This window comes from Natator depressus, chromosome 11 (assembly GCF_965152275.1).
Source record: "Natator depressus isolate rNatDep1 chromosome 11, rNatDep2.hap1, whole genome shotgun sequence".
NCBI lineage: Eukaryota > Metazoa > Chordata > Testudines > Cheloniidae > Natator > Natator depressus.
This window is the reverse complement of record NC_134244.1, coordinates 68,177,535-68,465,892: the sequence shown is the minus strand read 5'-3', so window position 1 is coordinate 68,465,892 and position 288,358 is coordinate 68,177,535. Positions and strand designations below refer to the sequence as shown.

Below are 288,358 nucleotides of genomic sequence, written 5' to 3'. Positions count from 1 at the left end.
TTTCATTCATTAATTACCCGTACACTGAGTCTTCACCCACACTGTCTCAGCATAGCACTACTCCCTCCCTGGTAAAATCTATGGCTTACTCCTATATTTTTCCTTCCGATTTAAAAGACAGCTCAAATCCTTGTTTTCCAAGTTATCCAAGTTGCTCTTCTTTCTTCATTGTGTGTTTCCTGCAGCGCTGTGGTGCTTGCGGGGAGTATGATTTTTAGATCTCCGTTAAATTAACTAGAGGTTGGCCTGAATGGCCAAGCTTAAATCCCGAACTGCACCAAATGTACCTTTCCCATGGTACGTTCAGGTTTGGTGGTTTGGATCAGCCCATTACAGAGATCAGGTCCAAGCTGCAGAGATGGGGTATGGATCAGAGTGTTCTAATGGGAGGCAGTGTGGCCTAGCAGACAGCTCGCTAGACTGGGACTCAGCAGACCTGGGTTCTGTGCTGGACCCTGTGACTGATTTTTGTGTGCTCCTAGATAAGTCACCCTGCCTATTTCCCTATGTGTAAAAGAGAGAGAATTACATGTATCCACCTTTGATGTGCTATGGAATGTGCCAATGAAAAGCACTATAGAGGTACCTCTTATTATTTTACATTGTATTAGTGGGGGCAAGGGGCAGGAAGGAGGTTCTGGTTTAAGTACTGGCCACTGTCGGCTGTGTGAAGTTTGACTTGCAACTCCTACTCTCCTAGCCTGGTGCCCACTGTCAGCAGCTCCCTAGTGGCTCTCCTCCTGCCTAAGGACTGTGAGAGGGGCTGTTAGGTTCCCCGCCATGGTAATGTGTAGCATAGAGGACTACTTAGTCCAGCCACTGGACGGAGGACTCCCCCAATATCATTAAACCTGCTCTGATATCTGCCCAGCAATAAAACCACCACCGGCTGAGGCTTCTCCTTCACTGAACAATCTCGTCAGCTCTGACAACACAGGGACCCGATCCTGCTGCTCTTGGCGTTCGAGTTTTTCTGTTCACTTCATGTTGTTCTAGTGGGTGACTCTGCAGTATGCACACCCACGGCTCCCTGGGCATATTCGTGCCCTATAGCGATCAGTAGCTATCACCAACAAGCTTCAGAGAGAGTGGCTTGTTTTGTCCCCTGTCCCCCTCCCCAAGCTTTTACTACTTGTAAGAAATAATGCGATGGAGCCTACTGCTCAGCAGGGTAGAAAACCAAGCTCCTCTATTACAATATGTATTAATTAGCCAGCGACTTGTCAGGGCTTTGAAAACACTTTACTAGTGCTAAGCATTCTTACAATATATTATTTATTAGCACCAGTAATATTGGATTGACCAGAGTGATAGAATAAACAGGGCAGCTCAGAGTGTTTATGGCGGGCTCTTCTATTCCCTCTCCCTTCATTAAATAATAATAATCCCTCGCTCGTCTGCTGATGGAAAGCCCTGTATATTTCAGTGCGCTTTACAATGGAGGGCAGTATCTTTATCCCCATATTACAGATGAAGAAACTGAGGCAGTGAAGTGACTTGCCCCAGGTCTCCCACCAGCACCAGAGCTGGGAATAGAACCTAGGACCCTGAGTCCTGTCCCAGTGCTCTAGTCACTAAATGCCCGTTTATGACTAAACTGCTTTCTGATTAGTTAAAGCACAGTATACGTCTGTTCTCCAAACCAGTGAGGATGCAGGATGTCACTCAGCTGCCCCAATGTCCATCATCCTATTTAATAGATTTATTATTAATAATACTGCTTTGCTCTTCAACAGCAACCTTCCCACTGAGAAGCTCAAATCATGTTACAAACATTACTGCATTAGACCTCATGACACTGCTGTGGGATAGGCAGCTGCTATTATCCCTCTTTTCCTTTTATTTATTTGAAGCACTTGGCATAATAGAGTACATCAACTGGAAGCAAATGTTGTCTCAGGGTGAATGTGTCCTGACTATACCTTAATGGCTTATCCTGCCTTATCTTTGCCTCAGCACACATTTAGCAGCAGGAGAGCATTATCTGCTGACAACATTCTCCTCTGTTGCAGGATTGCAATCTTACTTCTTCTTGTTGAATATTCAAGTGGTCGCTAGCCACTTAAAAATCCCACTGTCTGAATATATTTATCTCGTGGTGTTATGAGTATTGTTTGTGTGTATAACCATAATGCCTAGCAGCCCTTGTCATGGACCTGGACCCCGTTGTGCTAGGCACTGTACAAACACCCAACAAAAACACCATCCCTGCCCCAAAGAGCTTACAGTAGAAGCGATGGGGGGAATACAAGGAAACAATGAGACAATATTGTCCAAATAGACCAGACAGACGCAAGGTGGGGGAAGGAGCGCAACACACCAACAGAGTAACCAATGGGAAGGCAGCAAAAGGCACACCCTGATTTATTTTGGGTGGGTGGGACTTCCCTGCACAGTCCTGTGTCCTCAAGGGTGGAGCCCCATTTTAGCCCCCTCCACACGAGTGAAGCAGTCCCTTATTTGGCTGCTCCTGTTTCTATCATCCGGAGTAAAGCCTCCATTGACTAAACAGATTAGAGGAAAAGAATAAAACCTTGCTTTGTTCGGTTTGCTCACCTAGAACAGTGGCTCTCAACCTTTCCTGACTACTGTACCCCTTTAAGGAGTCTAATTTGTCTCACGTACTCGCAGATTTCAGCTCGCTTAAAAACTACTTGCTTACAAAATCAGACCTAAAAATACAAAAGTGTCATAGCACACTAGTACTAAAAAATGGCTTAACTTCTCATTTTTAGCATATAATTGTAAAATAAATCGATTGGAATAAATATTGTGTTTACATTTCAGTGTATAGAGCAGGATAAACCAGTCATTGTCTGAATGAAATTTTAGTTTATACTGACTTTGCTAGTGCTTTTTGTGTAGCCTGCTGTAAAACCAGGCAAATATCTAGATGTTTTTTGTACCCCCTGTAAGACCTCTGTGTACCTTTAGGGGTGCACGTACCCCTGGTTGAGAACCACTGATCTAATGCACCACTCAACAGCACTTGGGGAAAATCACTTGTGCTGTTTTTCCTGGACAGCCAGTGAGCTAGGCCCTGATCCTGTAACTGTGTCTGCACTAGTGCAGGGTGTTAACACCTGCATGATAAGAACTTCAGACATTTGCAACATCAAGATGTTTTTATTGGTCCAAAAATCCACTTAATTAACCCTAGGGACAAAAAATAGAGAGTTCTTTATGTGGTTTGGTCATGGGAAAGGAACTCCCACGCAGTAAAAGAGCTAATGGGAAACCTGTTCCCAGAGTGCTGGACTGGGGAGGAGCAGAGAGAGGGGATGCTTCGAAGAAACAAACTAACCTCCTGTCTGAGAAATCCCTTTCCCTAGACCAATGAAAGAGCTTGACAGGACCAGTGCTGCATATTCTTCAATGCCACCTACTGACACCTTATCTGTTAATTAACCATTACGTAAAAACAGATACCTCTTTTATAGCACTCGGACAACACAGGGAACCACACAGGTGAACCAAGAGTGAAGCCTTAGTCAGTTTCCTGTGCTTTTTAGTACGGGTTTTGCTCATGGCAAAGGGGGCAAGATTCTTTTTTTAATAGGAAAACCTAATTGCAAAACCATAACGTTGGGTGGGTGAGCCAAGGGCAAGTATAGTACCTGAAACTGCTGTTATCCGAGATTTTGGAACGGATTGGAGGCCTGATCCAAAGATGATTGAAGTAAATGGAAGCACTCCCGTTGACTTCAGTGTCCCTGTATTAAGTCCCATTGAGCAAAAGGGCCTATACCATTTGCACTATGTGAAGAGCTGCTTTAGTAAATTCTCTCCTCCCACCATTTCTTAATCATCTGGGATAGATTCAAAATAATCCACGTGTTCTTCTGAGATCTAATGTGAAACTTTTCTGAGTTGTGTTTAAGGTTTTAGGGGAAAAAAATGAAAGCAACTTAGAAGTCATCTGTTATGAGTTGGACAATAGTGGGACTGAAATGCTCTCTTCTATGTCCTCTTCAAAAGATAAGCATAGAGAGAATTTAAATCTGTTTTGAAAATTATTCTTTTAATGTTTCCTGGAGTCTCTTTTTTGTTCATCTCATCTTGCATTGCCTGTTTTCACCAACCCTGGTTAGAGGGGACAATGTTTTAAAAATGAGATGCTAATACAAATCTTTAAAAATGACCTCAGCAATGCTTCCCAGGGAAATGTTCCCGCCTACTGTAATAACAGCATGTTCTAGACGTCTGTGCCCTAAGATGTCCAGAATGCCAACTGGTAGAGTTGGTCAGGGATTTTTTGACAAAACCTTTTTTTTGTTAGAAAATGCTGATTGATTAAAACAGAACCTTTTAACGGGAAAGGGTTGGTTTTGTCGCGAAAGCAGAGCAAGAGTGTCACCACAGAATAGCCAAGAGCCCGCTGATTAGGGCATTCATCTGGGATGTAGGAGACAATAGTTCAAGTCTCTGCTCTGAATCAGGCGATTAGCTATTCTTGGGGATGAAACGCTCTGTCTTTCGATGAACTTTGAAAGATCTAGTTTTCATTCTAGTGCAGAACAAAAACAAATATTGAAACCTCGGTGTTTTTCATGAAACAGAATTCTGGTTTTCTGGCCAATGAGTCCTCTCATGGAACTAAGTGTAAGGAAAACCTGGGGAGGAGGAGATGCATGGAAAAGGTGGTATAGCAGCACTAATCACAAATGATCCTTCTGTCCAAGTATTTCAAAACACATAAGGTAATTCTCCCAACACTCCCTGAGATCTAGAGTAAGCATCTTGCTCATACGTCGATGGGGACAAAGGCACCCAGTTGTTGTTCATGGAAGGAGACCTGGCTTCATATTGATTGCATCTGTTAACCTTTACATAATGAATGGAGTATGTGCATTACAGGGCTGGTCCAGCACCTTTGTATCGGGGCCATCTGTTGCTATCTAGGTAGGAAGTGTCCAGGAGTCCAAAATGTCCACCAGTAGGGAAGGATGAAGGGGTGGGGGGAAAGCATCTGTGCTCCCAGATGGCGGTCTGTTCTTCATGGCGTCTGCCTCTCTTGTACTCTCCTCTTTCAATAGGGATATCAGAGGCAGCTCACTCAATGAAGAGCATTTTAATCACCCTGATCCTCGTGGGTAGGTACACTGAGTGTTGTACTTCCATAGTTCGAAGCATGTAGGAAAGAGAGGGCCCTAGCCGGGGGTTATTCCTTTGATGGAAGGAGATTGAGTGGCACAGACATATAGTACTGTCTTCCTAGTCTAATAGTCACAAATGTTTAGACCCGTGAGAGTTTGTCTCCTGCTTCTTTCAAAACTGTCTGAACCCTGTTGCCAAACATAGGAGAGATGGGTTTTGGTAAGTCCTGATTCACCCACAGGACCAAATCCAGTTTACCTAACTCATGCGAGTAATCTCATCAGCTTCTCTCATGCTGTGTTTTATGTTGGTTCAGTATCAATCAATGCAGCATAACAATAGTTACCATGGAACTGTGTTTTGCAGCATGTTGTAATTTGGCTCATTATTTCAGGAGTAGAGCAGCCTGCCTGGTGTCCATTTGTGCGTGTAGTTATTTTTTGCGTGCACTATAGGGAGGCAGCTGGGTTTTCAGTAGCAGCTACAGTTCGTGTCTCAGAAAGAGAGGTTTTCACAGGAGTACCCATGTGGGAGCAATGGTGAGAACAGCAAAGTCCTCTCGGTCATGATGAAAGTATTGCCGTATGTGCCCGGTCTTGTTCAGTATAAACTGTTTCCTGTGCCACATGTTGGGCAATAACATGAAAGGACCCCATGTTTGTAAACCTAAACGGGTTCTTTAAGAAAAAAGTTTTCAGATGTTGCAATTGCAGCTGGTATTCCAGCCATGTGCACACAGACTGACTTCTTGGTGCCATCTGCAAATTCCTCGCTCCTGGAACCAGTGCTCTTCCCTCTCAGTTCCATGCAGGATCGACAGTCCAGTCTTTAAGGAGCTTGCATTGTAAGAGCCATGGCACAGCCGTTAGTGAGAGCAACAAAGGGGTGTATACACTCATACCAGTCTCGGGAGATATTGAGCCTGTGGAGTGCTGAGCCAAGCACCGTGCCTGAGGGAGCACTGTGGGGAGTGTGCTGTGATGTGATTCCTCTACCTTTCGGAGGGGTGGCATGCACTTCTCCCTACACTAGCTTCAGGCTAGTGGGAAGGAGAGGCGTGACTCACCCCAGCCTCCTCTTGGCCCCTGTGATGTATCTAGTGTCGATCGTGGCACAAATACTACCCCCCGCTTACAGATTGCAAGGACCAAGACTGTCTTGCCCCCTGTGCATGAAATCAAGGGCAGAGAGCTTTTGCACCCTCTCCCAGCCTTGTACAGATCTGTATCATATACAGTTCTTTTAATTAATGTTTCCAACAGCCCATCTTATGTGAGCAGCAATTAATGGTATCACTGCATGCTACAATGCTGTGCTCCACTCGCTAGGCAGGTAAAAGGAACCAGACCTGGCCTTGCATGATTTGTTATCTGCTGATCAGTGGGAAGTCTGTGAATTATCTGCTTCATTTGTAGCATAACCTCCATCTCAAGTCAGAGGGAGCAGTATCTCCCAGGATATGGTCTGTGAAGGATAAGCCGGCTCTTGACCTCCACGTGCTTCCTGAAATAACGACCTTTGTTCTTGTGGTTGGTCCCTTGAGCCCAGGTTTCTGGTTGGAGGCCCTTATGCTGGAAGAGCTGACTTGCTCTCAGAGAGCAAGGGAATGCTTAATGGAGCAGTGTGTTCTGAGGATGCAGCATAAATGTTAAAGCCCTTTAGTGCACATGCATAATTCAGAATCAGTGTATGTGTCTATTTGCTGTGGCAGGACGAGTGCATGTGATATGGTTGCAGTGTGGAACAGAAGATTTTGTTTCTGAAAGAGGTTTCAGGAACTTTAAAGTGAGTCCTCCCTGCAAAACGCTGTTTGGTATAAGAGGGGAAATAGCAACCCCTGTTGCATGTGAAAGTTTAATTTAAATGTCTTGGTTACAGAAATGAATAGCACACACTCCTCCCCTGCCCACAAATGGAGGAGTTGGTACAAGGTGCCCAGGTACCACTCTGATGGGTAGTCTAGAGAGAGATGGCCTTCACCTCCCCAGTGGGGTCTTTGGGATCCCCATCACCAACTTTTCCCCTAGGTCCTCCATCCTTTTAAGTGAGTAGAACTCCCTAGGGAGCCAGGAAACATCTGGAGGGTCCCAGCTGACTGACCTGAGGCATTTCTTATCTGTCCAAGAGTTGAGCTGTCTGCCGCTGCAGCACTCCCTGCCCCTGTAGACCTATAGGACAAGACCCTGGACTCGGTGATGTTTATACAGATATAGCTAGAAGCTATTTATCTCGATAATGAGAGCATCCTGATTAGGTGCTGGGTGTGTGTCCGGCCGGCCGTCTGTCTGTCCGTCCATATATTTAAAATAAGGGATCTAATCCATCATGTTCCAGCATATACATTAACTACGAACTGACGAGGTTAGGAAGAAACATCACCTATAGATAGGTTATTCCATAATGTCCGTTACAGGGAATTTTGCACCATCTGATATTGACCACTCTGAGGGACAGGATACTGGTCTGACCTGGTGCGGGAGCTACTATTCTGGCCTGAAGATGACATTTCTAATGAGTGCTGACCTCTTAGGGGGCTTAATCATTACAGAGCGAAAACCAGTCTCCTAGGAAAGTATGTTTTCTACCAGCGGGCACCAGAACAGCTCAGTATAAAGATACTAGGCTGTTGGGTATATTGGACAGGAGGATTGTTTGCACTGATTATGTTCAATCTGCATAGCACACATCTTAGACTTTTCCTAACTGAAATAAGTGAGGGCCCTTATTTCCTTTGGCTTCCTTATTTAAAATCCCAATACCTTCCTACATCTCATTTGCTGTCTTCATTGGTTCATACCTCAACCCCTCACTGTGCTGAGGTTTTCGGACGACCCTTCAGGAATTAGCCCATGTGAAACAGTGGATGGTCTAATGAATTAAAATGCATTTGTATGCCTTAATATGCAGTTAAGATCAGACTGGAGAGGGAAGTAAAACCTGGCAGCATTCAAAATTCCCCCTCCCCTACCCATCGCAGACCCCTCGGTAATTTTTTCAGAGGGGAATGCTGTTAACTGTGTGGCTTGTTTTTGTTTTTTGGTTGGTTGGTTTGTCTTAAATGCAGAAAGGATGGCTGGGGTAACAAAGCAAACAAAAATTGCCCTTTTTTTTTTTTTAATAAAGTACAGTTTATTTTTCTTATAAAATCACCTGACCCTGGGCCTTTGAGTCTGCATGGGGGAGAGACTCCTCCTGATTTCAGCCTGTGTCTCCTGCTTCATCCGTGATTTAGAAGCTCAGGCATCTGCAGAAAGGAATGTGTAGCCTGGCAGGGCGGGGGGTGGGAGGGTGTTTTATTTATGGCCCTTGCCGTGTCCCTCCCAAGGTCATTCAAGGACCTTCTTGAATCAAAACACTAAGGTCCTGTATTAAGAGAGACAAGGCTGATCTTAAGCTACTTTATCTTCACACTGAGTCACCCCATCATTTTAGTATCACAGAAACTCACTAGCTAACATCCCAATCCTGCAATCTGATCTCCGCATGCAGAGCCCTGTAGAAGTCAACAGGCTCCATGTGGGTGCAGGATTGGGGTCTGAAACCAGGGTGTGTGTGGCAGCATGCTGAGAACTGGGGGGTAGAGGGATAGGAGGGGGAGCAAGGGGATCTGTTGGGGGGGGGGGCGGGAAGCAGCCAGTTCCAGGTTGGGAAGTGGTGCTGGCACTTCCTACCTGCTCCCCAGCCTGATCCTGGGTGCCACAGCAGCTGCTCCAGCCCCTCCACGTCCTGCTTTCATCTCTGCAAGTTTACATGGGGGCAGAGCCTTGGTGATATTTCCGTTGTGGAGGTGCTATCCCCCACTACCACCCGGTTCTTCCGCCCCTGGCTGAAACCCCTCTGGGAGCCTGTTGTAAATCCTGGGGTGGATTCTTTTGGGGAGATCTCTCCTTCAGTCAGTCCAAAGTTCTGGTTATATCTGGAATTCGTTCCAAGGACACTAGTCCTCAGAGGAGAAGTTCTCTTAGACTCGTAGACTTTAAGGCCAGAAAGGACCATTGTGATCATCTAGTCTGATTCCTGCACGTTACAGGCCACAGAACCTCCCCCACCGCCTTTTGTAGTAGGCCCATAACCTCTGTCTGAGTTACTTGAAATCTTGATTTGAAGACTTCAAGTTACAGAGAATCCACCATTTACTCTAGTTTAAACCAGCAAGTGATGCGTACCCAATGCTGCAGAGGAAGGAGAAAACCCCCCAGGGTCTCTGCCAATCTGACTGGGAGGAAAATTCCTTCCTGACCACACACATGGAGATCAGTTAGACCATAAGCATGCAGGCAACACCCACCAGCCAGACACCTGGGAAAGAATTCTCTAGTTATTCAGAGCCCTCCCCATCTAGTGTCCTATCACTGGCCACTGGAGATATTTGCTAATAGCAGTCGTAGATGGGCCATATGCCATTGTAGGCACTCTTATCATACCGTCCCCTCAATAAACTTATCAAATTCAGTCTTAAAACAAGTTTGATTTTTTGCCTGCATTACTAATTTGGAAGGCATTTCAACATTGGACCTTAAGATAAACATCTCCTCTCTCTCCCTAGTGTTTATCCCTCTGATGTAGTTATAAACAACAGTCATATTTCCCCTCATCCTTCATGATAAGTAATTTTGACTTGAAAAATAAACTTTCTGGTTTCAAAAATGTTTTTGACAATCTGAAACTTCCCCCCCAAAATGTGTCAAAACCAGCCCTAGTTTGTGAACAGCTTCAGTTTAAAAAAATCAGCATTTTCTCAGCAAAAAAAGAAAAGAAAAAAGTTTGTCAGAAAATTCCCAGACAGCTTTAATAATGAGAGAGCTTTGAGCTGTATTTGTTAATTTGGATTGAACATAATTAGGGAATGGACGTTTTTTGCCATTGATGTCCAGGAACAGGCCCTAGTTCACATGATTTTGTTTCTGTTCCCTGATTGGATGACTTGTAACAGACTCGGGTTTCCAGTGCAAAGACTCAGGTTATAAATTCAGAACGTGCTTTGTCTAAATGTTTTCTAATTCTCAAGTAAAATGCATTATTTCTGTGAGCATTCCTACCTATTCACTAGAATAGCCACAGAAAGCAAAACCAGACTCAACAAATTCATTACAAATTAGACCTAATAATCGGAGATTTTTGCACTGTTTTTATTAGATAATAGTTTGAGGTGTATGAAGGAGAGCACAAAAAGCCATCCTTCCCCTCCCCTCCAAGCTTTCTGCTTCAAATATTTTTCCCAGTAGAAGGTGACACTGTAGAGGCTGCAGTGGGAATTGGCGAGGCCTGGAATGGGTTATTGTTCCATTTCTTTAAAATTGATTGGTTCCATGCACAAGATACTTACAGGTACTCCCGCCCCAATACACACATGCTCTCTCCACTCCTGTTTGATAAGCCCTTTTGCTTCTCTAGCACACCCTTCCTGCCCCTACCCAGCCCTCTAAATACTGAAATTAGTTATTTTAAACAGTGCTTCAGGCAAAGAGTTGAAAACAATATCTGAAAATCTTTGTATGAGAAAGTGGAAATTTGGAAGAGGAGTGATAGAAACTTCATTTAGCAACAGTTTGTTGGGAGCTATTTCCAGTGGCGTAATTGTGGTGAATTACTGTGTACTTCTGGGGATATTTTGATTGCATAATTTTTTTCTCTTAAAACATTTCAAATAAGTACAAAGCTGCTGAACCGTTTTGGCATTGTCATATCACAGAGATGAGAAGTGACAGCTTCCTTCTCGTTCTTTATTTGCGAACACAGCACAGATTGGATTCCCAGCTCTTCTGGCATAATCAAAGCAAAACAAAATTAAATCTCTCCAAAAACTTGCCTACTGGTGTGTCAGCTGAGTGCAAGAGCTACTTCAGCCCCAAGCTCTGCCTAGCGTTAGGTCGTCAGTCCTTTATCATGTAACTGTTCGTGAAGCACAAATGTGGTCCCCAGAATTAATTTATTAACCCAATCTCTTTCATGTGTGACTGAAAGTTGAGGCTAATACATCTCCTCCCTACTGCATTCCCCCCCACAGCATCACAGGGCAGATTATGACCCTGGGGTCACACGAGAACCATCTGGATTAGTAAAAATGTATTTACTGGTGTCTGTAGTTTGATATTTTCTGGAGCGTGGTTTAAGACTTCAGAGAGGAAGTGTGATCCAGTGGTTACGGCACTAGCCTGGGAGTTGAGCAATTGGATTTAATTCCCTGCTTTGTCACAGACTTCCTGTGTGACCTTGAGCAAGTCTGTCTTTTTAGTCTGTCTGCGCCTCAGTTTCCCACCTGTCCGATGGGGATAACAGCACTGCCCTGCCTCACAAAGATGTTGAGAGGATAAATACATTAAAGACTGTGAGGTGCTCAGATAATATGGGAGCATATAAGTAATATAAGACTTTTAGCATTATCTTCTCCAAGTCTCTATTTTCCTTAGCTGTTTTCTAGACCTATTTTCACTCTGCATGTAGTGCAATAGGTATGATGGGATTAGATGCTTCTTTAGTTGGCTGAGCTAAACTGGTCTTCGTTGTAATTATTCTGAGCTTAGACAGCAAACTCCTGCTCTGCTTGTTAATTATTCACAGCAGGCTTTGGTGAACCACTTTATCCTGCTTCCAGTATGACCAGACTTCTATCCTGGTGTTCTGGTGTACTTCTGCTTCCAGACTTGTCCCTAACACCAGAAAATGCAGAAAGTAAATAGGAAAAGCTACTAGTTACCTAAGCTATCTACAAACCTCCAAAAAGGTGGTTTTGAGTAGTGGGGCGTGGTTGCATTGGTAATTCATAATCCTAGATCCTAAGGTCAGAAGGAACCAGTATGATCACGTAGTCTGACCTCCCGTCGTAACTTCCCCAAAATAATACCTAGAGCAGATCTTTTCGAAAAACATCCAATTTTGATCTAAAAATTGTCAGTGATAGAGAATCCACCACTACTCAGTACATTAATGCAATAGCTAATTATTCTTACCATTAAAAATTTACGCCTTGTTTCTAGTCTGAATTTGTCTAGCTTCTACTTCCAACCATTGGATCATGTTATACCTTTCTCTGCTAGATTGATTGAGCCCATTATTGAATATTTGTTCCCCATGTATAGACTTATAGATTGTAATCAAGTCACCCCTTAACCTTCTCTTTATTAAGCTAAATAGATAGATTCAAAGAGTTCAGTCACTATGCTGCATGTTTTCTAATCCTTTAATCATTCTTGTGGCTCTTCTCTGAACTCTCTCCAATTTATCAACATCCTTCTTGAATTGTGGGCACCAGACTGGGACAAAGGATTCCAGCAGTGGTCGCACCAGTGCCAGATACAGAGGTAAAATTACTTCTCTACTCCTACTTGAGATTCCCTTGGTTATGCAACCCAGGATCGCATTCGCTCTTTTGGTCACAGCATCACGGGGAGTTCATGTTCAGCTGATTATTCACCATGACCCCCAAATCTTTTTCAGAGTCACTGCTTCCCAGGAGAGAGTCCCCCACCCTGACCTTCGTTTTTTACTTCCTCTGAGCCATCCTCCCCCCCCTCCCCCCGCCCCACCCCCAACTCTATTTCACAGTTACAGAGAGCCAGGAATTATCAAATGTTCCTCCTAGTAGAGACTGCAACTACGAGAAATTTGGACACCTCCCATTGGCGACCTGATCACTCAGGCTACATCCCCCATTCATGACCATAGCTTAGCCCTTTGGCGACTGCTTACACAGAAAAAAAATACTGTCCTAATGTTATCTACCTTTAGGAAATATTATTTATTCCCCTGACAAAACATTTTGATGACAAAAAGCTTTTTTACTTTGAAAATTTTCAGGTTTTTGCCAAAAAATGGAGAATCTTTTCAGTTTTGGGGTGATTGTTTGTTATTCTGCCTCAGACACTGGTCATGGACCCATAGTGCTAGGTGCTGTACGAACACACAACAAAGAGATGATCTCTGCCCCAAGGACCTGACCATCAAAGTATAAGGCAACCAAAAACCCGAACATATTTGACACAAAAGCAATTGTTTGCGCAAACTCCCCCCCCCCCCCGCCCCCCATTTTGTAGAAAAGCCACTTTTTGGCCCAAAAAGCATTTTGGGTGACAGTTTTTGACCAGTTCAGATCTTTAGCTTTTTAATGCAGTTTAGCAGCTAGAGGCATGGAAAGGACCTGGTACCATCTGAGCAGCAAGGACTTCACACACGCCTAGTAAGCTGTATCTCATCACATTTGCTAGCCCACTCCTCTCTCCCTCTCTGCTGCAAAGGTGGATGGTCCCACTAGCCTGGGACTTGAGACCCTGGTTTAATTCCCTGCTCTGCCACAAGCTTCCTGTGGGACTTTGGGCAAGTCACTTAATCTCTTTTTGCCTCAGTTCCCCATCTGTACAATGCACTGCCCTGCCTTACAGGGGGATCGTGAGGACAAACGCATCGAAGGTTGTGAAGTGCTCAGATATGAGGGCAATGGAAGCAATATAAGAGCCGCAGATAGGTAGGACAGGTGAAGTACAGGAACTCCTCACTTAACGTTGTAGTTATGTTCCTGAAAAATGAGACTTTAAGCGAATCCAATTTCCCCATAAGACTTAATGTAAATGAGGGGGTTAAGTTCCAGGGAAATTTTTTTCATCAGACAAAAGACACACACACACACACTTAGAGTATAAGTTTTAAACAAACAATTTAATACTGGTACACAGTGATGATGATTGTGAAGCTTGGTTGAGGTGGAGGAGTCAGAGGGTGGGATATTTCCCAGGGAATGCCTTACTGCTAAATGGTGAACTAGCAATTGGCTGAGCCCTCAAGGGTTAGCTCTCACACTCTACAAGGCAGCAGGAGAGGAGGGAGGATAGACAGAGACACACACCCTGTGTGTGTTTGAGAGAGAGAGAGATGCGCATTTCCCCTTTAAGAGTGGGGTCAGAAGTACCCTGCCTTGTTAATTAATCAGCAAGCTGAGACCCTACCGCAGCTGCTGCCTAAGGCAGCAGCTCCCTCTGTGTGCCCCCCGCTCTATGGAAGATGGGATAAGCGGGGTGCAGGAGCAGAGGGGCGGGGGACACCCTGTCATTAGCCCCCCTCTTCTTCCTCTCCCCCCTCCCCCCACACAGTAAGCAGGAGTCTCAGGGAGCAGCACATGACAGTGGGGGGAGGGACAGCTGAACTGCCTACAATGGATAGCCAGCAATGTCACAACGTTAACCAGGACAACTTTAAGTGAGGAGTTCCTGTACGCTGATCCTGCCATCAGATTCAGCAAAGCCCTTTAAGGAAGAAGGGAAGCTTAGAAACCCTGTGCTCTTGTCCACATGGGCCAGTCTTAAGTGTTTGCATCTAAGAATAGAATCATAGAATATCAGGGTTGGAAGGGACCTCAGGAGGTCATCTAGTCCAACCCCCTGCTCAAAGCAGGACCAGACCAAGTACTGTCCCTTATTTTTGCCCCAGAACCCTAAATGGCCCCCTCCAAGGATTGAAGTCACAACCCTGGGTTTAGCAGGCCACTGCTCAAACCTCTGAGTTATTTCCCCCCCACCCCCAAAATAGCTGTGAGCCATTGACTGTCTGAACAACATGTATTTAATGAATTCTGTTTATTACAAACATCCTTTTGGCCTAATTCTTTTGAATGGATGCTTAGAAAGGGCTGTGCTGGAGGTTAAAGCTGGCTGAGGGCACAGAGCAAGTGGAAATGCACTTAATATTTCACAGGTGGGCTAGCTCTGCTAATGTGGGTTACTCGCCACCAGCCCCTGAGTGTGGTTGAAGAATACGTTTGGGCAGCATGAGGTGTTTGCTTTTGTTCCTGCATATGGAACAGTCGGCAAAGGGCCCCCTCACTGTTCCTTCAGGTCCTTTAGAACCTATTTCTTCCGGAAACCCTTCTGTCCTAGCCTGACACCACTTATCACACATTTATAACCATCCATGACTGGAGTACAGTCATGGATGGTTATAAACTGTTCAGGAAGGACAGGCAGGGCAGAAAAGGTGGGGGAGTAGCACTGTATGTAAGGGAGCAGTATGACTGCTCAGAGCTCCGGTACGAAACTGTGGAAAAACCTGAGTGTCTCTGGATTAAGTTTAGAAGTGTGTGCAACAAGAGTGATGTAGTGGTGGGAGTCTGCTATAGACCACCGGACCAGGGGGATGAGGTGGATGAGGCTTTCTTCCGGCAACTCACGGAAGCTACTAGATCGCATGCCCTGATTCTCATGGGTGACTTTAATTTTCCTGATATCTGCTGGGAGAGCAATACAGCGGTGCATAGACAATCCAGGAAGTTTTTGGAAAGCGTAGGGGACAATTTTCTGGCACAAGTGCTAGGGGAGCCAACTAGGGGGGGCGCTTTTCTTGACCTGCTGCTCACAAACCGGGTAGAATTAGTGGGGGAAGCAAAAGTGGATGGGAATCTGGGAGGCAGTGACCATGAGTTGGTTGAGTTCAGGATCCTGACGCAGGGAAGAAAGGTAAGCAGCAGGATACGGACCCTGGACTTCAGGAAAGCAGACTTCGACTCCCTCAGGGAACGGATGGGTAGGATCCCCTGGGGGACTATCATGAAGGGGAAGGGAGTCCAGGAGAGCTGGCTGTATTTCAAGGAATCCCTGTTGAGGTTACAGGGACAAACCATCCCGATGAGTCGAAAGAATAGTAAACATGGCAAACGACCAGCTTGGCTTAATGGTGAAATCCTAGCGGATCTTAAACATAAAAAAGAAGCTTACAAGAAGTGGAAGGTTGGACATATGACCAGGGAAGAGTATAAAAATATTGCTCGGGCATGTAGGAAAGATATCAGGAGGGCCAAATCGCACCTGGAGCTGCAGCTAGCAAGAGATGTCAAGAGTAACAAGAAGGGTTTCTTCAGGTATGTTGGCAACAAGAAGAAAGCCAAGGAAAGTGTGGGCCCCTTACTGAATGAGGGAGGCAACCTAGTGACAGAGGATGTGGAAAAAGCTAATGTACTCAATGCTTTTTTTGCCTCTGTTTTCACTAACAAGGTCAGCTCCCAGACTGCTGCGCTGGGCATCACAGAATGGGGAAGAGATGGCCAGCCCTCTGTGGAGATAGAGGTGGTTAGGGACTATTTAGAAAAGCTGGACGTGCACAAGTCCATGGGGCCGGACGAGTTACATCCGAGAGTGCTGAAGGAATTGGCGGCTGTGATTGCAGAGCCCTTGGCCATTATCTTTGAAAACTCGTGGCGAACGGGGGAAGTCCCGGATGACTGGAAAAAGGCTAATGTAGTGCCAATCTTTAAAAAAGGGAAGGAGGAGGATCCTGGGAACTACAGGCCAGTCAGCCTCACCTCAGTCCCTGGAAAAATCATGGAGCAGGTCCTCAAAGAATCAATCCTGAAGCACTTACATGAGAGGAAAGTGATCAGGAACAGTCAGCATGGATTCACCAAGGGAAGGTCATGCCTGACTAATCTAATCGCCTTTTATGATGAGATTACTGGTTCTGTGGATGAAGGGAAAGCAGTGGATGTATTGTTTCTTGACTTTAGCAAAGCTTTTGACACTGTCTCCCACAGTATTCTTGTCAGCAAGTTAAGGAAGTATGGGCTAGATGAATGCACTATAAGGTGGGTAGAAAGCTGGCTAGATTGTCGGGCTCAATGGGTAGTGATAAATGGCTCCATGTCTAGTTGGCAGCCGGTGTCAAGTGGAGTGCCCCAGGGGTCGGTCCTGGGGCCGGTTTTGTTCAATATCTTCATAAATGATCTGGAGGATGGTGTGGATTGCACTCTCAGCAAATTTGCAGATGATACTAAACTGGGAGGAGTGGTAGATACGCTGGAGGGGAGGGATAGGATACAGAAGGACCTAGACAAATTGGAGGATTGGGCCAAAAGAAATCTGATGAGGTTCAATAAGGATAAGTGCAGGGTCCTGCACTTAGGATGGAAGAATCCAATGCACCGCTACAGACTAGGGACCGAATGGCTAGGCAGCAGTTCTGCGGAAAAGGACCTAGGGGTGACAGTGGACGAGAAGCTGGATATGAGTCAACAGTGTGCCCTTGTTGCCAAGAAGGCCAATGGCATTTTGGGATGTATAAGTAGGGGCATAGCGAGCAGATCGAGGGACGTGATCGTTCCCCTCTATTCGACACTGGTGAGGCCTCATCTGGAGTACTGTGTCCAGTTTTGGGCCCCACACTACAAGAAGGATGTGGATAAATTGGAGAGAGTCCAGCGAAGGGCAACAAAAATGATTAGGGGTCTAGAGCACATGACTTATGAGGAGAGGCTGAGGGAGCTGGGATTGTTTAGTCTGCAGAAGAGAAGAATGAGGGGGGATTTGATAGCTGCTTTCAACTACCTGAAAGGGGGTTCCAAAGAGGATGGCTCTAGACTGTTCTCAATGGTAGCAGATGACAGAACGAGGAGTAATGGTCTCAAGTTGCAATGGGGGAGGTTTAGATTGGATATTAGGAAAAACTTTTTCACTAAGAGGGTGGTGAAACACTGGAATGCGTTACCTAGGGAGGTGGTAGAATCTCCTTCCTTAGAGGTTTTTAAGGTCAGGCTTGACAAAGCCCTGGCTGGGATGATTTAACTGGGAATTGGTCCTGCTTCGAGCAGGGGGTTGGACTAGATGACCTTCTGGGGTCCCTTCCAACCCTGATATTCTATGATTCTATGATTTCCCCCTCCTCCCCCCTGTGCCCAATCCTGGACTATTATCCTGGGTCTTGTTTTGTCTCAACTGGAATTGTACACCACTAAGGGGCTCTCTACTATTAATTGTACTCTTTGTATCTGTCTTTTTGGGTGGGGGTTTGGGTTGGATGGTCATGGTGGTCTCCCATCTGACCTTGGAGTCTTCGGGTCCCGCTGCTCATCACCTTTCTTTGTGGGCCTTGGGGAGGATGGGATTGCTTGCATTGGCCTTAACGTGCACATAACACTTGTTGCTGTGTACTACGATAATGACTAATCTAATCCCATGCTTCAAGTCTTCAGCCAGTTGCCTGCAGGGGTCAGGAAGTAAATTTTTCCCTGATGCATATTTGTAAACGGGTTTTTTTCCTGTCCTCCTCTGAAATATCAGAGGCTGGCCACAACCAGAGATGAGATAGCAATTGGGGTAGATCCATGTTCTGAGGTGGGTCAAAAAATTCTCTCTCTTACATGCCTGGCTGGTGTATCTTGCTCACATGCTTATGGTCTAAAATTTGGGGTCAGGAAAGAAATCTCTTCCCCCCCCCCCCCATATCCCCAGTCAGACTGGCTGGACTATGGGAGTTTTCTGCCTTCCTCTGCAATGCTGGGCACGGGTCACTTGCTGGTTTGAACTAGAATAAATGGTGGATTCTCTGTAACTTTTAGGTTTCGGAGTAGCAGCCGTGTTAGTCTGTATTCGCAAAAAGAAAGGGAAGACTTGTGGCACCTTAGAGACTAACCAATTTATTTGAGCATAAGCTTTCTTTCAATCAAGATTTCAGTAACCCAGCCAGTGGTTACGGGCCTACTACAAAAGGGGATGGGTGAGGTTCTCGCCTTCCTTGGCAGCTCATAGACATAGTTCTAAGAGCAAACTCTTTGGCTTTGGAAAGCACTGGGATGCACTGAGAGTCAAGATGTTCCAAATCCCACTCAAAGTTGAATGCTGCATTGCTGTAGCCATGTTGTTTGCTCCTGAAAACTACACTCTACGTGTAACCATCTAACAAAGTGTAGCTTCCTAGGAGTGGGTTGTGCTGGCAGATCTGCCTTCCCACATGTTTGCAGTTATGACAAAGAAATGTTGTTTGAATGGGAAAGCAAATGGATTCCTCATCCCTGTGCATGCCTGCACCCCTGGGACTCGGGATGTATGCCAAGTGAAGGGGAAGTGTTTGTGGGAGCCCCTGTTAAAATATTGGCAGCACAGCACAGACGGGCTCAATTCCTGGCTCTGGTTTCTGGGAACCAAGCACGTTCAAAGTTGCACAGCTTTGGGTTAAACTCTGTGGCGTGTGTCCACAAATGAGACTTCCTGTCTTGGAGAACCCCTGAGCTCACGGCCCCAACCCTGCAGCCACCCCGGACAGAGAGGATCTGCTGCCCAAGTATTTGCAGAACCAGTGTGTCACGGGCTGTGACCAGAGGTCTAATGACAGGGGACAAGAACGGCATGAGCTTAAAACAAGCCACTGAAACCGTTAAATACCAGCCTGAGAGAGCCCAGTGTGATGCCCGAGACCCTGCTCTCCCACCAATGGCATCAACTTCAACTCCGTCTCCATTCCTGTTCAGTTAGTGAAGTCTAAATTTCTTGTCCACTGTCAGTAAAATACACATTCTGTTCAGCTTCCTAGGCCCCCCTCAGGGACTGGCTGGCTGTGGGCCTGAGAAATATAAGGGAACATGTTACGGTTTCATCCTATACACAGAGAAATTAGATAAAAACCTACATATTCTCGCTGGAAGGTTGCTACATAACCCTACTTTATTTCTTAGAATTCAAAATTGAACATACGAGAACCCCAAAATAGAGAGAGACAAAGAAGGCTGCCTTCTAAAACGGAGAGGGGCAACTCTCCCTACCTTACTCCAGGCTGGCTCTTGGCAGACTAAACTCACGCTTCCCTATGGAGCCCCCTAGCCTGTAAGCAGGACCAGGAAAACCCCATAGAATTTAAAGTGATGACAGTTTTCAATACACCACAGAACACACTATAAAAAGGTTGGAAGCATCTGAGCACGTTATTGGTGCTTAACCATTACAATAAAAAAATAAACACTGGTGAGGCCTTTTTATGCTCATTGGAGCAGTACTGGAAAGAGGGAGATGCTTTTTAAAGTATTTGACTGGGACGTGCCTTATGGAGTAGTGGTGTGCCTTTTGTTCCCACTAAAGCACTCTGGGGGTTGGCAGAGCCCTTTCTGGTTGGCCACAGAGGGTCGACTGGTCAGATGACTTGAACCTAGCCCTCCACTTTCTTTCCAGTTGCTTCTACATCTCTTCAGCCTCTTTCTTGCAAAGAAATCCCTAGAAGCCTGTAAAAATGACTGGACAAGCGGAAGTCAAGCCGGGTTGCTTCTGCTAGTAGGTGATGCTATGAAAGGGGAAAGAGGAACTGGAACGACGAGTGGCATTTGGGATGTCAGCCACCAATGAGAGAATGACTGTCCACAAAAACAAGGCAGCCTGTCCCAGAAAGAAGGACACGCCATGGCAACGGAGCACGTACGGGGGAGAGAAGGACAAAGGGACCAAATGGCTGGGAAGCATGTGGAGGGAAATAAGAAGGTGGAATGGAACAGATGAAATGAAGAGCAAAACACTTATCACATTAGCCAGTTAAAGATACTTTGCATTCTTTCCTGACATCACTTCCCCAGCTGAGCAGTTGCCACTGATGTTTTACAATCAATGAATGGAAGGGGAAGTGTCCACCAGACAGTATCTCTAAGAAGCTGTGACCCCCTGCCCTAAAGTGAATCCGTGAGGGTCTCAATAGCAGAAGTAGTATTTAGTTTTTCAAATTATTATAATGGTTTGGTGCCAACGCTGGCTTCTCACGGGTATGTGTGTGTGACTTGCGTGCCCTTTCCTTGTAATCGTCAATACTCTAAGCCCTTTAGTACGTTCTACATGATTACATCAATCCAGGACAATCAAGGCAGCCTGAAACGACTGGAAAGCTTTGTCACCCAATCACTCTAAACATAAACTGGTGCTGTGTTCAGTACTGAACAGAAAACGAGGGCTCTTACGGTACCTCTCTTAATCTGCAATCAATATTTCTCGCTGCAGAGGGAGAGGTATCAAATCAACAATCACATACATCTTGATTTTGAGAAGGGCAGCCCAAATGCATAAAGTTGCACATACCTCTAGAAATGTCCTCTTTAAGCTGCTGGGACAAATGCATCGTGCAGATGATGTGTTTAGACTCCTGGAAACAGGCAGTCTCAACCAACATCACATATGAGCCCTTCTGTCCTGACTCTGTCGTTAGGACTGCTGCCCCTTGTACGGTATGGGGCTACGTGGGGTTGGGAGCTGGGCAAATCTTTGAAAATACACTTGCAGGGGGAAAAAGAAGGATTCTACCTGGACTAGCTTACCGTGTAAGCCCCGCGTATCGTAGGATGGTTAAGGGACCTAAATAATACTAGCTGAAGTGATGTGCAAGATCCCGTTCTCCCAACAAGAGCAGTAGGATGGCCAAAAAAAGGTCTTAGAACAAGCATGTGCTGTTTCCTGGTGGCCAATGTGAGCAGCACGGACAGAGGAGGGTCTCGGATTGACCTAGATAAGTGACTCCGTACCAGATGGGAAAAGGAGATGCTGTTCTAAGCACCTGAGTTTCCGTCCTGAGGAGCCTAGCCTGTGGATATGAGGTTTAGCTGGTTCATAATGCACACAGCAGCAATGGCAAAGAGAAATCCAGATAGCTAAGCTTTCCTCTGGTTTGGGGGAACCAAACTGGGAATTCTTGCCTGGCTCGAGACTGCATCTCTGTGGCTCACAGTGGTTTCAGAGTGCCTACCGTCATGTGGAAAGCTTAACACTGGAAAGAGAGCCAGCGGGATTTCTTTTGGGCAACAGAGAGCAATAGGAATTTATTCTTGATTTGTAGAGCGATCCCCAACCTTGCTTATACTGCAGCTTGATAGAGAATTAGTTGCTAGGGCAACCAGCACCACTTCGATAGGGATGTTTGCTTAGAGCTTGATTCAGTGCAAGATGAAGTCAATGGAAAGGCTCAGTGGGCTGTCTCAGGCCCTTAACTGAGATGCATGGCTGGGGACTGTTTCCTGTGTGGATGAGAGGTGTGCCAGGAAGTAGATTAACAGCTCATCACCCAGTTAAAGGAGGGCAAGACACAAAAATCTCCAGTGCTGCTGATCGGGCCTTTTCTATATGGGAAAGTTTTACAGGTTTAACCAAAGGTCTGAATTTACATCCATTTAGTTAAACTGGTGAAAACCCCCGTGCAGTACTCTTATTTCAGTTTAAGAATGGCTTTTTTGGTTTGTCCTAGTTGTACACATTTAAGCTAAACCACAGTCAGCCTCTTGGGTACTGAAATAAGTTGTCTACACAGGGATTTGCACCAGTTTAACTAAACCAGTTTAAATTAAACCAGTGAAAATTTCTTGTGTAGACAAGGCTTGAGTCCTGCTTGAGACAAAGGTGTAGAACATATGCTTGGCTCTAACTTCTGCTTTGGTTCTTTCAGCAGCCTACATTTCTGGTCGCCAAGAGAATCTAGGGTCCTAGATGCAGTTGACTCACCATGTAAATTCACCTTCAGCAATGGCAGAGATGTTTCAGATCTCCCAGAGCCAGCCGAGGAGAGACAGCAGAGTAGGGTCTCCATTCTGAGCCAAAATGGGATAGGAGGCTCCGGGAGATTCAAGATGTCTTCCTGGTCTTGTTTAGAAAGCGACTGGTCCTTTCAGTCCTCTGATGAGAAACGAAGTGCAAAGGGATGTGATGACTTCAAACCAATGGATGGCTGTTTATCAAAGTGGAAATCTAAGGGAGAGAGAGCCTGATCCAATGCCCAGAGAAGTTGGTGGACAGATTCCTGTTGGATCAGGTCCAATGCCACCCATCCCTGGCTAGCTGCTATACGGACCTGCTGTTTGTCAGTTACATGCTGGATAGCATTGTTCATGGGCCCACACGTTTCTGTGCTGGAAAAGAGGTCCTGGTCTGTGTCTACGTGCTGTGCTCTGCAATCTCAATCAGGGACTGAGGAACAAGGGCTGCTGCTTTTTAGAGACAGGCTTGAACCACCTGGAAGTTTGGGGTGCAGGTCTCAAATCTGAATGTAGACATGAATTTTGCAAAGGTGCTTCCATCTTTCTAATGGGCCAAACCGAACCGGGCTCTGGACACCCCCAAATTATTGAGCTGTTTAAAAATCTGGCTTTGTATTTTGTGGCATAAGCTCATCTCTGCTTTTCATGGCAAAAAATTAGCTGTCCCTGTTGTGCTACCCTAAGATATCTGCCTGCTCCCCTGGGTAGCACTCGAAGGGCCTGAATTTCATGCATGGAGCACCCACCCCCTAATCTCATTGGACACCGTGGGAGCTGCAGCTGCTGAGCACCTTTGAAATTCAGACTGTGTCTTTCTGGAAGAGCTGCAGGTTTGAGGCAGTCAGCTTGAGGAGCTCTGAGCAAGGAAACCTGATTTGTGGACTCCTCCCACAAAGCTTAAGCCAAAGCTGTGCAGCTTTGATCTTGCTTTGGTTCCCAGCAAACACAGCAAGTGTCATAGAATCATAGAATATCAGGGTTGGAAGGGACCTCAGGAGGTCATCTAGTCCAACCCCCTGCTCAAAGCAGGACCAATCCCCAATTTTTGCCCCAGATCCCAAATGGCCCCCTCAAGGATTGAACTCATAACCCTGGGTTTAGCAGGCCAATGCTCAAACCACTGAGCTATCCAACCCCCCCGTTCAGCCCGGCAGTGACGTGCTGCCAAAGGGCTCCCGCAACCATTTCAGCTTTTCTTGTCACACGTTTCGTCATGACCACAAACTATGGGGCACCATCGCCCCGGCGAAGCAGCTCGTGTGGGCCTCAACTCAGCAAAGCACTTAAACACCGCCTTCATTTTTAATTCAGCAGGGCGTAAGCACCTGCTTAGGCTTTGTGCTGAATAGGGGCTATGAAGCGGCACGTGGCTGAAAAGCTACCCTTAGTTCTTGAATGCTGTTTTGTCATGTCGACAGTGCAGGGCAGTGTTCAACTGGTCTAATTTGAAAAGGGGGCTGGGGATGAATTTAATGTAAATGTTTTTAAATAAAGCCTGGATATCTTGCCAAAAGAGGTGCTCTAACTCACCCAGAGGGTATGGGCTTGATTCAGGAATCACTCAGTGAGGTTTTACAGCCCACGTTATGCAGGAGGTCAGGCAAGATCCTAACCGGTCCTTCTGGCTTTAAAATCTATGAACACTTAAATAATTCTGAGCTTGGTTAAATCCTCATTTTGGTTTTCCTTGATGAATGAGTACTGCTTCCCATAATTCCTTTGTTTTCTGCTCATCCTATTCATCTTTATTCTTGTTCTCCCCGCTACCCTCAAACTTGTAGGAGCCCTACCTTAAGATCAGGGCCATTGGATCAGATAAAATGAAAGGATTATAAAGATAAATTCCCCAAATTAATCAGTAGTGAAATAGGATAAAAACACTGTCAGAGACACATCTGAGACGAAATAAAGAAAGTGATGCAGGGGATCTGCAATTGAAGATGGGGGGGATTGACACATGGGGCCCACTGGTTAAAAGGTCGGAAACAAAGGGTGGGAATAAATGGTAAGTTTTCAGAATGGAGAGAGGTAACTAGTGGTGTCCCCCAAGGGTCTGGACTGGGCCCAGTCCTATTCAACATATTCATAAATGACCTGGAAAAGGGGGTCAACAGTGAGGTGGCAATATTTGCAGATGATACAAAACTACTTAAGATAGTTAAGTCCCAAGCAGACTGCAAAGAGCTACAAAAGGATCTCACAAAACTAGATGACAGGGCAACAGAATGGCAGATGACCTTCAGTGTTGATAAATGCAAAGTAATGCATATTGGAAAACGTCATCCCAACGATTCGTATAAAATGATAGGGTCTAAATTAGCTGGTTTCAGAGTAACAGCCGTGTTAGTCTGTATTCGCAAAAAGAAAAGAAGTACTTGTGGCACCTTAGAGACTAACCAATTTATTTGAGCATAAGCTTTCGTGAGCTACAGCTCACTTCATCAGATGCATACTGTGGAAACTGCAGAAGACATTATATACACAGAGACCATGAAACAATACCTCCTCCCACCCCACTCTCCTGCTGGTAATAGCTTATCTAAAGTGATCACTCTCCTTACAATGTGTATGATAATCAAGTTGGGCCATTTCCAGCATAAATCCAAGTTTAACCAGAACGTCTGGGGGGGAGAGGGGGTAGGAAAAAACAAGGGCCATCTTGCATAATGACTTAGCCACTCCCAGTCTCTATTTAAGCCTAAATTAATAGTATCCAATTTGCAAATGAATTCCAATTCAGCTCCAATTCTCGCTGGAGTCTGGATTTGAAGTTTTTTTGTTGTAAGATAGCGACCTTCATGTCTGTAATTGCGTTACCAGAGAGATTGAAGTGTTCTCCGACTGGTTTATGAATGTTATAATTCTTGACATCTGATTTGTGTCCATTTATTCTTTTACGTAGAGACTGTCCAGTTTGACCAATGTACATGGCAGAGGGGCATTGCTGGCACATGATGGCATATATCACATTGGTGAACGTGCAGGTGATAGTGTGGCTGATGTTATTAGGCCCTGTGATGGTGTCCCCTGAATAGATATGTGGGCACAGTTGGCAACGGGCTTTGTTGCAAGGATAGGTTCCTGGGTTAGTGGTTCTGTTGTGTGGTATGTGGTTGTTGGTGAGTATTTGCTTCAGGTGGGGGGCTGTCTGTAGGCAAGGACTGGCCTGTCTCCCAAGATTTGTGAGAGTGTTGGGTCATCCTTCAGGATAGGTTGTAGATCCTTAATAATGCGTTGGAGGGGTTTTAGTTGGGGGCTGAAGGTGACGGCTAGTGGCGTTCTGTTATTTTCTTTGTTAGGCCTGTCCTGTAGTAGGTGACTTCTGGGAACTCTTCTGGCTCTGTCAATCTGTTTCTTCACTTCCGCAGGTGGGTATTGTAGTTGTAAGAATGCTTGATAGAGATCTTGTAGATGTTTGTCTCTGTCTGAGGGGTTGGAGCAAATGCGGTTGTATCGCAGAGCTTGGCTGTAGACGATGGATCGTGTGCTGTGGTCAGGGTGAAAGCTGGAGGCATGTAGGTAGGAATAGCGGTCAGTAGGTTTCCGGTATAGGGTGGTGTTTATGTGACCATTGTTTATTAGCACTGTAGTGTCCAGGAAGTGGATCTCTTGTGTGGACTGGACCAGGCTGAGCTTGATGGTGGGATGGAAATTGTTGAAATCATGGTGGAATTCCTCAAGGGCTTCTTTTCCATGGGTCCAGATGATGAAGATGTCATCAATGTAGCGCAAGTAGAGTAGGGGCGTTAGGGGACGAGGGCTGAGGAAGCATTGTTCTAAATCAGCCATAAAAATGTTGGCATACTGTGGGGCCATGCGGGTACCCATAGCAGTGCCGCTGATATGAAGGTATACATTGTCCCCAAATGTAAAATAGTTATGGGTAAGGACAAAGTCACAAAGTTCAGCCACCGGGTTAGCCGTGACATTATCGGGGATAGTGTTCTTGACGGCTTGTAGTCCGTCTTTGTGTGGAATGTTGGTGTAGAGGGCTTCTACATCCATAGTGGCCAGGATGGTGTTATCAGGAAGAATGAGTTTGGGGGGGGGGGGGGCGGAGGGTGAGAAAACCTGGATTTGTGCTGGAAATGGCCCAACTTGATTATCATACACATTGTAAGGAGAGTGATCACTTTAGATAAGCTATTACCAGCAGGAGAGTGGGGTGGGAGGAGGTATTGTTTCATGGTCTCTGTGTATATAATGTCTTCGCAGAGCAGAGCACAGGACTATGAGATCTTTTATCTCACGACTTTTCTTCCCATCTTGTTTCTTTTCTCCTTCCTTTCTCTTCCATCTAGCCTGGAGCTGTGTTTGTGTTTTTGTTCTTTTTGTACTGCTGGCCGGCTGCACTGGAAATGCTGCAGGGATTGAGTATAAGATAGTAAGGTGACAATCGCGATGCTGCCTTTCTTGATGGAAAGGCCAAATCCATGTTTGCTACCAAATCTGTGTTTTGCAGACCTTGCTCTTGGTTGGCAAAGCTGGAGTGGAGTGTCCTTACAAATTTCTATGGTAAGATGATTCCTGCCGCTTTGTGGTTGCACGTAGTAAATATATAATTGTTCTCAGTCAAAGTGAACAAGAAGTTGTTTGAATGCTCTCAGCCCAGCAGCAGTGCGAATGGCTGTCCTGTTTGCAGCAAATTGACAGCCCCAGGGGCTGTTTTGATTTAAAAATGGGTAGTTCACCCACAGCTGCTGGACGTGAACATGGAGCAGTGCCGTGCCTTGCCTGGTGGGGCTGTAGGAGTTAGTGTACAGGCCCAGCCCCACCACCCTGCCTGGAGACATGCAGTTCCAAACTGTGACAGAATTATATTCTGCGCAGCCACCCTGAAAATGGCTTTGGACTTCCCATGATGTGCCTCTCCCCATTCAGGCTGAGGCATGGAGATCTCGGCAGAATGTCTCTCTCGGAGAAGCCACAGCACCCCAGTGAAGATTTAAAAAGGTCAGCAACAGATCAGAGAATATCAAGGTTGGACGGGACCTCAGGAGGTCATCAAGTCCAACCCCATGCTCAAAGCAGGGCCAATCCCCAATTTTTGCCCCAGATCCCTAAATGGCCCCCTCAAGGATTGAACTCACAACCCTGGGTTTAGCAGGCCAGTGCTCAAACCACTGAGGTCTCTCTCCTGTCCTGTCTAAAGTTATGTTGACCTGGCTTACCTGTGACTGCATTTTATTCTTCTTTGTTAGTGTTTAGTCCTGCTTTCCTCATACCTGAGCTCCCGGCCTTTCCCTCCACCAATTGTCTCTCTGCAGCCTTCTTCCTCTTTGGTCACCCAGCACCTCTGGCTGCATCCTCAGTCCCTGTGTGCACTGTATCACAATACTCTGCCTCTTTCCTTCTGTATAGGATACTGCCCTCCACAGATTTATGCTAACTATCTGCCACTGAATAACGGATATCTGTGGGCTGATTTCACGTGCCCGTGCCATCTGGGCTGGAATACTGTTGGAACAGTTAGACACAGCAGTCCACAAGTTCTTCCACAGCTCAGATCAAGATGGGTGGTTTTGAGAGAAGGAAATTTGTTATCAATTAGTAAATCATTTCTGAGCATGCTCAGTGTCAAGCTGTCTGGAGTGGCTCACAACTGGGATGTAAGGGTAGCAGTACCACAACCCCCCTACAATAACCTTTTGACACCCCCCCACCACAACTCCTTTCTGGGTCGGGACCCCAACAATTACAACATTATGAAATTTCACATTTAAATAGCTGAAATCATTAAATTTAATTTTTTTAAAATCCTATGACTGTGTGAAATTGACCAAAATGGACAGTGAATTTGGTAGGGCCCTAATTATAAGCAACATTAACGCATGCAGCAACTCAAACGCATTTCATAACGTCTAAACACATTTTTATAAACCTAATAAATACCTATTTTAACTATACTAACACACAGGGGAGCCAGACTGGTTTCCAGCTCTGCATCTGTCAGTGGTCAGTGAGGCCTAGGGGCCTTGGCAGGAGCTGGCATCTGGTCTGCCAGCGTCATGCTCAGCTGGCCTGTATTAATTTTTTTCATAGAGTCCGAGCTCTCTCCCCTGTGTAACATTACTCCACATTTTCTCATCCCAACCTCCCAGGCCTGGTCCATGCACTGTTATAGTGGTTTAAAAAGGATCCCTTTAATTATACTGATTTAGTTACAGCAGTGCAGCTGTGTGTGTGGACAGTCTCTTGAATCCGTTTAAGCCTGGCTTCTATCAGTTTAGCTTGCACCAAGCAGCATCCCCTCTCACCTCCACCCCCCCCAAAAAAGGCTTTTTTTAATGTCGGGGACAGGACACAATTGTATATCGGTCTTGCAATTTTCAGGTCTCACTCTGCAATTTTTGCAACATACTCTGCCCTTGCTAAATTTGCGTTTTTAACCACATGCTTCGTTTCCGTCCTTTGTTCTATTGGAAAAATACCAGCACCAGTATTCAGAGACATGCTACGGCCCCTCTTCCAGGCCAGACAGCAGCAGAAGCAAAGTCAGGAACTCCCAATGTGCTTATCCACCCACCTCGGGAGGTATGACCTTTGCCCTCTCCTTCAACCCACTCATCTCACTGAAGCATGAAACTTTATTGATGCTGGTTAAGGGTCCTGACCTATTGCCTGAGTGAGAGCTACAGGATTAGATCCTATTTCTCTCTTCCCCCCCACCCCCTGCTTTTTAAACAGGACATTTAAAAGCTTCAGAATTTTGTTAAAGGTGACCTGCAGAGGAGGAAAGAATAGTCTTCTTCCTTTTTGTCCTTGGTTATTTATGATTTATACAGAAGACATTATTTTTAATAATAAACTAAATCATAAATTTAAACATGAATCACAAACCTCTCTGAGGTCTTCAGCAAAACAAGGGAAGGACCAGACTTTGGTCACCAATGGCTGTAACTGGGGCAAATCTCCAATCTAGAGAAGGCCTAAGGTATAATAAAGCAGACTCATTTGGAAATTCTAGTGTCCCAGTCAAATTAGGTGAATACAGCTTCCATCTACTCCATGGCAGGAGTTGTATCCTTCATCTTAAGGTTCCCATTGTGATTCTCATGGCGACTTAACCAAGCCTGGTTTCATCTGACTTAGTCGAGCTTGATTTCATTGATAGCACATGTGTTCTCCACCACGTACTGAAGAACTGGACGTCAGCATTCCATTGCTAGGACAACTCTCCCCTTAAGCTTAAGCTTTTGCTGAAACTGTTCCTAAAACTGTACGTACTTAAGAATTTGGTCCAGGTCTTTTGAATAATGTAAAAAAGATCGGGTCTTGTTACCGATGTTCATAAATAAAACCCTTGGCTGCTGTAGACTGTGGTGTGTTGCTGTAGGGTTTGGGCTGAGTCATTCTAGTGCTGGGTTTCAGGTGGTCAGTGCTCATTTGTCCTGGAAAGAAAGCCTTTGTTCTGGACTTTGCAATCATGTATAGGAGGGCATGATCAGAGCTGATATTTGCAAACCTTAACCCTGGTGAGTTTACTCTGTTAGCTGACTTGGTCATAACTGGGCTGATCTGCACTGACTGTAAGTCATGATTTGCATCGTCTCATTTCATTCAGTCGTTCGCAGTCGTGTTCAAATGTGGCAACTTTCTGTAGTGTAGGCCAGGCCCCCGAGTGTGTCAGCACACCACGTTCAACTCAGCCTCCCATCATGTGCCGACTAACAAAGGGTGACCTGTTTTGGAAACTGGAACCAAGCCTCTCTGGCTCCTGCCACACACCATGAGCCGGGGGTTGCCATCCAAATACTGAACACGGCTCCCCCACCATAAATGTCATGGAAAAGCAACATGTTCACATTGATTCAAGGAACTGAAAACTACTCTTATGCAGAATCCTAGTGATTTATAGAACTTGATTTATGGAACTCCCTACTGCGTGCTGCTCTGGAGGCAAACAGCATGGTAAGGTTCTAAACAAGATGAGACATACTGGTATGAATTATTCTAGCATCTGCTGCTGTTATTATAAAGTAGATAGGATAAAAATGGCAAGGGCTATCAATCCTCATGTGTCAGTGCATAAATTCATCCCTGGATGGACTCAGGAAGAAACTTAACCACTGCGGTATAAGATTGCACTATCGGATGCTTCATGGGAGATATTTATAACTTTCTTTGAATAGCCCAGGGCTACAAAAAGGCTTTTGGACTAGATAAAATGTACTGATCTTTTTCTATGTCAATTTCTACATTCTTCCCATATTCTTCCAAGGCCTTGGGAGCTGTTTCTATATCTAGGCTCCCGTATGGGGACCACATGGCTGCTAAGCTTGTGTGTCCAGCTCGAGAGCTCCTAATGGACAATAATTGGTTAACATGCACAAAAAGTGGAATCCTGTCATCCAGATACTGGCTCCTCGTCTGGAACTGTCATGTTTGGAGAGGAGAGTCGAGTACAGTCCTTGGCAGAGTAGTGTTTGCCATTCTTTTCTAATGAGGATTGCGTGGGAGGTTGGACGGGCCATTTCTGGTATGGAAGGATTCTACTGAGAGCAGGGACGCTAATGATACTCCAGTTACGTGGACGCAGAGCAGAAGGGAGGCTTCTTGACATATTAGTCAGCTGGCTTATGTCAGTGGAATTATAATTGCTATTGGCAGAAGAATGAAGGGAGTTGGCAGGCAAACTCTGAGGAAGTGCAGGACCTACCTGGCCTTACTGCCAAGCAGGGGGTGGTTTGTACCCCAGAGAAGGGAGAAAAGGACAGGGAGTTAGGTACCTAAACACCTTTGAGGATCTGGGCCGGGGTGCTGTAATTGGGGAGTGGGGAGAAGGAAAGATTTGATGACAATATTTTCAGTGCCAATAAATCAGACCATTAAAGCCAACCCAACCTTGTTCCTTTTCTCTCTTTCAGCCCATCACTTTATCGTGGTCACCGCATGCCATGACGCAGACTATGGCCAGCTGATCCAGGATTACTGCCTAAACCAGTTTAAATTTGACATGGAGGTGATAGGGCAGAAGCTGTGGTGTGACTGGGATGAGACAGTAGGGTGAGTGTCTTGGTGCTATTGTCTCCAGACCTTTCTGATATAACAAAGCAGGGTGTCCTGGCCAGAGACGTGGTGACCAGCGAAAACTGCCAGCCTGCCTCAGCTACCCACAGGGTCTTGTTTTCAAGCTGTCAAGCTTCGGGTTTAGTACTAATGCCTATCACCATAGTGTCTGAGCACCACGCTTCCATGGGAAGCTGATCACACCATGCATTGTCCAGTGTGACCAGGGCAGTGTTTATCCCTTGCACTACGGAAGATGATGTGGTCATTACAGTGTAGCTGTGAGCGACCTGATGTAGCGTAATAATATTACACGTTGTCCTTCCGAACAGTGCTTCTGAACAAGAGGCAGCAGGGCGCTGTGTTAGGTTCACAGATTGTATTCCATACTGCCTTGCAACTTGTTTCAGTTTCCAGGGACTCCACTTCAAGGCATTACATATTGGAGCCTATTTTCCCATCACTGCTTGAGAGAAATATCTTGCATACTTTTCTGAACGTATTTCTGTTTGCCAGAAGCTGAGAATGAACCACAGGGCATGGATCACTTGATGATGACCTGGTCTGTTCGTTCCCTCTGGGGCACCTGGCACTGGAAGACAGGATATTGGGCTAGATGGACCTTTGGTCTGACCCAGTAGGGCCATTCTTATGTTCTTACTCTGCTGCCTATCACTGAGTAACTTCCAGGAATAAGTGTATCGACAGTTATGTTGGTCGGTCTGTCTGTCTCTCTCTCTCTCTCGCTCTCCTTTCTGCCAGTAGGGAATAGGCCTGAAGATGCTGATTTATTTTAAAATAGAGTAAAATGGATGGTGTCTGGAGTGTGTTTGAGCTAAAGCTGGGAGGCTTGGCCAGAGAGGTGGGTTTTACACTTAGGGCTTGTCTACACTGGCAAGTTTCTGTGCAGCAAAGCTGCTTTTTGCGCTCAAACTGCCGACACGTACACGCTGCCAAGCCACTTTGCGCACCGAAACTCCTCGGGTGCAGCGCGGCAGAAAACCCACCTCGACGGCAGTCATAAGCTTTCCAGTGCAGAGGCTCCCGGGCTCTATTGCCAGTGTGGACACTTGATCGCTGGCTGCCCTGTAATTGGCCTCCGGAGCGGTCCCATGATGCCTCAAGTGGCCGCTCTGCTCATTGTTTTGAACTCGGCTGCCCTGGAGGTGTGCACCCCGCCCCTTTCAAAGCTCCGTTTCTGACAGCCCTTGCGTGCTGTGCTGACCTGCCCCGGGACACAGAGCAAACCATTCATGTGGAATGCTTGTGCTGTTGAACACAGAGGTAGGTGTGTGTGTGTGTGTGTGTGTGTGTGTGTGTGTGTGAGAGAGAGAGAGAGCCCAGGGACGGAGGCGGGGGTTGATGTTGGGGTTTCCCTCTCCCCCTGCTTCAGGACTGGTTGCTTCCTGCTGCTGTCTGAACTTACAAGACAGCATGCTGATGCACTGTCTGTCCCCCAAAACACACTGTCTGTCTTTCCACCTCCATACACACACGCACTCTTCCCCCCCACACACACACACTTCAGTTGAAAAGCAGCTGGCAATGTAGTAGGATGCCCATGGAATGATGGGATTGGTGCTCCGTGCTGGTCCGACTTGCGGCACTGGTCTCACAGCCCCGATCCTCGGAGCCGCTCCCGCTCGAGGTGGTCATCGGCTGACAGGTCGTGGTCCTGCTTGAGGTCTAGGTCAAAGTCTGAGACCCCGTGGCACCGCTCGAACCAACACCGATCCGCGCAGTGGCACCGCACCTCTCCGCGACACTGTTCGCGAAACCACTCTCCATCGTGGCACCGCTCTCCATCGTGGCACCATTCCCCGGCACGGCACCGGTCGTGGTCGCACTCCTGTGGCCGCTCTCCACTGAGGCGAAGTCCAACATCTCGGAGCCAATTGATCTCCCGGTACTGCTCTCCACAATGGCATCGCCAATCACCGTCTGGATCTCGCCACTCCGCACGGTACCCATTCCGCCCGTCGGGGGACGCAGAACCCCCCCAGCACAGCGTACCGCCCCTCCTTGGCCGTCCCGCTCCCAGTCACCCTCCCCCAGATCGGGTAGGGCATCGGGAGCATCGGAGGCTCCCCAATCAGGTCCGGGCAGTCTCGGACGGGACTCTTCAGCGCCCCACTGGCAACCCTAGTGGCAGTTCTGGACTCCCTGGGCGTACCACCAAGCCCAGGGCGCCCTCCAGGCATCCCTCCGCCATCTCGTTCTGGGTCCTGTATTCCCATCAGTCGTCCTCCGCACCCCACACAAACCCTGGATCCGGCCCCACCCCCAGTGGAGGCTACACCTGGTGCTCAGGAGGAACCAGAACCAGTGACCAAGGGGCTGTCTTGGACCCAATTCTTCCGGTCACCTCCTCCTCGTCTTCTCCTGATGAGGCGGTGGTGGGTACATCCGCATCCGGCCCCCAACCCATGGACTACTGGGCCCTGCAGGAACTCCTACGGCGAGTGGCCTTAAACATGAATCTCCAGGTGGAAGAGGTTGTAGAAGAAGAGGACCTCATGGTGGACGTTCTGACACCAGAAGGGCCCTCTAGGGTGCAACTGCCCTTTTATAAAGTCAATTCAGTCAAATGCCAAAACAATCTGGCAAACTCCGGCCTCCATTCCCCCATAGCCAAAGGGGCCGAAAGAAAGTACTTTGTCCTCACTAAGGGGTACGGATACCTCTTTATCCATTTCCCTCCCCCCCCATGCTCCCTGGTGGTGGATGTGGTAAATGAAAAAAAAAGACGGGGTCAGCAGGGGCCTGCCCCTAAATCAAGGGATGTGAAACGTCTGGACCTCTTTGGGAGAAAGGTTTATTCTACCAGTGGCCTCTCCCTACGGATCGCTAATCAGCTCAGGATCCTTAGCAGATACAGCTATAATTCATAGTCTGCTATTCAAAAATTCAAGGAGCTCCTCCCATCCAGTTCTCGGCAGGAGCTGGGAGCCATTGCTGAGGAGGGCAGACTAGTGGCCCGGACTGCTCTTCAAGGCTCCCTGGATGCTGCGGACGTGGCGGCACGTACACTGGCATCTGGTATCGCCATGCGGTGTAACGCCTGGCTTCAGTCCTCAGGTTTCCGGCTGGAAGTTCAGCAAACATCCAAGACCTTCCGTTTGACGGTCAGGGGCTCTTCGCTGAACAGACCAACTCTAGGTTGCATAGCCTGAAGGATTCAAGGAACACAATTAATTAAGTCTCTAGGCATGCATACCCCGGTGACTCAAAGAAAGCCGTTTAAGCCCCAGCCCACCCAGCAGCTGTCTTTCCCTGCTAGGCCCAGGCAGGACTTCTCCCGCGGGAGGAGGACATACATCAGGCCCAGACCATCGCGTCCTCCCTCTGGTCAGGGCCAGGGACAGTCCAAGCCCCCTCTGGGCCCTAAGTGCCCATCTTGAAGATGCACACGAGGATGGATTACCAGTCCATATCCCGGCCAGTTATCCACCCTTCCTGAACTGTGTATCCCGCTTCTACCGTGCGTGGTCCCTTATTAAATCGGACCAGTGGGTCCTCTGCACGGTAGAGGCTGGCTATTCTATCCACTTCTGCTCCTTCCCGCCCTCCCACCCCCTCTTGCCCATCCCTCTTCAGGGACCCCTCTCACGAGCAACTCCTGGTCCAGGAGGTCCAGTCCATCCTCCCTCTAGGAGCAGTGGAGGAGGTACCTCGGGAGCTCAGAGGCAAGGGTTTCTACTCACACTACTTCCTCGTTCCCAAGGCAAAGGGGTTCTACGGCCCATTCTGGACCTAAGGGAACTCAACAAGCACATCGTCAACCCAAAGTTCCGCATGGTCTCCTTGAGCACAATCATCCCCTCCCTGGATTTGGGAGACTGGTACGCCACCCTCGATATGAAGGACGCTTATTTTCACGTTTCAATCAACCCATTTCACAGACGTTTTCTCCATTTTTTTAGTAGACAGGACGCATTATCAGTTCATGTTCGACTGCTTAGGCATTATTCTGAATGTCAACAAGTCTGTTCTCACCCCAACATGAACAATAGAGTTCACTGGGGGAGTCCTGGATGCAAATCAGGCGAGAGAGTCCTCCCAGAGGCCCATCGTCTAGCCCTTGCACATGTAATCACTGGCCTTTGCAATTTTCCCACCACCATGGTGAGACAGTGCCTCAAGGTGCTGGGCCACACGGTGTCCTGCACCTACGTGCCACAGCATGCCAGGCTGCAGCTCAGGCCCCTGCAGGCATGGCTTGCATCCGTGTATCATCCGGATCGTGACAGTCTGGACATGGTGCTTACCGTTCCGAGACATACCCTCGATTCCCTACATGGTGGCTGGACCGGGGGACCGTTCCACCCCCCTGCCTCCCAGCCCACTCTGACATTGGTAATGGATGTGTTGGTGCTCGGCTGGGGAGCACATCTTGGGAGCATGACGACTCAGGGCCTATGGCAAGTAGAGGAACTGGCTCTGCATATCAACATCGAGCTCAGGGCAATCTACCTCGCATGCCAGGTGTTCCTGTCCTGCTTGCAGGGCCACTGTGTAGTGGTACTGATGGACAATACCACGGCCATGTTTTACATAAACAAGCAAGGCGGAGCCCGGTCATCTCCTCTCTGCCAGGAAGCTCTCCTCCTATGGGAATTTTGTTTAGCCCACTCCATCCTTCTCCAAGCCTCCTACTTGCCGGGCGTTCAGAGCGTACTGGCGGACAGCTTGAGCAGGCAGTTCGTCACACACGAATGTTTGATTCAGCCGGACGTCATCCATTCCATCTTCCGCAGCTGGGAGTTTCCCCGAATTGACCTGTTCGCCACGTGGGCCAACAGGAAGTGCCCAACCTTTTGCTTTTTCCGGGCTCGATTGTGGACACCTTCCTGATCCCATGGTCTGGTCAATCACTACGCCTTATCACCATTTCCTCTCATCCACAAGGTGCTTCTCGAGGTCTGAAGGGACAAGGCGGACGTCATCCTGGTGGCCCCAGCTTGGCCTCACCAGTGCTGATACCCCACCCTCATGGACCTATCGATCCGGTCACCGATTCACCTACCTCTTACTTCTGACCTCATCTTGCAGAATCTTGGTCGCCTTCTCCACCCTGACCTTCAGTCACTTCACCTCATGGCCTGGAGGATCCATGGTTGAACCAAGCAGAGCTCTCCTGTTCGGACCCGGTGAGGCAGGTGCTCCTGGAAAGCCACAAGCCTTCTACCAGAACCACTTACAAAGCAAAGTGGAAAAGGTTTTCTATCTGGTGCGCCCAACGGCGGGTACTCCCACTCCAGGCTTCAATCCCGTGCATCCTGGATTATTTGGTGCACCTGAAAGATCAGCGCCTGGCATTTGGTTCTTTTAACGTTCACCTTGCGGCTATTTAGGCATTTCCCCTGGGCATTTCCAGGCGCTCAGTGTTTGCACACCCTATTGTGGGACATTTCCTAAAAGGACTAGAAAAGATCCATCCCCCGCTGAAGCCGCCTGTCCCTGCCTGGCACCTCAGTTTAGTCCTATCTTGTCTCATGGGTCCTCCCTTTGAGCCACCAGCTTCATGCTCTCTCCTCTACCTCTTCTGGAAGGTTGCCTTCCTAGTGGCCATCACGTCAGCACGATGCGTTTCTGAACTACGAGCCCTCACATGTGATCCCCCCCCATACCATCTTTCATAAGGACAAGGTGCAGCTTCGGCCTCACACAGCCTTCCTACCAAAAGTCGTGTCCTGCTTCCATGTTAGCCAGGATACTTTCCTGCCGGTTTTCTTTCCAAAGCCGTACGCCATCCTCTGTGAGCAGCAGCTGCATTCGCTGGACATTAGAAGGGCGCTCGCCTTCTACATAGACCGAACGAAGCCGTTCCGGAAAACAACCCAGTTGTTCGTCTCTCTAGCGGAGCGGATGAAAGGTTTGCTGGTCTCTTCCCAGTGGATGTCCTCCTGGATCACGGCGTGTATTCGTACTTGTTATGACTTAGTGAAGGTCTCTCCGCCTGTTGTCACGGCTCATTCCATGAGGGCTCGGACCTCGTCAGCAACCTTCCCAGCACACGTGCCCCTCCAGGAAATCTGCAGGGCTGCCGCATGGGCTTTGGTGCACACCTTCACGTTGCACTATGCCATTGTCCACCAATCACACGATGATGCGGCCTTCGGCAGGGCGATTCTCCAGTCTGCAATTCCTTGACTCCGACCCCACCTCCGAGGTAAGGCTTGGGAGTCACCTAACTGGAATTGATATGAACAAGCACTTGAAGAAGAAAAAACGGTTACTCACCTTTTTGTAACTGTTGTTCTTCGAGATGTGTTGCTCATATCTATTCCATTCCCCCCCACCTTCCCTTCTGTTGGAGTAGCTGGCAAGAAGGAACTGAAGGGGGGTCGGGCTGGCAGGGTCACGTATAGAGCACCATATCGGTGCCACTCCAGGGGGCTCCACAGCCAGCCCGACGGGTAGCTGCTAGGGAAAAAGTTTCCGACATTCGTGCACGTGGCATGGGCACACACACCTAACTGGAATAGATATGAGCAACATATCTCGATGAACAACAGTTACAAAAAGGTGAGTAACCGTTTTATTCATCCCCTATCATCCACTCCCAGCTTCTGGCAGTCAGAGGCTAGGACACCCAGAGCATGGGGTTGCATCCCTGCCCATTCTGGCTAATAGCTATTGATAGACCTATCCTCCATGAACTTACCTAGTTCTTTTTTGAACCCTGTCATAGTCACAACATCCCCTGCCAACAAGTTCCAGATGTGACTGTGCATTGTGTGAAGAAATACTTCCTTTTGTTTGTTTTAAACCTGCTGCCTGACACAATAATTAGGGGTCACCCAATTAAATTATTATGAGAAGGAGTAAATCACACTTGCTTATTTACTTTTTCCACACCAGTCATGATTTTATAGACCTCTGTCATGTCTCTCTTTAGTTGTCTCTTTTCCAAGCTGAAAAGTCCCAGTCTTATTAATTTCTCTTCAGAAGAAAGTTGTTCCATCCCCTTAATCGCTTTTGTTGCCCTTCTCTATACCTTTTTCCAAATCCAATGTGTCTTTTTTGAGATGGGGCAATCACAGTTATATGCAATATTCAAGGTATGGGCGTATCATAGTGGCATTATGATATTTTCTGTCTTATTATATATCCCTTTCCTAATGGTTCTTCACATTGGGTTAGCTTTTTTGACTGCTGCTGCATATTGATCGGATGTTTTCAGAGAACTACCCACAATGACTCCAAGATCTATCTATCGCTCTCTCTCTCTCTCTCTCTCTTGAATAGTAATGGCTAATTTAGATCCCATCGTTTTGGAATTATGGGATTATGTTTTCTATTGTGCATTACTTTGCATTTATCAGTATTGAATTTCATCTCTCATTTTATTGCCCAGTCACCCAGTTTTTCTGAGAATCGTTTGTAACTCTTTACAGTCTGCTTTGGATTTCACTATCTTGAGTAATTTTGTTTTGTCTGTCAATTTTGCCACTTCACTGTTTACCCCTTTTTCCAGATCTCTTGTGAATATGTTGAACATACCAATCCCAGTACAGATCCCTGAGGGACACCACTAATTACCTCTCTCCATTCTGAAACCTGACCATTTATTCCTGCCCTTTGTTTCCTGTCTTTTAACCAGTGACTGATTTGTAAGAGGAACTTCCCTTTTATCCCTGACACTTACTTTGCTTAAGAGCCTTTGGTGAGGGACCTTGTCAAAGGCTTTCTGAAAGTCCAAGTACACCATACCCACTGGATCACCCTTGTCCACAAGTTTGTTGACCCCCCTTAAAAATTCTAATATATTAGTGAGGCATGATTTTCCTTTACAAAAGCTATGTTGATCACTTCCCCAACAAATCGTGTTCATCTATGTGTCTGATAATTCTGTTTTTTACTATAGTTTCAACCAGTTTGCCTGGTACTGAAGTTAGGCTACTGGCCTGTAATTGCCAGGATCAACTCTGGAACCTTTTAAAAAAAAATTGGTGTCCCATGAGCTATTCTCCAGTCATCTGGTACAGAAGCTGACTTAAGTGATAGGTTACATAGAACACTTAGTAGTTCTGTATTTTCATAATTGAGTTCCTTCAGAACTCTTGAGTGAATACTATCTGGTCCCGGTGACATAATACTGTTTAATTTATCAATTTGTTCCAAAACTTCCTCTTTTGGCACCTCAGTCAGGTTAGAAAAGGAGGAGGTGTTGACTTGTGTATCGAAGATGTACACACTTTCACTGACGTTGAGATGGAAATAGGAGACAGACTTGTTGAAAGTCTTTGGGTAAAGATAAAAGGGGTAAAAAACAAGGGTGATGTCATGGTAAGGGCCTACTGTAGACCACCTAGCCTGGAAGAAGTGGTGGATGAGATTTTTTTCTTAACAACTAACAATCATCCAAAGCACAGGACTTAGTGGTGATGGGAGACTTCAACTATGCAGACATCTGTTGGGAAAATAACACAGCAGGGTGCAGATTATCCAACAAGCTCTTGGAATGTATTGGAGACCGAGGTGCCAACTCGGTGGTTGCTCCAGGGCTGGCAGCCAAGTTCCCGTCCCCCCCCCCGCCCCACCTCCTCCGCACCCCGGCTCCTCCGCCTACCTCCCATCGTTTCCCGGCCAGCTGCCACCAAACAGGGGTTGGAATGGGGTAGGGAAGGGGCAGGGCCTCATGGAAGGGGTGAAGTTGGGGCAGAGCCAGGGGCGGGGGGGCAGGGTTGAGCACCCACGTGAAAGAGGGGAAGTTGGCACCTATGTTGGAGACTAATTTTTATTTCAGAAGGTGGAGAAAGCAACTGTTCTAGATTTGATTTTGACAAATAGGGAGGAACTGGTTGAGAATTTGAAAGTGAAAGGCAGTTTGGGTGAAAGTGATCATGGAATGATAGGCGGGAAAACAGCAGAAGAAAGATTATGGATTTCAAGAAGGCAGACGTTCGCCAACTCAGGATTTGGTAGGTAAGATCCCATGGGAAGCAAGTCTAAAGAGAAAAGCAGTTTAAGAGAGTTGTCAATTTTTCAAAGAGACATTATTCAGGGCACAAGAGCAAACTATCCCACTCCATAGAAAAGACAGCAAGTATGGCAAGAGATCACCCTGGCTTAACCAGGAGATTTTCAATGGTCTGAAACTCAAAAAAGGGTCCAAGAAAAAGTGGAAACCAGGTCAAATTATGAAGGATGAATATAAAAAACAGAAGCATGTAAGAGCAAACTTAGAAAGGCCAAGGCACAAAATGAGATCAAACTAGCTAGAAACATAAAGGATAACATATAAATACATGAAAAGCAAGAGGAAGACCAATGACAGGGTAGGCCCATTACTCATTGAGGGGGAAAAGACAATAACAGAAAATGTGGAAATGGAAGAAGAGCTCAATGACTTTTTTTGTTTCAGTTTTCACCAGAAAGGTTAGTAGCAATCGGATGTCTAACATAGTGAATGCCAGTGAAAATGAGGTAGGATATGAGGCTAAAATAGGAAAGAACAAGTTGAAGACATCTGATTTGTCTAAGTAACTTTTAAGTCCGCAAGGCCTGATGAAATCCACCCTGGAATACTCAAGGAGCTGACTGAGACGATATCTGAGCCATTAGCGATTTATCTTCAAAAACTCATGGAAGACAGGAGAGATTCCAGAGGACTAGAAGGGGGCAAATATAGTGTCAATCTGTAAAAAGAAGGGAATAAGGACAACCCGGGGAATTACAGAGCGATCAGCTTAACTTCAGTACCTAGAAAGATAATGGAGCAACTAATCAAGCCATCAATTTGCCAAGACCTAGAAGATAGTAAGGTGATAGTAACAGTCAACATGGATTTGTCAAGAACAAATCATGTCAAACCTGCTTAATAGCTTTCTTTGACAGGGTAACAAGCCTTGTAGATAGGGGGGAAGCAGTAGATGTGGTATATCTTGACTTTAAAGCTTTTGATACTGTCTCACATGACCTCCTCATAAACAAACTAGGGAAATATAGCCTAAATGGAGCTACTATAAGGTGGGTGTGTAACTGGTTGGAAAACCATTCCCAGAGAATAGGTATCAGTGGTTCACAGTCAAGCTGAAAGGGCATATTGTGTGGGGTCCCACAGGGATTAATACTGGGTCCAGTTCTGTTCAATATCTTCATCAATGATTTAGATAATGGCATAGAGAGTATACTAATAATATTTGCGGACGATACTGAGCTGGGAGGGGTTGAAAGTGCTTTGGAGAATAGGATTAGAATTCAAAGTGATTTTGACAAACTAGAAAATAGGATGAAATTAATAAGGACAAATGCAAAGTACTCCACTTAGGATGGAACAATCAGCTGCACACATACAAAATGGGAAATGACGCCTCAGAACGAGTACTGTGGGTAGGGATCTGGGGGTGGTAGTGAATCACAAGCTAAATATGAGTAGACAGTGTAACACTTGCAAAAAAAAAGTGAGTGTCATTTTTGTAAGCAAGGCATAAGAAGTCATTTTTCCACTCTACTCTGCACTGATAAGGCCTCAACTGGAGTGTCGTGTCCCGATCTGGGCGCCACATGTCAGGAAGGATGTGCACAAATTGGAGAAAGTCCAGAGAAGAGCAACAAAACTGATTAAAGTTCTAGAAAAATGACCTCTGAGGAAAGATTGGAAAAATTGGGTTTGTTTAGTCTGGAGAAGAGAAGACTGAGGGGGGACATAATAGTTTTCAAGTGCATAAAAACTTGTTACAAGAAGGAGGGAGAAAAATGTCCTAACCTCCCAGGTTAAATGAGAACAAGAAGCAATGGGCTTAAATCGCAGCAAGAGAGATTTAAGTTAGACATTAGGAAAAACTTCCTAACTGTCAGGGTAGTTAAGCCTTGGAACAAATTGCGTAGGGAGGTTGTGGAATCTCCATCATTGGAAGTTTTTAAGAACAGATTAGACAAACTCCTGTCAGGAATGGTCTAGTTATTACATAATTCTGCCTTGAGTGCAGGGAACTGGAGTAGTTGACTTATCGAGGTCTCTTCCAGTCCTACACTTCTATGATTTGTCACCTAAAAAGAAGGGTTCAGATGTGGAATCTCCCTCACATGTTCTGCAGTGAAAACCAAAGCAAAGAATTCATTTAGCTTCTCCTCAATGGCCTTATCTTCTTTGAGTGCTCCTTCAGCACCTCGATCATCCAGTGGCCCCACTGAGTTCGTGTTCTTGGCTTTTCTCCTGTCTCCTGCACTCCCCTGTCTCCCTGTCATTGTTGACCACACTTGTTTGGAGCAGGTCTGTTGTTGAAAGGACCATCTCTCCCTAACATGACTGACTTACAGGTGGGTAGGGCCTATCCTATGCAGAGCTTTGAAAATCAAGACAACAGCCTTGAAGTAGACTCTTGTGTTCCATGGGATACCAATGCAAGAGAGGAGCAGATGATGACTGAGAATATGCAGTGCTGCAGAGATGTCATGCAGGAGGAGAACGGGCCTATTTCCTTGCTATTCATGGAGTATCTAATCCAACTCCCACTGAAATCATTGTGGAGTCTCCCATTGACTCAGTGACAGTTGGAATAGGCCAATAAATTCTGTTCACACCAGTAGAATACTTTGCTATATTGGAGAATAAAAAACCCTCTTTTTTTGCTCTTGAAGTGTTATTGTCAAGTAACAAGTCTGGCTTTTTGATGCCTAACTGGACTGAATAGGATGTGTTTTGCCTTATATTTACTGGCAAATTTTTAAGACTCTGCATTGGAGGGAAATCAGTACATTCTGTCAAGGAGGCTTATTTGGTTAGTCAGTGACCATTTTAAAAAACCAAATAACCTGTGACCTTTCGAATTACAGTTTTATGGGCATTCCAGTATCTCAGTAATTTTTGATAGGGTTAGGGTGACCAGACAGCAAGTGTGAAAAATCGGGACAAGGGGTGGAGGGGCAATAGGACCCTATAAAAGAAAAAGACCCAAAAATCGGGACTGTTCCTATAAAATCGGGACATCTGGTCACCCTAGATAGGGTGATAATATATTTATGAAGAAACATGTCCTCTTGTCACTGCCTAGGACTTCAGGCACACTATCACCTTATGACTATTTTGAAGGCAACTGAAACACCTTGTTCCTTCATCTCAACTGTCACAATTGCTTGTTTAAAGGAGCTCTGCGCTGATTAGTTGTCATATCCGCAGAAATATTTTCTGAATAAGAATATGGGTGAAATCCTGGCCCCACTGAGGATTTTGCCCATTGAAAATTAAGTTTCAAAAAGGTTTTTAGAAATACCTGTTTCTGCTCCAATACCACCATGGTTGGTGCCACTGTCTTTTAATGAGGGCTGCCATTTTACTGATGTTTCTAGGGATGAAATCTTGTAGTTTGAGACTGAGAATATAACAACAAAATAATTCCTGACAACAACTTGTCTCATTCATTTTTAATGTTTAGAGATGCTAAGCTATCTCTCAGACCCGGTCACTAGACTTGATGGCTTTTTACTGTTTATTTTTTAAATGATATTTAAGATGCATTTTTTCTACTGATTCATGTTTCTTGGTAATTAGAAGAAATGATTAGAACATCTTGTGTATTACATTGCAGTTCTCTGCTGAGCCCTCTGTTTGTAATCAATGTCAGTAATTCAATTCCAATTTATAAAATATTGGAAACAGAGATGCAGTCTGTTTCTCCCTGGAACATCCTGCCATGTTCTTTGGATGATAATAATAAAATAAGCATCTTTAATTCAGGTTAAAATAAATCAGCGATAAGAGGAAGAACATTAAGTCTGTAGAACGAACTGTCCTGACTTTACAATAAATAACCCAAGACGTGCTTTGTTTCATTTCTTTCCCTTTGTGATCAGTAAAATTGCTTAGTACCACAATGTTGCAGACAAGCTGGTTTTGGTAAATATCCAAAGACTAGCAAGTGGTGGTGGGAACCTAGTTCCTAATACTTTCTTATACCCATGTTAAATCTCTAATGGACACATTTTCCACCTTTCTCCCCAACACCCGGGCATATAACCATATAGTGCTCCCATATTACCACTTAGAATGTATTTTTATTTATTATTTGTATTGCAATGGCACCCGAGACCAGGGCCCTGTTGCATTAAGCATTGTGCAAATGGTGGTAAGAGACAGTCCCTGCCTTTAAGAGCTTGCTGTCTAAATAAGCAAGACAGTCAAACTGAGGCATAGTGTGATTAAGTGACTTGCCCAAGGTCACCCAGCAGGCCTGTGGCAGAGCCAGGAACATAATCCAGGATTTCTGAGCCCTTTGCTCAGTGTCCTATCAAGTGCCTTTCAACTGAACCCCAGAAACTCTTGGTCCACTTCTGGGGGTGCTTGATAACAAGCACTGTGGGAACTGGCCCACTAATTTATAGGATACTTCTGACATCTGAGAAGGTCCAGAGGCAGGAATGGCAGCTGACTTGTCTCCTCACCCAAGGCTGAGAATCGAATGCTCCACAGATGTGAGGAGAGCCAGAACCACCCACCCCCTGACATCACTGGTGGATAAAGCTGACCCAGAAAGGAAAATGTAGGCTTTTTTCTTATATCCTGTTATTTCAGGATGCACCATTTCTAGAGGAGGGGTTTTCAGGATTGTCCTCCAAAGCACGCTGACTTCAGTGGTTGTAATGTTGCCAATAGCAGTGGGTGGGGTGGAGAAGATCTGTCTTATTAGCCCCCTGGACATATTGCATTAAATACTCTGGCTATAGTACTTCAAGCTTGGCATCTCGGTATTTCTTTTTCAGTGTGCTTTCCAGACCTATTGCTTGCAGTCTAAGCGCATGCTAGCCTGGCTTTTATTGATCTGTATTGATGAGGCAGAAGGAAGGAAAGATCTTATTGTAACCAGTGACTATACTGGAGGAAAAGGGAAGTTTCTCCTCAGTAAAGTTAATAGAGGAAATCAACAAGGAAAAACAGAATCAGCTGTTAGGTCTTCTTTCCCGCAGGGGTCCACACACACTTTCCCCATCACAAGAACTTTGTGTTGTATTAATGTAGAGTATTTTTTGGAAAACAAAGCAAAGGAAAAAAAGGAAGATCTTGCTATCCTCAATAGCACAGAGCAGGTTGAAAAATGGTAGGTATGTGTTGATGATCTTATACAAAAACTTCATTTTAAAAAATATAATACCCGTCCTATCATCCTCAGTGATGAAAATGTTTTGCCTTTCAAAACCACTTTGTTTTTCCCTCCTCTTTTTACCCCCCTCAAACCTTTTTTGGTGGGAAAATGAAAAAAAGGGGACATAGAAGTGGAGGGAATTTAAAGATTTTGATTTAAGAAAAAGTTGTCCAATCAGAAAATTTGGGAAAAAAAAGGAAATTGCTTTGCAAAAGCAATATTTTGTATTTAAAAAGCCATTTTTCTTCTTAAAAACTTCCTAAATAAATAAATTTAAAAAGTTTACAAATCCTTGCCATGTAACTATCAGAATCAAAACAATTATTACAATAGATAGCTTTTGTTTAAAGAGACATTATACACGAATATAGTCATCAGATCTTTCTATTTCATCGTGTGTGACCATATTTCAGCGTGAACATCATTACAACACCCATGTAATTTCTAATGATTTTAATAATTTGAGTAAAATCTCTGCATACACATGTGTAACTGGCCAGGCATGTTTAGCAAATGTTAATATTAAAAAAAAATAGGTGTGTTGTTTTGTTTTGGTGGGGTGGTTTTTTAATTTTTTTAAAATTTTTTGCAGGCAAATGTACTTTGAGTATTGAGAAAAGGTAACCAAATATCTAAGTATCTGTCTGTCCATTTTGCTGGTTGTGTGATTGGTGTGTTAATTTTTCCACAACTTCCCCCCCCCCCCGTTTTTTTTTTTAAACCGTTCCTCTAGGGTTGAGCTATTTTTTCTTGCTCCAATGAGAGGCTACCAATAGCTGAGCAGCTATTAGCAGAAGAAAGATTAATTCTTCATTTCCTTTTGTGGGACCATTTCCACTGGGAAGCCCCAAGAGGATTGCCAAAGAATCATTTGGTAATAAAACCCAACAATTTGTGGTATGTAGTTATGGATTGAACTGGAGTACTCTCTAATGACTGGACATGTCCACCATCTATACTTAAAAATTTCCTCTTTCACCAGAATTTCTCCAACATTTATCCCCATTCTATCTATCTATTTATTTAACCTGAGTGGTCTGAGATACCATTGAAACAATACCTTAAAGAAATTGTCTTGTGTTGTGTTCCAGGCTGAGATTGCTGGCCCTGTTTTTTCAGAGCAAAGCCCATTCCTCTAGGGTAATTTGTCTATCCAGGATTTTTTTTCCCAATGCATCATCTATGGACACTTTGCAGATAGCTTTCTAACAAAAAAGATTTATATAAATTATTTTTTTGTCTTCTAATTGACCAGATGCCATTGCTTCTATTAAAGTTAGCTTCTGTAGGCTTACTAGAAAGTTGAGAAACATAATGCCTGACTTGAAAGTAGTGGTACCAAGGGAGAGTGGACCAGTTAAAGGTAGCTTTGATCTCTAAATAAATTAGAAAAGTTTCTTTACTGGCCTGCTTTGTGTATTCTATGGCTTTCCCAATCTTTGAAGCGCCGGTTTGCAATTTGGGTTAAAATCTGGATTATTTGCAATGGGGTGTCATTGCTAAGGGAAAAGAGTTTATCTCCTCTCTAGTTCAATCCTAAACCCACAGAGTAGCCTTTGCTAAAGGATGTGTAAATTTCTGGAGGGTGGGATTTTTCATTAATCCATGGTAGCCAAGCGATGTTCATACTTTCACAATTTTCTTGTTCACTAAAGACCCAGGGTTTGACTGGATAAAGCACCCCCAATCCACTACTGCTTTGAGTTGACTGGCTTGATAGCACCATAGAATATTTGAAGCAGGTAGTCTACAGCTGCTTAATGGGCCTGCACATCTAATCTGCTCTGACTCTTGGTCTTTCTTCATAAAAGGCCATTTTTCATTTTATTTTTTTTTAAGTTTAGAATAAAAATTTTCAACCAGCTCTAACTGGTTTACTTTTCCATGATGTCATAGAGGTGGTCTTTGCCCTGTAGTGACTGCATGGCTTGTTCTATGGGATTGCTCTTTATCTGTGGCTTCACTTTTTTCTTCCAGGTGGTTTCTACTTAGCTTGTTATGTCTGAGTCATTGGCAAATGTAGGGAACTTTTCAGTGTTTCATTTGATTGCTTGAACCCATTTGTTCAGTATTAACCTAGAATTACCTGATTGGTTGGCAGAGCTCTTTAATTCCTAAGTAGAAGAGAATCCTTACCTTCTCAGATGTACTTGGGAGCTCTGAGCAAAACGAGGAAAAAGCTTATCTATTGATCTGTACTAATTGATGCTGCCCACTGACACTGATTTTGGATGCTTGGCTTCCTCAGTATCCCTCAGACTGGGGGGCGGGGAGAGAGGGAGGTATGACAGCTAAGGCGGACTTATTTTCCAGAGCCTGACTTGTCCATTTTCCTTAATGTTTGGTAAAGGTGGACACTGGGGAGGAAGCATCAGAGAGGGGAGAGGGTTAGTGTGCTTTGGGAGAGGAAGGTAGGGGGCTGCTGGACGTCAGGGAACCCATGGAGAAGGAAGGGAAGCATGGAGGAAGTGGGGAATTAGTGAGAAAGGCAAGGCAAAGAAGTCATGGGAGGAGCACTGCCCAGGCCACGTAAAGGAAGGAAGATGCCTGGAGAACAGCAAGGGTGGCTTAGGGTCTCGGAGAAGGAGTGGGGGCTGCTAGAACAGGCCAGATGTGATTAAGACACTGGGGGACACCACAAAGATAGCTCCGGACTGGTTCAGAAAATGTCCACATAAACCAGCTTTTGTATGGCTCAAATGACAGTAATACGCATAGCAGGTGTCCGTGTGCCAGCAGGGCACAGTCTGATAAACTGTGTCCCCTTGACTCTACTCAACCTTGCTCCTCAGGAAGGAGCAATCCAGCCCTATGTGTTTCCTTCACAGAGTCTCTTTACTGATGCGCAGATTTGGGTTGAGGGAACTGTCAGAGCAGGGCATTGGGCTGGGTGGAGCATGTTGTGTGCGGCATTGTGGGAGAAGATGGTAGATCATCCGGCGCTTAGATTCCTTGGAAATTCCCAAACGTGTTTTCACAGCAGCCACTGATATTTAAGGAGCTGTCTCAGTGGGGAGAGCAGAGGTGCCTAGAACCCAAAGGGCAGGGGAGTAGCTTGAATTAAATGAGCGGATACATTCCTGTATACTCCATCCTGGCCTATAAATCCTGCATGCTTTGATTCCAGCTTCCTAGCAGTCCCCCCTCTTTCCTTTTGCACCACCTCAACAGTGTTTGCTAACACTTCCTAGGTTGGAATGACTGGGGGTGGCAATGGGGCATTGTAGCTGGAGGAATTTCAGCACCTCCATTAGTCTGACATAGCTCGAGTCTGTAGGCCTTCAGAGCACCTATAAGGCTTCTGCCCGAGTGGATTTGTGGGGGGGAATGTGTCTCCTTTATCCTGGGGGGTGTCTATTCAGAGCTCACTTTGGTCAGCATGTGGTGTATTTTTTTTTAAATTTATTTTAAATATGCACAGAGAATGTTTGCTGGAAGCATTGGCAACCTAAAAAGTAAATAAATAGAGCAGTCCTGGAATTCACTAATCTATCGTGGAGAGAGGCTTGTCACAGCAGCCGGAGGGCATGACTGTGTGTGTCAAACCCGGCTGAGCTCAAAAGAGATTGAATTTAAGTTTCTCTTCATCTGTCAATTATATCTTCATTGCTGGCTTCAGGAGCACAGATGGGGGAGATTTGGCTGATAACAGCCGCCTTCCGTTTCTCGCATGCCTCCCGTTGGGGAACAATCCCTGTGTGTTTTACAAACACAGGAGCAGGTTCTGCACAAGGGGAGGAAAGCTGCAGGGGACCCATTTCTCCATCTTAGTGAACCCACATTGGGGTGGGGGCAGCTAGAATCCTGGTGGGCTGCCCCTGGGCAAAGGTGGGATAGAATGACAGCCCCAAGAGTGACCCTAGACACCAAAAAGGGGACAAAGCGGGACCATTGCCCCACCCAGATGGCGGGGCTGGGCTGGCGCTGGGGGAGCATACGCTCTGCACCAGGGTTGTGCCAGAAGAGACTCCACACTCAGTTTGGAGGTACGCTGCCTGCCATGATGTCCGCTGCAGATAGAATGCCTCCAACACTGCCGCTGGGGCAGGGCACCACTTCTCTGTGTGTCCCACGCTCCCGCCTGGTGAGGGCACCCAACCCCTTCAACTGAAATACAAACACTGCACAGGGTTGACTGAATGCACTGCTGAAATGCAATCACGTCTAGGGTAAGCCAGGGCCGCAGCCTAACAGGGCCCAGCAATCCCACACAACAGCTTAAGTCAGTTCTTTCCTAGAAGTGAACCCCGAATCCCCAGTAATGCAAACTAGAGTTTCAAGTATGCACGTCAAGGATGAGCTGGCTTGTGTGTAATTGCCCCTAGATGGCTTATAACTAGCTCGTTCATTCATCTGTAGGTTACTGTCATCTCCTGGTGAAGCTAAATATTCTGCAAGGAACGCTCAGATCTAAACTCACCGCTTCTGAGCCTTTTATTGATAAGGCCTGGAATCAAGGAGGCACATGTATGAGCAGTCAAAAGGCACTGAAATGAAAGTGTAAGGGAAAGTGCCTACGGACTAAAAAAGGACCGTTTCCTTGGCAGGTGGGTGTGTTGCACGCATCTCCCGTTCACGTTAAGGGAGTGACGCGGGTGCCTCACACAGCACATAGATTCTGGCACGTCAGCCTTGGACAAAACTTGCCAGCCATGCCAGATAAGTGAAATCAACTGCGGGCTTGGTCGTGGTTAAATTCACTTGACATCAGCGGAGCGACACGGACTATCATTGGCTGAGGCGGTGGCACAGCGGGACCAGTCACATCTGTACGTGCTTGCAGGACGGGGGCTCGGTCTTTACTGTATTAAGGGTACTAAGCCCAGCCATGTTCTAACTGGGACATAGAATCATAGAACTGGAAGGGACCTCAAGAGGCCATCTAGTCCAGTCCCCTGCACTCATGGCAGGACTAAGTATTATCTCTAGACCATTCCTGACAGGTGTTTGTCTAACCTGCTCTTAAAAATCTCCAGTGATGGAGATTCCACAACCTCCCTAGGCAATTTATTCCAGTGCTTAACATCCAGATCTTTGCATTAAGGTCGGAATAAGATCTGGGGTCCCATGTTTAGCACAGCATTTGGAGAGAGGCATTTAAATTAACTCCATCAGTTTCCAGCTAGGTTGAGATTGGGTAAACGAAAGAGAAATGTCTGTCCAGAGCTTTTCTTCCTGCAGCCAGGGTTTTGAGTTGGAGAATTTTACTGTCTGAATGCTGTTTAAAACGGCAAATTAAAAAGAGGAACATTTCACCATTATTTCTGGGGCTGTAGCAGTGTCTCGGGTTTTTGGTTTCAGGTCTGTGGTTTCTTGTGTAGAGCATTCAAGTGTGAAATACCGGTTGGGTCAATTATTTGTCACCTGACTGAGAACAGCTGGCGTGATGTGATGGATACATTGATTCAGCGATTTTCATCAGATCCTTTATTTTTAGGATGCAAGGTTTTACATCTATGTTGGTCCCAAAAATCTGCCCTGACATTAGGATCTTAATATTGCATTTTATGGCTTTATACATCATTCATAATTCTTCTGTGGACCACTTTTCTGCAGAGATGCAGGAAGGTTTGGGGACCCCATTAGTGAACTGCACGCTATACTGTCTATAATTATGTTTGTTTTGTGGTAGTGCTGAGCAGCCCAGTCTTGGACCAGGGCCCCATCGTATTAGTGCTCTACAAACAGAACAAAAAGGCAATCCCCGCCCCACGTGGTGTACAATCCAGGTATAAGGTGGTATTTTAGAAAATTGGGAAGCTAAAACGAAGTCCTTTTTGGCAGAGAATCTCCAAGCTGAGCATGAATAGAGGAAAACCCTTTGGGCTAATGGGGCCCCAGTATTTTCTCTCTCCGTACACTCTGGCACGTGATGCCGCTTACAAGAATGACTCTGTCACCATCTGTGGAAGCTTCCCCCCGCCCCTCTTTCTTAAATACCCCCAAAAGCTATGGAATTGGTGTATTTATGCCTGGGACCTTTCCAGGTAGCAGTAGAGGATCTCATGGGAAGCCAGTCTCTATTAAGCAAAGTCACGTGCATTCAGAATGAGTCAGTCTTGTACTGTATGGGGAAAAACCACGCGTTCTTCAGACTGCCAAGCATGTTTGCCCATCATCCAACAGTTCCACTGAGTTTTTTATCATGGTAATTCAATGCAGAGCTGGTGGTGTTTTGCCGAGGTACAGCGGAAGCATGATACGCCATACAAGCCATTAGGAGTTTGACATGGCAGTGTGTGTGTATACCCCCACCCTAGGAGAACAGGGGAACATTTTATTTTCATAATAAATCTATTGTAGAAATCAGATGCGAGTGTGGACTCCACGGTAAAGCACAAATGTTAGCAATGGAAACACATCTCTGTACTTTTGCCCCTCATGTCCTCCTCTGTCTCTGGGTTTTATTTATTCCCTCATTTAAAAAATTCAGGGCCTGATGCATCATTGCCTTAGGCCAGTGTGAAGCTGTTGCAACTGCATGGAAGTCACTGACTTAAAACTGGAGAAGGACGATGGCCTATCAGCCCCTAGATCTGAAATGGCATAGGTATGGAATGGAACTTGCTCAGCTGAGCAGAAACCATTTGTCTGCTACCTTACGCAGATGTGTGAGCGTGAGGCTGTTTTCTATGTTCTGCACCTTTAAGAGTAGAGTGGTTCCCTGGGCCTATCTTCAGGGCACTCCCTATGAGTTTGTTCATGGCGGGTGCTGCTTTATAGTGAGTGAAACACGCTGTGCTCTCGCTTGTGGAGATACTTGATTTTGTTCTTCTCTTCTCCTCCTCCCCTATTGATCTGAATTAAATACAGTCCAGACTAGAATTGCGCGTATACTCTGTATGGAAAACCTGAACCTCACTGTTCTGCTGTGAAAGGACTGTGGGAAGAAATCTCCCCCCCCCCCCCCACATTGCAGCAATAACTCCTAAACTGGCACAGATGAGGTGGTGACACTTCCCAAACTGAGGCAAGGATGGTCCACTGCTGTCTGCTTAAATGGACACCATCCAGAGATTTGGTGATGGGCGGGAGGAATAGGACTTCTTCCTCCTGGTTCCTTTACTTTGTCCACTTTGTGCATGGCCGGCTCCTGTGTTTGGGGGCAGTTAGGTGCAGCGCTCTCACGCGCTGTTCTGGGGGGAGTTCACCTGCGCACCTTGCCCCAGCTGTGCCAGGGGATGTCTACCAGTAGCACCAGCGCTGAAACTGAAGTGGGTGCAACGAGAGCAAAGGTTAAGCCTGTGCATATTAGGTGGTGGTGACCACAGGCCTGCCCAGGAGGCCCTTCAAAACCTGCTGTCAGGGCTCCGCTTTCCTTTCACTGCATCTCTGCTGTTGGTAATGCTCTGGTCTCACGAGCCTGGCTTACTCTGGAGAAATCCAGAATGCTAACCACCCTCGCAACCCCTCACGCGCCTGTTACACCCCCCGCCCCCACCTCAGTATACAGCACTGCTCTCAGTGGCACAAAGGCATACATCTAAACAGGCGGAAGAATGCCTTGCTCCGCTATCAAAGCCTTGGGTCCGTGATCCTGTCAGATGGTCCTTTCCAGCTGCCTTACCACCCCCAGGCCCGAGCTGGAAAATAAGCAAATCCATGGCCTTCCCTCACTCTGCAAGCTGGCACAGAGGCCATTCTGCAGGTCTGTAATAGAGAGCAGACCGGGGTGGTGAGTAAAATAATAGCACATTAGGCCTGGAATCAACGGTTGGCTACCCAAAGAATTCTCCAACTTACCGTCTGGTTGCTCTCCTGCCACCAAACTCCTCTCCCCAGCTGCCGTGCAGAGTCCCCGAAGGGTGCTGCTGTCACAGCTGGCATTGGGCACAGGAGTCCACAGGAAGCTTCTGCTTTGCCTGCACCTTTGCTTCTGCTTTGCCCTCAGGATGTGCCCATCTCCAGATCCTCGGGAACAAATGCGAGGCAGATGGAAGTCATCACTGCAGCTTGGAAAGAAGCTCGAGAAGCAGCAAAATTTCACCACAGAATGCGTTCCACACAGTTACCCAGGAAGGCAAAACACAATTCTCTCGCCTTTCCAGGCAGCATCACCCTCGGGTGGCAGTGCTTGTTAGCGCATAGGTCTGGGGCCCAAGCCCACAGATGATTGGTGTTGGGGGGCAAGGGAATGCCGTGGGCAGCCTCTCCCGTCCGTGCTTGTTGCGGGGAAAAGTTTGAGGGCACAAGAAGCGTGGCCACCTCTCAGGGTTTTATCACGGGTCTCATGATGTTTCGTTGGTGTTTCGTTTAAAGCTCCAGCTCCTGGAGTCAAGTGATTTAAGTGAGAATCTTCCTTCTTATTTTAAAAAGTGAGTTTCTCGCCCTCCTGGTTGTGGAGGAAAATTTGATGTGGCCTGAAGGCTCCAAAACCAGAAGGCAAGAAACAGACCCCTGAATGAATTAATGCAGGGGGAAAAAAATCCCATGACTCTCTGAGGCTTGACTTGTGATTTTTGAACACCTGGGGTTGGCAGGACTGCCTGATCCTAGGGAACCCATGCACGGATTGCCAGCAAGTCCAGAACCAATTGGAACGATCATGGGACTAAACCACTGGGACTTCGCAGCTAAGCACCAAGGGAACAGTGGTCAAACTCCCACTGATTTCAATGCGAGTGGCGTTTGGTCAGCGCTGAGAGCTTTGAAATTGCAATGCAGAACATGAGAAAAAAAATTGCCACGGTAATTGTTCCAAACCGTGATGAGAACCATAAAGACGACAAGTTATACTAGATGGATTGTGTTTTAAATATCATCTTCAAAGGAGAATTTGACTTCACGTGATTGATTATGCTGCACGAAGATATTAATTCTGCTGCTGCTCGCTATGCCATCTACTGCATGAGCTGGAGCCTAAGAGAAAAGGTTACCCACAAGTTGAGTTGGGAATGCACTTTTGGGAGCTCCAGCTATTCACAAATTCAGGTATAACTCAGTGAACAGCTTCAGCCAACCCCCACCCCCCCAAAACATTGGAATTGTTTTTGAAAAAGTCAAAAGGGTTCATTTTGGCCATTTCAAAACTATATCTTTAGAAACTGTTCATTTCAAAATGGTGTTTTGTTTCGAACATTAGCTAATTTTAAAAGGTTTAAAAAAAACCCTGAAAATGAGACCAACAAATGAAATCATTTTATTTTATTTTATTTTATTTTATTTTGCATCAAACAAAATGTTTTTCTTGCCAAAACAAACTGAAAAAATTAATTTTGGTATGAACAGAACCAATTTTTGGGGAGGTGGGAGGGGGGGTATTTCCATTTGGCCCCAGAACTGAAAAACCAATTGTTCCCTGAGCTCTCCACACACGGCATGCGACTGCCACACTGGCAGAGTGCAGTACGTCGACACAAGGCGGCCGTGCCTGGGAAACAAGACGGCAGAAACAAGACGGCAGCGCTGATCTGCTGCCCCATTGCTGTTTGAGCCAGTGAAGTTCTACAGACTCAGTTATCAACAGGACGATTCGCTTCCTGTCGACACACGCTTGCAGGAATAACTAAGAGTCCTCAGCCGCGTGGGTTATTCATAACGCAGTTAAACTTTAAACAGCTGTATCTGCAATTTCAAGGCTACAGATGCATTCATTTAGTTACTAAGGACCTTTCACAGTTGTGGGTTGTTTTTCTGTGTTTGTGTGTGTTTGCTTTTGTTTTGTTTTAAAAGCACTTCAGTTAATTCAAAGCTACTGCTTCATTATGCCGCATGGTTTCATGGTAATGTGACAGACATTTGAAATGAGAATTCAGCTGTGGATGACTAATTATCCCAAATACCAGTATGGCTATTTCTCTTCCATTTAAAAATTGATCAGTGTGATGATTAATCAGGAAGGGTTAGCTGTGGTCTCTTCTCTAGTGGGTTATTTTGAGGAAGCTGAGCACTTACAATGTTACAGTGACAGGGCCATTCGAAAGGGGTGCTTTTATTTTGGGGGGGAGAAGCAGAGAGGGGTGATTAACCCTTAGAACACGGGCCTGCTGCAAGGACCACAGAATGGACCACCACCTGGCAGATTAGAAACTATGGTCCTAGATGGTCTAGCGCCTATGGTCCTAGATGGTCTGGCGCCAGGTCCTTCCCATCAGAGCAGCTATTTCTCTGCTGTTCCTAGGGCTCTGTATAGAAAGGCAGAAGCAACAGCACAAAAACCTTAGCCACAGATCAATAAATAAGTACAGCTGCTCTTGCAAGTACTCTAGAAAAGGTCCCTTCTGGTATATTGAACTTGTAGCATCTCCTTCTGTCCTATCTTGCAGCTGCCGGCTGCTGCAGCCTGGGTAAGAAGTGAGATATTTTGATGGCAGCTGAACGCAGATTTTTCACAGGTCAGGGGATCAGCATGAAATTATTTAACATGGGTGACTCCGTGCTGGGGATGCATTAAGAAAATGTACCTTGGCCCATCAGCCTGGAATTGAGCTGAGTGCAGATCTGATCCTGGGTTCCTAGGATCCTGAGCTATAACATAAAAACTTCTGGAATACTGGCTGGCCCAGGGTATCTCTGGAAGGTAGATGTTAAAAAACAATAATTATAATAAAACATGGAGGCCCACAATTGTTCAGGCGAAAGCAGGTAAATAGGCTGGAATTTTGCATGGTATAAACTTGTGATCACCAAAGTATGGTGCAGTGCAGGGAAATCTTAACTGATTTTCAAAAAAGCATATGTGCGGTTATGTGCATAGAAATGCATGTACAATCATGTGCCCAGTTGGTGTGCTCAATTACCGTGAATCAGTATTGCTACTTCTCATTATTTGATTTAAATCTCAGGATATTTGGTTGTGACGGGATCCCCGGGGTGCAACCTGGCACTGTGTCCCCTTGTCTCACTATCCTTGTGGCGCTGTGTCCCCTTGTCTCACTATCCTGAGTTGTCTCTCGCAATGCCTTACTGGTGGCAGACAACAAACCTCTCCAAGTGTTGTTACTACTCAGTACGACCTCATGTGGAGCCCCACACCCAGCTAGATTGCATGAATGCTCCCAGAGCCACTCATGAATCACACCGAGAAAGGCAGCAGTCAGATCCCCCCATCTCCCAGCCTCGTACCCCAGGAATATACTGCGTTGCACTGCTCAAGACCCTTTCTTGAACATTGCAAGTTTATTAATTGGTTCACCACTTCATCAATGGAAAGTGGACATGCACCAGCCTTTGTGACCTGAGCAGATTTACCAAACGCTTCGGGCAAACTCACTGGTAAAGATATCCAGTAAAACAAGTTTATAGATTTTAAAGGATTACAAGTGATAGGAAAAAGTTAGTTAGCTACCAAAGAAAAGAAAATAAGTGCACAGTCTAAATCCTAAACCTGTAAGACACTAGGCAGTATTAAGATCAAGCAGTTTTCTCACCCCATTGGATGTTACAGTTCAGAATACACAGGTTTCACATTTGAAAACTGGGCCAGTCTCCTCTGTTGGAATCTTCTGAGCGTTCTTGTTGCTTGCAGCGTAGGTGGGGGAGGAGAAAAGGCAAAGCATGGGGCCACTGTGTGCTGTTTTGTACCCTTAGTCCATGTGCTTGGAGAACACAAGTCCAGGCATGTCTGGGGGGCATTGCTGAGTCACCAGGCAAGGCTGAGCAATTCTCCTGGTGTGGCTTTGTCCAAGTGAGTCATTGAATTGTAACTCCCTTGCTGGACAATGGCTGTTGATGGGTGTTCGACACCTGCCTGGGCGTTTGTTAGCTCCCTTGTTCTTATCTCTGGGGATCTAATATCAGGGTGGTTCCCCAACTCACAGCATATTTTAGTGACAACCATAAAAAAACACAATCTCATAGCTTCATGGGCACTAGTGATACACCTGTTTAGATAGAACAGGGGTTTCAGCAGATCATAACCTTTCTCATGATACCTTACATGGAATGCTTTATACGATGAATATGGGGGTCACATGCACTTCCCCGAGGTATAGAGTGTCACACTGGTGTTTTTACTTAAAGCTCCAGCTGCTGGAATCAAGAGATTGCATGAGGATCTCAGTTCCATTAAAAAAAAAAAAGTTTTTAGCTTTCCTGGTTTTGGAGAAAAGTTTGAAAGTGTGAAATGAATACAACCCAAAAGGGCCAAAACCAGAAAAATAGCCCCCAATTTATTTTATTTTATTTTTATTACATTTCATGGGTATTTTGGCCAGTCTTGTGATATTTTGGAGCCTGACCCCTGATTTTTGAACAACTGGGCTCGGCAATACTGATGATTGCAATTTGCAGATTGGTTTTATGATTGCACAAATAGCCAGGCATGCATCGAAGTGGACACAGACCCCTTGTGTGTACAGACCCCTGATATACATGTAACTGTGGCACTTACATGCACAAGTTAGATGTGCAAAGGTTCATGCTTTTCTTTTTTGCCTTTTTTTTGGTTGTGCAGGGTACATGCACTTTTTTGACAACCAGTCTGTATAGGTCACTCCGTCAGACCATTCCTCCCATTCCAAACCCAAAGTCAAAGTTTCAGTTTGTGAACCAGGTATTGGAGAGTTTGCTGCATAAGCCCTATGCCCAGAGCACTGGGAAGCCAAAGAAGGCTGCAGCTGCCAAACTTACAGGATGAGAAAACCACTCTTGTGCTGCCTTGATGTACAGGATTTCCTCTGGCCTTGTCATATTAAACAGCTTTGACAGTGACGAGATACTTGGAAGAACAGTTTATTGCTTTGTCCACTCTTCCACCTCGAGAGTTATCCTGTGATGTAGTTAAGGCACCAAGTCCATGGACAGTCAGTTATTTGAACACCTACTAGGCAAGGCTATACTTTACAACTCTTCCCCCTCCCCTTCCCCCAGTCTCGCTCAGGCATGGAACTCTGTAAAGCTAAGACCCCGAGGGCTGAAATGATATCTGGTTAAGAGTGGTGCTGGGATTTAAATTCAGGCCTAGCAGATATAAAGGATAAATGCTGGCATTCAAAAAGCATCAACTCGGCACTGCATCTCCTTCCTTCTGTCACTCGTCTATATCAGTATTTTATTGTGACGATTTAGTATTTATTATTTGTTTTATTATTAGCTGTTGCTTTTTCCTCCCCCCTCCACCCCCCCCCCCGCCCCACACACACACACACACACACAAACACCTGGCTCTGGTCTCCAGAGATCAACAGAACCATGAGTGCCTCATCCTTCCTTTATCACAAAAGGGACTTTAGCTCTGCAGCTTTTACCAGAGCTTAAAGAAACCTGAAAAAATGAATGTGTTCACTTTGTGTCCGGTGGTGCACGGGCTCCATCTGCAGCAAAGGGCTACAGATTATGAATTGTGCAGGAGACTGAGGGGATGAGCTACTTTGGAAAATGCAGGGGGTCACGTTTTAATACCTGTAATGAATGTTGGCATAGAGTGGTTCACAAGGGAAACCCTGCAGAGGTGCTTCAATAGGAGCCTACGGTTCTGAAACTGACCCAGAACTGCGAGCCCCAAGCACTCAAAAATTGAGTCAACCCTCCCACCCCCAAGTCATGAGATCAGCATCAAAACCATGCTCTATTTTTACAATAATACATTTTGAGTTCTTTGTATTGGCCGCTGGTTTTGAGCCTTCAGGGGGTGCTTAGGTCACATTTTCAAGCTTTTCTCTGCAAACAGAAGGGATGGAAACCTACTTCTTTAAAACATGAAAGCTGTGATTTTTCACTTAATCATGACTCCAGGAGTTGCTGGCTTTAAAAAAAACAAACAAACACCAACCATTGTGAAACTTGCGATGATGTCAAGATATTAGGCAACGTGAGTAGCATAAAAAGCATGAGAATCAAATTCTGGTCTGAGTTTCACTGGAGAAATCAGTGGCATTACTCTGGATTTACAGCAGAGTAAATGAGAATTTGGCCCCTTATTTTTGGGGGAAAAATGTTACTTGTGTTACCAATAACAGCTTCCAGTATAAAACCGGAAGGGATTTTTGTAAAATTCTTGTGCTGTGACACAACTTTTTGCACTTCACTCAGCTCAGACAGTGAAACTGGACTGGTTTCTTTCATTTTCTGCTCCTACAGAACCCTGATCCTGCCAACCCTTGTGCTTAGGAGTGACTTTATGCAGGTGAGTGGCTCCAGTTCTGTGGAGCTGCTCACCTCTGTAAAGTTACTCGGTGCTGAGTGTTTGCAGGACTGGTGCCGGAGTTGGGCTTGTTTTCTGGTTCTCCTGAACCAGCACAGAGCCAGTAGTGTGTTGGGTTCCCAGCGCTGCTATGGACTGTTTAAATCAACAACAAACTGGTTTCCACAGTATTTCTATTCTATTTTTAAAATTCAAAGCTGCATTTTGGCCCTGGATTAGTTGCTTATGTCCCTTTAGGATCAACCTGTATAGATTTATCGTAATCTCCTGTGCGTGAGGGAGCTGTGTGTAGTGTCCCCATGTAGGGCTCCTTCCTGAGAGATGCACAGCACCTCCAAGGTGGGACTTATCACCTTGCAAGATGGGAGTGGACCAGTTCACTGTTGGGATAACTCCACTGAGTTCCACAGCGTTACACCAGAGGTGAATTTAGCCCATTATTTCACGTAGATGTGGTGGTTTGGGCGTCGTCCCCGGACAAGTGTGCATGTAACAGACAGCAGGAGCAGTATAGATGGTAGTCTCAGCTGGTGGGCCACCCACTCAATGGGCATAGAAACTAGATCAGGGCTGAGGCAGCCTGGTGATGCAGACTGGGCAGCTTGCCGCCACTGCCTGTCCTGTGGATCCATCCATACTGACAACCCCAAGGCCCCAAAATCATGAGACTAGCTTAAATATCATGAGGTTTTCACTAATAATACAGGTTGGGTCTTTTTGTTTCCCTCCTGTTTTTTGAGCCTTTATGGGTCATGTTTGTCAAGCTCTTCTCTGCAACCATGAGGGCTAGAAATGTTGTTTTAATGAAAGCTGAGATTTTTCACACAATCATATGACTCCAGGAGCTGGGGCTCTAAGAAACACACCCAACATCACAAAACTCCTGATAAATTCATGAGAATTGGCAAACAGAGGGCTTCATCTCCTGGCCTGTGAATCCAGCACCTCTCACAAGCAATGTGGTTCTGTTCCTGCAAAGCAAGTGAATGGTCCAATTGATTTCATTGGGACTACTCTGTATGATTGAAGTTATGCTTTGCTTTGCTGGTCCACAGCCTAAATTCATGCACTAATATTTAATATAAAGATCAGGAAAGAAATCTGGGGAGGGAGAGATGAGAGAGATGCCATCTAAAACGGGACAGGCCACATATGAAATGACACACTGGGTGTCTGCAGTGAACAGCCCACGTCCTTGCAATGTGACATGGGGGTTTTTTGGTAGTGATTGAATTGAAAGCATGTTGCTGGGGGAGAGGCATGTTGCTGGAGCACTGGGGAGTTTGCAGCGTTACTCTGATTTCCTCAGATCATCAATTCTATAGGAGTGTTTGCTACTTGGCGTGTGCTGGTTGCCTGGGGCCCCTTCCCACTCCTTTTGGAGCATGTGCTAGTGAAGTTCATTTCACAGTGTTGAGGACGAATCTTCAAATCTGAAGGTTGCCTCTAGAGTTTATTTCTCCTTTGCTTTTCTGTCGCACTTCTGATCGTAGACACTTTGGCCTTCAGGGCATGTGACAAAAGCTGCTTTTCTCCTCCAACATTTGAGTAGCTGCACCAGCTCAGAGGAGACTCGTCATCCAGGCAACAAACTTCGGCTTGTTTCAGCTCCCTCAGTCCTTCTGGCTCAATGCATAAATCCCTGAAAGCAGCAATATTCAGAGTATACGTGAGTCAGTGAAGGCTGGTATTTCATAGACTCATAGATTCCCAAGCCAGAAGGGACCATTATGATCATCTAGTCTGACCTCATGTATAACATAGGCCATATTCAAAAGGGACTAGGGGATTTAGGCACTCAATCCCCACTGAAATTTCATGAGCACTTAAACTGTTTTGGAAATCCTAGTTGAAATGACTGTACAGGGCCTGTTCTTGCTCCTACTAAAGTCAACAGAAAAGCCTGTGAACCCCACATCTGCTGCTGTGGGTACTTCATGGATGCAGCTGAGAGGAGCTTTGATCACATACCTGGAAGGCTAACACAGCCGTGTGAATGGGATCAGAGAAGGACAGTGAAAAGGGAATACAAAAAAACCTTGAATTTGGAAGGGTCTGCCTTGATGATGGCAAACATCCCATGGATTCCGATGAAGCCAAGACCACTCCCAGCAGGGACTGTGTTCTCCCTAGAAAGAGTGTGACATGGATAGCTCTTGTTCGGCAGCTTTGAAAGAAATAATGGAATGGTTTGGTGTTCCTTCTCCTAGGCAGTTCTAAGCATCCTCAGTTCAATGTCACATCTGGTTGGAGGTTTGAGATGAGTATATACTTAGCAGTTTTCATATTGGCTTCTTATTCAGACTTTTCTGAATGTCCTTGAGCTGCAAAGCTGAGTGGCAGAATCTTGCAGTAACAAGTGCTTTTGTGAGATTTCCAAGACCACCTGGTCAGGAAAGAAATGTTTTCTGAAAAGCCTTTTTTGTTGTCGTATTTTACAAGCAGATCCAGGCGATATACTTTAATTTCCAACCAGGGTTTTAGTAAATGAACTTTTAATTAAGACAAATATAGGATCATTTTGAAATCACACAAAACGAATGGCTTAATAATGAAACTCTGTTCTCAGCTTCGCTCTGCTGTGCCTGTTATTCACAGCCCATGTTATATGATATGCTGCTAAAACACCCTCTGTTCAAGTTACTTCCTGCTTCTGATTCAGCAGAAATATCCTGACTGTGGACACACTCTCTAGGATAGGTTTCAGAGTAACAGCCGTGTTAGTCTGTATTCGCAAAAAGAAAAGGAGTACTTGTGGCACCTTAGAGACTAACCAATTTATTTGAGCATAAGCTTTCGTGAGCTACAGCTCACTTCATCGGATGCATACTGTGGAAAGTATAGAAGATCTTTTGATACACACAAAGCATGAAAAAATGGGTGTTTACCACTACAAAAGAATCCTCTCTAGGATACTTCAGCATTGTCACTCACAGTTCTGGCTGGGGTGCAAAAATGACTGGAAAAATGTAACCAAACATTTCATCCTCAGAAAAGGTTTGGGTGCGATTTCAGGCTTGCAGGAGGGTTCTGGTCGTGTCTTCATTTACCCCAAATCACTTCTGAAACGGGCTTTGGTAGCTTTTACTGGGGCGCAGCCCGCAGTGTGTCCTGCAATAAACCACTCCCAGGATTCAACAGCTGTGATAAGGCTGCCACTTCCGCCATATTCATAGAGGGGCAGGAGTTCTTGGTCTCTGGGACACACGAGGAGAGGATGTGGACTGTGCATTGCGCAGAGATTTCCTAGCACACCCATTGTTGTCGGTTCTGAGCTGCAGTGTTAGCGGGGGCTGAGTTTTGCCTTCTAGGCCCTGGTTTGCACTACAGAATTCGACTGTCTCTCGACACGGTTGTCAAGGCCCTTGCATTTTAACCCGGGCACCGTCTGACTCTCCGCAACTTGGTGCTTAAAAGGCTCGCTGCCACCGGAGCCTTGTCTACACTAGTCCTCCCAGTGTTGCTTCCCGCAAGGCCAGGCAGGTCGGAGCCCAGTAGCTGGGCTGGAAACTGAAAGCTGAGCAGCAGAGGTTTGCTGCGCTGCTGTGTTTCGTGACATGGTGGGAGATGGGGTGAGAACTACTCTTAAAAAATTATGGTGGGCTTACTGAGCCATTGGGCAAAAGCTGCGGCTGCTATTTCTTGTCCAGGCGCGAGTGTTTCCGCTGTAACTGCAGTGAACGCTTTAGCCTTCGCTGCAGAGAAGCGGCCTGAACGTCCCTGGGATGCTGATGACTTTGGCGTCAGTCCTTAAGTTAAATACCGACATTGCTTTCACGACCCTCTGGGCGTCCTAGGGACCTGCACCAAAAAGCCCCCCTGTCGCTTTTCTGCACCGTGTTTCCCCAAACTGCCAGGGCTGACAGCAGGGTTGGACAGAAGTGACCAGAACACTCTGATTCACAGCCCAAGTAGCATAGTGCTCATAGTGTGAAATCGTGATCTATTTTTACCCTTGTCTCTTTGTATTAATAGATTCATGTTCCACTTTGCCAGCTTGCTGCCCTTCTGTCTGAACTGCTGCAGGATATCGCTGTCAAGTGGAGCATTTGGTTCTGAAAGGAGACGTTCTCCCGACCTTACTTGGAGCAGGTCTAGCGGGCCCAATGGTAAAAGCACCTGCATCCGGATTATGCTAGCCCCTGCACTTGTGCTAGACTAACACTGGGGAATTCGCCCCTGTAGACAAGGCCAAGACTGGAAACAGCTCCTTTCCATTCACAAAGGAATATTCTACTGAATTTACTTTGGGAGGCTTTTCTTGTACTGTAGCCCAGTGGCGTGGGAATGATTTGGGGAATGCAGTCGTGCTTAGCCTCCCTACTGAAATAGTCTCAATTAAGGCTAGGAGATGGGAGGATGCTGAAGTCCTAGTGGCATCTAGCGAGCAACAGAGCCGGTCAGAAAATGCCAATGTGTCAAATCTGAATCGTTTTGCAAAACTGGGTTGGATTTGATGAAGTTTCATTGAACCTCAGGCAGGTTTGCTTTGTTCCCTGCCAGCTTGTGTGGCGGATTGCTGGGGACCAGGGACTCCAGGGTCCCCAGTGCTGTGGCAACCCTGTCATGCGGAAACCAAATTTCAAAATATCAAAACTTCCTGTGACCCGGCAATCCCAAGTTTCATCCAGCTATAGAAAGAAAGTTCAGACAGGGAGCTAGAGGTAAGCACTAGTGCTGTGGCTGACAGGGTGAAAGGAGAGAGAGACTCAAAGAAGGGAAATGGCAGGACGGCGTTCGCTAGTGGTTTTGTCCCCCAGATCTGGAAAATTCGAGGCAAACTGGGGTCATTTTAATGGCAAAAGGAATTGGACAGCTTCATTCTCCCGGGTTGCTCCTGCATTGTCTGGGGCCTGAGCGGGCGCTGCCTGACATACTAATGGACCAAGGGAGAGGATCATAGTGATGGTGGATGGGGATCTTACCTGGTCAGAGGGGTGGAGGCAGAGGGCTGCTGAAGGAGGGGTGGGGTCAGTCTGACTGTGGAGTGCTGAATGTGCCATAGCACATACCCTTGTACAGGGAGAAAGAATATAATGACTTTGGAAATGTAACCTCAAATATCTTCCCTTTTTTTGGTTATAACTGTGCATCTGACTATGTAAAAAGTGTCACCTTCTACTCAGCAGCTCTGCTCCTAATGTGCACAAACAGAGAACTCCCAGCTGGCACTAAAATAAGTTTTTAAGGCATTTCACAGCTCTGGGTGAGGGAGTTAGGATCTGTTCCTTCTTGTGCATCATCAACAGATTTGTTTACTGAGCTCCGGTTACAGGGCCAATCGAGTGCACCCGACTAAAGGCAATGGGCTTGCACAAATGTCACCGGTGCAGAATTTGGCCAGCGGAACTGTCACCACTGGTGGTGATATGCGAGAAGGAAAGAATCCAGTGGACTTTCGGATTCCAAGATGATATTTTAGGGCTGGTAGTTAGGAGAAAAGCACTGTTTTCCTTGTAGGCTGTGTACACGTTTGATATGGAATCACGGAGAAAGAATGAATATGTGAACCACAGTCCCTTTTTTAGTCATTTTTCAGAGTGAAGCCGTGCTCTCAGTCAGCCATCCCCAAGAGAATCACCACTCTCCCTTGACAAGCCATGCACAGGAGAAAAGATGGCCTGGGGAAATCTTTAACTTATTCTCATAAATAGCAACTCTGGGAAGCGAAGTAGAAGGAGAAGGTTGTCAAGTGGCATTTCACTCAGTGCTGGCTGAGAGAAGAAGCGGCTCATAAAATAGCCCTGTAAAATATAGTCTCACAGATTTGGGGATGGTGAAAGCCCACAACTGTTTAATCTCTGACAATGATGAGAAATCCAATGTTCTGTCTGAGGACAGTGCTTCTGCGGAGTAAATTCTGTAACCGAGGATTGTTTAACAACATCTGCTGTCATGTATTTTGGGTCTCTGAGGAGGTCAGGGACCATATGACGAAACTGGCTGTTTCAGTAAAAGATCTGGGCTCTGCCTAACTGGGAAGGTGGAAAGGACGGTTAAGTCTCAGAGCTGTTGTTTCGGGAATCTGTTTGAGTGGCAGCAAGATAACAAATCTGTCTTGAAGCTTCCACAAGAAACTGCCCAAGCACACGATGTTGCACGTTTTCCCCTGGGAAACCCTCTGCTGTTTTCACGTATCCGGGTCCTGCGGGTCTTGTTTGGTACCAAAGCAGTAGTGGCACAAAATGTTGTTTTGTCTTTGCCCCGTCCCTTTGTCAATGGTAAAATCAACTCCGCAAGAGTAACTGCTCTGATTATGTATGAATCCGCTATGCAAGGCGGATTTAGAAACAATTTTGGCTGTGTCTTGAATCCAGGGCTTATCCCATAGCGAACTCAGACTTGTGTAACGCCAGTTACTTTACTAGAGTTCACCATATGACAGTAGCCACTGGAATCAGGAGACACTGATGTGTCAGCCACGTGATAGGGGGTATTAACCATTTGTAACCCTGACCAATCTCATGTGGGGCCAGGAAATCAAGATCAGTCCCTCACCAACGCTCCTGCATGTTGCACCCTTCTGATAACTATGATAACGTGTCCCATAGACAAAGAGTTTGTTTCTTTTCCCACATGAAAGGACTGTCTCGCTCAGATTTTTTTCCAAGGGTCTTCCATAGCTCTCAGAGAGCTTTGGAGATCCTGCTCAATGTCCCATCATCTAATTCTCTTTCAAGGCCCTGATTCACAACCACCATCTTACTATGACGAGGAGGACTAGACAGGACTTCTCTTCAGGTCCATCAATGTAATTCCTTAACTGGCATAGGGTCACTGAGCAGCATGAACCATTCCTTCCCCACCCAAGTCCAAATGTGCTGTTTCCGCTGGCCACAGACTATGAAAGCCTGAGGAGAAAGAACTGGAGGCTGGATGAGAACTATAATTAGACTTCTAGGGTGACTTTCAGATGGGAGTTCTTTAAACATTGGGCCTCGTTGGTACATGGGTCTTTCGTAGCTGATCCTGGAAAATACATTGCAATTCTGTAGGTACCACTTCTCCCTCTGACTCACAGGCTTAGGATGGTATTAGAGGATAATGAAATGTCTGAAAATCAGATATTCTGCTTGTCAGAAGGCTTAATAGATAATGGATTTGTTTAGGCTGTTGGGGCTTACACTTCTTTGGTTGACTTATTTATAGACCATCTATAGAAGCACATTTTTGTACCGCAGATGCCCCAGCCTTTCTGGACACTTAATGCAGAATTTGTAAATACAGCAAAAAATACTTTAAAAGCTCCCCTGACAAATCTCTCTCCCTGTCTTCAACCACCTTCCCAGCTGCCCAGGCTTTAGCACCTATTCCGGCTGTAATTATTAACTCGAATTTTAAAACCTTTTGACAGAGTGCACGCAAGGAATGATATCTAGATAGGCGGGTTCAGTCACTGAGAGAACGAAAACTCATAAAGGGAAAAAGAGCATGACCATCATGCTGAGGATAGAAATAGAAATTTACTAAGCTTTGGCACTTCCATAAATTCCTGGGGTCTGACTTTCTACACGAGCTGAAAAAGTTGCTCCTCATTCATATCTAAAAAATTGTCCCTTGAACTTGGACTCTGATGAACAAGGATGCTGATAAAAACAAAAGTCCATTTTAGGACATTGTGCTGTAAATGAAATATTGAATTGCTTCCCCCCCCTCAAGTTCACTAGTACAATCTCTCACCATTTAGCACATCACATGAGTCACCTAAGTGCAGTGCCAGCCACTGAAGCATTAAGGCTGGATTGAAGGGATCATCTGGTCCAAGCAATCCAAAGACAAACACTGAGGCTTAGCATACTTGAAAGTTATACCTGGAGACGCTTGGGAAGAAGAAATAGTGACCCAACTCGTAACTCCATTGACATCCAGTGGGCTAAGAGAGCTTTCTGGAAGGACAGAGTGGAATGGTAAGAGCGAATCTGCTAGAGACCGGTAGGAACTAGCCCTCCCACTAAGGACAGCGGATGTGGCTTAGTGGAATACAGTAGCCTCTTTCCCCAAGCTTTCTGAAGACCTAGCCAAGGCTCGGAAACTGAAAATCCTGTAGCAATGGGAAAAACATTAGGGGATCCCTGGAAAGGGTTTCAAGCCAAAGGAGATTTGGCAATTTCTTGTTAGCTTGGTCACTTTCAGTTAGGAGATTCCAATTTCTAACCTCTCTGTGGGACAAATGGCTGCCTTTTTGTTACTTGTATGCAGGATGGTTCTCTGGGTGGTGGGGGAGAGGTCTATTGAGAGCTTTCAACAGCCTAGGAGCCTGAGGCAAAACTATGTGAAATGCAGCTTGCCAGGTACCACAGCTGAGAGGCTGCCTTAAGCAGATAAAAGAGCAGGGCGCTGGTCTCCCTAGTGCTGCACCTGCAGGAACTCACAGGTAGGAAAGACTGCCCCCTCCCTCCCCCTGCCCGCACAGTCCCTGAGAAAATACTAACAGCCTTGGGCCTTGCTTGTTTTGGGCCTTTGGCGTATGCTGTTCCACCCTGCAGGAGACCCTCAGTCACACAGGGCCGTGCAGCATTGCATTGCGGTAGGAAGCTGCGCTCTTGCTTAGCAAGCACCTCGGCTGCATCGGTGCACAAACAGCTGCAACGTAAAGAAGGGGCTTGCTCAGGTCGCACTCAGCATCCTCTCTTCTTCCAGCCGCTCCGTACGCAGAGGCTCAAATCTAACTTCTTCAGCGCAGGGAGTCCAAGATTATTTAGCTGGTAGGCTCTTCAGGACTCTCCCGGTGGGTTTGCACAGTGCCTAGCACACAAGGGGCCCTGGTCTTGGTTGAAGCCCTGAGGCACCACTGTGACACAAATCATAAATGCACCCTATGAAGCCAAAAGCAATCTGAGGCCTTGACTCCATCACGTTCACAATGGGCTAGACCAGTGGTTCTCAACCTGCGGCTCAATCAGCACAGAGCTGGGCCCATGTGACATCGTCAGGGCCATACAGGTAGTGTTGGATGCGGCCCACAATGGTATATAGGTTGGGAACCAGGGGCCAGACCATGCTGTCGTAATCTTCCCCGAGGAAGAGGTGGAGCTGAGTCGCACCAGGAGCTTATGGTCACATTTGTTACTGCATATAAATGTATCCCGGAATCACGATCCCTCCCTGCTCTCCCCTTGCTCTAGGGTCCAAGGGGATGCGGAGGGCACTTTGATACGTGCTGCCAAGTGACGCTAAAAGTAGCATTTCTAGTTGAAAAGTGGAGTGGCTGCTCTCTCATTCTAACACCAAACAGAGAGCAGAACTGGAAGAAAACCGGAAGTGTGGAAAAACCAACCTGCATCCATCAGTCACGACACTACAGCCTAACAGAGCATGACCCAGCAGTACAATTAGACATCTGTCTTAAAAATAAAGAGGGGAGAGTGACGCCAACAAGATCTTTGAAGAGAACCTTCAGACTAGTGTGTGCTTAGAGTGTATAAATGGGGATTAACGTCTCACCCTTATTTATAAGGGCGGTCACACAAATTCTTGTATTAAAGGATTTCCATAAGAAGCCAATGATGCCTGCATTGGGCCCAATGAGTTGTGATTAAACTAGAATGCTTCTTTTTAGAAAGAAATCCAGTCTTAATTCAAAGGTTCCCAGTGATGGTGAATTTAGCACACCCTTTGGTAATTTGTTCTACTGGTTAATTACTCTCTCTCTCTCTCTCTGATAGGGCAGCACAAACCACCCCTAGAAATTCATTCATCTATCTGCTTTGGAATATGATCATCAAGACAAAAAAAAAAAAAGCAAGACATTTTACTGTGGCCATTGCTGAAACAAGGATTTCCCAGTGTAAACAGGTTGCCTGTGGAAACAGACTAGAGCTGTGCTAACAGTAACTTTATTCTCCTTTTGCTGAGAGGATGAGCTAGTGTGACCTAAGTAATTCTGCATATGTTGCACCTAGTTAGTGTACATATTTGTACCATGTGTGTCTTTTGAGTCATAACTGACACTGCAGTCAGTATGAGCAAGCGGTGTGCTCATCTGCTTCTGGCATCCATACCGCCAGACCTTTTATTACTGGTGATGATGTAATGTATGGAGCAGTAAGAGCACAAATTGATCTTACTCAGCTATCTCCCAGGCTGAATCTCCTAATGCTGGCTGTTGCATGAAAGTCTCGGTTTGTCTTGCAAAGTTTGGAAATGTGATACAGAAATCACTGGTTGAGAATAAATATGGAAAACCAGGATATCGTCTTGTCATTAAGAGCAGTGAATTTCTAGTTGTAAACCCAGGTTAAGAACAGTGTCCTTGACTCCATGGGAAGAGCACCCATGGTTTTCAGTATCAAGCCATAACTCCTAGTCACGTCCCCTATCTGAACCTCAGTTTCCCCATCTGTAACATGGGGCCGATAATACTGACCTTTCTGTAACGTGTTCTGAGATCATCTGATGAGACGCTGTGTCAGGGCAGAGATTAGTGTATTATAAAATGTAAGCCATATTGTACTGCAGTAGCCCCGAGAGGCCCCCAGGGTGCTAGCAGCTGTATACGCACAATGAAAAGACAGAAACTGCCAGAAAAAAGCTGACCATGGCACAACAGGTGGGTGCAACAGACTGATTCGAACAGGAGCAATGCCCTGTCCATCAAGTGCTGAGGTGACAGCACAGAGTAACAGTGAGTATTCGCTTACCGGGACAAGTCCTGCCTGCCTTATTCTGGCACTGCCTCTGTTGAAATCACTGTGCCAACTGGAGTTTTGCCAGAGTAAGGGAGATGGGATTTGCCCACTGTATTTAGTACAGCTCGTGGTGTTTAGACCTTTTTAAAAAATGGCTCCAGGCCTGTTCCGTTGACTTCAGTGAGAGCAGGATCAGGCTCAATCATTGTAAAGAACGTAGGACAATCCAAAGTAAGAGTATTATTGTATAAACTGAATGAACGCTTGACTTCACTTAACAATAGTGTACCTATCCCATGCTGTTTTCATGGACCCTACAATGATCAGATATGTGCTGTGTGCAAACGCTTGTTTTCTGAATTAAGGATGCCCAGGATTTAAAAAATTTCCCATTCACAGGGGAATCTGCCTTCAATAGCCACCCAAGAGAACAGCAACAGTGATTTGCTTAGGAGAAATGATTTGCTTAGTAGAAGATGAACCAAGGTTTTACTAGAAACCTTGAAGATACTGTAAAGAGTTTGCTTAAGTCAGGGGTTGAGCACAGGTGTTTAATTTAAGTGGGGGGTTCAGAATGTACAGTTTGATTTTAATTGAGACCAGCACTTACCTTTGTTGCTAGTTCCGTCATACAGCCTTTGTGTTATACCTTTAAATTCCAGTTAGACTTGAGGAGAATAAATTACTGGTTAATGTAAACCCCAGAAGAACGTTTTTTCTGAATGTCCCCCTCCCCTATTGTTTTTTAAGGGAGAGGGTAAGGAGGGAATAGACATTGCATCAAACTCAGTAGGAAGTTTAAGGAAGTCTGGAGGGGTATAACTCGTACCTTCCATGTTCTCCTTGAAGAATATTCAGCTGCTAAAGAGTTAACAGTTATGCTGTGTAAGTTACACCAATCTATGCCTGATCCTGGATTCAGTAAAGTCAGTGGCAAAACTCCCCTTGAAAAGGATAGACTAGTGCACATCACACCTGAATTTGACATATTAACTTTAAAACTATTGTTAGTTATTCAAGTAATGGTCGTTAGGACAGCCTTTTATAACCTGTCTATAGTACTTCTATAGCATTCCCCTATAATGAGTACAGGGAATACTGCAGATACATTTATTACTTTCAAGGGCCTTTGTATAGATATTAATGGCAACCACTGTTTGTCTGCATAAATGATTATTTAGGCACATCATTTTAGGTGTGTGCATTAGAAAATTAGGCTCTCTGTGTTAAGGTTCAAAAGTTACATTTTCTGGTACATTTTCAAGATATCGTGTCTGAATCTCCTTGAGAAGAGATATCCTAAAGTGGTGAGAAGACTGTTGATCCACCTTGTGGATTTAATATATCCTCTCACCCACCACGCTGAACCAGGAAGGCCATTAATAGATTTTAATTTCACTAGAAACATGGGCAGTGGGTATCGAAGACAGGGAAAGGCTAAGCCTCCCCAAACAGCCTTGTGTGGCCCTGCCCATGCTCTACCCCCAGGCCCTTTCCTGCTTCCCGGCACTGTACTGCAGGGGTCTCTTCCCGCCGGGGCCCCAGGCTGAGGCTAATGGGGGCCAGCCTGTACTCTGGGCCTGGGGGCGGGGAGGAGGTGCCGCCCTCCCACCCAGTGCACCTGCCTACTAACCCACCTGGTGCTCTGGGGCTAGGGGGGGGCCCACACCGCCTTCCCGCTCACCCACCCACCCGGCGCTCCGGGTCTCGGGGAGGGGTGCTGTGCCACCCACTTGGAACGCTGAGGTGGGGGATGGGCAGCCCGGGGTTGGGGGGGACTGGCAACTGCATGGTGGGGAGGAGCCTCTGGGCTTTGGTGGGAGGGGTAGGGCCTCAGACAGAAGGGGTGGGCTGGGCCAGGGGCTAGACTCCCTGAGCCCAGGGTTCACCCGCCACCCATGACCAGAAACATCGCTGAGGGTCAGTGTTTCCTTTCCCTTCCCTTTCCTTATCGTACGCTGAAAGGTACCTGCTCCACTGATGGGATGTGGTCCAGGTTGTCTGTCATAGGTGGCCATCCACTCTTCCTGAGGACCTGATACCAACAATGTAGAGTAATCCTATTAGGAGGTCTTGTAGGAGATTAATGGGGGTGTGTGTGTGGGGGGGAAACAGGGGCAGAGTTGGAAACTTTAAGGTGCCACTATTGAGGTCTCCATCTTCCATCAAACTGGAATCTCTGGGAGAGCAGACCAACTCTTGGGGTAAACAGCTGATACGATAACTTCATGTATCTGTTAGCGTCAGCCAGCCCTATTCTTTGCCTATAATTATGTGCATATTAGAAAGAGAGAATGACTTCATTTCTACCCTATTTGAAGTCGAGGGGTTTCATAATGTTGAGAGATCAGAGGTGCCACAACATTATTTGTTATTTGTAGTACTATTGAACCTAGTCATGGATCAGGTACTGTACAAACACCAGGTCCTGTACAAACACAAACACCATGGACCAGGTACTCTACAAACACAGAACAGAACAGCATTCATACTTGGTTTGGAACTTCCCCACAGCCGGTTGGTATTCAGGGATTTGGAAGAGTCCATTATAGAGAGAAAGTCCAGGTTGCAAAATTCAGACCTAGATCTGAACAATTCCAGAGCTGAACAATGTTGGGATTTTGATTCAGACTTATCTCTGTCTGATACAGATAAAGCAGTTTGAGGAGGTTATTCGTTTTTAATATAACGAATCCTATCAAAGATTAGACAAGGACTATATATTTCATTTTCCCACCCTTGGGACCCAGTGTAATCCTTCCTTTCTCCCTAAGGGGTATAAAAATCTGTTTTAAATTTCAGTAATGCTTCAGTGCCTCTGGTATGTGAGGGCTGACCTTTTTCATCCCTCCAAGAAGTGGAAAGGAAGTCTTGGAAATCGCTTGTGGCCAACTCAGTGCTTCTTCTTGGTGGATTTCTTGTATAAACACTAAGCTTAAGACTGGCATTTCTCAGGCACCCAGAATGTGAAACATATTTTTTTAAAAATATCTCTCCAGGAAGAGTACAGTAAGTGGAATGTTGGAAATGCTTTTTGAATTAGCTCTTTTTCAGACTGGGATTAAAAAAGTCAATCCTGGGGAGAAGAGAGTGGCATTCAAGCTATGGGAACTGTTCTTCATGTGTCCATCTAAGATGTTCATCGAGGAGAGCCCCGTGTGAAATGTTCTGTAGCACAGGAAAGCCACATAAAGTTTATCGTTTCCTAGTGAAGACTACAACTTACCCCGCTGTCACTGCATCCTGAGACTTGTAGCAAAATACCTTCCCACCCATGTACATTCAAATGATGCTGTTGTTCAGTAGAGAGAGAGCACTAAATAAGCCTCTTGCCTGCAGCTGTGATTTCTAGTTATTTTGTTATCTGTACTGGAGTAAAAAATAAAGGCCCCAAATGAGACGGGGTCCTGCTGTGCTAGGTGCTGTCTATATAAGTGGCTCAAGCTGTAGAGACTTTGACTTTTAGCTTATGAGGTCCCTAATTCCATCTCCAGTGTCAGCCAAGATGGAGGCCGTTACACTGTCCCGAGTTGGAGCATTAAAAGCCAGGCTGGTGTGGTCAGGACAGAGATGATGGTGACTGTTGAAGGAACACGAGGACAGGAGCACTAATTAATCTGTGTGTGTACATTTGTCACACTCATGTGACAAACAGAAACATCCAATAATTTCATCTTAATGTCACCCCACCCCCCGCTTTGCGGGCCTATTGTGATCAATAACCTCAATCCAAGAGGTAAAGCAAAAGTACGAGGCATATTTAGAAACCATTCCTACTACAAAATTTCCCTGAAAAAATCTCCCCCCAAACTATCACAATTCTTGCTCCTCCTATGAGGCCGATCATCCCTAAAATGCCCCCAGGAGTACAATGCTTTATGAAGTCAAATAGTCTAATAAGCAGAGACTTTTGGAGCAGGTACAAACCACACTATATCCCCTTGGGATATTACATTCTGTGCTGGTTCCAGGTCTCCTTTGGTTGCAAAGCTACCAATGACTTCAAATTGACAAGGGTCTGTCATACAGAGACTGTTGCTTTCAAGGGTATAGAAAGACCACTCACTGTGCTCTGTGTCTAAAATCATTTGCTCTGTGTTTCTCCATTCTACACTCTTCCCTTAAGTCTCCTGGCTCTCCTTCACTCTCAAAGTTCCCCTCCCTGAACGAAGCCCCAGGGGCCAAGATCAGCTCTAAGGATCCATGCCTGCTCTTTAAAATTGGATGGTGCGCACCTCTTCATATCACCTCTGTGCATGGGTGAACTTGCTGAATGATTTACTGGAGTCTGCCTAGGGGGTTAAGGTCCTTGTTTATTAACAGCAGCTAAAGTTAAGACATTGATGTGCTGTAGGCAGTGAGTTCAAGGGCTGGTTGGCTTCATATTGCAAGCACATTGAGAAAAGGATTGGCAATCAGGTAAGTAGCTCAAGACCTTGCAACAACAATACTTCCAGTGCAGGGTGAGAAATGGCTCCAGTAGAAGTAGCTTTGTTAAGCAGGTTTCTGAAAGCTTGTTGGGCAAGGGCAGATGCTGCAGGGTATATGAGTGGGTGGCAGATTACATCTACTGTGAAATAGCTAAGAAATACATCTGCTCAGAAATATTCAGCTCCATCCCATATTGTGCCAGGTCTCCGTCTGACAAATTATAGGGCCCGCTTCCTAGAGTGGGCCAGATAGGTAGGATGCATGTCCCTCTGAACACAGGGCTATTTGGTGAGTAAGTTTGGGTATGCTTGTTTGGCCACACTTTAAGGGCTCTCGCGTTGCAATTCCACTCTTGAAATCTGTACTTATTGGAAAGACATTGCAGTGTCTAAGACCTCCATTAATTAGCCCTGTGGCACCATTTCAAGAATTGCCAGTTCTGAGATGTAGCATCTCCAGGTCTCACCTTAGGGTCTGATTGTCTAGTTCACCAACAGGTAAATGAGTATTAGTGGGTACATTTTTCACCCAGCTTTTATTCAGTGAATTACAGCCCTTTAACCAAGCAGAACTTCAGCCACTAATCTTACTGCTTTAACACAGCAAATTTTGTGTACTGAATGGGGTTGTTTTAAACCAAGAGTCTGCAGCTGCTCCCATAGTCTAATAAATAACATTCTGGAAAGGATGCAAGTTAGACCTGAACTTAATGCTGCCGGGCATAAAAATTGCAATTGAATCACTGAACGTTCCAGGCTTCCAGCTGAGAGTCTGCCTGTCCCGCTGCCATATTAGATAAAACGCTGACTCTCTGCTGCGATCAATAATCTGTGTTTTATTAAATGACAGCAGAGAACTTTAGGGCAACGGGGCTCTTGGGTTCTGTTCCTGACTGATTTCTGCGTAAGTTACCTGACCTTTCTAGTGCCTTATTCTGCTCGTGTAATGCCTTACTCGGGGGGCTGTGAAACTTAATTACTCAGTGCTTTCAACCAGCGTTCAGATCCCTGGATTAAAAGTGCTGTATAAATGCAAAGAATAAATATTATCTATCCACTCACTTTTCTAAATCTACCTGCACATCATCACATGTAATAATCAATGTGCCTACTCGCAATCGTGAGCAGTGTTTATATAGGGAAAGATCCAAGCAAACAGCGGGGAAAATTGTCCATAGATATTGATTCAGATTCTTGATTTTTATTCAGTCCTGTCTTGAACCTTTCATGTTCAATTCTGCAAACATTTGATCACTCCAGGTCCGGTAAGGGGTCACAAAAATAAAGTGTGACGTTTGAATGCTCTACTAGTCAGCAAAAGCAAATTTTGACACGTCTGTTTGACAGTAGCAGTTGCAGGCTGTATTGTATTGCATGTGGAGTCACAAATGTGGTCTGGATGCAGTTTGCATCCATCAAAACGTTCACAAACAATCGACAGGCCAGAATTCTTTGCTGAAGGAATTTGCAGATAATTGTGAATAATGAATTAGTTCAAGGATTTCACAAATTGAGAGAGCCAAAATTTGATGAATAATTCAGAATGAACGTTCACTCAACTGATGTGTGGAGAATTACATAGTCAGCAAGTGGTATTACTTTCCCTTTGCTAGAACTATTCAAGGGCACATTACAGCTGAAAGGTAATCTTTAAATTGCATATGTTTGCTGTCCTCCACCAAAGCAATTAAAGGTTTATTGGGTACATTTATTTTCCAGCAGAAGCATTTCCTTTTGCTGATGTAGCCTTTTTAATGGCTATAGTAGCAAGTAGTGCAACCCAGTGCATTGGGGAATGATCAGGGCTGGGGGATTATTTTACAGATTACAGTAATTTTACCGACTGCCTTCCTATCCACCCCCCACCCCCACCCCAAAGCAATGAACATACACAATGAAAATAGGAAACAAGATGGTAGGAGATGAGACGTCCAAGGGTTGGATCACAGGAGCGTAAGAGAGAATCAGCATCATATATCAAAGGTGTTAGGCTAATTACATCAATACATCTGCCTGACAAGGTATTACTGGAAAGAGAATGTGATGATCCTTTTAAATTACCAGTGGGAAATATTTTTACTTACTACATAATGAAAACAGAAACCCGTGTCACTGCAGAATTGTCTCTGCAATCTAATGTGTTGACTTGGGCAAATGGATGGGCAAGACCATTCATCTGACAATGGACGTGTGGCTCAGTGGGCACTGCTGGATTGTGATCTAAATCCTGTTGCTATTGAAGTCACTGGCAAAACAACCGTTGGCTTCAGCAGGACATGTATGTGTGAGTGCTCCCACTGGGCTAGCTCTGGGACAGAAAGAAAGGGAGGGCCAGTACTACAGGAATATCCAGCAGGATACCATGCTAAGCATGTTCATGTTCCAGATCTGTTGCACAGGATGAGGGAGGTGACAGAGAAGTGGCCAACCAACTCCTTTCTCTCTTCTGGGTTTGTTGTCCCAGATGATGGCTCTTTGAAAGGCAACAGATACGGATAAAGGGAGCATTTTTCTCCCTTGTGCAGTGCTCATCCAACCTTCCAGGTTATCAAAATTTTAATGGCTTGATCCTGCTCCCATTGAAGTCAAGAGCTGACTTCCAATGACTTAAGAGGTACAGTGGGTCCTGTAAAACTTCACAGACAGCACTCCTGTAAATAGGTATTCTCCTCATCTTACAACCGGAGAAACTGAGACACAGACATCACCTAGCGGGTGGAGCAGAGAGATCTAGTGGATGATGCATGGGTTTGTGATCAGGAGAGCCCTATTTTATTCCTGGTTCTGATGTTGAATTAAAAATCCTGTGGAAAGGGCATTTTTCTTTGACATTCTGTAGTTTAATTGCTGTGGAAACTTGTAGGTCTTATGCCTATTTGTTTGAGCCCTCCTAAATGCTATACCTAAGGCTACATTTTAGTCATGGGTATTTTTAGTAAAAGTCATGGACTGGTCACGGGCAGTAAACAAACATTCATGGCCCGTGACCTGTCCATGACTTTTACTAAAAATACCTGTGACTAAAACTTGGGCGGAGGGCCGCGGGTGCTGGGGGGGGGGGGTCCAGTGGCGCTGTGAGTGCTGCAGGAGGTGGCCCAGGACCCCCGCTGGTGCCGGGAGGGGGAGCGGGCAGTGGCGCACGCCCCAGGAGGTAGGCAGGGCTGGCAGGGGCTCCCTACCTGGCTCCGTGTCCCTGCAGCTCCTAGGTGGCAGATGAGCCCAGTGGGCTCCACGCACTGCTCCCGCCACAAGCGCTGGCTGCCACAGCTCCCATTGGCCAGGAACTGCAGCCAATGGCAGCTGCGGAGGCAGGGCCTGTGGGCATGGGCAGCACGCAGTGTGGAGCCCCCCGGCCCCTCCGCTGCCTAGAGCTGCAGGGCCATGCCAGTTGGAGCCGGGGGTCCCAAGGTAAGCACCCCCCAACCCCCTGCCCCTAGCCCTGAGCCCCTCCCACACACCGAAACCACTGCTGCGGGCAGCCCCTGAGCCAGCACCAGCCATGCAGAAGTCACGGAATCCATGACTGCCGTGCAGGCCCGCCGACAGCAATTCCAGGCCCCAGGGCGGACCAGTCAGTGGGCCCCCACGCCCGCGCGGACGCGGTCCACCTGAAATTTGGGTGGTGCTGCACCTGCACTGGCTTGTGCCCAGCGATCTGCCAGCTGGGTGCGCTCTTCCGGCACGGCCAGGGCTTCCACATGCCCGCCAGGTAGGGGTGCCAACTGTCTAGTCGCGCAAACCCAAAGACCCTTGTCCCCCCCTGCCCCGCCCCTTCCCTGAGACCACGCCCCTTCTCTGAGGCCCCTCCCCCTGCTCACTCCATCCACTCCATCCCCCCTCCCTCCGTCGCTCACTCTCCTGCACCCTCACTCACTTTCACCAGGCTGGGGCAGGAAGTTGAGGTGCGAGGTCAGGCTCTGGGAGGGAGTTTGGGTGCATGGGGGGTTCGGGGTGCGGGTTCTGGGAGGGAGTTTGGGTACAGGGGGGATGAGGGGTGCAGACTCTGGGAGGGAGTTTGGGTGTGGGAGGCGGTGTGGGCTCTAGGCTGGGGCGGGGGTTGGGATGCAGCAGGGGGTCAGCGCTTACCTTGGGCGGCTCCCGAAAGCGACCAGCGCACCCCTCTGGCAGCAGCTCCTAGGCAGGGGGCCCAGGGGGTCTCCGCGTGCTGCTGCATGAAGGCACCGCCCCCGCAGCTCCCATTGGCTGCAGTTCCTGGCCAATGGGAGCTGCGGAGTCAGCGCTCAGGGCGGGGGCAGCATGCGGAGACCCCCTCCCCAGGGCACAGGGACGTTGGCCGCTTCTGGGAGTGGCGCGGTGCGAGGGCAGGCAGGAAGCCTAGCCCTGCTGCTCTGGTGGTGGTGCGCGGGGACCCCCGGGCTCTTTTAAATAGCCTGGACCCTGGGCAGTTGCCCCCTTTGCACCCCCCATTGACAGGCCTGCTTCTGTGACCTCCGTGACAGACTCCTCGCAGCCTTAGCTATAGCACCTTCCAACAATGGTTTTGTGCCCTCGGGCTAATCAATTAGCCTTTCTGAGACTCAGGTTTCTCACCTGCAAAATAGGGCTAATGATATTTAACTGCCTTAGGGAGGTGATGTGAGGCTTAAGTAAATATTTGTGAAGTGAATCATAAAATGTTCCCTTTTCCCCCCTCGGGTTTCCATTTAGAAATGTATGTCTTCTCTGCGCCGTTTCTCTTGGATGAACCAAGAACTAACAGGCTTCTGAAATCAGAAATACAAGACAAGTGAACCCGGATTAGTTGCGATAGGACGTAATTTTTTTTTAATTCCCACCTTAAACCAATGTACCTACTGAATATTTAAATACATAAATGTCTTTCATCCCTTCATTTTACTCTGCCCAGTAATCCCTCTCTGTCAGGACTGCTTCTAGTATTTCAAATCTCTGAGAAGCCTCAGAGAGAGAAATATTTCACAATTCCCCCTCCCCCAAATATGGAATTTCACCCTCACAATGGCACCTGTCCAGAATAGGCAATGTTTGCTCTTGGCACAGTGACAGGATTTGAGGTCAGATACTTTATGGCCCTGCAGAGCTGTAAGTGGGAGGGTTGGGATGGAGGGACTGGGAAGCTAGAAAGGGGACACAGATATACAGCCCTTGCTTTTAGCTCTGGTGCGTCCTGAGAAACCCAGCTTTAAAGCTGTAAGATTATGTATATAAATAGCAGTCATGGAAACTAAAGCAGCTTGGTTTAAATGTGGAGGGACACAAAATATAGTCCCATCACTTTTTAATGAAGCATCCCTAAAATAGTATTTTTGTAACGTATGCAGCAAGTGCTGAATACTTGGTGGTGTGGAATATATAAAATAAATAAAAGGTTTATTGGTACTGTGATGGGGCAAGGCCAGATGGCTATAGAAAAGTAGTGGGAGATAGATATATTCGCTCCAGGCTAAACAAATCCCTGGTACCAGGATAAGTGAAATGGCAGCTGCTCCAGGTCAATTAATACAGCTGGGGCCAATTAAGAACTTTCCAGAAGGCAGGGAGAATGCTAGGTTGATTGGGACACCTGAAGCCAATCAGGGGCTGGCTGAAACTAGTTAAAAGCCTCCCAGTCAATCAGGTGGGTGTGCACGTCAGGAGCTGTGGGAGGAAGTTGTGCTGTTGGAGAGACTGAGCAGTACACACCATATCGGGCACAAGGAAGGAGGCCCTGAGGTAAGGGTGAAGTGGAGCTTGAGGAAGTGAGGGCTGCTGTGGGGGAAGTAGCCCAGGGAATTGTATATGTCATGTTTCTAAAAGGTCAGCTACCATAGCTGATACTATTAGGGTCCCTGGGCTGGAGCCCGGAGTAGAGGGTGGGCCCGGGCTCCCCCCCCCCACCTTTGCCCCCTGATTAATCACTGAGACTGGGAGACAACAGAGACTGTGCAAGGAAGGATAACTTCTCCTCACCTCCCTCGCTGGCTTATGATGAAAATGGCTCAGTAGACTGTGACTCTTGTCTCTAGAGAGAGAAGGATTACGTGGAGGGTCACAGCCTCTGAGGCTAGCGAAATCCACCAGGAAACGCGGGACCCACGGAGGCAAGGACAGAGCTTTGTCACAGTACTCATTTGAAATATTCTAACCTGAGGCTTGTAAAAACTTTGTATCACCGCACAGAGTATGTGTTTCATATACTCTGTGTGCCTATATATATTGGTGGTACTACAAAAATTGTTAATTGCCTTAGATAATGAACTAACTACATGCAGTCAGTAAGCATAGGGGATTAAAGTGCACTACTGCAGATATTGAGGTAGCTGGATCTTGTTAAGTTAAACAGGAAAGTGGTGATTTTGGGGGGGTTTTTTTCTTGGTGCCCGACTTACACTTTTGGCTGTCAATACTGGAACTATGCTTTTCTCTAACAGCGCCTCCAGGGGACATGGGTTATTACACTCTGAAAATGCTGTAACTAAGTGAGAAAAACCAGAAGTTGAAGTAAGGGCCCAAGGGTATGGTTATCCCATAATGCTAAGGGATAGAACCTCATTTAGCCAATCAGTGCTGCCCATTTTCTAAAATGTGTCTGCATAATGTTATCCCCAAATAGAGTGGCAGGATATGGCATTTGAAAAATAATGTAATACTGTGAGACACTTCACTCGCTAGTGCTAAAGTTTCAATTTTCAAATTTAGCAATTCCTCCCTGGATCCTATGCGGTCAGGTTACTAAGAATGGCCAAGAATGCCCGTGGGAGCTCATGGAAAGACATTCTGGTTTCAGCACTTGGACTGCTTCAGAATTTTAAAACAATTGAAAGCCACTGGTTTTTAAATTGGCAATTTATAGTCTGTTGAAGAAGAAGCTGTGTCTCTCTGCCAGCGTTTGTTGTTTCGAAAGAAGAATTAGCTCACAGCATGGTTCTTTTGGGGAGAGCTCTCATTTGTGAAATGGTGCTTGGAGAATTTATGGCTGCTGCTTAAAAGGACTTGAAGTCAGTCACTGCTGCTTGCTGTTGTCCTGCCAAAGACCAGTTTGGAAAATTTTCATTCTCCTGGATTGGGTATTGCGGTCAGATTCTCAAATGGAAGAAAACTGGTTCAATAGCCTCCCCCATCCCTATTCAGGGGCGTCGTGATGGAGGACTGGGATACTCAGGTTAGTTCTGAACAGGCTGGCAAAAAGGAGTTGGTTTGCACTGACCGGCTAGATGGGTGTGACGCATGCCCAGCATTTTAGCCATTAAAACATGTACTATGAAATAGAAAGTACAAATTGTAGATCCCAGGGGATGGAATTTCCGTAATTCCATTGTAAATGATACGGTAACTAAATTGCGATCTGTGACTTACAAGTATGTAAATATAGTTGGATAAGTTCTAAACATGAAAGTGCACACACAACTCCCCCTACCTGCAGTGGCGGGTTTTAAACACACCTAAGGACAGAATTTGGCCATGTGTTTGGAAAAATATATGGATGTTAGCCATGTCCAATGGGACTCTGGGATTTCACATTTGCAAACCTAATTCAGTGGCAATGCAAATAAAGAAGGTTGGTTGTCACATACACGTGGTTGTAACATTCACATGAATATTTATTTAAAGCCAAGTCCTGAACTCCTTAGGAAGCTTTTACTCAGTCCTGCTGCAGGCAAAACTCCAATGGGAATTCAGATTAAGTAAGAATGTGTGCATCCAATGAAGTGAACTGTAACTCATGAAACCTTATGCTCAAATAAATTTGTTAGTCTCTAAGGTGCCCCAAGTCCTCCTTTCCTTTTTGCGGATACAGACTAACACGGCTGCTACTCTGAAACCTGGATTTAGACTGGTATGGCTCCCACTGGATTTCAACAGGGTATGACTCGGACCCCCTAGCTCTTAGACAAAATGCTTTTGATTACAGCTTGATTACTTGGCTTCCTTCGTGAGCAAATTCAGTAGCAAATGTGGGAAACCAATGTACATCTACTTGCCTATTGCGTTAAACGTATTAGCATTGGCCAAAGGCGGCTTCAGAGTCTTGTTGATTTCAATGAGGGTTGCAGCATTTCGTAGATCCTGGCATTAATAATTACAATTGTTGTTGGTTTTATTATACACATACACTGTACGCATATATATAGTTATGGTGCCCACCTGCAGAGGAGTGAGGATGAGCAAATGGCCTACTACATCCATGGGTGCTGGAACAGTTTGTACAGTGGAGGTGCTGAGAGACATTGAACCAAACTGTAAACCCTGCATATGATGGAAACCCCTTCAAGTCAAGGGGCGCCCCCACAGCCCCAGCACCCCTAGTTCCAGCACCTATGGCTACATCTTTTTCAAGGGCCAGCTAGTACCTTATGTAAATAAACCAGAATGGATCAGAAGTTCACATCAAATGGGAGGGTGTACTGGCCTGACTAAAGGGAATGCAGTGACTGCAACCTTTGTTATCCATCAGCCGGATCGGCTTCCACAAGGGCTAAGCACCGTCCTCAGCTTTGTGAACTCAGCAAACACCCGACACATTGGACTCAGAATATCTCACCAAAGACCTTCTCTGCCCTTCCAGAAGTCAGTGCCCTGTACTCAAAAGGTGCATCTACGCTGCAATAAAACACCATGGCATGGCCACGGGTCAGCTGACTCGGGTTCGTGGGGCTATAAAATAGCAGTGTAGATGTTTGGGCTTGGGCTGGAGCCTGAGGTTCTGAGACCCTGCGAGTGGGGAAGAGTCTTAGATCCTGGGTTCCAACCTGAGCCCAAACATCTACATTAATTTTTAGCTCCGCAAGCCTGACCCAGCTGACATGGGCTCTGGGACACAGTGCTATGGGCTTTTTATTGCAGTATAGATTTACCCAGAGGGTTATCACATAACATTTAGACAGGGGCTTGTTTACCTACGTAAGCTCAGCCAACCACTGTTGGCTATTTGTAGCATTTGCTCTCCTGGGTCACATAATTGCATCAGGGTTTAAGATTATGGGCAGTGCATGTTTTTTTGAGCCTTTCCATCATAAGTAGAATTAAAGTGATTAGAGGCACCAACTATCTCACTTTACTATTTCCCTGGGTCTTTTGTGGGAAAGGCAGAAAGGTTCATTATTTTCTACAAGACATGGAGTGTAGGGAGTCTGGGTATATTGATGCTGTTGCTCTGGTGCCCTGCAGAGTTTCACACAGTCTAACTGTACATCCCTGCATGGTTATCGTCCAATTGTCTCTGCAGGCCAGTGCATTCGCATTCAGTGTGGAATGCCTGGCAATGCAAGAGCCACTAAGGGCTAGATCCAGAAAGGGATTTAGGCAACCAAATGCCACTTTAGTCACCTAATCCAAAGCTTAGATCCTCAAAACCCCACTCAATTGTTGCCTAACCCCCTGTAGGCATCTGAATTACCCGGGTGCCTACACTTTGGGTCATAAAGTCCTCTAAATTTCTGCAAGTGGGCATGTGCACATAGCCTCCTCAGTCCTGACCCCTGGCACCTTGGCTCGTGCCCAAGTCTCAGGAGAATCCTTAAACTTGGCATTCCCCGCCTGTCTCACCTACAGGACCTGCTCTTGTAGGCATAGCTAAGCCACACCTCTCTCCTTAGCACATCTTATTGGTTAGCTTAGGCAGCTCCCCATCAGCTTGCCCAGGCTTAAGCACCTAGCTCTCTGTCTAGATTGCACAGGAGTCTGGGTTCCTAATTTGGTGCTGTGGCTTACGCTAGGCCGCAGAATGTCTAAAAGTTAGGTGTTACAAGGCTGAGTCCAAGTCCCCTTTGTGGATCTAGCCTTAAATCGCCACCAAACCACTTGCAGCTTCTATTACGAATTCATGCCATGGAGGAGGGCCTCCCCGACTAGCTATTTTAAAAGCATCATATTTTGCTCGTGAAGGCCAGTCTATTGCTTATGTTTTCTAATCGTACCCATGGAGTCAGGGCTACCTGACTTCATCCTTTTTGAGGAGCAAATCTGTGGATGCTTTGGAGCCTTTAAATTTTTCACTTAAATGCACAATAGTGTTTTTAGTGCAAAAATAAAGTTTTTAAAAGCTTCAGAAGTGGGCCCCGTGGGCAGAGCAAATCCAGTGTGGCAGCCAGGAAAGCAGCAGCTTTCCACAGCCCTGCAAAACGGAATCCTTTGTCCCTCAGATTCCTAACGCTTGTCAAAGGATGGTGCCATTTTAGTCTCCGTGATTCGGGCTCCTATCTCGTTGTCTCTATACAGCACACCTAACAACTGCGAGTGGGATTTTGAAACAACATTGGCCTAACTCTGCACCTGCTGAAATCACTGGTATAGCTCCTGCTGGCTTTAATGGGAGCACAGTTAGGAACATGCCGAGCGCTCTTAAAAACCCCATCCCATATAGTTAATATTTACACCATCCGTGTTAGGCATTTTTAGATTAAAATATGCAGGTACAGATAGATACATATTCTAATATATGGGGGGGTGTATATTATATAAAATTTGGTGTTGTTACATACTCCTTTTATTGTTTATAGTTCAGAATTTTGCAAGATGATTGTAAAGCAGCACTTATTACCAACTTACAGGTATGAGAGGAGGGGAAAATGAACTTGTTGAAAGTGTGTTAGAAAAGCAATGTGGCCACGAGCCAGCTATCACTGTAGAGCTGGTCAGAACACAGGAAGAATATCATGCGAACATTTTCATGGAAGAACGTGTCTCTTTTTCCAGCTCTACTCCTGCATTCCAAACTCCACTCTGCCATGGACTCATCTGGTGCCCTTGTGCAGGTTACTTGAACTCTCTGTGCTCCAGTGAAATGGAGAAGGGAGGGAGTTGCAAGGATAATGCAATTGGTTGGTGTCTTTTAAAGCAGCGGTTCCCAAACTTTAGCCACCTGAGGACCTCCATTTTGATTTATAATTTTTCATGGACCCCCAAGTCCCTCACTCAGCCCCAAGCCCTGCCCCCACTCCACCCCTTCCCCCAAGGACATACCCCCGTCCCATCTCTTTCCACCCCTGCCCCTCCTTTTTCCCCACCTCTTTCCATCCCTGAGCGTGCCCGGTCCCTGCTCTGCCCCTTCCTTCCTGCACAGCTGTTCAGTGGCATGCAGGAGGCACTGGGAGGGAGGGGTTGAGGGAGGGAAGGGGAGGAGCTGATCAGCTGGGCCAGTGGACCCCCCTCCAGGGGTCCACGGACCACAGTTTGCGGAACACTGTTTTAAAGCATTCTGAAAAAGGAAAATTACTGGGCAGACATTTGTTAGTATTTATTGCTTCCTTCCCTCCATTATGTCTCTGGGGCTGGATGGTGTTTATCACAATAGCTGAAGAGTGGAATTAGATTGGCTGTGGTGTCGGACTGACCCTCAGAGCTATGAACGGGGGGTGGTGAGTGGTATGCTCAGAGCTGCAAAACATAGTACACAGTCTGCCTCAAGGCCTGATGGTTTAAATTGCTGGATTTGTAAGATGAAAGGGGAGCTACTGTGAAAATGACAGTAGGTTGGCAATCTTCTGGCTAGCTTTGTTCAGAAATGGGGACCCCACAGCACTGCTGCTTTGAGTTGATTGCAAAAGGAAAATAACTGAGTGGTGTGAGAAGAGTTTTTTTTTTTAAAGGATTTAAAGGGCAAGGGGCAGTCTAAAGAGCCCAATCCAAAGCTCATCAGTGTCTATGGGTATCTTTCCATTGAATTCCGTGGGCTTTGGATCAGGCTGTAAATAAAATTCTGCCAATGATATGGAGAACAGCATTTCTATGAAGAGGTATTTCCGACTATTAGTGTCGAAGGACCCGATTTGCCCCCATTGCAGTCAATGGGCTTTTTATCATTGTTTTCAATGGGCATTGGAACAGACTCGTATACTGTGTACACCAGGGGTTGGCAACCTTTCAGAAGTGGTGGGCCGAGTCTTCATTTATTCACTTTTATTTAAGGTTTCGCGTGCCAGTGATACATTTTAATGTTTTTTAGAAGGTCTCTCTATAAGTCTATATATTATATAACTAAACTATTGTCGTATGTAAAGTAAACAAGGTTTTTAAAAAGGTTCAGAAGCTTCATTTAAAATTAAATTAAAATGCTGATCTTATGCTGCCGGCCCGCTCAGCCCGCTGCCGGCCTGAGGTTCTGTTCACCTAGGCTGACAGGGGCCGGCGGCCGGGACCCCAGACCGGCAGCAGGCTGAGCGGCTCAGCCCGCTGCCGGTCTGGGGTTCAGTCTGCCACCTCCTGCCAGCCAGGGTCGCAGCTGCCGGCCCCGCTCAGCCCGCTGCCAGTCCCGGCCCTGCCCACATAGAGTGGGTACCTACCTTCTCCCTGGTTCTAGCCCATTCTCTTCCTCTCTCTCTGCACTGAGCTGAGGGTGGGAGTGCGCTGAGCACAGGGCTGGGGGTGAAGGAGCAGGCTGGGGGTTGGGGTGTAGGGTCTGGCCAGGAGCTAGAATGAGGGTGGGGGGGTCAGGTTTGGGGCAAGAGGTTTGTGTGTGGAGTGCTTACCTGGGCAGCTCCCATTTGGTGTGAGGGGTGCAGGTGGGAATGTGGGAGGGTTAAGAAGCTCCTGTTTGGTGCTCAGGGTGGGGGTGGGAATGGGGGTGTGTGTGCGCAAGAGTCTGGACATGGGGTGTGGGGGGTACTGGAGTCAGGGCTGGGGCCATGGGGGGCGCAGGGGTCAGGGCAGGAGGCTGGGGTGTGTGAGGGGGGTGCAGGGATCAGGGCAGGGGGCTGGGTGTGTGTGTGTGAGGGGGTGCTCCCAGCCCCCTGCCCAGAGCGGCTCACGGCAGGGGGCTGGAGGGGATATGCCCTGATTCCACCCCCCTTCCCCACAGCCCCATCTCCACCTCCTCCCCGGAGCAGCGAGCGTGCTGCGGCTCCACTTCTCCCCCTCCCGCGCAAGGGGCATCAGCTGATCGGCGGCAGGGAGGGAGAGGAGGAGGGGCAGGAACCCAGCACGGCGGGGGAAGAGGTGGGGAAGAGGGGACCTTGCCTGCCCTGCAGCAGCAGCCGGCAGGACCAAGCTTCTTCACCCTGCCCCCGCAGGTGGGGGGTGGAGAAGAGCGGGCCGGGGCGGGCAGGATTTTTAATGGCTCTCTGCTGGCTGCCAGGGTCCCGGCCTGGGTTCGGCCGGCGGCTGGGACCCAGCAGGCAGCAGCATGCCATTAAAAATTGGCTTGCGTGCCGTCATTGGCACACGTGCCATAGGTTGCCGACCCCTGGTGTACACACACACACACACACGCGTATGCCGTGTATATACATATGTCAATGCATACAGGGGAGACCATTTAACAAAGCAAAGCGGGTTCGGAGAGTTGGGAAATCCTCCTTCCAATATAGAGTTCTCCCTCGAGTGGCTGTTCATGTCTATTCCAATCAGGTATGTGCGTGTGCACAGCAGCTGGAAATCTTTTCCCCTAGCAGCACCCGTCCGGTCGGCCTGAGTGCCACCTGGAGTTGCACCTTCATGGCGCTCAAAATAGAGCCCTGCTGACCTGGCACCCCCTCAGTTCTCTCTTACCATAGTTAGTTCTCGGTAGTTTACTAGTGTTAGTTACTATTAGTAGTTAGGTCATAAGTTTCCTTTCAGGGGTCCCTCCCAACCCTCAACAATGCTCCCCCGGCACTGGGATATGTCCCAGTCCCCAGGGTTCAAACTCTGCGAGGACTGTGAAAAATTTATGCCTAAGAGCGACCCACCCTCTTCCTGTCTGCAGTGTCGTGGGGAGAGCCACCAGAAGGAGAGGTGCAGAATTCGCAAAGGGTTTTGCCCTAGGACCATAAAAGACCGGGAGCATAGGCTCAAGATCCTTCTCATGGAGGCGGCACTCCAGCCACAATCCAACCCCAGATGAGACCGTGGAAGGGACACTGATGGCCCCGGCCTTGGAGAACAACAGGGTCCCACAATGGCTGCTGCAACGGGTGGTCCAAAACCTGGGAATCTAGGCAGAGGAGGTGGTAGAGGATGCTGACCCTATGGTAGACATCCTCGCCCACTCCAGGCCCACCTGCATTGCCCTGCCATTAATTAAGACCATTGCTGAGACCACAAAGATCTTGTGGAAGACCCTGGCCTCTCTGCTCCCTCTGGCCAAGAGAAATGAAAGGCGGCACTTTGTTCCCTCAAAAGGATACGAACACTTGTATACCTCCCTCCCCTCTCCGATTCCCTGGTGGTTGATGCTGTTAATCAGTGCAAGCACCGGGGCTACTAGGGGCTCTCCCCTAAAAATAGGGATGCTAAAAAACTAGACCTATTTGGGAGAAAGGTCTGCTCCACTTGAGGAGCTGCAGCTCTGTGTTTCGAACCAGCAGGCCGTCGTGAGCAGATACTCGTATAACACCTGTGGCATGATGGCCAAGTTTGTGGAGCTGCGGCCGCAGGACTCCCGTGTGGAATTCTCTGCACTGGTGGAGGAAGGGAAACGAATTGCACGAGGAAACGGGGCAGACCTCAATCTGATCCTTTCCAGACTCACGGGTCTGCCCTTTGAAACTTTGGCAACAAGCTCCCTGCTCTCTCTCTCTCCTGCAAGGTGGTGTTTCTGGTAGCGATAACCTCAGCCAGGAGGGTGTCTGAGGTCAAGGCCCTAACATCAGAACCTCCTTATACTGTGGACAAGGTTCAGCTCAAGCCTCACCTGGCTTTTCTCCCGAAGGTTGTCTCCCAGTTTCAAATAAACCAGGACATCTTCCTCCCTGTATTCTACCCTAAGCCACACTCAAGTGGCAGGGACCAAAAGCTTCACTCATTGGATGGCTGCAGGCCGCTACCCTTCTACAGCAAGAGAACGAAGCTGTTCCATTCCAATACCCACCCTCCTTCCCCTTTGTCGGAGGGGAGGTTTTCCGGCTGCCGTGCACCCGCGTGCACACACACCTGATTGGAATGGACATGAACAGTTACAAGAAAGTGAGTAACCATTTTTTTCCTGCATGGCAAATCTGGCAAAATATACTCAACTTTTTGCTGTTGTCACGCTATAGATATGGGATGTGTTTCTGCTTAGGGATGGTTTTAAAACTGAAGTGAAGCTCCTAAAACATGCAGGGGCAGAGATCTGCTTCTGCAGGGATTATGGCTGTGAGGGGCAGGAATGTGCCCCCTCTGCTCAGCTACTAAACCACAAAGGCAATTGCCATGTGTATCTGCTAAGTCCTACCAGAGAGGGAGCTTCAGACCTTTGGATGGCTGAGCTGGCAGGATACTACCCTTAAAACAGTGCTTTGCTGCAGTTCCCGTGGGAGAGGTGACTTAGCTTCATTGCAGTTGTCATGCATAGTAAAAGATCTCCCTCTTGATGTTTCTCACTCTTTCCTTTGCAAGAAAGCAGCTTGGGAGCAGGCTCAGTAACCCCCCTGAGCTTCACAGATTATCAGGGTTAGAAGGGACCTCAGGAGGTCATCAAGTCCAACCCCCTGCTCAAAGCAGGATCAATCCCCAATTTTTGCCCCAGATCCCAAATGGCCTCCTCAAGGATTGAACTCAGAACTCTGGGTTTAGCAGGCCAATGCTCAAAGCACTGAGCTATCCCTCCCCCATGGTGGGGAAACAAACAAACAGTCATAGAGAAAGAAGGAAGGAATAATGGTGAATGGACAAGCTGAGGAGCAGAAGATAGCAGGAAAATGGCCATTTACAGGGAGTTACAAGGAGGCACAGAGATGTGTTTAGCATCCTGGCAAACGGATATATTACGAGGCCATTTGTAGGCGTGCAGTAGACACAGGGTCCTGTAAATAACTAATAGGCAATGCTTGATTGATGAACGTGCCCATATATAGAGACCCTTCCTCCAGCAGGCCTAGACAGGCACGTGTTCCCACTGATGAGTTCAACTACAAAGTCAACCGAAAGGTTTCTGTTAACGTGTGTGGGTAAATACAGCAAAGCGGATGCCTTGCACTTAGCCTTTGGAAATGGCAAACTGAAGTAGTCTACGTACAAAGAGATCCCAAATGATTAAACATGAGGGGTTAGGTGGAAGACACAATCAGTCTGAGTTTCTATGCAACTGCTGCATTTTTCACTTTGCGAGGGTTTTTCCCCCCCAAGCTTTTCTTCTTTTTTGAACTGCCTTGCAGCTAGACTCCAAATATGTCATCTATTAAGGATATGGGCCAACAAAGAAAAGGAAATGGTTTCCAAGCAACAGGAACTACGCCAAAGTTTTCAGAATTGATTGTAGCCCTCTGACTCAGATATCCTTTTATTCATCCATTCTCCAGTGTGGCAGTTCTCTGCATGCTCCCTCAGCGATCGGAAAACTGGACACCTACGGCGTAATTTCAGTACAAAAGCCACATTGATAATCCTCTCACAGCAATAGGCACACAGAAATATAGCCTCTGAGGAGGCCCATAGGCCTCCATGGCTTAAAGAACAGAAAGTGAGTAGGTGCAGTATCACTGTTACAATTGTGGTCTGACTGTGAGGGACTGGGCTTTGAAAATTCTATTCTTTACTAGCAGTCAGAAGTGGTTGAAGTCCCCTCAGACGTAGGCCAGTATGTGGTTTCCAAATTTCAGATCACTTACAGCCTCAGGGTGTGCTGGAGATGCCTTTGGGTGGGCTGGGGGCTCCCCCCTGGGATGACATTTTTGTTGCCACCAGATACAACTCTGAGAGATGGCACCATACCCAGTGCTGAACAGATCTCAAAAGGTCTAGGGGTGAGGTGAAAATAAGCAGGAATTTGGATGTTCACCTGAACCTCTCTGGGTTGTAGAATTGAGGTGTTGTGAGAACAGGTGACTCTAGAAGATTTCCAGTACTTCCTGTCACTTGTGTGGTCTGAGATACCATGGGAGTTTGTCCTATAGGGATACTTTTGCCTCCAGTCCTGACCACAAAGTGCAGGGGAAATGAAAACAAAAGTTATCTCTTGACACTCAGAAAAAGATGGATTTGATTTTGGTGTGCTGGCTGGGCAATGGTTAGGTCAGGTTTATTTTGTGTGAACTGTTTCACTCACTTCTAATTATTCACCCCAGCTGTCACCATCTTACTGGGCAGCACCAATTGGCCACAGCTCGACGTCACTCCTATAATTCCTGCCTTCTGAGTGTGGTATGCAAATGTGGCAGTTCCTGGTGTTGCAGTTTCAGGGTAACTGCACCTGTATATCCCCTCTGTGGTCCCTCAAGGGCACTCACTTAGGGTTACCGGCTTCCAGCCGTCACCTCTCTTGAGCAGAGACCCACCTCTCTCTCTCTCGACTGGGGTTTTAAGGCTTCATACACAGTCCCCTGCTTTACACTGTGACATCCCCAGCAAGAGAGTCTGCCTAAACACCAGTTCCTGTGCTTTGCTTTCTCTCTGAGGGCAATCAACAGTGTAATGCCAGCAGTTACAAGCTAGCACACAGCCCTTTCTAAGCAAGCACGCTTATTCTTAAGATGAAAGCATCACAGAGAAAACATAAAAACAATATACTGTATATCCATGCTGAAAACTTACCAGAGGTCACCCATTAGTGTTATGGGGCCCTAACAGGCAGGCCAAGGTCCTTCCAACCATTCTGCAAGGATTGGGAATCCCACCCCCCCTTTGGTCTTCCCCATTAGCTGGATGAAAATAAAGGCCCTGGTTGAGTTCAAACACATCCCTTTTAAGCCAAAATCCTTTCTTCATTTTCCTAGTCTCTGGAAACCCTGTTGGAACCAATATATGTGAGCCTCCCCAGAGGGTGGTATCTCTCGCTGTGTTGACAATGTGAGTGAGTCATCTAAATGAGCCCCCACCGTTTTAGTTCCTGAAGGAGCTGTGGTAACCCTCCCCGTGCACTAGAGCACAATCATATGCACAATCCCTGGCTCCCAGTGCTACATCGACTTAATACAGTAGGTTCCCCCAAGATACTGCATGTCTGTCACACCTGGCACCTGTGCAGAGTGGGTGGAATTAACAATAAACGGTGTTTAACCAAAAGCTCTTCCCACACTTGCCCATTTACATGGAGGAAAAAAGCCTGGATGTGAGGAGCCTACAATGCTTACTGGGCCATATCCCTGACTACAGCTGAACTGCGCACTGTGTTCCTTTGCCCTGAATTAGAGCAGCCCCAGACCCTAAGCAGCCAAAATTACAGCCACAGATATTGAACACCTGCCCTTTACCCTGATATACCACAACAGATAGGGAATGGCCTAGGGCAAGGGTTCCCAAACTGGGGCACATGTACCTGAGACATCTCTGGGGGAGTACGCAGGAGAAATTGTGTAATAGCGGATTTTAGTTTATTTATTGCGTTTTCATAACAGGCTACTCAGAGGAAGCTTTAAAACTCTGTGGGAATTTGTTATAGAAAATACAGTAGTTAAATTTACTTCAAGATGTACCAATGAGAACACAGATACACAGAGATGCTTACATACAGAGCCCTCACCTCCGATCACCATACAGCGCAAGTTCAGTTGCCCAGCAATCATCCAGTCTAACTGAGCTCAGAACGCGGGGGTGGGGGCATTCGGTTGTATAAGTCGCACTATATCTGTGCATAACGGTGAAATATGGACAGATGGCTAAAGACAGGTAGCGTTAAGAAGAACACACAAAGTATCGGTGATGAGAAGGGTACGGGTATGTGGGCAGCTGGTAGATCTGGAAGTGGGTACGCAATAAGAGAAGTTTGGGAATCTCTACACCACTGGAGAATCACCCTTGCATTGAGGTGACCATCCTGATGCTGGATACTTTGGGTTTAAGGCCCGTTTGCATTGGTGACATAGTGCAATATGGCCATGCCACAAAGGAAAATCTGCCACACAACTTCATTTTGCTCTGCATCCTGCACCAGCGCGCACAGTGATCTTCACTGAGCAGCCTGTTGTGTGAGCCATGGAGAAGAAACAAGAGAATGAAGAACACAGTTTGACAAGTCAAAGTAATAAAATCCGATCCCTGTAGCAGCCTCCCTGAAACGCTGCACGGTACAACGGTTAATATTTAGCTGCTTTTGTTTTACATCTTTCCCCTGGGGGACACTCTGAAATGCATTCTGTTTAGAAATTCTGCTGCTCAGATGGTGGGGCCCAATCCACCCATCCCTGTGCTGAGTAGGGCCTGCCTCTGCAATGGGACTCTGCTTTACGATGGGAGGTGGGGGCAGAATTAGGCCCTTAGGTTTTCTGGATTTTTCTTTCTTTGGGGCAAGATTGTGCCTTTCAGCACAGCCATGAGCAGGGGGTGGTGCACCAGCTGCCCCACCCAGGGGGCACTGGCTGCACACACACCTTTGCTCCCTCTTGTTGTTTTTGGGGAGGGGGAAGATGAGGTGGGGGAGGAAGGAAGAATTAAGGGGATGATGAGGAGGGAGTAACTTGTTGCAACCCCTTGCAAATGTGCGGTTTGCTCCCCCTTGCACCTAGCCAATTGCTGTGCTCCCCAAGTAGAAATGAAGCCCCACCCCACCCTCTGGCTTCCAGGGGATGTGCTTCACACCAGACCCAAGATATGGGGATGGAGACACCTTACTTCCCCACACCGCCTTACTCAGGCAAAGATGACAAGGGATGATCTAACCTTTGGGTTTCTTACTAAAGACCTTTGCGTGAAGCCAGCATCTGCCCCTAGGAGTTCATCTGCTCCTGCTTGTATCCTCAGGAATGGGATGTTTGACATGGGGCCATAGTTAGCTAGAACTGAAATATCCAAGTTGGGCTTCTTCAGTGTTGGTCAGACTATTGTGTGTTTGAAGGAGGAAGGGAAGATACCTTCTGTCGATCAGGAGTAGCACCAGTTGCTCATGATTCATTTTCACAAGGCAGGATGGGCATAGGTCGGATTCACAAGTCTTGGGTTGAGACTCCTTTAAGATGTCCAGAACTTCTTGGTGAGTGAATGTACTGAACTCTGGGTGTGCAGGCAGGCTGTTGGTTGGTGGGTATAGGTGATCCATGGTGTTTTAGAAGCCTTCCCCAGTGTGGGCAATCTTTTTGGTGAAGTAGGATTGCAGTCCCTCACAGCGCTTGGTACTGGGCTCTGATGCATATTCCAGCGACTCCGGATTAATGACGCTGTTTAGCACCTTGGATAACTCTTTGGGGCGGGATTTCATAGTCTCAGTGGAGGCTATTATAGTGATGCTCAGAGAAAATCTCGAGATACTTCTTGTAACTTTCCCCTGGAAGGGAAGGGGTGGGGGAGTCAAGTTTAGGAAACAAAGGTTTCTCGCCTTATGTAAATCCTATATAAGGGTGGGGAGGAAAGCAAACAGGACTCCTCCTCTCTCTGGCCTGTCTACCCAAGAAGAAAGACTGCTAAAGCCGCCTGAAGGGAAGGCGGGGGGGGAGTCCTGACTGAGACAGGGGCCCAGTCTGAAAAGAAATATAACTGGAACTCTGAACCACAGAAACTTTGCAACCTGCCTAAAATAACATTTAGGGTGAGAATTTACATTTTGTAACGTGTTTGTTAAGTATATTCAGCTTAGCTTGCGTATTTTGCTTTATTTGGTCAGTAATCTGCTTTGTTCGGTCTGTTATCTCTTATATTCACTTAAAATTCACCTTTTGTAGTTAATAAACTTATTGCTTGTTTATAATATAACCCAGTTTATGTAATTTCTAACTGGGGGGGTAAGACATTGTGCATATCTCCCTCCACATTGAGGGAGGGGGTGGATTCATAAAACCTTTGGGTTTGTCCCCCTTAAAGGGAGTGGGCACCAGAGTGTTGGGGAGAGCCCTCAGGCTGAATCTTTCCAGAGCGGATCTCTGGATCTCTCTGCAGCTGGGTGTGACCCTCCTTGTGTGCTTGGCTGGAAGAGGCTTGTGAGCCTAACCCAGGAAGGCCAGGTAAAGGGGACCCAGGCTGGCAGAATAGACAGGCTCAGTGGTGTCTCAGCACATCAGGTGACAGGGCCAAAACCCGTCACATTCCCAACCTGACAACAGCACAACTTGAAAAGGAACACAAGTTTTGCATTCACTGCCTGGATCTCTTGTGAATGTGAAATCCTGTCTGCTTCCAACATGAAGAATTGTGGTTTTGGGGGCTCATTAGCCAGTGGTGGATCAGAGCTGGTGATTGCTATTGTAATGTATGGTGAAGGCATTTCAGTCACCCCCGTTGGTGCTTTTCCCTGAGCTATGGATGTCATTGACTGTGATGTTTGCTGATCTTTTTCTAAGCACTAATCTGTTTTATTTTCCTCACAAATCCAGGTTCTAAAGCCCTTTGGAGTGCTCCTTTGAGGAGTGAGTTAGCACAGTGAATACCCCTCACCGTTCTCTCCTTGACATTTTAGCATTATTGCTCAATCAAGCATGAAGCTCTTGTGGTCTCATCACCTCAGGCTGTGACTGCATCCGATCCCACAAGCTCGGCAGTCTCAAATCTTGGGCTTGTTATGTGCTCCTAAGACACCAGTGGGAGCTGAGGGTCCTTTCACCTCACAAGATCCAGCCCTCAGACTTGGTCGATAGCATCCAGTGTAACTAGAGCTGAGAGGCCCAGTTTTCAAAGCAGCTCCCACTGCTGCTAGGCAGAGTTTTGGGTGCTGAGTATCTCTGAAGAGCAAACCGGAGGTGTTTTAGCTCACTCTGTTTGGTGAATGACAGCTCTGAACCCATCTAGTGTTCTTCTTCTTTTCCAGCTCCTACGGCGAGCTCACCAACTGCACCATCCTGATAGCCAAGAAACTGGATTGCTATTGGCCGAACCAGCTGGTGGACGAGTTCTTCATAGCCATTCACAAGCACTATTTCAAAAACTGCTCCCTCTCTGGGAGGTCTCTGCGCGACCCACCTAACAACATCCTATGCCCGTTCCTTGTGGTCCCCATCCTCATCACCCTGCTCATGACAGCGCTGGTGGTTTGGCGGAGCAAGCGGAGCGAGGGCATTGTGTAAGCTAGCATGCCCCAGGATCTCAGTAAATCAATAGCGAGACCTACCTTCCTGTGGACTAATCCCTCTCTGTCAGACTCGGCGAGCCCTTGTGGAATCAGCAGCACGCTGGAAGCTTTGGTGAACAGCTTTGTAACCCTATGGCAAAATGTGGAGAAAGAACAGTGCACACTTGATGTTTAACACTGTCCTGACTAGAGAGGTGTGCTGTACTCATACACATTTCCTCTGGATAACAACCCTTTGTTCAGGCAGAGATGACACGCTTTGGACTAAATGCCACTTCTCAATTACTCTCAGTAACTGCAGCACTTCTTGCAAGCCAATTACTTGGTCATTTTAAAAATCATTTATGAGACAATTAATTGAAAACGTATATCTATAGGTCAAGATTAGTATTTATACACTTAATCAGTAATCAGCCACAGGATGGATCTGGGGAGGCACCATTCTGTAGACATCTAATTATTATAATTTATTTCTTGCAAAGTTTTTTGGCTTGAATGCTTCTGAAGTCTATTGTTGTTAATTAAAGGAACCCTTGATTACTTTGCAAACCGCTGTTGTCAGTTTTTGCTTATAATGTACTGAAATATTGCAGCATTGCCTAGCTACACAGAAGCCAGACTTTTCATGGTTAAAAGAGATTTTTTGCAAATTATTTCTCCTATAGTTTCATAGAACTGTAGAAATGTAGGGCAGGAAGGGACCATGAGAGGTCATCAAATCCAGCCCCCTGCTCTGAGGCAGGACCAAGTAAACCTAAACCATCGTTGACAGGTATTTGTCCAACTTGTTCTTAAAAACCTCCATGGATGGGGATTCCACAACCTCCCTTGGTAGCCTGTTCCAGAGCTTAAGTACTCTGACCAGTTAGAAAGTTTCTCATAATATCTAAAGGATATCTAGAGACCTCAGCCAAGATCAGGGCCCCATAGTGCCAGGCACTATGCAAACATAACAAGAGACAATTCCTGCCCTGGGGAGCTTACAATCTAAACAGAGGGAGGGGGAAAGGCAAAATTCTCCCCCGGGGAACTGAGGCACAGATAGATTTCAGTGACTTACCCAGAGAGTTTGCGGAAACTGAACTGAATGCAGCTTAAAGCTCAGTCTGGGGCCTTCACCACAAGCCCATTCTTCCTTCTTGGTAGCACCCTTCAGGAGGAAGGTGCTTTACACATGTTAGCATGAGTAATTATTGTATTATCGGCAAGTTTGTTCCACTCTAGGATCTTATTCATGAGATTTCTGATGGTCTCCGAGCTTGACAGGCAGTGTTAACACCCCCCCCACACACACACACACACACGCGCGGTCACGCTCCCTTCCTCCACAAGCATAGAGCCGTTGCCATAGAAAGCGTCACATTTTATAGTCCCCAAACATCTTAAGTGTCCAGCCACGGTCTGAATGGGGGGGCAGGCACAGGAAGCAACGGAGCAAAACACAGTGAGACATGGCACCAAAACAGTGGATGAACACAGCCATCAGTTATAGCAAAAGCACGGCTCTTTTCCCCAACAGGATAAGCTCTTGGAAGCAGAACTGTTGCTCCTGCAGATTGTTTTCCTTGATTCAGTTTCCTCTCCTAATTCTAGCGAACGGTCCATTAGCCAATGCAGAGACCCCAAAATATTATTGGAAAACTGACTTATTCCAAGATTTGTAGGGTATAGAAATCCAGCTTCAATCCTGGAAAGCTCTCCTCGTGTCCACCGGCTCTCCAGCTGGCTGTTACAATGAGCCCTGCGCTTCCTCTAGGCTGCTAGCCTCTGTCCCGGTCCCTCACTTTCTCTAAACTCAAAACATCTTCTCCAGCGAAAATTGTATTTAGGTCCCAATCCTGCTCCCACTGAAGGACAGAGTGGTATTGAGAGGATGGGAAGGAGAGAGGTCGCTGTTGGTTTTATTGTTAGTAGGATAAGTCCCTTGTACTGGGGTTGACAGCAGTTTAAGCTGGTTGAGCTATACTGTCCCATTTGCTTATTGCTCAGCCTTATGATATGCATGGAAGGCGCTCGATAAGTTATGATAAGATACGGAGATATTGCAGTTTAAGTGCTTTTGTGCTGTATTTTTATTGCATAAAGACTGCAAAAATATTTTTATCATCATTAGTCAAATCTCCAAGTCCTTAAATCAAGGTTCATGGCCCCGGGTCTCTTAGTGGAAAATGTGTATTTTGTTCCAGACCAAAGCAGCATGGAATTGTCTTTAAATATTGTACAGTATTCTGTAATAAGGAATAAGCACGTTGCCAAAGGGGTTAAGATGGGAGGGGGTTTCTGAGAAGGACAGCTTTGTTGTTTAGCAGGGACAGGGTGATTCATAAAGCAATAACTTCCTTGGAAAAGAGAACTTTTCTACCCAGAGGAGCCTGGATCTGGATGAGAACAAATTCTAGTTGTATCGGGGGAGGTGCAGGAATTTAAGCAACCACGCAAAGAGGCTCATTCAGACACCAACACATGCATGTTCTAACTAAATGGTTCACGCACAGCGGCATGAAAAACAAACATCAGCATTGCCAACAATGGGCACCTACAGTTAGGTTCCTAGAACCAGGTCCTGGTATTTAAGTGCCTAATTCCCATTGAAATCAATGGAAGTTAAGCACTTAAATTCCTCTGAGGATCTAAGCCCTAAGCCTGATTTTCAAAAGGGATGAGCATCCAGCCTTTCCCACTGCAGTCCTGGCCAAATGTTTTTGAGTCTCACACAGATCCCAGCTGGATGGACTCCACAAGGCTGGATTCCTTACTTCCTCTTTTCTTCTCTGGTGTCCTGCAGTATTTTCCTTTCCTGCTGCCACTGTCTCCTCTTTTTCAAGGCACAGATGGGGGTTTGCAGAGATCCACTGAAAGAAGGCAGAGTTATAAGACCCAGCACTCATACTGCAGGGCCACCTTTATATCTAACCACAGGGGCCTAATTTTGAAAAGCATCTAATGGACTTTGTGATGTATAAAGCCCACACTGGCAGTGACAGAATTGCAGGGGAGCTCAATTAGCCCATGCTGTGGCACCTGAAGAGGAGATAGGTAATTAAGGATTAGACCCAGCTGGGAAGAACCCAAGCGGGTAGTTCCTGTATCAATGCAGGGCTTTACTTACAGGAGACAAAGGAGAGAGAGGTAGTAGGGAGTTCTCTTCTCCTCTGGCAAAGGAACCATAGAGGGGCCTGCAGGGTGGAACACATACTTTGGGATTGTCCCTGCGGGGAGCTGGGGAGAAGGAGATGTCTAAAGGAAGCCTGGGAGAAGAAAGATTGCAGGGCAGCAGCTTGGGAGGAGCCAGATCTCCAGAGAGAAAGCCCTGAGAGGGAGTGCTCTGTAACAGAATGAGGAGGAACCCTGCAGAGCCCAGCAGAGGAGAGAGGAGTCTGTGGTGGACTGAGCTTGGGGGGCGGGATGAAGATGTTCTGTTCTGTTGAGTTTTGAGTTTGGCCTTATTACCCTGGAAGGGGTGGGAGCTGGCTGGAAGCCCAAGTTGCTGCACAGGCCACCGGAAGACCAGAGTGAGGCAGAAGGGCTGGGTCTCACCATGAGGCAGTACCCTGGGATGGTGAGTCTCACAGACTAAGATACCTAAGTCATGTAAGCACTTTTCAGAATTGTTTGATCCTTAAATTCCACAGAATTATGCGGTTACTCTCTGTGGAGAGGGCCGGGGGGTGGGCAGGCGGGCTGAGCTGTGGAGGCAGAAGCCATGTACAGACAGGTATCTTCAGATTTTTAGCAAAGCATAGCAGCTTATTCATTTCAATGTAAATTCAAGCCAGTATAAAAATTCTCCTTTTAAATGTACTTTTTAGAGTTGTGTTGGTGGATAAGAATGAGCTTGTTTGGTCTAAACCGCACTGCACACTAACTAAGAATACTGTAAAGTGCTTTTAAATGATTGTCTTGCCTCGAGAGAAATGACACAGTGTTTCCTGAGTGTTTTTTCCCTTTTCATTTGCATGGAGGAATTGGCAGAAAAGCATGCGCTATCTGGGCTCTTCTGTAAAGCTAGTAAGGCACCCTGGCCTATGGCAGCTGAGAGCCATTTGTACTGATGTGTTTATGTTATCTGCTTTCATAGCCCGCGCTTTAGAACGTTGCTGGACGTTTTCTGTGTGCCATGTAACGTGTTAGCTCCTTACTGGCTGAATGCACAAGTGAGAATTAAATAATCCCGAGCACTTCCACATACTCTTTAATGTACTAAAGCAAGCAGTGGATCGTAAATTTGAATAACTCATGCTAATACCAGGCTTGAAGCATTAGTTTATGAATTCTGTCCCGTTAGAGTTTGGGGATGGGGGGGGAGACACAGTCTGAGAAGCTACTGTTTTATCCCCAAGCCACTTCTACACACACACACACACCATCTTGGGTGGTATTCATGCCTCGTTAGAGTTTGGGGGCGGGGGGGGGGGAGACACAGTCTGAGAAGCTACTGTTTTATCCCCAAGCCACTTCTACACACACACACACACCATCTTGGGTGGTATTCATGCCTGCACAGAGGCCCAGTGCAGGACCCATGTGCCTCTTGCTTATTTTGGGAACATAAGGGTGCCCTAGGCCTGGGGGTGGGGGTCATGACATTCTGGGGAGCAATCCAGAGCAGTGTGGGGTTGACACCACTTGTCCAGCAAGCTGGGGGTGCCTCTTCTGTGCGGTTGCAGCTCCCAACCTGGGCTCCTTGCGAACAGCATGCCGGTCCACAGGCGCTGACTGTTGGTTTTGGGTTTTTTGCTGGTGGGGGCTTTTGAGGAGGGGGGGTGTGTGTTGAGGAGGAGGCTCTGCCAGTTTGGGGAAGGGCTATCATCAGCATTTTTATACACTTTCATATTCCACTTACTGAATGTGTGTATCATTGGTACACCAGTGGGTATGGGGGGGAGGGGGGGCTTGGGGAGGGGACAGAGGAGCAGGTGGGGCCACAGTCTGGGCGCTGGTGCTCCTCCACGCTTCTAGGGAGTTTCCAGTGCTCCTGCCCAGCCTCCCCAAATGCAAGAGTCACGTGGCGCCTATGACTGACTGGCTCGTGGGTACTGAGCACCCCCTATTTTTTGGGGTGGGTGCTTGAGCCCCAGAGCACCCACAGAGTCGGCACCTATGTGCAGGTCACACCCTGAGTGTGTCTGTATAGCCACAGCAACCCGTCAGGAAACACCAGCTACACTGGCTTCCAGCAGCCTTGGTTACAACTTGCAGGTGACCCCAATACACTCCCAGTACTGAATTTCCCCTCCAAAACATGCGTTCGGCACTGTCCAGCTCTTTTCTGGACAGTCCAGCTATACTAGGTCTGTTGCCTCTCTGGGGGATTAGTGTACAACCGTTTGCTACCCTAAATGGAGTTCCCCACACAGTTCACAACATTGGATTTGTTTTGATTTGAAGAATAAAAAGTCCAGTAAACTACAGAGAGAGATTAAGGGAGTACAAGGCATTAAAGTCAGAAATTGTCACAAGAGAAACAAAGATAAAATGCTTCCTAGTACTAAAATAACAAATTAGACTTGGTTCAAGGTGAAGTCCCTTACCATATTCCCAACGTCCTAAGTGTTTTGTTGTCTTAAGGGCGTAAGTGCCATGTCTAGTTGGCAGCCAGTATCAAGCAGAGAGCCCCAAGGATCTGTTCAATATCTTCATTAATGATCTGGAGGATGGCATGGATTGCACCCTCAGCAAGTTTCCAGATGACACTAAACTGGGAGGAGTGGTAGATGAGAGGATTGGGCCAAAAGAAATCTGATGCGGTTCAACAAGGACAAGTGCAGATTCCTGCACTTAGGACGGAAGAATCCCATGCACCGCTACAGACTAGGGACCAAGTGGCTCGGCAGCAGTTCTGTAGAAAAGGACCTAGGGGTTACAGTGGATGAGCAGCTGGATATGAGTCAACAGTGTGCCGTTGTTGCCAAGAAGGCTAACGGCATTTTGTGCTGTATAAGTAGGGGCATAGCGAGCAGATCGAGGGACGTGATCGTTCCCCTCTATTCGACATTGGTGAGGCCTCATCTGGAGTACTGTGTCCAGTTTTGGGCCCCACACTACAAGAAAGATGTGGGAAAAATTGGAAAACATCCAGCAGAGGGCAAAAAAATGATTAGGGGACTGGAACACATGACTTATGAGCAGAGGCTGAGGGAACTGGGATTGTTTAGTCTGCGGAAGAGAAGAATGAGGGGGGATTTGATAGCTGCTTTCAACTACCTGAAAGGGGGTTCCAAAGAGGATAGATCTAGACTGTTCTCAGTTGTACGAGATGATAGAACAAGGAGTAATGGTCTCAAGTTGCAGTGGGGGAGGTTTAGGTTGGATATTAGGAAAAACTTTTTCACTAGGAGGGTGGTGAAACACTGGAATGGGTTACCTAGGGAGGTGGTGGAATCTCCTTCCTTTGAGGTTTTTAAGGTCAGGTTTGACAAAGCCCTGGCTGGGATGATTTAGTTGGGGATTAGGTCCTGCTTTGAGCAAGGGGTTGGACTAGATGACCTCCTGGGGTCCCTTCCAACCCTGATATTCTATGAAGAGAGATGGTAGGGAGAGAGAACTTGAGGTGTTTTTTTCCCCTCACTTTTATAGTTCAGTCCCCCCTGTGAAATACATTTTCCTGTGGGTTACCTCTAGAGCTTTAGCCCACGAAAGCTGATGCTCAAATAAATTTGTTAGTCTCTAAGGTGCCACAAGTCCTCCTTGTTCTTTCTGCTGATACAGACTAACACGGCTACCACTCTGAACCCTAGTTTAAGGTTCATTCAAACAGTAAAGGAGGCAACACGGTATTTGGTGGTGAAAGCGGTTGCTCAGGTTTTTCTCCCCTCTGTTAACTGAAATGCTGATTTTTTTTTTCTTATCTCTTGTCTTCTCCCTCGTCTGAGAACCCTGATTACAACTTGTATTTAAACTGAGGTAAACCCACATTCCTCTATTTCGACAGGACTGGTCAAGCAGATCTTAACTGGGGCTATGTGGCTTTGAATATTTGCTGCCAACATTATTCAGGGGGAAGTCATAACTTTATATATAAAGTTGCTACACACACATTATTGACCAGTGAGTGATTAGTTTTCAAATGATACCTCACAAGGCAGATTTTGTACAAAGATTCCTACAGTGGAGCGTGGGGTGTGAATACAGGAGTATGTTCTGTCACAGCTCGCCCTCTACACAAAGGTGAATTTCACTTGAAATAGCCCTCACCGCTCCTGTGTTGAGCCCAGAGTTTGGTAGCAGACTGGTTGTGCTTCCCAGCAGGCTGGGAGAAAGTGCTGAGGACTAGTCGTCTGTTGGGAAAAGCAGTAGGTTTGTTAGGCCTGCTCATGTAATGCTGCTCATCTGAGAATGGCGAAGCTCTTCACAAAGATGGGGAGTGCTACCTCCATCCCCCAGAAGGGGAAACTCAGGCTAGCGGGGGTCAAAGCCCATACTTCAGACTTGAGTGCCTAAAGTTAGGTATCGATATGAGGAGGCCAAGAAGCCACTTCTCACAGGGCAGCGGCTCTGCACTGAACCAGGAGACCAGAAAAGCTAATACAGAGGCTAAGGGCCACTCAGGTGTACCCTAGCAAATATAGACTAGAATTACAAGGCCTCCATTTCTAACCCAGTGAAAACTGGCTTTAATATCATTTAGATGTATTGTCGTAGCCTGAAGGACCAAGACCTCATTGTGCTAGGCGCTGTACAAACATCAAACAAAAAAGCCAGTCCCTGTTCCAAAGAGCTGACGTTCTAGCTGTAAGACAAGAGACAACAAACGGATACAGACAGACGGGGGGGAGTACAAGGAAACAATGAGACAATATTGTGTAAATAGACAAGACAGACACAGGGTGAGGGAAGGGGCAGAACACGCCAGCAGAGTGACCAATGGGATGGCAGCAGACTGCATGTTAACTACCCCTTCACAACTGGGGAGGTAAGAGGGGATCTGCTAAATGGAAGGGGAGGGGTGATCGTGTGGAGTGCAGCTGAGGTGAAGAGGCTGTGAGGGAGTGGGAGGGTTGGAGCAAACAGCCCCTCAACATAAAGCGCCGACAGACAGCCCATTCCGCAGCTCTCTCTCAATGTCCAGGGCTCCTGGCTTTGGCTGCTCCCACCAGCTGAAGCCTCTGGCTGGCTGCTCTCTGCAGGTCTCCCCCAGGGCCATGCTGGGAGGTATCATGTGGGTCTTAGTGCCCCCAGTTGTGGATGGGTGGAACTTCCTTGCACCGTTCTGGGTCCGGAGGGGCAATGCGGGGCGGGAAGAGGTGGCTCTAGCTGGGTCCCATTTTACCCCCTCCCCACAAGTGCAGCAGTCCCTGCCATGGCTTTGGCACTACTGTATTATCTCCTGGGTACCATGTCATAGACCAGGGTGGGCTGAGTCTTCATTTATTCACTCTAATTTAAGGTTTCGCGTGTCAGTGATACATTTTAACGTTTTGTAGAAGGTCTCTTTCTATAAGTCTATATATTATATAACTAAACTATTGTCGTATGTAAAGTAAACAAGGTTTTTAAAAAGGTTCAGAAGCTTCATTTAAAATTAAATTAAAATGCTGATCTTATGCTGCCGGCCCGCTCAGCCCGCTGCCAGCCTGGGGTTCTGTTCACCTAGGCCGGCAGTGGGCTGAGCGGGGCCGGTGGCCGGGACCCCAGGCCGGCAGTGGGCTGAGCGGGGCCGGTGGCCGGGACCCCAGGCCGGCAGTGGGCTGAGCGGGGCCGGTGGCCGGGACCCCAGGCCGGCAGTGGGCTGAGCGGGGCCGGTGGCCGGGACCCCAGGCCGGCAGTGGGCTGAGCGGCTCAGCCCGCTGCCAGTCTGGGGTTCAGTCTGCCGGCTCCTGCCAGCCAGGGTCCCGGCTGCCAGCTCCGCTCAGCCCGCTGCCAGTCTGGGATCCCAGCCCTGCCCACGTAGAGTGGGTACCTACCTTCTCCCTGGTTCTAGCCCATTCTCTTCCTCTCTCTGCACTGAGCTGAGGGTGGGAGTGTGCTGAGCACAGGGCTGGGGATGAAGGACCAGGTTGGGGTGCAAGGTCTGGCCAGGAGCTAGAATGAGGGAGATGGGTCAGGGTTGGGGCAGGAGGTTTGGATGTGGAGTGGGCACTGGGCAGCTCCCGTTTGGTGCTCAGGGTGGGGGTGGGAATGTGGGTGGTGCAAGAGTCAGGGCATGGGGTATGGGGGGGGCTGGGTATGTGTGTGGGGTGCTGGAGTCAGGGTTGAGGTCGTGGTGGAGTGCAGGGGTCAGGGCAGGGGGCTGAGGTGTGTGTGTGGGGGGGTGCAGGGGTTAGGGCAGGGGGCTGAGGTGTGTGGGGGGGGGCGCAGGGGTCGGTGCAGGGGTGTGGGCTAGGGTCCTGGGGGTGCTCCCAGCCCCCTGCCCAGAGCGGCTCACAGCAGGGAGCTGGAGGGGATAAGCCCTGATTCCACCCCCCTTCCCCACAGCCCCGTCCCCACCTCATCTCCACCTCCTCCCCGGAGCAGCGAGCGCGCTGCGGCTCCTCTTCTCCCCCTCCCGCCGCAAGGGCCATCAGCTGATCGGCGGCAGGGAGAGGAGGAGGAGGAGGGGCAGGAACCCAGCATGGCGGGAGAAGAGGTGGGGAAGAGGGGACCTTGCCTGCCCTGCAGCAGCAGCCGACAGGACCAAGCTTCTTCACCCTGCCCCGCGGGTGAGGGGCGGAGAAGAGCGGGCCAGGGCGGGCAGGATTTTTAATGGCTCTCTGCTGGCTGCCGGGGTCCCGGCCTTGGTTCGGCAGTGGGCTGAGCGGGGCTGGTGGCTGGGACCCGGCAGGCAGCAGCATGCTATTAAAAATCGGCTCGTGTGCTGTCTTTGGCACGTGTGCCATAGGTTGCCGACCCCTGTCATAGAGTCATAGACTATCAGGGTTGGAAGGGACCTCAGGAGGTCATCTAGTCCAACCCCCTGCTCAAAACAGGACCAACACCCACTAAATCATCCCAGCCAGGGCCCAGCTTTACAAAGCCATAAAAACCTCTAAGGCTGGAGATTCCACCACCTCCCAAGATAACCCATTCCAGTGCTTCATCACCCTCCTAGTGAAACAGTGTTTTCTGATATCCAATCTAGACCTCCCCCACTGCAACTTGAGACCATTACTCCTTGTTCTGTCACCTGCCACCACTGAGAACAGCCGAGCTCCGTCCTCCTTGGAACCCCCCTTCAGGGAGTTGAAAGCTGCTATCAAATCCGCCCCCCCCCCCACTCTTCTCTTCTGCAGACTAAATAATTCCAGTTCCCTCAGCTTCTCCTCAGAAGTCATGTGCCCCAGCCCCCTGGTCATTTTCATTGCCCTCTGCTGGACTCTCTCCAATTTGTCCACATCCCTTCTGTAGTGCGGGGGCCCAAAACTGGACGCAATACTCCAGATATGGCCTCACGAGAGCCAAATAGAGCGCAATAATCACTTCCCTCGATCATGCCAGTATTTGCTATGGAGTGAAAACAGCTGGAGGTCTGCAGCCTTAGTCCATTGTTCTGTTACATCATTATTACGAATTTGTATTTCCATAGTGCCTAGGAGCCTTAGTCATGGAGCAGGCCCCGTTGGGCGAGGCATTGTTCAAACACAGAACAAACAGATCAAGGCTTACAATGTAAGCGTAAGAGATGGCTGCAGACAGACAGTGGAGTGCAAGGAAACAATGAGATAATACTGGTCAGCATGAGGGGCCGCTGTCCCAGCACCCCTGCTGAGGTAGCTTTACGGATGTTTATGGAGAGCGCCTCTGAAGCATGTGCCGCAGCATGGGAGAAAGCCCACAGTTGTTTCAAAATTTAACAAGCGGATAGTGGAGGGTGGCCTCGTAGGCTGATTGGAGATGATCATCGATAGTGAATGAGAGACAATAAGCAGGGTGGGGACTGATGGAAAAGGGTCCTGAAAGCAAAGACAAGTAGCTTATGTTGAATGTGATGGCGGAAGTGGAAGGATGCAGAGCAAGGGATGCCCTGGCCACAAGGACGGGCTACAAAAACGATACATGCAGCAGCATTGTGAATGGAAGCGAGTGGAGCAAGGCTGCGTTTGTGGAGGCCGGAGGAAAAGGGTGCTGCCGTAATGGAGAGGCGAGGTGGTGAGAACTTGGATGGGAGTTCTAGCTGTTTGGATTGAAAGGAAAGGCCATGTCTCAGAGGTGGTATGCCAAAAGGATCGGTAGGCTTTAGCTATAGCCTGGATGTGAGGCTCTAGAGAGAGGTGTGAGTCAAAGATGATGCCCTGGTTACAGGCCTAAGCAACAGGTGGATGGTGTTGCACAGTGATTGAGAATGGCGGGGCAGGGGGAGGCTAACAGCTCTAATTTAGCCATGTTTAGCTTGGGCTGACTACTAGACGTGCACAAGGAAACGTCCGAGTCATGGGGAGAGATTTCCATTTGGACAGAAAGGAGACCAGGCTGGACATACAGAGGTATAGGTAGTCTTCTGAGCTCTGCAGCCTCCAAACATGGTAACAGCCTTCCAGATAGGAAGGAGAAAAGCTATATATATATTGTGATAAAGTTCCTCCTCTACCTTGGTGGGTCTTAAGCTTATTGGCGGATTTGCTCACCTTGGAGCTTCACGGCAGCCCTCAGCTTGGCTGTTTTTCTGAACCCACAGTCCAGATCGACTTCTCCTGTGTCTGACCAGGAGTTGGGAGGTTTGGGGGGAACCCGGGACCGCCCTCTACTCCGGGTTCCAGCCCAGGGCCCTGTGGAATGCAGCTGTCTAGAGTGCCTCCTGGAACAGCTGTGCGACAGCTACAACTCCCTGGGCTACTTCCCCATGGCCTCCTCCCAACACCTTCTTTATCTTCACCATAGGACCTTCCTCCTGGTGTCTGATAATGCTTGTACTCCTCAGTCCTCCAACAGTCCGCGTTCTCACTCTCAGCTCCTAGCGCCTCTTGCTCCCAGCTTCTTACACACACACCAAAAACTGAAGTGAGCTCCTTTTTAAACCCAGGTGCCCTGATTAACCTGCCTTAATTGATTCTAGCAGCTTCTTGATTGGCTGCAGGTGTTCTAATCAGCCTGTCTGTCTTAATTGTCTCCAGAAGGTTCCTGATTGTTCTGGAACCTTCCTTGTTACCTTACCCAGGGAAAAGGGACCTACTTAGCCTGGGGCTAATATATCTGCCTTCTATTACTCTCCTGTAGCAGGACTCTCTGTGTAGTACTGTGGTTGGGCTCCATGCCCCAGAAGCAGTGAGTCGCTGGTTCAAATTACTCTCCTGTAGCCATCTGGCCCGACCCTGTCACTATATATATAATATATATTTATATTTTGGTCATCTTGGGTTAGTTGTTTCCAAAACTGTAACATAGTATTGTACACCTCGCCAAAAACATTGTGAAGAATCTATGTTCAGTTGTAGTTAAAATCAAAACCAGTGCAAGTTTTTTCAATAGAATAAAACTCTCTCACTCCAGCTCTATCATGGGAGACGTTTTGACTCGTGAAAAGAGGAAGAGCCGTAACAAAGCAGGAATTCTGTCAATATAAAAAAAAAAAGGGAGTTGATGTTTTCATAAAAAGTACAGTAATTTGATTTACAGTTCAGTTAACAGCCCCACCCTTGTAGATTGCAGCTAGTCAGGCCCCTCCACTTTTCCATGCTGGCCCTGCCCTCCCCCAATCACTTTTTCTACCTTACTACTGATCAGGACGTCACCCTATCCCCACCCAATTAATTTATATCTATAGCACTTTCCTGTTCTTCAAAGGGAAGCTGCAATGGGCTCCCCCTGGCTCCAGTGAAAATTTTGCACAAAGGTTGCCACAAGGTAAGAGTGCCTGCATCTCTACTCCCTAAGACCAGGGCAGCTGGAAGTGTGCACCCTGCCATTGGGGTGTCCTTGCCTGTCCTCCCCTTGAGACTTTAGAGCATCTCCCTGACCTGGTGTGTGTGTGGGCGGGGGGGAATGGTTGTGCATTCAATCCTAGGCTGTACAGCTGCGGGGGTTACAACTGAATGGCTTGGGAGAGGGCCCTAGATTTATTTTAAGGTGTTCTTCCCCCCCCCCCCCCCCGCCCCCCAACCCAGGTGCCATCAGCTTGATCCCTTACTAGCTGTTGAAGCTCATAGCACAAATAACAGGGAAGCCCCTGAAAGCAGGAGCACATGGATATCTGAAAGGTGTGATAGCCTGGGACCTGAGAGTAAGAGTCACCAGTTCAAAGGAAGTTAGGAGTCCAGCTCCTTTTGAGCATGCATCCCTTAGTGCCCAAATCCTGGTGACAGTTGGTGTGAATTTGGTACCTACTTCCTCCAGCCTGCAAGCTTCTCAGTTCTTACCCCAATCAAACCTGAGACTCAATCAGCACTCATTCCTGGTCTCCCTCCTGCCCGTAACTGAAAGGTGCCCCAAATGGCTGCTTAATCTTCTGGCTTTCTGCTCCGTTAACACAGTTGAGTTGGAACTTGCTAGATTAGAGCTGCACGCCCTTAAAGATACAATGAGCTGGACAGATTAGGGTGATGAAAGGAACTTTGCCTCAAGCAAAAGCTATAAAATCTCATCTCCTTTGGTCCTGGGAGCTGAACTGAACTGACATCACTGTTCTGTCTTCCCCCACTCTTGTGTCTGGAGGCCAGCAATGTTTCTAGATCAGTGGAAAATCTGGCCTTTCAAAAGAGCAGTCCTACTAAACTGAAACTGACAGAAGTTTTTGCTGTAGCGTAGAGGACTCGACCTGGGTGAAATAAAACTTTCTCAGTCTTTTATTGCCTTCCCCCCCCACCCCCGCTACTGCTAAACTGTCTGGCACCAGGAGACAAAGAACAAAGTTTCACTGAGCTAAAGGTTTGGAATTTGGCTGTGAGTGATTTAGGGAGTCAGAGATTTAAATGAAGAGGAGAAAGCTGTATCCTAAGTGTAATGTTTGCCAGAGTAAAAAGGAGGAATTGGTTAACATTCGCGCTAATCCTGACCTATTCTCACTCCAACCATGTCTTGCACGAGCCTTTGCCGGGCTCTTCTGAAATATGGATTCTTGACTTTAGAAAGGACTTGGGTGCCATTATGCCCATTTTATAGATGAGGAAGTTGAGGCACAGAGAGTGGTTCGTGGTCCAAGGTCACAGTAGATCAGTGGCAGAGTTGGAACTAGAATCCAGGAATCTCGAGATCTCTTCCGGTGCTCTATGCCTGAAGCAACGCTGCCTTCTGAGGCCACCCCCGATTTTCACTGGTGTAACTGAGAATTGGGCCCCGAGAAGTGGTGCTGCTTGTGCCTCACAAGTTGGTATCTAGATTGTTCAGCCAGCTGACGACTGACTGACTGCTGGTAGCTAGGAGTTGCGGTCCACCCTCCCATCGTTTACTTGTGGACTCCCAGGAGCACAAAGAAGTACTTCCTTAGGCCCAGGGACAGATTGTTTCTGGCCTTTGCACAGCATGTGACCAGGCAAAGGGGGTGGGAAGTTCCCATTGCATTACCCCTTCTCTCCCCCTTGCAGGGTGCATACACGCAGCCCTGTACACCTGTGCTACAGCCAGGGACAATCTAACCCTCTGGGTTTTGGTGTCCATTTCTACAGGATTCCAAGCACGGGTAGGGTTACCATACGTCTGTATTTTCCCGGACATGTCCGGCTTTTTGGTTCTTAAATCGCTGTCCGGGAGGAATTTTTAAATATCTTAAAGTCTGGGATTTTGCCATAATTATTTTTCCCCAAAGAAGAGTTGATCATTCAAGAAAGAGAGTGAACGCTGATCACTCGAGAGAGTGCCCACATTTTCCCCCTAGCTCCCAGCGCTTGCGCCACGAAACAGCTGTTTCGCGTGGCTGGGAGGGAGCGGGGAGGAGGGGGAAGCGGCGCGCTCAGGGGAGGAGGCGGGGCCAGGGCAGGGATTTGGGGAAGGAGTCCAAGGGGGCAGAGTTGGGGTCGGGACTTTGGGGAAGGGGTTGGAATGGGGGTGAGGAAGGGGTGGAGTTGGGGCGGAGCCGGGGACAAATACACCCCCCCCCCCGCCCCGGTGGAGTATCATCTTTTTTGAATGTTCAAATATGGTAACCCTAAGCACATGGGATGTAGGTGTCTAAACTGGGGCAGAAGCTGTTGGATAGAAATGATGATAAACAGTTCTCGGAAATCTTAGGTTCTGTGAAAACAGAGTCAAACCAAACCTTCTTCCTGAAGGCACGGAGCTGTCTGTGCCTCCAAGTTGCAGTGCATCACTTCTGGGCCTTGCCTTGAGCCACTCCTCCCTCTTCAGAGAGTTTGCCAAAGGATTACCACTTCTGAGGGGGTGTGGGCTTACGCAAACAAGAAATGTTATAGACAAATGATGCTTCAAGGAGATGTTTGATATCGGATTGCAAATCAGGAAACCTGGCACTTGCAGGCTATTATGGATGAAAATAACCTGCTGTGTACGAGGCTGACAGTGGTTCCAGGAGTTGCAAAGCAATGCACACTTCTACAAGATCTGTTGGCCTCCAGAAGAAAATGCCTACAGCCAGAGTTCTTGCCTACACAACTGTCTTCATGACATCCATCTGCAGCAGCTGTGACCATGAGCTGGGCTCATGTCCGGCACTGCTGGCCCAGGGCCGATCTCAGAATAAGAAAAACAGCTTATTAGAGTCAATAGCTGTGTCCTTGCAGCGTGGTAGCTACTCAGAGAGAGAGGCACACTGGCAAATTTCAGAAGCCCTAACTTGCATCCAAGCGCAGATCCTGGCCTGGCTTAACAGGTTGCTGAATGGTCAGAGGGGCTGCCGCAATGTAGAAATGTGGCTTAGTCCAATCTTCGCAGCTCGGGTGTCTGGGGTGGAGCTGGAGCCAGGTAGCCCATAGTGTGGGGTGCCCCCCCCCCAGCAGGGAGTGGGAAGAAACAGCTAATGCGTGACAGACAGGCACATAGTTTGACTTTTATTTTTTGGGGGGAGGAAGAGGGGGAAACTCTGTCCTGCAAGAGGCTTGCAGTTCTCTCCCATGCTCCCCCAAACTACGCCCATGCTGGCAGGCCAAACGCAAGGCCCTTGCAGGTTGGATCTGGCCGGCAGGCTGCCAACTGAAGAACGCTATCTTACAGTTATCTGCTTATGGCAACGTGACATGCCTTTGGAATTGACACATCATGTCCCACAGAAAGAAGAATTATCCACCACCGGCTTGCAAGTGACTAGAGAAACAATGGCAGATGGCAGTGACCGTAGCAAACACAATGGCACTGTGTCTTTGTACAGGACCCTTTCCCCAGAAAAAGGGGAACAGAGGCTGCTGACAATTCCTCCCTGATCCTGCAGACACTTGTCTCCTGGCTTCTCTTGAATACAGTGGCAATGAAAATATTAAGATGGATGCTTGGAGTTACAGGATGGGCCATGTTCGAGATGAATGAATTAGACAAAGTGTGAAGGGGGTACCAATTATAGAACAGCTGTGGGAATCAAGGCTTAGATAGTCTTGGGCATGCGGAAACATTGACAGAATAATGAGGAGACAAGGTATTAAATTTAGGGGCGGAGGCCAAAGGAGGAGTTGGAAGACCTCAAACTAGATGGCTGGGTGTCACACAGGGATTTGTCTAGCTGCAGAGTTTGAGGCACTGCTTTAGGGCCCACTGGAATGGAGAAGAGCTGACCCCGTGTAGACGGGACTAAGTCTAGAAGGAGAAGATGGCAGTTGTGCCTGGAGGCTGCCGCTGTGATTGAAGCCCTGTTGTTCTGGGCTCTGGACAAGTGTAGAGTGAGCAACAGTCCTTGCCCCCAGGAGCTTACAGTGTAAACAGCGCTGACTAATGGAGTGTGGGATGTAAAATGCAGGCACATAGAAAGGAAGCCGTTTGCCCAAGGTCACCCAGCAGGACAGGGACAGAGCCCAGATCTCCTGGCTGCAGCCCACTGCCCTACCCAGAGCACACACAATGGCTGGGAAGGGGCAGAGTGGCTGGCTGGGAGGTAGCTATGGATGATATTCATAATGCAGGCTGGAATCGGGAATACCGCAGGGCAGGGGTGTACTGTGTCAGGGTCTCCTCCTGCACCTCACTCCTGACCGGCCATGTCACAGCCAGTCCCACGCGTGCTCACTGCAGAGCGGGGGCTGCTGTCTATGGCAAACTGGGCAGTGACTTAGTGATATAACTGTCTACTAGGGAACCAAGGGGTTGAGAACGGACCATAAACTCGCTTCCATTTGTGGCCAAAGGTCTCCAGAGCTGAAAAACTTGTGCATTAAACCACTGCAGTCCCTGTCAGCTGCTGTATTTTTATAGTACTGTGCAAGCATGAAATGAGCCTTTCAGCTTTTCACTGCAGCTCTCAAGGCTCATTGTCCAGCACATTCCCTCCATTTGCCAATTCTGCCGTGACCGCGTGACCCGCACCACCACTAGGGTGACATGTAAGAGACGCCCCTGACATAGGAAGCTGTCTTGGCTTGTGTAACTCTGGCTCCTCCCCCCCTGCCCCCAGTTTCTTGCAAATGTGGGAAAGTCAGCACCACTTTTCTTCCACGGTTAGTTCTGGCTGAATGAGCTCTGGCACTATGCCCAATGCCTAGGTGTATGACAAGGGCCTGCCACGTTTATGGTTAGCAATAATTAGTCTGTCTGAGGCAGGAGTTCTCTCTCCAAATCTTTTGGATTCCTCTGAGAAGGTGGGGCACTCTCACCAGCTGCCTGCTCTCTCGCATTTATTGCTCCAGAGGAGAGCAGGGCCCAAGCCCTGCTGGCAGCCCCAGGGAAAGGGCCTCTGCTTTACCCCCTCCCCCCCAGTACCCCCCTCACTGCCTAGGAGACTGGGTGCACAAAAAGCCCCTGGTGGCTGCATTTGGGAAACACTGACTAAGGTGATTACTTAAGTGATTTGTCCAATCTGGCTCTGAAGTATCTCAGTAAAGCCAGCAACTAAATAAAGGATGTACCAAAGTCAGCGCCTCCTTCCTCTTGCTAAAGCCTAGGGCAAAAGAACAGACCGTACCGGTTTCGCCTTATGCAACTGATGACCCTGGAATGGATGGCTGGGTGTGGCAGGTTTGGGGTGGAGGTTTACAGCAGTGATCACGCTGCTGTTTTCTGCTGGCTTGCGTGTGAGTTCCAGCACAGTCCCATCACGCTCCACTGGCATCAAAGATGTCTGTAGCAGGGACAGAATCAGGGTTGTGTTGTGTCTTCAGAGCTGGATTTATTCCTGGGCTGATGCTGGTGCCTGGACAGAGGGGAGGCAGCTTGCACTGCCCTAGTCAGGAATGACGGAGACCGGGAAGTAGAGTAGCCTGTTGAGCTGTGGGAACTTGCACCACTGCTGAAATGGCCACTGTGGGGCTTTGCTGGGATGCAGGTCTGCCCTGGCCATGCCCCCAAGCAACACTTTTCTCCTTCAGACTACCCACACTCTGCTTCCATTCCGCCCACTTTGCCCAGGACTGCTGTGTAGACAGGCCTACATGGTGGCTCCAGACTGAGGCATAGGGACCACCTGAGCCAGGGTCTTTGTTTCCAGCGGGGGAGAACTATCTCTGCCCTATAACCCCTTTGGGTTAGCCGAATTGCCATGAGGGCTACGGGGCATTGATGAATATGTCCCTTAAATGGCCAGTCTGGAGGCATGGTGCTTCAGTGGGAACTTGGGAGATCTTGGTATCTCTAGCAGGTGTTCTGTTTCCTGGTGCTGCAGGGAGCATAGGGCAGAGCTGTCCACTCCTTGCTGGATGAGAATATGTGTTGCCAGAGCAACAATGTAGGGTGGTGTAAGGAACTCAGAGGAGACTTTTTGGTGGCTTTACAGCTGGATTTTCTAATATATTATTACCCATTACAGAGTTTCCTGGGGCAGTTCAGAGATTTCATATTCCGGTTACCTCGCAATAACCTTCATCAACTCTGTGCCCTGCACCAGCTCCCTCTCTGCAAGGACAGGCTAAGTGTTGTCTTTGTGCTGGTCAAACCAAAAGCCAGATAATCTGGGTCCAGCTCTGGCTCACACTGCAAAATTCAATCTCCAAACTGAAATATGCCTACCTGTAAAATAAAATACAGCAGACTCAAAGGATGATCTTGTAGTTAAAGTCCTGGACTAGAACTCGGGAAATCTGTCTGCCCCAGAGTTTATAATTACCCTCCTTGTTTAAAAACTTGCATTCTCTTTCCAGTTTGAACTATGCTGCTTTAAGCTTCAGGCCATTGGATCTTGTTGAAAGCTCTTTGATCAAGCAGACTAGTATAATAATTTAATCCCTATACTAGGAGGAGATATCTCTTAATTTTCTCTTTTGAGCTTCTTTAGTCTGTCATAAGGTAGGTTTCTTGTCTGGAGAACACTTCTCATAGCACATCTCTGAACCCTTTTTTGTTTGTTTGTTTGTTTGTTTTTTAGCATCCTGTTTAATGTACAGACACCAGAACCACAGGCAGTATTCCGGTAATGGTCTCCCTTGTGCCATATACAGAGGCAAAACAATCTCCCTACTCCTGCTTGGCATTTCCCTATTAAGATATCCAATTATTGTGTTAGCCTTTTTGTCACAGCTTGCAGTGGGAGCTCATGTTCAGCTGGCTATCAACAATGATGTCAGAGTATTTTCCAGAGTCCCTACCTTCCAGAATACAGTCCCCCCCACCCCGCAAGGGTGGCCTACGTTCTTTATTCCCAGATGTTTGATCTGGCCTTTGACTGACTGTGTTTAAAACACGTTGGTTGATTGGTTGTGTCTAGCTTGCCAAGCTGACCTGTCCTCGTTGTAACTTACCACCACACTGGTCTGTCTACAAGCTTTATGAACAATGACTTTATATTGTCTGCAGTAGTTGATGATTCCCCCTTGACAACTGTATCTCAATATGTTAATTATCTTTTAATCCATTTAATCCTTTTAATCCATTTAATATGTGCCCTACTGCTTTTGTGTACATTTTTAGCTGTGTGTGTTTGTACAGCACCTGGCACAATAGGGGTCCAATCTCAGTTGAGGTTTGTGTGTGCTACTGGACTACAAATAATGTGCCATTGGCAGACTTGAGTTTGTTGTCATATCTAAATGAACACCGTGAAAATAAAGCATTCTCATTAGTGCCTAACATACTGCAGTAAAACGCTAGCTAAAAACTCCCTTTAATTGGCCATATGGAGACAAAGCCAAATGACATTTAGAAACATATTCCAGCAGTGTTACTGCTAATTAACGCAGAGCAGGGGTGAGCCATTGGCCTGTCTTCAGTTTAGATATCTATGAGAACATAAATAGAAACAGAGCAATAACCTCGGCCTAGTTACTGGAATAACAAGTCTCTGGATGAGATTTCAGACCTGATTTGTATGTGAGTACCAAAGAATGAAATATAAGTAAGGCCCTAGCGAATTCATAGTCTGTGACACGTTTTTCATGGCTGTGCAATCTGGTCTTTTGTGTAATTTTACACTATGCTATACAGAATTTACAGGGGAGACCAGCATTTCCCAAATTGGGAGTCCTGACCCAAAAGGGAGTTGCACGGGGGTTGCAAAGTTATTGTAGGGGGGTCGCAGTATTGCCACCCTTACTTCTGTGCTGTCTTCAGAGCTGGATGGCCGGAGGGCGGTGGTGGTGGGGCAGGGCATGTAAGAACCCCCTTGGGCCCTGTGAAGGAATGCAATCAACACGCAGTCTAGCCCGAAATGAACTGAGCAAGGCACACCGCATTAGCAGAGCTGGAACTGCTAACTCCCAGTACTCCATTAGGCCATGCTACCTTTCGAACCTACTGTACACACATTTTGACCACCTAGCTCAACTTACACCAGTGGTTCTCAACCTATTTACCATTGAGGGCCACATATGCAGCTCTCTGTGTTGTGAGCCACATCCGCACAACATATATACCATCCGCATGGCCCCAAGGATGTCACACGGGCCGCAGTTGTGCGCTGATTAGGCCACAAGCAGCCTGTGGCCCAGAGAACCACTGACCCACACATCGAAAACCTGAAGAGCAGCCCCGGTCTCCTGTGTTCCGTTGCCCTCTTTTACTGCATATTGCCAGTCTCAAGGGTGCGCAAACCTTCCTACATACTGGTTATGTCTATACTGCAATCCACGGTGTGACTGCAGCACGGGTAGACCTAGCATGGCTAAAAACAGCAGAAAAGAGATGGGCTGGCTTCTACAGCTCATGCTGAAGCCATGGCCCCAGGGACGCCAGGTACGTCCTTGCATTGCTAGCCCGGGACCCCATGTCTACACTGCTATTTGAACTGTGCTAGCGTGGGTAAGGCTAGCATTGCTAGGTCTGTCCGAGCTGCAATTCCACCAAAGACTGCAGTGGAGACATAATGTTAAGTCAGCATGGATCTGCAGTACCTCTCCCTCCAATGCAGGAAATCCTCATGCCTGCCACCATTTGAAGGGTTCACTATCAGCCAAATGAATGCTGGGGTGGGTGGGGTGTACATGCATGCACTCATTGCAGCATCATCCAAAGGATTAAACTAACTTTTCCCTGCAAATCTTATTCATTCCCTACAGGAGGGTGATGGTTCCAAGCTTTGTAGTGTCCCTCTCAGGAATGGTGCGTACAAGGTATCTCCATAGTGCTGAGCACATACAGTGGCCTCCGAAGGTTATACTGCACATCCAAGAAAAACCCAGATCCCCTCTTGTGTGTCCCTGGTGCTGAATGAAGGAAGGCTCAGACCAAAAATGGATTAGCCCCAGTATCCAGAAATATGGTTGGTTCTGAGATCATAAGACAAATGCTAGTTTAAAAACGTAGGCCTCCTTCCTGCTGAACCGAAATACGCTTCTGCTTCCCACTGGCAGCAAAGCAAGAGGGAGCCCATTTCTCATGGACAGCGATGCCTTCTCAAAAAGCCTGTCTGGAAGAAAGATGTTTTCCTTTCAGTGCCTGGCACTGCTGCCTGGGATATCCTCCCAGCACCATGCTGCTGTTCCACTTAGGCAGTTCTCTCTTTGACTTGCGTTTTTTTCCAGTACTTGGTTCCCTGGCTGGACATCGATTTGCATACAAATGGGAATGCCTGCTGGAAAAGGAGCCTCATTCCAGCTTCTCTTTGGCTGTGGCAATGCAACTGTTCTCCCTTCTACAAAGATGGATGCCATCTCTCCTTCCTCAGATTATCTGCCAGGCAATGGGCCTGATCTTGCTACGTGAACATAATTCCACTGAGGCCAATGGGCCAGATCCTGGGCTGGCATAAACGGATGCAGCTTCATTAAAATTGAGCGATGCTAATCTACCGCCGCTGGAGACCTGGCCCAATGCACTTTTACCAGAGAGTCAGGCCAACATTTCGCTCCTCTGCTCTGGTGGAAATCCAGAGGAACTCCCTTGACTTCAGTTGAGTTACATTCTGAATTTATGAGATATGGCAGAGAAGGGCTTCAAAAAGCTTTCCTTTCAGTATTTTACTTGCCCATTTCTAGAACATCATCACAGTGTAGCCATTTTCATAAAATTCTGATTAAATTGTTGGTAATCCGCCTCTCGTTCCTGGCAGATAACATTCTTTCCCTGCGAATTTGTCCTGTGAGGAAAAGTTTTTTTTATTTTTGTTTTCAGTGACCCCGTAGTGACTTTGGCTGAACTGTAGGTCTTGCCTTGTTTGTGAACCCATGTCACAGTTTTTGATGCTGTTTTGAATATACAGTTCAATTAATTTGCACCAGCAGGGCATAAAACACGAGGGGCTATATTTTTCACATACAAATGTGTGTGTGTGCACTTGCACACTCTGTGGAAGACAAATAAATAACATACACTCCCAGCTCAGGTATTTTATGTATGTTATGAGCTATTTTAAGGAATGTTTTCAGAAAATAAAAAGAGCTATTTCTTGTATCCCTCCACTTGTAATGCCATGTGCCTTAGTTCAGCTGTGCAGGTTTTGGAGTGAGCCATTGAAAACCTTGATTCGGTGATCATCTTTGTTCTCTGTTTGTGCAGCTCCTAGCACTATGGAGCCTATTCCATAACTAGGGCTCTACAGCACTATGGTAATACAAATAATAATACACCACATTTCCCCATCATGCATGTACCACTGTCTGGTTTACTCACCCATTAATCCGTCTCCTCAGGATTTGTCCTCACATTTCAAACCCACAGAGCCAATCCAGGCAGCTTCCATTTTCCTAAAACCCACCTCCCACACAAATCTCTTCCCTCTCCTGCAAAATGTTGATTGACTCTCGAAATGTAGCATGTCTAGCCCATATTAACCCTTCCTGAGCACCAGGACTGGTGAGATCAAGTCCTGCGGTAGAAAGAACTTTACTGTAAACATTTTGTGACTTAAGAGTCCAAGATCTTGTGCCTTTCCAGAGCTGAGAGCGAGATGCTGGGTTGCACTGGGAATCCCCATTGGTTTAAAAAAGAGCTGGTCGAACAAAAGTTGGTTTATTTGGGGGGGGAGGTTTCATTTTCATTTTGTTGAACGTTTTCAACAAGAAAAATGTTTCATTGAGGGGTGAGGTGGGGAAAACCCCCTTTTTTACCCCCTGAAAAAGGGGGGGGGAGTTTGAAAAGAAAGTAGGGGAAATCCTAACCTATCCCACCCCACTACACTTCAAAGTTTTCTATTGGCAAAAAGAAACTTCAACCAAAATAACAACTTTTCATTTGTTTTGGCCAAAAAGCCATTTTTCATCCAGAGAAAACTTCTCCATAGCCCTCGTGAGCAGCTGTATTTAAAGCTGCCGTTTCTAGCCCTGTAAACTTGCAAGAGATCAAGTTTGGCATCCTGAGGATGGGTGTCAGTCCTCAGCAGCGAATGCTCTTGCCGGGCATGGGGAGAGGCTTTCTTCTCAGGAGCAGTCACTAGGTGTCTCAGAGCTTCTGAGGCGGCTTCCTGTAGAGGACTTATTAGGGAGCCTGAGAGGGAAGCTGGGGACCTGAGACTCAAAACCTAACACCCTCGCCACTTCCTGCGGTGAGGAGGCCCCTGGTTCGAGGACTCGCCGTGGCACCCTGTGGGGAAGCATATGAGCCTTGCTTCTTGGCCTCGAGGTAGGGTGACCAGATGTCCCGATTTTATAGGGACAGTCCTGTTGTTTGGGGATTTTTCTTATATAGGTGCCTATTAGCTCCCACACTCTGTCCCAATTTTTCATACTTGCTATCTGGTCACCCTACCTCGAGGTCTTCTGGTGCTGCTAACTAGGGTGACGCTGAGATGGAGGCCATGACTCGGAGTCCCCTGAACTGACTTCAGCCTTCTCTGGACCTCTGCCTTGGCCCTGGGGCCTCTCACATTAGGGAGCCTGTTAACAAAGGTCTGATGCCCAGGAGTGCTGGGAAGAGACTGCTCATGATCATCTAGCCCCAGTCCCATAAAATGGGTCAGGGTTACAAAAGGCTAATGCCCCACTCTTCATCCAATGACTCCTGGTACAGGGGTGACTGGCTGCAGCTTGTTGTGTCTTCCCCTCCTCGCGCAAAGGCCTCATGTGGTAGTGTCAGCATTCCTTCCCCACTCTGAACTCTAGGGTACAGATGTGGGGACCTGCATGAAAGACCCCCCCCCCAAGCTTATTTCTACCAGCTTAGGTTAAAAACTTCCCCAAGGCACAAATTCTTCCTTGTCCTTGGACGGTATCACTGCCACCACCAAGTGAATTAGACAAAGATTCAGGAAAAGGACCACTTGGAGTTCCTGTTTCCCCAAAATATCCCCCCAAGCCCCTTCACCCCCTTTCCCGGGGAGGCTTGAGAATAATATACCAACCAAATAGGTAAACAAGGTGAGCACAGACCAGACCCTTGGGTTTTTAGGACACTAAAAACCCATCAGGTTCTTAAAAGCAGAACTTTATAATAAAGAAAAAAAAGTAAAAGAAGCACCTCTGTAAAATCAGGATGGAAGGTAGTTTTACAGGGTAATAAGATTTAAAACATAGAGGATTCCCCTCTAGGCAAAACTTTAAAGTTACAAAACACAGGAATAAACCTCCCTCTAGCATAGGGGAAAAGTCACAAGCTAAAACAAAAGATAATTTAATGCATTTCCTTGCTTTACTTACAATTTTTGTAATCTTAGATGCTTATTTCAGGTAGGGTTTTAGGAGAGGCTTTTTCCTGTCTGGTCATAGAATATCAGGGTTGGAAGGGACCTCAGGAGGTCATCTAGTCCAACCCTCCCTCTCAAAGCAGGACCAATCCCCAACTAAATCATCCCAGCCAGAAAGCACAACAAAGAGAGCACAAACCAAACCTCCCCCCACAGATTTGAAAGGATCTTCTTCCCTTATTGGTCAGGTGCCAACCCGATTATTTGAGCTTTTTAACCCCTTACAGGTAAAGGAGGGATTTTATGCTACCCTTAGCTGTGTGTTTATGACAGGTATGCACGGAGGGTACCAGGCCTGCTTTGCTGGTGCCCCGGTTAGCTTCCCGCAATGCGCTGCTGCCTCCCCTGTGAAGCTGCCCGTTGGCAAGAGGCTCTCTGACCAGCCGCGAGGGAGCCAGGCCTTGGGGAGTGGCAGAGAGAGCAGGCTGCGATGAGAGGGGCCTAGCAACAGCCAGGCTGTGCAGCTCTGTGACCCAAAACTCACAGGCCCTGCAGCCCAGCTCCCCGAGGAAGCGTTGTCCCTAATGTCAGTGCTGCCAATCTAACCCATTCAGCTAGGCTGGCTCCGTGCAGGGAGCGTCAGCACCAGATGCAATGTGGTTTCCTGTTTGTCAAACAGGTCAAAGGCTGCTTTTGGTGTCTGTAGGCCCCAAGTATTCTCTTCCCTAAACAGGGCCTCAGGGGGGCAGAGCTGTACAGTGGGGACTGTTGTATCATTAAAAATTAATTGAGGTCATCCAGCTGGGCACATTAAGCATTAATGGCTCTTGAGTTGCTCAAGTGATTCATCCTTGCCCGCAGGGTACACTAACCAGCGGGCCCATCTCATGCAGCTTAGTGGCCTGCGCCACAGTCCCACAGAGCAATACGGGGAATTCCACTGTGTTTCCAGACACTGCCTCACTGCATGAAACATAATTGCCCAAGAACTTCCTCATCCTAAATCCTATTAGCAGACTCGGATAGTCTCTCCGGCCTTGTTCACAATAGGGGTTGGGGCTGTGGGGAATGCAAGTTCCTTGCACTAGAGTTTGATGAAGCAGGACTTAGACACCCCTCCCCTTGCCCCAAGCTGACAGTGATGATGTTTAGCGCATATTTTTACAATAGGCGTACTAGCTATATACTTTACTTTTACAGATACCACTGCCTAGATCTAGCACTGCTTTCTCTAATACATACAGAAACTTTTTGGAGATGTATTTTATACACCCTGGGCTAGCGTAGGTGTTTGATATAGAAAAGGAATTGGAACCTATTGTATGATTAGAGGAACATAGTATGTCTGTCACGCACGATTGCACTCCTGAAGCTATTCCATCAGTTAGGAGGATGCAGAGTAAAGTCAGATGTGGAGGCGGCCATCGGGGAAGAGAGAGGAAAGTACTCCTGTTTATATGGGAGTCTGTTCCTCCCCACTCCCCTTCCTTCCCAGGCTCTTGAGACCAACTTTATTTAAGTGGAAAAATAGAGCAGTGGCGAGAGAGAGCTTTGCTGGATGCGGTGTATCCGTTCGCATAGAAAACATGAACGAAGGAAGCTGCCCCACACTACTAAGCATTATCACCATTTAACACAAGAACTGAGGCACACGAAGGTCTGGGGGACAATTTTCAAATGTGGGTGCCTAAAGCTAGGCTCTTAAAACCTAACCAAGTGATCTGACTCCTCAGAGGGGCTGAGCACCTGTACCTCACATTAAAGTCCGTGAGAGCTCAGTGCTTGTGAAAAACCAGGGCTGCGATTTGCACAAGTGACAACTGATTTTTGGCAGCCCAACTGGAAACGCCTTAATGAGGCCTGATATTCAGAAAGAGTTTGAACGCCTTGCGACAGAAGGACAATATCCCAAACAAACCTTATGGAATTAGGATAAACTGCACTGAATTAAGTCAAACCTTACTGAACTAGGGTTAATACCGTTGGGCTCCATTTGATTAACAACACAGTTGTGTACGTGTTGTGTCATTGTATGTTCCCTCTCGAGAGGGCGGGGTGCTAATGAATTTCCTCCATTATCAGCTCTTTGAAGCCACCCCCACTCCCACCCCGGCAGTGTGCATGTACCAGTTCAAGCCAGTCTCCAGGCGCCACCACGGCCAAAGAAAGGATGTTTGGAGAAACAGCCTGGTTTTAAAGTGACTCAGGGGCTTCTTCCTGATCCGGGGAGTAACAATGATCAGCTGGGTCCCAAGGACACGTTTGGCGGCGGCTCCCTATTCCCCTGCTTTGTCGCAGTCTCAGAAGTTCTTGCTAATCCATGCCCACTTACTTCGGACTGCAGGCGAGCAGCACTCGGCACCCGCTGAAGAGAGGCGGGGGAGTGGGTGGCCTCAGACCGGCCTGTGGGGATTGAAAACGGCCCTTGGTTCCTCAGTGAGGGGCTGGGGTAAGGGGGCATGAGCAGAACCAGCACTGGCACTGGCCAGAACAGGCTGCCGCTTCCAGGTCATTGTGCCCCATTAATGCAGGGCGCCCACTGGCAACAGGCCAAAAAGAACCGATGCATCAGGGGAGGCACGAGGGCGAAGCGAGCGCCTTAGGAGTCAAGAGACCTGCTGTTGAAGGAGGTGGTGGAAAGGTGCTGGTTTTGTGGTTGAGACTCAGTCCTGGGGCCGACTCTGGCACTTGGGGGTACGTGTGGTTAACTTGCACCTATGGGGTGAGGGATGTTCACAAGTTGTTTGGTGTGAAAGGAGATCTTGTAGCAGCAGGTGGACCGGAGCCTGTAATTGCGCAGAACCTAATTAGGAGATGCCTGAGCCAGCCCTGAACAATAGCTCTGGAAACCCTGGGGTTTAATTAGGAAACTGGTGCATTTTTCTGCAGTTGTCTGATCAAAACGAAATTGAACAAATGATCGGGGATCTAACCTGTGAACCGGAGCTGCCTTTTTGGGTCTATTAAAACCAGTTGAAGCTGAACCAGCAAGGCTTATTTAGCCCTAAGGGAGTCTCTGTATACTTCAACCTCCTCCTATATTGTAACAGGAATAGTCTTCCCCTTGTCTTTTATGTAAAGTGGTGGTGGTATGCGCTGCTGCATGGCTCTCTGGATCTACCCAGAGGGGACTATGCTTCAGGAGTGTGTGAAGTGACTCTGGTGTGCAAAGCATTTGGGGATTTCCTTGGGCTCAGAGGCCATTTGTGCAAATGTAATAAGTTGATTTGTATTCAGGGTAATCCAGACTGTTGTGTGACCTAGTGCAGGGAGCTTAACATAAAGGGATGCTATTCTGGGACGCTCGCCTTCTTCTGCCTTCCAGATGGAAGTGAAGGGAAGGTGCTTGTAAAGAAACACAATGAGGCTTAATCTGAGCTGCAGCTGTTTTGAGCTGCTGATACACGCAGTACGGTTGATTTCAGGATCCGATGAAAAGCTGAGAGGGGATAGGACAAAGAATAGTGGGGCAGAAAGTAACACAAAATGGAAGGGAAACAGAATGGACTTGTATGTGCCCCTGACTGGAGCCTCTGCGGTGCTGACCATTAGGTATCCCCACTGAGGACTGGATGTTGTGATTTCAGAACTCTCAGGTAGAAAATGCACCAGTCTAGTCTGCGCCTTCTGGTTTGTGATCAGGGAAGATAAGCTGGGATGAGTTGAGATGCTGGGATGATTTTTCTAAGTCTCTTTTTCACAAACCCCTCAGAGGTGTGTGTGTTTTTTCCTCTGCCTGATTATTTTGGCCACCCCATTAGGCCTAATGTTCGACACACCAATTTTGGTTCATTAATTTCCAGACCTGCATTTTCTTGTTTACCAACATGATCTCGGCACAGTCCTGGATTTATATCAGTGGGCCTTTTTGTTTGGACTAATTCAGTCTCTCTGTCTGGTTTTCTTGCAGCTGTATATAACATTCCTCACTTGAAAATAACTTGACTGCCTTTTCAAGGTTAATTCCCAAGCAGGCAAAAGTTATAGGCCTGATTGTCAAAACAGGGCCAAAGTCAGAGGTGAGTGCCACCCACTGCTTTAATTTACACATTCCTGTACATTCATTTTCCTGCTGTTCTGCTCTCTTCTGGCCCGTTGACATGAGAGCTAAACAACTTAGACTCAGTAGGCCTGATTCCCCATTCACAACTCCTGTAAATCAGGAGTGACTCCACTGAACACTGGATTTACACTATCTTAGAACTAGTATAAGTGAGAGGAGGGCTGATTCAGAGGCAATGTGTGAGGAGGGTGTACCTAACACCTCAGCCAGTGGGTGAGAGTCTAATTGAGTTGAAGGCCAACATCTTCCAACTTGGGTGCCTACATCCACTTTTAAGCATCTGGATACAAGGCCTGGTCCCAGGAGGCCTTGTATCCAGCTTCTATTGATTTTAGTTGGAGTCTGAGGAGTTCTGCATGGGAGTAATTCTGAATTTACAGCAGCTCAGACCTTTAGATTTACTTAAATGTGCTTCTGACTTTGGCCCTTACTGCCCCAGGATTGCCAGCCCCAAATATTCAGAAAACATCTGTCAGGCCTTGAAAAAACACGCAATTTTAAAAAATGGATGTTTTGGGTTCTCTTGTGTCTAGTTTGTAATATTTTAAGTAAGTCAAATTTCAAGCATTTCTTAGCAAACATGAGGGCTAGAAATGTACTTTCTGTGAAAGCTGAGATTCTCATGTAATCCCATGACACTTTAAGAAAACCACTAAACATCACAAGATTGATGATAGAATTGCAAGAGCTGGCAACCCTGGTATCCCAGGAAGAAATCTGATTTCTTGACCCACCACAGACTATAAAGGTGCTTGGGAACTATGGTGATGAGCCTGGTATAATGACCAATATACAGTAGAACCTCCGAGTTAGGAAGACCTCGGGAGTGGAGGTTGTTTGTAACTCTGAGGTGTTTGTAACCCTAAACAAAATGTTACGGTTGTTCTTTCAAAGTTTACAACTGAACATTGACTTAGTACAGCTTTGAAACTTCACCATGCAGAAGAAAAACGCTGCTTTTAACCATCTTAATTTAAATGAAACCAGCACAGAAACAGTTTCCTTACCTTGTCACATCTTTTTTTAAACTTTCCCTTTATTTTTTTTTAGTTTACATTTAACACTGCACTATACAGTATGGTTTTTTTTTGGTCTCTGCTATCAGATTGCATACCTCTGGTCCCAAATGAGGGGTGTGGTTGACTGGTCAGTTTGTAACTCTGAGGTTCCGCTGTAGAATAGAACATGTCCACATTGTCAAGGCCTCACCGGCATCTGGTTCTAATCATAGCATGTGTGTGTGAGCTCAGTGGCATATTGCACTCGGCTGGATTACAGCGTGACATCCCATGTCCCGTCATTTGGGAACCCAGAAGATGAGGTAAACCATAGAACTACTGTACATCCTCTTTCTAACTGTTCTCTTTAACCACATGGTGTCCTAATCTGGGAAGCCTAACACAAAGACACGCTTAGCATTGTATCAGTGATGTGAAAGAAAAGAGAAAATGATCACTAATAGCATTTTCAGATAACACAGATGGGGAAGTGGTAAACACTGAAAAGGACAGGTCACTGATACAGAGCGATCTGGATCACTTGGTAAGCCAGGGTCAAGCAAATGAGGGGTTTTAATACAGCCAAATGAAAAGTCATACATCCTAGGGGCAAAGAATGTCGGTTACGCTTATAGGATGGAGGCTCTAGCCGGCAAAGCAGTGACTCTGAAAAGGACTTGGGGGACATGGTGGATAGTCGGCTGAACGTGAGCTTGCGGTGTGATGCTGTGGTCAGAAGGGGTGCTCCAACCCTTGGATGTATAAGTGGGAACATGGAGTATGAGTAAGGTGTACGTAGTGGTGCTGTAGCCATGTCAATCCCAGGATATTCGAGAGACAAGGTGGGTGAGATAATATCTTTTATTGAACGAATTTCTGTTGGTGAGAGAGACAAGCTTTCAAGCCCCACAGAGCTCTCCTTCAGTGGGGCAGAAAGTAACTTGAACCTGAAGAAGAGCTCTGTGTAGTGCGAAAACTTGTCTCTCACGCCAACAGAAGTTGGTCCGTTCCCCACCTCCCACCAAAAAAAAAAAAAATTACCTCACTCATGTTGTCTGAGTAAGGAGGTTATATTCCCTCTGCATTTGGCACTAGTGTAATTGCTACTGCAATACTTTGTCCAGTACCGGTGACAATAACTTAAGAAGGATGTTGATAAGTTGGAGAAGATTCAGGGAAGAGCCATGAGAATAATTAAAGGACTAGAAAACATAAGTTTTAATGGTTGCTTCAAGAACTGAAAACAGTCAAGATGGTGCCCAGTTTTGCTGATTATCCCATTTTGCTGTAGTTCAGACTAAAATGTGGCTTCCTTTTGAAATCCTCCATTTACAGCTGATTCTTGTGATGTGGAAACTCTTCCACTGAGAACTGGACCAAGATTCATTTCCACTAGTCCACAAAATAACAGTCATTATCCACCTTAACTAGGTTAGATCCAGTGGCTTAAGAGCGTGCCTTTTATAGTGTTAGGAGATGATCATTGCTTATAGTAGAATATCTAAATGCGCCTTTATCCCAAAAGAATAGAGCTCAAAAATTTCCCTTTATTCGTAGTTGGGAGGTACAGTTCCTGAACACTTTCATTGCCTGCAACAATCTTTAATACTAGTCCACATCTCTAGAACAAAACCATTTTACCATGTAATGAAGTAGGCACCAATAGTTTAATGATTGTACACAAACAGCCAAGGGGGATGCTGTGTACACTGCCACTTGATTTGTAATCAGAAACTTAGTAATGTTGGAACTATTTTAAAACAAGCATCTCTTTGATGATATACCACTGTTTTGTGAACCATCTTGTCTGGTAACTCCCACACATTCATTTGAAAGAGCCGTTTGTTTTTTTAATTGGTTTTACATGTAAGATTTTAATTACACCATTTTTTTAGATAAGCTACAGCAACAGGTTTGCTGTATGTGTCTGGCGCATTGTTACTCCAGTTTTCTGCCTGTGTAACTACTCATCTCAGTGGAGATGTGCCAGCCTGAAACTGGGGTCTCACAGTGGTGAATTGGGCCCTTTGGATTTACATTTGTAGCAAGCCACACCCATGGGAACGGGGAATTACAGAGGGCATGGAATTCAGGCACAACAAAGAGGTGGAGCCCACATAGTGAGAGATGAAATTTGAGTGATTGTTCATTTAAAGGCTCAAGTCAATGGAAAGACTTCAGGTGAATCAGGCTCTAAATGCCCAATGCTGTGAGGTCCTGAGCTCCCTCAGCACTTAACTGAAGCCATAAACTTACCCTGAAGTCATCGGTAGGTGAAGGTGCTCGGCATCTAACAGCACAGGACCTCTGTTGACTTACATATGATCTTCTCTTGCAATAGTTCAGGACTGGGTCCCAGATTGGGTCTAAATTCCTTAGTCTGGATGGGCTCAGTAGATTGGTACCAGGTCCAACAAGATAAGAAATTCTTCTCTCCCAGTAACATGCATGAAGACTACTCAACTTTCTATTATATTTGATCTGTTGGGGCACAGAGGATTTCTTCTAAAGGGCTTATTCTTTTCAGCAAGGGCTGTTTTTGTTCACTAGGTTCATCATACTTGTGTGCCCAAAATTGCAACAGAAAATATGTTCTTTTAAAAAAGGTCTTTTGCAGAGAGACTGGTGGAATAGATCAGCGGTTCTCAAACTACTGTACTGGTGACCCCTTTCACATAGCAAGCCTCTGTGTGCAACCCCCCCCTTATAAATTTAAAACACTTGCTTATATATTTAACACCATTATAAATGCTGGAGGCAGAGTGGGGTTTGGGGTGGAGGTTGACAGCTTGTGACCCCCCATGTAATAACCTCATGACCCCCTGAGGGGCCCGACTCCCAGTTTGAGAACCCCTGGAATAGATGAAATACCAGTAGTATTAGGTGTGTGTTTTATGGACTTTTCAAGCTGTAAAACACACAATGTTATCTTCTGGGCGGACCTCTTGGACCCAAGAATCGTGGTCACTGCACTCATGAACGCTTGGAAAGGCTTCTTGAAGGATGGACCTATGCATAGAAATAAAAAATTGTCCCGCTATTCCAAAAGCTGCATGTTCGATATAAAAGCCTGATACTAGCTTAATTATAAACCCCTGCTCTTTCTGCAGTCTTTCAAATTCCTGCTGATAAGGCAGGAATCCTTGGCAGCAGGTAAAATGGGATTTAAAGGTGGAATTAGCACAACAGAGGAAGATACTTTTTGCAGGATTCAAGAAAGGTTCTTCCCTCCCCCACTTTAAGTCTCCGCTAGGGTGACCAGATGAAACGGACAAAATCTCGGGACACGAGGGGGAAGCAAAAAAAAAACAAAAACAAAAAAACGGCCAGAGTGGAGTTGCCGCAGCAAATATTGAGACAAATGGCATCCCGACTGTGCATCGGTTGGGACATGGGACAAAGAACTAAAAATCGGGACAGTCCCAATTTTATCGGGACATCTGGTCACCCTAGTCTTCGCTGTGTTTGCTGTTCATTTGTCCAAATAGCTTTTGAGGGGGATGTGAGTACAGCTTGCAGGACTGGGCCTGAGATGAACCGTTTGCAAAGGTTACATACAAACGTATTTATCAAGTACTGTGGAGTGAGTGGTTCAGAGTATTCTTGGCCTTTGAGACATTTCAGTCTTGCCACTTTATGGAAAGGTGAAAAATAGATCCATAGGCCTGGTCTGCACTACGAGTTTATGTCGGATTTAGCAGCGTTAAATTGAATTAACCCTGCTAATTCGAACACAACGAAGCCATTTTTTCGACATAAAAGGCTCTTAAAACCGGTTTGTGTACTCCTCCCCAACGAGGGGAGTAGTGCTGAAATCGACATCGCCGTTTCGAATTAGGGTTAGTGTGGGTGCAATTCGAAGGTATTGGCCTCCGGGAGCTATCCCACAGTGCACCATTGTGACTGCTCTGGACAGCACTCTGAACTCGGATTCACTGGCCAGGTGTACAGGAAAAGCCCTGGGAACTTTTGAATCTCATTTCCTGTTTGGCCAGGCAAGCTCATCAGCGCAGGTGACCATGCAGTCCCAGAATCAAAAAAGAGCTCCAGCATGGACTGAACAGGAGGTACTGGATCTGATCGCTGTATGGGGAGAGGAATCCGTGCTATCAGAACTCCGTTCCAAAAGACGAAATGCCAAAACATTTCAAAAAATCTCTGAGGCCATGAGGGACAGAGGCTACGGCAGGGACGCAACACAGTGCCACGTGAAACTTAAGGAGCTCAGACAAGCGTACCAGAAAACCAAAGAATCAAACGGACGCTCCGGGACAGAGCCCCAGACATGCCACTTGTACGCTGAGCTGCATGCAATTCTAGGGGGGGCCGCCACCACTACCCCACCCCTGTCCGTGGACTCTGATGATGGGGTACTCTCCACCATCCCGAAGGATTTTGCAGACAGGGAAGATGAGGACAAGCTTGAGGACAGCACACCGTTCTCCCCGACAGCCAGGATCTTTTTATCACCCTGACTGAAATACCTTCTCAACTCAATGAAGCCAGAGAAGGGACCTCTGGTGAGTGTACCTTTTTAAATATAATACATGTTATAAAAACAAGCATTTTTTAATTATTAAGTAGCCCTGAGGACTTGGGATGCATTCATGGCCAGTACTGCTACTGGAAAAGTCGGTTAACATGTCTGAGGATGGAGCAGAAATCCTCTAGGGACATCTCCATGAAGCTCTCCTGGAGGTACTCTAAAAGCCTTTGCAGAAGGTTTCTGGGGAGAGCAGCCTTATTCCATCCTCCATGGTAGGACACTTTACCATGCCATGCTAGTAGCAAGTAATCTGGTATCATTGCATGACAAAGCCTGGCAGCGTATGGTCCCGGTGTTTGCTGGCATTCAAGCAATATCCGTTCTTTATCTCTCTGTGTTATCCTCAGGAGAGTGATATCCTTCATGGTAATCTGGTTGAAATAGGGGAATTTAATTAAGGGGACATTCAGAGGTGGCTGTTCCTACTGGGCTGTTTGCCTGTGGCTGAAAAGAAATCCTCCCCACAGTTAGCCACGTGGTGGGAGAGGGGGGTCATTGGTGCTGAGCAGCTCGCATTTGCCTAGCAGGGATCTTCCCTGATACCAGCCACGCGGTGGGGTGAGGGGTAAAGCAATCATCCCAGAGAATTGGATTTGAGGGTGGGGGTTAGTTTGGTTTCTGCTGCTGCACGTTAACAGGAAAACCGCAGCACTAAATGGCCAACTCAATGTGCTTTGCTTGGTATGGGAGAGGAGGGTGCTGCTGTTATGAAGGTTGCAGAAGCCAAAAGACTATGGCTTACCATGGCCGCCTGCAAGCCGAATTCTGTTGCCCGGCACTGCGTGTGTGACCTCTATTACCAAAGCCGCAGGCACTCAATATAAGATGCAAAATGCAACCTTGTACCAAAATCACATGTGCTATGTAATGTAAATAGTGTTGTTCACCGTGAAAGAGTATAGCCATTGTTCTGTAAAATGTATCTTTTTTTAAAATATTTCACTCCCTTTTTTTCCTCCAGCAGCTGCAAATGTTTTCAAGCCTCCCTCCTCCGTCCCAAAGGCTATCTCAGATAAGGCAGCAAAAAAAAAAACGCATGCGCGATGAAATGTTCTCTGAGCTCATGCAGTCGTCCGGCACAGACAGAGCTCGGCAGAATGTGTGGAGGGATACAGTAGCAGAGTACAGGACAGTGGCTGATGAACGTGAGGAGAGGTGGCGTCAGGAAGATCAGAGGAGGCATGAGGCAACGCTGGGGCTACTGTGGGATCAAACGGACATGCTCCGGCGTCTAGTGGAGGTTCATGAATGGCAGCAGGATCACAGACTGCTGCTGCAGCCCCTGTTTAACCTCCCTCCATCCTCCCCAAGTTCCATGGCCTCCTCACCCAGATGCCCAAGAACGCGGGGGAGAGGCTCCAGGCACCCAACCACTCCACCCCAGTGGACAGCCCAAGCAACAGAAGGCTGGCATTCAACAAGTTTTAAAGTGGCCTTTTCTTTCCCTCCTCCCACACCCCACCCAGGCTACCTTGTGAGTTATCTCCCTATTTTTATAATCAATTAATAAAGAATACATGTTTTTTAAATGATAATGACTTTATTTCCTTTGCAAGCAAGCTGTGATCTAAGGGGGGAGGGCGGATGGCTTATAGGGAATTTAGAGGCAACCAAGGGGGCAGATTTTCATCAAGGAGAAACAAACAGAAGTGTCACACAGTACCCTGGCCAGTCATGAAATTGGTTTTCAAAGCTTCTCTGATGCACAGCGCTTCCTGCTCTGTTCTTCTAACCACCCTGGTGTCTGTCTGCGCGTATTCAGTGGCCTGGTGATTTGCCTCAACCTCCCAGCCTGCCATAAACATCTCCCCCTTACTCTCACAGAGATTGTGGAGCACACAGCAAGCAGCAATAACAATGGGAATAATGGTTTCGCTGAGGTCTGAGCGAGTCAGTAAACTGCACCAGCGACCCTTTAAATGTCCAAATGCACACTCTACCACCATTCTGCACTTGCTCAGCCTATAGTTGAACAGCTCCTTACTACTGTCCAGGGTGCCTGTGTACAGCTTCATGAGCCAGGGCGTTAAGGGGTAGGCTGGGTCCCCAATGATAACTATAGGCATTTCAACATCCCCAACAGTTATTTTCTGGTCTGGGAAATAAATCCCTTCCTGCAGCCGTTTAAACAGACCAGAGTTCCTGAAGACATGAGCGTCATGAACCTTTCCTGGCCATCCCACGTTGATATTGGTGAAATGTCCCTTGTGATCCACCAGTGCTTGCAGCACCATTGAAAATTACCCCTTGCAGTTTATGTACTGGCTGCCCTGGTGGTCCGGTCCCAAGATAGGGATATGCACCCCACCACAGTTAGGGAATCCCATTGCAGCAAAGCTATCTAGTATGACCTGCACATTTTCCAGAGTCGCTACCTTTGATAGCAGAAGCTCAATCATTGCGTTGGCTACTTGCATCACAGCAACCCCCACAGTAGATTTGTCCACTCCAAATTGATTACTGACTGAGCGGTAGTTGTCTGGCGTTGCAAGCTTCCACAGGGCTATTGCCACTCACTTGTGAACTGTGAGGGCTGCTCTCATCTTGGTATTTTTGCGCTTCAGGGCAGGGGAAAGCAAGTCACAGAGTTCCATGAAAGTGCCCTTACGCATGCAAAAGTTTCGGAGACACTGGGAATCATCCCATACCCGCAACACTATGCGGTCCCACCACTCTGTGCATGTTTTCCGGGCCCAGAATTGGTGTTCCACGGCATGACTCTACCCCAGTAACACCATGATCTCCAAATTGCTGGGAACCGCAGCTTTAGAGAAATCTGTGTTCATGTCCTCATCACCATGCTGCTGTCGTCTCCTCGCCTGGTTTTTCAGGTGCTGGTTCTGCATAAACTGCACGATAATGCGCGAAGTGTTTACAATGGTCATAACTGCTGCGGTGAGCTGAACGGGCTCCATACTTGCTGTGCTATGGCGTCTGCTCGGGCAATCCAGGGGAAAGGGTGCAAAATGATTGTCTGCTGTTGCTTTCACGGAGGGAGGGAGGGTTGACTGATGACATTTACCCATAACCATCTGCGACAAATTTTTGGCCCCATCAGGCATTGGGAGCTCAGTCCAGAATTCCAATGGGCAGTGGGGACTGCGGGAACTGTGGGATAGCTACCCACAGTGCACTGCTCGGAATGTCAATTCTTGCCACGGTACTGTGGACGCACACCGCCGAATTAATGTGCTTAGTATGGATGCATACACTTAACTTTATACAATCTGTTCCCAAAAATCGACTTCTGTAAAATCGGAGTACTTTCGTAGTGTAGACATGGCCCTAGATTCCAAGGCCAGAAGGGACCAGTCTGATCTCCTGTAGAACACAGGCCAGAGAATGTCCCCAAAGTAATTCCTGGAGCAGACCTCTTAGAAAAACATCCAATCTTGAATTACCCTTGCTAAATTGTTCCAATGGTTAATTACTCTCACCATTAGATATTTATGCCTTATTTCCAATCTGAATTTGTCTAGCTTCAACTTCCAGTCATTGGATTGTGTTATACCTTTCTTTGCTACATTGAAGAGCCCATTTTTAAATATTTGTTCCCTGTGTAGGTACTTATAGATGAATCAAGTCATCCTTTAATCTGCTCTTCATTAAGCTAAATAGATGGAGCTCCTTGAATCTATCACTGTAGTGAATGTTTTCTAATCCTTTAATCATTCCCAGGGCTCTTCTCTGAACCCTCTCCAATATATCAAACATCCTTCTTTACTTGTGGGAACCAGAACTGGACACAATATTGCAGTTGCACCTGTGCCAGATGCGGATGTCAAATAACCTCTCTACTCCTACCTGAGCACACATTTGTGCCTCCCACGATCATATTAGCTGTCTTGGTGACAGCATCACATTGGGAGCTCATGTTCAGACGATTATCCACCATGACCCCCAAATCTCTTTCTGAGTCTCTGCTTTCCAGGAGAGAGTCCCCCATCCTGTAAGTATGGCATTCTTTGTTCTTAGATGTATACGTTTACATTTAGCCATATTAGAACACACATTGCTTGTCTGTGCCCAGTTTACTAAGTGATCCAAATCAGTCTGTATCATGACCTGTCCTCTTGACGGGTGTGTGGGGATAGGATAGGGCTGTATGTAAGTGTTTTTGTGTGTGTGTGTATCCCAGAAAGCACTTTTCTTAATTCAGAAACAGAAATAATGTCAACTAGATTTGCGGGGACGTGCATGTTTTTTCAGTCCCATGTCTGTTGACGCATGACCCGAAGACTGTCTACACTGTGACCTAGGGCTGTGACTCCCCTGCTCGTGTGCGAATAATATAAATAGTTGTGTAGCTGTGGTTGCATGGGTAGCACCAGCAGAGGCTGGATTGAAACTGAGAGCTAGCGTATGCGTACAGGAGCAGGGGAATCCTACCCCTAGCTTGTAGTGTAGACAGAGCCTTCGTGACAAGGAGGGATGGACTAAAGAAGGAAAACCCTTTTCCCCATAACCAGGGACTTGTCAAGAAGAAAAAACACCCAGGCCAATGGCTGTAAAGAGTCTGGGTATTATACTGTGTTCAGGCACTGAACTGCTTAAAGGGGGGCTGCTGTAAGGAAGTGGGGGTGGGATGGAGGGGCGGGTAAGTGAATACGTTAGCCACGGCACTGAGTCTGGCATAGATGCTATTGTATGTGACAAGGGTAGAATACTGAGGATCAATGAAATCTTTCCCGTGGCAGCTGCTAAATGATTGGACTGTAAATCGTATACAATATCCACCCTGGGCTGGGCTGCATTTTAATAAAAACCATACTTCAATAAGCTCAGAACTTGTCACCAGGCCAAAGTTTAAAAAAAAGAAAAAGCAAAGCAAAGCCAAACAGGGCAAACGAGGATGCCAAATATGAAAGGAAGAGTGCACAGTGATGGCAGAGAATTCCTGCAGAAAACCTCTCAAGATATTTCTATATTAGGAGGGCTCTGAGGATGACAAATCAACCCACTAAATCCTGGTGTGAAAAACTGAGCACAGTAGGTCAGCGAAGGCTTTTCTAGTCTCTGCTGGTGCAGCGAGTGGCTGCAAATGTATTCTGGAAACCAGAGACGAAGAGGGTGAAATCCTGCCCATAATGTAGGGCGGAGGATAGATGAAGCAGCGGAGGTGGTGACTATGCGTGCAGTAGTGGAGCCATCCTGCCATCTGCTGGCAGCACAGCGTACTTCTGGGGGAGGGTATGGTAAGCTGGGGCACATGTGGCACCGTGCTATGACCCCTAATTGTGTCCCTGAGCACGGAGTCACCCCACCCCTGGCTGCTAGATGGATATTGGGGGTGATGTGATCCCTCTATGCTCTCTTTCCTCCAGTGCATCTGTAGTGACTGGGCAAGGGCCCCATTGTTCCCTAGGATGTAGAGTCTCAGGAGCCAGTGGAACGAAGTTCTCCCAGTAACCAAACTTCCCAGTAGTGAACAGGCTAAACCACTGTAGTGTCACTAGTGTCACAACTCTCTTGGCTGTAAAACTGTGGTGTTTGGCTCCTGTAAACAGGATTACAGTACATTGCACAGCTGTTTAACCTCACCAATTCATCCCTGTGTCGCAGTAAGTCCAATGGCGCATTCCAGTAGCCAACCTTAATTTTTTCCCGTTGCCTTCCAATCTAAATAATATTACCCCACGAGCCCTTAGGTATTGCCTCTGTATTATATGGGGCAGTTTAGGGATAATTGGTAATAGACAAAAGAAAAGGAGTACTTGTGGCACCTTAGAGACTAACCAGTTTATTTGAGCATGAGCTTTCGTGAGCTACAGCTCACTTCATCCGATGAAGTGAGCTGTAGCTCACGAAAGCTCATGCTCAAATAAACTGGTTAGTCTCTAAGGTGCCACAAGTACTCCTTTTCTTTTTTCTTTTTACGAATACAGACTAACACGGCTGTTACTCTGAAACCTGGTAATAGACAAAAATAGAAAAGTCTTTAAGGGCGACCACTGTGAATGTGTGTGACTCTCCCACATCGCACTGGTGCTACCCAAACAAAGCTGAACCATGGGCTTTAAAACATACTTTTTTAAAAACAGAGGATTCTTACCCTTCCCTATGCGGTAGGGGCTAAAATTGCATCTAAGACAATCAGTACAAACAAGTACAGTAACTACGCATTTCTCCTTGTTTCTGAGACATGCAGTTAGAAGTGGATAATGGCATTTGATCACTGGAGCACACCTACTTTACTCTCCTTATGTGAGTTGATATCATGGGGTAGCTATTGTAGAAAGGCAAAGAGCACACCTTATCTGACTGCACTTGCCCGTAGTAAGAATACATCTGGGAGCTCAACTCACAGCAATAAAGGGTTAACACAGGACATTAAAGCTAACCACCTGTCTGCCTGTTAACAACTCTCTAAGAAATGTGATCCTGAAACCCAATTATAACAATGGGTTTGAGCTGGAACAGGGTTGCTTCCATCTATTCCTACGCCTTAATGGCACTAGGCTTTCTAAGGGGCCCCTGTGATCTTGTTCGTGAGAGTCTCCTTTGTGGCACCAGGTAATTTCCTTCGCTATGTCCTCTCCTTTCAGCCAATCTCTTCCCCAATAATTAAACTTTTCTATTTGAGCATCTACTCATCATCATCTTCTGTGCATTCTTCTCACGTGGCAGTGTTCGCGGGTCAGCTTGCCCTCTAATGTAAACTGCAAGAGCTCCCCTGAGTCCTGTGTATTCCAAATGAAGATCTCACTCATTCTGCCATATTTCAAAATTAAACATGTTCTTCACAAGCAATCCTGTAGGCCAGGTCTACACGAGGCCTACAGGATTGCTTGTGTGGTATGGTTACATCTTGCAGGGATATAAAAAAGCCAGAGACTTAGTTATGCCGACTTAAGTCTGGATGGAGACAGCGCTAGGTCAGTGGAAGAGTTCGTCTGTTGACCTAGCTCCCCGCTCCCCACCAGAGAGGTGGCTTACCTCTGCCAAGGGGAGAACACGGCAGCTTTGTTGCCATAGCATTTTCAATGTAGACATATTCTTACATGCTAGACTCAAGATGGAATTCCATGATATTAAAAGGACATTGTCCACTAATTGTAATTAATAGTTCCCTTTCTTTCTCATTTTGTCTTTTTACATTTCAGCAACCCCCTTCTTGCACCCTCCCAATGATTGACTCTTTTCCCATTTGGTAAAATATATGATTATTGTCCCTGGAAATAACGCAAACCAGCTATGTTTCCCTTTTACATACAATTAGCGCCTTGTTGTAGCAAAATGTCACTGTGCAGCGACAACATGTTGTGTTCATTGTTGTGCTTCTTTCACCTCTATCAAGGTATATTCAGCTCCTTTTGAGACCGCAGGTAGTTCTGCATTCAGTGCAGATTGGTTGAAGAAACCGTAACAGACAATCGCAGACTTGCATAAACTTTGCCTCTCAGGTAATTTAAAGAACATAAAAATGGCCATATTGGGTCAGACCAAAGGTCCATCTAGCCCAGTATCCAGTCTTCCGACGGTGGCCAGTGCCAGGTGCCCCAGAGGGACTGAATAGAAAATCATCAAGTGATCCATTCCTTGTCACCCATTCCCAGCTTCTGGCAAACAGAGGCTAGGGACATCATCCCTGCCCATCCTGGCTAATAGCCATTGATGGACCTATCCTCCCTGAACTTATCTAGTTTTTTTTTTAACCCTGTTATAGTCTTGGCCTTCACAACATCCTCTGGCAAGGAGTTCCACAGGTTGACTGTTTGTTGTGTGAAAAAATACTTCCTTTTCTTGTTTTAAACCTGCTGGCTATTTAATTTTATGCGGTGACCCCTAGACTATTGTGTTATAAGGAGTAAATAACACTTCCTTATTTACTTTCTCTGCACCAGTCATGATTTTATAGACCTCTATCGTATCCCCCCGCCTTAGTCGTCTCTTTTCCAAGCTGAAAAATCCCAGTCTTCCTAATCGCTCTTCATACAGAAGCCGTTCCATATCCTCTGATTTTTGTTGCCCTTTTCTGAACCTTTTCCAATTCCTATGTATTTCTTTTTGAAGTGGGGTGACCACATTTGTATGCAGAATTCAAGATATGGGCATACGATGAATGTCTAAAGAGGCAATATGATATTTTGTGTCTTATTATCTATACCTTTCTCAATGATTCCAAACATTGTTCGCTTTTTTGACTGCCACTGCACATTGAGTGGATGTTTTCAGAGAACTATCCACAATGACTCCAAGATCTTTCTTGAGTGGTAACAGCTAATTTAGACCCTATCATTTTGTGGGTTTAGTTGGGATTGTGTTTTCTATTGTGCATTACTTTGCATTTATCAACATTGAATTTCATCTGCCATTTTGTTGCCCAGTCACCCAGGTTTTTGAGACCCCGTTGTAGCTTTCTGCAGTCTGCTTTGGCCTTAACTATCCTCCTCCTTACAGCAGAGCTGAAGGGCACAAGCTGGTCTTTGGTCTGGCCATTTTCACCCACTTGAGCGAAGAGGACCCCCAGGTAGGAGTGTAGTGAGACAGGGGCCTGGAATGAACACAGAGGGATTACCAGGGAAGGGGCAGCGAGTAGGGGGTGTTTAGGACCTTTGCATTCTAAATGGGCTGCTCTCTCCTGTGGATCAGCTGTGAAACAGAGCAGTGCCACACCTACCTCAGGCCCCCTGGGCTCACACCTGTGGGTGGAGTGCTTGGAAAGGGCATGGTTAAGATAGGGGAGTATCCTGGGGGTTTGTGCTGGGTTTTGGGAGCTCCACGACTGGGTAGCAGACAGCATCAATTCCCAGAAACATGCTAGAGCCACCAAGGAAGGAGTACTGCAGCATGCTGTGCCCCAGAGAAGCTTAAAACCACCCACCTCTCACAAGAGCCCAGTGGACAGCCCAGCACAGGCAGCCTGACCAGTTCTGTTACAGACAGAACTGCAGTACAAGTGTCTGTACACTATTAATATTCAACTTGGGCATGGTGACTGACCTGTATTAATACCAAGCATCTCTCATCACACACTCTGCCTGTGTGAGGAAACACTCCCTTTTCCAGTCATCTGCCACTTAGTGGAATAAGGTACACGCACTGATTCTGGAGAGAAACCTACACTGGCTTGCTCAGAGAAAACTGCACCATTTCCCCCTCTTCCTGGCAGCTGCATGGCCCATAGTAGAAGAACGGGAATCAGAGAGAGTGCATAGTTTCTTTCAGTATTTTCTAATGAACTTAATGGAATCCTCTTTCTATACAATTTTAAGAGCAGCAGCAGTATGCTGCCTCTTACTAAATATAGGACTGTCTCCTTGCTCTCACGTTATAAAATGCATTTTGGAAATAAAGAAAATTTGGGTTAGGGATAAGCATATAAGATTTTCTGCCACCAGAGTTAAAGTAAAACATGGAAAATGCATTATTCTAACTAAGGAGGGTGGCACAATATTTTCATATAGCAGCTTTTACAGATTTTTGTTTTTTAAATCCCCAAGTGTGGCTCCAGTCTTGCACGCTGCTCTGAGTGGATGGATCCTTGGAGTCCGACTGAAGTCAGTAGGGCCCTGTATAACTTTCAGGGTCCAGCCACAAGAAGCAGATGGCAGCAGCAGGCTTTAAGAATGCGTAACCTAAGTTTGGAATGTGCCAGTGATCTAGTAACTTTTGTTTTGGATAGACAATAGGTAATTTCACTGGCGAATGAAAGCCCCAGCATTTAACAAAGAGCAATGATGAGAAATTAAGATGACAAGCAGAATCAAGTAGCCTTCCAGGCAGTGCAAAATGTAAAAGCGTTACACACACACACTCCGTATGTATGAAACCACAAACATTTATTTTGCTGCTTCATCTATTTATAAAAACTTGAATCAAATCCATTTCCACTCTCTGATCCCACCATGCAATGCATTTAGATGTCTATGGCTATATCCATTCATTTTCACTAGGCCAAACAGGATATTGAGCATTGTTCTGATTAGCATAAGTGAGTAATAGGGAGTGATGGTATACAATACACAATACTCTTCATAGCACTGATTCCAAATGTTTCATGCCTTTAGCTTTGAACGGACTCTCTGCTTTCACACGTCCTTACTCTTCTTTGATATACAGCTCCTTACAAGAAGAGGGATTATAGCATATCACTCCTTCAGCATAACCCCTCCCCCCACCAAATTAAAAATAAATAAAACCTAGGCTCACAGGAATAATATAACAATGGTGCAGTGTGTTACACACGCTATCAGTATGCTGCTCTCAAGGGCACAGGGTTACAGGACACAGCTGGGTCATTCACCAGAAAATTAATCTAAACTCCATTGTCAATTTATGGAACAGTCTCCAAAAATTTCCTCTCCACATCTGGATCTGAAAGGCCTGTTTTGAAAAGTTAGCCTTTTGGTGCATTTGCACAGAATATATAATTTTTTCCCTAAAACTACGAATTTAGACTTGTAGGTTCTGGATTAGCCTATATTTCTCAACTATTTTGCACAAACAATACAAACTAAAAGTACTGTAGCTCAGACTCAAAGCAGCAGTATACAAGTCACAAATTTGTGCCAAAATGTACTTCGATTAAATAGAATCATTAGAGTTCAGTATTAGAGGGAGCTGATTTTATGCGTTCTGACAAGCTCTAGTGACTGCTGGGAAAAGTTGGTATTATTTCTGCTCCATCAAAGGCAAGAGTAGTATAATCTGGTTCAGAGGGAGACCATTTTATTGCCAACTTGAAGTGTTCCAGAAACGCATCACTGTTTTTACTAGGCAAGAAGAAAAGTGTAGTACAACTTCAATAGTGATTTCTTTTAACTCTCAAGCATATTTCATCAACAAGATATACAGTACAGTTTCAGAAGAGCAAACATTTTAAAAGTAAGCAAACAACTTTTTTTAACCAACATACACAATTTCTTGCTGTATTTATGTTGAACTGTCCATTTACCTTGGACAATTACGAAGTTAGGTTTTTTCTTCAGTACAACATGGACACAGGACTAGTACAATCTGGGTTTTTTGTTGTTGTTTGATAAAGACAACTCTATAGTATGAAATCCATGGTCCTGCCATCAGTCTTCCTTCATCATCTCGCATACCGCTTAATGTAATCTTCAACTTTATTCCGAAAGTCCTCCTAGAGAAAAGAAGAATCAGAATTATACCACATACATTTCAGAAAAACTCATTCTGGATGAGTGAAATTTCCATGTTAGGTACTCAAGGAAGTTGGTCTGCAGTTCTCTCTCAGACTAGTATGTCTTGCAAAAATGTCTCTATCGTAGCATCTTTGCATTGCTTTGAAAACTGGCTGACTCACTGCATTTTTCACACTGCAGCAAAAGTTACTGGAAAAAATAGTACATACCACACTTAGAATCCTTGAAGTAACACTTTACTATGGACACCTGTCAAGATCGGTACACTTTGAACAGTTCTGACAGGATTCCCTTACCATCGGATGGGTTCTAACTATGAATGTTTCATCATGTACAATGTAGCCATGGTCATATCATTTTAGAGCAAAAGAGTCCTTAATCAAATGGGGAATGATATGAAATACATTATTAGCAGATGGCATGCCACATTATAACTTTCCCCCTCTTCTATACAGTTGCATAACAGCTTATTTATATGGTAGTTGTGATATCTTTTAACTGTCTAGACTAATTTATTACAACTCTGAACAAGTTATTAGTTTCCTACAGTGATTTTTAATTACAGAAAAATTATTAATATTACCCTTAAGGACAAAAATGGACAATATCTGACAGACCCTAAACACAAGAATGAGAGATGGTGAGAATATACTATGGCCTGAAAAACCTCAACTAGAGAGCAACCTGCCAATAATGGATGAAGACATCATGGTACCAATAAAAAAAATTCTGAACAGAAAAAAAAAGCACTAGCTTATGATGTAATACGAACCGAACTGTTAAAAAGTATAAGGGGATGAAGATCTGAAAGCTCTGTCAGAGGTGATGAAGAATATGTCTGAGACAGGAGAATTACCAGAAGATTTTACAACCTCATGCATATTCAGATCCCCCCCCAAAACAACAGTGCTATGGATTGTAAAAACAACAGAACAATCAGCCTAGTATAGCATGTTCTTGCAAGTTGTTCAAGACTGAATACAAGGAAAGACTGATAAGGAAATAAGTGGACAACAATACAGTTTCAAACATGGAAAGGGCATCGCAATTATGAACCTGAAGCTTATATCAGAAAGATCAACTGAAATGGAGAAAACAGTATACTTGTGTTTCATTGACGTCCAAAAAGCATTTGACAGACTATCACTACAAATTGCTCAATATATTCCGATCTGTAGGGATTGAGGGATATGAACTCAGAGTAATAAAACAATTATACTGGAATCAGACAGTGATTACAGTGGGTGACACAAATAAAATCTAATAGTAATCAAGAGAGAAGTGAGACACGGTTGTAAGCCACGGACTACTCAACATTTACAGCAAGTGATTAAATTAACCAAAGGAAGTATTAAGATGAATGGAAAAATGAATGAATGACATTCACTATGCACAGTACAGTTGGCTGATTCAGAAGGTCTGATGAAGTTAGTGAAGATTACATATGAACGTGGGAAACCATATAGTATAAAGTTGAATGTGGACAAGACAAATAAGGGTGCCCTGTGACTATTTTTGCTATAGTGACAAACAGTCTCAGAGATTTCCTGATTGGTTTTGTTCTTTGTAGGTAAAAAACCAATGTCCACCAAACATTGAGGGAGTGGAGTCTTCATTCCTCTGAAGAAGTGTGCAGTGTTGGGAAGAACACAGGTAAATGAATGAATTGGTTAAAGTGAAATTCTGCAACTACTTTAGGGGGTGAATTTGGGGTGCAGATGTAAAGACACTGTATCCTTATAGAATATAGTGTATGCAGGCTCTGCCATCATTGTTCCAAGATTGCCAGTTCTTCTCGCTGAAGTGATGACTACAAGGAAGGCAACCTTCAAGGAAAGGAGGGACATGGAGCAAGTAGCCAAAGGCTCAAACAGGGACCTTATGAGTACTGAGAAAACAAGGTTCACGTTCCACTGAGGAGTAGACTTTTGAGTAGGTGAGAAGGTTCTTATTAGGCCTTTCCAGAATCTATTGGTCAGCGTATGTGCAAAGACTGAGTAGCCGTGAGAAGGTGGATGTTATGTGCTGACTGACGCCAAGTACACTCACAAGGAGCTGAGGGACAAACCTGGTGTCTTCAAAGATAGGCTATAGTCCAAGAGGAGAGGAATATTTGTAGTCTCTGGGAAAGTGCCTCTTTGTTGTGCCCCAGAAGAGAAGTGCTTCCATTTAGCTAGGTAATATTTTCTAGTACAGTCCTTTCTATGATTACAGAGCAGTGGCACTCAACCTTTCCAGACTACTGTACAACCTTTCAGGAGTCTGATTGGTCTTGAATACCCTCAAGTTTTACTTCACTTTAAAACTACTTGCTTACAAAATCAGACATAAAATTACAAAAATATCACAGCACACTATTACTGAAAAATTGCTTACTTTCTAATTTTCACCATATAATTATAAATCAATTGGACTATAAATACTGTACTTACATTTCAGTGTATAATATATAGAGCAGTATAAACAAGTCATTGTCTGTATGAAATTTTAGTTTGTACTGACTTTGGTAGTGCTTTTTACGTAGCCTGTTCTAAAACTAGGCAAATATCTAGATGAGTTGATGTACCCCCTGGAAGACCCAGGGGCACGTGTACCCCTGCTTGAGAACCACTGTTCTAGAGGATGTGTCATATGGCTGTGGAGCATGAATACCAAGCTATGAGATGGCACAGACAGATTTGGGTGCTTGATCTTGCCATTCCACTGGATCGGGAAGCTTGGGGAATGTTGAGAGGATGATTGGTGGTTGGGATGACATACATCTGGTTGGGAAACTAGAACTGTCTGGATCAGAAGGGGGCAATTAGGATTTTGTGTAGAACTCAGGGCAGGAGAAGGCGGCATAGTTGAACTGGTCTGATGAAGGAAGAAGCAGAGCATCATCCTGGGAGTAATGATGTAGAGCTCCTCTGGAGCAATACGTGGTGCATTTCTTGTTTGCTTGAGAGACTAACAGATCCCTGGTTGGGGTCCCCCATAGAGTGAAAATATTGCTCAGTAACAAATTGTGAAACTCCCACTCGTGGTCGACTGCGAAGTGTCTGCCGAGGGAATCACATTTGGCTTTTCAGGAAGGTAGGCTGCTGAAAGGGTGACTTGATTGGGGATACACTAGTTCTACAGGCTGACTGCTTCTGCACTTCCCTGCTTGTTGATGCAGAAGACAGCCGTAACATTGTCTGACATTATAAGGACATGGTGAGTATGGATGAAAGGAAGAAAGGACTCACATGCTTTCCATACTGCTTGCAACTCCAGAATAATGATGTGCACCCTGGATCCTTGAGATGTTAGGCACCTTATGCTGTGTGACTGTTCATGTTGGATGCATCTGTAATAATGGTCCTGGTCTGGAGATGAAGGGAGAAAGGGGACGCCCACGCATACCGGATCAGGATTTGTCCACCAGAACATGGAAGACAAGACAGTACCTTGGCCTAAACTGTTACCCTGAGGTTCATGGAACAACAGCTTGGGCAGTATACTGACTGCAGCCAAGCCTGAAGGCAATGAAGGTAGAGTCTTGTGAACAGGGTGACATAGGTGCATGGGGCGGGCCATATGACCTATGAGAGAAAGAGATGCTTATCTGGTACTTGAGGGTTGCTTGTAACATGAGCTATGATATTGTTTATGCTCTGGAACTTGTCCTTGGGGAAATACGCTCTTGCAGTGATAGAATTTAAGGTTGCTCCAGTGAAGACCAGAGCTTGTAGGGGGATGAGAACAGATTTTTCAATGTATACTCTGACTCCCAGTGAAGAGAGGTGGTGTAGTAACATCACGGAAGTTGAGACACAGGCTTCCCGGCAAGAAGCAGCCATCCGTCAAGATAGGGGAAGATAATGAGGCCACAAAATCTGATGTTGAGCAATACTACTGAGAGTATCTTGGTAAAGACTCTGGGGAGGTCGCTATTCCAAGGGGGATTACTCTGTACTGAAAATGGTCAGAGACTACTATCAATGTGAGAAAGTGTCTGTGAATGGGATGAATCTCTACGTGAAAGTAGGCATCCTTCATATCAAGAGCTGTGATCCACATCCCTTTTCTAAAAATGGAATTATTGTTGCCAACGTGACCATGCAAAATCTGAGTTTGCGAATGAAGTGGTTGAGATCGATAACTAGTCTCCAACTACCCTTCTTTTTGGTTATCAGGAAGTAAGTCAAATAAAACTCTCCCCCTCGGTATTGAGAAGGGGCATGTTCTATTGCTCCTCACTGCAGTAAGGTATTCATCTCTTGTTTGAGAATACTCTCATGAGAGTGGCCCCTGAAAGGGAGTGGGGAGGGTGTTTTTTTGTTTTTGCGCGAAAGTAGGGATGCAAACTATCATATAGCCAGAGTGGATGATGTTCAGCACCCGGTGTCCGTGTTGAAAAAGAGTGCTAGACGACACCCAAATGGTGTGGGGAGATTGTGAGGGGTTGGGCTTATTGTTTTGAGGTTCTCGAGCTCCCATCAAAAACAACATTGAGCCGGGGGTTGAGATGATGAGTCTGTTGCAGGGGGTGTAGGGAAGTGCGACTTTTGAACCCTCTGTCTCTTACATGGTAGTTCATAGGACCTCTGATAGAAAAACTGCTGAGCCACATGTGTAGATTTGACCGATGGGTGGTGGAGTTCCTCTTAGGGGGAGGTGTGTATATCCCCAGTGAATGGAGCGTAGCCCTGGAATCCTTTAGGGTATGGAGGGACTTGTCCATCTTCTGGTTGAAGAGCTGTTACTCATCAAAGGGCAGGTCCTCAGTGGTATTCTGAACCTCCCTAGGGAACCATGACGCGTGGTGCCATGACTGTGTGCATGACAATGGGAGTAGCCATAGCTGTAGAGGAGGTATCAGCAGCATTTACTGCAAATTGGAGGATGGTCCTAGCTATCACTTTGCTCTGTCCTGTTAAAAACGCTGCAAACTGGGCATAGTTCAGGAAATAGTATTCAGCCAGTAGCACCTGATAATTGACTACCCTGAACTGGAGGCTGGATGATGAGAAGACCTTTCTTCCCAGCAGATCCCGGCTTTTGCCCTCTTTGTCAGCAGGAGTAGATTGGGGATGTTGCTGTCTAGCCCTTTCAGAAGCGGCATGGACCACCAGCGAATTGGGAGTGCGGTGAGATAACAAAAATTCCACACCCTTGGGCAGCACATAATAATGCTTCTCTGCCCCTTTGTGGGTAGGAGCACAGGTGGCGGGGTGTGCCAAACTGTCTGCAGTATGGCTTCATTAACAGGGAGAGCTATTCTGTTGGGTCCAGAAGTATGCAGGATATTTAGGAGTTTGTGCTCAGAGTCTTGCATCTGCTTGAGAGAAATCAGGAGCTCTCCAGCAATTCTGCAGAGAAGTCCCTGGAACTGCCTGAAATCATTGAGGGGGGGAGGGGATTTAGAAGTCACTGCTTTGTCTGGAGATGATCATGATGATGGAAGTGACAGAACTGTAGTGTAGTGTTCCTCCTCCTCCTCTGCCAGATCTGGGGCAGGGAAACAAGGGGTGACTCCTTGGCATGTTGGATTGACTCTGCAGGGGATACTGGTTACTAGTCCCCCAATACGGCTAGTAGAAGGGATTGATAGTTGGTCGTGGGGGACCCCATGGCATGGGGTACCAGTGGCTCCGAGTTAGATGAGGCAGAGGTTGGTCCCAAACCGGCACGGGTCTTTTGGATGGTGGATGTTATGTAGGGTAAGGGAAGAGCGGTTCATCGGCTGGCTCAGAATCTCTTGAGGAGAATGATTCTGGTTCAGGCTGACGTACAGAGGGGGTTTCCCAGCCTGGGTCCAATTGGGGTCTCATGGCCTTCTCCATGAGGTTTTTGTGGAGATGAAGTTCCCGCCCTTGTCGGGTACAGCTGGGAAACAATCGGCAGATACCATGATGTGAGCTTTCCCAAGGCAGTACAGGCAGCACCGGTGGTCGTCACTGACTAAGAAGGATTGCAAGCAGGAAGCACAGAGTGTGAAGCTTGGAGTCCTGGGCATAGTCTGGTACCTGAAAGGCACGCCCTGGGGGTGGGGAGGAGAAGAGGGAGGGAGGAGCCTCCCAAGAGACTGATGTAATGGTAAACCATAAAAACAACTATTTACAAACAAGATGATTCTTATTTTGTAGAATAAAGATGAAGTTGCAAACACTTAAGGGGCTAACCTGGACCATGCAGTGGTCGGAAAGAACTGGAGAGGCAGTAGATTCACCCCGCCCTTTATCCCTTTGGTTGAAGGCACGAGGTGAGTCAAGGCACATGTGCAGACCAATGGACACTGCTTTCAAATTCTCTGGCTCCGGGCACATGCGCACCATCAGTGGAATGAAATAGGGACCCATCACTCAAAGCAGCAGTTAGTTTCCAGAAAGATAACACAGATTACAAGCACCCATCATTAGAAGTCATGTCTGACTAGCATCAGGAGCTGAGAGCCTCACTGCACATAAATGACAGAGGGATGGCATGTCTCTTATTTACAGCTTGACGCTTCAGGACTATGCAGTCCTCTTCTCTCTCATAGGAAAGAACTGATGAATTTAACAGAATACTGCATTCAGCTAACCTATTCCTTCTACAACTCTGATTTTAAGACGTCATCTCCTAACCCTATTAAAATTAGAGCTGGCCGAAACTGGGGATTTCCAGTTCACAAGAAGTTATGGCATTTGAAAATTTGGTTTCATTCCAAATTGGAATGAAACCAAATTTGTCAAAATTTCTTGTGAATCAGAAAGCTTAAAAATCAAAAGGTATTTTAGAAACAGATACAAGGTGTCTCCCCAGAGGGGCAGCTGCGGACTCAAATGGACATTCTTGTCAGTTTCACAGCTGCTAGTGATTCTGTGAAAGTCTGTCAAACCCAACTCTCTTTCATAAAAAAAAAAAAACAAACTGGATTCAATGAACTGGCATTTTCCAACAAAACTGTTTAATTGGAAAATTTCTGGCAAGCTTTAATTAAAATACAGTTTTCCCAGCTCTTCAGTAAGGAATGTTAGACCTCACCTCCCCATTGTTCAAAAACAGATTAATCACTGGATAATTCAAAACTTCTTCACAGCATTGTAGCTGGCCTGCTTAGATGAGTCAAACAAAACTCCCTCCTTATCAGGGCATTTAACTAGAGAATTCACCCACTTCCTTGCTGAATCAGATTAATTCCAGACAGGTTTATTCTCATAAGAAATAAAAAAGTAACGAAAAGAAATCTATTGGAAGAATATGAAGTCACCAAGTTAATGTGTAGTGCTATTGAAAAGAAAAAATTCACATCTCTGGAGATGGAAGACTATTACTCTGAAACCCATCTATTCACAAACCAATTACAGCCCAGATAGCAGCAGTGTCCTGCCAGTCGGCCTCAACTCTGCCAGTCAAATTCTTTGCCATGTGGGCTAAACATGCCAACTAAGTCCCATTAATGCTAACTGGTTTGATTTTTATTTTAAAACATGAAACTTAAGGGTTGGAGTGGCTACCTGACAAACAATGGTGACAAAAACAGTGTTTCCACGTTAAAACTACCTCACAAATACATGAAATATTTTGTGACAATGCAAATCTAATTGTCAGAACGGTTCCCAGACTGGAAATTGTTTGGGACTAGGATAGCATCTTTCCCGATGTAGCTTGATGCTTTCTGAATATTGAATAAAAAATTAAAATAACCTTTTGCATTTGTACACAGTATCAAGGATGCTATGAGCTATTTGTAGTACAAATAAATATAACTAATCGTAAAGCACCTCTCTTCAGCGGTCACTATGAACGCTCAGTTTCATAGACTCAAGCCTCTCAGCACTGCAACTCATCTTCTCATCAGGCTGTTGTGTAATAATGAAATTACATCAGTCCACTCACTCAGAACATTGAATCAGATACTTGATGTATTACAGGACTCCTGGGCTCATTGCCCTGTTTACTGAACAGTACTGAGCTAACCCAGGGGTAATAATCATGAAGAAATGAAAGGTCAATCTCCAAGGAAGTGAAAGGTCATTTTAATTTTTTGGGGTCAATCAAGAATCAAGCTACTTTTTTGTCTGCACCTACCTAGAGTTAAAACACTATCCGCTTCAAGCCCTAAGTCAATGGAAACTGCTCATAATACAAATGGCTGTATGGTCCATACGTAAATAAAGTAAGCACGGGGTTATTACATCTCACCTCGTCAGCCTGAGAAGTCACTTTAACAAACAGCGAGAGGCAAATGAAGTTAAGAGGTAGGATTAAGGAAGATGCATATAAACTAAAATATAAACCATTACAAATGACTGCATATTCATTACTGAACAGAATTTGAGAAGTGGCAACAACGAAGTACAGGAAGTTGAAAAGCACTTTTTCACCACAGAACACAGGCTCTCTGCATTAATCGAAGGCAGAGACAGCGTCTAAAGAGCAAAGATGCTCTATAAAGGCTGTCTGTCACTTCTGCTTACCTTCCTGATCAAGAAAATGACAGCGTTGGCCAGATTACATTAAGCAGATTATGTTTCATGTGAATCTGGTTACTGAACAGAAGGTTCTCATTACACAACTGCAGTACTCTAATTTTAGGCACACCATATGGTTTAAAAGTTTCTTATTAACACTGTATATTTGTTTATGTTCACATCTGTTTATAAGCAGTACTGAACAATCAGAAGCAGAAATAATAATCAGAGGAGTACATGTTTTGCATTATAAACTGGTTAATATGAAACCTCAATACGAACACTGCAAAAACTTGAAAATTCATTGAAAAGAGTGAAAACTGTGGAACATGTTCAGTATATCTGATATGGAATAATATTCCACAATATTATCTATTTAAAATTGTGTAACTGCATGGGCAACTTAAGTTAAATATACATTGAATATACCAAATGAAAGTTTTTTCCATATTTATTGGTAGTTTTACTTCCTTTAAATTTAGTTTGCCTTGTTTAATTTTTAGCATGCAGTACTCTTGCAAGTGAAAATTTATCTGAAAGACAAGGTGGGTGAGGTAATATCTTTTATTGGACCAACTTCTGTTGATGAGAGAGACAAGCTTTTGAGCAAAACAGAGCTCTTCTTCAGGTCTGGGAAAGGTACTCGGAGCATCACAGATGAACGCAAGATGGAACACTTTTAAAAGGTGAGCCTGGGAGCTTAAAATCATAACTCTCCTCGACAGTAAAAATCACGGGCTGCACAGACACACGGGATTTATGGCTTATTACAACAATCTGTAACCCACTAACCCCCCTTTTTGTCCTAGGACTGCAGAGGCGTTAACGGGCTATCCTACCTTGAATGGTTCCCTAGAATGTGTTAACTACTTATGCTAAACAGTCTGTTCCATCTTGCATTTAGCTGTGACCGGCAAGCACCCCCCCTCCCAGCCCTGGAAGGGTGGGCAGGCGGCAATGGCCCTCCCACCCCCAGCCCCAGGTGTCGTGACCCCATCCCTAGGCCTGGAGCACTGGGCAGAGTCCCTGGCTGCAGGTCGGCCCCCATGAACCCCAGCCTGGGGCCCCAGCCACAGGGGAAGAGTGCCTGCAGCGCAGCTCCTGGGGGCTGGTGCGGCCATGCAAGGCAGCCTTTAATACCCGCTGCCCATAGTTATATGTAATGAGTCAACCATACTAACAGAAAATTGAACAAACTGAACTCAATGCTTCCAGATAAATGATTGCATAGGTAATAGCAAAAAAAAAAATAAATAAATAAAAAAAAAAATCCAATGTTAAACCAATATACTTGCATCTCAGCTGATGCACATATGTCAAAAGCAAGATATGCTGAAACTGAACTGAGCTTAAAAAAATACGGCCTAAGATATACAGCTACTGACTGTACATATTTGTGGCTACTGTATACATTTTCCATGGAGCATATCAATAAAATGAGAATTTAACAGAATGGAAGACAATTACCTACAGATTATAAATAAGGCTACGGTTTTGTCATGGATTCCATGACTTCCACAATCTCCGTGACATACTCGTAGCCTTAATTATAAATCCTTGAGGAATGAGATGGAAGGAATATATTGAAAAATACAGAAATGATGTGAGAGTACCTACTCAAAATTTCCTGATATGGTGAAATTCCAATACACTTCTATAAATGCTGGAATACTAGGAAATGCTACTCTGATCAAGGTCTCTGCATGAGTGCAAACAGAAGGTACTCTGGATCAGTGGCTAAAAAATGATTAGAAATTAGCTCTTTTTTTGAGTATTTTACAATGGCAAGGAGTTCATTATTGACAAGCACTTAATTAAAAATAAAAACACCAACCAAACCACAAAATAACAACCACCAACATAGCACCCCAGGCAGAAACAGCAAGCATGACAATCAACCAGAGACTACCTAATTGTTTGGCAATACCTCCTCACTTACAACCATTAACCATGCGCCCCTTCTTGCAGTCTACATTCAATTTTTACATTTGTACAAACTTTTATGCTAAAGGATTTGGTATTGGAACAATCTATTGTGCACAGTTGCTGTTTTGGATCTGTCACTATTTAGATTGAGGGAAAAAACACGTTTTCCAGTTTGTAAATGTGAAGAATTAAAACAGCAGTGGACCTTTCATTAAATGCACAATATATCACAAAGTAGCAGAACAGGCATCATCTCTTGCCACAACCATCCTCATACCCCTCTACGTACTCATCTAAACATCGTTAAATCTTCCAACATTACATTTCAGTAAAATCCACAATTACAATTAAATAGCTATATCAGGCAAAGTATTTGTTAAAGCTCATAGACTATAGAAATGGCCAAAACCATTTTTGGGGGAAAACATGTTAAAAAGAGAAAAATGCAACAAATTCAACAACAAGATTTTAATAATATAATAAAGATCTATGGTCAAGTTGCAGTTTCCTCTGTTGTTCTTCATATAAAAAAAAGATATATACATCTACACATACACACAAAGATCTGAATGAATACTTTGAAATAACACAAAAATATCTGAAGTGTAAGGTATTTTTCCAATTCAGATTTCTTCCTGGTCATTGTCTCTCTCACCCTATTTAACTGTTTTAGTATGACACTTCATTTAAGAATCTCAAAGCATTGACATTAAATTTTAATTGTATGAAGAGCGGTGTTTTGTGGTAGCCATGAAGGAATGATTTATAGATTTCCTCTAGAAACTTTTAGTACATTTGCAAGGTGTACAAAATCACAGTGCCAATTTTAATAGCCCATGTACTGGATGTGAAGTGGAGTGGAGGACCTTCTCTGCATTGCCCCCACTATGCCAAGGGCCTCAGCGTGAAGTTCCTTGATTCTCCACAAGCCATGGCTCTACAGCAATTGTGCTGCACTAGGGCCTTCCATTCCTGCACAAAGCTAATGGATGGTGTCAACTACTGAACACTGGTTCTGAGCCAATGGTTCATTTGATCTATCTGCAGACTCGGGCTAGGAGCGCTGTGGTGGTATAGCTATGCCAGTAAAGCACTCCCTAGTGTGCAAACAGTTATAATGAAAGTCGTGCTTTGGTTGGTATAGCTCACTGCAGCCCCTTCCCCCGCAAGGGAAATTAGTTATACTGGCAAAACTGCACGTTTGCCACTATAACTGACCTACCCCAGTAGCTTTTGCTGACAGAGCTCTGACGGGTCAGGGATCACATCTCTTCACATCCCTGACTGATCCAGCTTTGCTGGCATAAGTCTACTGCAGCACTGCACTGTGTCACTTTCAGTGACATCTCTGCAACTGTAAGGGCTGCAAACTGAGGCCAAAATTTTCAATGTGGATGCCTAAATTATTATCTTAAATCCCTATTTAAGCACCTAGATTAGAAGTGGTTGGATTTTGAGAACATCTGAGCATATGCAGCTACTACTGGCTTCAATGGACCAATAACTGTACATCTGAATCAAGCCACTTTTACATTTTGTGGAAGTCGTAGTACTTTATATCGTCATGAACCGATTCAGTCTGGCCTGACAGCATTACCGATACTCAAGACTGGATAACCAGAATTGGCTGCAGTTACGTTATCATAAAATTGAAAATTATGCTGGGTTGTTCAAGTCAGCGCATCTGGGGAGAATGCCATTTCCCTCATGATGTGTGATGTTTTGTTGTTTTTCTCCCTCTGATATGGAAACTATAATACATTCCTTTGTGAAACTGAGATTGAACTGCTGCAAAGCTCTTTAGAAAAACTATCCATAGCTGGTAGCCTAAAGTTTTAAAGAAATTTGAAGAATGTATTGATGTATATATATAGAGAGAACTGGTTTGCATGAGGCATGTAGGATATTTTGCAGATCAGACACTATTTAAATAAGTTACATTTTAAAGATTTGTCAGTCATTTCAGTAGTTACATGTTTTATTTATAAAATTTTTTGATTCATCCTTGTGATCCTAAAATTCATATTCATGTGCCAAAGATTGAAGATTTGTTAGCTTAGAAATTCCTCCACAGAAGAGAAACATTTATCATTTGCATCAACATTACAAATAATTTTGCATTCCAATAATTGTGTCCAATGGTCATGAAAACAACACGAGTGTCTGATATTCAGATGAACTAGAAGATTCTACAACGAACCTAACTTGGCATCAGTTACTGGACAATCATTTTAGGCTCTCTTCTGACCAAATGATTTCTGTATGTTTGAGTAGAAAAGCCTTAAACAAAAATTAAAAAAAAACACAACCAGCCTGATGAAGGACTCAGATCTGATTGAAGTAGCAATGGTGCTCTGTCAGTATTTAGAACAGATGCTTTGGCAACCCACATCTTGACCTAGATAGTGTGATTGTGCCCCAGTCTATTCAGTGACTATAGAACACAATTAGGGTCTAACTGAACTGAAAATTGAGAGAACACTGATCTTTGACACAGAGAAGATCTCTATTGGGGAAGCTAACAACCCCATAATGTCTCATCTATACAGAAACAATTCCGTATTTGTTGTCTGGTGATGCTTTCATAACAACCATTTACAAATTAGAGAACAACAGTCAGACATATAATCTGCCACATGTGTCAACCTACTCCGACCCACACAATGAGCGTAGTAGGAAACCAACTACCTTTCTTGCCTGCCACTGTCTATTAGGGTGGCATTTTAAGCTGTTTGAACAGCATCCTGTTCAAAGATAGGAGAGACAAAGTTCTTATTGAAGTTATCTTCAAATTTCTCTTATACAATCAAAGGGGTTACCTATGCCAAATGTACACGAGCAAAGTGTGTAGAGCCCATTCTTCACTACTCAAGTTCATACACCTTTGACTTGCAGCCCCCTTCTCAGGGAAGAAGCACAACTTGTGCTCAACTTTTTTTTGGAATCCCTTTTGTGAATTACTTTCTCTCTCACTGTTTGCTCTGGGTGCCTCATAAAAGTGTGCTCAAATATTTTTCTGAGATCTGTTTGATACACTGAATGGTTGAGTTCTTAGCATACATTGTAATCTGTTTTACTGACAGACAACTCTTCCACATCTTTCTTTTAATCCAATACTCAGATTTTTTTTTTTTTGGCACAAAAGCATCAACACACGTAATTGAGTTCAAAGCAGCAAGTGGTGCCAATCTGCCCAGTGCACACCCAGAGGAGAGCGTACCTGAAGAGATGTCACTTGGACTTCTATGCAGAGCTGTCTAGCTAAACCCTACTGTGTGTAAACCAGGCCTTAGAGTCAAGACAACCATGAACCAGTATGTACGCAACAAGTATGACATCCACTAATGCATAGAAATTACTTAGTTTCCCAAGCTAAATGTATTTATCTAAACTACAGTTTTCTAATGCAAAACAAGAGCTTCAATTGATACAAAGATCTGTTTCTTTTGGATTTTCAGTTATTATCTGGACAAAGCTCACATCTGCTAAACTTTAAACCAACTTTACTGAACTAGAAAAGTAAAGTTCCATCCATAGTTACAATGTTTATGAAAGATGGGTTATAGTTTGTATAAATAATTATAAAAATAATTATGTATATTCATTAGCACAGTTAGCAGATATGCTGCTATTTTCATTCAGATTTTTTTTACTGCACTTTAAGCTTATTAGGAGAGGGCTTCAAAGTGCGCAGTATACATTTACAGCACAAAAAGGGAAGAGTTAGAAAAAACCATAAGGATGTACGAAAATAACCAGTTCATTAACCTGAGAGGTTTATCAGTCAGAACCCAAATACTTATTTTCATTTGCAGTTGCTAAAATTCCTATGGAAAAACACCATGCATAGTAGGTAATTCTACAGAGGAAGAAAAGGGCCTATTGTAATAAATATTATTGGGATAAACTAATGCAATATGACTGTCAGGGTGAACGTTTACTGAAAGAAGTCTTTGAACTGAAATAATGCCTTTGCCCTCAATATGACAGTTTAAACTGGAATCAAAGAATGATACGAAACACTGCAATTGAACATACATAATTTCAACAAGGAAACAAATGTCTGAAAACCTTTAAAATCAAGTTCACTTCTAGCATGTGAAGGTTTGAAACATTAAAGCAAGCCTTTAAACTAATAGACCAAACTCTTCTGTTGTAAAGTTGATGATCAAAAAACCGGAGTTTTAAAAACTGATACCATCATTTTATAGTGTATAGGTAATTCCAGTGCCAAAAGAACAATGATCAGAAACAAAGGCTCTGAATATGAAATCAAATCTTGGACATATGAAAATATCTGTAGACTCTACTTCCATATCCTCAGCTATTTACAATATAAGGCCTCTCATAGTTTGGCATTTCCTCCCTAGCCCTTCTAGTCTCCTCCAGAAATTTCTCATCGGACAATAAGACTGACAGGGTAACATATAGTAAAAATAAAAGTAAAGACAACTGTGGTTATCTGGCCTTTGTACTCGGGAAATATATTAAAAACACAAAACCCTTTTGGAGGTTCACAGAAAACCAGCCAGACAGAAGTGGTTACCATTTGCCTGTGGATTCTTTCAGGTGGTGCTGTGACTCTGCATGCTACCACCGTAGCATGAAGCCCATACTTTAAGACACTGGTATAGTGCCAAACTGCACCTTTCCTGTGGTGGTTGCATATGAGAAGAGGGAAAGTCTACAAGGTCCAAAACTGTCACTAGTATTCGTGGACTCACTGAAAAATTCAAAAAATCTAGGTTGGTTGTATACAGGCTGTGGGTTCATATGAACACAATAAAATGCAGGTTTCAATTCCACAGATACCATCGCTGGTTGATTTTAATTACAATAGTTCCTCATCCTCACAAAATCTTATAAAGTCACTTTTAAAAGAAAAAGGGAAATAACTCCATTCAGTTTTCCAGAGTATATGCATGTTTCAGGGCAGCTTGATAAAGAGGGTAAAAAATCCAAGGGCCTGCTGAAATACAAATCTTTAAAGAGGAATTTTCACATTCATGGACATTTTTTCAAATAATATGCTTCAGCAGCTATTTTCTTTTGCTATTATTGCAGGTACTATAAAGGCCACCACCTTTCCCCAAACTCTTGTCTCCTTTTTCCTGGATCCTCTAGTAAAGTCATAACCTTGTGTTTGTGACATTAATTTTTTCCCATGGAATCACTGTGATGTCAGAAATTCAGCATTATAATTGCAAGATCATGTCGAAGTGTAAAATGGACAGGGGGGAGAAAATCCTGTTTAATATCTTCAAAAACTAGCATACGTAGCAGAAAATAATTTTTTAAAAGTGAAACCCTAAAGAGGGAGCAAAGGCTATCATTTAAGACAACATTTTCAGGAAAGCAGTGAATAGGATACGTGTAATTGGAGCAGCAAGTATAAGAAATATATGCCTTTTCGGTTCATTACATAACCCTGCTTTTGTAAATCTGGAGAATTAATCATTAATCATTTAAGAGGCACTTACATGTTAAAAGGGCTAGCTTCAAAACCTAGACCTCAATCATCATTAAAGAAATCTTAGTGGAACACATCTTTCTATTGGTGCTGTAACAGCAATTAGTATACAATACTGAGAATTAACCATTAGAGAAAACATGGGTTCTGAAAAAAAGTCAGAAAAATTAGTGCCTACAAGAGCCTGATCAGTAAAATCATGTTAACATCTTTCTTTGTAACTACACCATGACAAGAAAGCACAACCATTGATATGAAAAACCGAAACACCAACACCCTGATCAGTGTGGAAGCAGGATGTTGGTTGCAAGCAAGATGCTTATTCAGCAGTGGTTCTCAAACTTATTTGATTAGGCCTCCCTTCTTTGTGTCTATAGTCGTTTATCCCCCTAAGTACATACATCACCACCCAGCTCTGATGGCAGAATGGAGAGCAGCAGCGGCGGCCGGCTGGGCACCCAGCTCTGACGGCAGAATGGAGAGCAGCAGCGGCGGCCGGCTGGGCACCCAGCTCTGACGGCAGAATGGAGAGCAGCAGCGGCGGCTGGCCAGGCACCCAGCTCTGAAGGCAGCCCCATGCCAGCAGCAGCACAGAAGTAAGGGTGGCAATGTGAAAACTGATATTCGCCAATATCACTGTTCACAACACACTTAATGCTCCATTGCCACCCTTACCTCTGCACTGCTGCTGCCAACCCGGAGCTGATAGCTGGAGCCCTGCTGCCTCCAGGTGAGGGACTGGGGGCAGGGCAGGGCAGGAGAGCCTAAGGTTGGGCTACCTCCTGGTGAGGAATTGAGGGGAGGGCAGAAGGAGAGCCTGAGCCCTGGGGCTCTGGCTGTCCCCTGTATCCCTGCCTCCTGGGTGTGCACGGCCCTCATACATGAACCCCAGCCACCCAGAGCTGACAGCCAGAGCTCTTAAAAAAATCCACTAAAACACACAACTCTCCCCTTCCTTGACACATTCCCACACCTCCCTTGGGAGGCCTGCCCCACAGTTTGAGAACCGCTGCTTTACAGGATCGAAACCCAGTTTGTTAAAGGGTGAGTGCTTTTATTTGTAACTCCCCCCACCTCCATTTTTATAAAGATAGTTAAAGATTATCTAACAAATCCTCCAAGAGTTTTAACAAAATTACTTAACCTGGGATTACATATTTTTGTTTTTACCCATCCCTGACCTCCATTTCCTGTTTGAAAACAGGAGCTGGTGGGGGAAATATCAGAGCAATGGCAACGAACAGACAGGTAAATGACCCAGATACTAGCCGTGTAGAATCAAATTTTCAAAAGCTCTCAGCACTCAATAGCTCTCCTTTGGATGCCTTAATAAGTGATTGAATTTTTTTCAAAGTGCTAGAACCCAGCAACTAACACGGAGAATAGGAGTTGCTGGCTGCTGAAACAGTATTTGAAAATCTGGCCAATTTATTTAGGTGCTTAAATTGGAGCTGGGCTCTTCTGAAAATCCAGGCCGAAACGTGAACACTGAGCACTTCTGACATCTGACCCAAATGTAATAAGGTAATTTGACAAAATTTCCCCTAACAACAAAACGCTATTTCAGATTAAAAAGTGAAACTGAACCAAGCTCTTACTTCTCTCCCCTCACCTGACAAAAGAAACAATGTTTGCTAATGGTTCCCCAGGGCATATTTTGAAAGTGTCTAGGGAGTGGGGCATTAAATAAACTACCTTTAAAGACAGCCGCACGCTTAAGGAGCTCAGAGTTTCTGCTTACTGGGATATACAAGGGGTGAGAGGGAAAGAACAAGACAGGCAGTCTTTCTTTTACAGCTATATTAAAAAAAATAATCTAGGACCAAGTTACTTATCTTCTTGTATCATGCAAATTGCCTAGAAAAAGCTTGCTAGGTGAGTATTTAGTCATTCACTTTACATTTCTTCACATTTTTTGTTGTCGGTGTTGCTCCAGAGGTCCAGGACTGAGTGTCTCCAAAATCATATCCAACTTCTATTATAAAAGTTAAGGATAGAAAAACCAAACAATAGCTTTCTAAAGGAACAGCAACACCAGTGCTGACATTTCAGCTACATAACTGAGACACACACCAAACATGAGAACATTTCTTCTTAAAACTGAAATGTTTAGTTTTGGATAAATGGAAGAGTAAAATTTTGGGTTTGTCAATGTTGATAATTCCTTTACTCTCAGCTATATACAAAGACTGCAGTTCTACAACAGGAATTGTATTTTATAATCACAGCATCATTTAAAATCCTCAGGACCAAATTATAACCTATCTGTGGATTTTCTTTTTTCCATAGTCAATTGCATTTTTGCATCCTAGGAATTTTTAATCAATCTAAAAATACTACTTTGAATTTGAAGTGCCCTGCAATTCTGTATCTGTCTCCACTTATAATAATTTGCATTAATTAACCATGCTAAACTGATTACCTCTAATGATGTAGGAAAGGAAGATTTTTTTTTCAGTAGTTAAATGACAAAAATAATACCTGTAGAACATCTGATAGGACACAGATTAAAGTCCTGAGGATATTCTCTATTTTTTTTAGTTATATATAGGATGCCCCCAACTTCAATAGTGTGCATCAGACAAACGTTCCTTTCAGCTAAGAAACTAAGTCTAAGGCTCCTGTTAGAGCTCATCATTACTTCAGCTGAGGGGTTGGGGCAGAGGTCACTGTAGAGCAATACAAGGCAATCCTACTCTATGGTAGCCCAAGGAGAACAGAGTCAAAAATCTAAACCTTCTGCATGGCAGCATGAAGCACTACAAGACTATTTGAATCGTTTCCAGAAATGTGTTTTTTATTTTCTTTTAACCCCACAATGTTAACACTCATGTTTATTGCCTTGCCAGACATTGCTGGAGATTTTCAGAAGTGGGTAAAGGGGAGTGGGGCAGGGGAAGTGTTGCTATAGCCACATCTGCAGTAAGAGGTTTATCTGAAAATGTAAAAGGAGGAAGATTTTTGTAAACTTGCTGTATCTGAACCAAAAACCTTTAACTGCAATAGATATTTTGAACAAGGTGAGCTTTAATGTCAACTTTAATGTTAATGTTTTTGAGGCTTTCATTGCAGACATTTATTTTTCTGTATTGTGCATGCCGTATTTGAAGGTTACATATTCTCTGACAGGTGTATCCTCATCTATTGCCTAGCCACATTAGAAGAGAAAGCTAGTATGTCTCAGTAAATTAGAAAATAAATTAGACAAAGGCAGCAATCCAAGCAAGCAGCACAGAGCTGTAAGTCATGAATTCAAGGCTACTGACAAGCACTCAGCAGGAAACAGGTTAATAACATGAAATATCAGGTCCCATAACTTATCTATACAATTAACAAATACCAAGCTATTTCCATTGTCTTAGAGCTAGATATCACACAACATCCCTTCAGTAAAAGTCAAGTTATATTTTGTTTTATCTCCATTCTTTTATGCAAGATTATGTTGGACAATTTTAAGAATGTCATTAACAGCTTGCTTCTCTCTCCATATTGTAATTAGCCCTTTCTTCCTTACATAGTGTAGCAAGATATGAATGACAGGTAATCGGCATTCTCACTTGAAGATATTCTTTAGTCTTGCAGGGATATCGTAATACATGTAGATGTGTCAGGTTGAATTAGAGCAGGGTGGGCAAACTACGGCCCACAGAACCACATCCGGCCCCTCAGGGCTCTGGATCCGGCCAGCAGGATTGCCTCCCATGGTGCTGCAGGCCCCGCGCCGCTGTCAGAAGCGGCCAGCACCATGTCCCTGCGGCCCCTGGGGGAGAGAGCGCGCAGAGGGCTCGGTGCATTGCCCTTGCCTCCAGGCACCGCCCCACGCAGCTCACATTGGCCGGAAATGGGGAACCGCGTACAATGGGAGCTTTGGGGGAGGTACTTGGAGGCATGGCAAGGGCAGTGCGTGGGGCCCTGTGCCTCCTTCTCCCCCAGGGGCCGCGCAGGGACGTGGTGCCAGCCGCTTCCCCGAGTGGCGCAGCGTGGGGCCAGGGCAGGCACCCAAACATACTACTCCACAGCACACCTGTGCCACAACAACTTTTTCAGCCCCGCTCTGGCAGGGCTCTGGTTTCAGTCCCACTCTGGCTTCAGCCCCACTGCAGCGGGTCTTCGGCTTTCTGCCCTGGGCTCCAGCCAGTCTAACACCGGCCCTGCTTGGCAGATCCCTGAAACCTGCTTACGAATCCCCAGGAGGCTGCGGACCCTTGGTTGAGAATTGCTCTTTTATTTCAAATGGGAATTGAAGGTGCGTAGGACCTTGCAGAATCAGACTCTCAATGAGGTCTATGACTAAATTTCCAACATGCAAGTAGTACAGCCCTCGTAGTTCGATTCTTTCCATTATTTGATAAAGGTGTTTGCCACCTCCTCAGAACATTGAGAAGAAGTCGTGTTTATGATTATCTAAATACTGTGCGTTATGTCATGAAATCAGACACAGTGGAGGTTTTATTACTTGTTTTCCTCCCCCCAGGATCTGGCTTGTTACATTATTATGATGCCATTCATCCAGCATTTAAAGAACCAACCATAAAAGCAGACAAATATTTTTGTTGCTTCTCTGCTTTTGTAAAACTTCAGAACACCTAACAGGTGTTTTCATGCTGGGAAGTTCATAGATATTAAGGTCAGAAGGGACCATTATGATCTAGTCTGACCTCCTGCACAATGCAGGACACAGAATCTCACCCATCCACTCCTGCAATAAACCTCTCACCTATGTCTGAGCTATTGAAGTCCTCAAATCATTACTGAATTAGGACATACGTTAAGGATGACAATGGGCTTTTTGAGATGGAATTTGGTATTCACCTTGGGAAAACATATGGTAGAAGATGGAAAGGGGAAAAAACTGCAGATGGTGGCAGAGGTAACAAGGAAGCTCAGTTCCCCAGTCCATCTAGCAGAGATGGTGGCAACCTGGAAGTCAGTTTTAAAATGACAGTAACTATAACAAAGTCTCCCCTTGGAGCTCAACAGGAGGCCCCATTAAAGCCTGAAGAACCAAAGAAATCACCCTGTGGGACTGCTGGAACAGATCAATAACAAAACAGAGAAAAAGTCTCGACATAGGGATGAATACCGTGTCCTGATCCATGGTGAATCAATAGTTTGCAAAGACAGCTGAGGAATGGACAAAGAGTGCACTGACCTTTTAAGAACTTTTGTTAATCCTGCTAGTAGAGAGAATATATTCATATTCTAGACAGTGCAAAAATTCAGTAAAGACAACTACAAACGACTACACTTAAGAGGGAAAAAAAATCAAATGCACACCTATAAAACAGGGAACAACTGGCGAGGCAGTAGCAATGCTGAAAATGACCTGGAGGTTATAAATTGCATGCGAGTCACAAACTGAACATGATCACAAACTGCACGAGTCAAAAATGGGCTGCAGGTGCAAAAAAGACAAATATTTGGGGGTGTACTAACAGGACTGTCATATGTAAGACACAGGAGGGAATTGTCCTGCTGTACTCGGCGCTGCTGAGGCCTCCGCTAGAGTACTGTGTCGCATTCGAGGAACCACCCTTTAAGAAAGATGTAGATAAACTGGAGAGAGTCCAAAGGAGAGTATCAAAAATAATAAAAGGTTTAGAAAACCTGATCCCGAGGAAAGCTTTTATAAAAAGTGGACATGTTTAATGTTGAGAAAAGAAAACTGAGGGGGAACAATCTTCAAATATGTTAAGGGTCGTTACAAAGAAGACTATGATCAATTGTTCTCCCTATCTACTGAAGATAAGACAAGCAGTAATTGGCTTAATCTGCAGAAAATGAGATTTATGTAAGATATTAGGAAAAGCTTTCTACCTATAAGGATAATTAAGCACTGGAATAGGCTTCTAAGGGAGATTGTGGAATCCCCGTCATCTGAAAACAGGTTAGAGGAACACCAGTCAGGGATGGTCCTGCCACAGCACAGGGGGCTAGACTAGACGACTTCTTGAAATCTCTTCCAGCCCTAGGATTCATTTATTTCCAACGTAACTGACAACCTTATTTGAAAGAATTATAGAAGGGAGTTCAGTAGGAAGGGGATTTTAAGTAAAAGACATTTTAAAGGCATGCTGTGTTGAAATGATGAGTTAAAATGTTTATTTTCAAAACTGTTTATATTCTGAGACTGGCTTTCCAGCTGTCTTGAGCCATCACTAACTTTTAAATAACTGAACTTGAAAAATAAAATAGTTGACTGATATTCACTTTTAAATGAAGTTTCAGTTTCAAAATTATTCATATACAGTTAGGCGCCTCTCTATAAGTTTCAGAATCATACACTCAGAAAAATGGAGAAAAGCTTTCTTATGGTGAATTTTATTTATTGCTCTTACAGTTTTACCTTCACGATGATTTATGGAATAACAGTGGGTCAAAATTAATATAATCTACGATGAAGGAACATACTATTATTAGCATTACAAATATGTTACATATTAGGAAAACATTGCTGGTGATTAGATTACTGCATACTCATATGGTTGTTTACTTTAGAAAACTACAACCCCATTTCACCTGTAATCATTTCCTCAAAGAACATTATGTCAGAGGAACATGCAGCTAATTAAGATATCTTGCTTATCTAACTTAAAGTAAATTGAATTATCCAGAAAAATTAAGCGCTTGTTTAGAATTATTTTTGGTGCATATGTTTGCCATGTGTTTATCATCTGTCCTTTCATGACGAAAAGGTCTGCTAAAAGATGTTGCATCTGTGGTCCAGAAATCACTTTATAATACTCAAATGATAAAATACATGTTTTACTGTGAAGTATTTTTTACTGAATTTCAACCAATGTTAGCCACCTATATCCAAGCAAAATATTAATTTTCTGTGAAGCTATTAATAATCACTACAATTTAGTGTTTAATATTCCAAATTTTGTACATGGGAATAGCTACAAAAATATGATTGACTACTGAGCATCAGTAAACACAAAATACAATGAATTAGGGTCAGCCAACCTTGTAGATCTTTGTCTCCAACCACACAAACCTACTTATATTATCGCTGTGACTGAAGAGGTTTATTCACAGGGGACTCAGTCTCATAATTCCCAGAAAAGACAAACCTAAACAAAAGAAGTGAATGCACACCGAAGGAATGAAAAACATTATCTTGATATCCCATACACCACTTTGCCTTTTATGATGGTCACGATATATTGACTTCCATGTTTGAATAGGATCACCATACGCTTCTGACATGAATAAAAGACAGAAAGCATTACAGACTTTCCAATAAGACATCTAAAATACTATACAACACAGATATTTTCAAGCTTCAATTCCTCCTTTGTCACTTAATATGCAAGTCCTAAATGAAGACTGTAAATGCAGTCAGACATCCAACAACGTGTCTGAAGTTTTTTTTTAAAAAACTGCTGCTATGAAATTCCTTATAATTTGACATTTAGGTCTGTGTTCTTCATTTTTTAAATGCTCTCCACATATTTAATAGGGAAAACCAACTATGAAAAAATTAGGTAGTGAGCATCCATTCAATAGCTCAGATTAAAATGAAGCCAAGAACAAATGAGACACTGTCAGGCTACAAACTTCCCCTTCCTACCTCTTAATAAAAAGGATACCTACCCTCCTACCTCTAAAGGCTTCCTAAACACTAAGGCTCTGGTCCTGTACCTAGAACTCTGTGAGCAGAGCCTGTACCTGCATGGTTTTCAGTGCAAGATTGGTTCGTACGGCATAGTATCATATTCAGATTGAATAATGAAAATAAGGAATAGAACATTACAAATTAATAATTATTTTATTCAGACTTTACATAAGCCCAAAATTAATGGCAGAATTCCAATCTAAATAGTTCAGAAGAGAAACAAATTAGAGGGGTTAATTTAATAAAAAACTAATGGATATGCTCCGTTCATCTGACTCCAATAGCATACATTACAGTGTATCTTCTGAACAGCAACAGTTGATCTTTCTAATTGTTTAAACTGATCAGCACATCCAATATTTAACTGAAAAATTAGATTATTAATAAACAAACACACTGCAGTTCCAAGGCATTTCTAAATGTCCCTTTTTCATTAATTTAAAGTGGTGTTGTTTGGAGGGTGGAGAAGAAGGAAGCTGATGTCTTGTCTGATTATAGGAAAGATGCACTGTAGACAGCTAACAAACAAGTTAATGACTATTTCCCATTAATTATCGCATCCTAACAGGTGGTTGCTGACTGTAGGAGTAAGCACCAGTCAGTTTCCATGTTAGTTTCACTTTATACATCTCTTAAGAAAATATCAATCTGCACTCTAGATCATCTTCAAATTGAGGGATTTCATTACAGGATCGGCCACAAATCCACAGAAGTCAATGGGTCTTTCCAGTGACTTCAATGCGTTTTGGACCAGGCCCACAGGGATTTGGTATGCATATTTCTCCGCTAAAGGCAAAGCTCAATATCAACCTCATCACATTAAAGATTTATATTTTACTGTTCCAAAGCTCAGGGAGGAAAAAAGCTGTATTATTAACATGCAGACTCCCTACCCAAAAGAGTACTTTAATGATTTAAGCTATTAGTATTTTTAGCACATGGAGATATGGCTGGCAGCGTCATAGTATCAAGACAAGATATGGATCGTGCTCTAACGGGCTTCTAATTTTTAAAGTTATGCTGTGACAAGAAGTGACAGTAACAAACAACATAGGGTAAGGGGAGTGGTAGGAAAAAGAGTTACAGTAAGATCATGTGCTTACTGTGAATAGATTTGTTTTTGTTTATACCAAAAGATCCAACAGAAAAATTGATCATCAGAGACATTTCTCTCATATTCAGAATTTAAATACAGTTTATATAATTTATTATTCTTTTGTCTAGGAAAGGCTTCAGTCACTGACTCGATGCATTAGTCACACATGCATTTACATCCATATTGCGCTTTTCATACAGATGCATCAAAGAAGGTTTCATGTTAAAACAGATGAAGTTTAATGCAAAATAATCTACTGCTTTGGCTAAATTATATCTAATGGCGAAAACTAATCTCAAAAGGTAGTCAGTGAAAAAAGATCAAGAAAGATCTATGTTTGAACACACTTATCTGTGTTTCAAACGCTTTTCTTCTTCAATTAGAACCAACAAATGGATTTTCAAGGGAAACTTTAAAACCCTAAGCCTGTTCAAGCTATAACAAAGCGGTTTTCAACCTTTACATACCAAGATTTCCATCCCATTTAGAAATATGGGAAGGGGAGTGTAGCTGAAATCACAATACCTGTTCTTGACCCTTAGGTTAAGAAACCATGTTATATCATCTCTATGAGGTATTATTGTTCATTATATAAACCTATACTACAATTCAGCTAAACTTATTTCTGGTTAGTAATTGGGTAATTATTAGTTGAAAATATTCATTACCGTTAATCTATTCCATTCATTATCTAGGTAACTGAATCAGATTTACATTAAAATGTTGAGAATATGTAAATACTCTGAGAAAGGCCCAGAAGATGCAAAAACATAGAACTTTGTCACTCTCTCATAACTTTCAGAATGAATATATTCCACTAGAAATATTTGTTGGCCATTCCCAGCTTCTGGCAAACAGAGGCTAGAGACAACATCCTTGCCCATCCTGGCTAATAGCCATTGATGGATCTATCCTCCATGAACTTATCTTGTTCTTTTTTGAACCCTGTTATAGTCTTGGCCTTCACAACATCCTCTGGCAAGGAGTTCCACAGGTTGACTGTGCATTATGTGAAAAAATACTTCCTTTTGTTTTAAACTTGCTGCCTATTAATTTCATTTGGTGACCCCTAGTTCTTATGTTATGAGAAGGAGTAAATAACACTTCTTTATTTACTTTCTCCACACCAGTCATGATTTTATAGACCTCTATCGTATCCCCCCTTAGTCCTCTCTTTTCCAAGCTGAAAAGTCCCAGTCTGATTAATCTCTCCTCATATGGAAGCCGTTCCATACCCCTAACAACTTTTGTTGCCCTTTTCTGAACCTTTTCCAATTCCAATATATCTTTTTTGAGATGGGGTGACCACATCTGCACTCAGTATTCAAGGTGTGGGCGCACCATGGATTTATACAGAGGCAATATGATATTTTCTGTCTTATTATCTATCCCTTTCTTAATTACTCCCAACATTCTGATTGCTTTTTGAACTGCCGCTGCACACTGAGTAGATGTTTTTGGAGACCTATCCACAATGACACCAAGATCTCTTTCTTGAGTGGTAACAACTAATTTAGACCCCATCATTTTACAAGTATAGTTGGGATTATATTTTCCAATGTGCATCTGCCATTTTGTTGCCCAGTCACCCAGTTTTGAGAGATCCTTTTGTAGTTCTTCGCAGTCTGCTTGAGACTTAACTATCTTGAGCATCCAGTTTACATTCTTAAATATCATTTGGTAGTGTTTTAGCATTCAGGAGTCAGACTTTTCCCCTTTTCATTTTAGTTTAGTTATGTATTAATTCTATTCTATTTTATATAGGATCTTATACCCAACTTGTGAACTGCCACAGGTAACACAGAAGCACAGTACCTACTGTTGATTCTGATCTACAATATGTGATCCAATCCTCTCTTATATTTTCTAAGAACTGAGTGAGAATGAAAGCAGGAAAACACTACACAATTAGAAGGCGATTTCTGAATACTTTTTCCTCAGCATACACTATATTTCAGCCAAGTAATACCCTCAAGCCAAACAATATTGCTCAGCATATAACAGACATTTCTGGAATTGCCACTCAAAGGTGTATTAAAAACAGCAGCAGCGGGAGCTCATGAACAGAGGATTTCACAATATTCATGTACCATAAGTCTGAAAACACCTTTCCAGGGAGCATCATGAAAACTGGCCTCTTTAAAGTCATTAGTGTTTACAAAAATCCTTATTTCCTATGGAGCATATTCTAAAAAACGCAGAGAAACAGAAGCTGAGCAGCCAGGGTACTTTAAGGTGGAGGAACTCAGCTTTCTATACTTGTGCAGTTCTCCTACTGTAGGTATGAAAAATATTCTCCATGCTAGGCACATCTTACAGGTAGTTCTTTAACACCCTTCTGAAGACCAGGCTTTCTTTTTGGCCTTCACATCAGCTACAGCAGTTGAATAAGTCTTCTACTGCTACTCATAAGAAAGGGAAGAAGGCCACAGCAAGTAAAAGCCTTAGTTATACTCCTGGGGGAATTTCTTTGCTTCCTGCAGAAAAATGACTTTCGAAGGGAAGCCACAAGAGCGGTCATGAGACCCTCCCCAGCAGTATGTTTTGGGTGCCCAGGGCAGCTGACAGAGAGGTAAATCACTGTGGGGCAGGAGGCAGGACTGGGGAAGACCTGGCTGGTGGCTCCTACCCTGCACCGGGCTCAGCTGCTAGCCCCGGCTGGGCTGGCGAGAGGATGGGACTTCCTCTTCCCCTGCACAGCATCCAGGGCTGGGTCAGACCCATCCCCAGATTTCTCCCCAGGCTGCAGGAAGCTCTTCAAACTCCCCCTCGCCCCCACCCCCCGCTTTCTGCTCCCATTGCCCGTCAGTTGCAGGGGGAGGGGTGACTGTACAGGGAGCTGCTCCCCCATCCCCCGTGCATCCAGACCCCATCATACCCAGCCCCGCCTGCCGAGCATCACCTCCCCACACCCAGCCCTGCCAGGCCCCACTCCCCCTGTACCTGGACCACCCTGATGAGTCACCCACACCCCCACCCTACCGAGCCCCAACCAGCTGCACCTAGATCTCCACCCACTGAGCCCCACAGGATCTGGACCCCCCCCACTAGACCCCACACCCAGACTCCCTGCCGAGCTCTATGCCCGCCACACACCGAGCTCCAACCACCTTCACTGGACCCCCCTGCAGAGTCCCATTACACCCAGAACCCACAACAAACCCGTGCATCCAGACCCCCCCTGCACCTGGATCCCCCACTGAGCCATCCACATGCAGACTGCCCCGCACAGAACCCTCTCAACCCACACTAAGCCCCTCCACATTTGGATCCTGCTGGGCTGAGCCTGCCTGCCCACACCTGGTGTACCTGGCACAGAGGGGCAGGGCCCTGGAGTGTTTCTGGAGCAAGCCCGATCCTTGCACCGTGTCAGGGTTGGGTGAAGCCTCACCGCTGAGTCCGTGTCCCTGGGGGAAGCTGCACATGATCTCCCACCTCTATGCATCCAGTGGCCTGTGCTCCCCAATGCCATGCTCGAGCCTCCACATTTATTTGACAAATAAAATTTGCAGAATTTTGCACAATTTTAAAATATTTTGCGCAGAATTTTTAATTTTCTGGTGCAGAATTTTTAGTTTTTTGGCGCACAATGCTCTCAGTATAGTTAGCTCTGAAGACTGGTAATTGTTTAAAATCTACCACAAGACACTTGGATAGGGAACAGTTCAAGGATCTGCAGAGTTCAAACACATATTCTTCTGAAAAGCTTAAATAGGATAAAAATAAGATGGTTCAGAACTGCTTTCGCTGTCTGATCAACAATAGTACAGACCAGCTCCAACACCATGTCTTGAGGGATATGCAAAACTTCTCTTAAAAACTTCAGCATGCTTCCTAATGTATTGAAATCTTAATGAATGCAGTGTAGTCTTACTGAGTTTACAGAAAAATCAGTAACTCAGGAAGGCTGCACTGCATTGATTCACATTTGGAAAGGACAACATCAGATTGGCTATAACTACTTGCCTTTAAACTGAAAGCTTATGTTATGCAAAAAATATTGGAAATATCCAATTCCAGTGGGCGAACCTAAACCCACAGAATGTGTGGAAATCCAACATGTGCGTCTTCCCAGCATCTTACAGCTAGCACTTCTCTGACCATCTTCTTCTGGAATCTGACCACTTGAGAAGGTGTATTTCAGCAGTACAATGGTTTTAAATAAAGCAATTGTGAATCAATGACTCTCTCTTAGACATCTTTCAAGCCCATGAGGTGCATCTATGGTAGTTTGGGTAAACCTAAAACTCTCACAAGAAGTACACTCCAGATAAAAACTTACTAGCTAAGCCTACACTTACAAATGCACTATAATCAAACTTTAGTAGTCATGTACAATAATCTGCTTATTTAGTGTTTCCTTTTAATGACCAAGGTTGCATTATTTTCAGCACATTGATTTCACATAAAATGTGAAATTCTTTTCTTGCTATTAAAAACAAAATTAAAATGGTCTGTTTTTTGTTTTCTGTGCATGTTCACACATAATCTGGAAGGAGTGGATGTGACTGAATAACCAATCACTGAAGAATGGAAGGTATAGGAAGGCCAGGGAAGGTGGGATGTTGGGTAGAACCAGCTGCTCTGTGCCATGGTTCTCTTATAGAGCTAAAAACTGCAGACCAGACTACTGAGAGCGGTGGGTGGCACTGAGAGACCCAGAAAACTTAGGAGAAAGGGGAGCATCCCCTCCTCAACCCTTTGGAGAAAATAAAGAGAAAAACTACAAAATTGGGTGGAACTTTCTCTTCTGGTATATACAGAAACATTTTTAGTACTTTATAAAGTGTTATTTGGTTGATACACATATACGTGCGTATGAAATTTAATGTTGCCATGTGAAAATTGCCATTTTGCTCCCCGAAAATTGGCACTCTTTTCCAGGACAAAATACAGCCTGAGTGTATACTCAAACAGGCTAAAGGAAATGACTGCTTAAATAGCGATACAACAGATGAAAGTCTTGTGTATGAAGGCCCTGCAGAGATGACATGAACAAGACAACTGTGACCCATGTCTAAATGGATTTACAGTAGAACCTGAGTTACAAAATGACTGGTCAACCACACACCTCATTTGGAACCAGAAGTACGCAGTCAGGCAGCAGCAGAGAGGGGGAAAAAGGCAAACACAGTACAGTACTGTGTTAAACAAACTACTAAAAAAAAAAGGGGAAAGTTTAAAAAGATTTGACAAAATGTAAGGAAACTGTTTCTGTGCTTGTTTCATTTAAATTAAGATGGTTAAAAGCAGCATTTTTCTTCTGAATAGTAAAGTTTCAAAGCTGTATTACTTCAATGCTCAGTTGTAAACTTTTGAAAGAACAACTGTAATGTTTTGTTCAGAGTTCAGAACATTTCAAAGTTACGAACAACCTGCATTCCAAAGGTGCTCATAACTCAGGTTTTACGGTACTTTGATGGAAATTAACTGAACTTCTCTCGTATCACTTGCTTGAAGCCACATATTCCAAAGGTAAATCTTAGTTACCCACCCTTAATTTTTCCATCTCTGAGGTGGGCAGCTGGTTCTCCATGATCCATTACAACTGGGTTATTGATTGTCATCTTCCAAGCACAGAGGTTTTTAAGAACTACTTTCTTAACTGCTTGTAACTCTAGGAAGTTGTTCCAATGAGCTTCATGATACATTTCGCTTCAATTGAAGGGGCCTATCTGAACTCCCTCTATGGTGTAGAAAGTAATCTGATTCCTGATTCTGGAAATCCCACTGATAATCAGGACCATTTTTAAAGTACAGAGGTGCATCACCGCTACCAGTTTCCACATTCAGTCACAGCATACACAGTAAGTGGAGTCCCTCGAGGGCAAATACTTGAGGAGTTCCCAGAAAAAATACAGATCATGAAATCTTTCCTTGGCCAACTTGACTAGAACTAGGAATGTCTGATAGAATGCCCAGAAATTGGCTAGATCCTGAAAGGGCACTAAGGAGCTCCTCTGAAAATAGATGAAACTGAAGAACTTGAGTATGTGAAAGATCTGGTCACTAGGTACAGATGTTATCTAATATGGATCGGTTATCAACACATCATCTAAGATACTCCTGTTATAGACTGGCCATCAGAGGTACAATCAGACTGGTGAGATACAAGGAACCAGAGAGAAGCCAAAGGACAATGGAACTGGTAATACGTCTGCAATTTTGTAAAATGCAGGTAGTATTGATGGAACAGGCTTTCTTGTAGGACAATGAAAATCCTGAGGAAAAATCTCTGTCAGAAAGGTCTGGACTTCATGGAGAAATGAGCATTGCACACTGTCAATCAGTCCGGACAGATCCACTACTGGGATAAACTTGTCTGCTCTCTTCTCTACCACAAGGTGGTCTTGAATGAACACACACAAATCACCAGGGAAACTAGTACCTGTTTCTGGTAAAATGAGGTTTGCAATATTGTCCTCTGTCATAAATATAAAGGGAAGGGTAAACACCTTTAAAATCCCTCCTGGCCAGAGGGAAAACCCTTTCACCTGTAAAGGGTTAAGGAGCTAGGATAACCTCGCTGGCACCTGACCAAAAAGACCAATGAGGAGACAAGATACTTTCAAAAGCTGGAGGGAGCGAGAAACAAAGTCTCTCTCTGTCTGTGTGTGTGATGCATTTTCCGGGAACAGAAAGGAATGGAGTCTTAGAACTTAGTAAGTAATCTAGCTACATATGCGTTAAGAGTCTGTTTGTTTAAATGGCTGAGAAAATAAGCTGTGCTGAATGGAATGGATATTCCTGTTTTTGTGTCTTTTTGTAACTTAAGGTTTTGCCTAGAGGGATTCTCTATGTTTTGAATCTAATTACCCTGTAAGGTATTTACCATCCTGATTTTACAGAGGTGATTCTTTTACTTTTTCTTCTATTAAAATTCTTCTTTTAAGACCCTGATTGATATTTTCATTGTTCTTAAGATCCAAGGGTTTGGTTCTGTGTTCACCTATGTAAATTGGTGAGGATTTTTATCAAGCCTTCCCCAGGAAAGGGGGTGTAGAGTTTGGGGAGGATTTTTCAGTGAAAGACGTTTCCAAGCGGGCTCTTTCCCGGTTATATATCTGTTAGAGGCTTGGTGGTGGCAGCAATAAAGTCCAAGGGAAAAAGGAAAATAGTTTGTACCTTGGGGAAGTTTTAACCTAAGTTGGTAAAAATAAGTTTAGGAGGTTTTCATGAAGGTCCCTACATCTGTACCCTAGAGTTCAGAGTGGGGAAGGAACCTTGACATCCTCAATGCCTATTTATTGGTCCAGTAAAAGGAGGGATGACAGCACAGATGGATGGGAACCAGCAAATCTATGGGAAGGCTCTCAAAACCGTCTGTTTGATGTGGACTTTTAAATTTGATTTAGAAGCTTGAAAACCCCCAGAAGGCAGTTCTGTTTTAAGGGCAAAATGGTAGAAGCTCAAGGTGGATTTATGTGAAGGTTGGTTCCATCCCCCAACCCATTCCTGTTTTCCCCCAACTTTTCTTTTTCTCTCTTCTTACCCTTCTGGTCATGGTACACAAAGGCTGAAGGCTTGAACTAACCATCTCAAAAATGATAGCACAATCTACCAAGATAACCTATTCACAGTCGTAAAGACTCTGCTGCTCCTGCAGCTACAACTTTGCTGCTGCCCCAGTCCATGACCTGGCCCTTGAAGAGGCAGGGGAAAGCTTTTCTCCTTTCTTTTTTCTTTAAACAAACATGTACAGAAGTAGTGGATGAGGAGGAAAGGAGAAGAGCAGTAGCACTCATACTTGAAGTCCCTTGCTCATACAGTACTTCTCTGTGAGCGTTACAGCCTTGTTGAAGTGGTTTTACAGCTCTGTAACAAAACGGTGCACTCTCCTCTTTTAATGCTGACAGTTTACTGCAGCCTTTAAATTGGCCATTGCGAGCAACTAAACACTCTCCAATGTCACTGGATGAAAGCTGCTGTCAGACTCCGTAAAATGGCAGCTTTTATGGCTCTGGCTGGTGCATGCAACAGCAAGCCACAAAGGTGTAGCTCCTCCAATCTTCTGGTGCTAGGTGCTCACTAGCTTCCTGCTCTCTGAATGGTGCATGCGCCAGAAAGCCACAGTGAGGCAGTTACCCCTGACACTCATGCTGTTCAGTATATATTTGTGTTCTTTATCATACATGTAAGACATTTAACAAATCCGGGGCTTTAGTATAGGTCTATATGGCCAAACAAAAACAAAACAAAACACCCCACACCCATGCAGCAGAGTCTCAGAGCCTGGGTCTACAGACTCGGGCTTGAGTTACGGCACTAAAAATAGCCATCACCGCTGCTGTGTCCTGGGTGCTGCTGTCAGCAGACGGTGAAGTACGACTGCTAACAGTCATCATCCACCGCTTCTGCTGCAACTCTGCTCTCCTGCTTTTGTAAATGAGCTCAGTCTCAATAGCAAATTTCTCCATGTTGTCATCATCCACTGCTTCTGCTGCAACTCTGCTCTCCTGGTGCCATGAATCCAGTTCACAGGTCCTCTCGTCGTTCTGTATAAATATCTATTCTCGTGGCATCCGTCGTCATCCACCGCTTCCACTGCAACTCTGCTCTTCTGCAGACGCCATACCACGGCAAGCATGGAGTCCACTCAGCTCACTGCTGCTGTTGTGAGCATTGTCAACACCTTGCACCTTATCCTGGAGTATATGCAGAACCGGGCTAAGAGATGCCAGCACGAGGACGATTTTGATGAGGACATGGACACAGACGTTCCTGAAAGCATGGGCTGTGGCAATTGGGACATCATGGCGGTGGTGGGGCTGGTTGATACAGTGGAACGCTGATTCTTAGGCCAGCAAACAAGCACAGAGTGGTGGGACTGCATAATGTTGCAGGTATGGGATGATTCACAGTGGCTGCGAAACTTTCCCATGCGTAAGACCACTTTCCTGGAACTCTGAGAGTTGCTTTCCCGCACCCTGAAGCACAGGAATACCAAGATGAGAGCTGCCCTGACAGTTGAGAAGCGAGTGGCGATAGCCCTGTGGAAGCTTGCTACCCCTGACTGCTACCGGTCAGTCGGGAATCAATTTGGAGTGGGCAAATCTGCTGTGGGGCTGCTGTCATCCAAGTAGCCAATGCAATCACTGACATTCTGTTTTTAAGAGTAGTGACTCTGGGAAATGCGCAGGTCATAGTGGATGGCTTTGCTGCAATGGGTTTCCCTAACTGTGGTGGGGCGATAGACGGAACGCACATCCCTATCTTGGCACTGGACCACCTTGCCAACCAGTATATAAACCGCAAGGGGTACTTCTCAATGGTGCTGCAAGCTCTGGTAGATCACAAGGGACGTTTCACCGACATCAACGTCGGATGGTCAGGAAAGGTGCATGACGCTCGCATCTTTAGGAACTCCGGGCTATTCGAGCAGCTGCAAAAAGGGACTTACTTCCCAGACCAGAAGATTACCATTGGGGATGCTGAAATGCCAACAGTTATCCTTGGAGACCCAGTCTACCCCTTGCTCCCATGGCTCATGAAGCCGTACACAGGCAGCCTGGACAGTAGTAAGGAGCAATTCAACTATAGGCTGAGCAAGTGCAGAACGGTGGTAGAATGTTCCTTTGGACTTTTAAAAGCTCGCTGCCGCTGTTTGCTGACTAGGTCGGACCTCAGCGCAACCAACATTCCCATTGTTATTGCTGCTTGCTATGTGCTCCATAATATCTGAGAGAGTAAGGGGGAAGACGTTTATGGTGGGGTGGGAGGTTGAGATAAAAATCGCCTGGTGTCCAATTTTGAGCAGCCAGACACCAGGGTGATTAGAAGAGCACAGCAAGGCGTGCTGTGCATCAGAGAGGCTTTTAAAACCAGTTTCATGACTGGCCAGGCTACGGTGTGACAGTTGTGCGTATTTCTCCTTGATGCAAACCCGCCCCCTGTAAGCCAACCACCCTCCCCCCTTGGAAATAAAGTAACTACTCTTTTGAAACCATGCATTCTTTGTTTATTAATTTTAAAAAAGGGAGATAACTGACAAGGTAACCCAGGTGGAGTTGTAAGGGGTTGGAATGGGGGCAGGGAAGGGGTGGGAAGAGGTGGGGCAGGAGTGAGGCCTCATGGAAGGGGTGGAGTTGGGGCAGGGCCGGGGCAGCAGGGGAGGGGGTCAGTGATGTGGCCCTCGGGCCAATGTACTAGTCCTCATGTGGCCCTCGTGGTCATGAGAGTTTGAGACCCCTGCCTTAGAGTGAGAGACTTAGAAGCTTAATCTATGTAGTTCATGCAAGAGAGATGGTTAAGAGGTGCCTTGATGATAATCTACAAGTATCTGCAAGAGTAGAGATTTCTGATAATCGATGGATCTTTAATCAAGCAGAAAAAGGCATAATAGTTGAAAACCGAAGCTAGACAAATTCAGACTAGAAATAACATGTACGTTTTTGACAGTGAGGGTAAATAACCATTGGCACAACTTACCTATGGACATGGTGGATTCTCCATCACTTGAAGTCTTTAAATAAATACTGGTAGTTATGGGCTTGATGCAAAAGTTACTGGGTGACCTTTTACGGTCTCTGTTATGCAGGACATCAGACTAGAATATTATAACAGTCCCTTCTGGCCTTAAAATCTGTGACTATTAATCTTATAACAGATTCAGAGGCATTTCCTTATTGCTTATATCTACAATATAACACTTGTTTGCTAAGAATCAAATAGTAAGGATTCAAATTTTGTGCCTTAACACAAACTACTGAAGGACTTTTTCCAGAACCGGTGAGAGGGCAGACATCTTTGTTATGACTTACCCCAGCCTAATGAGATATATAAGCTTCAGTTTTTCTACATAAATAACCAGAGGCTGGCTTTTAATTAGCTGTTACTACTCCGAGCAGACAGGCATATTTAACCAAATTGGCAGCAAGAGGGTCTCAGCACTTCAAATTTGAATCCAGCAAAATGACATCAATAATATACTGTATTGCTTCCTTTAGCAAATCACAAGGGAACGCTTAATGTGCATTTCTGTTGCTGCTGGAAGCCAAACACACACAATACTAACTACAAAAGCTCTTTTCTTGAAAGATTTGTTTCAGACCCTAGGGCTACACTTGAAATTAAAGACATGTCTAAAAGCATCTCATTAATAAAAATTATTCATTAAAATTCTCAATAACTTAACGGTCTGAAAACATTTCTAAAAATACATGAGACGACAGGACAAAAACACTGCAGAGTTTTAACTTCACAACAGTACATGTACACTACATGAGGCATCTATACCAAAGACAGACCAAACCATCACAAACTTCTCTTCATCTCTCACTCTGAGGTTGCTTGCCAGGCACATTAATTTCTGTTTACTGTAAACATTTTTATTCCCCTTAGGTGGCAGCCATTATCTACCTTGGCTGCTGGCATGATGATGATGCACCATTAGCTAGTATAGATCCTCTGCCACTGCAGCCGAGTCATCTCAGTGTCGCTGTCAGTGAGGAACCTCCTGAGAAGCCCTCCAACACTGTGCTGTACGTTCATAAATTAAAGCAGCCTCTGCATGATGCAACATGATGGAAAAGTGAACTGAAGATGCAACTGCTACAACAAATCAACCTACCTGAGTAGGAAATTTATTAATTTTTAAAACTGCTTTAGAGAAAATTATCAACCTCTGCAGAATAGGAAAAAAAAAATTCATTCAAAAATTAAAAGATTTTTAACCCGATAAACCTTCCCAAGACTACTTATCACTTGGAGACACAAGGTGGGTGAGGTAATATCTTTTATTGGACCGACTTCTATTGCTGAGAGACAAGCTTTCGAGCCACACAGAGCTCTTCTTCAGGTCTGGGAAAGGTACTCCCAGCATCCTGAAGGTACTTCCAGACCTAAAGAGGAGCTCTGGATGGCTTGAAAATTTGTCTCTTTTACCAACAGAAGTCGGTCCAATAAAAGGTATTGGCTCACCCACCTTGTGTCTAGTATCCGGGGACCAACATGGCTACAACTACACTGCATATCACCTGAAGAAGCATTTGACACCGCCTGGTATAGCAGTATGTATTTTCAAACTTTACTGCTCATTCCCCAATTGCTATTAAAACAAACCTTTCCCTGAAAATCCTATTACTACCATTTTCTTAGTATCACCGTGGATTTTAATTTGCGAGTATAGTTATAGAGATGCAGGATAGTAACTCTTGGCTTTTCATTCTCTGACAAGTGAGACATTATTGCATGATGGGCATGGTTTATTTTAGAGTGCATGGTATTGTGGGTATCCATGTTTATAGTCTCAGCATATTTTATGCAAATCCTTGTTTGCAAGTAGAGTGGTAAAATCCTTGTAAAAATCAACCTAATATCAGAGTCAAACTGAATTCTTTCCTTCTGGCACTTCACAATGAGAAGTCTCGACATGCCAAATTATACTTTCAGGGACACCTGTGTAGCCTCACTGCCTCAGAGGGTTTGCACAGATTTAAATGATTATATCTTAGTGCACAATTCTATCTCAAGTTGCATAATGAGGAAGAGAATCAGGCTCACTCTTTTTTAGCTTTATTGGCTCCATTTTCTTGTCTTTTTATTTATGGCTAGTTTCTCTCCTATTTAGTGGCTAGTAAAGCTCCATGACATCCTCTGCTCAAAAGGTGTTCTCTTTTTGGTTTTATCCTATTTCCAGGGAATAAATTCCTTAAAAGTGGAACTCAGGGCAGGGGCTGGACTAAAACTTTCCCAATTTCATGCTGAGTGTCTTCACTCTGTTTTTCTAAAAAGCACAAACACAGATTACACCAGAATTTACTGTACTATATTGTTACAAGAAATAGTGGGAAAACTAAGCTAGATACACTGGCACTTGTCTTAAAGAAATTATACTTGCTGCTTGACTTCCTGTTTTAATTGAACTCTTCCGATCACTATTAATCTGGAGAATTTCTTTAATCATCGTGCTTAACTTGAACAACAACAAAAAAAACCAGAAGAGGTTAATTTGCAATTCAACACTAAACCATAAGAGCTCCAAAGCCCCATAAGCACAACTGTTCAGGCTAAAACGGGAAACTGAAGCCATGCAGGACATGTCTAGCCAATCTTCTGCAAAGGCTCCCACACAAAATCATGTTAAAGACTCACGAAGATCTCAAGTGCCTTCATCAACCCTCCATGATAAACTGATTTTAAACTAGTTCAAATGAAGTTGCTATACATATGAGAGAGTCTGCATGTATAAATGAATTACAGCGTGTCCCTAGACAATGTGTGATGAACAAGACATAATTTGGAGACTCCACAAAACAGTAGAAACAGCTTGTTTAGTTTCTCTCCCCACACTATTAAAGATAAATAGTTCTGGTCAATTACAGAGTCTATATCAAGAGAATTAACTCATCCTTATAAGTTTAGGTTCAAACAGACCCATTAACTTTAGATCTTCAACTACATTCTCAGTTTAAGATGCATTGTTTTCTAAGTTCTTTATTACTTAGGCCAGTATTTAGTTCCTTGGTAAACCATATTTTGTTTTGGGCAGTTCTTATTTTATATGGGAAAAATTCGATCAGTGGGCATTGTTTTGACAAGAGCAGGACTGCTCACCATCGTTAAAAGCCTCCTGTTCCCTCTGGCTTAATGAAAAAACATGCAATGCAGGGGTTGTGTAAGACTTACACAAGAAACAGGTCTCTCTCTGGGGGAGGCAGAGGAGGTGGTCAGCTCAAGATGTATACTGGTTTGGGAAAAAAATGCTTTCAGTAAGTTGCTGACTCACCTTGTCCCGCAAATGATGTTCTGCAGCCTCAATATTCAAAGGATCATCAAAATTCAAGAGATCCTGGAAAAGAGTCATGGGAATTTTTTTTAAGTAAGAAAAAATAACGATCTAGTTATCATATTATGTAAGAGGTTGAAAATACATTTAGTGTGATGAAACAAATAAGATGAGGCCAGCAAGTGCAGTAGGTTTAGATAAATTGCTTCTTTTATACCTGCAGATCTCTGGTTTAGATCCTGTGGGGGGTAAATTCAAACTAGTCTGGTGGTCACAATCCAACCCTTGATTAATTGTTGGCCAAGTGAAGCAAGGCTCTGTGCAATTACAGATTCACAGTAAGAAATCAGTGAACTAGATGGAAGTGCTGCCCCTTGAGACTCCCTCATTTAGTGTCACCTGATGTAACATTTTCCTTAACTCCACTTCCATGAGTGTCTGGCCTACAGGTGTGTGTCCTGTATTACAAATTGTTGGCCAAGCGAAGCAAGGCTCTACACTCAACTTGATGGCATTTTTCTGATTGTCTGGATATCACATGATTATTTTTGAACATCACCTCTGATCAATTCCAAAATTTCCAGGAATGTTCTAGGTCAATTGGCAGAGCATCATTGATTTTGGGGAAAAGTGGAAAACTAGAAAAATATGATTTAGAGGAAAATCAGCCCCACAAACTGGCTGGTGCTGCTGGCAGAGGAATCTCTCTGACGGCCCCTGCTGCTGGTTACAGATATTGGAGGCAGCAGTGTAACTTCCTGAGTGGGGAGATTGTGTCGTCTGGAGTCTGACAGACCTCAGAGGGAGGGTTTTAGGGGGGAAACGGGGAGAACAGAGTGGGGGAAGCAGCAGGCACTGCAGGAATAGGGTAGTAGTGGTGGAGGTAAGGGAGGTGGTGGTAGGAGAAGCAGAGACCCGGAGGGGAGTGGTGAGGGTAGAAGCAGGGACATGGTGGGTAGAAGCAGGGACATGGAAGGTAGAAGACAGAGCAGCTCTGAGTGCGAGGCTGGGATGCCTATAACTGCTCATGATTCCCATCTCTGCCCACCATGATCTGGTCCCTGCTACCCTGCTTCTACATCCCTACACATTACTCCCCACCCATCAAATTGCTGCAGGCAGAAGAATCTCTGGAGCTTCCTGCCACTCCTTACTCATCACAGACATCAGTTTAACATGCTGCTCTAGCTCACACTCTCTGGGTGTACAGTTCAGCTTAGACGCAACAAAGGGTGTGACCTTCTAATGCTGGGCCACATCATATAGCCTCAGTATTATTTCCTCCAAATTTTGTTCTGTGAATCCAGGAAAACTAGTGTTCTGAACTCAAAAAAAAAAAAAAAAAAGAAAGAAAGATATGGGGGTGTTGAGGATGAATATACACAAACTGTACGAAAGGGTTAAATACAGTCATTTTAAATTTTACTTCTAAACATCCATCTCTCAGTAATTCCTCCCTCAGAAAAAAGCAGCTGTCTTCTTTTAGCTGAGAACACTGCAAGTGCATTCTACAGCTTACTGGCATGGCTTGCAGTGTCTGTAATGTGTATCACCTGCACTACTATTTGTGCTGTATTTGCAGAAAGACTGAACTTCAACACATTGTTTAAGGAAACCAAGAAGCTGCCAAGAGACAGTGTGTTAATCAACTCATCATGGAAAATAATGAATAATCACTATGGAAACAAAACCAAATTTCTCTGGCCAAGGTACAGGTCAGTTTTCCTAGTAGTGTGTGATAACAGTGAATCTTTTATAACAGCTATCATTTTATAAGTGTGAAAGGCTCCCATCACTGCCACTATATGGGATTTGCTTCCATGGCAATGAGTCTCTATGGTCATTGATTTTTTTTTTTCCCCCAACAAATTTACAAGTTTCAATTTTCTCTCCAAACCAAAAGCTGAGCAAGACTCTCAATCATTCACTTACCTTCCTTTCTTTCTAGAAACAAGCCCACATCAACTTTTAAAAGCGTAATTATTTACAAAAAGCCTTTGAGCATATGCACAGGGGAAATCCAAGATGCACGGTGAGAATCTTCTAGGACATTACAAATCTTTGCAGTCTGTCATGCATGATCATCACTCTTTTCAGATGTTCGCCCTGTATATATATTTTATGTGTATTCCTATTGTAGGATTGCACTCTTTTTGTTTCTCTAAACCAGACTCACCCTCTTTTAGTTATTTATATTTGTGCTGTATTCTAATTACTCTGCACTGAAAAGGCAAGTGCTCTCCAATCTTTTCATAAATTAAATTTACTAAAGGCCCTAATCCAGGCAAATTAAGCCTCATTGGCCCATGAAAGCTCTCAGTTTCCCAGGGTTCTGTGGCCATAATCTTTGTCTATTCAACAAACTTTAGAAAAATATTCCTGGTGGTAGCAGTGATGGTTCAGCTACCCAGCTCCTCCTTCAGGAAATGAGGGACAGAATCCTTCTATCTGAGCTGGGGCTTGAGGAAACAGGGCTGGGCAGACATAGCCAGCAACTCTGCTTCCTGTCCCAGGTGCTTCACTGTGCACTGGGGTAGCTCTTTAGAGAAGTTAGGGTAACCCTTACTGCAGTTGAAGGAAGTGATGGCAATGAGAGCTCAGGTGGCCAGCTTGACCATGATCCCTCTGCTCTCCACCCTTGAACTTCCCACTGCCACCAGGCAACAGTAAGGGTTATCCATGACAGTCACACCCCACACCTCTGCCTCAGAGGGGAGGAGGGCTATCTCTACTTGCCTCTAATCTATCAATGGGGGCAGTTTCTGGCTTCTGTTGTATATCTGAGGTGAGGGTTGCTAGCTCCAGTCCTGCCTGTTCCTGCCATTAATCCAGGATTTTACATGTACCCTCCACTTCTCGTAGCTGCCTCTTGTAAATAGGAGACTCGGGCTTCCTGCTCCTGCCAACTCTTTTCACGTCATGTGGGATTCCATGGGAGCAATCTCATGTTTTAATTCAGTGTCAGGCCCTATTCTCATTCTGGGGGTTGGAGATCCTCAGAGCCCCTCACACCTCCAACATGCGTTTAATGATTATAATTGTCAATAATTAAACCTATATTGGGCAATTTTTTATCCCAACCCTCAACTTTTCAGGATTACAGCAATACCAGTTATCTGCCAAAGTAATCCTCACATTCCCAGCACAATAACTCACTGAAGGAATTTAGGATTTGTGGAAAACCCTAAGCAACTCGTTACCAAAGGCTGAACCATAGATTTATAACTATAAATACAAAAAAATATTAAGGAAGGCAGCATATGCCCTTCTGTATGATAATCCCCATGGCTAGCTAATAAATGGGGTTAATTAAACACCACGAAAGACAGGAGGAACACGAACATTAACTATAAAAGAGACACTGGATCAGGTCTATACCAAGTAACTTCGAAAACCACCTGAGAGGGAAAACAAAATTTAGCTGCATGCATTGCATCATCTTACTTACTGTAAATAAAGAGTTCAATCCCCAAACAACATCCTGAAAAGGAAAAACAACAAAATCAGTCATGTGTACTTAAAATATTTTGTGCATTTTAACATCCTTTACATTTCTATTAACCCAGCAAAATGATGGAAAGTCTTAAATCTAGGAAAGGAGGTGAGTATTGGGTGGCTTTTCTTTATATTCAAAATGTTTAAAACTTTCCCAATATTTATTTCAATATATAACATGCAAAAAAGCACTTATTCAGGGCTTTAAGCACCTTTGAGACATTTAAAAACCGTCATCAAGTACAAGTAGCACATGGTGAATAATTTTTCTGTTAACATAAACACATCCATTTTAAAATTTCATGTAAATATTCACACTCTGAAACCGCACTCACCCCTTCTGTGTTCAAGGAAAAGAAACAATACTGAGTGACTGACCACACCAATAAAAACTGAACACCACAGCTCAGATTTCAAATAGGAAGTATCAGATACTCGCGGTGAACTGTACGTGATCAATCCATAACATATAAAAATGTGACAAAATGTTTGTCAAATAGACATGAAATATCAAATTTGAGAAAACTGATCTACATGTGAATATTCTGAAAGTATGAGAAGAGGCTACATTTATCAAATTAATTATTCATTGCAAATTATTTGCTCGCCTCTACCTCCAAGTTTTCTTTAACTGAATAGGGACAGTCAATGTGCAATTACAGATTCACAGTAAGAAATCAGTAAACTAGATGGAAGTGTTGCCCCCTGAGACTCCCTCATTTAGAGTCATTTGATGTAACATTTTCCTTAACTCCAGTTCCATGAGTGTCTGGCCTACAGGTGTGTGTCCCGAGTTACAAATTTCATGGGCTGACAAACAACGAGCAAGATTAAGTGGTAAGACATTACTACAGTTAATTGAATCAGAGACTGTAAAACAGAGCTCCTAGAAAACCTTCTCTCAGACTATGTCTTCAATTTTTAAAAAAGATGGGTTTTATACAGCAAGATATCTTACACGTTAGGCAGCCCACTGTAAGCTCCTACTAGAGAAGAGGCACTGTAGTTTTTACCATGAGATAAAGTCACCACTGTACCTGCCAGCCTTAGACTGACCTCACCTAGTTCACCTCACTACAGTGCTGTGACTCCAATAGGATTTTACACCTGGAGAGCTAAGGTGAGTTAGTTGTCCTAATCTAAACACACACCTTTTTTGGCCATGCAGACAAACCCTGAGAGAAATAAACCCTTCTCACTATGGCATAGAAAACAAAATGCATTTTATGCTCATTTAACATCTTGCAATATTTGCTTATTAAAAAGGGTTGAATGAATGGATGCATTTTAGCTTGTTTACTACTCTGGTCCCTCAGAACTTAGTCAAAATGATGAGGTATGGTAATACATAATACCTTAACCTCTGTCAATAGTTACGCTTACAAAAGCTGGCAGAGGACATGGTGTCAGCATTATCTGATCAATAGTTTTTTTACTACCCCATTTTCTCTGGCCCCATTTATGTATTTTATACAAAAACACCCTCTCCATCTATTTTTAATCATGCAGATCAGCAAAGTAACATTAGGGAATAATATTTTAGCTTGTTCAGCACTTTCTTCTAATGGAGTTTCTAAAGTCATCAGTGCTAGTAAACACTGCAAACCTCCTGAAGTCATTAAAGTATTCCACAAGGACAGAACATTACTGTTTAAATTTATAGTAAAAGAGTAGGAATTTCAGATGTTTAAGGTGCACAAATAGCCTAGAATTCTTAAGAATGTGGTGGTGAGCAGTCATCCTCACCAGAAATGATCTAATTAGCATGCTATCGTTCATTTTCAGGGCCAGAAAACAAAAGTGTTTGGAAAAAGGGAGAAAAGACAGTTACCTTTCTGTAACTGGTGTTCGTCGAGATGTGTTGCTCCTGTCCATTCCACATTAGGTGTGTTTACTCGTCATGCACTGGTGCCGGAAGTTTTTCCCTCAGCAGTATCGATAGGGGAGCAGCTCTGGTGCCCTCTGGAGTGGCGCCCGTATGGCGCAGTATAAGGGGCGCTGCCGTCTCCCCTCACCCTCAGTTCCTTTGTGCTGGAAACTCCAACAGCAGGGAAGGAGGGCGGGTTGTGGAATGGACATGAGCAACACATCTCGAAAAACACCAGTTACAGAAAAGGTAACTGTCTTTTCTTCTTCGAGTGCTTGCTCATATCCATTCCATATTAGGTGACTTCCAGCAGTTTCCGTTGAGGCGGGTAGGAGTTCATGGTTGCGCAGATTGTAATACAGCTCTGCCGAACCCAGCGTCATCTCTAGCCTGTTGAGTGATGGTATAATGAGATGTGAACGTGTGGACTGAGGACCACGCTGCAGTTCTACAGATGTCCTGGATCGGGATGTGTGCTAGGAAGGCCGCCGAAGACACCTGCGCTCTAGTCGAATGAGCCCTGACGATTGGTAGCGGTGGGACCTTTGCTAGCTCGTAACAGATCCTTCTGCAAGAGGTGATCCAGTTGGAAATCCTCTGCAAAAAAACCAGAAGGCCCGTCCTCCTATCTACTGTAGCGATGAAGAGCTGGGTCGATTTACGGAAAGGCTTGGTACACTCCAAGTAAAAAGCCAAGGCCCTCCAGACATCCAGTGCGTGCAGACGCCTCTCCTCAGCAGTCTTGTGCGGCTTCGGACTGAACACTGGCAAAAATACATCCTGGCTCATGTGGAAGAAAGATCCCACCACCGGCAGGAAGGCTGCGAGGGGCCGCAGCTGGACCTTGTCCTTATAAAAAACTGTGTAAGGCGGTTCCAAGGTCAAGGCCTTAATTACTGAGACCTGTCTCGCTGAGGTCACCGCCACCAGGAAAGCGACTCTCCAGGACAAATAGGAAAGGGAGCAGGAGCCCAGCAGCTCAAAAGGCGGGCTGGTGAGCCTGGAGAGGACCAGGTTAAGGTCCCACTGCGAGACAGGGGCCCGTACCTGCGGGTAAAGCCTCTCGAGGCTCCTCATAGAATCATAGAATATCAGGGTTTGAAGGGACCTCAGGAGGTCATCTAGTCCAACACCCTGCTCAAAGCAGGACCAATCCCCAACTAAATCATCCCAGCCAGGGCTTTGTCAAGCCTGATCTTAAAAACCTCTAAGGAAGGAGAGTCTACCATCTCCCTAGGTAACACATTCCAGTCCTTCAACACCCTCCTAGTGACAGTTTTTCCTAATATCCAACCTAAACCTCCCCCACTGCAACTTGAGACCATTACTCCTCATTCTGTCATGGAACCTGACAGTCACGTCATGAGAAAAGACGGTCTGACCTTGGACTGGCTGGGGGAATGCGGAGATGGCTGCAAGATGCACTCTGATGGAAGAATGCACCAGACCCTGGTTCCTGAGCTGCAGTAAGTAGTCCAAGATGGACTCAACTGAACAATGCGAGGGAGAAATGCCACGCTCCGACACCGAGCGGGAAAACCTCATCCACTTGGCCAGGTAAGTTAGTCTCGTGGATGGCTTCCTACTTCCCAGGAGAACCTGCTCGACCTCCTCCAAGCAGGTACTCTCCTCCGGGTTCAACCACGGAGCATCCACACTGAGAGGTGTAGAGACTCGAGGTTGGGGTGTAGGAGCCGACCATGATCCTGAGAGAGCAGATTGGACAGCAGGGAAGGGGCCAGGGAGGGGCCACCATCATGTTCATGAGCGTGCTGAACCAGTGCTGGCAAGACCACGCGGGGCAATCACGATAACCTGTGCCTTGTCCCTCTTGATCTTTACTAGGACCCGGCTGACCAGAGGGATCGGAGGGAATGCATGCATCAGACCCTCAGCCCACAACAGGAGGGAGGCATCGGAGAGGGAGACTTTGCTCAGGCCCTGCCGGGAGCAAAGCCGATGGCACTTTCTGGTTTGCCTGGTGGCAAACAGATCTACTCAGGAAATTCCCCACCTCTGGAAGATTATGAGGGCCACCTCCGGGTGGAGTGACCACTCATGGTGAGAGGAGAAGTTCCTGCTGAGGTGATCTTCTAGGGTGTTCCTGATGCCAGGGAGGTGAGCAGCTTCCAGATGGATGCCGTGGCCAATGCAGAAGTCCCAGAGATGGAGAGCCTAGTGGCAGAGAGCCAAAGAGCGCGCTCCTCCTTGCCTGTTGATGTAGAACACTGAGGTTGTATTGTCCATCAGGACTCTCACCACTTTGCCTGACAGGTGTGGCAGGAAGACCCCACAGACCAGCTGGACCACTCTGAGCTCTTTTACATTTATGTGTAATGTTGTCTCCTGCAGGGTCCACATCCCCTGGGTCCAGAGATGTCCAAGGTGTGCCCCCCAACCAAGGTCCAAAGCGTCCAACACTAGCTCTACAGATAGAGTGGGACCGTGAAATGGGACTCCTTCCAGGACCTTCTCGCAATCGGTCCACCACCGCAGCAAGGTGCGAACTGCCAGAGGAATGGTTATGATCTTTTCCAGGTTGTCCCTTGATTGGGAATAGGTCGATGCCAGCCATTGCTGCAGGGCCGCATGCGGAGTCTGGCATGGCGGACCACGTATGTGCAAGCTGCCTTATGGCCTAGTAGGCGCAGGCACGCCCTGGCTGTTGTCACGGGAAATGCGGACACTTCCGCGATGAGGTCCATCAGGGCCTGAAACCTGTCTAACAGCAGGAACGGTCTCACCCGGGTTGAGTCGAGCATGCCCCCGCTGAATTCTATCCTTAGAACTGGAACTAACGTGGACTTTTTGTGGTTGACCAGTAGTCTCAAGGAGAGGCATGTGATTGTAGTACAGTGATGTCGTGTTGGACCTGAGCCTTGGAGTTGCCTTTGACAAGCCAGTTGCAGAGGTTCGGGTAAATTTGGAATACCCCAACGCCCGAGATAGGCCGTGACTACCGCCATGCACTGGGCAAACACTCTTAGTGCTATAGCCAGGCCAAACGGAAGGACCAGACTCTGGTAGTAGGCTGAACCAACTGTAAAATGGAGAAAGCGTCTGTGTCCTGGAAAGACCGCTACGTGAAAGTATGTTGACTGAACTTCAACACATTGTTTAAGGAAACCAAGAAGCTGACAAGGGACACTGTGTGTGTTAATCAAGTCATCATGGAAAATAATGAATAATCACTATGGAAACAAAACCAAGTTTCTCTGGCCAAGGTTCGGGTGAGTTTTCCTAGCAGTTTGTGATAGCTGTTATAAAAGATTCACTGTTATCATTCTATAAGTGTGAAAGTCTCCCATCACTGCCACTATTTGGGATTTGCTTCCATGGCAATGAATCTCTGTGGTCATCAGGAGGTCATCTAGTCCAACCCCCTGCTCAAAGCAGGACCAACCCCAATTAAATCATCCCAGCAAGGGCTTTGTTAGGGTTTCCTCTACAGTGAAAATGCGTAGAAGAGGAAAAGGCTCCCTGTGTCCACATCATAATTCTACCACAATGGCACAGAGCCAACCAAAAATTTAGCCCTGTGTAAAAAGGTCATACTGTACACATATGTTTGTACACATCAATATGTGCAATTTTGAATGCCAATACTACATACAGATTGTCTTCTGCATAAGTAGCCTATGAAACATGTCAAACAATTATACTCAGTAGACTGCTGGGAGACCCAAACAAATTAGGGACCCACTGGAAATTCGTGAATTTGTGAATAAATAGAAGAACTAGAAATAGAAGGAACACGCAAAGTGTATTTTTAAATCATGTATACTATACCTGCATAAAAAAGTACAGCACTATTTGTTCCTCTGAAAAGTGGGAAGAAACTAACAGTTTGTGTATTAACAACAACCCATATAGTATGTGACTGCAGTCGGTGGCTGTAGAACTTGATGCAGAATTGTGCTAGACAGAATTGAAGTCTTTTTTTGGGAGGGGGGGTCTGGGAGAGAGGGGACCTTAGGTTTCTTGCTCTTTTGGTTGCAACGAAATATTCCAAATGGGAATCAAGAGTGCAAACCAGTGCAGTGGCATCTGCAGGATACTAATTCTAAGAAAAATAGCAACAATTTAAATTTCAGCACATCGTTAACTATTGCACTGCTTATAATTTATCTCAAGGTGTTCCAAAATTTCCCCTCTGCTGTACTGAGGTTCTTCAGAATTCAGGACCTTAGATACAGTATTTAGGTCAAGCCAGCTCCAGAGAACACAGGATTTTGCCTATAAAATATGCAGATTTGCAAGGCTGTAGGTTGTCAGAGCACATCGCAAATCCCATCTATTTAACCAGGCTTTGGGGGTTAGGGAAGGTGCAAGACAATTGGTATTATTAGTGTGGGGGCTATTTTATGCAGCAAATGTTTAAAAAAAATTGGTCTTTTTTTATTTTGATTTTTTATATTTGTATGGATTGTGTTTTATAATTGACAAATATACCTATGTAGTTAAATAAAATGTATTTGTTTGCATATAAATCAAAATTAAGAAAGTAAAACAACATAACATGAGCCCCTGCAGAGTGCTGTGGCTCTGGAGGTCAAAGGTACAGTCCCTGCTATGCTGACCAAGAGGGTGACCATCACTTACTGCTGCAACTGTTTGGGCCAAAGCATGGTGAATCCAACATAAGGCACATCAGAAGATCAACATGTCAGTACAAAGGTTGATTGATGAAGGTCTCTCTTTCTTTGCCCCGTATCATTGTTTCATACTTGTGTTGGGTCTAAAAATCGTTACTTTGAAAAAAAAACGCCCTACAGATTTATTTATGCCACCCCAAATAAAGAAAAAATTGCAACTCCAAAATGCCTCCCTTTCAGATTTAGCAATAGAGACTTAAAATACAAAGTGCTGCTTGTAAAATAGTTTCTCCTGAGATTGAAGAATTTTAAAGCATCTCATTGGGTCAGAAGACCTGCTTCTGTTCTAGTCGCCAACCTTAGCAAATAGGTAATTCACATCTATTTCACAGTCTGCTATCAAACCTACACCAAAATTATGCCTTTGAAACACTGCCTTTGACTTGTATAACTGTGTTCTCAGATGTCTGAAAGATTAACTACATAGTGTTTTTCAGAGTGTAAAAATGTAAATTACCAATAAGATTTTCCTTTTATATGCAAGAAGTATTTAACTATTTATTTAATTTAAAAAGTCAGACAAAAGCAGCTAAAGAACTACACCATGGAAACTCCCTAAACAAAGCTATTAAGGAGTACTTCTTATCGCATAGACTCTAGTTAATTATACTGAAGACTGAGACTTTTGCATCTTGTAGCTAACATATGTTTGACAAGACATTTGGTAAAATATTTATCACTTGGAATCAAGAAAAGGAAATAGTCACACTCACACACAGAGACGTCTCCTGTTACTTTTTTTTTTTTTAACTAGAGTAGTGATCAACAGGAAAAATCTATTTGCACATGCTCAGTAGACACTTAGTGCGTGATACTACAACCTTAATATTTATTTAAAATAGTATTTTTATTACTCACTAGCCAAATGAAAACAATTTACTTAAGGTGGACGTCACTCACTTTATATTTATCTAGATTACAGAGTATTTAAAATATTAGTATAAAATGCTTTATTTAGCATGAAAGGAGGAAGAAAGAATGGGAAACCTCTGAATTCCTCCTATTCTCATTTACTTTTTTCCCTCCAAAGCAGTTGTCACCACCGGTAAATCGCGATCGACTGGTCGATCATGGAGTCTCTGCCCAGTCTATCACAGTCTCCGGCCGCTAAAAGTCCAGTGGCACAGCAGGGCTAAGGCAGGCTCCCTGCCTGTCCTGGCCCCACACTGCTCCTGGAAGCGGCTGGCATGTCCCTGCGTCGGGAGGGGGTGGGGTCTCCATGTGCTGCTCCTACCTGTAGGCACTGCCCCCACAGTGGAACGGGAACAGTAAACTGCGGCCAATGGGAGCTGCGGGGGCTGTGCCTAGAGGGAGGGGCAGCGCAAGGAGCCATGTGCCCCCCTCCAGGGGCCGCAGGGACATGCTGGCAGCTTCTGGGAGTGGCATGGGGCCGGCGTGGGCGGGCAAGCAGGCAGGGAGCCTGCCTTATCCCCGCTGCACCACCCACCTGGAGCCACCTGAGATAAGGGCCGGCAAGAGCCCACACCCCAACCCCCTGCCCTAGCCCTGAGCCCCTCCCAGACCCCAACCCCATACCCCAGCCCTGAGCCCCCTCCTGCACCCAAACTCCCTCCCAGAACTTGCATCCCTCACCTCCTCTTGCACCCCAACCCCCTGTCCCAGGCTCAGCCCGGAGCCCCCTCGCACACTCTGAACCCCTCGGCCCCAGCCCAGAGCCCGCACCCCAACCCCCTACTCCAGCCCAGTGAAAGTGGGTGAGGGAGAGCGCGCGACGGGGGGGGTGGGGGGGGGGAAGAGATGGAGTGAGCGTGGTGGGGTAGATCCTGGGTTGCACTTATTCAAAAAGTGATCTTGTGCTTAAAAAGGTTGGAGACCACTGCTCCAAAGTAATATTTGAACGTTTCTGAAGAATTTCAGAAGCAGTAAACAAGCTCTGTTTCAGTTTCAGAGAGACAGAGTCAGCCATGCATGTCACAAGCTCCGAATCCGTAACAGCATGCATACAAAACAACATACTTTCTTCTTACTGGAGTCCTTGATATTTGTCCCTATAGTTACATTACAGCATAGCAGACTCTCTTTTATAAACCAGCGCTCCCACTGGATTTCTAAACTAGCTTCAGAATGAACACCACTACAATGATAATGAAAACTAAATGCAACGCCCTCCCCCCCGCCCCATGAGACTAGGCAACAGGAATATACTCCACTAAATAATTCTGTATTCAGAAAGTATTACCAAAGTTTTGGAAAACAGGAATGGCTTCATTCAATTCTTCTAGTGTACTCTGCCATCCTCATGAAATGTCTTTTACATGTCTGGGAGCAATAATTACTACCATTCAAAAACAGGGAAACTGCAAGAAGCAGTTAAAAGAAACAGGGTATGTTTTTGCACATTTCTTATGAAGCAGGGATTATTAAAGGTCATAGTTTTTTGTTTTTGTTTTTTTTAAAATAAGCATTCTTTCACTAATTTTCCAGAGAGACAAGATGAGTGCACTCTGTCTCTCTCATATCCTGGGACCAACAAAACTATACACTGATTTCTCCATGAAGTTTAAAAAATGAAAGTCAGTCCCACAAAGTCTGTAATGCAGTTACGCTATAGAAATCAAAACAATGAACTTAACCCATAGTCTTGAGACTAGGTAAAGGAGAAATATCAGACTCAAAGTGAAAGTATATTTTATGACAACAGTAGTATAAAGAAAAAAAATTAGGTCCTCAGTTGATGTGAATCGCACCTGGTGAATGTTGTGGCAGGGGCTGGTTCTCTTGGCCAGAAGACATTTGATTTTCTACAGTATGTCTTCTTGGTAAGGAGTAGCTCAAGAGTATTCTCAGACATGTAGGGACAAATGTGGTGAGCTTTTTGAAAGCCTGATTTTATAGCCCCATCAAACACTGCTCAGGAGCCATGTGCCTGAGGTGACCAAGGGCCAGAGGTGAAAGCAAGCAAGAGCCGGTATGGCATGCTGGACCTGACCGGCTTCCCCAGGCTGGTGATTTAAAGGAGCTGGGGCTCCCTGCAGTGACTGGAGCCTCAGGCCCTTTAAATTGCCTCCCGAGCCCCACTGTCGGAGCCCTGGGGTAGCAGTGGCAGGGCTCCGGTGGTGACTTAAAGGACCTTGGGCCCCAGCTGCTGCAGGGAGCCCCGGGCCTGCCGGAGCCCTGCCGCTGCTACCCTGGGGCTCAGGCAGCATGGCTCGGGTGGCACTTTGAAGGCGCTCATATAGTTTTCACAACAATATGAAAGTTTTGCTACTCTGGTGCTCTGCTGCAAACAGAATCATCCTCTGTGTACTCTAGGATACAACAGAGCAAAATATAATCCTGACAAATATATAAAAATGAAACCATGAAACTGTACTGCATTTATCTTTACTAAAAAGAGTCCACATGATAGCCTGGCTTTTTTAAGGTATTGTTTACTGGTTGAGTTGGCACTTTTTTTTTTAAGTCTACTTTAAATCAGATTTGTTATGTCTAATTGTTCATCTCTGGAACCAATTTATGAAACGTAGCCATGTCTAGTAAATGGAACAGAAAGGTTATTTTAAATAAGAATCTAATGTAAATATAATCAAGGCTATATTGGTATAGAAGACAATGGGTGAAATCTGGTTTAAAAACAATTGCAGGAATCTTATAGATGTCATTCTACTAGTACCATCAATAAGGACTTAAAATAGTAAACATTTTGTTTAAATCATTGGGCAATTCAATTCATATTTATAAATTTATCCAATGCAAACTAAAATATTTTTATTAAAATTAGTGATGCAAAATATTGCACAGAATTACACCAGGCAGCATATATTGTAGATGACAGGATACTGAGGTATAAAGCTATTGTTTTATGGATAAATAGAAGTATTTGAAGTCTACTCGGGTTACAAAGGTTGGTGCATATTCGTACCCGTTGATGATATGAAAAACTAATTAGTGAGCTTACTCTGATCAGGGGGTCTTGAGCAGCGTAAGACCACATTTCTGGGGTGCAAGGCTGGGGATAGGGGAATTCGAGGGCATCTCCCGATATACAGTTCATGAGTGGCTAAGAAAGTCTTCATGGACGTTGCTGCGTGTGCCTCTGCATGCTGCTGGCTGAGAGAACAGAGGCTGAAGTAGCTTGCTGTTCACTAGCATATCAGTGTAGGAGAAGAGCCCGGGCAGGAGAGTTAAAGGGGTCACAGTGGTTCTACAGTCCAGACTGCAGCCTGGGGGGTGTCACACATACCAGAAAAGATAATATGTTTAACTACTCTGTTATCCTGCCTCAAGCTGTTGCTTTCACAAAATGATAAATTACAGATAATTTCAAGCATGAATTTTATACTTAAGAGTTTTACACTTCTCTTCTAAACATTAAGGCTACCTATTTCTATATATTTTAAAAATATGAACATTACTGTCATGGAATCATAAAACCCATGCTAATAGCTATAGAGTTTAGCTACTATATTTGGACATACAAAAACAGCTCTCTCCTATAAGAATCTTCCTCACTGCTGCACATACTAAACTTACTGACCTGTGTTTTATTTGCTCTACCTGCAAGTACCAGGAACGCACTCAACCCAATAAGATAGGGGAATTACTGGTGGCGTGGGTGCCAACAGGCCACATGCGATGACACATAATACCACCCCCTCCATCCCATTCCCCCCCCCCCCACACACACTCTAGAGAAAGAGATGCAATGACCTCTCTCTGGGAGAAATGAGAGTAAGGAGGAGAACCAGCTAAGAAAAAAAATCCTTGAAGAAGGGGGCAGAATATCATTTCCCTCTCCATCCTATTTACCAGCAATTTTAATCTCTCAAACAACATGTCAGGAACTATGAACATGTGGATATTATTCAGCCCTGCCCTCTCAAGGCAGTCATCAAAGTTGTCAATCGCAAGCAGTGACATCAGACCCAGTCCACTGAACTCCCCTTCTTTTGAAGCCTGAACTTTCAGATCAGCTACTGGAGCAACTGAAAACACACCTCCGCAAACAGAGAAGGAAGAATTATCTGATGTGCTAAGCAATCGAAAATTTGCAAGTAAATTAAAAAACTAGGCTCTCATTATTGCATATCTCAATCCTTAGATGTGAGAGATGACTCAGCAGTAAGTTCGACCCTTTAGTCGACATTGATGAGTCCTCATCTGGAGTACTGTGTCCTGTTTTGGGCCCCACACTACAAGGAGGATGGGGAAAAATTGGAAAGCGTCCAGCACAGGGCAACAAAAATGATTAGGAGACTGGAACACATGACTTATGAAGAGACACTGAGGGAACTCGGATTGTTTAGTCTGCGGAAAAGAAGAACGAGGTGGGATCTGATAGCTGCTTTCAACTACCTGAAAGGGGGTTCCAAAGAGGATGGGTCTAGACTGTTCTCAGTGGTAGCAGATGACAGAACAAAGAGTAATGGTCTCAAGTTGCAGTGGGGGAGGTTTAGGTTGGATATTAGGAAAAACTTTTTCACTAGGAGGGTGGTGAAGCACTGGAATGGGTTACTTAGGGAGGTGGTGGAATCTCCATCCTTAGAGGTTTTAAGGCCTGGCTTAATAAAGCTCTGGCTGGGATGATTTAGTTGGGGATTGGTCCTGCTTTGAGCAGGGGGTTGGACTAGATGACCTCCTGAGGTCCCTTCCAACCCTGATATTCTATGATTAAGTTCACTGCTTGCTATTGATCGCTCTGAAGACTCCCACACGCTGGCTGGGCAGATCACCACCAGCATACACATTTACTTCCTTTCTGTGACAGTAACAAAGATTCTACTGTGATATATAGGCAGGGCTTGTAGCACCACCTATTATTAAGGTTGCCCTGCACTTCCCATTACAATATACTGTTTTCAGTTGCTTATAACTTTGCCAAACTGAACATTCGGATTGAAATTTTCCATATTGGTGTCTGTCTCCATATTTTTTTTTTAAATCCATACAATTTTAGCCAAAAATGCTTCAACTGTTTCCAAGAATGAGATTTAGTGGAAAATATCTTTTTTTTTTTTTTTTACATGGACAAAGCATCATGAGACATTTTCTTTGAAATGGTCTAGTGACCCCATGCTTTGCACTAGGGCCTTGACATTTGGCAGGGAGTGGCCTCTATATTAGGGAAGTGCGCTTTGTCATTCCTGTGAAAATCCACCCAAATTTGGCTAAGTTTAAGCTTTTAAAAAAGAAATCACAACTCACACATGCTCAGTAGACTTCGATGTTTAACAGCAAAAATCCCTGATTCCTTCCTCACTTATCATGCTCAAGCTTCCCACAGCTTCTAGTGCTGACCAGACTGTGCATGTACCATCCCCAGAGAGTGACTGAGCATGCTCCAGCCCCAGACTAAGGAGGCAAAGCCAGACTTTCCTGTAATTGCTGCTTGGGGCTGGGGCTGGGGCCAGGCGCTGTAACTGAGATCAGGGAGCCCCTCTCGCAAGTTTCCAATTATACCCTTCATCTCTGCTGGCACTTAGGCAGAGTGGAAGCAGCAGCTGTTGGATTTGAATGCAGAACCGAAAAATGCCAGACTGGGGAAGGAGGGGAGTAGACTGGAACAAGGAGTCTGGTAAGATTGGGACAGGAGAGACTGGAAGTTGGAGGGAACAGAAGGGAAGGCTGGGACTGGCAGGGCAAGGAGACTGGGAACCACTGAGAAAACTAGGAGCTAACTGGCTGTGTGTGTGTGTGTAGTGGTGGAGAGGCACTGAGATCGGATGAGAAGCCAGGAACAGAGCACTGGGCTTGGCCAGGAAAGGAGACAGACTGGGTGTGGGGATGGAGAGAGAATGGAAGATGGGGAGGGAGGCGTGTATTGGAACTCAAACAGGAAACCCTGAAGGCTGGGCAAGAAGACTGGGACTAGAATGAGAAGTGGGAGGCGAAACTGGAATTACACAGGCAGGGACAAGAAGCCAGGGCAGGAGAAGAGACAGAACTGAGACAGGGACAGGTTGGAGAGGACAGGGAAGAAAGGGCTATGCCCACTAAAGCACACTCTTCTCTGAAGTCTGGAATGGAATCCACGCTTCCTGAATCTATCATTCCTCTATTCTCAGCTAATATCTGTGAAAAGCACTGGCATAGTGTGTGTATCATGGCCTTTTAGTTCTGGTCCCTGTAGATGATGAAAACCTTATTCCTTTATCTTAACTGGCAGAGGTCTGTGCGATGGATCTAGAAGTTCCAACCTCGTTAATCAACTCAGAGGATGACACCACATTAGGGCTGTCAAGCGATTAAAAAAAATCGCGATTAATTATGCTGTTGTTAATAGAATACCATTTATTTAAACATTTTTGGATGTTTTCTACATTTTCCAAATATACTGATTTCAATTACTACACAATAGAAAATGTACAGTGCTCACTTTATATTTTTTATTACAAATATTTGCACTGTAAAATACAAAAACAGTATTTTTCAATTCACCTAACAGAAGTACTGTAGTGCGATCTCTTTCTCATGAAAGTTGAAATTACAAATGTAAAATTATGTACAAAAATAACTGCATTAAAAAAATATAAAACTTTAGAGCCTACAAGTCCACTCAGTTCTACTTTGTGCTCAAACAAGTTTGTCTACATTTGCAAGAGATGCTGCTGTCCGCTTCTTGTTTACAATGTCACCTGAAAGTGAGAACAGGCGTGCGCATGGCACTGTTGTAGCTGGCATCGCAAGATATTTATGTGCCAGATGTACTAAAGATTCATATGTCCCTTCATGCTTTAACCATGCGTCCTCTTTTGTTTATCATTTTTACAGTGCAAATATTTGCAATCAAAAATAATATAAAGTGAGCACTGTACACCTTCTATTCTGGTGACAAATTAAATTTATCATCACATGACAATAATTTTACATACAGCTCACAACTACACTCATTTTTTCAGTTTATACTACATACTGAGTATACATATATTACATATGCAATAACCATTCTGTGTGTTTGAATAATACTAACACAATTTATACACACACACACATATATATATATTAAACATACACTTCCATGTATTCGAGCTTATGTAGATCCATCCAAGGATCTCTTTTACAAACACTGAAAAACGTAGCCACAAAATCCATGAGGGTGGCAACGAGGCATAATATTGGTTTTACAGATGCAGAAACTCAGCTGGAGAGTTTAAGTGACTTATCCTTGGCCACACAGAAATCCATGGCCAGGACTCCTTACACAGAACATTTTTCCTCCTTTGATATACAAATTAAAATATTTGTATTTCAAACAATGTACTCATTTTGCGTATACTAAATTTGCAAAAAATGGGCTCACTGGATGGACCACAAATAATTAGAAGGGAAAGGATAAATCAGTCACTGGATTTTTATGTAGTCACACTTCATATCCAGAAACAAGCTACAAGCATTTGCCATTACCAAAGAGGCTATTTCAGCCTCAGCACTTACTTTTTAAAGCCATTTGTGTATTAAAGAGAAGAATGAATTTACTATGCTCCCATTCAGGTCACATAACCACCACCCTGTACCGGAAACCTACTGACCGCTATGCTTACCTACATGCCTCCAGCTTTCACCCAGACCACACCACACAATCCATTGTCTACAGCCAAGCTCTAAGATACAACCACATTTGCTCCAATCCCTCAGACAGAGACAAACACCTACAAGATCTCTATCAAGCATTCTTACAACTATAATACCCACCTGCTGAAGTGAAGAAACAGATTGACAGAGCCAGAAGAGTACCCAGAAGTCACCTACTACAGGACAGGCCCAACAAAGGAAATAACAGAACGCCACTAGCTGTCACCTTCAGCCCCCAACTAAAACCTCTCCAGCGCATCATCAAAGAGTTACAACCTATCCTGAAAAATGATCCCTCACTCTCACAGATCTTGGGAGACAGACCAGTCCTTGCTTACAGACAGCCCCCCAACCTGAAGCAAATACTCACCAGCAACCACACACCACACAACAAAAACACTAACCCAGGAACCTATCCTTGCAACAAAGCCCGATACCAACTCTGTCCACATATTTATTCAAGTGACACCATCACAGGACCTAATCACATTAGCCACGCCATCAGGGGCTCATTCACCTGCACATCTACGAATTTGATATATGCCATCATGTGCCAGCAATGCCCCTCTGCCATGTACATTGGCCAAAACGGACAGTCTCTATGCAAAAGAATAAATGGACACAAATCTGACATCAGGAATCATAACATTCAAAAACCGATAGGAGAACATTTCAACCTCTCTGGCCACTCAGTAAAAGCTTAAGGGTGGCAATTTTGCAACAGAAAAGCTTCAAAAACAGATTCCAGCGAGAAACTGCTGAGCTTGAATTAATATGCCAACTAGATACCATTAACTTGGGTTTGAATAGAGACTGGGAGTGGCTGGGTCATTACACATATTGAATCTATTTCCTTAAGTATCCTCACACCTTGTCAACTGTCTAAATGGGCCATCTTGATTATCACTACAAAAGTTTTTTCTCCTGCTGATAATAGCTCATCTTAACTAATTAGCCTCTCAGTTTGTATGGTAACTTCCAACTTATCTGTACGTATTGTATGGTAACTTCCAACATATATATATGTTCCATTCTATGGATCCGATGAAGTGGGCTGTAGCCCACGAAAGCTTATGCTCTAATAAATTTGTTAGTCTCTAAGGTGCCACAAGTACTCCTGTACTTTGAAGATAATAGCTAGATATTTCACTGATCCACCTCTTCAGAAACTACTTCTACAGAAAGTCTCAAAATTTCAAACTGTATAACATCAAAGCGCACTATGGATGTTTTAGTGAGCGACAGCAGTGTCCACAGTGCTCAGCAAGCTAGTACACTGGAGATTTACATCCTGGCTTACTGAGCACCGAGTCTCCATCTAGGCAATACCAAAAATCTGAATTTCACTGAAGTCAACAGGACTATTCACATGAATAGGGTTTTGCAGGAATAACCCTTACTATTAACCAGTCTTTCAGCAGGTAAAATGTTGCCCTATAAATATAAGTTCAAGAGTATAGAGAACTCACTAAAAGAGCTTAACATTAAAACACATGGGATGATGTTTCTTCATTAGTAGCAGAGAGTCAGTTTACAAGACAATATAGACAGAATATTATGACTAGCTTTTTGGTTTGCCAAAGCATTGGTTTTTATTTTATACCCACAGAATCACAGAATATCAGGGTTGGAAGGGACCTCAGGAGGTCATCTAGTCCAACCCCCTGCTCAAAGCAGGACCAATCCCCAATTTTTGCCCCAGATCCCAAATGGCCCCCTCAAGGATTGAACTCACAACCCTGGGTTTAGCAGGCCAATGCTCAAACCACTGAGCTATCCCTCCCCCCACGTTTGTCTGTACAGCTATGCAAATGGGTTTTAACAAATAAAGTTAAAATTAATATTTTGATTATAAGGCAGAGAAAAAAAACAGTGCTAAGTACTAAAAAAAGATCTTCACGTTTTAATAAATGAGGCACTAAGGCTCTTCTGAAGACAAAAATATTAAACTTTTATAGAAACAGCAATACTGTTACCCTAACTTGGCAAAGCGTATATTTTATAAACATGAACTGTTCAGAAGATAACTACATCAAAACAGATTTTTATAGCTAAAAAGAAATGGTACCTTTAATGTTCTAGTTGGAGCCCAGCCAGTGCCATCAATTGAATGTTCTCTCAATAAACTGGAACAGACAAGGAGGCATACATTATACAATACAATCTGAAACTGAGAAGCAGTTAAGCTTACTTAAAACTTTACTGACTGCAATCTCTTCAGAAAAAATCAGAACACTAAACTTTTACATCCCTCAGAAAATTAGGAAATATTGGTTACTCTTGGGATGCAGAAATTATACCTTTTTTGTATCATATGAAGTATTTTGAGTTGTTAAAAATCCATATAAAAACAACAAAAGGGGGAACTCCCACAAACTAACTGTTCTAAAATGAAACAAAGAACTCCTGATCTTCACAGCATAATCCAAAATAAGGAACTTTAAAAAAATCCAGGGGTTTACAGAACTGAAAACAAAAATATGATCAAGCATGTATAGATATAACAAATGAGATAACAAGCCTAACAATGTCCCCTCTTAACCGCTGTACACACAGACACAAACACAAGCAGTTTCTAGTATGTCCCTCTCACCCATAGCCTGGGTGAACAGGCCTTGCAGAGCACCCGGAGAATCACCAAAATTTAGGCTATTTCATAAGAACATAACAGCGGCCGTACTGGGTCAGACCAAAGGTCTATCTAGCCCAGTATCCTGTCTTGCAACAATGGCCAGTGCCATGTGCCCCAGAGGGAATGAACAAAACAGGTAATCACCACATGATCACCTGTCGCCCATTCCCAGCTTCTGGCAAGGTAGGGGAAGGAGAGATATTTTGCAGCATCCCTCATGTTGCAAGAGCTTCATTTTCAGTGCCACTGTTGATCAGGAATAGGAAAAAACCTGACTTTTTTTTAAGTTTGTCTAAAATTTCCAAAATACTAATATTTAATAGCCATAATTTTGAAATATGAATCTGTGTCAAACCCAGGTGGAAAAATCCAGGTAAAAGTCCAATGAATCACACAATCCCTTGTTGGCTGCTTCTCGTCTTTTATGCCAAGGAATCTCCATCTTCAGGGCCTCAGCTGATCAACAGTAGCACCGTGGTTGGAAGAAAGAAGCGATGTTGCAAGAGGAGAGGACCCAAGCCATTTTAAGGCATTACGAGTCAAACCCAACATCTTAACTCCACTTGGAAGTAGAGAGGCCTCAGGGTACATCCCAGAGCATAGATGTCACATATTCAGACTGAAAAACATTGGTTAATGGAGGAATAAAACAGGGAAATGAGAAAGATAGCTCCAAAGGAATTCCTGTGCTAAAACCCACACAATGTACCTAATCCATGTGGATTTACGTGGAAACAGCTGTATGAATTACATATGGCTGGATTCTGCTACACCTACATATAATGTATAGAAGAGATTATCTGTGTAAACTGTACATTTTTGTTTAGTACTGAAGTCCATTATTTAAATACTTCGCCTAGTTTTAAGATGAATAATTAGAAAAAACACTTGAACAGAGCTTTTTCGATTTAATTTTTAGCCTTTCATTGAAAACACCTGGACCCCTCTTAATTGCGCCAAACTATTTGGCAATTATGTGATGTACTCAAATAGAATTTAGGATAAGAGTAAATGTGCTTTCATCTGTGAACAGAACAAATTTTCACTCAGGGCAAGTCTATATTATAGTGGCACAACAATAGAAGGGGTTATGCTGCCAACGTAGTTAATCTGCCTCTCCGAGATGCCTTTTTCAGTTGACCTAGTTGAATCTACACTAGGTTAGGTCAACCTATGTTGCACAAGGCACAAAATTTTTCAGTCCTGGGCAATGTAGCTAGGTCTATCTAATTTTTAGACCAGGCCTCAGATCTACAGAAATAAAAGGCTAGTGCCCCATGCCTACTTGGCAATAAAATGTGCTGCCAATTTACTACCATCTTGCTATAGATACCTTTCTCCTTTTCATTGCATAGGGTTTTACTGAACTGGTGTTTTATTTTGCCATCTTTTAGCTACCTCTAGTGTCATCCATAACTAAACCACAACAAAATCTTAAAAACAAACACCCCTACTCCAAGAAACCCCCAAAATTAGAGTTGATAGACCGCATATATGATTAAGTAATCAGAGCTTTCCTATATGGTAATACCAATGAAATAAATATGTGCTTAGCCAGTATGCTAAGTATAAATATATTAGGAAATTAACCTGTAATAAAATGCCCTATGTTTTCCCTAAAATTAATTAGTAATGACACCAGGCAACATGAATCCTTCCTAGCTGTGCTACTCAACTAATTATCTTCATCCTTCTGTTGCCTTAGTGCTAGTCTCGTTGCTATGCCCTGATAACGAGAAAATTTTCAACTATCACTATATGATTCAAGATTTATTTCAATAGCACAATGAACTACAGTAAAACCCAAGAGTTACAAACACCTTGGGAATGGAGGTTCGTAACTCTGAAATGTTCGAAACTCTGAGCATAACGTTACGGTTGTTCTTTCAAAAGTTTACAACTGAACATTGACTTAATATAGCTTTGAAACTTTACTTTGAAGAAAAATGCTGCTTTCCCTTTTTTCTTAATAGTAGTTTTCATTTAACATAGTACTGTACTGTATTTGCTTTATTTTTTCTGTCTCTGCCGCTGCCTGATTGCATACTTCTGGTTCCAAATGAGGTGTGTGGTTGACTGGTCAGTTTGTAACTCTGAGGTTCTTCTATAGTACCGCCCTGCCTGGGTAGCTGAAATTTGTGATTTCCACCAAAAGGAATCATTTTGGTGGAAATCACAAATTCTGCAGGAAAAATAGAATTCTGCAGGGACCATTAATTCTGCCCAATTCTGCATTACACAGTGGTGCAGAATTCCCCCAGAAGTATATTCTTATAGAAGGAAAGTAAAACATGAATGATCTGAAAAAGGATTTTTATGTGTACGTAAAGGATAGTGGTATATTTAGCTTGATTTTAGTACTGCTGCCCTCATAAAACTTTGGTAAATTAACACAACAGAATTCAATGGTAGGCCAGGGCTTGGATGTGGCACCAAGTATCCTGTTTCACAGGTGCTTGGCTGGCTGGTTCTTGCTCACATGCTCAAGGTCTAACAGATCACCATATGTGGGGTCAGAAAGGAATTTCCCCCCCAGTCTGACTGGCAGAGACCTTGGGTTTTTTTCACCTTCCTCTGCACTGTGTGGGTACAGGTCACTTGACAGGATTATCTTCCCAAATCTCATTTAATCATTTGTCCACGGGACCTCAGGCACTGTTGCATCTCAGTTCTTCCTATTCTCTGGCTGTGGCACTTAAAAAGTCTAGCCTCTGTTGGGCTGTCAAACTTTGGTCCAATTTCAGTTGTTGGATTTAGTGTAAGTACCAGTGCTGGGTGGCGTATGCACAAGAGGTAAGACAAGGTTGATCTGATGACCTCTTCTTTCTTAAAACTATGATAATCTCTAAGCCTGTTCAGATAGTTTACAGTGATTTAAAAATCAGGATTAAATAAATTTACATACAAAAAGCAAAAAAGTACTTAACACTATAAACCAGGGGGGGCAAACTTTTTGGCCTGAGGGCCACATCGGGGTTGCGAAACTGTATGGAGGGCCAGGTAGGGAAGGCTGTGCCTCCCCAAACAGCCTGGACCCTGCCCCCTATCTGCCCCCTCCCATTTCCTGCCCCCGTCAGAACCTCTGACCCATCCAACCCCCCCCCACCCCCGTTCTTTGTCCCTGACCGACCCCTCCCGGGACCCCCCCCATCCCTAACTGCCCCCCCGGGACCCCACCCCCTATCCAACCCCCCCTGCTCCCTGACTGCCCCAACCCCTATCCACACCTCTGCCCCCTGACAGGCCCCGCAAGACTCTCACGCCTATCCAACCTCCACAGTCCCCTGACCGCCCCCCCCCCCCGCAACCTCTGCCCCCTGCTCCCTGTCCCCTGGGATCAGCTGCCCCTTATCCAATTTCTGCACACACACACCCTGCTCCCTGCCCCCTTACCATGCCGCTCAAAGCAGCAGGAACTCGCAGCCATGCTGCCCAGTAGGAGCAGCTGACCAGAGCACTGGCGGGGCAGAGAGCTGATGCTGCGGGGGGGGCGGGGGGGGGGGGCGCTAGTGTCCCCGGCCAGGAGCTCAGGGGCCAGGCAGGACAGTCCCATGGGCTGGATGTGCTTTAACAAAGGGCTGCAAGGATCACTAGTCCCATTTTAGAGATGGAGAAATGGAGGTTCTGGGAGAGGAAGTGACTTGCCCAAGGTTACACAGCAGGTAAGTGGCACAGCCAAGAAAAGGACACAGCCTCTCAAGAATCACTGCCTTTCAAGAAAGCTTTCATGAGACTGTAGTTGGGTCTAGATAAAAATGGGCTCTGAGTTATTAAACAATTTTCAAAAAGCAATTTCACACAAATTATTAGAATGACTGAAAACTGGCAAATTTTTGCTGTTCTTTTTCAAATTTCAAACTAGATTGGTTCACTGATCACATATAAAGCCCCACATCAATCCTGGCCCAAGTTCACACCTCTGACTGCACACACTGATATCTGGCTGATCTTACACAGCTCTCCTTTCCAGCATGCAGAGTGGCAACTTTGATCTTGGCTCCATTTGCTCTCCCTGATGCAGTGTCAGAGCATGGAGCATGAAGCAGATACTTATGAAAACTTTTAAGTTCCCTGCTTTGCCTGAATCTAGGCAGGCACAGAACTTCCAACCAGGCTTCCCAAATTGCCACTCCTCCTACACCTCCAGAACTGACTGCATCTTTATCACATTTAACTGGGGTGCTTGGAGTTTATACTCCCTCCAAAGATTGGGGGGGGGGGAGGGGGGAAAGGATCTCTAAAAAATTAACCCAACTTCTAGTGGCAAGGTGAAAAGCAGCAGAAAGCAGGTGCCATGCTCTGAGCAGCTATTTGGGCTGCTCCAGGGACATTTCATCCCACAAAAGCTACTCTAAGGCCCCTGGCCTGGAAGGGGCACTTTAGGCCACTCTGGGCCCCAAAAAGAGGATGACAGAACTGGGGAAGGACTGGAGACCAAGGGAGAGTTTAAGAGCTCAAGTAGAAGGATGAGGAAAGTAGAAATGAAGGGACAGAGAAGGTGAGGAGAGAAGGGGAGAGTGACCAAAAAAAACCCAAAGGACGAGCATAAAGCATAGAGAAGAAGAGAGAATGGAGAAATAGGGGAAGGTCTGAAACAAGATGTGGGGAAGAAAAATAAAAATCAGAGAGACCTATAGAAGACAGGGTAAAGAATACATTGGGGGAGGGGGCAGGGCTGGCAATTGCTCCAGATTATTTCTTTGGGGAAAAAAGTCACTATCCCAATGGAACCCCCTATCCTGCCACAGTCCTAAGAGTGGTGAGATGATTTGTTCTCACATCCCCGGTCCACACCTGGCACCAGTGTGAGTATTGTGGTCAGGTAAATGGGGCAGCATGAGGGGAAAGGACAGGGAAGTACAAGAGAAAGGGGCAGTGGGGAAAGAACTGAGTAAGAAAGAGTAGGAGTGAATGAGTACATCTCCTGTTGGAAAGGCCCACTGAGTTGATTCCCCTTTGCTATATAAAAAGGTTTGGGTAGCGGAGTGGGAGGGGGAGACCTGCTGGCAGGGTGTCCTCTCTGAAGTCTTTGTGACTATGGAACTTTCTCTGGATTCCCATTTTGCCCGTCCTTCCCCAATAAACTAATTGAGTGACCTTCCAGACATGCTGCAAAAGACATCCGTTTGACAGGGGTTTTGGATATGGTGGAGGGTAGTCTTCCCAGAATGGTAAAGAGAAGAAAGGAGATTGGGGTTTTTTTGGTAAGTAATCGGCTGGCTGAGATCCTGTTTGAACTGATTATTTTAATACTGTTGGGATTTTATTGTAGTTTTAATTACATTAGCCACCTAGAACCTTCTATAGGTGTCTATTTGATATTATTTATCTATATAAATAAATAAAAATAAATATCCAAAAGCCTTTTTTGTGATGCTCTGAGATCAAGTTGCATATCTGTTCTTGTTCAAACCCTTAAGTGTGCTATATTACACACGAGAAAGCTTTTTCAGTAAAGATGATTTGGAAAAGTTTTGCAAATCTATTTAAGCCTCTACATCAGTAATGTGTACACATACTACAATACACATATGGATTTTTAAACAATTGAAAAAATAGCTCCTCCATTTACCATATCTGCAAAGACTTAACATTCAGGATTGTGTTTTTCCTTAGTTGAAGGCAAAAGAAGCACTTAAAGGGAGTAGTGGAGGGATTTGCTGCTTTTTACCGACTGGTGAGGTCATCAACTCTTTCAGGAAAACCAAATTCCTGAACTAAATAAAAGCGCAGATACAGTAGCTTACAATACACAAGTGTCAGAAACTAGTTCCAATAAGTTACTCGAAGCTCTGAGGAACAGACTAAACCATGATCTATATACAATTTTTGTACCAATGTAACTATTTTGGTTAGGAGCGATTGTTTTTAAGAAAAAAAGTTAAATCTGTACAACCTCTAGTATGGCTGAGGTTATTCATTTAGGGGAATAAGTTATATGCATAGGAATCTTCGCACTAGTATACTAGTGGACAAGCCCTTAGCAATTTCTTTCAGACTTGCCCAACCCAAGCTTTCCTTCCAGGCATGATGTTTAGTATCTTCTTGCTGAACAAACACCAATGGTATGCACTTAATGTTAACTATATTGTTAACTTTTTTAAGGTAAGTTTAATAGCTGGAAGCAGACATTCCTAGTGAGTACACCTCCTATCTCCTGCCTACACAGTCTTCTGGCCACATTTCTATAGGATAACTTTCCAAAGCTCTCTTACGTACACAATTAACACTCAGGTACTACATATGTGTAATTACAATAATAGAGACAGACTGCTTTGGTAAACACCTGAATGCTTGCAGCAGGAGAAAGTGAAGTTGGAAGGGAACACAAAGGGTATAGGGTGAACCATGTCTGCAGACTCATCAGGACTTTGGGATGAGAACAACTGACAGGGGAGATGTAATTTCAGGTTGTAGGGAATGCTGACTGAAAGAAAGACTGGGCTGCTCTGGAATAAGTGGATTACAAGCAGGCAGGTCTTTCGCAAAGAGTGCAGGGGGAGGAAGATAAGAAAATACTCCAATTTCTTTGTCTAAATTTGGGTCTGGTCCGAGAATATAAAGCCAGACCATCCATAATCACAGAAGAGTTGAAACTCCCATGACCACATCTTAATATCTAGAATTTTTAAATTTAAAATGGCATATTCTATTTTCTATATCACACTTATCTGTTTTCCTTGAATACAAAAAAGGAGCCTTACTCATTTCACAGGAGTACATTTTAAAATTTAGCTACATTTAAATTCCTGTTGGGACACTGTCAAGTATGATTTCCAACAAAGGTTCTTAAATCAAAGCCATCAATCCTACTCTATGGCTTCTCCCGAGTACTCACAAACTTTCAGAATTATCTACAGATGTGACCCAATTCTGGCAGCACTGAAGTGCATATATTTATGTTACATCCTTTCCAGACCAACGTTGGCACACGGAGGCAAACTAGTCTCTTCCATTCCGCTGTCATTTGCCACTGCATCCATCTGCTCTATGGTATGAAGACTGACTGTTCTGCCCTTCCTGCTAAAGATTCCTCTTAAGATTTCTTTTGGGTGCCCTCGTTTCCCAACACTAGTTGGAATCCACTTGACAGCTTCATGCGGGAGTCTGTGTGATGGTATCTGGAGTGCATGCCCCCCAAAATTTCTAGTACTTTCTTCTGAGGGTGGAAACAAGCCACTGATTGGTGATTTCTTAGATCTCTTCATTGGTAATGAAGTCTTTCCAACCAATGCCCAGAATCTTTTACAGGAACTTATTTTCAAAAGCATCTACTTTTCAGTATAACATCTCCAATTCTCGTATGTTAGCACAGATTACATTTGAATGAGAAATTTTCCATTTTGTTCTGGTGCTACATCTTTAATTTCCATATACTGCTAAGTTAAGTAAATGCTATGGACGCCTTTTCTACCATTGATGTCACTTCCTTCTTGAGGTCTCCGTTGGCCAATATGGTGGTGCCCAGGTAGATGAATTGTTCCTTGATATTTTTGCATTCTAATGTGATGTTACTAAACTGTCTGGGTTTTAAGGATGTTTGTTTTACCATTACTTATTCTAAGCCCTGCATGGTCTGAGGTTTTTGACGGGCTGTCTTTGTAACTATTTGGAGATGTCACTCAGTAGTGCAAGATCATCAGCAAAGTCTAGGTCTTCTAGGCATTTGCCATTTCCCCATGCTATACCACTGTTTGTGTTGCTAACACACTTCCACAGTATCCAGACCATGAGAATGCCAAACAACAATAAAATAAAGTTAAAATACAGCCCTGTTACATGCCAGTGTTCAGACTGAACCACTCTGTTGTCTGGTTGTTCACCCTTTCAGGGTTAACAAAGTGTGCACAGCTTTCTTTATATATAGTATCTAAAAAGAATTTGCAAAAGAACTCTTATAAAATGAAAATTACATCCTACATGAGTAAACAAATATAATTGAGAGATCAGTCCCAGGAAAGATTCGCTTCATGTAAAAGAACACCTTCTTTGTCAACAACAGTTTAGAGTTTCTGTAAAAATCTAGATATTTTCCTTTCAGCATTGGAAGGAATGTTTCTCAGGCTAAGATCAGAGTCAATTTCAAAGGAAAAAAAGAACCACTTTCAACAATGTTGACCAATTGATTCCACAAAAAGAAAAAGCGAACGCAAAACACAGTAAAATCTTGGGGTGTTGTTTATCTCCAGGCTCAGACATTCTGATACATTATATCAATTAATAATAATGGTCAACAAAGTAAGTGGATGAGATCAAATAGAAAAAGCAGAAACGTACAGCAGAGGTTCAAGAAAAAGGTATACTGGAGCATGAAACAAACCACAAATTGTATATTCCCGAGGGTTCCTGAAATATGCCAGAAGCTTGCATCAATGGAGGCAACATCACAATGAAGAAGCCTATTTAATATTTGAGTAAAGCATAATAACCCTCAAAATATTTCTGAAGTTTTCCTAACCAAATCTTTACGAAATTTGCTAAGGTGAGTTTTACATGTTTTTTGGCTCTTACTATGGAATGGTTTCCTATAAGATGCATACTGGAAAACAATCCCAACTGTACCTACAAAGTGATGGGGTCTAAATTAGCTGTTACAACTCAAGAAAGATCTTGGAGTCATTGTGGATAGTTAAGAACATAAGAACGGCCATTACTGGGTCAGACCAAAGGTCCATCCAGCCCAATATCCTGTCTTCCGACAGTGGCCAATGCCAGGTGCCTCAGAGAAAATGAACAGAGCAGGTAAAGATCAAGTGATCCATCCCGTCACCCATTCCGAGCTTCTGGCAAACAGAGGCTAAGGATGCCATTCCTGCCCATCCTGGCTAACAGCCATTGATGGACCTATCCTCCATGAATTTATCTAGTTCTTTTTTGAACCCTGTTATAGTCTTGGCGTTCACAACATCCTCTGGCAAGGAGTTCCACAGGTTGACTGTGCACTGTGTGAAAAAAATACTTCCTTTTGTTTGTTGTAAACATGCTGCCTATTAATTTCATTTGGTGACCCCCTAGTTCTTGTGTTATGAGAAGGAGTAAATAACACTTCCTTATTTACTTTCTCTACACCAAGTTCTCTGAAAACATCCGCTTAATGTGCAGCAGCAGTCAAAAAATCTATCAGAATATTAGGAATCATTAGGCAAGGGATAGATAAGGAGACAGAAAATATCATAATGTCATTATATAAATCCATGGTACGCCCATAGCTTGAATACAGCATGCAGTTATGGTCACCCCATCTCAAAAAAGATATATTAGAAATGGAAAAGGTACTACAGACAAGGGCAACAAATATGATTAACAGTATTGAATGGCTTCCAGAAAGAAGTCCCATAAAAAAAACTGGGACTGTTCAACTTGGAAAATAGATGACTAAGTGGGATATGATAGAGGTCTATAAAATCATGAATGGTGTGGAGAAAGTGAATAAGGAAGTGTGATTTCACATAACAGATGTCCCAGGGGTCACCAATGAAATTAATAGGCAGCAGGTTTAAAGCAAACAAAAGGGAGTATTTCTTCACACAATGTACTGTCAACCTATAGAACTTGTTGCCAGGGGATGTTGTGAAGGCCAAAAGCATAACTGGGTTAAAAAAAACAATTAGATAAATTCATGGAGGATAGATCCATCAATGGCCATTTGCCAAGATGGTCGGGGATGCAACCCCATGCTCTGGGTGTCCCTAAGTCTCTGAATGCCAGATACTGGGCCTGGATAACGGGATGGATCATTTGATAATTGCCCTAATCTGCTGATTCCTTTTGAAGCACTGGCATCGGCCACTGATGGAAGACAGGATACTGGGCTAGGTGGACCATTGATCTGACCCAGTATGGCCATTCTTATGTTCTTATGATGATGACATACCATAATATAAACATATACTTATTTAGGAAGTAGAAATTAAAGTTTGGAAAAAATGCTAGTTAAGTATTTTAAGTAGAAAAATAAGCCAGGAATAATTTTGTACCTAAAAGCCAATTTTATTTCCTGAAAATCCACTGCAGTCACAAAATAGGTCTACAAAAATTGAGAATCAGGTCCATAAAAAGCAGTAGTTATTGCAGTCTTTTGTTTCCAAATCTAGTACCAAACTCTCTGATATTGAATTTCTCTAACATAACTGTCTCCCATAGAAAATATAGTATTCTCCTATGTGGATTAGCTGAAATTTAATCAAAATTAAAAATACTTCTAAAGACTTATGAAGTTTTCAGAACATTTTAAAGATTTCTGTAAAGTAAAATCTTTCACAATCAGACCAATTCAGGGATTTCAGCACAGACTCTAAAAGAAAGGGCTTACCCTGCCTTCTACTTGTGTATTGCATAAAGCAGCCTAATTACAACATTCCAGTGTTAAATTGGTTTTAATGTTGACAGATAACTAATTAAAACTAAAAATATTGAAAAAACACCTCCAAAGGTACATAATATAAAAACTATTTAATCTCTGAATACTTAATCTAATACAACCCCTCTGTTGCTTGAATGAAAAATTCATCTAGGTCGTCAAGTGCAAAGGTTTGGGTACCTGGTAGATTTCTGAAGAAACTGTGTGGATTTGAACACTTAAGTTTAAGAATAGCAATCCTGTATCTTTACATTACGGTTGTCTGTGTACACACATTCGGTTGTTGCACAGACTGACTTGAACTAACTGTTTGAAGGGAAACAGGTTAAAAATGCCCAGGGAATAACTGTTACATTTCTCCACACTGTAGATAGCTAACCTCAACATTCCTTTTTCTGTAACTATTCCACATGATAAAGATGTGATTCTACATGTTAGTGCCAACACTGAAGTCCTACTCTTTATGTTCTTTAGTGTGCTGATGATAGCCCCACTCATCTGTATGCAGATCCAGTGGAGGGGCAGAGGTCCTAGGGGAGGGCTGCATGTTGGTTGGCAAAGCTCTGCATTTCCAAAGCCAGTTTATATAAGCAAACGTGTTATTGTAAGTAAAATGTATGTGCACTATTGCTAAGACATGTGGCACCTCCACACACTTTATTCCTCCCATGGAGTACTCTGACAGGCGTAGAACCAGCATGGTAAGAAGCACACACAAAAATGCTTTAGCACTTTGTACTTTGATTATAATTAACTCCTTAGAAATACAGAAAATAGAACATGCTTTCGAAACAATAGTTTGCACATGCCTTGCAGCTTACTAAACTATATGCCTGGCTGCCATATTGAAGGTATGACAAGCTTTCCTATTAAAGCATCATATCTTTATGCACCATATTGGGTAGAAGACTATTACAAACTTTAAATTTAAAGGAGCACAGCTGTATGAAAAACAAGGTTTTTTTAAATTATTTCCTTATCTACCATATTATATATTATATTATAATTATTATATTATAATCCCTACCTTGGATTTTAAAACAGGTTTATTAATTTTGTTTATTTTCACTGTTTATGCTGTATTTCTTTTTTTCATTTCTATTAGCTTGACAAACTTGTCACACATTTGATTTTTGCTTACAATCACTTTCTAATCAATTTCACTATTAGGTTCTCATGCTGTAATATTTAGGTTACAAACAATTGTAAAGAAATGTTTATTTTTAAAAAATTAGTTTATCTTTGTTTTTTAAATCACAAACATTTTACTAGTCGTGTTTTTGAAAAAGTTAATTTTAAAACCTATATTTTGGGCTAAATTTGATCTCACTATCTTAAGAGGATAATATATGGTTATTTTTCTTACACTTTATCATCATATCAGTTTTATATTACATATTGAAATTTAATAAATTTGCCATTCGTACAAGTAGTTTGTTATTGTCAAAATCCAAGATTTTTGTCTAACGTAACTAACATCCTACCAATTTTTTCCCCCTGGAAAATTTAAAGTCTCCTAGTGCTTAAAATAGTTTAGGCTTTAAACTAAATAAGGGTTTAAAGTGTGAGATAATTCAAAACCACCTGGATCCTATAATTCAAAACATTAGGGAAGACATTGATGGAATATTCCAAGACGACGACTTTGGGGAAGAATAGGAGCTATTAAAGTTAATCTGCCTCAAATTAACAATCACAAAGATAGAGGCTATGTATTTTTCTACTATGGAAAAATGACCTTTGGTTTTAACTGGAAATGGTGAAAGTGTAAGATCAAATGCAAATAGTTACATCATATGCTAAATTAGAACATGGGTTCTTAAGATTCTAGACACAAGAAAATTCTAAACCTCCTTTAATTTGATGCAGACTCAATCTATGTCTCTCTAGGGTCTAGATGACCCTCAGCTGCAGAGGGAGCCCCTGTCTAACAGGAGCCCCTGTCTAACAAGTATTGCCTCGGGAGTAGCGTCCTCTCATAAATTAAGCCACAAAGCTCCCTAATTTGGGGCCTTACCGTAAGTTAGGCTATTCAGTTACCCAATCTGCTGCCAGTAAAATAGGGCTTCAAAATGCACCATATAAGGAATCAAATAGGTAGGGTCCACGGAAAGGTAGCCTCTCCATATTAGGAAGCAAACAGTTCAGGTCCGGGAAGGGGTAATCCCCACCATATTAGGAAACAAAAGGATAATTCAGAAGGTAAGGGATAGGGCAGGTACCAAGAGAAGGGTAGGGATAAGAGATGCTGTAATCATAACCCAGGGCTCACTTCACTGGTCGCGAGACAGAGGGAAACGAGTGGTCTGGATGCTGTAACTGAATAAATCGCCTCTTACCACTCCACCCGGCTTCATTCATCATTCAGCCTTGCAACAACATTGGGTAGTTAGGTAAATGGTTGCAAAGCCAGGTCTTAGTCAAAAGCACACAGAACTAGGAATTTAAAACTCTCTTCTACAAGAAGCAAATCTCTTTTACAGGAAATCAATGGAATTTATGTTGCAGGGCAGAAAATCTTCTGCAGATTGGGAGAAATTTTAAAGGACTCTATGTTCTGACTAATTAGAGGGCATTGCTATATTTTGGAAGGATGGATTCAAAAGGATATTGGATGCCACAGAATACCTATTTGATTGGGATGCATTTATGATCTTTTTTTCTTCTGAAACAGAAACGGTTTGGATTCATCTGGGTTTACAACTGATATCTGTTTGGTATTACAATGGTCCAAAATATTTTCAGGAAGTTTCCTTTACTTCTAAGGATCATATTTAAGTATGAGACATTATCTGTCTACTGGTGCTGCAGTGAGAATTATGTACAAGGGTCATGATCTCTACAAAAACTTTGAAGTGACAATAAAAGAAGGCTGTTAACTACCTTAAACAGATTTCACCCGTCTCGGTGATGTTCGGATGCCAGATTCTAGTCAAACATTTTACCTTTGGAGGCTGCCAAAATACAAAACAAACAGATTACAATGCTGTCCTTTCAAATAAATTAAATCACCAACAAACCATTATGAATTGTACAGTTCCTGGAAGCTAAAATTTAAATTTGGGTGACCTCAGTCCAAGTACTAATGTTAATCTGGCAGTTACCTTATGGAGCAGAAGAGGATATAAAATACAGTGACACTGCTGCTTTCCCATTCAGTGTTATATTCAGGTTTTTGGCTTTGTAAACAAGTGGAGGAAGAGCAAAGATTCTTTCCAGTATGATTTCACCTTCTCAATAATTTTCTGAGTAAGGAAAGGTTTCAGAGTACCAGCCGTGTTAGTCTGTATTCGCAAAAAGAAAAGGAGGACTCGTGGCACCTTAGAGACTAAAATTTATTTGAGCATAAGCTTTCGTGAGCTACAGCTCACTTCATCGAAGTCCTCCTTTTCTTTCTGGGTAAGGAAACTATTTCCTGTTTTTAAATGTCCACAGAAGTACCGAGGATAACTGTTCCATTTTACTATTTCTTGGGTTTTTAAATCTTGATACAGATTTGTATTATTTTACAGTGACATCACTAAACTCAATTCAGCATGTAGCTCCAACGGATACTATAGCTCATTTTTAATGCATGTTGATAAATGCACATTTTAAAAAAAATCGGATTCCAAAACAGAGCCTCATTGTTCTAGTTTTTTAAGTAAGTCAAAGGAAAATCAAACAATTCTAACAGATTAGCAACAGCAAATTATTCCATCCAAATTCTCCATATTACAATATTCGCTTTTTAAATCAAGCGACTGATTTCTTCCAGCTGGTATACTGCGTTTCAAGCATTAGCCATTATGTTTCATAAACATCAAATAAATCATGTATTGTAACAATTGTAACTTTTTTTTTTAAACAATTTCCCCATAGTTTATATAAAGTCTTCAGCCAAGAGATAAAATGGTTCTGATAACATCTCTCCACAGAAATAATCTCATATATTGTCTCATAAATTGGTCTGTCCGTTAATCCAAAGTCTTCATGGTCTTCAAAAATTTAAGGACACATTCTAAACTCTCAGTCCAGCTGCCTGTGAATAAGGTGAAGGGAACAGTGTGGGAATTCACTGCCTGCGCTGTGCCTGTTCTGTGGTTCGAGGATTGTGGAAAGTCCTCGTTTTAATGCGGAAAAGGGCACCTAGGGCTTTCAAGATGGAAAGCTAGCTCTCCTCCCCTTCCGCTCTCAATGAAGAGGGTGTGGAAAATGCTAGAGAGACACCAAACAAAGCCCTGAGTCTGAAGCAGATATTTTTGGCACAGAGGAAAATACTGAAGCCTGTTAGTTCTATGGCATGCAAAGCTCCTTAAAATGGTGCTCTATACCCAAAGCTTGGTCCTGGAGAAAATCTAAAGGGCTGGAATGATTGGATCCTATCCCAGAGTAGTTCAGTCTCAGTGCCAAGCCTTCAGACAGCCCTTCAGTCATGATCCTACACACTATGTCACCTTGAATGGTCACAACACACAAAATCAGCTACTTAGCAATGGCAAACCAAGAGAACCAAGCCATTTTTTTAAAATAGAACAAGAAAATCGAAGAATTCTTTGATCTTCTTTCACTTCAAATTAGCTTCATTATATCAGGGATCTCTGATGATGATTCTCAGCTGAAAGCACTAAGAATGTGGAATGCTTATTTGTATTACAGTAGCATCTGGAGTCCCCAATCAGGAGTCGCCAACGTGCTAGGCTTTCTGTCTAAAACTGATCCATGCAGAATCAAGACTAAAATCATGAATTACAAAAAATTTTGAGGCTGGTAAAGGGCAAATTGTTTAAATACAATACATGCCCAGCCAAACTCCACACATACATACAAGAAGTGTGCTGCATTTAGCAACAAAAAATATATTTTCAAAACGAGTTCTAGCTAAAATTTCCACTGTGTTTTATTTTCTGGGACATGAACTTAAACACTGCTATAGTAAGCAAATAGGTACCTAGGAGAGAACAAATAAAGCAGGTGAGAGGGAATGAGAAATGTCACTGTTCATATGTCACCACTGCTCCATTTCAATGAATTAAACATCAAAATCAAACCTTCTGACTTAAGTGCTCCAGTTTGACAATCTTGGAAAGCAGACACTTTCATTCTCCCCCAGGAACACGTTGGCTTACTATAGAAATGCTTAAGCAATACACTAAACAAAATAAGAAGGCAGAGGGAATGGGAGGAATTCGCAGGGAGACTTTCACACGTGATTGGTGTAACTTCTAGTCTGTACTCCTGAGTAGGCTATTCCAGACTACTGCAAATAGAAACAGCCAACAGAACAGATCTTTTCACCTTCCAAGGAACATTCCTATGAAATTTTAGCCACAAAAGTATAAAATTGGTGACATCATTAGATATGGGAGATTCTTACCTACAACATAGCAAAACAGCGAGTTGTCTGAAATTCCATTATATGCAGCAAATGCAAATGACAACCCAAAGAAGAGCTCTGTGTAAGCTCTGTGAAAGCAGAAGTTTGGTCCAACAAAAGATATTACTTCATCCACCTTGTCTCAACTGAGAAAAATGACAAATACTCACCACCATGTTATAGGCATCAGGAACTTCAATTTCAAACTGAAATTTTCCTCCTTGGTAATAACCCTCATCTATTAAACAAACACAACATAAAAAATTAAAGGAAAAGAAAAACAAATGTTATATGAGCACAAAGACGACACAGCATAGTTATTACTTAGATGATAATCACAACATCATTGAAATATTCCATTATACTTGCACCATATCTTTTTAAAATGTGCCATTTTACTAAAATTACATTTTAAAATCTCTTAACAGTCCTGCTCTTCATGATTTCAGGGGTTCCTGTCAGGCTTACATCTCTAACCTTGCTTGCTTTCATGCTTTCTTCCACACCGTCACCTCTGCATAGAACAACCTTCCCCGAGCTGATGCAGATGGATTTGAAGGAGATCGTACTGGCCTTCTCCAAGACCCACTTTATGAGCACTTGGCAATAACAACTGTACTGATATAGTTAAAGCAGTACAATCTCCTTGGTGTGGACTTGGTTATACTGGTATACAGATGCTTACAGAGGTACAGTTTATACCCATATAGGAAGGGAATAAGCTTTACCATCTAAAGGACCTGTAAAGTAGTTAACTGTGTCCACACTAGAGGTTGTAGTCGTATAACTATTTTGGTTTAACAAACAAAATCTCACTTCTGACTAAAATCATGAGACTGGTACAAAAAGACCAGGCCTAAGTAGTTCACTCCTGAAAATACTCCACAGTGGTCAATGATTAGACTGAAAATTCAGATGCTACTGATGGACAAAATTCCTTGACAGTTTTTAATCAAAGTGGTTTCTGAGAAACTATGGTATTGCCTTATACTCAAAATATCTTCAGTGGAAACAAAGTTTGGCCTTTGCAACATGATTGTGAGAAAACCAAAGGATAATGTTTTTATGTTTAATATTTTTCCACAGTTGAGCCTAAAAATGAGGTTGTGGCGTCCCAACTTTCTGTAGTATTATTATTCTGCACCACCCTCTTGCTTTCTCCCATTGTCCCCATAACTGGCTTAGATAAATATTCCTTACAAAGCAGATAAAATGTTACATGTCTTGGTACTTTATAAATTAACCTAAAGATTTCTGTCAACAAGCATGCAGACAAGGGGGATCCAGTGGAAACAGTGTACTTAGATTTTCAGAAAGCCTTTGACACGGTCCCTCACCAAAGGCTCTTAAGCAAAGTAAGCTGTCATGGGATAAGAGGGAAGGTCCTCTCATGGATCAATAACTGGTTAAAAGATAGGAAACAAAGGGTAGGAATAAATGGTCAGTTTTCAGAATGGAGAGAGGTGAATAGTGGTGTCCCCCAGGGACCAGTACTATTCAACATATTCATAAATGATCTGGGAAAAGGGGTAAACAGTGAGGTGGCAAAATTTGCAGGTACAAAACTATTCAAGATAGTTAAGTCCAAAGCAGACTGCGAAAAGCTACAAAGGGATCTCACAAAACTGGGTGACTGGGCAACAAAATGGCAGATGAAATTCAATGTTGATAAATGCAAAGTAAGCACATTGGAAAACATAACCCCAACTATACATACAAAATGATGGGGTCTAAATTAGCTGTTACCACTCAAGAAAGAGATCTTGGCGTCATTGTGGATAGTTCTCTGAAAACATCCACTCAGTGTGCAGCGGCAGTCAAAAAAGCGAACAGAATGTTGGGAATCGTTAAGAAAGGGATAGATAATAAGACACAAAATATCATATTGCCTCTTTACAAATCCATTGTATGCCCACATCTTGACTATTGCATACAGATGTGGTCATCCCATCTCTAAAAAGATATATTGGAATTGGAAAAGGTTCAGAAAAGGGCAACAAAAATGATTAGGGGTATGGAACAGCTTCCGTATGAGGATAGATAGATAAGACTGGGACTTTTCATCTTGGAAAAGAGACGACTAAGGGGGGGATATGATAGAGGTCTATAAAATCATCACTGGTGTGGAAAAAGTAAATAAGGAAGCGTTATTTACTCCTTCTCATAACACAAGAACTAGGGGGTCACCAAATGAAATTAATAGGCAGCAGGTTTAAAACAAACAAAAGGAAGTATTTCTTCACATAACGGACAGTCAACCTGTGGAACTCCTTGCCAGAGGATGTTGTGAAGGCTAAGACTATAATCGGGCTAAATAAATAACTAGATAAATTCGTGGAGGATAGCTCCATCAATGGCTATTAGCCAGGATGGGCAAGGATGATGTCCCTAGCCTCTGTTTGCCAGGAGCTGGGAATGGGAGACAGGCAACGGATCACTTGATGATTACCTGTTCTGTTCATTCCCTCTGGGGTACCTGGTATTGTCCACTGTTGTAAGACCGTATACTGGGCTAGATGGATCTTTGGCCTGACCCAGTATGGCTGTTCTTATGTTCTTGTTCCAAAATATTGTCCACAATACGTCTCAATTCCTCCTCCACCAGCTCTCTAAAATCTTCTTCCAGAGCAACACGGCTTCTGAACCCCCACATCCTTTTTTCAGTCCCCATTCACCCTCTTCTGTCTTTACCCCACACTGAAATCTCTCACTTGTGTCAGCAGAAGCCCGCAACCCATCTACATTACTCATGATTAAGGCTACGATTTGGTCATGGGTATTTTTAAGAAAAGTCATGGACAGGCCATGAGCAATAAACAAAAGTTCACGGCCCATGACCTGTCCATGACCTTTACTATAAATACTCCTGACTAAATCTTTGGGGCTCCCCCTGGGGGCCAGCCCCATCGCCAGGCCCCCCGGGGGCCAGCCCCATCGCCAGGCCCCCCGGGGGCCAGCCCCATCGGCCACTGCTTGGGCCATCCATGGGGCCAGCAGCCGGGGACCGCCAAGCAGCAGCTAGTGCGGCTGTCCCCAGGGCTGCTGCTCCAGCCAATCCCGGTGCCAGACACAACAGCTGCTGCTCGGGCAGTCCCTGGGGCCAGCTGCTGGGGGGCACCGAGCAGTGGCCCCAGGCAGCTGCCCCCAGGGCCAGCCGCACTGGCTGCTGCTTGGGTGGGCCCTGAGGCCAGCTGTCTGGGGCCACTTTAGCAGTGGCTGGTGAGGGTGGCCCCAGGGCCACTCCACCAGTGGCCGGTGCGGTTGACTGCAGGGCCACTTCAGCAACAGCTGGTGTGGCTGTCTCTGGGGCCACCTGAGCAGCTGGCCCTGGAGCCAGCTGCTTGGGTAGCCTTGGGGTCAGCCACACTGGCTGCTGCCGAAGTCATGGGGGTTGCAGAAAGTCACGGAATCCATGACTACCGCGATCTCTGTGACAGAGACTCTGCCTTAACCATGATGTCATGCTGCCAGGAATATTGTCAGTTCCCATCTTCTGTCTCTTTGCCAAGCTTCCTGTTGAGCAGGCAGCTCGTAAGGTGTCTCTATGGGTATGTCTACACCACAGTAAAAGACCTGTGACCTGGCCACAGCTGGCTCATGCTCCGGAGGCTTAGGTCAGGCTTTGAGACTCCGCAAAGGGGAGAAGGTATCCAGCCCAAGCCTGAACATCTATACACCAATATTTTTGGTCCCACAGCCCAAACTCCATGAGCCCAAGTCAGCCAACCCCAGCTCTGAGACACTCTGCCACAGATTTTTTATTGCAATGTAGATATACACTATGACACAACCAGCACATGTAAGAGACATAGGAGAGTGTCCAGGAATGGAAAAGGAGAGGGTCATGGGATGACAGTCTGGGGGCCCTCCTGCTATCTGAGGGAGTGTGGGATGCTGCAGGGGTCATTGCGAGTGACCACGGATCAAACAAAAAATATCAGGATTCAATAATGTCATGGGATCTAAAGATTATGAGGACAGGCTGGGGCTGGTCTTCCCCATCCCCTCAAGCAGAATCCCCAGCTGCCTCAATGCACAACTACAGAACATTAGTACACAACCCACACAAACTGTACACTTTGTATTCTGTGTTGTAATTGAAATATATTTGAAAATGTAGAAAAACCATCCAAAAATATTTATAATAAATTTCAACTGGTATTCTATTGTTGTATAACAGTGTGATTAAAACAGCAATTAATTGCTATTAATTTTTTTAATCACGAGTGAACTGCGATTACTTGACAGCCCCACAGAATATCTTTAAAATGCCTTTTCTCTTTAGATACAACTCATATCAAACGAAAATCACTACTACACACCATGACTGAAGAGTCTTTCAACAAAACATCTCTGATTTAAATTATGTAACTTGCTACAGAATCATCAATCCTTCTCCCCAACAAATTTCAGATTTTACCATCTTTCTTCTTCGTATTTTTGAGTAAGGAGGAGTCTTCAATATGCCAACCACTGTTCTAAAATGAATACACCGCCAACTTCCATCCATTGATTTTTTTTGGCAATGCTGCTAATGCTAATTAAATCTTTAATTAATATATACATTTATCCTTACAGTTGCGAATTCCTGTTGATTAAATGGAGACAGCAGCGAGCTGGGTTTCATTCTAGCAAGCTATCAAAACAGATGATATTACTGACCTTGAATCATTCTGTTACAACAAGGCAAAGTGCTGTATTGACATACACACTCAGTCCAATTCCGTGGACTAATCAAAAATGGATGCCTAAAGTTCAAGACAAAGAGAGCTGCTGGATGCTCAATACTTTGAAAATTAAGCCCTTATTCAGCTGCCTAAATATGGATTCTAAATATAGATTTTGAAGCCTAATTTTAAGCACCCATGTGAGTTTTTAATATCTACAAAGTCAATAACTGATCAATCTCCTTTACAGACTATTTACAGCGGCATATGTAGTTGTTGTCCAGTATAACATAGGGTTAGAAAGACAGCTTGTCAAGGACAATGATGCACAGTGTACTCAAGGATACTAAATCTCAAATGTGGTACAAAGCTTACAAAAAAAAAGCATGAATCACTGGTGATAATGTGCTTCTAACTCTGGAAAACAAATGCTATACTCCACTAGACTGCAGCAGCTCAATAATGGTGATCTATCCCTATCAGCTGCACTCTGAGTGCTTTGGAGGGACATCTACTGCACTGTATCCATTCTTCAACTAATTCTTAAGTGTTCTGAAGATCTCTGAATATAATAGCAAACCATGTGCATGCTCAATTGATCCTTCAGTTGTGTCAGGCCCTGCAAAGGCTGAACTCACTCAGAAGGTTACTAGTGTATACATCAAATAGTTATAATATGGCAGAGACAACAAAAAAATAAAATACATTATTCATTGTTTTGTACATCATAAACCATGTACCACAACTCTGTCCCACTAGGGATTGCAGCATTCTATTTTCCCTTTCAGCTGGCCTTCTGCTCATAACCCTTCACCAAACTACCTTCCTCCAATATAGCCAGCCATACCACCAAACATCCACAACTACTAGCGTTTAGGTGGGTATTGGGGAGGAATAATATGTTAAAGGAGTGTGTACAGCAAGGTGAAAGGCGTGCAGAATTACGGTTGCAGTACACGGTATATGATAGTTGTGCCCATGGTAATTTGTGTGCTAGTGAGTGGAGTAAAGGGTGTGTGCAATAGCAACTGACTTAACTTTTCATATCCTTGATTTTGTGGGTTTCTGTCAGGTACGTCATGTATGCAGCAATCTTAACTGCTTCACAATTCTTTTGTATTAATTATTTACGCCTCTATAAAAAAAAGTGTTTGCAAATGTTCATGCATACACACATGCATTTATGTAAAAGAAAATTAAACCCACCAAAAGATCTACAGAATCTTAACTGACAAACCCACAAAGCAGGAATACAAATTCCAAAGGATCCCAAGCAAGCACAAGAGCGTGCACACAGACTACCACCTTCCCGCCAGATACAAACACGGAGAACAAACAAAGGACTCCAACTATCTCCTTGCATACTAAGGCCACCAGGCCGACAAAAAATAGTTCAAGAACCCCAGAGGAAACACAGGACCTCAATTTCATCTAGGAACGACAGGCCTGTTAAATCAACTCCTCAGGAAAAATGCACAAAAAATTGCAGATACAAAGAGGGCTGAACGTTAGGTAACCCTCCAAGTATATCTCGGGGTAAAATAACTAGTGAGCCTCAGCATACTTCATCCATTTACAAAGAACGTGGGTCAGTATGGACTCCCATACCTCTGATCCAGCAAGTACAAGAGACTTATACTGTCACAGTGCAGGCCCATGGCATCAGTATGTGAGGCTGCCTTAAGGAGGGGGCAAAGGAATCCACTTCTCAACTGTGGAGAATGAAATTAAACTTCTCTCTCAATCTCTTAAACAGATAGTTTTAACAATCTTTTTTTCCCCCTTAAATTTGCATTAATCTATACTACTACACACTTTTTTCCTCTACAACTCCATGTGCACTTGGCTACAGTATGTCTATATTATTTTTACTGTGTTTCATATTATAAAAAGATTTTTTAAAATATCGTTAAAATTACAATACAGGAATCTAAATTTAACATCCTTGTGTGGGGGAGGGAGGAGGGGCGAGGGACACCAAAGAAGCCCACCACAGTAGCATTTAATTTCAAAAAGGGGAACTACACAAAAAATGAAGCTAGCTAGCTAAACAGAAATTCAAAGGAACAGTCGTAAGAGTGAAATGCCTGCAAGCTGCATGGAAACTTTTTAAAAACACTGTAGTATAGGCTCAAATTAAATGTACAGTAGAACCTCAGAGTTAGGAGCACCAGAGTTACAAACTGACCAGTCAACCACATACCTCATTTGGAACCAGGCGTATGCAATCAGGCAGCAGCAGAGACCAAAAAAAGCAAATAAAGTACAGGATTGTGTTAAATATAAACTACTACAAAAATAAAGGGAAAGCAGCATTTTTCTTCTGCATAGTAAAGTTTCAAAGCTGTATTAAGTCAATATTCAGTTGTAAACTTTTGAAAGAACAGCCATAACGTTTTATTCAGAGTTATGAACATTTCGGAGTTACGAACAACCTCCATTCCCAAGGTGTCCCTAACTCTGAGGTTCTACTGTCAACCCCAAATTTTAAAAAATTGTAACAGGACCGAAACACGCCACTGTGGATAAACAACAGATTAAAAGATGCAGTTAGAGGCAAAAGGCATCTTTTAAAAATTGCAAGTAAAATCCTACTGAGGAAAATAGAAAGGAGCTTAAACTCTGGTAAGTCAAATGTAAAAGTACTGTATAATCAGGCAGGCCAAAAAAGAATTTGAAGACCAACTAGCAAAAGACACAAAACTAACAGCAAAAATTTTTTTACACTACATCAGAAGCAGAAAGCCTGCCAAACAATCAGCAGGGTCACTGGACAATAAGGGTGCTAAAGGAGCACTCAAGGAAGACAAGGCCGATGTGAAGAAGCTAAATGAATTCTTTACACTGGTCTTCATTACAGCGGATGAGATTCCCACACGTGAGCTATTCTTTTTAGGTGACAAATCTGAGGAACTGTCCCAGACTGAGGTGTCAATAGAGGAGGTTTTGGAACAAATCAATAAATAAAACAGTAACAAGTCACCAAGACCAGACAGTATTCACCCAAGAGTTCTGAAGAAACTCAATTGTGAAATTGCAGAATTACTAAGTGTGGTATGTATATATTGCTTAAATCAGCCTCTATACAAGATGACTGGAGGATAGCTAATGTAATGCTAATTTTTTTAAAAAGGCTCCAGGGGCAATCCTGGCAATTATAGGCCAGTAAGCCTAACTTCAGTACCAGGCAAATTGTTTGAAACTATAGTAAAGAACATAATTATCAGACACATAGATGAACACAGTATGTCGGTAAAGAGTCAACACGGCTTTTGTAAAGGAAAAGCATGCCTCAGCAAACTACTACAATTGTTTGATGGGGTCAACAAACATGCAAGGGTGATTTAGTGGATACAGTGTACTTGGACTTTCAGAAAGTCTTTGACAAGATCCCACACTAAAGGCTCTTGAGCAAAGTAAGCAGTCATGGGATAAGATGGAAGGTCCTCTCATAGATCAGTAACTGGTTAAAAGACAGGAAACAAAAGGGTAGTTTTCAGAATGGAGAGAGATTAATAGCAAGGTCGCCCAAGATCTGGGACCTATGCTGTTCAACATATTCATAAATGATCTAGAAAATGGAATAAACAGGTTCAACAAAGAATTAGATAAGTTCAGGGAGGATAGATGCATCAATGGCTATTAGCCAAGATGTCTACGCCTCTGACTACCAGAAGCTGGGACTAGAAGATGGGATGGATCACTCAACAATTGCCCTTTTCTGTTCATTCCTCTGAAGCATCTGGCATCTGTTGGAAGACAGGATACTGTGCTAGATGGAGCATTGGTCTAACCCAGTATGATCATTTATGTTCTTAATCTGAATACAATGAATACAAATCATATACTACATATCACATTTCACTCATTTTAAAGAGACTAGCATGATAAACTTTTTCTCAAAAGACAAACCAGTATTATTGTCTTGCCTTATTAGCAGGAGTGGGCAATAATTTTTGCAGAGGGGCCACTCCACGAATTCGGGTAAGTTGTCATGGGCTGCACATTTCTACTATATTAATGGAGGGGGTGTGGGGTCTGGGAGGGAGTTTGGGTGTAGGAGGGGGTTCTGACCTGGGGCAGGGAGTTGAGGTGCGGGAGGGGGTGCGAGGTGCAGGCTCTGGCTGGGAGGCGCTTACCACAGGCAGCTCCCGGCCGTCAACGCAGAAGGGCTCAGGAAGGCTGCCTGCCTGCCACAGCCCCACACTGCTCCCGGAAGCGGCTGCGGTCAGCTATTGCTGGCACATCTCTGTGCACCCTTTTGGGGAGGGGAGCAGCGGGTCTCCATGCACTGCCCATGCCCGCAAGCACCGCCCCCGCAGCACCCATTGGCCAGTTTCATGTGACAGCATGGCATCCTCCAACAAGCGGTTAATCTCCCCAAAATGGCAGTTCTTTACCTTTGAGTCACAACACTACTATGGACTGGTACAGAAAGAATAAGGATACCATTTTTTCCTCAAGAATGGCAATACAAGGGAAAAGTTAAGGTATGTGAAGCTATTGCACCCATCAAAAATAGTGTTATAAAGTAAAAAAAAAAAAATTAAAAATTATTATTTTTAGAAGGCTACTATATAGGGATGGCCCATAAAAAAAAGGTGGGGGAGAGGGGGAGAAAAACCAATGTCCAAGGGAAGGGGAGGTATATGTTTGATTGCCATTCTCTAAATCCAGAGACGTCCTTTTTACTAGATAAAGTTATGTCTTTAAGCAGCACTCCAACAGTGTATTCATCCCTTCCCCTTCCATTTAGTCTTAAATTTCATTTTTCTTTATAATCTAAATGTATTACTAATTAGTTAATGTTTGTAAGGACTGGAAGATTAAAAAGTGCCATGTAAGTGCTAAGTATAATTACATCCAATTTACTGTTTTAAGTGAAGAACGTCCAATAACTAGGACAGGCCACAAAGAATACAGTTGAAAGCAGGTTCTACGGTCAGTGGCTCTGAACTTTCATACTTGCCAATATTTAAAGCAAAAATAGGCATATTTGTCGAAGGGGGAAAAAAAACCCTATGAACTCAACTGAAATGTTAGATATGCCTGAAACAAAGCCCATTCCAGTCTGAACACCCTAAATTATGGGGGGTAATGTGGGGAAAACATTCAACTGGGAGAACATGTGTTTTACTTAAAAAGTGGCAACTGTTACTCAAACAGAGGCAGACAGCACTTCTGTACTAGCTTTCCAATTTCACCCCTTGACTTTCCAGCAAGATCTCAACAAGTTTAAATCAGTAAATACAATTGGTTTCAGAGTAGCAGCCGTGTTAGTCTGTATCCGCAAAAAGAAAAGGAGGACTTGTGGCACCTTAGAGACTAACCAATTTATCTGAGCATAAGCTTTCGTGAGCTACAGCTCACTTCATCGGACAACTGGTGTCAATGCGTTACATTACACTATTTAATCTAACATTCAGGGTTTTATATATAAATTACTGTACACAGACTAATTTCTAATTTAGGCAGCCTATGTTTCCATATATTAAAATGTTATATACATCAGACACTTTACTTACTACATTTATAGCAAATACTTATCCTTTTTTAATTTAAGCAGATATAGTTTCTGACAAAAAACCTAGGGTTTTTTTGTGCAGGATTTGGAAATAAAAATTATTTTAGTGTGAGATGTTAACAAGTGCATATTTTAACATTTATACAGAGCTTTTAATTAGTGGGGGTTATCTTTAGGCAAAATATCTTTTTTGAGTAAAATATTAGTGTTTTAAATTGTTTGCCTTGAACTATATAAAAACTGACTGCCTCTGACGCAACACACTCCCACAAAGTTTGTTCCAAGAAAGGAAGAAAGATCTGTGAGGACTGTTGGCCCCCTGGGCAAACATCAATCAACCCCAGAAAAACTTATGTTTTGAGAGACAAGATAGTATCTTTTATTGGATCAACTTCTGTTTCTCTCAGAAGTTTGTCCAATAAAAGATATTACCTCATCCACTTTGCCTCTAATACCCTGGGACCAATACAGCTCTAACAGTGCATACATGTTACGTTTTCAGTATTTTAGGTGTATATTTCATGAAGACCAAATATTATTCTCTTCAAACTTAAAACTCAGAACCTTGTTTGCACACCTGTCTGAGGGCACACACTGTACATATTAGCTACTATAAAACCATTTCTAAGGCACATATTAATTTACAAGCATCCTAATTCTTGACAGAGGTCCTGAATCAGATGAGAGACACAATATTCATTAAATGCAAATCTTCATTTATGTTAATGTAAATAAATCTATTACAAGTCTGACACAGCCAAAAGGCACATGTCCAAAACAAACTCCTGTGATAAATAGAAATAAAAAGCATAATTACTGTACTGACTGGATTTCTGCCGTTCAGTATAATAATTTGTATGCGACAGGGTCCTCCTGTTCACGAACAAGCAGCAGGACTCTGATAATTTTTGGCTATATCTAGGCTGCTTCCTACTGCTACAAACTGAGTTGACATTAAGCTTTCAAAGTAGTTTCCTATAATAAGAGTTTGATCCAGCAAATACTTAAGACTGGACCGAGTGTTTGCTATTTTGAGGTAGTTAGAACAGGGGGTGGTCATAATCACTCTGCTGACCATAGATTTGTCCTTCTGCTTCCCTGATCTTTTTTTTTTTTTTTTACCATTCTGAGCTTCTGATTTATATTTATGACTTATGCAATTTCCCCTTTCTCCCATTTGTGTATGTGTGTAAAAAACATGCACGTCCCCCCCCCCCCCCCCAAACCCTTCACTTCCTCTCTAAGACAGGTTGGATTTAACCAATGCTGCCTTCTTACTGGATTGTAGCTTTCTGAGCATCTAGCAGAATGTTCTTGAACAACTCCCCATTATCATTCACATTTTCTGTTTAAATTCACTTTCCCAACTGACCTGACTCGGTTTTTTTCAGCTTTGTGAAATTGGTCATTTTAAAGCACCACACATCTATATATTACTAGTTTGGACTTTATTCTGTTGCACGTAACAAACATGATAGTGTCATGATCACTTGTACTTAAGCAACCACTAATTTTAGTTCTGTGATCAATTCCTCTTTCATCAAGAGGAGGTCTAGTATAGAATCCCCTTAGTGTTGGCTACACCACTTTTTGAGTTGGAAAATTATGACCTCTAATAATTAGAAATTCTGAGCATGTTTTAGTCCTGGCAGCATAAGACCTCCAGCATGTGTCACTCAGACTGAATTCCCCCGTGATCACAAAGCTTTTTTCCCCCTACGTGTTATGGATAGGTGCATCAGAAGCTGGTCATCCTGATTCCTAGTGGGATTTGGTGATCTGTGGCAGACACCAACTAGCATCCCATTTTGGTCTTTATCTATTAGGTCACTGATCCATAAACATTAAGATCTTTTTTCTGAATTGCCAACAACTCAAACAGGTAATGCCATTTTTGACAGTGCCATTTCCTCTCCCATTTTGCCCACTCTATCCTTCCTAAACAGGTTATAGTCATTGATTTTAACATTTCAATCATGTGACTCACCCCCCCCAGGTTTCAGTAATACCAACTAGATCAAATTTATGCTCATAAATGAACAATTCCAATTCCTCTTGTTTGGTACCCAGGCTCCTAGAATTGGCTTATAGGCAAATACAGAATTTCTCCTCAAGTCTTTCGGTTTCTTGATTTATTTTGTTCTCAACATCATGATTGTGTGTGCAAGGAGTAACTTTATGTTCCCCTTTTTCACCTTCCCCCTTTTTTTTTATTAGTTTGATGCCCTTCTGACTACTCTAGCCAGCCTGCCTCTGAGAAGACAGTTCCCTTTCTATTGGAATAGAGGCCAGAAGCCATCCAAACTGTACAACCCCACCACTCCCCACAGAAAGTGGAACAATGTTCAGTGAAATCAGAGCCTTCTACCTTACCCCATTTACCTAGCTAGCGGTTTACTTCCTGCATCTTCTACTTTGCATCTTCCTTCCCTCTCAGAACAGGAAAGTCTCCAAGATTACTTGGAGTTTCTTCTTCTGCAGCACCCTTCTGAGTTCTTGAAGTCATCTTTAATCTGCGAGATATCCCATGATGCAATGACATTAGTGCTGATGTACACCATCATCAGTGGATCCTGGCCCATTGACATCAGAAGCCTATTCAAACCGACAGGGACTTTTCATATCTTGCCTCTGGGATGACTGAATACCATCCTGTTGGCCACCTGTGCCTTGCAGAACGCTCTTTCCATTCTTCTTAGCATATAATCCTCAACAAGGATTATCAGTCTTCCTTGGACTACTGAAGATCTCTTTGTGGGCAAGCTTGATTTTCTTAAAAGTTCGTTTGAGCAGTCAACCAGATATACAACTCTCCATTCCATTCGACAAGATGGATCTTCGCTGGTATCTTCTGTAGTTTCTATTCTGACGACATGGTATTGATTGGAAATTGGAGCTTTATAATTGCCCTATGAAGGTTATGGGGCTTAAAAGATAAGATCCCTACTTCTCTACTTTTGAAGGTTCACAAACCAGGGCAGTCAACAAATAGAATACCTTTCATGTTAAGTGAAAAGGAACAGCAGCAGCAACTCAAAAGTTACAGTCTGCAAATTAGGATCCAAATGAGAACTATATTCTTAACTGGAGGCTTATAGAACCGGTAGTAAGCAAAGCAGAAAGTAGACTGACAGTTTTGACAAGTAGGCATAACCCTTCCAGATTTTCTTCCAGTGATTTAAGATCCACTTCTAGAGTTAAATAAGATTATTAAATCATCTGCAGAAAGCAGACCACATTTGTTACAAATCTCTCTGTTAACCATAAGAGATTAGTCTGGCTTTCCCCGTCTTCTTTCAAGGTCTGGCGGCACTTGTGTCCTATTGCTGATGAAGGCTCAACTATCAACCCAAACGGGGTTGTGTAGGTGGAAGCAGACACTTGCCTCTTACTGTTTCATCACATTAATCTTGTGCATCCCTTCAACTTTGTTCATGTGCAATTCCCTCTCTGACCTCTGATTAATTGTGGAGCCATGCATCTGACCCTAGCAACGGAACAAGAACCACCTCAGCACATCCAAACTCTGTGCTCCACCCTTTTCAGGATCAGAAATATGAGTGAAGTGAGTAATGCTGACCCTGCAATTTTTAGCAGTAACTGAAGCCTACATTGCAGGTATCTCCATGCTTTTCTTAGTTTTAACCCACTACTGCTACAAAAATTGAAAAAACAAACAGTAACTGGTAGAAGCAGCTGCGGCCATGATGATCTTCTTGCAAGACAGAGCAACTGGCTCAGGGAGTCGGCAGGAGGAGGAAACAGTCCAGATAGTGACAGAAGTCAGCGATGTTTCTGCTTCAGGAATAATAAAGAATATTTTACTGCCATGGCTGACACATTTAATTTCACTGTTAGAGACATTAAACTAAGATTGGGTGGCTTATCTGTATGGCACAAAGCTAATTCCTAAATAAATAAGAAACTCCCCAGAGCACAGGTTCACTGTAAGTAAAAACTGGTTACATAAAATAAGTATTCAGCCTCCTGATGTAAGATGTTCTATGTATGCATTTTCATTTCAAACTCATATCCTTCCTTGATAATTGTGTGTTGCAGGAATTAAAATAAATGGATACTGATATATACTGACAAAGGCTTCGGTGGGGAGTGAACAATGAAAGAGCTGCAGCTTTATTCTGTAAACTACTGAACATGTTTCTGCTTTATCATTTGTGATAAAATTTATTTCCCCATGTACCTTTTTCTTGAAGTGCCTAGAGAAACTTATTTTGATTGTCTATTAAGAACTTGCCATAGTCACCAAGACTATGTAAAACAAGAAGTTAAAAACCCCAAACAGAGCTGTTCTCTCTCTTTCCCTGAAATTGTAATGGGCAAACTATGGCCCGGGGTGGGCAAACTATGGCCCGGGGACCGTATTTGGCCCTCCAGACATTTTAATCCAGCGCTTGTACTCCAGCTGGGGAGAGGGGTCAAGGGCTTGCCCCCACCCCGTGCAGCTCCGGGAAGCAGTGGCATATCCCCCATCCAGCTCCTACGCGTAGGAGTAGCTAGGGGGCTCCGCACTCTGCCCCCGCCCCAAGCGCTGCCCCCACAGCTCCCATTGGCTGGGAACCGCAGACAATGGGAGCTGCGGGGGCAGCACCTGCGGACAGGACAGCAGGCAGAGCGGCCTGGCCATGCCTCTGCATAGGAGCTGGAGGGGGGAACATGCCGCTGTTTCTGGGAGCTGTTTGAGGTAAGCGCCACCTGGAGCCTGCCCTCCTGACTCCCTCCCACACCCGAACCCGCTGCCCCAGCCCTGATCCCTCTCCTGCCCTCCGAACCCCTTGGTCCCAACCCGAATCACCCCCCCCCCCGCCCAATTTCGTGACCATTCATGGCTCACCATACAATTTCCATACCCAGATGTGGTCCTCGGTCCAAAATGTTTGCCCACCCCTGCTCTACACATTAGGATTCCTCCAGAAATTAGATTAACTAGTACAATTTATTGCAACTTTCACTTCCAGTACAAGTTGAATTTTTAACTAAGTCATTTTCCAGCTTCTAAAATCGTAAACAGAATGTGAAAGTTTAATCCCATCCTCAACGTTTGTCATCGACTGGCTGTTTCATGGCAACTTCCATACCTTGGCCAGACACAGATGGCCACCCACAACCTATACATAAACAAAACACCTAGCAGACCCTCTGCTAATGGAGTGAACCAACAATAAACAACATTGGTCCTCCATGCTCTACACTAGCTACCAATCCTTTCCTAGTTATTCTTCAAAGTCTGGATCTCCAAATCCTAAATAGCGACGTACCATAAAAATACTACAGAAAAGGTTTAAGGTATAGAATTCTCTGGCACCAAAAATCAGGCTGAGTCCAACTCTTGCCCTGTAATTTGAAAACTGCAAAGCTGATCCTTTGGAAGGCATTCCCTTCACCACCAAGCTAGAGAATGGCCCCATTAGGACACTTCTGGAAGTGAGCACTTAATTTAACTACTCAAAGTGGCTTTTAAATATGGGAAAGAGAAGGAAAACTGGCTTCTTCTGAACAGGTAAGTTTAAAGTTCCCCGGGTATTACAGTAACAGGTTCCTCTGGTGCATATATAATACCAATCTGAGTCAGGATAATTCTGGAAGAAATATTTACCCAACTCTCTGCTATCTCAGTAAAAGAACACTATGAATCTCCCTGGTCACTCAACAACAGATCTAAAAGTTGCAATTCTTCAACAAAAAAGCTTCAAAAACAGACTCCAACATGAAACTGCAGAACTGGAATTAATTTGCAAACTGGACACCTTCAGATTAGGCCTGAATAAAGACTGGGAGTGGCTGGGTCATTACAAAACCTAAACCTTATTTCCCGAATACTAATTTCCCCCTACTGTTACTCACACCTGCTTGTCAACTGTCTGAAATGGGCCACTCTCATTACCACTTCAAAAGTTATTTTTCCTCCTGTGGTATCCTGCTGTCAATTGAATTGTCTTGTTAGACTGACCTCACACTTGGTAAGGCAACTCACATCTTTTCATGCATTTATACCTGCTCCTGTATTTTCCACTCCATGCATCTGATGAAGTGGGTTCTAGCCCACAAAAGCTTATGCCCAAATAAATTTGGTAGTCTCTAAGGTGCCACAAAGACTCCTTGTTGTTTTTGCTGATACAGATTAACACGGCTACCACTCTGAAACCTGTCACTATGATTGTGTGCCCCACAAACCGTAGCTATTTGGGAGGTTCTTTTTGGCTTGTTTTACTACATTAAAAGCAAAGGGTTTTATTATGATCACATGAACAGATGCATGGGTTAAGTGGTACTGGATCACAGGTTTTGTAACTGAATTATGCACAGCTGAAAATAGATGTTTATTTTGATCAGATTGTAAAAGCCAGGACTTCAGCTGTGCAGCTATAATTAGGTTAACAAAATGTTAACTAAAAAGAATAAAATCACCTCTCTCCGTGTAATCTCACCTCAGTAATGAAGCTAACACAATGATCATCATCATGAACTTGAACAGTGCACGTCCCCTTGTTTAGCTGTAGTTTACAGTTACAGAAGTAAACTATTGTGCACTACCTAATCCGCTTCGGGTTTAATACAAAAAAAGAAAAAGCCATCTTTGTTTCACAGTTATGATATCGTTAATTTAGATCCTGGTGACCTTACAGAAAGTCAACTAAAATTTTCCACAGTATTATGAAAAGGCATCTGTTAAACTCAAGGGCAACAGTTGGCACATACCAACAGATTTGATGACCTTCACATGTATCTAATTAGTCTACCCTCTACACACAACCAGTTACTAATATGAAACTTTTGTCATATTTAATACATTCAGTCTTTGCTATCAGTTTTAGTGTACTCAATGGGGCAGTCTTGCCAAATTTTCCAGTCCAAGAAAACACAAATTAAACTGAAAGAGTCAAGATTTCTATTGCCAACTACATGTTATTTTATCTTTACTAATGAGTAACAGTGACATCTAGTGTCTGCCTGGTTTAACTATTGGTACCAATGCCAAATTAGAATGGTCATTATTATTAAAACATTTTTATAGCACCGTAAGTTTAAACTGTGCTTTACAGATAAGACATGTTTTCTGCGCTGATCAGCATGTTGTTTACTGGCAACAGAGATTAGCACAAAATTACAGGGACAGATCTTAAAAGTTCAGTGCAATTAAAAATTACAAAAAAAATCTAGAGTCAGAAGGAAGACTATCTATTCTCAACACACAGTACTTTAACACCTGAACCTTAGCACTTTATACTTTACAGCTAAGTGTTTCCATTTAGACAGTTTCACAAAATCTCAGAGACAGGACCAAGTTCAGTGGGAGTTTGATCAGGGTCTTAATCAGCTAATATTCTGCACAGCTTTACCAAAAAGGTATGTGGAGATATACCCCGGTTCTGGTTTCCTGTTCAAATGTAGTGGCTTTAAATTTTACACAGCAGAACCTCACTGTGAAATTCATCAGGAAATGATGAACTGTGCAAATCAATACTTAGCGCATGTATCGAAAAAGCAGTTTTCATTTTGAAAACTGCAGTTTGGTTTTTATTACTGATCTATTTCATGGTATCCTAACAAATGCTTTGTTGTATATTTGTTTTAAAAAGGGTGGCTGCAGTATGAGACCTCATGACAGCACAGTTACTAATATTTGCTAAGAAGCTAGCAGAGACCACTCTTTTTCTGAAATGTGTAGATCTGTGAAGTACTTCTGAAATACTTTTAAAATTTCTCATCTATTTTGTCATGTCTCCATTGAATTAATCGCCCCAAAAAAACCTGCAATAAAGAGTTCCTTGTAAAACAGTAACAGTTTATGACGTATCGTGAACAAAATCGTTTCTGCTGAGAATAGTTTCAAGTGTCTATTTCTGCAGTTGAACTCCTTCAAGGCTGAAGCTGAGCCAAATCCAGCTTGCTTCAGCCTATAAAAACTGGAAAATGAGATCTAAACATCTTTCTAGCCTCTATTGATGTTTATACTGAAGACTCCAGTTCTCAAAATCAACATGTAAACTTTACCATATGCCCCAATATAATAAATTCACTGCCTAAAATTTGCTGCCTTTTTTAGTTGTATATTACCTACAGAACCCAAGCAGTCCATACTCATGAACAACTTTGACAGTATGTGTTAATCTTAATCCATTCCAGTGTTCCATTTAAAAAAAATATTTTAACACATTACCTGGGGTTACAGTTAGCTGAAAGTAATGGAGCTTGTTTGGATCTGGAAAATTCACTTTACATGTACCTGCAAAGGAAAAAAAATTGCAACAAACAATGAATGAAAATCTCCTCTTTCAATCTTCTGGCACCCAAACATACAACCTAGTCAAGTACTCTGCCTTCATTCAGTGAGTAATGCTTTCATTCTGGTGAGCTCATTTGCTGGGATTTTTTTCAGTCCCCTTAGTTCCCCTCCCTAAATAGCTTGGGGTCAATGCAATTCATGTCATCAAATCACCCATAGGCTGGTGTTATGATCAGCAGTTATGAAGAAGGAAAGATGTACTAGTAAAGCAAAATAGGCCATGTTCTTTTAAAATGCTAATTAGGTCCAATTATAGCATGCAAACAAACTGTTGCCACAAACAGATACGAATCAAACTTTAGAAAGGTGGGACATACAGAACCAGTAGGGTTTCCCTCAAACCTCTACAGGTGGCAGCTCCGCTATAAACTTTTCTGTCCCAAGCAATTCCTCAACTGAAGGTCAAATGTAGTCTCCTTAAAGGAACGTCAAATGTGAACTGCCATATTGAAACGGACCGATGGTCTATCCAAGTACAGTAATGAGCCTCTGGCAGTGCCATGCAGCTGATGCTTCAAAATAAGTCAAAAAATCCAGAGCAGATTTGGCAAGTTACACAAATATAAACCTTTGGATGGATAACGTTTCCTCCCAACCCCAGACCATGATCAGATTAATGCCCTGAAGCACAAAGACAAATATTAACTTGTAATTTTCACAATCTAGTTTGAGCAACTGCAAATATTCCTCTTCACTTAAAACAGCATTTGAAGGAAAAAAAATCTAATCACTTGTGGAGAGTAAAAAGATTTTCCAAGTAAATGGGGAAGAGATCAATGCCATAAATTGATACAGATTTATATAAAAGTTGGGTAGCCCTTAGGGTTAAGTACAATTCTGGAATTCTCTAAACACCAGACCAGGCCACATGACGTCTGTCACCCCTAAAACATAGCAATATTCTGTTTTTCCCCCCCGCTATAGAAAGTTTCACATTTTAAAAGCAAGACCTAAATCTCTCAAAGGTATGCTTCCTAAGTCACTTCCTTCACAAACTGGACAAAGACTGCTAATTCACTGTGTAAACCTTAATTTTTTTAATTTTATACTGTCTAAAAACCTCCCCTTGCCACACCATTTGTATCCATAAAGAAAAGCAGCCTCCAAGACTGTAGTGTACTGTAAGTCACTCAGGAGTTGATTGGCATAAGATAGTGTTATAGCAAGGAGAGTCCTAGCATGACAAAGCATGTCTTTTGTGGCATTGAAGGTTAGTAGTTAATATTTCTGAACATCAGGGTTTCTAACTGGGTTATAATAACTTCTATTACAGCCTATGGTACAACATCATGCTGTTCTCCATTCCACATCACATTAACTAAAAATACTATTCACACCCACACAGTGTAATAACAGCTGAGCTGTACTGAATAGAATATGCCTCCATGACCCAGCCTTGGTGCCAGCTGGCAGTGATTTTACAGGGACCTCTTGGGTTGGATACCTGCATAATAATTCACCAAAGGGTGGCATGTCAGATCCATACTGAGAGCCAGTAGCCAACTGGTCATCATAATTGTGAAATGTAGGTATGGATAACATTTAAGGAGTTATGTACCTAAACTGAAAATTATGCTCCCAAGGTCTTGGAGTTAAGGCAGGTCACCAGAAATCTGACCATTAGTGTATTGCATGCCTCACACATACATGCCTCTATGCCTATTTGGATACTGAGACAGATGCAAATGGAGAGATTCCAAAATCTACAAGGGAAGACATCTACAGAAAGAAAAACAGCAAAATGCCCTGCTTATGAAAAAGGATTGGTCTGGTATATCATGGAGCACAAAGATCACACTGAATCCTTCCCTTAGGAGGCCAGCTGACAGAGAGCATGTCTGTGAAAGAAGGGCCACAGCCACCCTAGCTACAAAGCTCTGCAAAATATTTTTGGTGAGCAATACTTTATCAGACATGAGAGTAACTTGTTAATAAGTCTAAGCTCTAGAATGCACATTATGATTTTATTTTATATGTAACCATTCATTTCCAATACTTCTATTTGCTACTAACTGAATCTCCATACTTTGTTAAATAAACTTAATTTGTTTATAGTGAAATCATATTTAAGTGCTGTAAGTTAAGTGGAGTGATGATCTGAGATGGAACTGATATGCTAGGGAGTACTGTTTCTTGGGAAGCAGTGAACTGGTGAATACTTGAAGTGTCTACTAGAGTAGGGGCTGGACATCCAAGAAAATGCTTGGAGGGCTCAAGGGCTGGAGAGTTCCTATCACTAACCTGCAGAATGACATCAAGGCCTGTGACGCCTTGGGAGGAGTGCTTCGTTGCCCATGGCTGGCGGAGTTGGGAAGTTGATCCACGGCAGGCACGTACAAGGCTTCCTCAGGCTAAGGGCAGCACATTTAAATAGCAAGGTGCCTAACAACTCTGGGTTCACTGGGAAGTATCACAGCCTACCAAAATGTGTTATTTCAACTGTCTTAGAGAGCAAATCTGTCTCTGTACCTTGGTCCCACCATGGTGGCACAACGAACTCACACAAAACCATTATGCCTGCCACAGTAACAATTTCAAAGCCATAACAAGTTACCAGACCAACAAGTTCTTCCTCTGGAAACAGTTATCTAAATCATTTTCTCTTTATGTGATTTTTAAAAAAATAACGTAAAGGGCAATGAGTTCAAATTTTAATGATATAGTTTCTTGCACTATTTTGGCCTTAAAAACAGTATTTTGGGGAGACCAAACAAGCTGAAATCCCATTTTGCCTGCATGTACCTTTTAATATAAAAAGTTAATTAAATTTGTTAAACAACATTTCAACATCTAAGACATCATATAGCCTGGCAGGGACTACTTGAATCTTGTGACCACAGAACATCATTTCAGAATAACTGCAGCCATTTAAATCTTCAAATTCATTTATAAAGCTACACAGTCAGTACGTACAAAGCTAACTCAGCAATACAAGAGCAGCGTGCAAAGATGCCGTGTTTTAATCCCAATGTCTTCTAAAACAGAAGGTACAGACAGCATTTAACCTGTCACCTTAACAGGCCAAATCTCCTTTATTACCATCCAAGTACAAACTTTGCGAAGTGTATTTGGTAGTTTTGTCTATATTCTATTCAAGATGTTATACCATAACCACAGTATCTGAGCACCACTAAGAGCTAGTTACTGTGCTTATGTTCTTGAGACAATACAGGTACAGACTGTTTTAACAATAGTGGGAAGAGGCGTAGAGGAAGAAAAAAGGAGGGAAATAGGATTTCTCAGGGAATTTGATAATGGGATACAGTCCCAGACCAACAATGATCAAAAGTCAATAGCATCTGAAGGCTGTTTGGTGGCTTATGTGGAATGAACGATGGAGATGAGCCTGTAGCATAATGGCACCTTTGTTTGCAAACTACACAAACAGACTAAATAATAAACGGACATGGCAACTAAATTACCTTCTCACCCACAGAGGGAGTTTTTGCTGGTCAGGATGGAGACACATTTGCAAGATGCTATTTGAAAAATCTCCACTGCTGCAGCCCTGACCATACCTATTGTGTGGATTTCATCCTCCAGGCTAGTAACTTACAGTTTTTTAAATTGAGAAATTAAATAGCACTAAACTCTCTGGAAACGTAGGTACAGTGTTGACGCAAGAGCAATTCTCTAGCACAAAACCACAACTATTCATAGATTCATAGATTTTAAAGGCCAGAAAGGACCACTGTGATCATCTAGTCTGACTTCCTGAATAGCAAAGGCCACAGACCTTCCCCCAAAATAATTTCTACTAGATTTCTTTTCGAAAAATATCTAATCATGATTTTAAAATGGTCAGTGATGGAGAATCCACTACAACTCTTGGTAAATTGTTCTAATTGTTAATTACTCTCATAGTTTACAATGTGTAGCTTATTTCCAGTCTGAATTTGCTAGCTTCAACTTCCCTCCAATGGATCATATTACTCTACTAGATTGAAGAGTCCTTTATTAAGTATTTGTGCCCCATAAAGGTACTTATACACTGTAATCAAGTCACTCCTTAGCCTTTGCTTTGTTAAGCTAAACAGGTTGAGCTCCTAGATCTATCACTATAAGGCATGTTTTCAAATAATTTTTGTGGTTCTCCTGTGAACCCTATGCAACTTATCAGCATCCTCCCAGAAAGGGGGACAATACTCCACCAGCGATCACACCATGCCAGATACCAGGGTAAAATAACCTCACTATTCCTACTTGAGATTCCTGTTTATGCATCCCAGATTCACATTAGTTTTTTGGGCCACAGCCTCACATTTCCAGCTCATGTTCAGCTCATTATCCAACACTACCCCCAAATCTTTTTCAGATCTATAATCAAGACAGATTTAAAAAACAAAAAGAATTGCATAACGTTTTATAATATTAAATCGAAGTCAGTTATAATGGACTACCTCAAATTTCTAATTAACATTTCCTCACCGCATATTTTAAAACCCCACACACATTTAGATATTTTAGTTTGGCTGTGCAATTTATATTGTGGTAAACAAATCTATTTAACATCCACCCATGCATACAAAGATGCATTAGACATCAGATATTATCCAGAGTTACAGACATAATTGGTGGGGGGGGAGCCAAAATATCTGACTCCAGATTGGAATATCCAATGACACTTTGTGATATAAATAGCCATTTTATAGGTCTTTATTTGAAACCTAATTATGTTTAAGTTGAGTAAACACAGTAGTATATAATAATATTTCTACTATATACCCAATGCACAAAAACACAGATAGGTTCCTTTATAAAATTAAGCAGACAGCCAAATGTGTATTATGCAAAGATATCACCATGTCTGCACTAACTTAGCTTTTGACTTCAAGAAATAATGCATCCAAAAAGCTGAAATTGCAGCAAAGCACAAGAATATAAATATTTTATTTACAGGCATGTAAGTGTTCATTATTAATCAGCTTATGAAGTGTCTCCATGCAAAAAAAAATAAGTATTTTTATTAATAAAGTTGAACATACTCTTGCACAATACAAAATACTTCTATACTTAGGTAAAACTGAACAAAACAGTGCAAATGTGAGATATTGAAATATCAGCATTAATTTACCTTCTCTTTTTCAATTACCTTCCCCTCTTGTATGTTCTCACATTCCCTAGTGGCCAGCACCAACTTTTGCCCCTCCTCCTTTCTCTTCCCACCCAGCCATCAGAAGGCAATTCTTTTTAGTAGTAGTTTCTTACACTGAGAAGACTGAATTTGAGGGTAAGGAGTTGCTCCAGATTCAGAAACGTTACAAGAGAGAAAGTAATAAGTCAGGGACTTAAGCAGCACCACTCAGATGCTTTGTCTACATGAAAGGTATTTTTTAAAAAGCTTCTCTCATATAGAAAAATGTCACACTAGCTTTGTCTACATTACAGTTTATCTGCCAATATAACTGGAAACAGAGTTCAGTGCTCTGCTTTTGACTATGGTTTCTGAAATGGAGCTGAACACGGTTTTCCTTGCAAGCACAGACAAGGACAATAGTGTCCAGCAATGGTTCAGTGTACCCATTGCCAGTACGCATTCTACGCAATAAATACAAGCCTTTAGAAACTTGCCTCATCATCCTGTGCTAAAACAGCTTTTTGTTTCACTCCAAGACAGCACATTCCTCTTATGCTAATACAGAATAATAAAGATACTCAAGGGGTCCAAATGATGACTGCTGTGAGAACAGCAACTTTGAATTTCCAAGATTCTATGCACTTAAAATCCCAACCAAAACTCAGCAAGAGTAATATTTCCACATTTAATACATGACTATCTGCTTTACAGGTACTAGTTTTCACAGGAGCACCTACCATTCCTTGCTCCTGTAAGAACACAAATGCTGGTCTCACCTCTCAGGATTTTTAAGTAGTGTTCCTAATGTTCTAATCTAGTGATTGTGTCAAGTGACAGCAGCCTGAAAGGGATGAACTACAACTATTTAGTCGGTTTTATAGAAACAGTTAACGGTTAACTCTTCTTTATCCTTTAATTCAGTATCGCTCTTATCTTGGAAATTACAGGGAGAGAAGGGAGGAGGTACCTCCCTCCATTCAGATAACAGAAAACCTTTAATCCCTGGAATATTATTGGAGAGGGGAATTTTATTTCCCCAAATCTAGAGCAGTATAAATTAAAAATAGTTACCAAGGGAGGCTAATAATTGCTTTGTGATAACTTAACACCTAGAAGAGATATATACATTGCCAACTCAGTGAATGCTTAAAAAGGATGTCACAGTGCTCAAAATTATCAATCAGAAAACAAGCAAGCAGTCTCCATGCTCTTTATTCTTTTTCTTAAAATGCATAATATTGAACACCATACTTACAAGGTAAATTAACTTCAAGTTCTGCAACCTCTGTTAAAAAGAAAAGAAAGATTACTGTTAACGCTGGCTTCATGTTGCATGTGAAAATAAAAAGGTCTGAATGGACAGATGTGCTCAGTTTAAACAAACTTTTTTACTGCTTTAAAAGTATCATTTACTGTATTCAAGACAACTCCTCTTCAAATCCCTCCTTAACCACACTTCTTCTGGAAATTCTTTTTATATGTTCATCACCAAGTTCAACTTTTCCTCATACCCCTTGGACAGATGCTTATGGCAAGGGCTGAGAGACCAGGTCTTTTTAAGACAGGGTGTGTCTGGGGAAGAATGTCTTTGGGAGCATAGGGCTCCACATTCAGGGTTCATAGGACCTACTAGTGGGCGAGTTTTAAGTTATTACCAAAAAGTAAACATATCTTATTGTGTTTAAGCCTAACAGTTGAGGAAAACACATTACTAGCAGCAAAAACAAAACAAAAAAAAAGTCATGTCATTCTTGCAGTTAAATGATAATTTTTAGGCCATTTTTAAGGAGCTCTTAACCTACCAGACCAACCTTGCTCTCAAACCTAACTTATCTCCTCGGTGTATTTCATCAGTATACAATGCTTGGCATAAAAATGCATAGCTACAAAAATGTATGCGCAGCAAACCTCACTGTCCATAAAATAAAAATACATGTCACATCAGTGATGGGAAAACCCCAAATATTCAGATATTGGATAATTGCTCTAAGTGTTAGATACTTATTTGACATTTTGAAGGCTTCCACATTAAGCCCTACCCTCCCCTGGATCCAGGAATGACATGGTATATGCTACTAGCAGGTAAAATCATGGTTTTTACCGCCCCAGGAAAAACTAGTTACTCCAAGTTTAAGACATTTTCTATTTTAAAAACCCTGTTTCATTAAGGCACATAACATTACACTTAGTTTTAATTACATATTTAAATTGTGGTTACATAAGACAGTAGGTTCGTAGTTTAATTAAGGCTTGTACAAATAAAAACTAGAACTGCAGTGGGCATAACACTAATAAATATATACATATATATACGGTAATTATAATACGGAATGTCAGTATAGATTTTGGTTTGGTATTTTCCTCCAGGAAGTTATACCTCTTGACTCATAGTTCAGTTTTCAGTATTATATAAACAAAAGTTGAAAACATCGGATTCATTGAAAATGACAATAATGCAGAGTTGTAGGCTTGAAGTATTAAGCAATCAGAAGCATGCACAATTACAGATTACCAGTCCAGGTCCATTTGACCATGCAGCATTCTGCAGCAGACGACCAACTTTGATGTAGCTGACAGACGGAGCCTATTCCTGACTTTGAACAGAGGCATCCAAAGTTTGAAAAGATTTGTTCTGTGCTTGCTGAACTTTTTGGACACTGGTGCAATCATTTTTCCCCAGTTTAACCTGGGTTTAACCCTATACTTACCAGTGTCCACCCCAAACTACTCTTTCCCCCCAGGAAACGGCCAAACCTGCCTAGAACCTCTCTAACTTGTATTCTTAGGGGAAGCCTCGTAGCCTGATACTGCATTAGGTGTGACTGAAACCAGCCACTTAAACCTCCTCCCTCAACAGCTTCCTATGTTTATCCCCTTGTCACGTTCTAGGGTGTAAACACCACCTGCCCTGCAACCTTGGGTGCCTCACAATGCTTTGCTGTTGTACCTCCCAACCAGGGCTGCTCCCAACCAGCCTAACAGTATGCAGGTTACACCCCGAGTGCCTATGTAGAGCTGCAGCCCTGGTCCAGCCACTGTGAACCCAGCAGCCTGTCAGCAACACACCAGTCATACTCTGGCTTCCACCAACCTAGGTTACCACTTGCAGAGTGACCCGAACACACTACTAGTCCCGAATTTTCCCAAAAATGTGTGTCCTGCACTGTCCAACCCTCTCTTGGGCTGTTCAGATATTAGAGGTCCATTGGACCTAATATGTCAACATTCAACAGTTTTCTGCTTTAACTGGAGTTAGCAAACAGTTCAGTTTAAGGATTACTGGATTATTTTAGACTAAAAACAAAATACATTTATGTAACTACAAAGAGAGGTTTTGAGTGAGTACAAGCATAAGGTATTACAACCAGAAATGGTTACAAGAGAAATAAAGATAACTCTTTTTAGGAGCTAAAATTTTACAAGTGGGACTTGGTTCGAGGCGAAATCCTTACCACATGTTCCCAGCAATAGGGCTGACCAAATTCCCATGTCAGGATCTCCCCCAGAATCAAAGGACTGGTTCCTTTGTTGTCTTTATATGGGAGAGGGAGAGAGAGGATACATACACAGAGATGCCTTTGGGTGTTTTTGCCCCTCACTTTTATAGTCCAGTCACCCTTTACAGTGGCTTCTTCTGAGGATTACCCCCAAAGCAAAATTTATTCAAACAGAAAAGGCGACGACAGAATCCAACAGTCAAGGTGCCCCCATGCTCTTTCTTCTCCCCTGTGTATGCTGAAATGCAGATTTGTCTTGTCTCCTGCCACTTCCACCTCTTGCTGTCTCAAGGACCTTGTTTACTATTTATATGTAAAATGAGGTCAACACACATTCCTTTATTTAAGATAGACTTGTTTAACAACTTTGCCTAGTCACAGTTTGAACATGTGCTATCACCACCACACAGGGGGCATTCATAACTTTACATATAATGTTGCTACATACCGTACATTTCACCATGATATCATTGACCAGCAAGTTATTAGTTTTCTAACGATACCTCACAATGCACAGTTTGTACAAAGATTATTACAACAGTCTAGCATGTGAATACAGGGATCCTTCTGTCACACCCCTTTCCTAAGTTTCCCCCTTCCAGTTCCTTTTTCCTTTTGCACCTTCTCTTCACTTTGTTTGTTGTGGCCCCTATGCTCTGCCCTCACCCAACACAGATGTCCTTTGTCATCTCCTCCATCAAACCATTTTCCCCCCAAAGCTGCTGCCATGTTGGCTGCTGCCTTGCTGATGGAAGCCAGCAGTAGGAGGAGTGAAGAACACCCCAGGAAGAGGCAGACAGGCCAATGACTGTATTTTGTGCAGCAATCTCTGTTGGTCAGATGGAAAAAAAGTACAGCAAGTTTTTCACCCTTCCATCCCACCCACTCTGTATAAAGCCAAAGTCTCAGCACAGTTGCCTCGTTTTCAATTTTATTTATATTTACTCCTTCCCACAAGATTTCTGGTTTTTCAGCAAATCTTTTAAATATTAAAAATATATATTTTTAAGAAAATAAATCAATGTTTTTTTCATTTCATCCAGGAAAGGCAATAAAACAGACTAATTATCGCAGCTTCATTTTCTGACTCACTCACTAACTAGCACAATAGTTATATATTTGTCTGTCAACAATGCAGGAAAGATGTTTAAATCCAAACCCAAATATACAATTTTCATTTTTAGATTTCACAAAAATATTTCTATTGGCTTAAACTTTTAGAAACTTTTTAGTTCAGAATCTAAATTGATCTGATAGTGGCTCTAAGGAAAAGTAAGTTTTGTGACATTTAAGGGCTATTTCCAGCACATGTGGGCTTTACTACAATTAATATTAAAATTGGGCTTTTCACCCTCCGTTTTCTGTAAGGTATTTTCTGTCATTTCATGGCAGAAATTATTCTCCGAGTACAGCTTTGAGAGTTTAATATTTATCAGTCGTTAGACCAAATTCATCCTTGTAACTCTTTAGATACTGGGAACTGGATTAGATTAATGTGTTTTCACAGTATAATGAAAACAGATCCTTAAACTACACCATTTAAATTGTGAACTGATGCAATCCTAAAACTCTACTAGGGGTTCTCCTGTGGACAAAATTCTTAGGACTTCTAGTTATGTTCATTGCTGTGTTGCTGTAGCTGTGTTGGTCCCAGGATATTAGAGAGACAAGGTGGACGAGATACTATCTTTTTATTGGACCAACATCTGTTGATGAGAGACAAGATTTCAAGTCACTCCATGCTCTTCGGGTCTTCTACTTCAGGTCAAAGACCTGAAGAAGAGCTCTGTGTGGCTCAAAAGCTTGTCTCTTTCACCAACAGAAGTTGGCCCAATAAAAGATAGCATCTCACCCACCTTGTCTCTCTAGTTATGTTCAGGCATTCATTATGGGTTTATGAACGAGTAAGCCTCCCACAACCCAGAAGTCTCTCTCCCTGCTATGTAAGAGGGCTTTTATTTTTCTTTAAGACTTCACAGGAAAGGCACAGGGAAGTATACATTACACTTTAGCATGCAGATAATTACATTTCTGAACACAATACAATGCAAATGCAATCTTACAAAAGTCAAATGTCACAGCTGGTGATTACTTTTGGATGATTTGATTATTCTGTAATCATAATCCTGATTTTATGGGTATCAATGAGACCATAGCTATTTACTAAGAATTACTTTGTGGAAAGAACCAGACACTGAGTTTACAGGAAAGAAGGAACAGGAAAATCCCAATGGCAACTGCATTCCTCAAAGGTATGTGCTGTGAGGTGGGACAAGACCAGTGTTTCCTCTAATTTTTTCCATCCACGTGCGGAATAAATTTTGTTATGTGCAACGAGGTATGTGCAGATGTGCGCCACCAGTAGACACAAAAACCTAGATATAATATATATTTTTTAAAAGTTACCATAGGGATAATTACTCCAGTCAGGACAGGTTAGGCATTTTAGAACTCACTACTCAAATAGTTAAATTTAAGTGTAAGAGAAATAAAAATTATGAACTGCATAGACAAGTCAAAATACTAAAATAATACACTTCGAAAGAATAAAATTATACAGACTATATGTGCATTGCAGGAAGTACCAAGAAGTAACAACAATACAAGTATGCGTTGGGGAGTGAGAGAGAGAGACACACACACAGACAGACAGAGAGAGACAGACACAGTGTGTGTGTTGGCTGCTGGGGAAGTTTCTGAGAGATGCCGTGTGCTGTCTCTTTAAGGCACTCACTGAAAGCTCTCCTGAGCCCTGTCTCCCCTCCCCTGCTCTGCAGAGATGGGGACATGAACACCGGGGAGAGACAGACAGACAGACAGGGCTGGCTGCTGGGGAAATCTCAGAGACCCTGAGCTGTCTCTTTAAGAAAGGCACTCACTCCCTGCCTGGAGGCTGGAGTCCTTCAGACCTCAGCAGCTCCAAGTCCTGAGCCAGGCTGTCCCCTCTCCCTTGCTCTGCAGAGATGGGGTACAGTGGCAGGAGAAGAGGGACACCCTGACATCAGCGCAACCCCTACCCCCGCTCTGCACAGCCAGCAGGAGGGTCCCGGGAGCAGCTGCAGAAGAAATGTGGCTGCAAAGCAGTGGGGGGAGGGGCCTATGTGGCTGGATGTGCATGCTCTGCTAATCAACTGCACAGCACTTGACTCTCTCCTGAGCAGCTGCCTGACAGCGCAGCTTAGAGGGAACATAGGACAAGACGTGCTTTTCAAGATCCCTTGGAGCATGGTTTTATTAGCTGCTGCTGGAGGTTGTTTATTTCTGATCTTAAAGTCACAAAAAAACAACATGCCTTGGCCCTTCACTTCACTTCAGAGCTGGGCTCCCAGCCAGCAGCTACCACTCCCCAGCTCTGAAGGCAGCACTGCCACCAGCAGCAGCTCAGAACTAAGGGTAGCAGCACTGCAACCTTGCCTACAATAGCCTTGTGACCACCCCCACAATTACAATACTATGAAACTTCAGGTTCAAATAGCTGAAATCATGAAATTTACGATTTTTAAAATCCTATGACCGAAATTGACCAAAATGGACCATGAATTTGGTAGGGCCCTATTTATAATATTTGAAATATAAAAAAATGTTTTAATTTATAGCGGGGGTTGCACTCAGGTTTGCTGTGTGAAAGGGGTCACCAATAGAAAAGTTTGAGAACCACTGATCTAATTATTAAAGTCAGTGTAGTAATTTATAGGAATGACAAAAGGGAAGATATAGTAGACTGCTAAACCTCAACTGTGAGATCTAACAGAGGCAGAGAAGATATTTACCATGCTCTGGTTACACAAACTTCATGTATCACACTGACCTCTACTTTAAGAAACCCGTCCAACTTGATATTTACATTAGTAATGTACAGCTAAGCGATAAATTACTGTAAATTAATTTAAAAATTAATCTGTTTTAAGGCTAAATACTGAAGTATTTGTCAACCTTATCAGGTGGGACAGGTTACTATAAGCAGTATGCATCTGAAGTTGATGATTCAGTTAGGCTAAATGCCCTATAGTAGCACATAACAAACTTTCTGTTCAAAGTATAGCACAATCAGAAGTTAAACCCTCATTTCATTAAATGTCTCTTACTTTGCTGTAAGCATAATACAAGAATAATCAATACTTTAACCAAAACCTTAAAAATACCACTAGAACTCTGCTGATGTTTTACTACTCTATTGATGATCTACATACATACATACATTGTAACTAGCTGGCCATTCAAACCAATTTCATTTGTGGAGAGCGTACTCTTCCAAATACAAGGCCTCACACAAGTAGAAGCAGGTATTACTATAATTCAAAACCCCACTTTTAAAAATCTGAAAATATATATGTACTGTTACAAGTATCAACTACTGTTATATATGAGCTTCCCACAATGCAGAACAGATGTTTAAATCTTAACCTAAAATATATAATTTTCTTTTTTAGATTTCACAAAAATATTTCTATTGACTTTAGGCTTTTACATACATTTTTGGTACTGAACCTAAACTGATCAGACAATGACTCTTAAAGGAAAGCAAGTTTTGTGACATAAAATGTAAGGGCTCTCTCCAAGACGTGGCACGTGACAAACACTGGAGAGAAATCTCTCTCCATTTCTCAGTTTGTTTACTTTTGCTTATAGTCCGTTTCACTGTCTTCCATGCATAGTACAATGTTTTCCTGTTTGCACAGGTCTTTCACACAACAAAGAAGTGGAAAACATTTCAAAAATTGGAACATGATTCTACCATCACAAAAATTGGTTGGAATGGAGCCACAAGGAACAATAACTGAGCGGTAGTTGTGGAAACTGAATCTACCATTAACTCTTCTTCAGAGTCAATTCCAAATTGATGAATCTTCTTTAAACAATTTAGAGCAATAACAAATGTGAAAAAAAAACCACAAGTTAAACACGATTAAATTCAGTCATAAAAGCAGGGTTTTTTAACCAGTAAATTCTTCCTTCCCCACCGTAAAAATTCCCCAATAGTATGGATATGAACACAAAGCATAATCTTGATTGACATATGCAGGAGCATGAAGCTCAGAACGGAGCCTGCAAAATTACTACATTCAGAACAAAATTACCTATAATGAGATTCCCTTCCATCCCCCTTTATTAGACCATATAGGGAAAGTGCATTTTGTTTTGTACGTCTTTTGATCCTGCCTCAGTTCAAGATATGTATCTTGACATTTATCTCCGCTTTCCATATCCCAGTTCCAGTAACAGAACACTGACACTGACATTTCCATTTTCATTCTTCTTACTAAAAACTGTATCAAGTCTATTATTCAAGGCAAATGGATGTTTTGCTCCCCCGGAGCTGTATAATTAAATTGTGGGTTGGTATTACAAATGAAGAGAACTTGTAAAGTCTGAAAAAGATTTTGTCCAATTCTACCCATTTTTAATTAGAGTGAAAGATGTATACTTTACTCCTTCCTCTTCCAAATGCTTACCGGAAAGAGAACGTTGTCAAACCACATACTTAGTCTATATGCAATATAAGAGTAGCCTATCGAATTATCAGCAAACTAGCAGCACTAAGTGAAATAAATCGTGCAGGCTAACAATGCAAAGGAATGGAAGCCAGAAATCAATCTCTCTCTAATCCAGAAAAAAACAAAACAATATGCAACCTTGTACAAGTCACTTTACTTGTGCCACAGAGATGCACACATGAAAATTAGGTACAAATAAGGACTAAAATTAAAATTGGGCAATGTATCAGAGCAAATCTCTCCTTTGTAAGTTAAACACTAGAAAGTCTTGACAATACTTTCCTTTGGATTTCTTCCAACTCCTCTTACCATAACTAATTTATGTAGGTTTTACTGTATTTGTCGCATACTTTCATGTAATTCCATTTTTGTTTTCCTTCATTAAGTGTTGATCTTTAATTTACCCCAAAGCTCATCTTTCTTCACATATAAGCACCATTTCACTGTAAGCTGATGTTATGAATCCATAAAAATATATTCCCTTTTCAGCATGCAATGCCTTATGTGACCATTTCAGAAATAGGCCTGTAGTGAACGTAACGGATATATGAATTCATAATTTAACTTTTTTTCAATCCTTAAATGGACAATGCTTTGGAAATGTAAAGTATTTTTCTCTCTTTCAATCATACCCTTTGATCTTCTTGCTTACTATGGTTATGAGTAACAACAAGGATTACTGTAACTAAAAGATTAGAGTAAAAAACTAATTTCTCTGTTTTTCCCAGTTTATTCACATAGTGCATTTATCTGCACTTTCTCTTTCACTTCCCAGTTTTGGGAGTCTTTCACAAAGTAACAGAACAGACCAATAAATAAATAAATAAATAATCTGGTTGTAAAACCACAAAAATTATCAGGATGCCAATGGGGCAGGCACAGTACCTAGAACTATTAGCTCTGCTCTTTAAACATTTAACTAGATTTCAAGCTGCCAATATCTCTTCAACAGAATGAAATATACGAGACACATGATGAAAAGTAAGATTTTGATGTACTTCAAAAAAAATGACAGGTTTCAGAGTAGCAGCCGTGTTAGTCTGTATTCGCAAAAAGAAAAGGAGTACTTGTGGCACCTTAGAGACTAACAAATTTATCTGAGCAGAAGCTTTTGTGAGCTACAGCTCACTTCATCGGATGCATTCAGTGGAAAATACAGTGGGGAGATTTATATACATAGAGAACATGAAACAATGGGTGTTACCATACACACTGGAACAAGAAAGTGATCACTTAAGATGAGCTATTACCAGCGGGGGGTGGGAACGGGAACCTTTTGTAGTGATAATCAAGGTGGGCCATTTCCAGCAGTTGACAAGAATGTCTGAGGAACAGTGGGGGCTGTAGGGAGGGAATAAACATGGGGAAATAGTTTTACTCTGTGTAATGACCCACCCACTCACAGTCTCTATTCAAGCCTAAATTAATTGTATCCAGTTTGCAAATTAACTCCAATTCAGCAGTCTCTCATTGGAGTCTGTTTTTGAAGTTTTTTTGCTGAAGAACTGCAACTCTTAGGTCTGTAATCGAGCGACCAGAGAGATCGAAGTGTTCTCCAACTGGTTTTTGAATGTTATAATTCTTGACGTCTGATTTGTGTCCATTTATTCTTTTACTTAGAGACTGTTCGGTTTGGCCAATGTTCATGGCAGAGGGGCATATATCACATTTGTAGATGTGCAGGTGAACGAGCCTCTGATAGTGTGGCTGATGTGATTAGGCCCTATGATGGTGTCCCCTGAATAGATATGTGGACACAGTTGGCAACGGGCTTTGTTGCAAGGATAGGTTCCTGGGTTAGTGGTTCTGTTGTATAGTTGCTGGTGAGTATTTGCTTCAGGTTGGGGGGCTGTCTGTAAGCAAGGACTGGCCTGTCTCCCAAGATCTGTGAGAGTGATGGGTCGTCCTTCAGGATAGGTTGTAGATCCTTGATGATGCGTTGGAGAGGTTTTAGTTGGGGGCTGAAGGTGACGGCTAGTGGCGTTCTGTTACTTTCTTTGTTGGGCCTGTCCTGTAGTAGGTGACTTCTGGGTACTTTTCTGGCTCTGTCAATCTGTTTCTTCACTTCCGCAGGTGGGTATTGTAGTTGTAAGAATGCTTGATAGAGATCTTGTAGGTGTTTGTCTCTGTCTGAGGGGTTGGAGCAAATGTGGTTGTATCGTAGAGCTTGGCTGTAGACAACGGATCGTGTGGTGTGGTCAGGGTGAAAGCTGGAGGCATGTACGTAGGAATAGCGGTCAGTAGGTTTCTGGTATAGGGTGGTGTTTATGTGACCATCGCTTATTAACACCATAGTGTCCAGGAAGTGGATCTCTTGTGTGGACTAGTCCAGGCTGAGGTTGATGGTGGGATGGAAATTGTTGAAAAACAGACTCCAACAAGAGACTGCTGAATTGGAATTAATTTGCAAACTGGATACAATTAACTTAGGCTTGAATAGAGACTGGGAGTGGATGGGTCATTACACAAAATAGAACTATTTCCCCATGTTTATTCCCCCCCTACAGCCCCCACTGTTCCTCAGACATTCTTGTCAACTGCTGGAAATGACCCACCTTGATTATCACTACAAAAGGTTCCCGTTCCCACCCCCCCCCCGCTCTCCTGCTGGTAACACCCATTGTTTCATGTTCTCTATGTACATAAATCTCCCCACTGTATTTTCCACTGAATGCATCCGATGAAGTGAGCTGTAGCTCACGAAAGGTTATGCTCAAATAAATTTGTCAGTCTCTAAGGTGCCACAAGTACTCCTTTACTTTTTGCAAAAAAAATGCAGCTGAATAAAGTGCGTCTATGATCCCATAAGCATACACATTATACTTTTATCACTGACACTTTGTCATGTAATTTTTTTAATAAATTTTACTTTATTATAAAATTTAATTCTCATAGTATTTTTGCTTGCAGTCCCCTGGCCTCTTTCAGTCATCCAAGAACAATCTGTCTTTGGCCCAGTCCTGTGAGGCACTGACCATCTTGAACAATCAGGCACTATCAGCAGTCATGACTCACGCAAAAGCTGGTCTTCAAAGAATGAAAATATGGTAACTCCAAAAAGTGAATTCTCTCTTTCAGCTGAAGTTGATGGCTTTCAAAAACCTGAACAGGAAAAGTTATAAATGCCATGTTTCCAGTCTCTGAAAACTAGCCAGTGCCCACAGTATGTCAGTCTCAAGGAACAGATGGGGAGAACAGCAAACAGGTAGCTAAGTAGAAGGTGCAAGAGTATGTTGCCTGGTCTACACTACAAAGTTAGATCGACATAAGCTGCTTTACGTAGACCTAGCTATGCACGTCTCTACACTTACATGTCTCTCACCGATATAAGTGACCCATTTCAACGACATAGTAACACCACCTCTCTTTGCGGCACAGAGACATGGTTTATGTACAGAGGTCAACGCACCGTGAGTGTAGACATTGCATTACTTACATCAACCCTAACAGTCCTCCAGCAGCTGTCCCACAATGCCCGACACTGTCCAATGCCTTTTTTTTTTTTTTTTGGTTGTCCAGCCTGGTGAGCACACCTCTATCTGCTCTCCAGTGCTAAAGTGAGTTGGCGGATGGGATTGCAGAGCCATTGGCCATTATCTTTGAAAACTCATGGTGATCGGGAGAGGTCCCGGACGACTAGGAAAAGGCTAATGTAGTGCCCATCTTTAAAAAAGGGAAGGAGGAGGATCCTGGGAACTACAGGCCAGTTAGCCTCACCTCAGTCCCTGGAAAAATCATGGAGCAGGTGCTCAAGGAACCAATTCTGAAGCACTTAGAGGAGAGGAAAGTGATCAGGAACAGTCAGCATGGATTCACCAAGGGAAAGTCATGCCTGACTAATCTAATTGCCTTCTATGACGAGATAACTGGCTCTGTGGATGAGGGGAAAGCAGTGGACATGTTGTTCCTTGACTTTAGCAAAGCTTCTGACACGGTCTCCCACAGTATTCTTGCCAATAAGTTAAAGTAGTATGGGCTGAAGGAATGGACGATAAGGTGGATAGAAAGCTGGCTAGATTGTCGGGCTCAACGGGTTGTGATCAATGGCTCCATGTCTAGTTGGCAGCCGGTATCGAGTGGAGTGTCCCAAGGGTCGGTCCTCGGGCTGGTTTTGTTCAATATCTTCATTAATGATCTGGAGGATGGTATGGATTGCACCCTCAACAAGTTTGAAGATGACACTAAACTGGGAGGAGAGGTAGATACGCTGGAGGGTAGGGATAGGATACAGAGGGACCTAGACAAATTAGAGGATTGGGCCAAAAGAAATCTGATGAGGTTCAACAAGGACAAGTGCAGAGTCCTGCACATAGGACGGAAGAATCCCATGCACCGCTACAGACTAAGGACTGAATGGCTCGGCAGCAGTGCTGCAGAAAAGGACCTAGGGGTTACAGTGGACGAGAAGCTGGATATGAGTCAACAGTGTGCTCTTGTTGCCAAGAAGGACAATGGCATTTTGGGATGTATAAGTAGGGGCATTGCCAGCAGATTGAGGGACGTGATCGTTCCCCTCTATTCAACATTGGTGAGGCCTCACCTGGAGTACTGTGTCCAGTTTTGGGCCCCACACTACAAGAAGAATGTGGAAAAATTGGAAAACGTCCAGCCAAGGGCAACAAAAATGATGAGGAGAGGCTGAGGGAACTGGGATTGTTTAGTCTGCGGAAGAGAAAAATGAGGGGGGATTTGATAGTTGCTTTCAACTACCTGAAAGGGAGTTCCAAAGAGGATGGCTCTAGACTGTTCTCAGTGGTAGCAGATGACAGAACGAGGAGTAATAGTCTCAAGTTGCAGTGTGGGAGGTTTAGGTTGGATATTAGGAAAACCTTTTTCACTAGGAGGGTGGTGAAACACTGGAATGCGTTACCGAGGGAGGTGGTGGAATCTCCTTCCTCAGAAGTTTTTAAGGTCAGGCTTGACAAAGCCCTGGCTGGGATGATTTAGTTGGGGATTGGTCCTGCTTTGAGCAGGGGGTTGGACTAGATGACCTCCTGAGGTCCCTTCCAACCCTGATATTCTGTGATTCTATGACCCTATCGCCACCCCACACATGGCTGTGGATACCTCCAAGGAGCCAGAGTCACAGACTACTGCCGAGAACAACAAGGAGGTGGTAGTGGCGGATGAGGAGAAAAGGGAGGATTATAAAGGACAGGACCTGTTTTTGACTCTATCACAGTTTTACCAGTCCTGCCAGTTGAGCACGAGTGAGCCCCATGTAGGGGAAGGAACCTGGGGTAAGCGTGTAGACAAATTTTTCATGACAGGAACGGCACCCCCAATTAGCAGGATGCAGCTTTTGACTTTTCATTAATTTTCTCGTACTAGAAGAAGTAGCAGTACAACGAGACACAGTTGCTATCTGCTTTTCATTCACCTATAGAGTTCGGCAGGACAGGCTATGTGGAACAGTTTATGTGCACGTCTCTTCCTGGAATTCTGAGAGATCATGATGAAACTTCCATGGAGGTACATTGCAATACTCTCCCAAAGGTTTCTAGGGATGTCAGCCTTATTTCTTCCTCTGCGGCAGGACACTTTCCCACACCAAGAGGCAATAAATGCAGCAGGCACCACTGTAGTACACAGCTAGAACAGAGGTGGGCAAACTACGGCCCTCAGGCCACATCTGGCCCGCGGGACCCTCCTGCCCAGCCCCTGAGCTTCCAGCCCCTCCCCCGCTGTTCCCCCTCCTCCGCAGTCTCAGCTCACTGCACCGCCGGTGCAATGCTCTCGGCGGCAGGGCTGCAAGCTCTTGCCAGGCAGCACACTCTTGGCGGGCAGCGCAGCTGCAGAGCTGCGGCCTGACCCGGTGCTCTGTGCTGCGCAGTGGTGTGGCTGGCTCTAGCCAGGCAGCACGGCTGCTTGTCCTGGTGCTCTGGGCGGCATGGCTGTAGCGCTGCCAGCCACCAGTGCTCCAGGCAGCGCGGAGGGAGCAGGGGAGGTTGGATAGGGAGCAGGGGAGTTCCGGGTGGTGGTCAGGGGTGTGGATAGAGATTGGGGCAGTCAGAGGGCAGGGAACTGGGGGGGTTGAATGGGGGCAGAGGTCCTGGGGGGGCAGTCAGGAAGAAGAGGGGGAGCTGAATGGGGCAGCGGGTGGCAGGCAGGGGTTCCAGCGGCAGTCTACACTAAGTGTAAACAACATTTTAAAAAGCACTTAATTAAAACATTCCAGATAGCGTGGCTTTCAAATGATCATCTTTTTTCTAGTCTGGATGAGGTCTTAATGAATTTGAAGACAGCATATGAATGAGGTAGTAACCTTAACATCTAATAACTTAAATATTACCAATGATTATTTTAGCAGAAATATTCTTATCAGCTAGGTAGTTGTTCTTGGATGCACTGGTCTATTATCGGAGGTTAAGATGGCTATGTCCCAATCTACATCCAATGGTCAAAATGGCATCTGGGTTATTTGTGACAGCTGGCTGATAGCTAGATATTTTTTAGGCTGCAGTGTGATTAGTATGCTAATGATATCCAGTTCCATTTCTTTCACCAAACACAGATTCTACTGTTTCATTCCTTCCCCAAAGCCTGGCCAAAATAGACACCTACATGAAAATGAACTGGCTGTGATTATCATGTCAAGACTGAAGTGATATCTTGTTGAAAGTGTCAAACATCTAAGTAGAATGGGCTGAGACTATCTGCACCAATTAAAGGAATGCCCACCTAGCACCAAAATACTTCAGTCTGGGTATCCTGCTGGAGTCATCACTACTCCTGGATTTTGAGGCCTTGTCTGCACTACAGAACATAGCTGTTACTGACAAGAAATGTCAGCAACAGGTAACATATACAGTTAAATTGTGTTTAATACTAGTTCAGCTACCTGTACCTAGGGGTTACAGTGGACGAGAAGCTGGATATGAGTCAACAGTGTGCCCTTGTTGCCAAGAAGGCTAATGGCATTTTGGGCTGTATAAGTAGGGGCACTGCCGGGAGATCGAGGGACGTGATCGTTCCCCTCTATTCGACATTGGTGAGGCTTCATCGGGAGTACTGTGACCAGTTTTGGGCCCCACACTACAAGAAGAATGTGGAAAAATTGGAAAACGTCCAGCCGAGGGCAACAAAAATGTTTAGGGGACTGGAACAAATGACTAATGAGGAGAGGCTGAGGGAACTGGGATTGTTTAGTCTACGGAAGAGAAGAATGAGGGGGGATTTGATAGCTGCTTTCCACTACCTGAAAGGGGGTTCCAGAGAGGATGGATCTAGACTGTTCTCAGTGGTACGAGATGATAGAACAAGGAGTAATGGTCTCAAGTTGCAGTGTGGGAGGTTTAGGTTGGATATTAGGAAAAACTTTTTCACTAGGAGGGTGGTGAAGCACCGGAATGCGTTACCGAGGGAGGTGGTGGAATCTCCTTCCTTTGAGGTTTTTAAGGTCAGGCTGAACAAAGCCCTGGCTGGGATGATTTAGTTGGGGATTGGTCCTGAATTGAGCAGGGGGTTGGACTAGATGACCTCCTGAGGTCCCTTCCACCTCTGATATTCTATGATTCTATGTATAGACAAGGAAAAATGGTGCTGAATATTGCTTGTTCCAGCCTATCTACACTCATAGCTAAATCATGTTTTAGCACCAGTTCAACTTCACCCCTTGCTGACACTCATTGGGAACTGGGAGTATTTATTTCTTGCACTGTAGACAACACCTAAAGTAAAGAACAATTGGATCACTGCCTTTAATGTACACAATTCCCAGGAGACTGATCACTCCTTCCTGACATACTGTGCAACAGTCATCCATAAATGGAAAACCTCCAGGCTAAATAAATTAAGGTAATTGTTTCTACTTAGGGCTCCCCATAAAATTCAAGCTTTGGCTTGTGCAGAATGCAGCTGCCTGAAGTTGAGTACAGGGTGAGTCATTATTGTCCCCTCTAAAATAGAAAGAGTTTTGAAGAATGTCTCACCATTGCTCACATGGTTCAGCTGAACTGTTGTTTGCAATGTTAGAAGCCCTACTGTATACAGGCTTTTGGCTGCCAACACAGTTTATCAGTTCCCTGTCAATTAAAATTTGCTCCCTGCAGGTCTAAGCAACACGGTGTGAAAACTACATCAGGAGCTGAAACCCCATCTACACTAGGGCTCATAACACTGACAACACCCGTTCAGCTGAATTAATGTTAACAGTGGGAAACTTTCCAGAAATGTACCTAGTTTAGATAAGACCTGTGCAATTAATGTGCTAGTGAGTTATCTTTTAAGACTCAAATTTTCCAGGACCCAATTACCTGAAACTCCCTCTCCACCTGTACCCACAGCAACAGTTAAATCAGCTTGTTTGTTCTGATGTCAGTTCCCTTGATGGCCAGCAGGCCCATCCCCTAGAATTTCTCCCTCTGGACCAGTTTAACTCTGGTCATGACATAAGGCTCATTTTATTTAATAATTGGTTGCTGTGGTTGAGATTTGTCTGCTTGTGGCTTTCAGTTCTAATTTTAATTGCCAATTTGGGATTTGTAACTTGTATAACATTTAGTCTACTAAAGTTTGTTAGTGATGGTTACAGCAACGGCTATATCTTTATATCACTTTCCCATTGAGTGCAGGAGGAAGAATTTGAATATATATGTCTACATTTTTGTAATTAAAGAACATTGTTGCCATTATTAAGGGTACTATGAAAATTCATCTGATAGAAAATGAAAGATGTTTAAATATTTTGTATTATAAGCAGTGATTAGAATGTACTTTACACCAGTGGTTCTTAAAGCCAGCCCACCACTTGTTCAGGGAAGTGGCGTGGGCCAAGGGACGTGCTGGCCCCCTTCCCGCAGCCCCCATTGGCCTGGAGCGGCAAACCGCGGCCAGTGGGAGCCGCGATCGGCTGAACCTGCAGGTAAACAAACCGGTCCAGCCCACCAGGGGCTTTCCCTGGACAAGCGGCGGACTGGCTTTGAGAACCACTGCTTTACACTACATCACCATTTTCCTTTAACACACAGGGCACATATAACCATGCTTAAAGCTAAACTGCAAATCAAATCATAAATCCATACTTTAACTGTTTCAGCTAGAAGCTCTTGGCAAGCTTTCTGAGAGACCTAAACAGTGAAGCCACAAGTATCTGTAACTTGAATCGAAATCTTCCCCCTACATGGCTACACAAATGAAGGAAGATAAGATGTGAGGAGAATCTGAATCTGGCTTACAGGAGGATGCAAAATCTACAACAAATCTATTCCCTGCTGTGTGACAGAATCTAAGTTTTCATTTTAAAACACAGGTTTCTAGCACTATGGCTGGGAAGTAACATGACCAACACAAAATGAACACAAACGGATGCGTTGAGGTCAGTTTCAAGTAATCCTGAAACAGTGGGACTGAGAAATACGAACTGTTGCATTTGAAAAGACCACGGAACTTCACTATGACAACTTACAGGTCAACATTGATAATTTCATTGCTAATCATTTTTAGCAAAAACATCAACCTAACCAGTTTATCCATTATTATATGCAGTGGAACACCTGGGGTAGTGAAAAGCTGTGTAGTGTTGCAAGGATGGGGAAAAGGGGAGTTAAGCTATATCCCACCCTCAAAACGCCAAGTGCTTTGAGATTTTAAATGCAATATCCTGTACCACATAAGATCTGGCAGCACGAAAATTGTATAATTTTAATATAAAAATGCTATACTGATTTTATTATTCATTTTCATATTTAGTTCACTGGCCACTGCCTTTTTTCCTATTTACACAGAATTGCTGCAAAATTTGTAGTCTGCCGCAGCAGAAATCTGCAGAAACTAGGGGATCTTCCCACAGACTGATATCCAGCTTGCTGCAGTCTACAAAAGCCCTTCTATAAGAGATCAGTAAGATGTGCTGCTGAAATTTTTTTTTTTAAATCCACATTTCTTACCCACAACTTTCCGTTAACCCAAAATAGGCAGTAGCATTATCATCTGTTGAACTGGCTATTTCTTTTTCATTTCAAAAATATTAACGTTCAAAGATTTCATTTAATCATAGTTCAGACGTCACTGAGAACTACCTCCATCCGTCACTTACTTTCAGAACTTGCTTTCCTGTCACAGCCAGTTACCTATATTTCTGTTAACAGAAATATTTTCCAGTCTAATCAACTTGATCTTCTTGTCCAGTTTATTCAGTAATACTAATGTCACCATATAATCACAATTGATTATTTGATGACTGCGATGTCAAACACTGGACTTTAGCACTAAATAATATAAAAGAATGTTCTATTTACAGATTATTATTATTTTTTGCATTACTTGCACCTATGTGGCTACCAGTAACACAAAGTTTGAACTCAACACTGCAGTGGCTGAATCTCAGATCTGGAGATTACTGCTTATATAATATTTAGCGCACAGTAATATGCGTCCAAATCACGGTAATAGTAGTATTAATACGTAGCTCTTATATAGCACTTTTCATCAGTAGATCTCAAAGTGCCTAAAATCTTTAATTGTTGTATGCTTGTCTCTCTCACCAACAGAAGTTGGTCCAATAAAAGATATTACCTCACCCATCTTGTCTCTCACGATCTTTAATGTATTTAACTTCACAACACCCTTGTGACCTAAGGAAGCCCTTTTAAAAACATTGATGTAAACTCTTGCGCACAGCATTTAGTATTGTTAGTTGATGAACTAACTATATTTAATGGGACAGCAAATCTCTTAAACATAAGGATCAATTACCTTTAACAAGCAATTTATCTCTAATAGACACTCTCCGAGTAGAATCAGAAGCTGGGTTGGATGTACGAGGCCCTTTGACACCATCATCCCGCTTCAGTTTGCTTGCCAATGTTAGCATTACGGCTATCTTCAACCTAGAACGCAGGCATCAAAATAAGATTAGTCACTACAGTTCAAAGTGCCAGATAAAGTCACAAAATAGTCAAAAGTTGGGACCAAGTGTAGAGCCAAGTGGTATCCATGGTATCCTACTGACACTTGAAAAGCTACAGCAGCATAGCTGTATGGTTGTAGTGCTTCAGTGTAGATGTTACCTACACTGACGAGACGGGTTCTCCTGTCAGTGTATAGTTAACCCACCTCCCCGAGAGGTGGTAGCTAGGTGACGGAAGAACTGTTCCATTGACGTAGCACAATCTACACAGAGACTTAGGTCGGCCTCACTACGGTGCTCAGGACAACCTGAGACAATTTCAGGTGTAAATACTAAGGCCTTGTCTACACTTCCACTTTACAGCGCTGCAACTTTCTCACTCAGGGGTGTGAAAAAACAAACTTGTGTGGTTGCGGCACAGTGCTGGGAGAGCGCTCTCCCAGTGCTCTAAAAAACCCACCTCAACAAGGGGCGTGGCTCCCAGCGCTGAGGCACTGTTTACACTGGCAGGGGAGTGTTTTTTCACACCCCTGAGCAAGAAAGTTGCAGCGCTGTTAATTGCCAGTGTAGACAAGCCCTTAGAAGGTAGGCTGACATAGCTACGTTGGGCAGGGGTGTGGAGGGAACAAACACAACACACCCCTGCATGACGTAACTATGCTGACCTCACCCGCTGTATAGCTTCAGCTATGACAATGGAAGAATGCTTCCGTTGGTCTGGCTACCATCGCTCAGGGAAGTGGTGTTCCTATACTGTTGGAAAACCCCTTCTGTCATGCCAGGTGTATCGATACTATAGCTACGGCTACAGCTATTCTGGCATGGTCTTCATAGCGTAGACAAACCTTAAGCATCTGGATAGATACAGAGGCCCAGCCACAGCTCCTAAGATAAGAAGTGATCATTTTGTTACATCAGTCTTCCCTTAAAGGAATTAGTGAAGATTTCTGTGATACATCACTATGGGCCTCCATTGTATAAAGGAATATAAAGGTCAATGCTTGAAAATTACAAAAACAAAACCTAATCAATATGCCAAATAGCTAGAAGGCAGTTATGCAAGACCACTGGTAGTTCTAGAGAAAATTGCTCTTTGGTAGGCCAGGACCAAAGAAGCCTGGGGAAACTGCACGCTGTAAGATTTTTGTCTTCACTGGAGGAAAAAGGATGTGCTCTTATATTAGTAACTTTACTTAGATTATCTCAAGGTAAAATTCTAGTGAAGGCAAAGCAGTTTGCCATTTCATACAAGTTAGCAAATTGAGTTAAAACTAGAAAAACAGGAAGAGGCATAGTTAAGTAGGGCCTTAAAGATATTCTTAGGAATCATGAACTTATAGTGAAGAAGGGTGAGCCACTTGAGGGATTCATTGGCTAGGTAATGTGGTCAGAACAAAAATAGAGCCAACGTAGTTATCAAGGAGGCCAGCAAGGCAACATCAATCATAACATAACATGAGGGACTTGACGAGAGATTTTGTTGTGTAGACTTCAGCTCTGTACCTGTATGCTCCATTCTTGTGGACAAGCAGTGAAGTAAAATTTGCCAAATTGCTGCACCAGCGATTTCACTTTCTTACCACATCCATTTATATTACATAATAGACAGCCAGGGAAAAATTTTAGGCCTGCAAATCTAGATAGTGCACATGTAAAAGCAGTTATTTTCCAAAATTCTGGGCAGACAGTAGCATGGATCCAGGCTATGATTTATATGCCAAATTTTAGAAACTCAAAATGCAAAATGCATTAATTAGGTAATGAAGAGACACAGAAAGGGAAATGAAGGCATTAAACTGGAACAAAACGGAAATGTTGAAAAGCACAAAACATAACAAAGAACTGAATAATAAAGTTACAAACAATCACAAATCACATTTGTGGAATATTATACTGATAAAAAATGCAAAGAGCTTGAATGCACTTGGTGTAGTAGCCTCTAAATCTGGTCCTGAAATATCCACTTACCTAGGGGAAATATAAATCTTGCTTGGCAAAGTGAGCCAAGCTAGGATGGGAAACCACCAATTCCTCCTCTCTGGAGGAAGGAGAAAGGGCCAGAGAGCAGCCCAGGGAAGAGGAGCAGAAGAACAAGGAACGAATGGCACAGGCACTACTACTCTTACAAGGAGTGAGAGCGAAGAAAGAAGAAGCTGGAGCACCTACTACTTTCCCCAGAGGGATGGGGGAACAAAGAACAGAATGATCACATGGGGAAGAGTAGCTCCTGTCCCCTCAGATCCTGGACAAGAATAAGGCCCAGATCCTCAAAGGTGTTTAGGTGCCTAACTTTCATTGATTTCAATGGAAAGTAGGCGCCTAAATGCCTTTGCGAATCTGAGCATTCATGTCCCCCAGACTGCACTAATGGGGGCAGAGCAGGAAGTGTTCAGAATTTGTTAACTGGGGGGCGGAGCAGAAGAAGAGGGCATGGGGACAGCCCAGAATTTATTTGGCAGGAACAGAGAACAGAAGAGCCCCCAAAACGTGTTAATTTAATCACTTGCGAGGTTCCAAAATGATCGATTGTTGTGGGAGAGAAGAGCTGACATAGGGAGATGCGTAAATTAAACAGGGCAGGTAGTAGCTGGGAGCTCAGGAAAGTTGGCAGATTCAGGATTTGTCTACACTGAGTTGCTCCTACTTAACTGGGTCAGTCGGTCCTCAGAGGTTGGGGGGATGCTAGTGTCAGTCAGTCTGTCCCCAGGGCGAGGGGAGATAAAAGGGGGCAGCGTCTGTCCCTTTGGGAGGAGTAGGAAGGGGAGGCAGAGTCCAACCATGTGCAGGGCGAAGGGGAGGGTAAGAAAGGGGACTGGGGTTGCGGAGGGGGCAGCATCCAGCTGTCCCAATTGGGGGGGTGGGGGGCAGGGAAAGAAAGGGGGCTGGCGACCCCCGGCCTGTCCCCCTGGTGGCGGGGGAGGGAGGGAGAGAGGGAAGGAAGGGGGCCGGCGTCCCCCGGCCTGTCCCCCTGGTGGCGGGGGAGGGAGGGAGGGAGGGAAGGAAGGGGGCCAGCGTCCCCCGGCCTGTCCCCCTGGTGGCGGGGGAGGGAGGGAGGGAGGGAGGGAAGGAAGGGGGCCGGCGTCCCCCGGCCTGTCCCCCTGGTGGCGGGGGAGGGAGGGAGGGAGGGAGGGAAGGAAGGGGGCCGGCGTCCCCCGGCCTGTCCCCCTGGTGGCGGGGGAGGGAGGGAGGGAAGGAAGGGGGCCGGCGTCCCCCGGCCTGTCCCCCTAGTGGCGGGGGAGGGAGGGAGGGAAGGAAGGGGGCCGGCGTCCCCCGGCCTGTCCCCCTGGTGGCGGGGGAGGGAGGGAGGGAAGGAAGGGGGCCGGCGTCCCCCGGCCTGTCCCCCTGGTGGCGGGGGAGGGAGGGAGGGAAGGAAGGGGGCCGGCGTCCCCCGGCCTGTCCCCCTGGTGGCGGGGGAGGGAGGGAGGGAAGGAAGGGGGCCGGCGTCCCCCGGCCTGTCCCCCTGGTGGCGGGGGAGGGAGGGAGGGAAGGAAGGGGGCCGGCGTCCCCCGGCCTGTCCCCCTGGTGGCGGGGGAGGGAGGGAGGGAAGGGGGCCGGCGTCCCCCGGCCTGTCCCCCTGGTGGCGGGGGAGGGAGGGAGGGAGGGAAGGGGGCCGGCGTCCCCCGGCCTGTCCCCCTGGTGGCGGGGGAGGGAGGGAAGGGGGCCGGCGTCCCCCGGCCTGTCCCCCTGGTGGCGGGGGAGGGAGGGAAGAGGGCCGGCGTCCCCCGGCCGGTCGCGCTGTGTCCCCGGGGGGAGGGGCGCTCGCTGGCGCCGGGCCGGGCGGACTCACCTGGGCACCGACTCAGGTCCCGGCTGCAGCGGCCCCCACCATCCCGGCCTGCCCGGCGCGGCGCGGCCCCGCCCCGCGGCCCGGCGCTCCCGGAAGTGGGGGCGGGGCCGCTCTTTCAACACCAACTTTATTAGCAGCCGCCGCGCGCCAGCCCCACTTCCTCCCCCCCGTCGCGGGGGCGCGGCCCCGTGTCCCCCCGGGGAGGCGCGTGAAGCCGGCCCCGGCTCGCGGCCCCGCGGGCGGGAAGAGGATGACGTCACAGCGCGGCGCGGCTCCCTGAGGTGAGGCCCCGGCCCCGCAGCGGGAGTCCCGCGCGTCGCCCCGGCCGTGGGGGGGCCCGCCCCAGCCCGCGGCGCTCCGGGCTGCTCGGCGAGCTGCCGCCAGCACTGCAGCGGGTCAGCCCGTCGCCCTCGGTCCAGGTCCCGGTGTCTCGGCCCAGGCTCCAGGGGACACAGCGACGCCGATCCGTACGAAGATGTTGGCAGCTGCTCAAAGGCAGCTGGGGGCGGCGTGGGGCCCGCGGGCCGGCTACCGACTCCCCCTGCAGCGCGCGCAGCTCGGGTCTCCTTGGCCCGTGGCGGCGCCCCCTCCGCCTGCCCGTCTCTCCCCGCAGCCGAGGTGAGACCCGCGGGAGCCCTGGTCTGCGCTGCCCGCTGCCGCCGTGCTTCTCAGCCGGGGGCCCCGGGCAGGCTTCAGGGGCTCCGCCGAAATAACCCAGAGAACAGGGCCGGCGCTGGACTTGCTGGGGCCCACAGCAGAGAGCTGCAACCTGAGCAAAAAAAAGCTTTGAGGGGCCCCCAGGGGCGTGGGGGCGCAGGCAGTTGCCCTGCTTGCTGTCCCCTAACGCCGGCCCTGGCTTTTAAGCTACGGGGTATGCAGGAAACCAGTCGTGGCCCCAGTGGGCTGAGGAATTTTTATAGCATGTTGGGGGCCTCAGGAAGAAAACGATTGAGACCCCCTGAATTGCAGCAACCTCAATCACCTTCTCCTTCAAGTACCTCCTTGCTTACTCCCTTGCTGCCTCTGATGCACAATGGAAACTCCCTGTCAGAATCCATAAAACTGCCACTTTATCCTCTCATAAAACCCTCCTCAACACAAAAGAGAAAACCTTTTGTAGTGATAAACACCCATTTTTTCATGGTCTGGGTGTATAAAAACATCTGCTGTATTTTCCACAGTATGCATCCGATGAAGTGAGCTGTAGCTCACGAAAGCTTATGCTCAAATAAATTGGTTAGTTTCTAAGGTGCCACAAGTACTCCTTTTCTTTTTACAGTTATACCAGCTGAACTCCCTGGAGTAGACAGCACTCTGTCAACCAAAGGGCTTCTCCTGTCTACATAGCTACTGTCTCTTATGGAGGTGGCTTAACTGCACCACCAGGAGTGGTGTAGAAGCATCGTCGCTAAAACTTTGCAGTGGCACAGTTGGGCCGATTCCATGTTGTAAGTGTAGACCTGCCCCTAGCTTTTCTCAGGGTGAGGTTCCCAGTGATTGTTCTGACTGTGCCCTTGGTTTTTCTTCCCCTGCTCTCTTTCAGACCCACAGTCTTTCACAAAACAATAGGTAGAGCAACCTGTCTGCCCGCAAGTACCCTGCAAGTTTGGGGCAGTGAGTGTCTGGGTTTGGGGTGGAGGCCTCTTGTTTCAGCTGCCTGCCTACATAAAGAAGTTTAATGGTTTCTTACAATAATCTTAAATGAAGGGAGCAGTTACACTGCCCAGTTTCAAAGAGGTTTAACCCAGCGCACAACAGTATAAATAATAAACTTCCTGTGGCCCTGGAGGTTCTCAGCCAGGTCATCTGAGTAGCATTGCAGACCTAAGCCTAGGGAGTGGCATGGAGCTGGCCCACCTGAAAAGCATAACAAACCCAGCCTTCATTATCATCACTGTCAAAAATAACTGCTGAATTTTACATCAATGAGTATTTTTAACTATCTGCCACACTTGTGTGGGTGTTTGGGGTTGAAACTGATGAAAGTGAAGGGTATTCCATGGTAATAGATAAAGTTCCATAGTAAGGTTAGTTTATCATTGTTGCAGCTGAATTTGGTCCCATTGTGCATAGAGTTCATGGGGTACCTGATATTACTATATCCCCCTTGGTTATAGGCCCTGCAATGTGAGCATGAACTCTAATTTGAACAGAACCATTTATTACACAGAATTCACATTTATCTACTTTTATGACTTCTCTGTGAAAAGACTGATTTTTTTCCTAAAGGTATTTGTTGTTCACAGAGTAATTTCTGGCTAACTCCAGCTCATGAGCTTGTGAGTATTATGAATTCAAACTGCTTTGGTCAGTTTTGATTGGGCACATTTTTGTTTCCTCTTGGGATGAGCATAACTGCTATAGTTTATTTAATAGTAGTGTCTAGATTCTCCAACTGATCAGGGTGTAATTGTTCTTGGTGTAATACAAACACAAAGGGAGACAAAGCAAGTGAGAATTTTTATTTTAATTGGACCAACTTTTGGTGGTGAGAGACAAGCTTTCAAGCTTACAAAGAGCTCTCTTCAGGTCTGTGAAACTTACTAAGAGCAGGTCTACACTACCGCAGGGATCCACGCTCTGAGATCAATCCACTGGCAGTGAATTTAGCAGGTCTAGTAAAGACCCGCCAAATTGACTGCAGATCACTCTCCAGTCAATCCCTGTACTCTACCCCCAATTAGAAGAGTAAGGTAAGTCAACAGGAGATTGTCTCCTGTCGACCCCCTGCGGTGTAGACCCCGTGGTAACTCGACCTGAGGTACATTTACTCCAGCTACGTTATTCACGTAGCTGGAATTGCGTAGCGTAGGCCGACTTACCGTGGTAGTGTAGACATAACCTAAGAGGACACCCAGTAAGTTCCCCAGACCTGAAGAAGAAATCTGAAAGCTCATCCAATAAAAAAAATATTACCTCACCAATATGCTGGAACAGACATAGCTACAACACTGCACATGCGTGCACATGTGCGCGCGCACACACAGAGTAAGAGACTGACCCTGCTTCAAACAGCTCACAATCTAAAGTCCATGTTTGGTAGAGCAGGTTAGAAAAAACCAGGGTGGATAAAAATCAATGCTTTAAAAATAAATAATTTTTTTTTAATTTAAATCGGATTTTTTTGATAAAATGCTTTTTGTAAAATGCTTAATTAAAACTCTAAAGATAGTTTTAATTAAGATAGATATCTCATCATGGAATAGGGATTATAAATTCGAATTCTATAGTATGAGACAATATAGCCATATAATGTTTAAGAAAATTTTTGTAAATGAGTTCCAATAGTTCATGGATTAGGGATCCAATTTTATGGGGTTCCAGGGACTTCTGTATAGATTATTTAAGTTAATCTTTCTATCTACCCAATGGGACTTAGTGCTTAGTCTAGAAGATACCATCAGCTATGCTTAGTTTTGCAGTTCTCAGACTGTTCTGCAGAGATAACTTGCTTGTTAACAGCAAAAATGTTTTTAAATAAATATATAGAAAGGTGAGAAATAAGACCTCAATCCTGTTTTCCCTCTGCAAATTTGTGTATACAGAGTCAATCCCTTACCTCTCTCTAAAAGTGCAAAGTTTCAAAAAGTTCAATGACTAGAAGATTGTTGGGGGCAGAATAGATCTGGACAAGGAGAAGAAGTCTGGAGATAAATGTGAGAAGGAAGGGACAGGCAGTAGAAACAAAAGTGAAACTGTTTGAGCAGCATATTCCAGAAGTCTTCAGGTCTTTCTGAGTGTGTGGCCTTCATTGATTTGAGATCTACCATACCATTCTCTCACTCGAAGGAAAAACCTATAATGGCAGCAGGCCGTAAAAGAGACCCAGTTTAGGAATAAGAACCATTCAAGAAATATATGTTTGCTGATGATGTTTTAAAGAAAGTCACATCGTGAACTGGTGGAAGTCACTTAAGCATTTGGATTCAGAAACTGTTGAAGTGACCATTTCACTTTTAACAGCAGTAGTTTCTTTTGACAGTGTAGAAATAATATTTTCTTCCTTTGGACAAATTCATTCCAAATTGAGAAATCATTTGGGACCTGAAAAAGCAGGAAAGCTTGATTTTCTTTTCCAGATCATGAACAAACAGGAAAATGAAGGTGAAGATGACTGAGCTAGCTGCAGAAGCCAATATTTTAAGTTTCTCATGTTGACCTGGCTGACAGTGGATTTAATTTGTTTTTTTTTTTAATATTTCATTTACCTATTTTAGTTAAGAAAAATTTAAAAAACAAACCTGATTTTAAAGTAAACTTGAATGTTTAACTAAGTTCAAAAATTCATATGCTTGTTTTGTTAAAATATTATGTTTGCTGTTGAAGAAAAAAATCCAGAATACATAATGTTATTTTAGTTAAATAAAACAATTTAAATGTCTGTCTGGTGATGTTCTCTTCCTAATACAGCATGGCAAAAAATCCTCCAAATATTAACGATTAACCTGTTGAACTGGAGATAGTTCCCCTCCCAATGACTTCATAAATATCTGCTTCAGTTACCTTCGGTAAATGAAATAAGCAAACAATCATTCATTTTCTGATATAGCTGTAAAACTAATCTGAAAAGTTTTCAAAATAAATCACTCTAAAAATGTATAGTGTGTACCTTCTAAAAATGAAACCTACATCTATCTCTGAGTTGTGAAGAATATGTATTAAGGTTATAACCACCACCAAGAATGCACTTTTATGTAGAAATCCAGGATTAAATCAAGTCTTCCTGACTAGTGATTTAAATCAAATTCACCCAGGAAAAAACAAAATTTTTCTGTGAGGAAATTTCAGACAAAATATTCTAATTTGGAAAATTCAGTTGGAAAAAACAAAATCCCCCCCCTGGAAGTTTTGAACCAATTGGAAATGAAACTTTTTTTTAAAATCAAATGAAAAGTAAATTATATTTTCATTGCAATATTTCCAGCAGGGGAAAATGAACATTGAGTTGATCTGACATTTTCCCCACACAACAAATCAGTTTCAATAAAACTATTTTTCAGTACAAAAAGTTCCAACCTGCTCTTTGATTTTCAAAAGAAAAGAAAAAAGTTTTGATTTTCAAAAAGATCCAATGCCAATAAAACAGTGTCAACTGAACAGGTATTGAGGGGTATGTGCTGTTTAGGAAAGACCGAAGTAAAGGTGGTGGAGTAGCATTGTATATCAATGATGAGGTAGTATGTAAAGAAATAAGAAGCAATGAAATGGATATGACTGAGTCCGTCTGGGCAAAAATTACATTGGGGAAGAAAACTATTAGAGCCTCCCCTGGGATAGTGCTTGGGGTGTGCTATAGACCGCCGGGATCTAATTTGGATATGGATAGAGCCCTTTTTAATGTTTTTAATAAAGTAAATACTAATGGAAACTGTGCGATCATGGGAGACTTTAACTTCCCAGATATAGACTGGAGGACGAGTGCTAGTAATAATAATAGGGCTCAGATTTTCTTAGATGCGATAGCTGATGGATTCCTTCATCAAGAAGTTGCTGAACCGACTAGAGGGGATGCCATTTTAGATTTGGTTTTGGTGAGTAGTGAGGACCTCATAGAAGAAATGGTTGTAGGGGATAGTCTTGGCTCAAGTGATCATGAGCTAATTCAGTTCAAACTGAACAGAAGGATTACCAAAAATAAATCTGCAACTAGGGTTTTTGATTTCAAAAGGGCTGACTTTCAAAAATTAAGGAAATTAGTTAGGGAAGTGGATTGGACTGAAGAATTTATAGATCTAAAGGTAGAGGGGGCCTGGGATTATTTTAAATCAGAGCTGCAGAAGCTATCGGAAGCCTGCATCCCAAGAAAGGGGAAAAAATACATAGGCAGGAGTTGTAGACCAAGCTGGATGAGCAAGCATCTCAGAGAGGTGATTAAGAAAAAGCAGAAAGCATACAGGGAGTGGAAGAAGGGAGGGATCAGCAAGGAAAGCTACCTTATTGAGGTCAGAACATGTAGGGATAAAGTGAGACAGGCTAAAAGTCAAGTAGAGTTGGACCTTGCAAAGGGAATTAAAACCAGTAGTAAAAGGTTCTATAGTCATATAAATAAGAAAACAAAGAAAGAAGAAGTGGGACCGCTAAACACTGAGGATGGAGTGGAGGTCAAGGATAATCTAGGCATGGCCCAATATCTAAACAAATACTTTGCCTCAGTCTTTAATAAAACTAAAGAGGATCTTAGGGATAATGGTAACATGACAAATGGGAATGAGGATATGGAGGTAGACATTACCACATTTGAGGTAGAAGCGAAACTCAAACAGCTTAATGGGACTAAATCGGGGGGCCCAGATAATCTTCATCCAAGAATATTAAAGGAATTGGCACATGAAATTGCAAGCCCATTAGCAAGAATTTTTAATGAATCTGTAAACTCAGGAGTTGTACCGTATGATTGGAGAATTGCTAACATAGTTCCTATTTTTAAGAAAGGGAAAAAAAGTGATCTGGGTAATTATAGGCCTGTTAGTTTGACATCTGTAGTATGCAAGGTCTTGGAAAAAATTTTGAAGGAGAAGGTAGTTAAGGACATTGAAGTCAATGGTAAATGGGACAAAATACAACATGGTTTTACAAAAGGTAGATCGTGCCAAACCAACCTGATCTCCTTCTTTGAGAAAGTAACAGATTTTTTAGACAAAGGAGATGCAGTGGATCTAATTTACCTGGATTTTAGTAAGGCATTTGATATCGTGCCACATGGGGAATTATTAGTTAAATTGGATAAGATGGGGATCAATAGGAAAACTGAAAGGTGAATAAGGAATTGGTTAAAGGGGAGACTACAACGGGTCCTACTGAAAGGTGAACTGTCAGGCTGGAGGGAGGTTACCAGTAGTGTTCCTCAAGGATCGGTTTTGGGACCAATCTTATTTAATCTTTTTATTACTGACCTCGGCACAAAAAGTGGGAGTGTGCTAATAAAGTTTGCGGATGATACAAAGCTGGGAGGTATTGCCAATTTAGAGAAGGACAGGGATATCCTACAGGAGGATCTGGATGACCTTGGAAACTGGAGTAATAGTAATAGGATGAAATTTAATAGTGAGAAGTGTAAGGTCATGCATTTAGGGATTAATAACAAGAATTTTAGTTATAAGCTAGGGATGCATCAATTAGAAGTAACGGAGGAGGAAAGGGACCTTGGAGTATTGGTTGATCATAGGATGACTATGAGCTGCCAATGTGATATGGCCGTGAAAAAAGCTAATGCGGTCTTGGGATGCATCAGGAGAGGTATTTCCAGTAGGGATAAGGAAGTTTTAGTACCGTTATACAAGGCACTGGTGAGACCTCACCTGGAATACTGTGTGCAGTTCTGGTCTCCCATTTTTAAGAAGGATGAATTCAAACTGGAACAGGTACAGAGAAGGGCTACTAGGATGATCCGAGGAATGGAAAACTTGTCTTATGAAAGGAGACTCAAGGAGCTTGGCTTGTTTAGCCTAACTAAAAGAAGGTTGAGGGGAGATATGATTGCTCTCTATAAATATATCAGAGGGATAAATACTGGAGAGGGAGAGGAATTATTTAAGCTCAGTACCAATGTGGTCACAAGAACAAATGGATATAAACTGGCCACCAGGAAATTTAGACTAGAAATTAGACGAAGGTTTCTAACCTTCAGAGGAGTGAAGTTTTGGAATAGCCTTCCAAGGGAAGCAGTGGGGGCAAAAGATCTATCTGGCTTTAAGATTAAACTCGATAAGTTTATGGAGGAGATGGTATCATGGGATAACATGGTTTTGGTAATTAAATATTCATGATAAATAGGCCCAATGGCCTGTGATGGGATATTAGATGGGGTGGGATCCGAGTTACCCAGGAAAGAATTTTCTGTAGTATCTGGCTGATGAATCTTGCCCATATGCTCAGGGTTTAGCTGATCGCCATATTTGGGGTCGGGGAGGAATTTTCCTGCAGGGCAGATTGGAAGAGGCGCTGGAGGTTTTTCGCCTTCCTCTGTAGCATGGGGCACGGGTCACTTGCTGGAGGATTCTCTGCTCCTTGAAGTCTTTAAACTATGATTTGAGGACTTCAATAGTACAGATATAGGTGTGAGGTTTTTTGCAGGAGTGGTGGGTGAAATTCTGTGGCCTGCGTTGTGCAGGAGGTCAGACTAGATGATCATAATGGTCCCTTCTGACCTAAATATCTATGAATCTATGAAAGCAATACCTACAAAACTAATATAGCCAATTAAATTACACATATTGAGACCTCAAGGATAGAAGTCAGGACAGAGAGCATAATTCTGCCTTACTGGACATGTTTCAATAACCACTCTCTCTGAACCTCATGGGCTTTGTGAACACATTCTTAAAAAGCTTCTTTCTGCAGTGGCTTTGTTGTGCAAAACAGTTACTTTAGCCCCTGAGGTGGATCCATAACCTGTAACCTATGTTTGCCACTCTTGCTGTTTTTCCTTGTCACTGATTGCATGAGCACGCATTTACTTCGTTCAGCCCACAAGCCCTGTCAGCAGCTTCTAGATGTTTCTGAAAAACAGGCAGCCAGCATCCAGGTTGGTTTTGTATAGATGTTTCCTGTTCTTCCTATAGGACTGATCCTCAGGGGTGGTGTTTATGACTTACAACCTTTGTGTGTATGGTAGAGCTGTTACTTTACTACTTTGGGAGCCATTTTCTGTTTGGAGTATAATTTCTTCTCACACTTGCACAGGGGTACCTGTTTGACATTCTTGTGGCAGAATTCTCTGTCTTCTAGTCTCCTGGCATTTTGTACCTCATTCAGGGATACATTTTCTTTGGCCAGATGTAGGAACAAAGGTTTTTGTTCTTTTGTGCACAAGTCTTTACACTGGGGATGCTAACAAAGCTCTGTAAGGTAGGCTGTGGCTGTCTAACAGTGCTAAATGTGGATCTCTTGAATCTGCCAGAACACTGTTAAATCATGTTTTCTTATCTGTACTGCCTTTTCTACTAACCCATTTGATTGTATACATTGTTGTCCCTCATCCCAAGCAGTAAGCAAATATTCAGGGTTGGTTTTGGTAGGAGGAGAAATTGGTGATACAAATCAGGCATTCCTTTGGTGCAGTCCTGTTTATTTACAAAGAATGGACAAAGTCCTGTTTCCCTGAACACTGTAGGAACAACCAACAGGAGACTGTTTCCTTGCTCACACTTTCCAAGCCTGGCTTTCCAGTTAATGCTCTGCCCCAAAGAAGCATTCTTGCGTGCGCTCTTGGTCTCTCGCTTGCTCTCTCTCTGCCACCCCCAAATCAGTGCCCTGGCCCCTGCATTTGCAATCAGTTCTCACATTATAAGTGTGTTTGCTGGTTTGTAATGGTCTATTATATTTGTAAGGATTTGTAACCAACAGAAATAAAGTTTGTTTTGTGTTAAAGTAAGGTTCCTCTAGTTCCCCCAACCCCAATTTGAGAGTCACCAGGCAATGGTTGGCTGAGTTTCACTGTGATTTCACTTGGGAAGTAGCAGGACCAAAAAAGTGATACAAAGTCATGGTCTTTATTTTACACTTGTACTGCCCTCAGAAAGCTTACAATCTGAATAGACAAGACTGACAATGGGTGGGGCAGGAAGTGGGCACAGAAAGGGGAAGTGACATAGCTAAAGTCACACGGTAGGAGAGCCAGGAATAGAACACTTGCTTTTTTTGCTGTCTAGTCCAATGCCCTATCCACTAGACCATACTGTCTCTCACTTTGTGGCCAAATAATGCACAGCTTTTACCCCAAACTCAAAGGGATACGAAGCCATATAAACAGAGTTCCAAAACACACCTGTACTAGCACAGCAGTTTTGTAGATGCTCATGCAGCCAACCCAGCAAGGTCTAGCCTGAGCGTATGTTTACATTGCACACTTCTTACAGCAGCATGTAGAGTATGTACACTGCCCACGCACACACACACCCCCCAGCATGGGTATAAATAGCAGCATAGACATTGAGGCACAGCTTGTGCAAATAGAGACACACCAAAACCTTATGTGGACACAGCCTGCTTTTCAATGGGACTTGTAGCTACACGTACCCGACATGGTGCTGCCAAGAGAGTGCATGTCTCCCAGAAGTAGTTCTCTACTGAACATTCATTCAGATGAGATCTCAGATACATTATTTTTTTTAATGTGAGCTTATAATGAACTTCTCTTCCTGTTCTTACCACTGTAGTCTTATGGTGACAACCGCCAGCGGTCATATTTGATTATTAGTTATGCTTAAGGCTACGTTTTAGTCACAGGTATTTTTAGTAAAAGTCATGGACAGGTCACGGGCAATAAACAAAAATTCACAGCCCATGACCTGTGCATGACTTTTACTATATACCCCTGACTAAATCTTGGGGGCGGTCCGGGGGTGCTGCGGATGCTGGTTGGGGTGGCCTGAGGGGCACCATGGGTGCTCAAGATGGCCCGGGGGGGAGCAGCCCAGGCCCCACTCTGGGCTGGAACTGGGGGCAATGGCTGCAGGCAGAGGCAGTGCACAGAGCCATCTGCTCGGAGCTGAGGGAGGGGGATGTCGCTGCTTCCAGGGAACGCCCCCTGAGATCTCCCCCACTCCTGTGCCCCAACCCCATGCCCCCTCCCACACTCAAACTCCTGCTGGGGGTGGTGCTGTGACCTGACATTGCCCCAGCAGCAAGTGGGGCAACTGGCCCAGGAGCTGGCCAAGCTGCTCAGGCAGCCTCTGGGCCAGCTGCTTCAGAGGTCCTGGAAAGCCACAGGATCTGTGACTTCCATGACCTCCATGAAAAACTTGCAGCCTTAGTTAAGCTGCCATGCAGTTGCAATTTCACATAGTCTGGCATGAAAGATTTTTCCACTCCCGGGACTGAAGAAACTCAGTCAAAATGTTGATGACTTTTGTGATGAAATAAATTGCATTGATTCATCAAGAAGATACCATAAATGGAAGTATACTGAAAGGAAGGACACTGTTCATGTGTGATGGGGGTTTGGGGAGAAGCAGAATGCTAGCCTGCTGTAGTACCAGTCAGTGAATCACAGCTGTTTGATTTTAACTTTACCTTTGTAAAAAAGATTAATTGAAATTTAGACTAAATAGGATTACAGCTCCTGGTTAGCAAAAGCAAATAATCCATCAAAATGAAAGGATAAGAAAACTTACCTTGAGGGTATGCTTGACATTATGAAGTAAATGTGTTAGAAATCCTATTTATAATAGTACACAGATAGAGCATTCAGATCAGCAGGTTGGATCTGTTTTGGCCATATTAAATTCTAATCAGAGCCTCTTTTAGAATGAGAATCTTCCATTCCTCAACACTTTAAAAATGACACGCACCAATATTAATTGCTGCCTAAAGAATAATTACAAAGGAAGAATTAAAGCCCTCCAACTCGGAAAGACTAGATAAAGCAGTGGCCGAGATCACATGCAAGGAAACTGTCATGCCCGTAGTTATTAAAATAGTACATGTTACTTCCTTAACATGATCCCAAACATTGCCTAGTCCTTGTCTGTACTCAAGAAGTTGCACCAGTTTAATAAAATTTATTTTAAATTGATCTAGTTAAACCAGTGCAACACCACAGAAGATGCACTTAAACTAGTTTAACGCTTGCTCTTCTGTAATTATAAAAAACAGTAAGTAGAAGAGCTGGTTGGAATTTGTTTCCTCCCTCCCCCACAAATTTGATTTTTGTTTTGAAAAACATTTTAAATTAATTTTTTTAAATGAAAAAGGGGTGAGAAGGGAGAGAAAGTGGGAGAGGGGACAGAGTCTTTTTTAGTTTATTCAAATGGAAAAAGTGTGAAGTGATAAAAAAGAAAGTGTTCCTTCTCCCCTTTCCACACTAACTTCCCATGGGAAAAAATTTGAGGGGCGAGTGGGGGGGAGGGGGAAGAGGGGAGGGGCAAACAAAGTAGTGAAAGTGATATTCTCCCCCCACACCACTTACAGTGAAAATATAAATCAATACAAAATAGACAAAAAAAAAACATTTAACACAATGTTGCAGAATTGTGAAAATATAAAATCAATAACCATTGAAAAATGCTTAAAAACACTGATATTATCCATCAGAATTATAAGGACAATTAAAATCCAATTCTCCAAGCCTAATTATGATCTGGTCTTTAATTATATGGTCATATACTATTTTGTCCACAGGGGACACAAAGGACTGTAATCTGGGGATGAATCAGGATTGCGTAATGAAGGATGCAGATTTCAGCAGGACCCCAGCTTCAATTGTTGTAGAAGTTGGAAGGCGTGTAGTGAAGGAGGCAGGGGACTGCAGGAAGAGAAAGGAGGGTCTCATGGTTAAGGCGGGTCTTCAGGATACCCAGGACTGTGAGTCACCTTGTTAACCCCTGCCTCTAGTAGAGGAAGTCTTGTTTGTGATGGCTGTGTGTTAGCCCCCTAACACCACCAGCCTGTCAGCCACTCAGGCACACATGTCTGGACTACACCAGCTGTGTCTTTGCCTTGCAAAGGTTAATAAGAGGTGCAACCCAGTCTGAGACTCCTTGAAGTGTTCTCCTGCAATATCCAGCCCAACTCCTCAAAGAAATCTCAGATACTCTGCTCCCAAAAGAGCAGTGCACCCCAGTTTAATCTTAAATCACCGTTCCTGTATAATGTACAGTAACTCCTCACTTAATGTCCTCCCGCTTAACGTTGTTTCGAAGTTACGTCACTGCTCCATTAGGGAACATGCTCGTTTAAAGTTGTGCAATGCTCCCTGATAATGTCGTTTGGCTGCCTGCTCTGTCCACTGCTTGTAAGATTCTGTGGCAGAACAGCGACTTTACAAGGGAGCATTGCACAAGTTCCTCTTCTCCGCCTCCTCCCCCTCCCTCCCAGTGCTTCCCCTGCTGCCAAACAGCTGTTGGGCGGCACTTAGGGCTATCTGGGAGGGAGGGGGAGGAGGCGGAGAAGAGGAACTTGTGCAAAGCGCTGGGAGGGAGGGGCAGGAGCAGGTAAGCGCCATGTCTCCACTCTTCCCCCTCCCTCCCAGAAAGTCCTAAGCCCCACCAAATGGGAAGAGGCGGGCCTGGAACATCCCCCAGCAAAGTTGCCGCCTGTTCTTTTCTGGGGAAGCTGCCACTGCTGCTGCACAAGGTACTTCCTAGTGTCCTTGCCTGCAGCGGGCTGTGCCTGTATGGGGTAAGCCAGGGGCACCTCCCAACCACAGTACAGTACTGTACAGTATAGAATGCTTTTTGTCTGCCCCCCAAAAATTTCCTTGGAACCTAACCCCCCTCATTTACATTAAATCTTATGGGAAAATTGGATTCGTTTAACATCGTTTCACTTAAAGTTGCATTTTTTAGGAACATAACTACAACGTTAAGTGAGGAGTTACTGTACAGCACTTGTGAGCACTTATAAAACAAAAAAGTTAATTTAAGAACAGAATAGAGGTTATACTAGAAACAATAGAGTGATGGAAATAAACGGCTCTACTATAAAAAAAAGTCACAACACAACCCAGGGCCTAAACATATTAGTAGTTACCTTTCCTAGCTAATAAAGTAGGTTTCCCACCAAAGTTCAATCTGTTGCAGACCTGGCTGGCCTCCCAGGAACAAACCTTTCATGAAAAACAACCCTACTCCATGAGATGTCTCCTCTGTGAATGGATACAGAGTTCCTTTCTCCACCCTATGATATACTGACTCAGTCTTTTGTCTTTATTCATAGACAGGGTGATCCCGTCTGTTATCTTTCTTTTTACCTCCAAGTGGCTTTGATGTTTATAGTTTATCTTTGATGATTTTCCATCGACTTTTCTGGGTTGTTGCAACAGTGGACAACTTAGCAATACATTACATGATTGGCTAGCCACTGAGGGGCAACAACTCCCTCCTGCCTGAATGAGTCATCACCAAGACACAGGATTTGCTGGTGATGAACTTTCACTTCAAGACCATAATTTCCCATATAGTTACCTTATTCCTTAAATGTTACCCATATGCACATCTCACAATGACTATGAGTATCAGTAAGTTACAAGCTTTCAGCAGAGACCTCCTATGCTACCCTTCATGGATTAACACCACCATGAAAGTGGGGTATCAGATGTAGTGAGTTTGTCAGGTCTGCGACAGGAATTGATCGTAAAGAACAGCGATCCCTTTGCCAGAGGTACCAAAGGGCCCCTGTGTCATAAATCGCTAATTTTGTGTTCTTCATTTTCCAGGTGCCCAAACTGAGCCCTGATTTGCAGAAATGCTGAGCACTCACAGCCGCAACTGCAGTCAGTGGGAGCTGTGCTTGGAACATATAAAGTGCTGTATAATGTTAAGTACTCTGAAAAAAAAATCAGTCCTAGGCATGTCAAATTAGTTGGCCTTAATCTGTGCCTCCACTCCCATTTTGGGAAATGCAGGTAGTAATACCCCTCAGGTTGGAAGGGACCTCAGGAGGTCATCTAGTCCAACCCCCTGCTCAAAGCAGGGCCAATCCCCAATTTTTGCCCAAGATCCCTAAATGGCCCCCTCAAGGATTGAGCTCACAACCCTGGGTTTAGTAGGCCAATGCTCAAACCACTGAGCTATCCTCATCTCAGAGGAGTGCTCCGAAAATAAATTCATTAATGTGTGGCGCACTCAGATGCCGTAAAACGAGAAGAGCACCGTGGACAAGGCCATGAGGCAATTAATAATTCTATCTTCAGAGCAGGGTTTGAATAGCATCCAGTAGATAAAGCCACACAATGCGGATAAAACAAAATGTTGAATAAAGCCGCTCATTCAATGAGTGCCATCCATCCTGCACACTGAATGAGGCAGGGATCCTGTGGGAAGAATAGGATGATCATGTAATTAAAGACTGCATCATAATGCTTATGCACAAGGGAGATAAGCACTGAAGAGTTAGGAAATGACTGTATTCACCTGCGTAACCCTGACATTGCAAACTTAGCAGTCTTGTAACGAAAGTTTACATATATCATAAACAGACCCAATGAGATTGTCACTCAGTTCTCTCATGAAGAAAACCTGCTGCTGGGGTTCAAATCTTGCTGAATGTTCAGAAGCCATGACAGCATTATTATTCGTAAAGATTATGGGTATTATAACAATGCCAGCTCAACCTTAATGACTGTCTAGCTGTAATGTGCGTGTGATAGAGAGAAAAAGCAAAGCAGGTTTCTTACGCACCACAAATCTTCTCTCCTGCTTTCCGTGGCAGAGCAGTTTGGTTCTTATTTTGTAGTAGTGACCTCTGCTGGGAATAAAATGTTTTTATGAGCCAATTCATAAACGGGATTTCCACAAACTGTTCTGTTCTCTGAAGAACTAGAACCAAGCAAATAGATTCAAGTGACATCTATAATGATTGGCAGACTGCGTAATGAGGCCGTAATGAGTTCTATTAGTGATGAGTGAATCTCATGAAGTCTAATGTTTTGTCACCTTCTTGAACTATCTAGTTATGTGAATTTACATGATGATGAAAAAAGCACTTGCAGATTCAGACTAATTTAAACCTATGGATTATTTAAAAAGTAGTTTTGATTTTTAAAAAGAGAAAAAAATATAACTAAAGAGAAACTGGGAGAGTCTCCTGTTCCCTCCCTCCCCCAAAAATCTAGGCTGGCATAAAAGTGTGCGTGTGCGCACACACACCATCTGTCACACTGTATATCCAGTATTTGTTTATCTAATCTCCCTTCTCCCCCAGCCCAGTCTCTTGTATTTGCTTCTTGTTCTGCTCCATTCTTCACCCTGTTTTCTCTCAGTCCTCTCTCAGCAGCTTTACACACAGGCAATTTGAGGACAGGAGAGTAGGGCAAGTGCCAAGTCATTCCTGTGTTTAGCTTCTCTGGCTTTGTATTAGTATCCTAAGGATCACAGAATCAGGCTCTTATGCAGAAGAGGGGTAACATGAGGCAGATTACCGCCAGTATTTTCAAAAGTGTCAACTAGTTTTGGGTACCTCAGCTTGTAATATCCAACTTGAGACATCCCAGGATAAAAAAAAAATTCCAACATGGCTACCTAAAGTTAAGCACCTAATTCCATGTTTAGGCACCTAAATAAGATTCAGAAGTGTGGAGCATCCCAGCTGAAGTCAGTGGGAGCCACAGGTGCACAACACCTGTGGAAATCAGGGTACTCAGTGTTTGCAGTTTAGCCCCAAAGTTCAAGGCACCTAAAATGAGTGTAGACTCTAAAAATGTTGGTCTAAATGACTTGCCCATAGTCACAGAGCAAGGCAGTAAGTGACCTGGGAAGAGAATGTAGAAGTCATGGCTGCAGGTTCCCTGCTATAACCATAGGAGCAACATTCTGTTTCAAATTAGAATGATTTTACAGTACTAGATTTCATTAAAAGTACCCCCTATTTACTATTAAAAAGCCATGAATAGTTAAACACATGTTCTTAAACAATTAGAACTCACTTTCAGCTGACAGTTGAGTAGGTGGAATACTTCTTCACAGTTTCTTCAATCTGGAACATATTTCACATTTCAGAAGGCAAGACTTTAAACCTCCCCAGATATCAGCCAGCATGTCAAACAGAACAAAGAATTCATCTCTGCTGGAATTCAAAGAATTATTAGTTGTTTTCTTTCCTCCTCTCTGAATCCACTGTTCTTAAAGATGGAGAAAACTTGAAATATAAAATTTCACATTTTAACTACAGCAGTACTTAAAGATTGTTTATAGGGAATTGTTTCCTTCTCAATATTACTCTCAAAAAGTCATCAAACTTCCATTTAACATTGTGTTTCAGTTCCATTCTGGTGGGGATGAATCGTAAAATGCAGATGTTCACAAAGCCCAGCTTCTGCATTTAAGTACAATTTTAACTGTGCTGCCTTATGAAATATTGTGATCATCTAAGTCAGGAGTACAGGGGAATTTTGAGAACTTTCATATGGCTTACAGCTTTTTTCTGAACTTGCACACAAGCTTTGTTTTGTGTTATAAGCCTCTTCTCAAATGATGCAAAGGTTAGGTTCTGGAAGTAAGTGTGAATATGCATTCTCAATATATTGAAAAGAGAACCCAGTCCTGCCCAGCTGAGCCAGCCAAACAGTTGACTGCCCAATATTAAAGTAGAGTAAGGATATTGTTATGGGTCAGACATGGCTGCTGCCTTCCATTAAGGATAGATATTCAGAAGCCATCACAAGCAGGTGGCTGAAACAATAATGGTAGCATCCCAAAATACAGGCACACAGAAACACTGAGTAGCATGAATCATGAAACCCAAGGGTTTTAAAATGTAAGGGCTAAGGATTTGCTTGGCAGAACTGTTTTTGAGAGAGAGTGTTCCTGTGCCAGAGAGAGAAACACAGGACAAGCTGAATAGACATACCAAGGAGAGAGAGCCCGGACAAGCATGGTTTAGGACCCTGAGGCGAGACTAGGAAGGGCTTCTGTGGTTGGGGTCAGCTAATGAGGTTACAGACTGTAAGCAAAGAAACTATGTCCCTTGGTTTTTGGTTCCTCCTATATTTGGAGAAGCAGGACTATGTACATTCCTTGTAAATAAACAAGATTGCATCAAAGAAAATATCAGACTCCATCAATTTCTACTTCCAATTAGAACAACCTACAAGGCCCTGAATTTCGCTAGTTGCTGGAGTCAAAGGGGTAACAATATGTTTGGGTAACAACAGCACATCAGCTGATCCGCTTTTTACTAACATTCTCTCATCCAGGGGTGGGCAAACTTTTTGGCCTGAGGGCCACATTGGGGTATGGAAATTGTATGGCAGGCCATGAATGCTCATGAAATTGGGGATAGGGGTGTGGGAAGGGGTGAGGGCTCTGGCTGGGGGTGCAGGCTCTGGGGTGGAGATGAGTTTGGGGTGTAGGAGGGGGATCAGGGCTGGAGGGGTTGGGGGTGCTCTGGGCTGGGACCAGTGGGTTCGGAGGGCAGGAGGGGGATCAGGGATGGGGCAGGCTGTTGGGGCATGATGGGGTGAGGACTCTGGCTGGGGCTGCGGGCTCTGGGGTGGGGCTGGGGATGAGGGGCTTGTGGACTGGGACCTAGGGGCTCAGAGGGTAGGAGGCGGCTCAGGGCTGTGGCAGGGGATTGGGTCATGGGGAGGACTCGGGTGCAGGCTCCGGACGGCGCTTACTGCAAGCAGCTCCCAGAAACATGTCCCCCCTCCGGCTCTGAGGCGTGGCCAGGTGGCTCTGCGTGCTGCCCTGTCCGCAGGCACCAACCCTGCAGCTCCCTTTGGCTGGGCACTGCGGCCCATGAGAGGTGCAGGGGTGGTGCCTGCGGACGGGACAGCGCGCCGAGCTGCCTGGCCACGCCTCTGCATACTATGTAGGAGCCGGGGGGTGGGGGTCATGCCGGCTGCTTCCTGGGAGCCGTGCAGAGTGGGGCAAGCCTGTGACCCCACTCCCCAGTGAGAGCTGAGGGACGGATTAAATGGTCTGGTGGGCCGGATGTGGTTTGCCCGCCCCTACTCTAATAATCTGGAACAATGCTAAAACGAAAACTGAAGGCAGGTCCCTTTATTGGGAGGAATGGAAATTGGCGTGGACTTATCAGGGAAGCCTACAAGCTATCGTCAGAATATAGTTTTAACTTGAGAAACAGTCAAGGCTGAGATTTCATACCATTTGAAGTTATCTGCCCTCCTACATGTCTAGAGTGGAGCTGGACAGGAAGTTTTCTGTATCAGGACCTTGTGAAAAATTTTCACAATCCCCTTCCCCAAAAAACAAAACAAAAATATGAGACCGCCACCACCACCTCAGGGCAGCTGATAGCCTGATGGTTAGGGCACTCATGTGGGATAAACAGGATCAAGTCCCTGCCAGATTCAGTGGAGACTTGAACCTGGGACATCCACATTCCAAAGTTTTAGTTTTGACTAATTTTTTTTTGGGGGGGGGGGTCAGAAAATGCCAAACAGCCCCCCCCCACCACCACCATCTTTAATATAAAACTTCTCTACCAGCTCTAGCTTAGACCCCTTGAGCCACCTCCCGGGATTCTTTGAATAATTAAACTTGCATCCTCTTCTCAGCCATGGTGCAAACTTCATGCAATGTTATTTGGATTATCTTACCCTACTGGTGGATTTCAATCCCCCAAAGAAGATGGGATCCAAATGAAATATATGCCTTGATGTGAGTCAGACAATATCTGCTAGTGAGTCTAAAAGGAAAATACAAAAAATTAATTGGACTCCAACAAATTGGATCTTTTGGATACTGATGTGTGCTGGCAGTCTGGGTTGACACCTATTACTTGGCGGTGTTCAAATACTAGATATTTCTGGCCCATGTACAAATAAAAATGACCATACTCTTTAGTTTGATTCATAAAACTCAGTGGGAAGATGATATTATTTCAATCAGATTCCCCTATGATAAGGTACGTGGCTCACCCTTCCTTACAATATTTGCTCACTGTATCACAGCAGATCTAACTCTTCAGTTCAAAGTGCAAAAGGGGATAGGCAAATTGGAAACCGATGTTTATTCTTGATGAAGAGATGGTTCCCCTAATGGGCATACTGTAAAAGATATAGCATATAAGCATTCACAAAGAAGCATTATAATAACGATCTTCTCTGGAGACAGCTAATCCCTGAGGGAACCAAACTAGCAAAAAAAAAAAAAAGCTTTTAACTAGGCAACTAACACGAAGATGCATTACTCTGATTCTGGATTTGCTACACTCTGAATTTGTATTGGAATAGGTTAGCTTTATCCAAGCTGTTCGATACAAATTGTTGGACTCCCCAGGGACTTTGAGTCCACATGACAGACAGTAAAACCAGAAAAGTCCTGCTCTATTTTATGTGACTGCAGGCTTACAGCCTCCACGCTAATTTACAAAACAAATCCAAAATCAATTGACTGGATTTGAGCCATTCCTCAAAAGGCTGAAGGGGAAAGAAAGAAGTGGGAGGAGCAAAGGAAAGAAAAGAACTTCTCCAGCAGGAAAAAGCTCAGCTAAAATTGTCAAACATGTCTTCATAAAAGCACTCAGACTCAACCAAAGCCATAATCAGTGCAATTCCCGTTTTACAGTCTCCGGGCCTGAGCCTACAGTCCCTCATTACAATGGAGCTGAAGGTAATGGACGATTTACTTGCACAAAGATTGCAAGACTGGGCCCTGTCTACTCTAGAGACATTTGGCTTGCCAGCTACCCTCTGGCATGCCTGTACCACACCTTGTGTCCATGCTCCTTGGGGTGTACAGGCAGTTACACCACTTTCGTTGGACTTGTACTGAGCAAGGCAGCTAACCACAATGCAGTCCTTTGCCATGCCAGTCTCCACTGGCATACTGCATCCATATGGGCAGATTGCTGGTTTAATGGGCTCAGCAGTACAAAGCGCCTTTCTCCCACAGCACACCCGTCACTGCTTGGGTGGCCTCTCTTGTCTACTGCTTGGATGCCTACCTGAGGGTGTAAGTTTGCTGGAAGCCACATAGCCATACAAATAGCAGTGTGTACATGGGAACTCTGTTTCCAAGAGAGCAGCTTCTTCCACTTCATTCTGCTGCTGTTGACAGCATGTCTCAGAGTGGACCTTCCCGGAGGGCGATGCCAGCTGGTCAGAGGCTGACACATGGACAAACGTGGCCCTCTTGGGGAGCTGAAGCAACCCAGATCTAGTTGAATTCAGTCATTCAGTATATTACCGAGTGCCTGCAAGAGTAGCTAAGACAGGCATCACTCACGGGGCAAACGGTGCAGGGGAGAGATCAAAGGACAAAAGATCCAATGTAACAAGGCCCAGAACAAGGCCAGTCAGCCTCACCTCAGTACCCGGAAAAATCATGGAGCAGGTCCTCAAGGAATCAATTCTGAAGCACTTAGACGAGAGGAAAGTGATCAGGAACAGTCAGCATGGATTCACCAAGGGAAAGTCATGCCTGACTAATCTAATTGCCTTCTATGATGAGAAAACTGGTTCTGTGGATGAAGGGAAAGCAGTGGATGTGTTATTCCTTGACTTTAGCAAAGCTTTTGACACGGTCTCCAACAGTATTCTTGTCAGCAAGTTAAAGAAGTATGGCCTGGATGAATGCACTACAAGGTGGGTAGAAAGTTGGCTCGATTGTCGGGCTCAACGGGTAGTGATCAATGGCTCCATGTCTAGCTGGCAGCCGGTATCTAGCGGAGTGCCCCAAGGGTCAGTCATGGGGCCGGTTTTGTTCAATATCTTCATTAATGATCTGGAGGATGGTGTGGATTGCACCCTCAGCAAGTTTGCGGATGACACTAAACTGGGAGGAGTAGTAGATACGCTGGAGGGTAGGGATGGGATACAGAGGGACCTAGACAAATTGGAGGATTGGGCCAAAAGAAATCTGATAAGGTTCAACAAGGACAAGTGCAGAGTCCTGCACTTAGGACGGAAGAATCCAATGCACCGCTACAGACTACGGACCGAATGGCTAGGCAGCAGTTCTGCAGAGAAGGACCTAGGGGTGACAGTGGACGAGAAGCTCGATGAGTCAACAGTGTGCCCTTGTTGCCAAGAAGGCCAATGGCATTTTAGGGTGTATAATTAGGGGCATTGCCAGCAGATCGAGGGACATGATCGTTCCCCTCTATTCGACATTGGTGAGGCCTCATCTGGAGTACTGTGTCCAGTTTTGGGCCCCACACTACAAGAAGGATGTGGAAAAATTGGAGAGAGTCCAGCGAAGGGCAACCAAAATGATTAGGGGACTAGAACACATGACTTAGGAGGAGAGGCTGAGGAAACTGGGATTGTTTAGTCTACGGAAGAGAAGAATGAGGGGGGATTTGATAGCTGCTTTTAACTACCTGAAAGGTGGATCCAAAGAGGATGGATCTAGACTATTCTCAGTGATAGCAGATGACAGAACAAGGAGTAATGGTCTCAAGTTGCAGTGGGGGAGATTTAGGTTGGATATTAGGAAAAAAATTTTCACTAGGAGGGTGGTGAAACACTGGAATGCGTTACCGAGGGAGGTGGTGGAATCCCCTTCCTTAGAAGTTTTTAAGGTCAGGCTTGACAAAGCCCTGGCTGGGATGATTTAGTTGGGGATTGGTCCTGCTCTGGGCAGGGGGTTCAACTAGATGACCTCCAGAGGTCCCTTCCAATTCTGATATTCTATGATTCTAACAACAGTAAGTTCCAGCTCAGGACAGGAAGCATATCTGCACTGTTATGAATGGGACTGAATCATTGGAAATCGCCCTTCCATGCAGCTTGAGGTGCTGCTGGATAACGTAGCACTGCCTCACATTGCGGCATTGAGGAATGAGGAGGAGACCACTGTCTCCATGAACTGAGCAGACAAGAGACCAGATATAGATGTCTGAGAAATTGCTAGGATCTTAGGATCCAGACAGAGCGGTGGAGACAGCAGACAAGCCTGGTCTTCAGGACGAGGAACTGGTGGATAAGGGCATCACCTCACTAGGTTTGCTTTTTTTTTTTTAATATGTATAGTAGACTGTATGGGTGGGGGTTGATTTTGCAGGTTTGGGGGTTGTGGGAAGAGTTTTCATGTTCTATCAAATGTCTGCATTAGGACTTAGAAAGGGGCACATGTATCACCACATGACAGTGGAAATGTCTGTCTATTCCTTTGCTCTGCCAAACCTCCTTCCTGCCTTGGCCAGTCCCCCGTGTCCATCCACATAACTGAGAATTTTGGAAAAGTCAGCCACATCCAAAAACCTTTGAATAAGTACTTGAGCCTTGCAATCCCATTTTGGGACAATGGCTGCCGTGATGGCTGACAAACCAGGGACTGAACTGGTAACCTCTAGAGCTAAGTGCATGACCCACAGCTCAGGGGTAGGGGTAGGGGGGAGAACAGCTCATATCCTGTGTGGCTCAGCAGAGAGGTAACCTGTGACACACCCTCAGAGGGTTGCACATATTACCGTTAATCCCCACGCAGGTTCTCACCAGCTCTCTATTCCTCAGACTCATCCATGTAGATAACTCTACCTGTTTCTTGAATTCCTCCATGTAAATGCCTCTAACACAAACTTATTAACCTTTCCCCTCACCTGATCAAAAGTAAGATCCCTTTCCTCCTGCTGGGAGCCCCTGCAAAGAGAAGTTCTCAAGTCTCTCATTTGCCTACAATATGTAATCTTTGTTAGTCCAATTACCATCACTAACCACCAATAGACCTCCTACTCCTTTGAGTCCTTTACATGCTGGGTGCTAATTCTACAGGCATGTTCTTACCCTCACTAGTAATGCCTTGCAAAAACACACTGATGGTTACTTCTGTTGCATTCCTTGGTATGGTTGGATGGTGTACAGCTATAATTATTAACTAGCATTTCTTCCCACTGTTCACATTGCAAACCTACAAATATATCATCATAGGGGTGGAGGGCAGGGAGAACAGCTGACAAAGCTGAAAAGCAAAGTGGAGAAGACCCATTTCTATCCATGAATAGAGACTCTGACTAAATGTGCCACTTTGAGGAGCACAAAATGAAGGCCAATTTTGCAAGGCCGGGGCAATTTCCAGCCAGACAGCGGTCTGATACCGGGTTTTTTCCCCCCAAAAGAGAGGGAAATAAGAATGGAGGACGCAGCATTCCAATGAGTATTTAAGGGCTCAAGAAAAGAGAACTGCCCAGCTGGCTCAGCATGGCCCATGCAACACCTACCCAATACACACTATGAATCAGGACAGCAATGCTTTTTGGACCACCTCTTGTCTTCAGCTCCCTCACATCCATTCCCCAGAGATTCCACCCCTTTATAAGACTAAGGCAAATCTGTCTTTCTTATATTTTCTGGAGAGCTAGAGAACTGGAGTGTAAGCGTTCTTTGCCCTCAGACGAATCATTAACAAAGAGATTTTCTCTTCATTGCTCATCAGGAGTTTGAGTTAACAAAGAGACTGAGTTTTAAAAGGTCTAACTAAGAATCCATTCCACTCAGTTGCTCAGGTTTCAGTTTCTGGTCTCTTGTGAGGTCATCATCTCACTAATTCTTTAGTTATCCATAGACTTATAGGATTGGAAGGGACCTGCACAGGTCTTCTAGTCCAGTCCCTTGCACTCAAGGCAGGACTCAGTATTATCTAGACCATAG

General features: G+C 44.3%; 2 protein-coding genes and 1 long non-coding RNA gene across 4 annotated transcripts in view; 2 read left to right on the top strand and 1 right to left on the bottom strand.

The window, feature by feature from the left end:
- RAMP1 (receptor activity modifying protein 1) overlaps nt 1-96,882 on the top strand; it is a 122,533-nt gene extending 25,651 nt beyond the window's left edge. The window contains exons 3-4 of the mRNA XM_074968118.1: nt 31,210-31,348; nt 96,103-96,882. Of these exons, the coding sequence (XP_074824219.1) occupies nt 31,210-31,348; nt 96,103-96,358 (395 nt within the window). The 3' untranslated portion in view covers nt 96,359-96,882. The remainder of the gene's footprint in view (nt 1-31,209; nt 31,349-96,102) is intronic.
- Nucleotides 67,307-69,211, top strand: LOC141995648 (uncharacterized). Its single transcript, XR_012641380.1, has 2 exons — nt 67,307-67,428; nt 68,647-69,211. It is a non-coding gene; the product is annotated as an uncharacterized LOC141995648 (long non-coding RNA).
- A 43,804-nt stretch (nt 96,883-140,686) lies between the features above and the next one.
- UBE2F (ubiquitin conjugating enzyme E2 F (putative)) lies at nt 140,687-264,458 on the bottom strand. Of its 2 annotated transcripts, XM_074968116.1 has the most exons (10): nt 264,364-264,458; nt 260,423-260,556; nt 241,991-242,020; nt 235,533-235,598; nt 217,333-217,400; nt 214,690-214,760; nt 200,883-200,940; nt 183,714-183,746; nt 180,266-180,328; nt 140,687-141,981 (listed from the first exon to the last, which is right to left on the bottom strand). In XM_074968116.1, the coding sequence occupies exons 2-10, from the start codon at nt 260,538-260,540 to the stop codon at nt 141,931-141,933; spliced, it is 558 nt and encodes a 185-aa protein (XP_074824217.1). In that variant the 5' UTR covers nt 260,541-260,556; nt 264,364-264,458; the 3' UTR covers nt 140,687-141,930. The 2 variants fall into 2 exon arrangements, with proteins under 2 accessions (XP_074824217.1, XP_074824218.1); XM_074968117.1 differs by lacking the exon at nt 241,991-242,020.
- Nucleotides 264,459-288,358: the final 23,900 nt, after the last annotated feature.

What these genes read in the sequence shown, in the direction of transcription:
- UBE2F (XM_074968116.1), bottom strand. Translation starts at nt 260,540, where the DNA reads ATGCTAACATTGGCAAGCAAACTGAAGCGGGATGATGGTGTCAAAGGG. An exon ending in ACTTGAAGTTAATTTACCTT is followed by an intron (nt 235,599 to 241,990) that starts GTAAGTATGGTG and finishes TTTCCTTTGCAG; the next exon opens with GTACATGTAAAGTGAATTTT. An exon ending in CTCCAACTAGAACATTAAAG is followed by an intron (nt 183,747 to 200,882) that starts GTACCATTTCTT and finishes TTTCCTTTTCAG; the next exon opens with GATGTTGTTTGGGGATTGAA.